A 210,315-nucleotide genomic window follows, 5' to 3' on the forward strand; every position below is an offset into this window, starting at 1 on the left:
GTTCGGGCCGCTCTCAAAAGTGTAGGCAACTTGGCCAACAAAGCTTTTGAGATTTTTGTCAAAGCTATTTTACATGTTACATGTAAGTTATGTTACATTTAAAGACATTTCAGAATTGTTATTTTCATTTGGATCCTCTCCCACTACATATATACTGTTTCTTTTTGAAAGGCCGGATGAGCCATTAATGGGTCATGCTTTTGGGCCTCAAATAATTTATACAACCTACATTTTGTAAATATGGACCTAATGTAATTCTGGCTCACTTAAGACTTGTTTATTTTGCTGAAGGTGGGTCAAATACAAATTATGTATTACCTGCACACATGTAAATGAACATGTTTACATTCAGAAAAACAAATGCATACAAAAAAAAACTGTTGTTTTCGATATTTTTCAAGACATTTCACAATTGTTATTTGAAATAAAATGTGCAATAAGGCCGGATGAGCCATAATGGTTTATGTTTGTGTAAACTGCGTTCTTATCTTTCATCAATTACAAAACCACTTTACATTCATGTGGGCCTCAACCAATTTATACAACAGACACTTTGCAAAGGAAATCATGCAACATTGACCTAATGTAATTCTGGCTCACTTTAGATTTGTTTCTACAAATTATGTATCATTATTTTATTAATCTGGGTCTGTGGTTAATCTATAATATTATTTTGCTGGCTGTACTCACCAAGTGAATTGCTGAGACATGGGAATGTAGTGATATTGTTCAAAAGACATCCAACATGGAAAGAAGTCAAACTGTCAGTTCACAGACCAGTTTCACTTCTCAATAAAGTGGTCTGACCACTCATGTTTCCTGCACTCTCTGACTTACTGTAGTCATTCTGTGGTGTTCCCAGATCTCAGTAGTCACTTTCAGGTACTGTGACATCATGATCTGATTGATTATGATATGTTGAAATGAGGGATAAAGCTATAAATTATAGACCCAACTTGTCCAACAACAAAGCCAGTTCACATCTATCAGCATTCACTGCTGTCTTTCCCAGTTCAACAGGAGTAAGCCTACATTCACCATGTTATTATTTAATATTTGACCCTGTACAGATCCATATGTATCACAAATGACTTTGTCTTCAGCAGGAAAATGCCATGGAGTGTGGTGATCAAGATTAAACAGGAAACATGTCAGAAAACAAAACAAAATTTACAAACAGGAGTAAAATGAACTATTACAACTTAAAATTGGATCTGGCTGTTAAACATGGGAAACTTTGGTTTGGTCTGAGAAAGACATCACAGCAGTGTAACATTAGTCTACATTCTAGACTAGCTGTATGTCCTGATTCTTGCTGACATCTATAATCTAGACTCTAGAATAGATTATAGATGTCAGCTTTAAACTTTACATTTCTAACACTTCCTTCGACTGTCTCCTCTTTATACGGTGTAAAACAGTTTGCATTTCAGTGTGCCTGCACGCTGCTGTACATCATGTCCTTCAGGACTGTAGAAGCTGGCTCCTCAGAGATGGTGGAGTACAAATGGTATGTGTCATACTGGGAGGAGAAGAAGAAAATATTTGTAGCATCTATTAATATATATGACAAATATATCAAACATTGTACCTCATGTCAGACTTACATTCTCATTTTGAGACTCCTGCCTTGTCTCTTCCTCAGAACCTGCTTGTGACACAGACACACACAGTAAGAGGATAGTTTCCTATGAAACAAGCAGCAGATGAACACCCTTCTGGGGCTAAAATGCCATGAAGTTTTATTGCAAATTCTGAACAATTCTACAACATCTCTTCTCATATTATATTTGGACAGAACTACACTTTCAAGTTAACCTTTAAGCCAAAACCAAATGAAGCAGCACTTAAGAGAACAATTCTACAACATCTCTTCTCATATGATATTTTGATCAAAAAGCGTGTTAGACACAAGCAGAGGGATTTTCTATGTCTCAGTGGAGTGTAGTCTCCCACACGTGTGATTTACTTGCAGTTTATGTATGCAGGTCTTGTGTGGTTGTTTTATTAGCTTTGAGATATGTGAACACTGCTCAGCTGGGTCAAATATTTCCTGAAAGTGTTGCACTTGTGCACATAGAAACAAGAAATACGAGGACCCAAATGCAGAGTACAAAGTTGGAGCTGGTGCAGTTCAAGTAATTTATTCATGCAAACTTCAAAAGCACAAACAAATACAAAAGAGAGCTGGGAAGAAATCAAATTCTGACAACAGGCAAGGTTGGGGGAAACTAACAAAATCCAAATTCACTAAAAATAAACGATAGGAAAAGCAAGTGTCCTGGGAGAAGAATGGTCGGCTGGACAGGGGCTGCGTTTGAAATCTCAGGCAGGTGGTCTGGGATCTGGACAATGGTGAAGCAGGGTGCCTCACATAGGTGGCCTGGAGGCTTTGGAGCCGGACAGATGGGTTGAACTGCTCAAGAGGGCGACCAAGTGCTAGGACACATGGGTGGAACCACTTTGGAGGTTGGGCAGAAGACCCGCAGGGAGGACCCTCCAGAACCTGATGACGTGGCTGGAGATCACAACCAATGTTGGTCCGATCGTCAACTGAGAACCAGGAGCAGATGTGGTGTCGACAAACCCAGGGGTTGACTTGATGGTAAGCGAACCAGAAACCAGAGAGACCTCGGTGATGGACAGCTGGACCTCCAAGGCGCAGGGCAGCTCAACCTCCATGGCACTGGGCAACACTGCCAGGAGCTGGGCACCTGAAAGTCACTGGCTGGGCAGCTGAGAGCCACTGGCTGGTTTCATGCTAGTCAACTGCTCAATCAGCTGGAGGCTAGCAGTCTGGAGGCTGTCTGGCTATTGAGCAAGGTCCAGCAGAAAAGAGACTAAGGAGCTGGATGACAGGGAGCTTCAACATTCTTGGGAGCCTTGCTTCCTTCTGGGGCTGAGGCTTGTGCTGATAGCTAGGAACCTGGGGTTCACAGGTTGTTGAAGTAAAAGACAAGCAAGACAGTCTCAAGAGTCATTCCAGCTTGAAACATGCTGAACTGGATGAGCTGCAAGGATCAACGCGCTTAGATGAAGTTCATGTCCAACAAGCAGCTTTCAAAAGACCACGTTCTGACAAAGACAGTGTTATGCAGGCAGGTTCTGTGGTGAGCAAGCAAATAGCTAAGAAGCTGACACCTCTTTCACCTTGTTGCTGCTGTGGAGCTGCTAGCACCAGACAAAGTATAATTGTTCCAGAGTGACAGTTTGTCTGAAATAATTCATAGAGAAGAAGGAAATCCTGACATGGAAACTCAGTTAATGCAAGTGTGTGTGTATAAATAACTGTGTGTGTGTATCAATAATTTATGACGGCCAGAGGCACTACCAAGGGGGGTCCGCCCCCCCCCCCCCCCAGTGAGTACCTTCCAAAGGTTACATATATTAAATCCTAAAGCAAACTGTTATACAATATATAACACTATATATTATTAATAATATAATATGAGGAGAAGTTTGTATTTTTGTCATGACATTCTAAACAGTACATGTGAACACACATACAAAAGCACATTCTGACTTTATCAGGCAAAGAAATTCAACATTGTTCTCACCAGCTTTTCTTTTCTTCCACAAAACTGCTGAAATCAGTAAGATGATTCCCACAGTTGCTCCACAACCAGCCACAGCGACGGGCAACGTCCAGATCCACATTTCTGCTGTGAGACACCAGCCATAAACAAGAAACCATGAAGTCCTACACAGTGTCAGTTTGCTTCTCACAACATTCACAGAAAAGCAGGAAGATATAAAATGGAAAGCAAAGCATTGATTTGTTACTGATATAATTTCACTGAGTAAATTAGGTTCTAAACATAATTGAATCACTGTGAGCAAGCTGAGGCCATGTTAAGAATTACAATTATTTAAAATTTATTAATTCACTGCAGACTTTCTATCACTACATCAGTGTACTGTGTGTGTCTCTTGAAGATGAGAGCGTGACCATTTTCAGCTTTAAAATACAAAATTTCTTTAGATACATCAAACATTTGACACCCTGTTTCTGAAGTGTGTAATTTTTAACACCTCCAGCTAACCTGTTGCAAAGTGTGTCAGATTCCCAAACGAATAGATGATGTCACTATAGACTGTTTTTTTATGTTGATATCAGGATATGCAGTCCTGTATGTGTGAAGAATTATACTCACCTGAAGCTGTTTCCAGAGGGGCTGCAGAGACAGAGCTTTCTTGAATGCCAGGAGTACTAACACTCAAACCTAGTACGCACAAAGCAACAAATGTTTTTAAAACATCCACAGCAAAGCATGTTAGCATGGTAATGCAATAATATGACTTTAGTCTACCTGTTAATTCATCACCAGATTTTGGAGTCATAGGGGTCATACTATCTGTTTCTTGAAGGCACAAAAACATATTAACATTAAAAAAATGTATTTTGTCATTTTTTGTACTAGTAGTACACAAAATTAGCAGCAAATTGTTGTCATGTGCTGCTTAACAACTTTATTTTACTTGAATAATATGGGCTATCATGTGCACTGTAGGAAGGCATAATTCACAAATGTATAAGCAACTGCATTTCCATCACACACTAACACAGTAATCATTTAGCATGTTGAATGTTTTATATGTGATATGTATATTATACATATCAACATTGTTTAATGAATCAGTGTGAGTCACTCAAAAGATGAATTAAAAGTCAATAAATATAATGTGCGCGTCTGCTATTAAGCACACTTCGAAAAAGGTCTGTGGTTTCAAACAGAGCAGAAATGTACACAAAGTCTTCTGTGATAAAACCCCACAGACATCATGTTTAACAGCTAAAGTAATAATTCTGTACCATCTGATGTGAGTTTCTAATATGTTGGACAATAATGTAATGATGTGTAATCTAATCTATCATTGCTGAGAATAACAAATATTCTGACACAAAAAACAGAATTTATCAAACAGAGATCATATGTTGTCACCGCCCACATTTGGCATTTTAACAGGAACGGAGGGTCTTAATTCAGTGTTTCGCCTTCTGTTTTGGTTTGAAAGCCCTGAAGACAAATTTACGCATGAAGCATAACACCACAGCACTTTTCTTGCACAAGACACAATAATATCAGAAGAAACAGTCACACTCACTGTGTATGAAGATGGAGGACGTGTCACTGTATGGAGATAGAGAATTGAACTCTCCAAGCTTTACAGTGTAATAACATTTCACTTTAACCTCAGCAGGTGAACTCTGATGTGTCATCTTCAGCAGATATGTTCCTGTCAGTGTCTGCTGACAGGAGAAGATCCTGACATTTCCTCCATTTACAGTGTAGAAATAACACTGAGACACAGAAACAGATGATGGAGTCTGACAGTTCAGTGTGACGGAGTCTGTCTCTGTGATCATTGATGGATTCACTGTCAGTGTAGGTGGAGGAAGAGCTGAAAATTTAAGCACATATTGGATTAAACAACATGTTGGAAAATCTTATTTGAAAGCATTTCTGATTATAGATCTATAATGGCAGAGGATGCCCATTAAACATCTTCATCTGAAAACCTGATGTCAAGAACCACTTTGCTGTTTGAGCTCATGCTGTAACAAGAAGCAGTGTTCACTCACTTTACTGATACTGCAACTTAAACTATATGAAAACATATGAAAGACAAAGAAAAGCAGTCACTCACTGTGTATGATGATGGAGGACGTGTCACTGTGTGGAGATTGAGAATCTAACTCTCCAAGCTTTACAGTGTAAAAACATTTCACCTTAACCTCAGCAGGTGAACTCTGACTTGTCATCTTCAGCAGATATGTTCCTGTCAGTGTCTGCTGACAGGAGAAGATCCTGACATTTCCTCCATTTACAGTGTAGAAATAACACTGAGACACAGAAACAGATGTTGGAGTCTGACAGGTCAGTGTGACGGAGTCTGTCTCTGTGATCACCGATGGATTCACTGTCAGTTTAGGTGGAGGAAGAGCTGAAAATGGAGAAGTACATGTACAGTGTGTTATATGTTGCTATGTGTTAGTATATGTTATACAAACCTGTCCATATTGTGTTAACAACAGCCATGAAATTGAATGTTAAACTCTGGGACTGACCTTGTGTTTTCATTTCAGCGAAGGAATCTGTTGGAGAAAAATGTGTGAACAAGATAATAAATGAAAAAGTAAACAGTGAAGTTCAATTAATGCTGTATTACTCTCAACCTGATAGAAAAGTGCAATTAAAAACATGCTGATAAAATACATGATGAGCTAACATTACACATCAATGTGGACTTTGCAAATAAAATGGACCTGCACTGTAACTGCCTACATTTATAATCAAAGAAAGTGACAAGAGGCTCAACTTACACATGAGGACGACTAACAGCAGCTGTCCAGCCATGATGAAGCTGAATAATGTGAATGTCCAAGACGACACGAGTTTGTGAGACTACGTGGACTTTGACACACGGCGTCATTTTGCAGAACTTGTTCTCAGGAAAACCACAGCAAGCATCAGAAGACAATTAAACTGACAGACAGGCCACAGCAACACATTTATAAAGCCACAGTACATGTGGTCCTGTATATTTTGATCAAATCTACCACACTGTTGTCTAACTGTTCAGAAGAATTACACTTGGACTAGTGGCATATGTACACTACATGAAGTAAAAATCCTTCACATGTCATCATCTTTTTTAGTGTTTTGAATAAACTTTATGATAAAACTGAAGCCAGATTCATTTAAAGTAAAAATAAAATACAGTATTCAGCCCTGTTTTAAAACAGCTCAAACCTGCAAACATGTAAATGAACATGATTACATTCAGAAAAACAAATGCATACAAAAAAAACTGTTGTTTTCGATATTTTTCAAGACATTTCACAATTGTGATTTGAAATAAAATGTGCAATAAGGCCGGATGAGCCATTATGGTTTATGTTTGTGTAAACTGCGTTTTTATCTTTCATCAATTTCAAAACCACTTTACATTCATGTGGGCCTCAACCAATTTATACAACAGACACTTTGCAAAGGAAATCGTGCAATATGGACCTAATTTATTTCTGAGTATTTCTGACTCAGTTACAATACAAATTATGTATCATGATTTTATTAATTTGGGTCTGTGGTTAATGTATAATATTATTTTGCTGGCTGTACTCACCAAGTGAATTGCTGAGACATGGGAATGTAGTGATATTGTTAAAAAAAAAAAACATCCAACATGGAAAGAAGTCAAACTGCTAGTTCACAGACCAGTTTCACTTCTCAATAAAGTTGTCTGACCACTCATGATTCCTGCCCTCTCTGACTTTACTGTAGTCATTCTGTGGCATTCCCAGATCTCAGTAGTGACTTTCAGGTACTGTGTTACCATGATCAGGATATCAGGATAAAGCTATGAATTATAGACCCAACTTGTCCAACAACAAAGCCAGTTCACATCTATCAGCATTCACTGCTGTCTTTCCCAGTTAAACAGGAGTAAGACTACATTCACCATGTTATTATTTAATATTTGACCCTGTACAGATCCATATGTATCACAAATGACTTTGTCTTCAGCAGGAAAATGCCATGGAGTGTGGTGTGATGCTAGTTAGTGTAGTATCTGACCTTGAACAATTAATGGTATGAAAGGAGACTCACTGACAAAATTAAATGTATATATTTATGTAGGTTTTATACAGAATATAACAGCAGTCTGAACAATACAAAGAAAGTACAGAAAGTATGCTGTTAATGGGAGAAACATACGTGTACGTCCATTAGCAGTAAGTTGTAAATGCATGTAAATTTACTGATAGTGAGTAGTCAAAGAAGTCTCACACAAAATGTATCCACTTTCAAAAAACATGATCAAGATTAAACAGAAAACACGTTAGAAAACGAGACAAAATAACAAACAGGAGTAAAGTGAACTATTGCAACTATTGTCTGCACATCAGGGCTGCATGCCGTCACCTTCATCTTTACACAGGATCGTAAGCTGTCATCTGAGAGGGACGAGTGATTTGTTTAAAAATGAACAAACTAAAATAAAATATATTTTAATTAAATGCTCATTAATTATTTTCAGGAGCCTCATCAGAGGGATGAAAGAGCCACATGCGGCTCCAGAGCCGCGGGTTGCCGACCCCTGGTCTAGATTATAGACGACAGCTTCAAACAGCTTTACACTTCTAACACTTCTACTGCCTCCTCTTTATACGGTGTAAAACAGTTTGCATTTCAGTGTGGCTGCACGCTGCTGTACATCATGTCCTTCAGGCCTGGTGAAGTTGGCTCCTCAGAGATGTTGGAGTACAAATGGTATGTGTCATACTGGGAAGAGAAGAAGAAAAACATCTGTAGCATCTATTAATATATATGACAAATATATCAAACATTGTACCTCATGTCAGACTTACATTCTCATTTTGAGACTCCTGCCTTGTCTCTTCCTCAGAACCTGCTTGTGACAAAGACACACACAGTAAGAGGATAGTTTCCCATGAAACAAGCAGCAGATGAACACCCTTCTGGGGCTAAAACGACATGAAGTTTGGCGTTTTATTGCAAAATCTGGAGAAATAATAAATTCCTTAGAAGAATGCACTTTGGACAGAAATACACTTTCGAGTTTACCTTTAAGCCAAAACCAAATGAAGCAGCAGTTAAGAGAACAATTCTACAACATCTCCTCTCATTTAATATTTTGATCAAAAAGCTTGATACACAAGCAGAGGGATTTTCTATGTCTCAGTGGAGTGGTAGTCTCCCACACGTGTGGTTTACTTGCAGTTTCTGTATGTAGGTCTTGCAGGTCTCGTGTGGTTGTTTTATTGTCTTCTCGATATGTAAACACTGCTCAAGTGATAAATATGCAGCTGCGTCAAATATTTCCTGAAAATGTTACACTTGTGCACAGAAACAAGAAATACAAGGGCAAAAACCCAAATGCAGACTACAAAGTTGGAGCTGGTGCAGTTCAAGAAATTTATTCATGCAAAAATCCAAAAGCACAAAGGTCTCACAGAATGATGAGGCAAGCAAAGGTCAAATCCTGGAAAGGCAGTCCAAAACAGGCAACTATAAACAACTTGAACATCAGAAAGCAAAGCGATAAAGATGCAAGAAAAACAATGTTTGTGGAGCGCTGAACACTTTGTCTCTGAGGGCTGATGTAGCTGCATCCTCTGCGGTGCTGCTGTTGTCACTCTATGAACAGAAAGAAACATACATGACTCGACTTCCCTCAGTGACATTGTTTGCCAGCATTCTGTATTCATCAAGATGGTACAGTTGCACAGTTTTCCTCACATGTCACAGAACCACCTTTTTTTTTCAGAGAATTCACACATTTTTTTATGATTGCACCTGTTATGGCAGCTCATGTCTGCTCAAATGCTGCTGACTTTGAAGCATTTTAGCAGAACTTGCACCACCAAGTGGTGAATCAGCCTGTGTAAGATCCTTACACTAAACTCAGGAAGAGGAAAGCAGCTCACCATTCATAAGTGACGGTACTGTAGGTTTCATCATAATCAACCTGCAGATTATTTCATGAAATGACAGAGGGAGGGGAGAGTGAGAGCAGATTATCCAACACAGAATATCACTGCATGAAAGAAAACATTATGGTAGAAGAAGGAGTTTTAATGTCAACTCACTCTCACTATTGACACTCACCATATAGTTCCTGTCATCTAAAACAGAAGCAGAAATATAACATCATACATTTTAACAAGAAAAATGTAAATGACACATCAATGTGTAAATTGCACTCAAATGAGCAACATACCTTTTGATTTGCCAGTGAAGTTTGGATTTGATGTAAAGAAACTATGGATAAAAAAGTCAAAGTAGAAAAACGGGTATTGGGAAGAAGGGTGTCATCAATATAGAAGAACACAGAGCAGAGTGCACACTTCCAAATGAGTAGACTGTATTATTCTCCCCAAATATCTCTGAATGTTGTGCCTGAGAAGTGTGAATCTCAGGTTCTGCTGGGACAATGTGAGATGGAGGTTTTGGGACCTGACGGTTGCCACTAATACTCTGCTGATTCACTCATGTCAGCGACTATTTGCTGCTGCAGCTTGCTCCAGCACCCCAACCTCCTCCTTTTTATGCTTTCTACTCACGTTTTATCACTTTGTTGACTAAATGAGGATCTGTTGGGATCAATGTTTACAGCGATCTCTGAAGTCTCTTTGCTATAATTGAATTGAATTTCTTTTAAATGTGCTGGAGCTGTTTTTTTTTCTCAGCAGAATTATCACTGCTGCTCCAAGTTTTTGAACCATCGCTCACAGAATCTTATTGCCAAGTGTCCACAAGCAAAGCATTTAATCTGCAAGCTCAGAGCCAGTCAGAATAGGACTTTGTTCTCCTGCACAGCTTCCAGAGTGAATGTCTGAAACTATGTATAGAAATGGTGGAAGAGAAGATATATAACTGGTACTCACTCCAGCTAACTAATGATATTTGACAAATAAGATTTCTTACCTTTTGGAAACACATTTTTCTGGAAAATGGGAAAAGTAATAATAATCCAGTGATTATTGATATCAGGACGTTTCAAAACTCCATCATAAAACAGACATACTGGATGCAGCAGTTATTATTTTATGAAGAATGACATGTCTCCAGTAAAAAAGACAAGAAAAGTAAAGAACAACGTTGGACCGACAGGTGAAGCCATATTAAGGCGACTTGAGGACACAGAGATTGACCAGATTGAAGCGGACAGACACGAAAAAAACAGCAAGAAAAACACAGCATGGACACGCTAAAAGACTGCTTAGTGGAGACAAAACTGGAGACAGATTTTTTCATGTATGACGCTGAACGCTGCAGGACTTTTATTCATTTACTTTTCTCAGATCTGGGGCATCCCGTCACTTCTCCACATTTGACATGACTTTGCTGAATAACTGTAAAGAAATAAGTTTTCCTGCCTGCCGGCCTGAACAGTGAGGGCGGTGACAGGCGAGAGTAGGCTCATTTTAAATCAATAAAAATATATTTTAATCACTATTCTGTGTCACATTATTGAATGCTTTAGTAGTAAACCGTGTCCTAAGCCGGATAATGTATAGTGCTTCGCTCCACTTCACGTCACTATACATGATCCCTTACACATAAGATGAGGAGGAGTTTGGATTTTTGTCAAGAAACTTTACACTTCTGTATTAAACAGTACATGTGAACACACAAACAAAAACACATTCTGACTTTATCAGACAAAGAAACATAGTTCTCACCACTTTTTCCTTTATTCCAGAAAACTGCTGAAATCAGTAAGATGATTCCCACAGTTGCTCCACAACCAGCCACAGCGACAGGCAACCTCCAGGTCCACATTTCTGCTGTGAGACACCAGCCATAAACAAGAAAACCATGAAGATATGAAATGGAAAGCAAAGCATTGCTTTGTTACTGAATTCACTGAGTAAATTAGGTTCTATGCATAATTTAATCACTGTGAGTAAGTTGAGGCCATGTTAAGAAATAAAATTATTCAAAATGTATGAATTCACTGTGGACTTTCTATCACTATATCAGTGTACTGTGTGTGTCTCCTGAAGATGAGAGCGTGACCATTTTCAGCTTTAAAATACAACATTTCTTTAGATACATCAAACATTTGACACCCTGTTTCTGAAGTGTGTAATTTTTAACACCTCCAGCTAACCTGTTGCAAAGTGTGTCAGATTCCCAAACGAATAGATGATGTCACTATAGACTGTTTTTTTATGTTGATATCAGGATATGCAGTCTTGTATATGTGAAGAATTATACTCACCTGAAGCTGTTTCCAGAGGGGCTGCAGAGACAGAGCTTTATTTAATGCCAGGAGTACTAACACTCAAACCCAGTATGCACACAGCAACAAATGTTTTTAAAACATCCACAGCAAAGCATGTTAGCGTGGTAATGCAATAATACGACTTTAGTCTACCTGTTAATTCATCACCAGATTCTGGAGTCATAGGGGTCATACTATCTGTTTCTTGAAGGCACAAAAACATATTAACATTAAAAAAATGTATTTTGTCATTTTTTGTACTAGTAGTACACAAAATTAGCCGCAAATTGTTGTCATGTGCTGCTTAACAACTTTATTTTACTTGAATAATATGGGCTATCATGTGCACTGTAGGAAGGCATAATTCACAAATGTATAAGCAACTGCATTTCCATCACACACTAACACAGTAATCATTTAGCATGTTGAATGTTTTATATGTGATATGTATATTATACATATCAACATTGTTTAATGAATCAGTGTGAGTCACTCAAAAGATGAATTAAAAGTCAATAAATATAATGTGCGCGTCTGCTATTAAGCACACTTCGAAAAAGGTCTGTGGTTTCAAACAGAGCAGAAATGTACACAAAGTCTTCTGCGATAAAACCCCACAGACATCATGTTTAACAGCTAAAATAATATTTCTCTGCCATCTGATGTGAGTTTCTAATATGTTGGACAATAATGTAATAATGTGTAATCTAATCTATCATTGCTGAGAATAACAAATATTCTGACACAAAAAACAGAATTTATCAAACAGAGATCATATGTGTGTCACCGCCCACATTTGGCATTTTAACAGGAACGGAGGGTCTTAATTCAGTGTTTCGCCTTCTGTTTTGGTTTGAAAGCCCTGAAGACAAATTTACGCATGAAGCATAACACCACAGCACTTTTCTTGCACAAGACACAATAATATCAGAAGAAACAGTCACACTCACTGTGTATGAAGATGGAGGACGTGTCACTGTATGGAGATAGAGATTTTGTCCCTCCAAGCTTTACAGTGTAATAACATTTCACTTTAACCTCAGCAGGTGAACTCTGATGTGTCATCTTCAGCAGATATGTTCCTGTCAGTGTCTGCTGACAGGAGAAGATCCTGACATTTCCTCCATTTACAGTGTAGAAATAACACTGAGACACAGAAACAGATGTTGGAGTCTGACAGTTCAGTGTGACTGAGTCTGTCTCTGTGATCATCGATGGATTTACTGTCAGTGTAGGTGGAGGAAGAGCTGAAAATGTAAGCACATGTCGGATTAAACAACATGTTGGAAAATTTTATTTGAAAGCGTTTCTGATTATAGATCTATAATGGCAGAGGATGCCCATTAAACATCTTCATCTGAAAACCTGATGTCAAGAACCACTTTGCTGTTTGAGCTCATGCTGTAACAAGAAGCAGTGTTCACTCACTTTACTGATACTGCAACTTAAACTATATGAAAACATATGAAAGACAAAGAAAAGCAGTCACTCACTGTTTATGATGATGGAGGACGTGTCACTGTGTGGAGATTGAGAATTGAACTCTCCAAACATTACAGTGTAATAACATTTCACTTTAACCTCAGCAGGTGAACTCTGGTGTGTCATCTTCAGCAGATACGTTCCTGTCAGTGTCTGCTGACAGGAGAAGATCCTGACATTTCCTCCATTTACAGTGTAGAAATAACACTGAGACACAGAAACAGATGATGGAGTCTGACAGTTCATTGTGACGGAGTCTGTCTCTGTGATCATTGATGGATTCACTGTCAGTGTAGGTGGAGGAAGAGCTGAAAATTTAAGCACATATTGGATTAAACAACATGTTGGAAAATCTTAATTGAAAGCATTTCTGATTATAGATCTATAATGGCAGAGGATGCCCATTAAACATCTTCATCTGAAAACCTGATGTCAAGAACCACTTTGCTGTTTGAGCTCATGCTGTAACAAGAAGCAGTGTTCACTCACTTTACTGATACTGCAACTTAAACTATATGAAAACATATGAAAGACAAAGAAAAGCAGTCACTCACTGTGTATGATGATGGAGGACGTGTCACTGTGTGGAGATTGAGAATCTAACTCTCCAAGCTTTTCAGTGTAAAAACATTTCATTTTAACCTCAGCAGGTGAACTCTGACTTGTCATCTTCAGCAGATATGTTCCTGTCAGTGTCTGCTGACAAGAGAAGCCTCTGACATTTCCTCCACTTACAGTGTAGAAATAACACTGAGACACAGAAACAGATGTTGGAGTCTGACAGTTCAGTGTGACGGAGTCTGTCTCTGTGATCACCGATGGATTCACTGTCAGTGTAGGTGGAGGAAGAGCTGAAAATGGAGAAGTACATGTACAGTGTGTTATATGTTGCTATGTGTTAGTATATGTTATACAAACCTGTCCATATTGTGTTAACAACAGCCATGAAATTGAATGTTAAACTCTGGGACTGACCTTGTGCTTTCATTTCAGCGAAGGAATCTGTTGGAGAAAAATGTGTGAACAAGATAATAAATCAAAAAGTAAACAGTAAAGTTCAATTAATGCTGTATTACTCTCAACCTGATAGAAAAGTGCAATTAAAAACATGCTGATAAAATACATGATGAGCTAACATTACACATCAATGTGGACTTTGCAAATAAAATGGACCTGCACTGTAACTGCCTACATTTATAATCAAAGAAAGTGACAAGAGGCTCAACTTACACATGAGGACGACTAACAGCAGCTGTCCAGCCATGATGAAGCTGAATAATGTGAATGTCCAAGACGACACGAGTTTGTGAGACTACGTGGACTTTGACACACCGGAGTGACATTCTGCAGAACTTGTTCTCAGGAAAACCACAGCAAGCATCAGAAGACAATTAAACTGACAGACACTCAAACCCAGTATGCACACAGCAACAAATGTTTTTAAAACATCCACAGCAAAGCATGTTAGCATGGTAATGCAATAATACGACTTTAGTCTACCTGTTAATTCATCACCAGATTTTGGAGTCATAGGGGTCATACTATCTGTTTCTTGAAGGCACAAAAACATATTAACATAAAAACAATGTATTTTGTCATTTTTTGTACGAGTAGTACACAAAATTAGCAGCAAATTGTTGTCATGTGCTGCTTAACAACTTTATTTTACTTGAATAATATGGGCTATCATGTGCACTGTAGGAAGGCCACAGCAACACATTTATAAAGCCACAGTACATGTGGTCCTGTAAATTTTGATCAAATCTACCACACTGTTCTCTCACTGGTTCAGAAAAATTACATTTGGACTAGTACACTACATAAAGTAAAGATCCTTCAAATGTCATCATCTTTTTTTAGTGTTTTTGGAGAAACTTTATGATAAAACTGAAGCCAAACAGATTCATTTAACCGTATAATGCCTGACCCAAGAAATAATGGACAGAAAATTCTATTTTTTGGAATTTGAAGACTTTATTTGGCCCTTCAACAATAAAAAAATGTTGTTGTTTTTTTAAATTAGCAAATATGTTATTTTGTTTGTATCGTTTTGAGCAAAGTCTTTACCATATGGTAATGCAAAACGTTTCAGAAATGCATGTATCAAATATGATACCCACGGCATTATAGGGTTAAAGTCAAGATAAAATACTTGAAAAATTAATGATATGAAAGGAGACTCACTGTCAAAAATATATGCATATATTCATGTAGGTTTTATACAGAATATAAAACCAGTCTGAACAATAAAGGAAATACAAAGTATGCTGTTAATGGGAGAAACATACGTTGTATGTCCATTAGCAGTAAGTTGTAAATGCATGTAAATTTACTGATAGTGAGTAGTCAAAGAAGTCTCACACAAAATATACCCACTTTCAAAAAAACATGATCAAGATTAAACAGGAAACACGTTAGAAAACGAGACAAAATTACAAACAGGAGTAAAGTGAACTATTGCAACTTAAAATCGGATCTGGCTGTAAAACTTGGGGAACTTTGGTTTGAGAATGACACACCACCAGTGTAACATTAGTCTGGAACAGGGGTCAGCAACCTTTATCACTCAAGGAGCCATTTGGACCCGTTTTCCACAGTATAGAAAACACTTGGAGCAACAAAACCTTTTTGACGTGTAAAATAAAATAAGGCTGCATATAATGTTTTTTTGAGTGGATACGATGTACAAACAAACTATAATGTGTTGCATTTATGAAATCACTGAACAACTGCAGAGAAAACTAAATGACATTTTTGCATGCAACAAAAACATTTTGAAGTACGGGTTGAAGGTTCTTTCTAGTAAAATGCTCAATGTCTATTTGAGTCCTTCTCGAACAAAAATAAAATACATTTTAATTAAATGCCCATTAATTATTTTCAGGAGCCTCATCAGAGGGATGAAAGAGCCGCGGGCTGCCGACCCCTGGTCTAGATTATAGACAGCTTCAAACAGCTTTACATTTCTAACACTTCTTTAGGCTGTCTCCTCTTCTTAAGGTGTAAAACAGTTTGCATTTCAGTGTGCCTGCACGCTGCTGTACACCACGTCCTTCAGGGCTGGTGAAGCTGGCTCCTCAGAGATGGTGGAGTACAAATGGTATGTGTCATACTGGGAAGAGAAGAAGAAAAACATCTGTAACATCTATTAATATATATGACAAATATATCAAACATTGTACCTCATGTCAGACTTACATTCTCCTTTTGAGACTCCTGCCTTGCCTCTTCCTCAGAACCTGCAAGTGACAAAGACACACACAGTGAGAGGATAGTTTATCTATGAAACAAGCAGCAGATGAACACCCTTCTGGGGGTTAAAATGACATGAAGTTTGGTGTTTTATTGCAAAATTTGTAGAAATAATAAATTCCTTAGAAGAATGCATCTTGGACAGAAATATACTTTCAAGTTAACCTTTAAGCCAAACCCAAATGAAGCAGCAGTTAAGAGAACAATTCTACAACATCACTTCTCATTTAATATTTTGATCAAAAAGCTTGATAGACACAAGCAGAGGGATTTTCTATGTCTCAGTGGAGTGGTAGTCTCCCACACGTGTGGTTTACTTGCAGTTTCTGTATGTAGGTCTTGCAGGTCTTGTGTGGTTGTTTTATTGTCTTCTCGATATGTAAACACTGCTCAAGTGATAAATATGCAGCTGCGTCAAATATTTCCTGAAAATGTTACACTTGTGCACATAGAAACAAGAAATACAAGGACAACGAACCAAATGCAGACTACAAAGTTGGAGCTGGTGCAGTTCAAGTAATTTATTCATGCAACAATCCAAAAGCACAAAGGTCTCACAGGATAATGAGGCAAGCAAAGGTAAAATCCTGAAAAGGCAGTCCAAAACAGGCCACTATAAACAACTTGAACATAAGAAAGCAAAGTGATAAAGATGCAAGAAAAACAATGTTTGCGTTTCAAATTGACTTTGGAGCGCTGAACACTGTTACGAATCTGGTTCAGAGGTTCAAGTGCGGACAACGACACGGCAGACAGAGCGTACAAAAAAGGGGTTTATTCAACAACAAATGATTCTTCCAGGTACAACAAAACTGGGAAACTATAATTCTTTAGTGCCCACGAGAGGACAAAGTGGAAAAATACTAACCTGACTAACAGAACTAACAGTAAAACACAAGACTAACTAACCTGGGTCTCTTAAAATAACAAGGCTCTATTTCTTACAGACTTTGTCAGAATATGGCAGGAAGAAGGTGGGTGGTGAGGCAGCGAGGCAGGTCTAAGAGATGGAGGTGAGTATGTCCGGGCAGGTGCAGCAGAAGGAGAGAGATGAATGCCAAGGGTCTTTTCCAGGAGGGGTGAGCAGCTGAGACAATGCAGGTCCAGAGTGGCAACAGGCAGCGGAGAATGTTGAAGCTGAGCAGAACAGAGAGAAACAATTAGCCAGGCGGAATGAGCAACAACAGGCTTAAACTGAGCAAGACAGGGTTAACTAACTGCTGATATTCTACGATCCGGCGCTGAGTAGTGGTCTACTGTCGTCATTTATGGGAGGCTGAGTGAATACTGGAGGACATCTCCCTGCTGCCGCTGGAGAGAGTTGTGTTGATTGTAGATCAGCTGCACCTGCCCGTAACTTGCTCACGTGCCTCACTCACCAGCACCTGTGGAGAAAAGAAAGAAGGGGAGAGAGAAACTGCCCCTAGGCGGAGCCAGAGGGCATGACAGTACCCCTCCCTCTACGTGCACCTCCAGGTGTACGGTCTGGGCATCTGAGGTCCCGGATGAGGTTGGGGTCCAGGATTTGCCGTCTGGGGACCCAGCTCCGCTCTTCCGGGCCATAGCCTAGGATAGATTTTCATGGAAGAGGGCAGTTTTAAACGGACAGCACTAGCATTAACAATCCTCTGTATCTCAAAAGGGCCAATGCACCGAGGAGCCAATTTCTTAGATTCGACTTTCAAGGGAAGATCTTTTGCTTTAAGCCAAACCTTCTGTCCAGGGCTGTAAGTAGGTGCTGGAGAGCGGTGACGGTTTGCCTGTTGTTCCATCCTTTGACCAGCACGGATGAGCGCTGCCCGGGCCTTCTTCCAGGTCCTTTCACAGCTCCGCATGAAGGCCTGTACCGATGGAACTGCAAGTTCTAGTTCCTGAGAGGGAAACAGTGGTGGCTGGTACCCTAAGGAGCACTGAAAGGGAGAGAGACCAGAGGATGCATTAGTCAGGGAATTATGGGCATACTCCACCCAAGGGAGTTGGGTGCTCCAGGCCGTAGGATTCTCTGAGGTGATGCATCTTAGGAAGTTTTCCAAAGACTGGTTGGTACGTTCCGTCTGGCCATTAGATTGTGGGTGGAAGCCTGAAGTCAGGCTAACCGTGGCTCCAAGGGAGGTACAGAAGGCTTTCCAGACATCAGATGTGAACTGAGGCCCACGATCAGACACAATGTCAGCAGGGATTCCATGGAGACGAAGTTCATGGTTCACTAGCAGGTCTGCAGTTTCCTTAGCAGTGGGGAGCTTGGGGAGAGCAACAAAGTGTGCAGCCTTAGAGAAACGGTCAACTATGGTGAGTATGGTTGAGTTACCTTGGGATACTGGTAAACCAGTCACGAAATCCACTGCAATGTGGGACCAAGGTCGTTGAGGTATAGGCAGTGGCTGTAGGAGGCCAGAACTTGGCTGGTTAGATGTTTTGTTGCGTGCACAGATGGAGCAGGCTGCAACAAACTCTCTGACGTCCTTTTCCATAGAAGCCCACCAAAACCTCTGGCGAAGGACGTCCAAGGTGCGAGAAATGCCAGGATGACAGGTTAACCGGGAGGAGTGGGCCCACTGAAGCACCTGAGGACGTACAGAATCTGGGACAAACAGTGTATTGGGAGGACCGTTACCTGGGTCAGGTTGCTGGATCTGGGCACGCCATACCTGGTTCTCCACATCCCAGGTAGAGTGGCAACGAGGCATGTCTTGGGCAAGATGGTTTCAGGACCTTCAGAATGTTCATCACCTGCAAACTGGCGAGAAAGAGCAAAAGAGTTTGATATTGCGGGAACCTGGACGATAAGTGAGAGAGAAAACGGAATCTACCAAAAAACAACATCCATCGGGCTTGTCTGGAATTTAGTCTCTTTGCTGATCATACATATTCCAGGTTTTTATGATCAGTCCAAACTATAAAGGGGTGCTCTGCTCCCTCTAACCAATGGCGTCATTCTTCAAGGGCCATTTTAACGGCCAGGAGTTCTCTGTTGCCAACATCATAATTCTGTTCAGCAGGAGACAGTCGACGGGAGAAAAAGGCACAGGGGTGTAATTTATTGTCTGCTGGTGAACGTTGGGAGAGGACTGCCCCCACCCCTGTATCAGAGGCATCTACCTCAACAATGAACTGAAGACTGGGGTCAGGTTGGGTCAGGATGGGAGCTGTTGTGAACCGTTCTTTCAAGGCCTGAAAAACCCGGTCGGCTTCAGGAGTCCATGCAAATGGCCTAGAGGTGGAAGTTAGGGCCGTGAGTGGAGCAGCTATTCTACTGTAGTCACGAATGAACCTACGGTAAAAGTTGGCAAACCCAAGAAAATGTTGGAGCTGTTTCCTGTTCTCAGGTTGGGGCCACTCTTTTACTGCTGTCAGTTTCTGGGGGTCCATCCGGATCTCTCCACGAGAGATTATGTAGCCTAGAAAGGAGACGGTGTTAGCATGGAACTCACATTTTTCTGCTTTAACAAATAGCCGGTTCTTTAATAACCGCTCAAGGACCTGTCGGACATGCAGAATGTGTTCTTCGTGGTTCCTGGAATAGATGAGAATGTCATCCAAGTAGACAAACACAAAACACACAAATCATATCCCTTAAAATGTAATTGATCAGGTTCTGGAAAACTGCTGGTGCATTTGTTAAACCAAAAGGCATTACCAGCTACTCGAAGTGTCCTAATGGGGTGTTGAAGGCTGTTTTCCACGCGTCTCCTTGCCGGATGCGGATCAGGTGGTACGCGTTCCTGAGGTCCAGTTTGGTGAAGACAGCCGCTCCATGGAGGAAGGTGAAAGCAAAGTTTATTAAAGGCAAGGGATAAGTATTCTTAACAGTGATATCATTCAACCCTCGCCGCAGTGTCTTATCTTTCTTGTTGACAAAGAAGAATCCGGCCCCTACTGGAGAGGAGGAGGGCCGAATAATACCAGCAGCGAGGGATTTACGAATGTATGTCTCCATTGCTGCTTGCTCAGGCTTAGACAGGTTATAAAGATGGCTGCTAGGAAGAGTTGCTCCAGGTAGCAGGTCAATAGCACAGTCATGTGCCCTGTGGGGAGGCAGAGAAAGTGCTTGTTCCTTACTTAACACTGTACTTAAATCATGATACTCACAGGGCACTTTAGTCAGGTCGATGGGCTTAGGTGGGAACTTGGTGGTCTCAGAAGCCGGAGTCAAGGCGGAACGGAGACAGTTGGCCAGGCAATGTGCGCTCCAGGATCTCACCTTCTCCTCACACCAGTCGATTTGAGGGTTGTGTTTTCTCAACCATGGGTAGCCTAACACCACTGGGGAACAGGACTGATCAAAAAGGTAGAAGGTGAGGGTTTCTTGATGGTTGCCAGCCATCATAAGGGTCACCGGAACAGTTTTACGATTGACACAAGCTAATGATAGACCATTCAAGGCATTGGCCTCCAGAGGTGCTTCGAGAGCAACAGTAGGTATTTGTAACTGTAAGGCTAGTTGGCTATCAATAAAGTTTTCCTCAGCCCCGGAGTCAATTAGAACAGAAACTGGAAATGACTGAGTCTGGTAGCACAATGAGGCAGCCAACTGCAATTTCTGGGGGAAGGTTGTGGAGGTTCGGCTCACTCGTATCCCCCTCTCACGGGTGAGCCGACCCTTTTGCTGGCCGCTTAAGACAGTGAGAAATATAATGACCAGCGCCCCCACAGTACATACAGACGTTGGCTGCACGCCTCTGCTCCTTTTCCTGTTGGGTTAATTGGGCCCTGCCGATCTGCATGGGCTCTGGCTCCGATTCGGGTGGTTGGGCCACCAAAGGATTACTAGAGACAGGACAGGATGGCCGAGTTGAGGTGGGACCGGTTCGCTGGTTCCGCTCTCGACGTCTCTCTCGCAGCAGGTTATCTAGACGGATAGACAGGGCAATCAGTGCATCCAGATTAGCATCATCATCACGTGTAGCCAACTCATCCTTTAAGGCTTCATTAAGTCCCATATAAAAAGTACCCTGAAGAGCGGCATCATTCCAACCACTCTCGGCAGCCAAGGTCCGGAACTCGACAGAATACTCTGCAACACTTCTTGTCCCCTGTTTCAGTGAAGAGAGGCGATTTCCCGCATCTCTGCCCCGAACTGGGTGGTCAAAAACCTTCATTTCGGAGACAAAGGTTGCATAAGAAGAACAGATCTCTGACTGTTTTTCCCACACTGCTGTGCCCCAATCTCTTGCTGAACCCTTCAATAGGCTAACTAGATAAGCTATCTTAGCTTTGTCGGTAGCATATGATAAAGGTTGCAGATCAAATACTAGGGACACTTGGGTGAGAAAGGCTTGACATGAGCCTAAATCACCGGCATAACGTTCTGGCACAGGAACAAAAGGTTCACGCATTACCTGAAGAGTAGCAGGATTAACTGGGCTAGCGGCAGGGCTAGGAGCTGGGACGGCAGCTTGAGGACTGCTAGGAGGAGCAGCCATCTGCGCAGTTAAGGCTGTGACTTGGCCTGTAAGCTGCGAGACTTGGTTAATCAGGACATTGTTACTTTCCACTAGAGCTTTTAATAGTTCATCGTGTTGACCAAGCAGAACCCCATGGCTAGCCATGGCCTGCCGAAAGGTGGGTTCAGGGGACGCTTGATCAGTGCCGGTCGCATTGTCCACTGAACTCATCATGGCCGGATCGTACTGTTACGAATCTGGTTCAGAGGTTCCAAGTGCGGACAACGACACGGCAGACAGAGCGTACAAAAAAGGGGTTTATTCAACAACAAATGATTCTTCCAGGTACAACAAAACTGGGAAACTATAATTCTTTAGTGCCCACGAGAGGACAGACAGAAAATAACACAAAGTAGAAAAATACTAACCTGACTAACAGAACTAACAGTAAAACACAAGACTAACTAACCTGGGCCTCTTTAAATAACAAGGCTCTATTTCGGGTCAGGCAAGAGACTGAGGCTTACAGACTTTGTCAGAATATGGCAGGAAGAAGGTGGGTGGTGAGGCAGCGTGGCAGGTCTGAGAGATGGAGGTGAGTATGTCCGGGCAGGTGCAGCAGAAGGAGAGAGATGAATGCCAAGGGATTATTTCATGAAATGACAGAGGGAGGGGAGAGTGAGAGCAGATTATCCAACACAGAATATCACTGCATGAAGGAAAACTTTTTAGTACAAGCAGGAGTTTTGATGTCACCTCACTCTCACTGTTGACACTCACCATATAGTTCCTGTCATCTATGACAGAGGCAGACATATAACATCATACATTTTAACAAAAAAAATATAAATGACACATCAATGTGTAAATTACACTCAAATGAGCAACATACCTTTTGATTTGCCAGTGAAGTTCGGATTTGATGTAAAGAAACTATGGATAAAAAGTCAAAGTCGAAAAACAGGTATTGGGAAGAAGGGTGTCATCAATATAGAAGAACAAAGAGCAGAATACACACTTCCAAATTAGTTAATTTAAACACAAGATACTTGTGCTCAAAAAGAGGATTCATTCTCAGTGAAGAACCTTGGAGCTCTAATCTGCCTCTATACATGCCAAAGAGCAGTGATTCCTAACACGTCTCTGGGGGTCATCAGGTGGAAACCTCCCTTCAACAGTGTTTCGCCTACTTAGTCCCACTACACCTCCAGGAGGTTAGGCAGTGAACTCCGGCGTCCCAGAGTCACCCCCCCTAGTGCCAGTTCACACTGCCCCTACACAATCCAAACAGCACCGCCACGTTCAACTGACCCAGAGATGCTCCAGGTAGTGGCCAGTACCGATGCTACCATTTAACTATTGCTAATGCTAATGCTAACCGCTAAGAAGAACAGAAGAAGACAATACAGTTCCGATGCTACCATTTAGCTAATGTTACGTGCTAACCGCTACCTGCTAAGAGGAACAGAAGAAGACAATAAAGCTAGATTCACCTATACTGTTAATGTTAATTGCTAGCTACCAATACTAACTGCTAAGATACTATCATACTCTCACCGCTTTAGCTATTGTTAGCTGCTACAATGCTACCACAGGCCTAGATGCCACATGTAACTGCCGATTGCCACACTACCATCATCTACACCTGCCTCTCACCAACTGCACCAAAAAAAAGCGGGGTGGGAATACAAACCCTGGTTCGGGTAGGGGGTAGAAAATAAAGAGGTAGAGTCAAAAGATGAAAGTAGGGATTGGATACAGACCCTTGTTCGGGTAGGGGGTGGAAAATTTAGAGGGTGCTGAAGGTGGAGGCCTAAACCACAGACTAGATTTAAATGAGTAGACTGTATTATACTCCCCAAATTTCTCTGAATGTTGTGCCTGAGAAGTGTGAATCTCAGGTTCTGCTGGGACAATATGAGATGGAGGTTTTGGGACCTGACGGTTGCCACTAATACTCTGCTGGTTAATTCATGTCAACAACTATTTGCTGCTGCAGCTTGCTCCAGCACCCCAACCTCCTCCTTCTTATGCTTTCTACTCAAGTTTTATCACTTTGTTGACTAAATGAGGATCTGTTGGGTTGAATGTTTACAGCGATCTCTGAAGTCTCTTTGCGATAATTGAATTAAATTTCTTTTAAATGTGCTGGAGCTCTTATTTTTTTCTGAGCAGAATTATCACTGCTGCTCCAAGTTTATGAAACATCGCTCACAGAATCTTATTGCCAAGTGCCCACGTGGCCTCGAGCAAAGCATTTAATCTGCAAGCTCAGAGCCAGTCAGAAGAGGACTGTGTTCTCCTGCACAGAGTGCACCTTGGACAGAAATACACTTTCGAGTTTACATTTAAGCCAAAACCAAATGAAGCAGCAGTTAAGAGAACAATTCTACAACATCTCCTCTCATTTAATATTTTGATCAAAAAGCTTGATAGACACAAGCAGAGGGATTTTCTATGTCTCAGTGGAGTGGTAGTCTCCCACACGTGTGGTTTACTTGCAGTTTCTGTATGTAGGTCTTGCAGGTCTCGTGTGGTTGTTTTATTGTCTTCTCGATATGTAAACACTGCTCAAGTGATAAATATGCAGCTGCGTCAAATATTTCCTGAAAATGTTACACTTGTGCACATAGAAACAAGAATTCCAAGGGCAAGGACCCAAATGCAGACTACAAAGTTGGAGCTGGTGCAGTTCAAGTAATTTATTCATGCAACAATCCAAAAGCACAAAGGTCTCACAGAATGATGAGGCAAGCAAAGGTCAAATCCTGGAAAGGCAGTCCAAAACAGGCAACTATAAACAACTTGAACATAAGAAAGCAAAGCGATAAAGATGCAAGAAAAACGATGTTTGTGTTTCAAATTGACTTTGGAGCGCTGAACACTTTGTCTCTGAGGGCTGATGTAGCTGCATCCTCTGCGGTGCTGCTGTTGTCACTCTATGAACAGAAAGAAACATACATGACTCGACTTCCCTCAGTGACATTGTTTGCCAGCATTCTGTATTCATCAAGATGGTACAGTTGCACATGTTTAATTTTCCTCACATGTCACAGAAACACCTTTATTGTCAGAGAATTCACACATTTTCATGATTGCACCTGTAATCAAATCAAATGCTGCTGACTTTGAAGCATTTTAGCAGAACTTGCACCACCAAGTGGTGAATCAGCCTGTGTAAGATCCTTACACTAAACTCAGGAAGAGGAGAGCAGCTCACCATTCATAGGTGACGGTACTGTAGGTTTCATCATAATCAACCTGCAGATTATTTAATGAAATGACAGAGGGAGGGGAGAGTGAGAGCAGATTATCCAGCAGGAGTTTTTATGTCACCTCACTCTCACTGTTGACACTCACCATATAGTTCCTGTCATCTAAAACAGAGGCAGAAATATAACATCATACATTTTAACAAAAAAAAAAATGTAAATGACACATCAATGTGTAAATTGCACTCAATGAGCAACATACCTTTTGATTTGCCAGTGAAGTTTGGATTTGATGTAAAGAAACTATGGATAAAAAGTAGAAAAACGGGTATTGGGAAGAAGGGTGTCATCAATATAGAAGAACAAAGAGCAGAATACACACTTCCAAATATCTCTGAATGTTGTGCCTGAGAAGTGTGAATCTCAGGTTCTGCTGGGACAATGTGAGATGGAGGTTTTGGGACCTGACGGTTGCCACTAATACTCTGCTGATTCACTCATGTCAACAACTATTTGTTGCTGCAGCTTGCTCCAGCACCCCAACCTCCTCCTTCTTATGCTTTCTACTCAAGTTTTATCACTTTGTTGACTAAATGAGGATCTGTTGGGATGAATGTTTACAGCGATCTCTGAAGTCTTTTTGCTATAATTGAATTAAATTTCTTTTAAATGTGCTGGAGCTGTTCTTTTTTTCTCAGCAGAATTATCACTGCTGCTCCAAGTTTGTGAAACATCGCTCACAGAATCTTATTGCCAAGTGCCCACGTGGCCTCGAGCAAAGCATTTAATCTGCAAGTTCAGAGCCAGTCAGAATAGGACTGTGTTCTCCTGTGCAGCTTCCAGAGTGAATGTCTGAAACTATGTATAGAAATGATGGAAGAGACGATATATAACTGGTACTCACTCAAGCTATGATATGATATTTGACAAATAAGATTTCTTACCTCTTGGACACACATGTTTCTAGAAAATGGGAAAAGTAATAATAATCCAGTGATTATTGATATCAGGACGCTTCAAAACTCCATCATAAAACAGAGATACTGGATGCAGCAGTTAGTATTTTATGCTTTCTACAGGAAACTAATGTCAGCTACCTTTAAATAAAAAAAGTGAAGTCATGGGAAATATGTGTTTGGTGCAGCTGCGTTTTATAAACACAAACACTCAAACAAACTGTTGATGTTAATGTATTTTAATTCTTACCAGTCCTGCTTTGAGCAAAGAGAAGTGCCAATACAAGAAACACGACACCCACAGTCACACCTGCTCCGATCATCGATACCATCTTCTCTGCATTAAGAGAAGGCCGTTACCATCAACAAGTGTCTCAATGACTAAAAACCTTGAGTCCTGCTGCGGGACCTGATCATAGGATTAGAGCAAAAACTACACGCTTATCATGAGGGTGGTGCCAGAGGAAATGTGTGATCACAAGAAAAACTGCTCTACATTATGTCTTTCATGTTCATGTCATCATCTATATGAGCCTCAGCCTGGAGAGAGTTCCTGCCCTCTGGAAAACTTCCTGCGTGGTTCCAGTGCCAAAGACTGCATCCCAGGGAGCCCAGCCACTTCAGGCCTGTGGCCTTAACTTCTCACCTGATGAAGACACTGGAGAGGATTATACTTCATCCTTCCATCTTTGTCACCTGGTGAGCAGCGAGCTGGACCCCCTACAGTTTGCATATTGACCAGGCATTGGTGTGGAAGACGCTATCATCTACCTGCTCCATCGCTCTCTTTCCCACCTGGAGAGCACTGGTAACACAGTGAGGATCGTGTTTTTTGACTTCTCCAGTGCTTTCCACCTCCAGAAGTTCTCTGACGATACAGCCATCGTTGGATGTGTATCGCAGGGGAACAATTTAGAGTACAGGGAAGTCATCACTAACTTCGTCGACCAGTGTGGACTAAATCACCTGCACATCAATGCCGACAAGACCAAGAAGATGGTGATAGACATTTTGGCAGGAAAGCACCACATACTACATCGGTGTGCATTCAGGGATTTGACATTGAGATCGTGGAGGAGTACAAATACCTTGGTGTCCACCTCAACAATAAATTGGACTGGTCTACGAACAATGATGCCCTGTATAGAAAGGGCCAAAGTCCTCTCCATCTTCTGAGAAGACTGAGTTCCTTTGGAGTATGTAGTATGTATTACTGAGGACTTTCTATGACTCTGTGGTTGCATCTGCAGTCTTTTACGCAGTGGTCTGCTGGGGCTGAGGAAGTTCTGAGAGGGACAGAAAAAGACTCAATAAACTGGTCAGGAGAGCTGGCTCTGTCCTGGACTGCCCTCTGGACACCACTGAGGATGTAGGTGAGAGGAGGATGTTAGCCAAGCTGACATCAATCATGGACAACCCCTCTCACCCTCTGCATGACACAGTGGGGGCCCTTAGCAGCTCCTTTACTAACAGACTGCTGCATCCAGTGTGTAAGAAGAAACGCTACCGCAGGTCCTTCATTCCAACAGCTGTCTGATTATTCAACTCCAGCATCACTTCACATAAGACTGTGTTGATTGTTTGACAATCTGTTGGTTTTTTTTCTCGTCATTTATGCCAACATACACTCACATTTCCTTAGTTTTTGTGCAATATTACACATTTCCTTTACATTTTGTGCAATATTACATATTTTTTACTGTTTTGTATATTTTAATCTTCTGTGCAACAGTATTAATATACGGAGCCCCTAAAGTGTCATGAAGAAAAAAAAACTATATGGTGCTCACGAAGTCAAAATATCCATATTTTTTCATTGTTCAGTGTAATAGTCATTTTATTATACAGACAGCTGACTGCACGCGCCAGTTAAAGGATGACGGCACGCAGAGAGTGGAACACCACTGTTACTTCGGCCACACCCCCTGACTACGATAGGCATAATTAACCAATATTGATCCATATAAAAGGCGCATCGTATTATAAGGCGCACTGTGGGTTTTTTCAGAAAATTAAAGGCTTTTCGGTGCGCCTTATAGTGCGGAAAATACGGTAAATATTAAAATCAGATTCAGTCGTGAACGGAGCCTGCTGTCTATTGTTGTTGCTACCTGTCTGTATAAATGAACAAGTGCATTAAATCGAGCGCACGTTTTAGTATCTCGTGCGCACAATATAGTTTTTTTTTTCTTCATGACACTTTAGGGGCTCCGTATTAACACTATTTATTATTATTAATCTGAAGGCAGCATACATTGTTTTTTTCCACAGTTATTGGGGCAATACATATTTTTTATAAATGTTTTTTATATAGCCAAAATTTTCATTTGCTTGTATAATATGTACATAGTCAGCTTTTGTTTTAAATTCTCTATCTCTGTTGCTATCTTTCTTCCCACTGCCATTATATGCTGCTGTAATGCCCAAATTTCCCCGGCATTGGATAAATAAAGTTTTATCTCTCTTATCTTCTCTTAACTATTTTTATGGCACACCCTGCTGTTCAAAAATATATTTTGTGAATAAAACAATTCTGAAGTTATATTTATTTTGGTATTTCTGAACAAAAGTCAGCTGTGTATTTAGGTACATGATACAAAATCTATGAATCACTTTTATGCATCAAGTATGAAATGTCAGTCTGTCAAATCTTTCTGTCAAAGTTCAAATATATATACAGTGTGTGTGTGGGTGTATGTACATAATATTTGTTTTTTGTCATCTTATGATATGCCTTGAATCCCTTATATTATCTGCATTTTGCAACATGTTACTTACATGTATTTTTCATATTAACCTATTAATCACCTGAAGTAAGGCTACAAGGAACAAACTTACTTTAGTACCAACCCTTTAAACAGTAAGATTTAGTGCACAGTCATTTAGAAACATTCCCAGCAAAGCATTTTAGCATTTTGATACACTAATTTAAAATGAGGTCTACCTGTTATTTCATCCTCAGATGCTGGACTGATAAGAGTTGTGTCAGCAGAGGTCAAACTACCTGCAGCCGTAAGAGTTAGACCAGTAACTGAAGACATAAAAACATTCATAATAAAAATGTCAAATATTTCAACATTTTCTGAAAAGTCAAAGAGAATCATTGAAAACTTGAGTAATTATATCACTGTCTGTTGCTGGTTTCACTGCTATCAGGAAAATAGAGGCAGAACTACCAGTGTCATGTGATGTACCACCAGTCTGACCTGCTGAAGAAACTAAAGTGCTTTTCAAAATATTCAATATAAAACATTTTCAGTTTATGATTAACTTTTAATATCAGTGACTTTGTTACCTGATGTAGTTTCCACATGAACTGCAGTAGTGGAAGTCAGCTCTGCTAATCAAAAAAAGTATAAATAAACTCTTAAAATAATGAATTTATGAAATGATGTGTCGATTTTGTGAATAGTCCATTAGATGTGCAGCATGTCGTACCTGTGGTCACAGTAAATGTCGGCGTTCTCTGGGTCGCACCTGATTCGATTTCCAAAATATCTACAATAAAAGAAGATGCATCTTTTTCATGTGTGTAAAAATAAAACATTTATGCTTTTAACTACAGCTTGATTATTTCTGCAATTACTTCAGAAGTGTCAGGAAGTGGGGTTTCACAGGAACAAGGATTAAACCCAAATGCAGACATGAGGGGGCGCTGGTTCAATTTAACAAATTTAACTAAAGGAAACTAAAATCCAAAACTCAGGGAACTATGAAAAACACTCACAAGGGTAGATGGGCACAAGACAGAAGAACGAAGACAACACAGGGGAACACTGAACAAACACTTACAAAGAACGTGGCGTGGCTCATGGACAAAGACAACACTAGAAAACACTTACTAGGATTGTATCTAGGCTCAAGACTAAGACAATACTAAAGGACACTTACATGGAGCATGGCTTGGTAAACGAACATAGACAACACTAGTAAACGCTGGACAAGCACAAGGTACTTGGCATGGCACGGGAACAACAATACTAGAATACACTTACATGGGTCATGGCATGGCTAACAAATACAGACAACACTAAAAGACACTGGACAAACACATGATTCAAGGCATGGCATGGGGACAAAGACAAGACTAGATAACACTTACGTGGAAACACAGAACAAAAAAAACACCAAGAAAAACACTCACAAGATACGTGGCATGGGAAGGTAACACAGACAACACTAGAAGACCACTTACATGAAACGAGGCATGGACATGAACAGACACAACACCAGGAAAAACCACTCACTAGTAACATGACATGGGAAGGAATTTTAGACAACCTGACAAAGACACAAGGGAGGACAACTAATGACACACAGGTGAAACAAATCAGACAAATATAAAGGCAGGAAGTATAGTTAAAAAAAGAAACATAACATGAACCTTCAAAATAAAACAGGATGTGACAAAAACAGACTATGACAACACAAAAGGAGAAACAAAAAACAGGCGTGCAAGCAAAGATCATGACAAGCAGCTATTTTCACAAAACTAAAAAACAGAGAACACAGAATAACCATAAGTTTTTTTCATTACTGTTCACTGTTCTGGTTAACGTTCAACATGTATTCTCAAAACATCTGCAGTGTAAAAATAAAGCTTACACTGCAGCATGTGTGTTCATGTCTTACCAGTCAAGCTGTATCCATCACTATGAGGAGACAAAGCCTTGGGTTCACTTCCCAAACTGTAATCACAGCTGGCTTTTCTTTGTTTAACCAGACGTATTCGATTCAGCAAATGATCAATTGTGACAGTAAACTGGCAGAACCACTGATTGGTTGAGCTTCTTTGCTTCCAGACAGTTGTTGTTACAACTGGATCATTTGTTTCTCCAAAGTACAGGTTACATCTCGTATCATGATTAGCAGATCCAGGCAGATAGCAAGTGAAGAGGACGTGGTCACCATGAAAATGCTGAACACTCATCTGTGGTTTTCCACCTGCTAAAAGATGAATGTAATGTCATTTAATAAAAAGCACTCATCCTGCTCTCAAGCACATTTTAATGTAGCAACAATTTCAAACAGTGCTCACATTCACAGCAGTCCGACTGTCACACCTCAATCATCACATCTTTACAACTAACTTTCTACTTAATGATTCATAATGATAATTCTGTGTGTCATCTCAGGTGACTGTGAGTTATTAAATAATTTAAAAAGAACAAAACTGTAAAAATGCTCAATGGGAAGTTGTTGAATCATCATTTTTCCCCTTTTTAAAAACTACTGAAATATGACACCACGTCACTGAGTTATCTTTTACTACAACTAAATGATAACATGTGAAAGACTGAGAAAAGCAGTCACTCACTGTGTATGATGATGGAGGACGTGTCACTGTGTGGAGATGGAGGATTGAACTCTCCAAGCTTTACAGTGTAATAACATTTCACTTTAACCTCAGCAGGTGAACTCTGACTTGTCATCTTCAGCAGATATGTTCCTGTCAGTGTCTGCTGACAAGAGAAGCCTCTGACATTTCCTCCATTTACAGTGTAGAAATAACACTGAGACACAGAAACAGACGATGGAGTCTGACAGTTCAGTGTGACTGAGTCTGTCTCTGTGATCATCGATGGATTCACTGTCAGTTGCTTGTGTTTAAGCACATGTTGGATTAAACAACTGAAAATTGCATTTATCTAAAATGATTCTGATGATACATTTATAAGGTGGATGAATTGCTATTACTTTTTTAAATTGACTAAATCTGAAGGCCATTCTAAATCATCCAACACTTCCTCTGCAGACTCAACCCTCGTGTTAACAGCCACTTCCTTGATTGTCACACTGTATAAAAGTTATCCTAATATTAGTCCTCAGCAGTAGTGCTCACTCACTTCGAATGATGATGGAGGATGTGTTACTCTCTGGTGATGAAGATGTTGAAAGGTAAAAACATGTCACTTTAACCTCAGCAGGTGATCTCTGATGCGTCATCTTCAGCAGATCAGTTCCTGTCAGTGTCTGCTGACAGGAGAAGCTTTTGGCAGGTCCTTCTCTCACGATGCGGAAATAACACTGAGACACAGAAACAGATGATGGAGTCTGACAGTTCAGTGTGACGGAGTCTGTCTCTGTGATCATCGATGGATTCACTGTCAGTTTAGGTGGAAGAAGAGCTGAAAATTTAGAGATAACATGTTATATCACCTGCTCAAAACTACATTAAGATAGAATTCCTACCAAGCAACTGTGACTTAATATGCAGTAAAGACAATGGAGTAGAAGTACTGTACAGCCAAACTATGTGTAAAAATTGTCAAATTAACTGCGGACTAGACTAAATTGTCCATTTCGTAACAACAGCATAGGCTGTGACAATTAATATTAAACTCTCAGACTGACCTTGTGTTTTAATCTCAGAAAGGGAATCTGTTGGAGAAAAAATGTGTGAACAAGAGAAACAAATGAAGAAGTAAACAGTTAAGTTCAATTAATGCTGTACGACTCTGATAGAAAAGTGCATTTAAAAACATGATGATAAAATACATGATGAGCTAACAATGTACCTGCACTGTAACTGCCTACATTTCTAATGAAAGAAAGTGACAAGAGGCTCAACTTACACATGAGGACGACTAACAGCAGCTGTCCAGCCATGATGAAGCTGAATAATGTGAATGTCCAAGAGTGTGTGAGACTACGTGGACTCTGACACACTGAGGCGTCATTCTGCAGAACGTGTTCTCAGGAAAACCACAGCAAGCATCAGAAGACAATTAAACTGACAGACAGGCCACAGCAACACGTTTATAAAGCCACAGTACATGTGGTCCTGTATTTTTAGATCACTATTTTACAACTGGCTCAGAAAACTTTCAATCATTTAAATTTTGTCATTGTTTGTCTTACTTGTGGCAGGACTAGTGGTGTATTTACACCACATAAAGCAAAAACCCAACCTTAAATAATTCAGATTTCATATATTACATATATTACATTTTGAATTGTTTGTAGTTTTTTTTTAACTAACTAAAGATAACATTGAAGCCAAACAGCTTAAGTTAGACTTAAGATAAAATACTTAAATACAGTAAGTATTAAGGAGTAAGGAACATATCATTCATAACAACATAATCCACACATTAGATTAGACAGTTGGACTCAGTTTAAACTGCGGTATGAAGGCCAACCAACAGAGCTGCCATTTTTATTATATACAAACTCTTATTTTGTATTGTGTATTTTTTATTTTCTATTGCCTTTGCTATTTGCTATTTTTATTGATGCGTATTGATTTTTATTGATGCTGCTTGTAATGACAAATTTCCCCAGCTGGGGATTAATAAAGTTGATGTTATTTTATCTTATCTTATCTTATCTTATCTTATCTCATCTTATCTCATCTTATCTCCTACTAAAATGTAAAATGTTTTTTAGATATAGGATGCAATATCTAGATTTCCATTTTAAATATCAATTTCATATGTTTTGTATTTATGAGTTAGATTTTGTTCCTTTTAGGTCAGTGCACTTTACAACATTATGAAGACTGCATCCTCATGACACCTTCCTGAAGAACCTCTCTTAAAAACTCCTGTCAAGGCCAGTAAGACTGTGTCCCAGCAGGCTACCGAAGGCCACGCACAGTCATTTCTATTTGCACTTCACCTCACTTAACTCGACTCTTGCAGGACCCTTGCGAGCCAATTAACTGTTCGACAGGAGCAGCTTGCTCACAAGCCACATTCAGACCTGGAGCACTCACTTGTTCATGAAACATCCCTTCCCACAGCAGAGGGTGGTGTTGTAACATAAATGACGATGTTCACATGATCACGGCATAGTGTTGAGAAAGTTCAGGACACTGACTTTACAAGAGGTAATGGAGTCCGTTCAACCAGGGCACAGTTTCACCACAGCGGAGTCAAAGGATGCTAAAACAATCAATTCTGCTAAAACACAGACAGTTTCTGTGCTTTGCTTATGGAGGAATGACATTCAAATGCCAAGTTCTGCCTTTTGGTTTCTTTTTCAATCAGTTTTTCACCACATGCCTGAAAGCAGCATTGGCACTGATCAGAGATCAGGAAATGTGAGTTTGTTTTCTTGGTCTTGATTCCTGTCCTGGGGTACAGCCACTTTCAAACGATGTCTGTTGCTGTTTCTGGCGCATGACCTTCTTAAATATATAATCAAAATCCCAATCTTTCCCTTACGGTAACCATGTGCTTGGAGTTGCCTCGACATAACCGTGAAAACATAAATCAGGCTTTGGTTGCCAGGAACAAATACTTTAGAAAAAACAACTTCAATACTTCAGTACATTTTGCAGAGACATTGAGTATGAACATTTGCATTGGCAATTAACAGTTTGTAGATGTGTTCAGTATAGTTGTTTCTTTTTGGTTTGTTTAAACATCCAACAAAGAGTACAGTTACTGTTGGATGAATTAGTTCAAGATGCAAATGTCGTAGAATTAAAACCATTGCAGCATCCAAATTCTTTTAGGTACTATCCAAAAGCCATTGTTTAAATGTAGGATGATTCTGTTGCAACACAATCAAACAAAGTAGCTTGAAGCCAGGCAACACTATTCCAGTCAGTCGGCAACAGGTGGCGTTCAGGTGGCGTTGTGCACAGGACAAGGGGAAGGAGAAGGAGAGGGGTCATGATGTAAAGCCAGAGGGTAGTTCTGGCCTGCTAACATTTAATCACATTGTGAAGAAGGAGAGGTGGCGACTTCAACAGTCTTTCTCCAAAATGACTCACTCCACCTTTAGCTAATATCTCCGGTTTCATTCAGAATAGCTAAATTGTCTGCATATTGGAGCGAATAACTTGTGTCATGTCATTAATATAAAACAAAAACAGGAGGGTGCCCAGGACACAGTCTTGTGGCAAGTGCAAGTACATTGTGAAAGTCAAGTTTGAAAAATCCACATGGATTAAAAACAGCTCTTTAGGTTTCTGCTTGTCATTGTAGTTTCAGTTGCATTTCAGTATGCCTGTAGAGTACTGTACACCATGTCTTTCAGGACTGATGGTGGTGGCTCCTCAGAGATGGTGGAGTACACATGGTATATGGCGGACTATAAAAGAAAGAAGCCAACTGTAAATGTACTGCAAATGTGTAGAATCTGTAAACCTACATAACAAACACTTTCAACATTGCTTCCCATGTCTAACTTACATCCTCATTTTGAGGCTCTTGCCTGTTCAGCTTCTCAGAACCTGCAAGGAAGAGAGAACCAGACTAAGATGATAGTTCCAGTCAAGCTTGGTATTTTATTGCACCGTCTGTCTAAAGGAAAGAGCAGCTCACCAGCAGGACGGTCAGCACCGGGTACTGAGGTGGCCACACTGTAGGTTGCATCATTACCTGCAGGTAACTTAAGATAAAAGGTAAGATGGGACAGGAAGTGAGAGGAATTCATGAATGAGAAGAACTTTACACATTGTAAATTCACCTTGAGGAACCTTGCTAGTCGTTTGTGTCATTGTTGTGTCCGACAGAGAAAAATGTTTGTCTGTTTTTTAATTACCAAACTTCCATGGTCAAGATTTCTCATGTACACATAGTCATCTGCAACAGAGGATAAAACACACCTCAATACACTAGAAGAGCAAAAGAAAAATGCAATACATACTGTTACATTATTGAATGTGCTCATTACCTTTGATATTGGCTTGTGTCCTATACAGAAATGAAGGAAAATAAAGTTTCAATAAATAGTGTGCCCTTAATACACAAGAAAGCAGAATGCACTGTAGGACAACAAACACAGCATCCGGAGGGATGTATTTCTGGCCACAAACATGAATAAGAGGTCAAGCTGCACAGGGCAGCTACTTGAATAATAGTAATAGAAAATAATTAGCCAACAGTATTTCTTACCTCTTCAAAGAAAATCTGTCTGAAAAATCAAAAAGAAGGAGTGAGGCAAGAGAGACAGAAGCACAGTGCAGAAGTTGTGCTTGTGTTGGCTGACTGACATCAGCTGTTTCTTGATACGCTTCATTTAATTCAATTATTGACTCTTTCGTGGCTGTGTGACAATAATAATAACTTAGTAACAGAACAGATATTACAAACTAACACTCATCATTATCACTCTGATGATTTGATCATACCAAAGCCGTGTGGTGCTGCAACTCCTGTTACCACCAAAACCTCCCCCTTATGTGGTGTTCCATATGGTCGATTTACCTAAGATGCATGTTCATGTTTGTGTTTAATAAGAGGCATTAGCTCTCTCAGCCTAACCCTCTGCTCAGATTGTTTGAGAGCACTCTCACACAGCAGGGAGTAAAAATACATTCTTGCTTTAGTGGACACATGAATTGAGTCCTCACCAGTTCTTCTTTTGTTGCAGAGGAGTCCCAGTCCCAGCAAGATAACACCCACAGCTACTCCAAAACCAGTTGCAGCTAACACCAACTTCAATATCGATGTTCCTGTTTTGGAGGCCACACACAAGCGCCAGTTTCACTTCTAACACAAAAGCAGGAAGACTGTGGGCACCTACTGAAGCGCATGGGACACCAAATATAAAAAAAAGACGTATTGCTTTGTAACTGAGGCAAATTTAGTAAAGTAAACAAAGTTGTGACCATAATGAATCATCATTCAGGTTAAGGAAGTGTTAAGCATCATAATATACGTGATTATAAACATAAACTATGTTTCAGATGAGGTGGTAACAATTTTTAACATTGAAATTGATACTGAGTCTTGTTTTTGTTCACATTTTGCAAAAATTATATGTTTGCATAGCTCAAAGCAACTTGCTGAAAAAACTCAAATGAAATGCATCTTATTTTTGACAGTTATAACAAGCAGTGTGTGCTTTTTGCTCACCTGATTTTTTGCTTAGTGGGGTTACAGGGAACACAGTGGCTTTAGTGGCAGGCCCATCAAGTGTCTGATCTACTGTACATAAATAGTCAGAAACAATAAAAACATACACAGCAATGCATCGTGGTATTTTCCATGTAATGTTAAGAATCTCCTCTGTTATATTGTCCCCTGAAGCCAGATTTTGAAGTTTTGACTGTGAAAATACTGAATAAATTAAAAAAAAGAAAAAAATTTCATGAAGTGCCTAAAAAGAAGAAAAGGCCAGTGTGAATCATTGAGAAACTGAAAAAGTGGTTTCACCTGATGCTGGTTTCACTGGAGCTAGGGAACTACTAATAAAACTAACATATAGTATTGTAATGCTGTCACCTGATGTTTGTTTTGCAGCAGCTGCAGGAGTGGAAGCATGATGCCTGCTAACTGTCAGACCTGGTGAACAAAAACTCTTTCAAAACTTTCAAAACAGCAAATACAATAAGCGGTTTGAGAAAATGTTCTGGATTTCTGTTCAAATGTATAACACGTCCTACCTGTGGTAGGTGTAGTAAATGTCTGCATAGTCTGAGTCATGCGTGACTCTTCTTCCACAATATCTACAATGAAAGAAGATGGATGAGGACCTGTCAGTTTCATGAGCGAATCACCTGAGCAAGCAGCAATAGAAAAACATAGAATTTGTGATTACCTAATGTCACACTTAATATATCTATAATGTTTGCTACCTGAAGCTGATTCCACATGAGTTAGAAAAGTGGAAACGCCAGGTGTCAAATCTGGTGAATGCAGACAAAAAAAAACTTTGATACAGGTGATATGTGATGATGTTCTGAATAACCATTTAGATGCAGAGCATGTCCTACCTGTGCTCATAGGAGCTACTGATCGTGTGGGGGCTGCGCTCGACTCGTTTTCCACAATATCTACATTAAAAAAAGATTTGTGCCCGTCAATTTTAGGTGTGTGCAGATAAAATAACATTTGTGCTGTTTCTCCTGTTCATACAATCCCTGAAGCACAAAACTTTACTCAAAACTACAAGCCATGCCTTTAGCCACGCAGTGTGACTCTGGGGACAGCAACATGGGTCAGTCGGTCCACCACTTTGGTTGGAATATTTGGTGGATTGACATGAAACATTGTAAAGACTTTCAGGGTCCACAGACATATATATATATAAACATACACACACACACACACACATATATATATATGTTGTATATATACACACACACACATATATATATATAAATATGTATATATACACATATATATATGTGTCTGCACAATGTGTAGCATGTCGCTGTGTTACAGAAACAAAATGATTAAAAGCCCTCTGGTAACGTTTGCAGTTTATCAGGCATGACAATCTTATCACTATGTTTTTTCTTGCCTTGCATTGCCTACAAGTCTTTGAGGCGGTCTAACGCAGATGCCTCCTTTAGATGCTGCTATTGCATACAATTAAAGACAGAGCTTATCTGAATTTACACATTCACTGGCAATTCACTTGGATGACATTCATTAATTTCAATGGAAATGCTGTGTTGTATCACATAAAGTCACTGCAGCATGTGTGTTCATGTCTTACCAGTCAAGCTGTATCCATCACTATGAGGAGACAAAGCCTTGGGTTCACTTCCCAAACTGTAATCACAGCTGGCTTTTCTTTGTTTAACCAGACGTATTCGATTCAGCAAATGATCAATGGTGACAGTAAACTGGCAGAACCACTGATTGGTTGAGCTTCTTTGCTTCCAGACAGTTGTTGTTACGACTGGATCATTTGTTTCTCCAAAGTACAGGTTACATCTCGTATCATGATTAGCAGATCCAGGCAGAGAGCAAGTGAAGAGAACGTGGTCACCGGGAAAATGCTGAACACTCATCTGTGGTTTTCCACCTGCTAAAAGATGAATGTAAAGTCATTAAATAAAAAGCACTGTTCTGCTCTCAAGCACATTTTACATTTTAGGAACATAGCAACAATTTGAAACAGTGCTCACATTCACAGCAGTCGGAGTGTCACACCTCAATCATCACATCTTTACAAATAACTTTCTACTTAATGATCAATAGTGATTATTCTCTGCGTCATCTCAGGTGACTGTGAGTTAGACTGTAATAAAAAACATTTATAAAGTGGGGTCTGACAACAAAAAGTAATTAAGAAAAAACAAAAATGTAAAAATACTCGAGCTGTCGAATCACTGTTTTCCCCTTTTTTAAAAAAACAACTGAAATATGACACCACGTCACTGAGTTATCTTTTACTAAAACTATATGATAACATATGAAAGACTGAGAAAAGCAGTCACTCACTGTGTATGATGATGGAGGACGTGTCACTGTGTGGAGATGGAGGATTTAAGTCTCCAATCTTTACAGTGTAATAACATTTCACTTTAACCTCAGCAGGTGAACTCTGACTTGTCATCAACAGCAGCTCAGTTCCTCTCAGTGTCTGCTCTCTACAAGAGAAGCCTCCGACATTTCCTCCATTTACAGTGTAGAAATAACACTGAGACACAGAAACAGACGATGGAGTCTGACAGTTCAGTGTGACGGAGTCTGTCTCTGTGATCACCGGTGGATACACTGTCAGTGTAGGTGGAGGAAGAGCTGAAAATGTAAGCACATGTTGTATTAAACAACTGAAAATTGCATTTATCTAAAATGATTCTGATGATACATTGATGTATTGCTAAATTGACTAAATCTGATTTTCTGCCATTCTAAATCGTCCAGCATTTCCTCTGCGGACTCAACCCTTATGTTAATAGCCACTTCCTTCATTGTCACACTGTAGAACGATATCCTAATATTAGTCCTCAGCAGTAGTGCTCACTCACTTTGAATGATGATGGAGGACGTGTTACTCTCTGGTGATGAAGATGTTGAAAGGTAAAAACATGTCAGTTTAACCTCAGCAGGTGATCTCTGATGCGTTATCTTCAGCAGATCAGTTCCTGTCAGTGTCTGCTGACAGGAGAAGCTTTTGGCAGGTCCTTCTCTCACAATGTGGAAATAACACTGAGACACAGAAACAGACGATGGAGTCTGACAGTTCAGTGTGACGGAGTCTGTCTCTGTGATCACCGGTGGATACACTGTCAGTTTAGGTGGAGGAAGAGCTGAAAATGTAGAGGTACATATATGTTATATCTGATACTAAATCGATGCATTTATATAATGACATACCTAATGAGAAACTGTGTAAGTAAGGAAGTAAAGAAAAATATACTGCACAACCATACTGTGTGAAAAAAGTCAGATGATTAATAGATAATAAAAACAAACTTCCAACAGTGTGATAACAGCAGAGCTGAACATGAAAGATAACAGAACAGAGACTGACCTTGTGTTTGAATCATGTGAAAGGAATCTGTTGGAAATACAATGTGTTGACAAAGTAAACAGAAGTAATAATATCTCTGCCTTCAACAACATGTAGAAAGATTAAAACTCCCCCCCATGTTTAATTCTGTCCATCGGTGGTGGGAGTCGAGATCAAGATCAAGATAAACGTTATTGGTCAAAATGAGGTGATTAGTTTTTAATTCTCAATAAGTTTACAAAGAAACAACACTGAGCAACAAAACAGGAAATAACAACACAAATAACATAAAATCACCGACCATGAAAAAGATAAAACATAGCCTACATTAATAATGAAAGGATCTATAAGAGGTTGAACTCACACATGAGGATGACAAACAGCAGGCGTCCAGCCATGATGAAGCTGAGAACTGACACTGTTCAGTCTGGAGGATACTTGTGTGTCCGACCACACAGACGCTGACATGCTTAAGTGTCATTATGCGGAACTTGCTTGCAGGAAAACCACAGCAAGCTTCAGAAGTTAATCGCACAAGCTGGCCACGGAAACACACACTCTGTTTTTCCACTTGTTGTGACGCTCTTAGAACAAATATAATGTGTGCAGAGCAAATCTTCCACAGTGATGGCAAAATGAGAGAGTTTGTTCATCATTTGTTCAGTAGCTGCTCACATTTGCAAACACACATTTAGCATAATTCATTATCTGCTCGAAGCAAACATGCAATTCTTCCATTTTTCAACACTGAAATCCCTCTAGTTGAAAATTAAGCAAAGTCAGTACCCATGTTTTCCATGGACCCCTTTACACTGCCCGGGGGAAATTAAAACTGAAACACAGAACTGATCTCAGTCCACCTGTCACCTGGATCCTCAAGGAGAGGGACAATTTAAGCTGTCTTTTTTCTCCTCCAGCTGTTAATACATTTTGGTTTTGGTTTTGTTATACAATTAATGAGTATTTTTGAAATGCTTCTGTATTTTCATATAATGCATTACTGCATACACTACATATCATCCTCTTGGCTTGGAGTTTTACAGTCCTGATAAGTTTTGAAAGCAGGAAAGAAAGAGAAATTGACTGAATGCTGTCAGTCTCAACAATAGGCTCGAGAAGAGCGCTGCATCTGTATTATTGAAAATGTTAGTCCAGCAGAGATAACATTATGTAACGCTGCCTCTGTCCCTCCGTAACGCCATCTTTGTTTTCAGCTAAGCTAACTTTGTTTTAAAAGTTTCAGGAACAATCAAACATGAATTTGCTTGGTGCTTACTGAGAAACTACTTTTCGGTCGGTTGATGGTTACAGAAAGATTAACCTCACCATTGCTATATTTCCCCACGGTTTAGTACAAGTAACTGTGTCATAGGTGTCTGGTTATACAGTTGGTTACTAAAAGTTTATCCACACCTGCCAGCCAATCAGAATCCATCCATCTCTGAATTCTGAATGCTGCAGTTTATGACTTTAATGTGCCAGAAGATTGCCGTAGAGCAAAGCCCCAAATCTGCAACTGTACATTGGAAAACTTTAACAGTCCTAAAACTACCAACATCTGTTCTTGTTCTTTTGGCAGCAGTGGGGCCATAAGCAAAGCAGGTTGCTTAAAATCAAATGGTCATCATCTGGAGATCATGCAAATGCTTTGCAAATTTAATGGGTCCATTAGATTTTGATATATAGTTATAATTTTCAGACAGGAGTCAGAAGTGGAGCATAAAGAGACAACAACAAAAAGTGTGTCAGTAGTTTGTGTGGAGTCTGGATCATTGAGATACTTACAGTTGTTACCTGACACTGGTGCTGCAGGAGGTCCGTTGGCAATTTCTGAGACTGTAATGAACTTGTCCTCTGCAGGCAACTCTGCGGACACACATTAAGTTTGTTTGTTTTCTATGATTGACCAATTTCAGTGAATGTGTTGTCATGTCTTCTCTGACTTACCACTCAAGCTGTATCAATCACTATGAGAAGGCACTTCCTGAGCTGTAATCACAGCTGGCAGCGTTTTGTGGAACAAAATGAAGATGTCTCAGCAAATCATCTGTTTGGACAGTGCACCTGCACAGCCCCTGTTTGTTTGCTGAGGCTCTTTTCTTCCAGATGGTTAAATGCAGTGTTGTTATTAGGGCATCCAGGCAGCGAGCAAGTGAAGTGATTGGTCCAACAGTTCAGTGTGACTGTTTTTATGTGATCACCTGTGGATTCTGTCTGTTATTTTGTTAATTTAAAAGTAAAAATAGAATTAATAATTGCATATGATGATTATACTCCTAATGGGAAGTTGTGATTTAATGTAGAGGAAAAACATATTGCCCAACCAAACTATGTGCAAAAATAGTCAGATTAAGAGCAGACTATAACAGGTTTCTCATGCAGTGATAAAACGAGTCTGACCATGAAACATATCAAACAAAACAATGTGTTAACAAGAGAAATAAATGCAATAACGTTAGCAAAATGCAGAATGATTCAAACATGCCACATCATTCTGATAAAAATATACTTATATTATCTATAATAACAAGAAGATGTTCCAATATTTCATATTAATTTAATGGTTGCAAGTGACTGTGGACCAGTATTAGAACTAAAGAATCTATAAGATAAGGGATTTAAAACTGGTATCCAGCCATGATGGTGCTGAATGCTGTATAATAAGACTGTCTACAAGCCCACTAAAGAGCTGTCTGACAGTCTCATTCAACGGAACCTGTTCTCAGAAAAACCACAGTGGGTGTCAGAGGTTATTTACAATATTAGACAGGCCACAGGAACACATTCAGAATGTGATATTATCTGTAAACCCACAGTACTTCTGTTATATTTAGATCTGATATAGCAGAGAGTGAGCTGCATGGTTCAGAGAGACGACAGAATGGAGTTATTTTGTCATTTCAGAGCAGCTTTTTCTGCCAAAACTGGGCAGAACTGGTGACATGGAGAATAGTCCCTGAACATACTTACTTTGCTGTGAAGGAAAAATCACTATAATATAGCATTATATTAATATTACATCTTCTTTGAAGAAGAAGTTTGAAAGTGTTATACGACTCATGTACTGCAGGTGTCAGTCGAAGTCTGACAGTCAGCAGAAGGTTTTTGGAGAATGTTGCATTCACATTGATGAGTGGGACTAAAAACCATACTAACTGTTGCCATGGTGATCCATTGATTACATACCAGTGTGGCTCTTATCCATGTTTATTCAAAGTCAGTTAGTCAAGTTAGCAGTGTTGCACACGTAAATATTTAATTGATTAAAGCTGTTGAAACTGAGTTCCAGTGTAACTCCTTTTCACATAATTAAATATTTATCAGTTATTTAGAGTTTATTAACCCTTTTTTTTAACATTTATTGATTAAACTTTCCTTGAAGGTCAAAAAGGCCAGTCAATAGAAGAAAGACTTACCTCATCTTATTGGGCTCCCCACAGACTGTAGGTCTATTAATGAAATGACAGTAAGTTTACAGGGTTGGTCCTTGTCCTCCATGCATGCTGCAGGGCCTGCTGAATTTATAGCCTGCTTTCAACACGTTGGGTTGGCCATGCAAGGCTGCACGGTGCACGTTTTATCCACAGGAAGTTGAACAGATTATATGGCTGACCACACATGAACACTGAGGTCACTATTGCGTCGACACACACACCAATATAGAGACTTTCTAAGCAGGTGCTTTTATAATAGAAAACCATCTGTCAGGTCCTGAGAGGCTGGGTGTGTGCGCCTCATGCCTGATTATTTTAATCCACTATTTTAGTACTTTTTACAGCTTGACCTCCAAAATTGGATGGATGGTTTTGCACCACTGTGTATCACTGTGTGTGTGTGTGTGTGTGCGTGCGTGCGTGTGTGCGTGCGTGTGCGCGCGCGTGTGTGTGCATTTCTCCATAATGTTGCAAAAGTCTGATTTGACTTTTGCGACACCTTCAGGTCAATGAAGCCTTTCGCCTCGATTTCCGATGGCTTTAATTTACAAGCCTTAATAGGTTGCACCTGACGCGATGCGATTCACCTGGTCTCATTGTACCGGAAGTATACTGCATAAAGACGGAGACGAGGCGCGGGACGTGCATGTGTAGCGCACGTAAGCAGCTGCTTGGTGTGTGCTGGTTTTCTTTTTATATTTGATCGTCAGTCATGCCTCCTAAAAAGCCAGCAGCAGACTCGGCCGATCCGCCTGCGCCGTCCTCCAGCGATGCCCCGGTGGAAGAGAAGAAAGCAGGTCTGAGCGCGCACGGCAATGAATCATACGTTGTTCATGAAAACAGATGCGACGGTTGAGTCCGTTGTCAAAACTGCCAAATTCCGAAGCTGTTAAATGTGAAATGTCTTGACTTTTCCTCACAGATGCATAAATAGGATGTTTGTGTGCACGTTTGCTCTCCAGAAGTTGCGGCGCTGCGCAAACTTGCAGCTCATCCCTCCACAGCGATTATGGTGAAAGAAGCGCTGAAAGAGTTGGACTCGCGCAAAGGGGTGTCATCCCAAGCGATCCAGACCTTTATCAAACAGAAATACCCCTCAGTGGACTCGGTGAAGTTGAAGCACTTGGTCCGCAGAGCCCTGAAAAAGGGGATCGAGACGGGCACGCTGGTGCGACCTGCCAACTCCAACGTCACCACAGGCGCCTTGGGAAGATTTCGGGTAAGATGTCAAGTCTGGAGCTCAATCCAAGCGGATCAAATAACAGTATTAATCGGGCCTCTTTTTTTGGGTCCTGTCTTAAGCTCGCACCAAAAGTCAAAGAGGCAAAGCCAAAAACGGAGAACATTGATCCCAATGTGCAAAAGGTGCCCAAAGCAGCCAAGGATGGAGCAAAGAACCCCAAAAAAGCAGGTATGGATATAATGGTAAACTGACTACAGCCAGTATTATCGGCTATCTTGAGTGTCTGTAAACCCCTGTAACTTCTTAAAGGTGCCACGAAGAAGAAAGAAGCTGCCAGTGCACAGGCCAAACAGGAGGTGAGTGTTTGTGTGCGCTCTGTATTTTGGGTACATACGAGCCTGCATGGATGACTTGGTTGAGCATACATGTTCTTTTACAGTAGCCTATCCTGTTCGCAGTACAGAACAACTTATGAGGGAACAATATCTTTAGACCTAGTGGGCCTATTTAGAAAATTTTGGCTACAGCCATGTCTGACTTTGTTTTCTCACCATTTTTAGGGCTCAAAGCCTCCCAAACAGCCAAAGAAAGACAAGGAGGCTGCAGAGCCCTCAAAGGTCGCTCCAGCAAAGAAGCCAAAAGCTAAGGCTGCAGAGAAAGGGGGCGGCGAGGGCGCCTCGGCCAAAACTAAAGCAACAAGCACCAAGGAGACAAAAGCAGGAAAGGCGTCCCAGAGCAAGGCTGCCAAAGCAGGCAGCGATGCCCCTGCTACTAAAGCGACAGGGAAACGAAAGAAGACTGCAGAGTAACTTTCTAGCTCTTAACTGATGTTTTATACTGTTTTGTTTTGCAATAAAATCTTTAATATTTCAGCTGTTGTGTGCTTTTTAAACTCTTTGCATTTTGAAGCATGATGCTGTATGTGTGTCAAGATAAAGGGGGTTGAAGTTTCAAAGAACTCCAGTTTTGATAACCAGACTGCCATAGTTGATCAGCAAGAGTCTACCATACTAATTATTTGAAGACATTGCATTTTTAGACAAATGTGGACTTTTTTCAAATATTCCAGTTGGTTTTCAAATCCTACATTTTTAAACACTCTGAAATCAAAGTTGTCTTAAGCAATTACAACCAAACTTGGTGCATGTGTTTGAATGCTAGGTTTTGAGCTTTGCTCCTCAGTCTGGGATATTGTCACAAATGCAAGAAGTTTAATAATAATCAGCTATGCAAAGTTATGTGAAAATGTTTCCACATGCTCTAAGGTTATTTTCAATTCATTTTTTCTGAAGTGTGGTTACAACTGGAAGAGGGGAGTGCAAACTCAAGTTTGCATCTATATTGTAGGTAAAACTTTGAAAAATCATTTCAACTTCAAGGTCTGAGAGCTGAATTTTTTCATCAGCACATCCACTGATGAGTGACAAGTTTGCCTCACTGAAACCTCTGCTCAGGAGTCTGTCATTCTATATTTTTCAAAAAATGGAAAAATTAACTTATCGGTCTTCAAATTCTGCAAAAATTGACATTCTTTGGGAATGTCAGTGAGTTTGCAATAACATTCAGTGTCTTAATGTAATCATACTGTATGCACAACATTTGTTTTGTTAAAACAAATGTGATCAAACTTATTGAGTATTTGATAATACAGAGAAAACCAGCAGAATGTGATTTTTCTCAGAATTTTATCACCAGCACTTTGACTGTTGCATAAGAGTGTTAAGTTTAAATACCCTCGATTTGCATGGGATGTCATTGCCTCAACTTGTGAGATGGCACGGGAAACCACATCTCCCTTGTGAGACAGTCAAGTCATGTCTTCTGGAGATAGAGAGTCCTATTTGCCAACAATGTGCCAATTCATGCTTGTGCATGTGGTGTGTTTTCCAGTGATTTCTGTCAATTAAATGAGAAACAATGCTTACAGCTAAATCTAGTATAGTTATTCAGTAACACCTTAAAGTTTCTCGCTATGACATGTCAAAATGTCAACACCCTCATCTGCTTGGGTTTCATCCAAGTTTTTCAGGGCTATCAGTGCTGCCAGGCTTCTACAGATGAGGGAGCAGATTTCATACAGCCACTTATGTTCGTTCAGATTTTTTCACATTATGGCAATCATAAGAACATAGTGTTAATGGTTAATGGTAAACAATCACGCCATTGTTCTGAACACACTCAACATTTTGCAACAATTGTGTGCAAAAGAAAAAAACATGAACTAAACAGCAACACATATGGAAGCCCATAGAGGACAATATTAAATTGATGATGTAAACTTTAAAATGAAATTGCAAATTTGATTATTGCATCTTTGTTTTAATGTTTACTCAAATAATACATACATAAATGGAAGATTCAAATGCTATTGTGGAATTACATTTTCAAGTTTACATTTTCATTTTAATATAGTCCCCTATGGGCTTCCATTATGTGGGCTAATGTCTCTCAGTTTTTTCTTCTGTGAAGAGTTGTTTCATTACAAAGTCCATGTGGTTTGTCAGCAACAGTTAGCACAATCAAACCCACAGAGGGAAAGCTGGATGGATGCAGGCAGAGTCAATGCATAAAGCTGGGTTTTGAAGCACAGAAGGGCACAAGTTCTCACACATCTCCCCTGTGCACGTGGAAGGGAAACTGTATGCCCGTAGCCAACCCTCATCATCATTGTGTCTGATTAGACCCTACCTCAGGTCTGTGTCTACTGTACAGACTGTAATGTCAATTCATCATATAACTATATTTTATTCTATGTGTGGCCTGAAATGACTGTTGAACCTTGTGTGCTATCTATTGTGCATTCATTCCTGTTTAATCAGACCAAATGTTTCACATTGGAGGAGGCATCTGCCTTGTGTGCCTTCATATGATTTAACCTTGGACGAGGTTTCTACCCGTGGCTTGGTGTTGCGTCAGACTGAAAATAACATTCACACAAGATGGGACAAAGTACCAGTGTTGAACCTTGTTCAGGGTCAGATCTCTCATATCAAACCCTTGTGTATGAGCTCTGTCCTCTCAGCTGAAATTTGGTTACCGCTGTGACCTAATTGTTATGTAAACCTCTTTTCATCATTATTAAGTGATACAAAGGCAAGTTTGTCTCATCATCAAGGATTCTCAGAGGAAATAAGATCATTTCCACCACAAACTTGGCGACGAGGATGGGATCGCATGAGTGAATCGGACGCAGTGGAGAGACAGAAGGCCAACTAAAGTCGGAAGACCTCCGATCCTGATCGGAGGAAAGAAAGAACTACACACGGTGAGAAACACATACATTTGGTTTAAAAAGACTTTACAGAGTAAGTCAGGAGGAATAGACCGGTACACCACGCACTTCAGGTCACAGACAGACGTGTCTTGGTTATTGTTGTAGTGTTTAGAAAGATCTGTGTATCTACAAAATATTAAGTGGACTAGTGAATTTGGATACAAGAGAGATAATAACGAGATATAGAGATGGGTAAGAGTCAGAGTAAGAGCCAGAAAGAGAATGGCAATGAGGAGAAAACTGCTGCAAAGCTTCACACTTCAAATCCTCCCATCAATATGTGAATCAGTTTGATCAGTGGGTGGAAATGGGTTTTCCTGAAAAAGGCAGTTTTAGCCTCAACCAATTGGACCAACTTAAGACATGTTCAGAGATGCAAGAAACATCAAGTGTCCTATTGGGAAAAGAGAAAGATTGTAGTGTTTCAGGCAGACTGGAAAGCAGATAGTATGTGGAGAGAAGAAGCAGAAGCAAGGGAAAAGAGCAAGGAACTAACACACTGTATCCCTCTCTCACCGAGATATGCAAGCCACAAAATCCATTCAGGCTGGATCCTGACCTGGACTCTGTTCCTCCTCCTCCTTATGCTCCAGACCAGCCAGGAGACGATGACTTGGTGACAGTGGAGCTTCTGCACCATCAGTACCTCCGCCACTGATAAAAGACTGAGTTTACCGCTGAGTTCGACATGCATAGTGGATTGGAGTCTGTCCCCTGGAGGCCTATGAAGTACACCTTAAAGAACAGTGAGTGAAAACAACCTGCATCTCCTGGAAAACAGCATCTCTGGCAGACAGAATACAGCATGCAGAACATGCTGAAGAGAGACTGAACGAGAAAGAGCAGCATGCAAAGGTTGCTCGCCAAAGAAAGATCGTAGATGCGCAGCTCACTATGTATCGAGCTATGATACGGCAACATGACAGCAACAGAGGCAGAGGCAGAGGTCGGGGGCATGGTTCTGTATACAGAATGACAGTTACATGGACTGCCTCAGTTAAAAGAACTGTTCAGCTCATTTCACATGATCGTGTCACACACAACATGTTTTCACACAATACACAAGTTGACATGGCTGAGCTGTCTGAGCCGCCCAGCTTGTGGGCACATCACAAATATGCTGTAGGACTCGTGAAAGGAGCCACGCCTCTCGTAGTTCAGCCAAAGACAGACCATGCATGAAACAATACCCATTAAACAAAGAGGCATTAGACGGTATCAGGCCTGTTTTTGATTCACCGTTGAAGGCAGGATTCATTGTTCCGTGCAATGACTCCCCTGTCAGAGCACCAGTTTTTCCAGTAAAAAAAAATGTTTGATGTTGACAAACCTACAGAATGGCATTTTGTTCAGGATTTGCAAGCAGTAAATGCTGCTATCCACCTGCATGCGTCACCAGTCTCAAATCCACACAACATTCTGTCATTAATTCTGCCAGACGCTACATAAACATCTGTTGTCGCTGCAGCGGAGAAGGCTGTGGTTGCATCATGTGACACTCATGTATCATGTAGGCTATGGTGATTGAACCCTTGTGGTTCCTCATGCAGTTACGCTGGTTAAGATACCACACAACCCTTTTAGACACACCAAATATTACTGTTAAGCATTGCAATGTTCTTAATCCAGCTACTCTTTTCCCAACTGCAGGTGATGGAGAACCTCATGACTGCAGATTTTGAATGAGGTCTGCACTCCCAGACTGCACCTCTCTGATCAACCTCTGCTGATGTGGAGCAGTTTGTGGATGGCTCGGCGACTCGCCCTGCAGGCACAGGTGTTGTTCAAGTGCGTTTTCAAGTGGATCACACGACATGATGTTTTACTGAATGGTAAACTGGCATCATACAGTTCTCTGCCCAAGTGCCTGAGTTGATAGCTCTCACTGAGGCCTGTAAACTGGCTTCCCCAAAATCTGTTATTATTTACACAGACTCTTATTATGCATTTGCCATTATGCACGACTTTGGCGCACTCTGGCAACACAGAGGCTTTCTGACCTCCTCTGGCAGACCCATTTCACATCACAAGTTGGTGTCTGCATTGCTCAAAACTATCTCCTCCCCACATCTATCTCTGTTGTCAGATGTGAAGCTCCCACTAACGCCTCTGACCTAATATCCACAGGAAATGCTGCAGCGGATTCAACTGCTAAAACAGCTGCTGTGTCTGCTACTCTTTTTACCGCTCACTGTTCAGTGTTAACTACTACACCCGACTCTGACGTCAACCCATTTGCTGTCCACCCCTCAAGAGTGGACACAAAGACTCACTGTTGATTGGCTCTGACAACAAACCATGTTTGCCACATGCTGTCTTCCACTGCTTTGTAAAACCGTCACATGGAGATCACATGAGCGAGAGGGAATGTGTACAGCTCTTAATTCAGCATGGTACACACGAAAATGCTTCATTTGTGCAGCAAACAATGTAAAAGGGGCTATTACCATGCCACCTGCAGGCCATTCCCGACCTCAACTCATGTTTAATTGATTGTGATGTTCAGCAAGTGGGTTAAAGTTTTCCCTTCCTCAAAACAGGATGCTGGAGCAGTGGCCAAGGCACTACTAACAGAAATCATTCCTAGGTGGGGCTTACTCTCTGTTCTCAATGGGCCTGGTTTTGTCAATCGTGCTCTGAAAGAAGTGTCTGACTTTCTTGGGTTTGACATACGTCATCACTGTTCTTATCATCCAGAGTGCAGGTGCTGTTGAAAGAGAAAATGGTACCATCAAAGCAAAACTTGCAAAATGTTGTGATGAAACTGGTCTTTCCTGGGTTAAGTTACTTCCCTAAGTGCTTTTTCACATTTGCACATGAATCAGAAACACACATGGTCTCAGTCCTTTTGAGATACTCTTTGGTAGACCTCCACAGACAGGATTAGGGCCAGTTAGACAGCCACTAACTACAACCACATGTGAAGAATCAATGTTATAATACTGTGCAACCTTGTCCACTTGCAACCTTGTGACTCCCTCCTTGGCAACTAACGGACCATTGCATGGTATCCTCCCTGGTGATTGGATCCTCGTCAATGACCACATGTGACACCACTGGAAGCAGCGGTGGTTCCAGGGGCCAGGCCACTGCAAAAGGATTCCTGAACCCTATGACAACTTCAGTCCAGCTGTACACATGCAATCAGCTGAAAATGATAGTCATCACAATAGGGTTGAGGTACTTCAGTAGTGTAGGCTGATCGCTGCTCCTAAGGTGACCAACGCCAACAGTAGTGTGCCAAGTTCCAGCCGTGCAATCAGAGTGGTTGTGTCACCAAGAAGCGATCAACAATGGACCGCAGACCTCCATCATGGCATCCGCCATCCCAGGTTTGGTGCAGCCCAAGGCGCATTGATAGCCTGCACTGTTGTTGTACCCATTTCACTGCTACACGACTCACCACGACCTACTAATTCTACTGTTACCACTCTCAACCTGGCTAATTTGACTCATACATATGCTACATCATCTGCACGCACATCCTCACACGAAGTCTGCAGATGTCTGGTGGCTTTGCAGCAATAACATCCTTCAGCCTTCCCTGCCTATGAGTTGGATAGGTAAATGTGTGCACGTAAAACTGATACAACAATCTTTCTGGTTGTTTTCTGGAGGTTTTGGTCAAATGTTCTACTATGCCTAAACTTTCTGGGTAAATAGAGCCGTAATCCAACTATTAGCATAAATGTTTGCTCATATACACAAACAATGCCATTAACACATGATAAACACATTATTTTATCAAAAATACCTTGTCAGTCAGGTACACTGCTGCCTCACCTATGGTATGTGATGCTGCAGGTGATCCACAGGTGAGGTCAGGAGCAGGAGGCATGCGCTTCTGGTGGCATTGAACCAGGCAGTAAAGTACGAATGTTGTGGTTATGAACAGTAACCAAAAATCCCTGCATAGTATTTCTTTGATGGCACTGAAGACAAATACAAGTTAGACTTTCACCTTTTAAAACAGCAAATTTATTTGTCTTTAAAAAATAAAAAAATCAACTAAAAAGTATTACTATTTCATTGTCACTAATAGAAACAGTACGGAAGCACTGAGTCTTTGAGCACTTTAACCGCTCTTCAAGTATGTTAATTAAATTCATAGATTATTCTTCTGCAGTGGAAACCCCACCAGGATAGCAGGATCCAGTTGGCAGGGCCGCAACTCCAAATAAAAGTTCTTGATAGTAATATCCTGGTTGTGGCAAAACCAGTGTTATTGACTTCACACATCCAAAAGAAACATGTCAAGAAACCCGCTACTGTTTGATCCAGTGACAAGTCTGTTTCCAGAGCAATGCAGCTGACGTGCAAGCACCCCATTCTTCAGAGTGTTGTGAGCAGGAAGAAGAAGAGTTGGTCACACGAGCTGAACTTTCAAAATGATGATTGAAGGGGAAAGAAAGAGCAGACTGAAAAAATAGAATGGCAAGACCAGAAGAGAGAGAACTTACAAGAAAGAGAATGTGGACAATTAAATCAGCAGAACACTGTCGGCTCATTACAGTTAAAAGAAAATAAAAAGCCATCAATCAGTTGTATTAAAAACAGCAATGACTTCAAAACAATACCACTTGAATCAGCTCAAAAGTAATAAAACTCTGAATTACAAATTTCTTCTGTGGGGAAACAATGCAAAGTTTTCCACATGTAAACAAATTCACTCAGAAGAGAGAAATCAAGTGTGCAGTTCTCTCAGCTCCTCCTTCAACTATGCCCCATTCACCCTTTTACAGTATGTGCTTGTGCCACAATTGCACCAATGATAGCAATACCGGTTATCCAGCCTTTTCTCCACCTTACGCTCTGTTTTATTCTACTCAAAACACATTTCAGAAAGTGATAAAGTGACAAACCTCTGATGCAATCCTCCTGAGTGTTTTGAGAAGCTGCTAAAGAGGAAGAAATGGTGGAACTATTGAGATTGAGCTCCCTGTATAAGTCAAGTCCTTGCTTTACACATCAGCCCGGAACCCTCTGTCCCTCCATCATTTAAACACGCCTCTCCAAGCCGGTCATCTGGGGTGCAGGAGGAAGTGATGCAGATACTCTGAAATAGCATCCCAGTGCCTCCAGAGGAAGGCAAGGATGAGTACGAGGAGCAGTGTGGAAAGCGTGCGGCTGCGTGTTTTCATCAAGGGGACGACACAGTTGGCCACCGTGGACACGAATACCAGAAGGACTGCCATTACAGCTAGCAACACATTGATTAGTTTTCCGAGAAGAGTCCGTGCTGTGGCGTTTTCCAGACCCTCAAGCTGCACAACCTGCTGTTGCTGCTGCTGCAGCTCCATCTTGGAGATCCGCGTCTGACATGCCTCCAGCGCCTCCTGCGGGTCAGAGACAAAACTGTCGGCGAAACAGCTCCGATTAAAGTAGAAACATTTTGTAAATTTTGGTGAAGCTTACCTGAATGTCCCTCGCTCTTTCATACGACTGGTAAGCAATCTTTTCCTCCATGCTGGCTAGTTCCTGTTTTAAGTTCAGAATTTCATTCTGGTGGAGTTCTGTCAAGTCGTTGAGCTGTTCCTCTAGACGTTCACACCTGCAAAATAGTGACAACAGTACATCACAACTGGACATTTTCTTCCCACACATGTAGACCTACTATACTACAGGATATAGGACAAGACTTCATACCTGTATCGCTCCTCTTGCAGGGCCTCCATGATCATTGTATAGTCCCGCTGATAGTGGGCTTTCAAGTTCTCAAAGGTCTCCTCCAGTCGACCTTGGTTTTCCCGGAGCTCTTGGATCTCATGGAGTATAGCATCAAAGCCAGAAGCCTGGGCATGATCAAGGGTATTGCCCTTAGAGCTAGGGGGTCCTCCGGGAGCTCCAGTCGTGCTGTTGGCTCCTGCAGAGCCAGAAGTAGCGCTAGAACAGTCGTCGTCACTGCCATACTTTGGGCTGGACTGCAACTGTCCTGTCCCAAGGGCCCTCGTTCCCCCAGGACCAACGCCCTCATCTCCCTGGGTTTCATCCAAGGAGTCTTTCAGGGCCGAAATGTTATCAGCACTGCCAAACTTGTTGCGGATGAGGGAAGCGATTTCTCTCGGCTTCGACACGACCGCTCCAGCTGCAGAGTGAGTGGCTTGAGAGAAACTGGAGAAACCACCTGTCACCTGTCATGAGCAAGATCAGGTCAAAACTCAGGCTGCGTCAAGTTGCTATTGCAACATAAAAACTATGGCTAAATATCTGGTTTAACCAAAGTCAACTGTTGTAACAGGCAGATGATGTCACAATACAATGTGTTCAATTAGGCGGTGACTATTGTAAAGTCAATGTGCAGTCTATATTCAGTTAACAGTATACTGGTGTCACTATCTCTTGACATTCAATAAGCTAACAAATCTATTTCCACTGACTTGAAGAACTTGAATAGAAAGCACATGCAGCATTGGCAAAATAACTCGCAACTGTTACCAGAAGGATACACAACCATAGAAATTAGAAGAAACGTAATGTGGGAGCCATTGGTTATTTATGTGTATGTATTTCTACCTCTTAGCACTACGTGTGGTATGAGTTGAGCAATAGGCCTCAAACGTGATTTGTGTGGAAACTGCCGGCTGCTGTCAGGTGCTGAGTATCGTGCTGTCTGACTGCTGAACATGGGGAGCACAGTGGCACCGTTAATGATATTCGAAACATTAGCATCAATAAAGATCCAGTTGGTTCATCAGAACATAGAAGACACTTCATATGTGCCAGATGTATCAGAGTAAAAATTAGTATTAGGTGACTGCAGTGTAAAGAGGCTTCACGGTGCGTGTCAATGTGGGATTTAATCAGTATTATTTATAAGCCACACAGGATGATGAGACTCTGAGCATCTGTTAGTTTTTTCTCTGAAAAATTACACGTGTAACAACGTGATGTATTTTAGTCATTAACATAAAGCCCTTTGAATAATGCTAAGAAAGTGGGTTTGAGCAACAGAAAAACATTGCAGGCATCAGGAAAGCACACACCTTGGCTCCAACATCTTTCAGCCCCTGGTGCATGTCTCGGAAAACATCTTTGGGCTGGCGAGGGATGCCGTTGTGCTCCACCTCTCGAAGCTTCCGGTGGTAATGCTCCAGCTTCCTCTGCAGCTGCTGGATAGTCTGAGCTGACTTTTGGTTTTTCTTCTCAAACACCTGTTTGATGCGTGCACTCTGCTGTTTGTCCGCATTATTAGCGAGTTTCAGGTATTCAGCCACGTTGTCGTCCCGAGCGGTTTGTTCGATTTTGATTTGCTCTGTGAGCTTGAGGATCTTCTGTTGTAGTTGGGCAATGGCCTGCTTAGTTCGCTGGGGGTCTGGGGTACTGTCAACTACATCATACCCATCTGCACCGTAGGGGAGGGCGTTGGGTGACACGGCAGGGCCCGATCCATCATAACGATCCAGCTGCTTAAAAAAAGTCAACAGACAGAAAGGTAAAGATGGTGTTTATCATGTTGTCTCTATTTGTAATGTTAAGTGTAGGTTTTGTCCAATGAGAATCCTGATAGAATCTACTGTAAACAGTGTTTATCAGTGGAAATACTGTGCTGTAGTGGTTTAAATATAAGATTTTTCAGGACATTAGCATTTGAAAACCTGCTTTCACCTTACACTTAATTATGTTATATGTGTCACTACTCATTCACAACAGCAGATGGCGCCTGTAAAACTAAAGTTTCCTTTTGACTGTGCTTCACAGCTCAAGTTTAAGGAGTCTTTCCTGGAAAGATGCAGTGACTGCTGGGGGGGAACAAAAGCTTAAAAATAAGCCAAGTCAATTAAGCACTGAGGAGTTACGACACCAATTTTAATTTTACCCCTCAGGTTGTTGAGTTGAAAAGTCCAGAATAAATGAGTTGAAGCCATAAACAATCATCAGAGCTTAGAGGCTCAAACTGAGGCAACAAGAGGAGAGGTAAATATTAAGTCTTGGTAATTAACACAAACTGAATTGGCCCCATCACGAGAGCTGGCAGCTCTTATGGGAATCGTGCAAGCTGTTAAGCTCCTCGTTCTCTGAAGAACTGAATGCAAAGTATGTCCGAACCAGCTGTGAAACACAAAGAGTTGGCTGACAACATACAGTACATGAAGATTGTGACTGTTTAGATTTTTTTCTAACACCAACTACAGTTACATCAGGAATAAGGTTGATCAATGCTAGAAACAATACAGTTGTGTTAAAGGGCAACCACATAATAAAGTTGGCAAAATCTCAAATCTGGAGACTTTCCAGTCCCTTTACCTAGTTTTGGAGGATGAACAGGAACAGGGGGGTGAAATGTTTCCCACTTGCTTATGACAGCTGTTTATAAAGTTAATTCCAGTTTCCACTGAGTTGCCAAGAGCTGCAAAACAGTGTGACATGGCCGCTCGTTTCACGATGTCTGCCCTCTCCCGATTTTTCATTCCAGAGAGTCTCCTGTCATACTGCTGACATCCAGCCCCCTACTTCAATAGTTCAAAAGCATGTAAAGCACTTTTATTCGCTGCTCTAATTACTGTCTCAGGTTTTATATATTCTTGGTATCTTTTTTAAATGTAGGTACTTTTTTTAAACAAGCCCTGATCCAAATGTATTTTTTCTTTTAATCTATTATATCATAGGCACGTATACCCCTCCCTGCTTTTACAGTTTCAATGGTGGTAACGCCGAGGACATTGTTTCCAACATTGCTTCAACATTCAATGTCAAAAAAAAAAAAAAACAACAACAATCATACCACAAGTTTGAGTTTGTTTAGCCCTGCAAGCCTACTCTGACCTGAAGTACTCTCAGAGACAGCAAAGGCTAAATTTAGAAGGGCTTAAAGCACATAGAGACCAACCACTCAAAGGCAATCTCTGACCTTCCACCACTGACAGCTCATCTCCCCATTCCCCAGTTCATCCAGGCACATATAAGCCATTAACAGCCTTTTAACACATTTGCACAATTCACTTCGTTTTGGCATTCTTGCACAGATATTAGTGCATGACTCCCTTTTATCTTTTATTTTCACAGCTGGTTTGCAAACAAACACAATGCATTTGTTTCCTCATGAGTGCACAGTGTCTCTTTGTAGTACGATTTGAATCTGAATGTTTTATGTCCTGAATCCAATGTTCCTCTGAATAAAAAAATGTAGGCTCTAATTGAGTAAAACAATGGCACATTTTGCTCTGTGAGTCGTACTATGCATGTTCTAGGACAAATTTAATTTAAAAAATGTATGAATTTAAAAATGCTTGAGTTTTTGATTGTGTGACCACAGATTTTCAGTATATCTATACATTAATAGACGAGGTTGTCAGTGTTCAAGGGATATAAGAACGTTGGTGGACATTATGAATAATGTATACAGATGTAGTGAATGCAACAAGACAAATGCTAATATTCATGGATTTTCTCACTGCTATTTTTTTTCTTTCTTTCTTGTATTTGCAACAAACAGGTTGTGTTTTGAAACTACAGTTCCCATCATGCTTAGGGGCATGCAACGAAGAAGTACGTTGCCATGGAGTCACTGAGTTATCAGTTGGCAACACCTTGAGCTCTGTTTTTTTTCCCGTGTATTTGTCTTCAGTTTGGCAGATTTTCATCTTGGAAAGTCATACTGCATTAGCTCTCAGCAGTTCCTGAACCCTCAGTGTACAGACAACAAATACTGGATTACTGATACTGAAGAAGAGGTGATGAACACACGGCAAGTTCTGAAGTTATAGGAAGCATCTTTTTTTCTAGGGTTTCTAACCAAATGTTATTTGTAACAGACATTGGAGATACCACTATGCCTGAAAAGTGCAAGTCACGCCGATTCCAGGAGTGAGACAGATTTGAGTTATGACTCGTCAGAGGAGCGTGAAGGGAGAGCCAAGTGCTTTTTTTCTCCTCCTCCATACGCCCCCAACACACTGACACTCAAGGCAATTGCAATGTAAACTACATCAGAAAGCTCCCAGATCTTTCACTGCATCACTTGCATCAAGCCTGGAATTTCTTCCTGTTAAGTATGTACATTGCATGACCATGGTTTGACCCCTCACCTGGACCACTTGACAGGGCTGAGACGCTCACCTTGTCAGGCTCCTCAGTAGAGTGGTAACCAGAGGTCAGCAGCATGTCAGCTAGCGCTGGGCTGCTGGGTGTATCTGTGGTTGAAGAGGAGCGTGGGCGTCCAGCCTGCAGCAGGGCCTCATGGGTGCTGCGCCGGTGGATCTGTGGGCTTCCTTTCTGGGGAGGATCCCCAGTGCCCCCCACCTTGCTGCGGCGGCTCTGCAGGCTGGTGCCTCGCTTCATCATCGGTGGAGCACCTCGGATCTGCTGCAGAACACGGCTCAGAGCTGCAGGAGGGGCGGAAGTGGCAAGGTTGTCAGAATCCAAAGGGAGGGCCGAGGAGGCAGGAGCGTCCCCTACCTCTGACCCTACATCAGTGGGTTCGGAGGAAGGGGCGCCTGTGCAGGACGAGACGGAGTCATGTGGGGAAACGGAGGAGCGTCGGCGCTGTGGCTGGAAGAAGTGCTTCAGGCCATGGCCCAACGCTCCCATGTTCTCCAGGGCATTATGGGTGATTTTTGACAAGCCGTGCTCTGACTCCGACGCCCTCCTGCCGACCTCCAGCTCCGCTCGGCCTCCTGCGTCCGGCTCCTCTGGACTCTGCTCACTACTACCCTGATCCATCAGAGACCTCCAGTTTCACAGTGAGGTTCTAGTAGGGGGTGCAGGGGACTAGCTACGCCCCGTCGACACCCCCCCTCTGAGCGACTGGTTGAAAGCCGGGTAGCAGAGGGTATGGCGCTCAGTTGGGCCTTTTGAGTGCGCATGCATCTGTGGCTGGGCTCATTGTCATGCTTGTCTACCACAAAAGGAAAATAAAATGGATTATGACATGCAGCAGTGAGTGATGAACAAAATAAGCAGCACCAGAATATAAAACAACACCAAGCAAAATAAACTGGGTTGACACAGACGTGACCACTTTTTTGCAATTCAATATAAGAACTTCTCTAGGTCATTTTCTCCAAAAACAATCTTGTTGCTAACAATACATTATTGAAAAAGCCTTTATATTTTCTCTCCGCTGTCCCTTTTAGTTAGCATTTTAGCTTAAACAGTGTGTGACATGTCTGACAGTGCCAACCCAGTAACACAAAGTCTACAAAATAAACAAGCTTTGAGAACAGTTTCTGAAATGTCAAAGTTTGTTATACAGAACATGAAGGTCGACACCTTTGGCTGTTTCTGAAATCACTTTCCATTGTTTATTTCTGGGCATTCAAGCCCAACTGTGCTACAGCCCTCATGACAGTTGACTAATTACATTTCAGAAAGCATTCATTATGGAAATTAATAATCAACATAATTGAAAGTGCTCGTATGATGCTAACAAAGAGACTACAGAGTGTGACAAGTGTAAATGAAATTCTAAATGGACAGTGATTGTGATTTAATTCTCAATTGATTAAGATGTTCAATGAGCCACGTCAGTCTCCTCCAGTCTCATTTTATAACAAAGCTAAATCCTGTAATGTAAAGGACCGATCCAGGTCTTCGGTTCTTAGATGACAGGTTATATAAAAGCCTTTACCAACATGTAATCAGACAGTGAGAAAGGAAGCAAGAGAGGAGGTGAGATAGAGTGTGACAGAGATCTTACCATCAGCCCAGCTTCTCCTCTACTGACTCACAACTCAGGATTGGCTAAATGAAGCAGAAATATAAACAAAACACCATAAATAATTTTCTCCATACAACAGAGTGGGAAAGGATTAAAAACTAGGCATAGTGTAGCATCAGAGAGACATGAACAGATTTGAGTACAAACTTTCCACTCACTAGTAAGTGCTAATAATGGACATGTAAAGGAATGCAACACCAGATGAGACTTAAAAGCTTCCATTATGCTGACCTTAAGAAATTATCTAATGGACATAATCATTAAAGCATATATGGCATGACAACATTGGCATGATAGCATCTCTAGACAGTGTTCAAGTAATAATTGTAGTTCTAGTTTAAAACAAACATCAAAACATGGCATTAATACTGCTCAAAGGAGCTGTCACTGCACAGCTCATCTGCAGTATGTACATGGGGGGGACGCTAGCCTGAGACTGAGCCCTCCTGTCCTCCTTTTCTCCTCGGCGAGCCAACAAATGAGCGTGCTGTCCTTAAATAATAATGTCATGTTTTTCTTTTTGATGATTTCTCACACGACCAATGGGACATGAGTTTTAAAAAGATTTTTTTTACAGTACCTGCTACCTAGTTTACCTAGGCCAGACCATTCCTAAAACCTCAAACCCAAATGTCAAGGTTAGCAGTGTAAATCCTTCTGTGTGCATTGACAGATTTGCACATAAAGGGAATCATTTTTGCACAAAACCACATGAAACTCATTACTTAAATCAACGTCATTCGTTGGCTGTCCCTGGCTGCAGTGCTCATGAACAGCAAAACATAAATGGAAAGGTTTGATTTGTTTGCACACCGTGCACTCTCAATGGCATATTCCCATACTGTGGAGGTAAACCTGAACTACTCCCATTACTAAACCTAAAACCCACAATTTCTATGGACTTCTGCAGTACATTGTCAATTGCACAGCTCTTGCAATGTAATACAAAAAAAAAATACAATTTATTTCACAACATTAAGTTTCTGATCCTTTCCTCCTTTAGTCTTCGAGCGTCTTGACAGGCTGTTTTAGAAGGCATACTGGGAAGCGTGTTTCTCTAAATATTCAAAGCCTAAAGTAATGGGTCTGACTTTATGGTACATGGATTATTTTGCAGACAAACAGAAAAGATGATTCCACGAGTCAGCAGAGCTACAAAGTATCACATAACAAGCCAGCAACACAATCTAGCACCAAAAACCCTACGAAACACTCCATTAGTGATACACAGTGACTCATTACTGCTGGTCCTGCTGTTGCATCTGCAGTGTTGGATAAGAATGCACTTTGTTGGAGGCTAGGTGGTAGTGAATAGTACAGTAATGAATAGAGTATCTTAAGTATATTTACATTGTACTAGTGTTAACTTACTGCTGTCACTTGCTTCACTCATTACATAAATGAAAACATCAACAGATTACTTGCATGAAGCACCCTTCCCCCATAAAGGAAATCTTCCTGGCACTTTGATAAGCATGTCATAATGCCAATTATTCTCTATCAATTCTCATATATAGCTATGAGGAACTATGAAGCTATGAACTGATTGAGTATGCCTCTGATCTTGTATGACAAGCAGTTACTCTTCAGCCACATCCTGATCATGAATCACTGATGACAGAGACACAACCACTAAGCGATTTAATGCAACATATTGCTTTTTTAAGATCACAACACAAGATATAGCAATCAAAACGCCCACACAGACATGGAACTGTATCCCTCATCTACCATGGACATATAATGGCACCCGACTTCTCTTGGCTGAGGGCAAAGTGTTCTCTTTGAAATGGGTCAGCCAACACTGGCCTATCACTCTCTGTGCATGCAGTGATCCAAGGTCACACCATCTACAGAGTGTTGTGCATGTCTAGCAGCGTTTAAGCTTTCACTTGTGGTAAAGAAACACTTCTGCAAAATGGCAGCAGGTCCCGTTTCATTCTAGAAGCAGTGTGTGTTCTTGGGTCACTGCTACAGCATACTACATGCATTATTCCAGCATTTCTACATCTGCACATCACTTACATTATCACTCATTAGTTTAAGATTACATTTCCGAAAACAAAAAAAGAAATATATTCATGTCTGTTTTGAATAAAAGTGGGAAATGGGATGAAATTTGTATATATTCAGCAGCTCAGGTGCATTTCCTCTCCATTTGTCTATTCACTGTCTATTACTGGCAACATTTTGTTAGCCGGTCTCGCCACAAGACGACTTTGTATTCTGAAAACTGGAGTGAAAACTGTCTACTTGCAGCAGCTAACCCTACACTACCCTTGTACAAAATAATAATAATATGCCTTCATTACAATAGAAGCACACACAACTCAGCAAGGATCCAACTGCAGATCAACATACCTTCAAAAGTGATCATCAGCCGAAGATTTGTGGATCTATTAACACAGGAAACAGCTTAGTCCAAGTGAATTTCCAGCACTGTTTCCTCTGGGTAATTTTTACAAATGGAAATCTGGTGCAATAGCTGTCAAACTTTAGTCAGCTGTTTCCATGGACATTTAGAAAAATCACATGCTGCAAAGAAAAGCAAAAAAGAGGCAAAACAGCATGAGAAACAGTTTGTTATGAAGACAACTTTAGACACACAGGTGAGGTCTCTCTCACAAAGGTTGTGTGTACAGTAGAAAGTTTTCCTTAAAGACTAAAGTAGCGGTGCTGCACCAACATAGTCCTTGTGGCATTATAGAGCAATATTTGTGGATACCAGACAGACCAGCTGTTGCGCTTGTGATGGCGAATGAGGGCCCACAAAAACGACTGACATTAAAGCTCAATCTATTCATCTTGTCTTCTTCTATATATGATGGGATAGCATATTGAAATGCTATGTAGGCTGTGATCATCATGACAGCGTTTAATGTTTAACCTCAGTATTACTGATATGATGGCTGCCTAATATGAGTTTACTGCTGTACATATATCACTGCCCAGACTTGATTTCTAAGCCTGTCCCTCAACCTAAAAAAATTCAAAACATGAATCAATAGTGTGTAGAAACACACAGGCAGTGGAAAGCAGAAAAACAGGACAATAGTTTTCAGTCATCTGTCAGATATTTACACTGTCAGAGCTTGTCTTCAGATCTTATTTTAGAAATCTTCACATCCAACTTGTTACCAATGGTTTTGCATGACTTTATGATACTTAGGATTAAATAAGTAATATTTACATTACAGATTAGAACTACCAGATTGTATGGCGATGGTAACTGTTTGTAATATATGCTTTTCTTGTTAAGAGAATGAAGCTTTATAGTGCAAAATCAGACTACTAAAATCATGTCTGATAACACACGTACGTTTCTACAAAATGTCTTGTTGTTGGTCCAATATTTAAACTAATCAGCTCTTAGATCAGAGGAGAGTCAGGCATTTGTCAGATACTGGAAAGTAACTGCAGCACCTAGCTCCGAAAAGTGCAGCAGCCTTGATCATGTGAAGTTATCCTTGGCTCCATTTGGATTACACTAGAGCAAGCTGGGATGAAACTGTTACCGAACATGTAACCATAGTAACTTAAAAAAGCATAAATATATAATATAGGTATCCTACGTAGTTGTGGAGTTACTCTGCCACCACTTGGCAAAATAAAATTTAAAAAAATCAGTGCAGGTGAATGCAGGTTAACAGACTAAGAGAACCAAATCTCTTTCCTCTAAATTGAGGAGGGTTTGATCACAATTTTAAACTGAGTATATTTATACACCACAGCATTAAAATTTGTCTCTATTTTCAGAAGAATTAAACCACAGACTGGACCTGTAACGCAGCCCAATTTAAGAATACTTAAGGCTAATAATATTTAAAGTGTTTACTCCATCCAAACAACGCAGTAGAGGCTTTTTCCTAAATCAAGAAGCTCTTTCAAGTCTGTGGTCTAACTTAAATGGCAAAATGAAAACACGTGGTTTAATTTTGTACAGCACCAGCCTCCGAGGCCTTTTAGCTTAATTAATTGTGTAATGTTAATTAATAGTGGCGACTATCCCCTGGGGAATATCTGCAGGACATGAACCACTTGCCTGTCTTACAGAGCCACAAGTGAGATAAAAGAACTCGACGTGACGATTAAACAACAACAAATGGTGAACAACAATGTGCAGTAGGTATTAATACAAACACAGCCCTCGGCACGAACACACGGACAGTCATAGGTGCATTCCGATGAGATCATCATCACCACTTCACCGCCACTTGTAATAACAATCTAGCTACCTGCCTAACGATGAAGTTTCCTTCTGATTAATGGTGGACTATCACGAGACAGAAACTTTCATTAAAACACTAACGATAGAGAGCATACTTTCGGCATACAGCTTGTGTTAATTAAAATCACTCACTGGGTTACAGGTGCATTCAGTGTCATTACACGCAGGATAACTGTAGTAACGCTTTTGCTTAAAAATTTAAAAGCTGCTGATGACATAAAGTAAATCATTTACACAAACACCGTGGTACATTTATCAGTAACGTTATTAAGTTCCTGCTAGTAGTCTGAGCCCAACGGTTTAACGTTAGCTAGAGATAAGAAGAGGATGTAATTAGCGGGTCGCTAGCCAGCGTTCGTAGGCCTAGCCTTTAAAACACTCCGCTGCAGGACATATTTCCTGAAAACGTCAAGGCAGTTTATCATTTTGTTCTAGGGTGGTGCTAACCGTTGTGGTAGACAGAGTCGGCACACATCCTTGCCCCCGTTTTGATGGCTTCTCTGCTCCCCTTGCAGCTAGCAGTACAAGCTAACGTGGTGCACCGGAGGGTGTTCACTTTACTTCACGGTGCACACCGGTGCTGCTGTGCGGGGCGAGGCCATAGTGTTATGTTACTTGATACAGGATGTCTAGCATTCGTAACAGCTGCCATGGGTGAGCACGTCTAACAGCTGCCTTTATCATCCCGGATTGAAAAACTTTAAAGTGTGCAGTTTGTACGCGCCCTCCTGGTTAGGTGACCTCACCTGAAGCCCTGAAAATGCCAAGCTGGTCAGACACAATTTGTTTACAACTTGCACTGAAGCATGAGCTCCCGTGTGTAGTGCCGTTGGTACAATGGCTTTCTAGGGCCGTACCATTGAATTTAACCTTTAAATTCTCTGAGCAGTTTGTATTATTCTAGTTTTTTTCCAAATGAATGGATAAAATGTTTTGATAAATGGCAGGCCATGTGTTACTACTTCTGCATGCTGCTAGGCTGTAGGAAAAACACACGGTTGGCTTGCTTTTGATTACCAACAGAAATCCTCTCTCATCACTGCTATGGCTGCTAAGAAACAGTCTCTGCTCATGTGCTTTTACATTCAACTTCAATGGCCAACCCCATTACTGATTTGAATGCATAAATCAGGTGGTGGTCACCATGTAATGTGATACACACGCGTAACAAGCTTTCCGGTTCAGTCCAGTGGATTACTGCAAAAGAAATCTTTGTAAATCACCAGTTTTAGAGACATTCAATGAATATTCATACATTAGAATCACGAGGGTAATATCACCACATAGCCATAGATCAGGTCATTACAGTGATGCATTTTGAACAATCAGTCCCTCTAACATTACCTGTTTGGTCACCAAACTCACGCAGCCAAAGACTGAATGTTGTCCTGCTACCACTGTCACATCGTTCATCAAGACATTGAGCCCTGAACATTGTGGCATCAGTTTATGTAATTATTAGCTCTACTGCAGATACGGAACTAAACCATTAAAAAAGCGAATCTCCATTTCACAGAATCCCATCCACCTGACAACACCCTCATAAAACGGCTCTGGCAGGTGAGAAAAGCTCAAACGCACCGGGTGAATTTAGATTGGAGGTATTGGGTAACCATCTGTCACATACTCCCACTAGGCTTTCTTAATCACACCTTGGAGTCTTGTATTTCATGGTGGCGTATTTAGTGCCGCGGTTCTTACGGTATGTTTGCCTTCGAGTCCCCTCTTTGCACTGCCAACATCACCCAGTGCTTCAGTCAAAACTGATCAGAGTCCGCTAAAAGTACCTTACCGCTCGTTAATAAATGAACTTAGCATATCCTGTTCTGACTGCTCTGAATAGATCATTGCATCCGGCCTGGGTGTTGTCTCCTTTAAGTTACTAAATGTCTCCACAGCCTAAGCATTAACTCGTTTTTCGTAATTACTCACATGTAAATACACTTAACATCGCCCTTCCAGACCATCCTGGGTGGCAAAACAGGCGAGCCTGTCAGTTAGCAGGCTGGCTAGACTCTCTAGCTAAAAAACATCGCTTCGGCTTCAGCCATGGTTAGCTACAGGCAACCCGGGCACATCGCCAGGCGGCAGCAACAATAGGATAAACAACGTTAATCAACCGTAACCGCTGTGCGGCTCGGACAGCGGCACACGGAGACGCGTTTCATTCGCACACCAGTTCGCAAAATGTGTTGTTTTGCTGGCTTCAACTTACATGGGCGCTGAGAGGATTGTGTTGATGACCATTCATTTCTCCCGATGGTGGAACACTCCCACGGTGACGTCAAATAGCGTGCTCGACGTCAGAACAGCTGAGAACCAGACAGCTCCCCATCCCGTCTGACCCATGCAGGTGAGCCAGTGAAGTAGGTATATGACTATTTTATGTATTTATGACTGAGGACACTCAGGTCATGTCAGGCTCTCTCGGAATTTGAGGCAGTTGTATTTTTACAGTTTAACTGATTCTAGGAAGGAGGGGAAAAACAAAAAAACAAATTTGCCCTCCAGAATGTTATTCAAGGTAATGTGGGCAAGGCTTTGAAGCAGGTGGATGTGAGAAAAAAAAAAATCGAACAAAAATTGATCAGCAACTATTATTCAAGTCATTTTTTTAAAGCAAATATTATAAGACATTAGTGCTCCCAGCCTCTCAAACGTGAGTATTAGCCATTTTTCTTAGCATTATTTGACAGTAAGTTTGATATGTTTAGGTTTTAGACTGTTGGTCAGACGAAGCACTTTAATGAATTTCGTCTCTTTAGAAATTGTGAGTCATAAATGTCACAATTGTGACGTTTTGTAGAAACCAAATAGAATAATTGGCAGATTGGTAATGGAAATAAGTGTTTTTTGTAACCCTAGAAACAGTCTTCATCCTGAGAAATGTCTCAAAAAAAAAAAAAAAAAAAAATCAAGATAACAAATTCAGACAGCAATTGAGTAGCTTGCCTTGCCTTTATTGTTAAGTAAATTTACATCTTGGATCCCTCTTACTAAATGCAAGAAACTCACCTGCTTGCCCGCTAACAGTTCAATACATTTCTATTCCGCAAGAAAGGATCCTTAGTGAGTTTGTTAGTCTTGCTGGGCAAATCTGTGAGGTTAACCAAACCAAAAACACATGAAGGAGGGTCTGTGATGCTCCAGGGGACTGTTACCAGTTTTTTGCAGCTGACTTTGGCCTTAGATGAGAAGGGAAAGGATAAAATGGAGGCATGGCACGGTAGACAGGCTGATGTTCATACTGATCAGATGGAGCTGGGTTTGCAGGAGGATCAGGAAATACCGGCATGGAAGCCTGCTGGGGAACATAATATGCTGGCATATAAGGGTGTGGGTAATACATTGGCTTTTGAGCAGCGGGCTTTATGGTGATAGGTGCACTGGTTGTCGAGGTGGTAGTAGTAGTAGCAGCAGCAGTCTGAGGATTTCTTCTTTGAGAAGGATACTTTGGCGGAGGATACAACACAGGGATCTGGTAGTTCTGAGGATACCCATGATATGGTTTGGGCTGCTGGATTACAGTTTTGGGATCCTGAAAATCTTCAGACTGACCTTCTGGAGGATGTGGGAGTTCAGGGAATGGCAGGAGAGGATATTGAGGAAGCATTGGAAAGTTTGGCTGGGGAGCAGGAGGCTTCCCATCATTCTTAGTGGTGGGGGCAAGTGTGGCTACCAGAGCATCTGTGCTCGTGGCAGGAGGAGCAGGGGTTGTTGGATGGAAATTTCCAGGCACCATGGGGAAATGAGGAAATTGATACGCCGGCATCTGAGGTAACTGGGCCAGAGGAGCAGCATCATTTTTATTCGCTGTAGGTTGTGTTGGTGGTACCGGTCTGGGAAACAGAGAGTACGGAGGGAACTGTGGATACTGGGGCACGAACGGAAATGGAGGGTGCTGAGCTGCAGGTGCTTCTTGATTTTCAGTGTTAGAGGCTGTTGCAGAAGCTAAGGGCAGCTGTGGACGTTGTGGCAAAGGTGCCACTGTTCCTGCGGTAGGGGCAGGAGTGTGTGCTGGAGGAGTGGGCCCAAGAAGCACTGGGTATTGAGGAAACATTGGGAACTGGGGATAATGATACTGGCTACTGACACTGGGAGGCGTAGTTGTTGTGGTGGTGGTAGGCTTAATGTCCGGTAATGAAGGGCATGTGGCTAAGAGCTCAACATCCGCCAACAGAAGTGAGAGGAAATACTTGTCATCCTGCAAGGAAACACAATGAGTCAATCAAAAGCATGCATACACCTCAGCTTCCATTTTTAACCACAAGAGGGCCCACCATACCTCAGTCTCCATGCACACGCCTCTGTTGTAGGGTGCAGTGAGTGTCAGTCCTCCAGAGGCCACTTCAACAGCAAATCCACAACCGCTGCAGGCCGATGAAAGGGTCTTCCACGTGCCAGACACTAACAGTTTTAAAAATCATATGACAAAGCAAGCCATTTTCTAAAGCCAACAAAATGCCAATATGCTAAGTCACTTACCCTTGACTTTGAGTTCATTTGCTGTAATACCAGCAATCTTCACCACCATCCCAGACGGGAAGCAGGAAACAGAGGGTGGTGGTAACACAGCAGGGCAGGACATTGTCATTGGTGCACCCCATAAACGCAGTGGTAGTACATAATTGCCACCCTGCAGTGTAAAATGGTGGAGGAAAGTGAGTTTAGATCAGTTAGGGACTGAAGGTAGCACCTTTATCAAACAATGACATTAAGGTTCAGAGTTAAATGAAATAGCCCAAAATGTAAAGTTAGAAAGATGCTTGATGAAAATTCAGTTTTTAGGAAATATCCATACAAGCTTTGCAGCTGATTTAAAGACATCCATGAGATATCATGAATATTGACTCTAACCTGCTGGGTAACATAGCAGCCCTGGTAAGGTGCAGCAAAGTGCACCTCTCTGCGAGACCTCCTCACAGAGAAGCCACATTTAGGGGCCATTTGAGACAAAGGAGTCAGAAGTCCCTCACCTGTTCAACATTAGGGGAACAAAAAAAACATTTAAATAGTGTTTTGTGCACTGGCCAAAAATCAAAACTCCTTATAAGTAACCTACCGTTATCCACGAGAAAGTGAGGAGCTCTGACCTGTTTGACCCTCAGAGTCATTAAGTTGTCACTGCATTGCACTGATGGAGCCATGCGCTTCAGTTTTGCATCCATCAATTTGTGCAACACTGAAAAACAAAAACACAAATTGTTGATGACCCACAGGAGTTTTGACTAATGATAGCAATACATGTGCAATGCCAGTGGATCATATTCAAATGATAAAACACCTTCCCCTGCAGCTTCACTAAGCATCAACAATTGCACATTATCTTTGCCAGTTTATAGTTTCAGTCTGAAATGTTTGACAAGTCAGATACCCCCACCCAAAAAAAAAAAGAAAAAAAAACTACATTTATAGTGGCCTAGAAGCATGAGTCAGTAGCTTCTATTGCTAACACACAAGCTGCATTAACATATTGGATCCTGGCAGTGACTTGGGGGACAGGCATTGCAGGACTGGTCAGTTAGTGAAGCCACTTGATTAACATGCTTTTCAAGCAATAACAGTGAAAAACACAATTTACAGAGGGTTATCTGGCCACACTCAGTCATGGTTTGAGACAGGTAAAAAGGCAGAATTGTGGGTTGCATGTACTATCTTATGTTCTCCATAATGCAGCATCTTCATTTTCTAACGTGTGTCTTAAAAGCAAAATCGTTTCCCCTCATTGCGTTCCTGTACCAACCATGTTCAAGAACATATTCATAGCGCGTTACCATCTTTGGACACAATCTACTACCTTGTATCGCGCAACTTTGGGACAGTTTATAGGATTAGTGGTCTGATTACTGTTTGATTCAGCTCCCCATGCGGTATGCCATGTGACATAAAACGGAAATATCAGGCACTAGACTCCAAGTCAAGGAAGTAAACTAAACAATCAGCGCCATCGTCGTGATGGATCACTTAATCATTTTATTGGGCGCGACTGTAACTTACCAGGAGTCGATTTCTGGTTCCTCTGCTCGTCAAACTTGAAGGCAAGTGAACCGTGTCGCGTTGGGGCCCCAGATTCATGTTTACCGTCGGACGCCACACCTGTTAAGTGAACACTGCCGGATGAAGGCCATCCCGCTGAACCAACAGCTTGTCCAATACAAAGCTGAAAGGACGTGAGAGTCGCTGTCACCACGAAATACAACATGTGCTTTTTCCAACGCATCACAGCTGCGGTTGTCCCGTTAGGCGTGTGTTTTTGTCAAAGTAATGCTAAGGTAATCATGGAGAGCGCCGCTGTGTCCATTACTTATACATGTGCTCTGCGCTGCTTCGGCTAATTGATGAGCCAATCACACGCGAGTTAGGTGAGAGCACCTGTATGTGGGACAGACCGCTAATGATGCACCGCGACTCCTCTGCCACTTCAAGGAGATGTCATGAATAGTAAGTCCATGTTAAATTAGAGTAAGTAAGACGTGAACTAAGCAGCATTAGCAGAAGGAGACAAGCGCGTAGTTGGGTCTCTGACAGATTTCCTCATAAAAAGAGTTTGAACCCAAAGTCATGTTTCTTTTCTTGATCAATGCTTCATGTCTATATGAATCTGATGAAATAGTTGGGCAGGAATTTGCTAGCTGTGAATTGATATGCAGTGATACATGAGTCATGTACTTGTACCCAGTAAACTTTGTTACATGAAAGTTTAAGATGAATCCAATGGGTAAATGTGGCATTTCTGCATGTCCAACATGGTTATAGGTGAATCATATGAAGACCCTTTATTCACAAACAATACAATGAAATATCCAATCATATTCATTCACATATTATCAAATATAAACCAAACAAATGTTCACATGACTTTAAACCAGTGATGTCACAACACTAATCTGATGCAAACAGGATACACAAATGACACTAGCATATAGAAAGAAACATTATAAAACTCTATAATCATGAAATGCTCATAATAGCCTCCGGAAATTATTTTCATGTGCACATAAACACACACACACACACACACACATATATATATATATATATATATATATATATATATATATATATATATATATATATATATATATATATATATATATATAAACAAGAAGACCCAATAGAAGTCAAATAGAACAAGAATTAGGTCAGATGTTTTCTGCCAGGCCTCACATTATCCAAAAAATACACATCTTATAAAATGACCGAAAAGGATTTTTGTGTCATACTGGCTACTCAAGAGGCTCTTGTGCTGAATGTTTGTAATTTAATTACTTTCAAGTCCATTTTGAACCAACATAAGTAAAGCAGTTTTCACCTAGATGAGGCCAAGTCTTGCAAAAGTATTACTGCCTACTTAACATGATTATACCATTTCACGAAGGCTAGACACCGAGAGTAGGAAGTCAGTAGACAGCCTAGAGGTCTGTGACATCGTCATCAGACCAGTCATGCTGATGCGTCACTGCTGAGAATGCCGACTTAAATTCTTCTTCCTGATTTGCGGTAGCTGGAGACCCATCACCACCATTATAATCAGCTATAGCACTGGATGACTGTACTTGGAAATGGTCTAGAGATGCAGGAACAGAGTCTGTATCGAATGTCCACCCAACATAAGCTGGAGGGAATGTAGTTGCAACACCGTCCCCATCAGCGTTGTCTTTGCCCACAGAGTGAGTCCAAGAGGGAGGTGGAGGTGTGAACAGGCCTCCTGCTACAAGCTGTCCGTGATGGAGGGCATTGTCTATGCTGCGCCTGAGGTTAATAGGAGACGGTGGCCGCATGTCAAATTCTATAAGAGAAAGAATGCATTCACGTTCACCAACTTTTTGCCACAGCAATGCAGCCTGAGAGTCTGAGCTGCTGTTGCTAACAGGATCAGGCTTGTATTCTGGCATGACTGATAGGTAGGTAGATGGCTGATCATCATACGCACACATGACGTTGTTGCTGAAACCTGCTCTAGACAGGTTATACTGTGCCCAGTTACTTGGCATCAGTTCTTCCCAGGTCTTCTCTGATTTTCTTAGTGGCCCTTTCTGTATGCCGGCCAAGAATCTACCCCACAAGCTTGTCTCCGCCACCCCTTTAGGCACCTCACTCCTGCTCTGTCCTTGTTCGCCCCTCAGATGACCCCTAGATGGCATCCAGAAGATCCAGGATCCCAGGACGAGCAACGAGAATCCCCAAGCTAACTCAAGTATTCTGGCCCAAAACTGACTGAGCCACCAGCCCCAACCAAAGCGCCTCCAGTTCCCCAGCAGCCCATAAAGCCAGAGGAGACTGTACATCTGGAGGCTGCAGCAGAGAACCCCAAGGAAGGCGCACACTGCTGTTACCCGCCTTGCACGCTTTTCAATCCTCTGTGAGGGAACCCACTGAGGCACAGAGGACCTGAGAAAGGGATGTAGATGAGAACAAGACTTAGGGAGGATTCCCATGCAGAACGGGAGGCCCCAGCAGAGGGAGAGGGTCTGTAGCAACAGAGGGAGAGCAGGGGACAAAGTTGGAGAGAAAAGGTCTGCTAAAAGTAATGGGGCGCAATGTGATATAGCCAGCCCTCCAACCATCCATGGGTGCTGCAGCTTTGGTGGGAAAAGTAATAAATTCGACCCTCTGAGTGTGACCATAGCAAGGGCGACCTGTGCCCACAGAAGGAGCTGCAGAGGAACATTGTGGAGTGCTGCCAGAGTAGCACGAGACAGGATCTGACGGGTACCATAAGGATCAAGTAGGAGGAGGACACCCCGCAGAGTACCACCCAGGATCAGGAGACTATTTGCCAGAGTCACGGCATCACAGACAGGATGAGGAAGAGTGCATGCACCAGCCAATCCCATAACTGCCAGGACTGTCATCAATATGAAAAGGCTGGCAGATCCAAAGACATGTAGTTCCCAGGCAAATGTCAGTGTGCGTCTCATGTCATCCCACAGCAAATTAGTGCCATTAAAGTTTGGAAGAACACAAGGAGTAAATCCAAGCACACAGGGACCTCCAGGTCCTGACAGGTTCTGGTCCATCATGGAGTACACATTGTTTTGGACGGCGAGTCTGGGGCTGTCAGCACCTGAGGACAGACCGGAGAGACAGAGGGTAAGAAAGAAGAAAAATCTTATTTCTGATGAGGAAGAACTTAAAGAAAATGTATTAGGAATATGGCATATGTTTTGACCTAAATTAACTTTCATATTTTCACTTACCATCAAGAAAATCATCATTTACTGTGGAGATATGACTCGGTTTTAACTGTCCCTCAGCTGTTCTGTGGCTGAGAGCTTCCTCTGAGATCATGTGCACACCGGAGTGAGTGGATCCTGTAATTGAAGTATTAGCTCTGTCAGCTCCTAGGTCATGAACCTCTGAGTGGTGTAGAGTCAGCACTGGTGTCGCAGTTAATGCGATTCCAGGACCAGAGCGCTTTTCACTGCGGGCTCGCTCGGGCTCCTTCGAAATGACCGCCCGATTGATGAGCTTCTGCGTTGCTGTACTGTCGACACTCTGTCCACTGCCCTCCACAGAGTCACTGCCGTCCACTGAATGGAAGATGACTTCACTGGACAAACTGTCTGGAGCATTGTTGTTTCTGCTTGTGCCTCGAGTCATTCTCACTGAACCAGAGTTGGCCAGTGAATGTGAAGTTTGAATTAGGCTTCCAAGTGAGCAGAGAGACGCAGTCAGTGTGATGAGGAGCAAATATGAACGCCCCATTTTTAATGAAATACCAAGACCTGTAGAACAGTAAAGTAGAAATATTTGAAATACATTTCCACATCTTGAAAATATATTGAGCTGTGCACATCAGACTGACATTGCTGACACCTGACTCCAGAATTAGACCCTTAGTCATGGACAGGATGCCGTATTTTTACAGTACACTCTTTTGTGTGATTGGTAAAGAGTCACACAGATTCCCAGACAGTTAATCTCACATTTAAATCTTATAAATAACTCTCCTGTGTAATACAGTGAGTTTTCACACTCTACAACTTCTGTGGATGGTGTGTCTCAGCAGACATATGACACAGCTTGGCAGAAACTTGGCACAGCGTGAGCCAGGCTGATCTGTCTGTGACCTTAAGGTCACAAATGTCAAGCTGCCACCTCAAATGATCACACATCATGTGAAGAAATGTTAATCGCAAATGCCTGAAATGACTAGACTAGAACAGACAATAGAACACAAGTAGTATGCATACTGATATTCTTTTCAGCACAACATAAAGATTTCGAGGTGACCTGATTTTCCAAATGCAACCTCAGGTGAGTTTAGATGATGAATGAATGTTATTTCTGTTTACGTTTATTTTAACTCTGCTTGGAGTATAAACCACGTTTGCGATTGTATCATTTGATAAAATGTGAATTGCCTCCAAAACAAATACAAAAGCAGTAAAAATAAAAGCTTCACATGCAATGTTCTAAATCCTGGTGAATTTCCCAACTGATACTGACACTTATTTCACAACATTATCGAGACACAATATCCCTTCGTCCAAACAACTTCTCCCATAAATGAACACAAAGATTTTAAAATGCTCAACGAACTCAGATATACCTGTGATTCCTTGTATCCTGCTTCCTTTCCGTGCTTCATGGGCAGCACCCAGTCTTTAGCTGTGTGTAACATCTGATTTCTGATGTGGGTGTCTGAAGAGCATCACAGTGAGGGTGGAACACATTGGATTTACTGACGAGCTCACACCCATCTAGCCTTCAAGCTGACGTCTTACCATTACTGCACCGGCTGGTTACTTGGCAGCCTCCCATCCTGAATGTCACCTGCAGAAACAGATTGCAAAGCCACAATCCCAGGGCCCAATTCTGAAAAAAAAGGAAATGCTTTAACAACCAACTTCCAGGTTAATGTCTTTGGAGATTAATAAAGTATCTATCATTTGTAGATTTTTTTTAAAAAAAAAGAAAAACTTGAATTAAAAAAAACTATTAATCAAAGCCCCCAAGTCTCACCTGCCACAGTTGTGTTAAGGTAAATCCCTTCTCCAAAGGATTACATTAAGATTCTTACAGTAGCACAAAGTCACATGAAGAGATAATGTGAAGCCAACTAGACACGAACACTTTCGTATTGTTGGTAACTAAACTTATTGCTTTGAAAAGCATATGTGAGGGCTTATGCCAAACATGACATGTGGAGAGTAGATGGTGTGTAAACAATATTATTTAAGATAGAATATTAATACACATGTATCACTACCACCACCGCTTCTACCAGAGCCCTTGCAGGATCCCAGTCTGCAGTGAGTGTGGGAATTAACTCTTTCCTATTCAGTGTGAAGAGGACATAGCCTATGCACACAGTACATCTGTGATGGTCCACCTTAAGATGGGCAAGAGGCAGTTTGTTGTGGAGCGAACAGGGGGAGGCCCTCAGTAGCACATGCCTGGCTCTTTAAGGCAGACTGGGGAAGTTAGATTCTGTTAAAGGTACATGCATTCAAATGTGTAGCGGGCATCATCAGAACATCCTGGGAAGCATTTAAACACTGCTTCATACATGTGTATGCGTCACTTTTAAATGATTGAACTTGGAGCTTGGTACCCAGTGTCCAGCAGTGCAGAGTCAACAGTATCATGAGGAGGTGGTCTGACAAAATAAGGTCCATTTACTAGGTTTTTCCAGAGCTTTCAACCCCACCTAACACAACTTAACCTACAGAGAGCATCATGAGGCCAATAAACAACCAAAGTCAGCAATGAGTTTTTGTTTGTTTTTTCTTCCTCTAAAGAATGACCTATAATGAATGCTTTTCATTCAGAATTAATCTATAGATCGATCTGACTGCATATATATGAGTGCAAATTTTCAACTTTTGTTATTCCCCTCACTGCTTCTCAGTGCCAGACAACGAGAAAGAGAATATGTAATAAGTAATATTGCATGTACAGATGTCTCCAAATTGTGGGATTTTTCAGCCCATTTGAAAAGACACATTTCCGTGCCTGCATGTCTTATGTCTTTTCATTTCACAGTTACAGAGAGCCCACATAGTGCTGCAGCTCTTAGTGTCAGGATGGCAACTCTTTTCAACAGGACACCGCGGCAGGCCGTTGCCTGACAGAGCAGTCTGGAGAGGAGCCGCGTTGTTTTCGGGGCCTATACTTCCGTCATTTTATATCTCACTGGATAAACACAGAGGAGGGGTTTTTTCTGCATGTAACCGTGTGGCGCAAACTGTCGTAATACCGTTCGGGATTCAATTGGATAAATAAATCAGTGCTTTGCCGGAGCTAGGAAACTTATTTTACACCGAAAGCTGCCCGGATCTCGCCCCGAAATAAGCAGACGTCAGACGTCGCTTGCTCGTTGCCGCTGTTAAATTTCTATCGCAATCTAATCACAGCATTGTTTACGGGATTACACTGCCGCTACATGCACTATGTAGCCAAGTGAATGGCATGCTGGTGGTAGCTGTTAGACGTTTATCGGCTTTTTAGTTTTAAACACCGTGCCTTGGCGGAAAGGAGAGGATTTCGTTTTATTTAAGGTAGCATGACAGGATCCAGAGCCATCGAGCTAGCTAGCTAACATTAGCATAGCTATTAGCTAGCGTCATGTTATTGCAGTGGGTGGACTGTTGCTTAGATGTTTGTTATCCTGTGGGCAAAATATGTAGCTTAATTGCATTATTTGCAGTAGACATCACACTGGTACTCGACGGTGCTGAATACAGTTAGCGGTTGCTAGCCAGCTAACTATCCATATGGGCTATGGCAACACAGTGCCTTGCTAACTGTGCGAAGCTAGCATGCTAACCACGTAGACACTATTATTAGACAGTCACTACATAAAGTCAAGCAAACACATAGTTACTGTCTTGATAGGCGGCTTTATAAACATTTAACCAAAATTGTCTTTCATAGTATAACTATGTAGACTTAGCCGTGAGCTATATCTGACTGTAATGTCCAAGTTAGTGGAAAAGGTTGAAGCGTAGCACAGTCATTGTATTACGAGCCAACATGCACTTTGTCCCGTGTGCTTACTGTTATTCCAGCGTCCCTCTATTGAACTAGCAAGGATTTTGAATGACATTAGCTAATTATGTTGTGCTTATACAATTGCCAATGCAAGTAAACCACTGCCCAGTCTTCATTAGAATATTCTCCATTATAGATGCCTGTGCTTTCAGTACACTCCATTGTTAATGTGAGCTGCTGAGGACTTGCTTAGATGTTTGAAAATGTGTTCTCATCTGTCTAGGTCAACTGACGATGAATGAGCAGGAGAGTGGGGTGGTCTCCTTTGATGAGTATGTGCGGCAGAAGGCCCGCACTGTGCCTCAGCACAGGATGAAGGAGTTCCTGGAGTCTCTCGCCAAGGGCCCAGAGGTGCTGCAGGAGTTCAGCCAGCAGGGAGGGGCGTCCACCACCACAGCCATGGTGTACCAGCAGCAGGGTTCCAACTGCATCTACACCGACAGCACTGAGGTAGCTGGCTCTCTCTTGGAGCTGGCTTGTCCGGTAAGAGCAGTTCCTCTTTTTATTATGGTTGTTGAATGATGTTATTGGTATTGTTGTGGTGTGGTGTGGTGCAGCGTGCTGCACTTCACATGTCTACATGTTTTATGGCAGGTACAGGTGACCTCGGCAGACATTTCACCTCATCTGTCTGTGCATCAGGAGCCTGAACAGCAACTTCAAGTGCAGGTTAGTGTATACATCAGTGTCAGTTTCTTGTACAGTGACATACTGTGTTTAAATTGCACAAGACAGATGGGGCTGGCCAGGTCCAGAAGCACTGTCATTACTCAACGTCAAGAGGAAAAGAAATGAGAAAGCAGTGTGGATGAGCTAAATTGTTTTAGTTCTTAAATAGCTTTGTTCTGTCAGCTATGATACTTGCATCTACTTGCTGTTGAGAAAGAGGTAAGGAATTCAAAACATCAGATTTTTCTCCGTTTTATATTTTTCCATTCTACTGTGCAAATGTTCATAATGCTAGTAAGATATTCTAGCATTAATGCTTTTAGGTAACTCCAAATCCACTATTTTAATAGTGAATCTAATACAAGTAACATGTATTCTTTCCTAAATGCAAGTGTCCATATTAATCCATTCAGTAACACATTCACTCAATCCTTAATGAATTCTCCAGTGGTTGTTAGCCTCCCTGCTCCCTATTGGTTGTTAGTAGAGATGGCCATGGCTACATATTAAAGCTGGATCAGTCATTCACCTTCTCTCTCCTGCTGCACTGGTATCCTTGAATGTATAAATATGACTTAAGGCCAATTTGGAAAATTCCACATTTGACAAGATCTCTATGGTGGATTTTCACTTTAACAACAAAAGATAAAGTTCTGTAACAAATGTGACCTTCCTGCAGGGTGGAGAGAAACTCTTTCTTTGTCGTAATTCCCTGATTCACTGTGACATGTAGACTGTTTGAGCTGCTCTGTATTTACTTTTCATTCTCTCCCCTCTGTGCCAGGTTCAGATTCAGGAGCAGCAGGGCCAGGCAGTAGGCCAGGTTCTTCAGGTGGCCTCCCCCTCTCAGCAGGACCTACAGGGAATCTCAGCAGCCCAGCTTGTCCAGCAGGGAGAGCTCACAGAGGAGCAGCAGCAGCAGGTACAGGATTTATTTAAATCATTACACAAATCAAGTCCATCCATGTGATGCGTTGTTGCTGGTTTGTGACACTGTCAGCTGTGTTCCACAGATTCAGGCGCAGTTGGTTGCTGCTGTAGCCGGAGGACAACAAATCCAGTTGTCAAGTGGCCAACAAATCCAGTTACAAGGAACACAGCATATTCAGCTGCCAGGGGGGCAGCAAATTCAACTTCAGGCTGGCCAACAGATTCAACTACAGGGTGGCCAGCAGATTCAGTTACAGGGTGGCCAGCAGATTCAGTTACAGGGTGGCCAGCAGATTCAACTACAGGGTGGCCAGCAGATTCAACTACAGGGTGGCCAGCAGATTCAACTACAGGGTAGCCAGCAGATTCAGCTACAGGGTGGCCAGCAAATTCAGCTGCCAGGGGGCCAACAGATCCAGATCCAGACCATAGAGGCAATGTCTCCTTCGCAGCAACAGGACTCTCTCAAGGAGGCAGAGAGGAGGTCCGGCACTGTCTCAACTGTCGTCCAACCAGCCAAGAAGCGTAAGGTGGATGTCCCTCTAGCTGTGTCATATGCCGTTACACAGGGCCAGCAGGTGGCCACTGTTCTTGCCATCCCTCAAGGGCAGCAGCAAAGCTATGTGTCCCTACGACCAGATTTGCTCACTGTCGACAGCGCTCAGCTGTACAGCGCTACAGGAACAATCACAGGTCCCACAGGTGAGACCTGGACCATCCCTGTTTACTCCACTCCACAGCAGCAGGGTGTCACTCACATTGCCATACCACAGGAGACATACAACACAGTGCAAGTTACCACCGCCAATGGTAAGGAAAAATTGTCCCCCAGTACCTCAGCAAGGTCTGCAGATGTGCAGTCGGCCTCCGCTGGGACACAGGAAGAAATAGTACAGACCCTGTTCCCTGCGCAGTTTATGAACGGGAACATTCACATCCCTGTGGCAGTGCAGACTGTAGGAGGGACTTACAACACTACACAGTCGGTACACATATGGGACCCAAATCAACAACAGGGCCAAGGTGAAGAGGAACAGCAGCTCCATCTGCAGGTTCGAACAAAGTATTTTCTTACAGCCATACTGTAGACCCGAATCAGTATGAGTGGAACTAAATGTATCCTGTGTTCAATGCAATGCATAGCTCATTGCATAAAATTTATTTAAAAATGAATCTTAAAAATGAACCATAATGCTGTGATAAGAGTGAAAAAATGTGGAATACATGCAAGAAAGAAATACTTAGAACAATACCTGCGATCTAGGTCTTTTTCAGACTGGTCTCAAAAAATCACATGCAAATCATTACTACTCAGTTATACAATTATGTATCTATATATATCATCATGTGACCATCAATACGTGTTTTGTCCCCGCTGCCCTCTTTCTCAGAAAGCTGTCACTTTGATGTTTTAATTTGGTCTTGTGCAGGGTCACACAGAGACGGAGGCTCATGCTGAACCTCCCACAGAGATTCTGGTTCCTGTCTGTCTAAAGCCTGAGGAAGGCCTGGAGGTCTGGCGCCTTTGGGCAAAGCGAAAAAATGAGGAGATGAACAAGCAGGAAAAGGCAACACTTGCACCTATTGGCCGTAAGTCAACTAACAACCGCTGACACATTGATGTGTCACATTTGTCAAACAGCACTGATATCTATCATCATGTGTACCTTTTTAAACCACAGGAAGCTATAAAAGTTTTGTTCTGTTTCCTGATGTGATTTTAAACTTTACAGCACTAATAAAAACTAAACCTCTGCTCATCTGTCTGTGTCTGTGTCCAGGTCGTCAGCCCCTGCGTTTTCAAGAAGACTTGGTGTCCAGTGCCGTAGCCGAGCTAAACTTGGGTCTTTCCCTGATGACGCACGAGGCACGAGGATCAGACGAAGAACAATTTGCATCCGATGTTCTATACTATGTTTTCTTGTGTATACAAAAGGTTAGTATCCCCGTGCTTTTATTGTGTTTCACGTCAAAAGGCTTCTAAGTTACTTCAAGCTTCAACCTGTGCATTTCTTTTTGTAGTATCTCTGCGAAAATGGACGTGTGGATGATATTTTCTCTGATCCGTATTACACACGTTTTTGTGGGTGTTTACACAAAATCCTGGATGGTTGGAAACCCAGTGTTCATCCTTTAGGTAAGCAAGAGTTATAGTTAATTTTGTTAACGACTTAACTACGACTAAATATGTTCATCAGCAACCTTTTGTTTGTTTGTCTTTCCTATGACTAAGATGAGATGATGACAAGACGGCATCAGAATCATTAAGCACTGTGGCTATATCAACATGCAGTATTGTTGACAAAAAAACGAGACTATAATGTCGTTGGCAAAAGTAACATACAACAGAGTGCTGCGTGCCTCACATCAGGACTGCACTGGCAGCACACAGTGAGAAAATTAACTCATGCGTTTTTTTCTTAGGTTATATCATTCCAAGCCACGTGACAGAGGAGATGCTGTGGGAGTGTAAACAGCTTGGTGCACATTCACCAGCCACATTGCTCACAACTCTAATGTATTTCAACACTAAGTGAGTAACCACCTCAGCACTGAATGACCTGAATCTCTTTAATGACACAAGATATGTATATTAGATATATTCAAAATATATCTTTGTCACAGGCATTTCCGCCTGACGACACCTGAGCAGCACCTGAAAGTAGCTTTCACCAAGGTCCTGAGAAACACGAGGAAGAACCCAGCTAACGCCAAGGACAAAGCAACCAGTATCCGCCTTCTCAAAGGACAAGGTCCCCACAGTGCAGGACAGAAAGGTGCTCAACACAGTTACACGCCACACGTTTAAGTCTTGCTATGAATCACAGCCTTTGACTGCAGGAATTCCCATGTTGACCTGCTGTGTGACGTCTGTTTCAGGAGCAGATGAAATGTATGAAGAGCAGGTCGAGGATCCTGAAAATCCTCTTCGCTGCCCCATCAAACTTTATGACTTTTACCTCTTCAAATGGTGAGTAACACTTCATCACATAAATCCTGTGTAACTAGATAATTCTTACCCACAAAAAAACCTAACTCCCCTTTCCTTCTCCAGCCCTCAAAGCGTTAAGGGACGCAACGACGCATACTACATGACTCCAGAGCCCGTTGTTGCACCCAACAGCCCGATGTGGTACTCGTCTCAGCCCCTCACGGGTCAGCAGGTGGAGCACATGCTGGCCCGCATCATTGTGGTCCGAGAGATCCAGGAGATCATCAGTGCCGGTTCAGACAACATGAGCTAAACTGAGAGGACTGGCTGGACTCATGGGAACTAGCTCTCCAGACACTGACTGTTGACTATGCAGTATCCATCCTGACTCTATAAACCTCAATGATTATCTCAAATCAAATGGAACAGCTTCTGAAACAATCATCTCTCTCTGAGGAGTGTATCATGACAGCAAAGATGTTTTTTTTCCTCTTCTTACATTTTTTTTGTTTTCAGCTGATGCGGTGGCCTGTTCTTTCTCTTGACTACCTTTGTAAGCCATTGCCTCTGTAACCTTTGAAAGGGCAAGTAAAGGAGGCTTTAGTCTCACCACTGCTGGACTATGATTGACCTCCTGGGCTGCTGCCCTCTGAGCTCACAAATGTTCCTGTAAGTCAGTCTTATGAGTATAATATGAGGATATTTAACCCTTCACCACTTAACCTCAGACCTTTAACCACGTCTTACTTCTCTTCAAAGTCCCACTATGATACATCTTACTGGACAATTACAGGGACCACTACCCACAGCTTTTTTTTTTTGTACACCGACTGCATTTTGGATCATGTATGGATATATTTCAAAGCTGAAGAAATTGTGCCTGTTTTTTCAAAAACGACGCTATAATTTATGCTTGTGGATCATTGCGTGAGCTGAACCTCTGATATTCACAAGTTCAAGTGCTATATTGTAGTCATTCAGGAGATTGGAAACATTGTTCTCAGGTCAAAGCTAGTGATTGAAACGCCCATCAAGGATATTTGCCAACTTATTCCTGTATGTATAGTAGGTTATTAAACAGGATATGCAGATAGAAGCATCTTTGTTTAGCTAACACAGTGTTAATCCTTGTATCAAAAGTCATGTCAAACAATTCAGAAACGAAAAGTATTTAGTACTGTGTTGTCTGTGGGAATGTTGACATTTGAAATAAGGATTAGTTGTGGGCCTTTTTACACACGGCTTGTCACACCAACAGCATCCGTAGCCTAGTGGTGCCTCCCTTGAGATGACATGTACATTTGGACACAGACAAAAATAGTTGTGATACAGTTCTGCTTCATTTGTTTATTACTAAAAGTGTATAGCACTGTACAGTCATGTTCCACAGAGTCTCTTCTGTGTTTGATCACTTTACAAAACTTCACAGTAATCCAGCCTGATATAAATTAATTTCCTATTTAACTTCAATGGTGTGCATGACACACTTTTTCCCCAATGTTGCAGTCTGAAATCCGTCACAGCTGAGACGTCTGTTGGATCTCAAAGAATTTCACAACGAAGAGTGGATTATTTAGAGTCGTCTTTATCAGGGGCAGTTAACTGCAGTCGAGTCAATGTTTGCATGAAGTATTTCGGCAGGGGACAGGACACGTTGATATGAGCTTGACTGGTTCCCGGCAGCGTCAGCTGTCGAGCAAGCAAATGAAGAGGAACGTACCGGATCTTGCTCTGTTCCAGGCCAAGCTTTCCCAAGACACGTTCCGGTAATTTCTGTGCACCAAAACGAACAAATTTGTGATTATTATGGAAGGTAACACATATTCTGTGACAGACAGAGACTGAGCTCTTGAAGACATGTCATTTCTGCAATTTGTATATATTTAGTAATATACACGAGCACAAGCAGCCAAAAAGCAGATTTAGAAAGGCACTGTTTTGCAGATAGGGGAGGTTTCAGGATTGACAAGACCATAAGAGTTGCCACAACCTTAAAGTCACACAATAAGACACCTAATCAAAATGTTAGCCATGTGGGAGGGAGATGAAAGTATAAGACGCTAGTTGGCTCAGGAAGTTAAAAGTCTCCGGTTTAATAGAGTGACAGTTAACATTAAAATACACGTATAAAAGGTCATATCTGAAAACTGCATCACACTGTTGCCTGTTAACATAAAAAACACACATACAGCAGCTAATGTCTGATAAATCTTGGTTTCAACTCCACTTTGTCAACTGTTGAATTGGTGTGTCTTCAAGGTGATGCATCACTGCACAGGCCAGCAGGGTGGACATTTACACTCAGTCAATTAATATCTGTAACTCTACACCTTAACATCAAAGCATACCTTAACATCGATCTGTAGAAGCAATTTTCTATGTTTTCTTTACCATCATGCAGCAGTACTTTTAATTAAACAAATCTCAGTTTTATTGGGCAATAATTCTTCAGGAATGGTTCAAAGGAGTGCAGGGATAAACACAACTGCAGCATTAGAGGCATCCACCAATCAAGCTTTGACACCTGGATATGTCTCAGTTTGTACTCCTTTGAAGCAGCCAATAATATGCCACTCTTTCTCGCTTAAGGGACATTTGCTGATTGTTGGTGTTATGAAGCTGATATTCTGCTGGCATTCATCACATGCTGTGGAGCATTAGTGACATGCATGCCACTCAGAATCTGCATACTTCAGTCAAGCAAAAGTGGCCTGCTGTTACTCAGTTTTCTGACGTTAGCGCTGCTCCCTTCTTCATGTACCACTATTTAATACTACTGGATTTCTGTGAAGTTGTGAACATGTTTTACCTGAGGCGCCAGTTTGCTCCAGTGGGAATATTTGTGGTCACCAAGAATGGGGCACGACAGAGCAAACGCCATGTGAACCCTCATCTGGTGCTTGGCTCCTGTGGACACAAGAAAGCAGACAAGCAGAAAATGAGTCAAGTCTTCTTAAAAAGAAATATAAGGCACTGATTTGGGAGTTATTTCCTGTGACAAGGTCCCTCCAAAAAGCATCCTTCTTACCAGTAAAAGGCTGCAGCTCCACAAGGCTGCAACCATTGCTGCTGTCCAAGACTCTGTACTTGGTCACTGCAGGATGGGCCTGCCGATGGCTGCGGACTTTGGTCACACCATCGCCTGCATCATTCGTTCTGAAAAGAGGACTTAGAGCCATCTGAAAATAAAAAAAAAAAGAAGTTATGAAACTGGAGAAACTACACGAATAGTCCTACAACGACACCAAAGCAATGACTTACTTGAAGCACAGAAAAGAAAGTTTGCATTTGTGAAGTTAAAAGCAGTGCAGGTTTGCTATTTTTAACAACTACAGCAATTCATTATTAAATGAGGAGTGAATTTTCTGTTACTTGATTAACTGGCAAACAACTAATTATTACAGCATCAAAACCACAGCAGAAGAGAACCTTATAGTGTGGCTGAGGGCCTGTGACCTCTCTCTCTATGATGGGAATGTCAATGACTCCTTCTGACGGCACAGGAACACCAACTGTGACGACCCTGAGGAAGAAAAGTGAATACAGGACATGTTCACGGCAGCATGTGACGTGACAATAAGGAAGAGCAATCTGTCACTCCTTTTTTTTAACCTTACTGTATCTTACCAGTACTTTCTCTGCACTTGGTTATTTCTGTCAAGGTTGAGTACGTGCTCCACTACTTCTTCGCTCCTGGCCAGCAGGAGAGCTCCTGATATTTCTTTCTCTAGTCCCAGACAGGTGAGCAGCTGAGAGTCAGACTTGATCTTCATCCCAGCCATTATTTTGGAGAGAACAGGAAGCACAGAGGAGATGGACGTGACCCCAGAGCCATCTGAGAGACAGCAACAACAAACCATCATGTATTTAGGTCCAGGTGATTTGACATTTCTGCTTATATCTAATAATGTCTGTTGTACTGTAGCACTGCATCTTATTCCAACACTACAATGTATGGAGTTACCATCATAGAAATAGAGCCCTTCCACTATATCAGCAGTCCAATATTATTGGCAATATTGGCACAATATTAGCACAGTATGGGTATATACAATAAATATGTTGCAGATACACAAAAAGAAATTACAGTCTGCAACCTAAGCTTTTCTTTCATTAACCATTAATCCACGGAATAATCTTTTGGTCTAAAAAATGACAGAAAATAGTGAAAAATGTCCATCACAATTTCCCAGAGTCAAAGGTGACCAATTGAAACTGCTGGTTTTGTCCAACCAAGAGTCCAAAACGCAAAGCTCTTCAATTTACAGTGACACAAAACAGAGCGTATCTGAAACAAATGATCGATCTAGAGTGTTAAACTGTAATCATTTTAACAGTCAACTGATCCTTGAGATGTGTGCTTTGCTGTTTTTCTCTGTTTTTCTCATTTTAAGTCTAATACCTGAGTTATGAACTGTTGGTTGGACAAAACAAGACAATTGAAGATACTGTCTTGGGTCTCAGGGTTTGTTTGTTTGTATTTTAATCAAAAAGATCATCAACAAATGAATCTATAGAAAAATAATGGTGGGTTCAGTCCTAAAACTGAGAAATACAGGAAATCCTAACCTTGATGAAGATGGAACCAGAAAATCTGTGGCATTTTACTAACGATTAACTGACGATTGCCCTGTGAATCAACTACTTGATTAATTGACTAATCTTTTCTGCTGTAAAGAAACGATCGTATATGAATTATTTTTTCGAACAATATCCCACACATCGATTAAAAAATCTCTCTCACAAACTCTCTCACTGTATTCAGAATGAAATCTATGTAGATCAATACTGTGGACTTTCTCCAGTCGGCCTCCAGCTCCTGCTGCTTTACCTTTGACAGGAACACCGTAAGGTTTGTTTATCACAACTACATCTTTATCCTGGTACAGCACGCTTCTGTGGAGGTGTTTGGCCAGCACATTAGGATGGACATTTTGAAGCTGTAGACTGAACCGTTTCAGATCCGCCACCCTCTTCTGTTGAGCGGACACAGGAGGCGTTTCCGCCGGTGGCTTCGTCTTCTCCTGCTGGATCTTACGGGCCAGGTCTATCGCTCTCAGCCGCGGTTTCTCTCCCGTGTTGGAGGCCGGAGCGTGTTTAGAGGTGGTGGCCTGGCTCTGGCTGAGGATCGGTGCTGTCCCCGAGCACCGGTGGCACTTTGTCCCTGGTTTGACCCGAAGAAAGACGGTGTTCAGGCCGGATATCCAGTCACCGCAGGTCATTCTTCTACAGCTGTTCATTGTGGAGTGTGGTTAGATGGAACACATTGGCTTGAAGGTATATAAACAAAGTTCAGAGTAAGCGAGAAAGCATGTTCCCCATTAAACTATATCCGGGCCGCACCTTTCAGAATAAAAGTGCAAATATTATTTTGTGCACAACTAAAAGGCAAGAAAATGCAAAAATCAAATATTTTAACTGTTTAATGGTGGCATAACAATTTAGTCGAGCCGAGCCGCTCCAAAAAATACGCTTTCACCGCAAAATATACACCAAGCGCTGTCAGAAAAATAATTTCTGACCTTCAAGACCAACTGTACATCGAAAACAGTGGACGCAACATGTAGGAACAACTTCCTGTGTTGATGTGTCGTAATTTCCTTTTTCTGACAATAGATATGCTCGATCCTAACTCCGGTACTGTCCGGTCCGCTGAAGCCACTGAATGTAATAATGATTAGAAATCACCGCCCACCTGGTAGACAAACTAAAAAAAACGAGTGTACCGTCGTTGCTCGTATGTCCCTCTGTGCTTGCCTGTTGTAAATAAACCACAGCTTTAGCTGTAATTGTCGTTTTTCTGTAAACGTGAGCATTTATTTATCAGCAGGGGACTTAAAAGATACTGCTCATGCATTGCTCGATCAAATGGCTCACAGGCTTCAATAAACCAGACACAGGGAACCGATGAGAGGGCAACCTTTTAGTTTTACATTGTATGTTTTTTGTATGAAAAACAATTCGCTGCCGACATGAAGATCACAGACAGCGTGTTACGAAGTTTCAGGGTTGCCAGAACATATCAGCTAAATTCCCAGAAAGTCAACTGTGTGGACTTCAGCCCAAATGGTGAAAATGCAGTATCAAGCAGCGACGACGACTGCATTGTGCTCTATGACATCCAGGAAGGAAAGTAAGTGGCCACTAATGTAACACTGAAAAGCAAGTAATAACTGTTTAATTATCTTTATGACTGCATGCATTTATGCACATTATATATGCAAATAATCATAAATAAACTGTTAAAATATCTTTGCATGAATTGATCTATATGAGAGTGTTTTTGGAAGAAACTGTGTGGACCTTGGCGCTGCTGCATGTTCACTGTGGTTCATCAGGTGATCAAGTGATTGACAGGTTGAAGTATTCTGTCCTGTCTTAGACCTAAAGGGACCCTGTACAGCAAGAAGTATGGAGTAGACCTCATCCGCTACACACATGGAGACACGCAGACGGTGGTCTACAGCTCCAACAAGCTGGATGGTAATAACTCAGTGCAGGCAGTCAGCTGTCAGCTAAAAAACCCAAACGAGATATCAAATATCATTTAGATACATGCATCATAAGCAGTTTTTGAAAGGAAAATATAGTTTTTTTGTGTTTTGTAGATACCATCAGATACCTGTCACTCGCTGACAACAAGTACATCAGGTATTTCCCAGGTCACACTGCAAGGTGAGTAAAAGCACCCGGGTGTAGTGGGCATAAACCTTAAAAGTGGACTATTTCCTCACAAGAAGCTACAATGAGAAAATAATTTTCACGACCCTTGTCAGGCGCTCGCTGGATGGAGAGCACTTCAAGCCCATCTGCCCTTTAATCCAATCAAATGAGGCAGCTGCAACTTGCTTTTTATTACGCTGAAAATGGTCTTACAAAAGTACATTTTTAGATTCTCTTTATCTTTAAAGTAAGTCATGTGTCCTAATCCATCCATTATCTATACCTGATGTTATCCTAATATGCTGATAAAAAATATGGGAAGAATTCCATTCACATTTACACTCAGTGTTCTACAAATAAACAAAGAAAGTTGTATCTTCTTGTCTTATTTTACCTCGTCTAAACAGGTGACTTATTCCTTAATGGTTCAAGTTAATTTGTTTTCTCTGTGATTATTTTTGCATTGTTTTCTTCTCAGAGTTATTGCTCTCTCCATGTCACCAGTGGATGATACGTTTATCTCAGGTTCGCTGGATAAGACGATCCGGATCTGGGACTTGCGCTCTCCAGACTGTCAAGTGAGTAGTCTGTGAAGCGGCTGAAAAACAACACTTCGTCTGGTATGTGTAGGCAGTTACTCAAATGTGTAATTATAGCTGCTGCTGCTACAACTGTTAGCACGTTAGATCAGGACTTTCCACATTACTGCACATCAAGGTATCAGTAGTTACCAAACCCCTTTTTCATACACATTTGTCCTGTGGCCACTGGGTGGCCCCAGACCTGCTTTAGGAGCCACTGCTACACTTGGCTCTTCCCTCTCAGATGTAAAACTGGACCAGCACACAGTAGCTAAAACACAATATTGTAAAATCTTATCATATAAACAAGGACTGAATGGAAGGAGAGAGATTAATATGAGCAATGCTTGACACAAACACCAGTTATTAATTAGGAAGGTTGAACTATGGTGGTAAAGTCCAGACTTCCTGTGGCAGCATCTCATTCTTATGCTTTGGATTTATTTGTGTGTTTTTGTGTTTCAGGGTTTGACTAATCCACTGGGGAAACCTGTATGTTCCTTTGACCCTGATGGGCTGATATTTGCTGCAGGCGTAGAATCACAAGCCATCAAATTATATGACCTTCGTGCTTTTGATAAGGTGTGTTAGTAGTTTGCAGGAATAGGCTTGTATGCTTTAGGGAGTCAACCTTCATACACCTGCGCTATTGTTTTCTCTGTTTTCTCTGTTACGCTGAAAAGGGTCCCTTTGCCTCCTTTGAGACAAGGTTCAGTCGTGTCTGTGACTGGACTGGACTTAAGTTCAGTAACGATGGGAAACAGATTCTCATATCCACCAATGGAGGGATGATTCGTGTCCTGAATGCTTTCAATGGATCGGTGATGCACACTTTCTCTGTAAGAGACACACACATTGCCAAAATTCCACCAAATTACATGTCCTTGTATATTAGTACGATTGCTTTTGAGTAGCTGAAGGTGTTTCCTGTGTATGCTGATTTTTAAGGGCTACAACAACAGTAAAGGTATCTCCTTGGAGGCCTGCTTCACGCCGGACTCGCAGTTTGTCATGATTGGTGAGTGAAAACACCTCTGTTTTATATTTTGGTTTCTTCCTGTAAGATCTGGGTTGAAATGTGCCTTGTTGTACAGGCTCAGAGGACGGGAGAGTCCATGTTTGGAGCACTGAGAGTGGGATGAAGGTGGCTGTGCTGGACGGGAAACATCCAGGACCTATCAACACTCTGCAGTTTAACCCCAGATACATGACCTTTGCTAGCGCCTGCACCAACATGGTGAGATCAGACATATCGCATCAATATCTCATGTACGGTAGCTGCTGCTGGACAAACTGAGTGCTCATTCCTAGTTTCTTCTTCTCTCAACAGACATTTTGGCTCCCGTGTGTTGATGACTTGTAGAGGGACGTTACCAGAGGGAGTCCTCATTGTAAAACACATCACAATCATGCAGCGATGTAGGATGCCTGGATACCTTTGGGTCTCGGCCTGATAGGAACCTCGTGGAACTAATATTTTATAGGGGAAAAAATGTTTTTTATAGACTTTATGTAAAACATTTTACCTGCAGTGTTTTTAAACTTTTAAAACGGTTGATGCAGCTGTGACAAAATGTGACATACCTCCTGTTAAAATGATTTTTTTTTTGTTCAAAACACAATTCAGGTACATTACATTCCGTTAATATTTTTAGCCTGTACCTTGATATTTCATGTATAATGTAACTGATTATCAGTGTTTTTAGGGTGCTTTCACACCTAACCTGTTTGGTTCATTTAAACTAACACTGATGTGTTTGTCCTGTTGGTGCGGTTCATTTGGGCTGGTGTGACAATGGTTAACCAAACCATGGTGTGAACAAAACAACCGGACCGAGATCAATTGAAAAGGTGGGTCTCAGTCCGCTTTCAAGCAGACTCGACTCTGGTGCTGAACAAACCAACCAGTCTGGTTTTAGCACAATTTCAAAAATTAAACTACTAATAAATCTATCTGCAGATCATGAAATCTGTATATATATATATATATATGTGTGTGTGTGTGTGTGTGTGTGTGTGTGTGTGTGTGTGTGTGTGTGTGTATGTATATATGTATATGTATGTATAAATATGTGTATACATATATGTATATATGTATTTATGTATATACATATACACACACACACACATATATATATATATATCACCTAGGTTACCATGTAACCACAGCAACAATTTTGCATGTCAGTGCAGGTATTTTTCCTGATTAATAGGTGTTAAAAGCTGTTAAAAGTGCTGTACTTTTTGAGTTCATGTGTGTGACAGTGATCCCACAGTATTAAGCCCTGAGTCATTACTGTACAAGATGCCTCCTTTTCGTCCCGTCTCTACTTGTCTGTCATTATTTATAACATATGGTCAATTTAAGTTTAGTAATACTAACAATGCTAATGATCAGTTATTTCTTTGTGACACCAAAGAAAATAAATATGCACATCAGAAGTGCTGCACAAACTTCATTTCACATGAGGGTCCTGATGATGCAGGATGACATTAACGAGTTACCAGTCATTCTGTGTAACTTCATGTTAGTCATCTTGGTTTGGTTGTAAAAACTCAGTGTGAACAGGAACTGGACCAGAAGTAAAATGCAACAATGTATCATTTTTTTTGCTCGTGGTCCAGCCCAAATGAATCCATCTGCAGGTGTGAAATCACCCTTAACTGTGTCAATATTTTAGAATAAACTGTTTTTAGATGAAAATAAGAGCTACTGTTGTTGTTGGGTTTTTTTGTTTGTTTGTTTGTTTTTACCTTTTTTGAGATCCTGAACTTTTATCATGCATGGGATAAATCTTCATATGGATCACAGGGCCTTTAACTAATGCTTATTTTCATTATTGGTTAATCTTTTTATCATTATATTTTATCATCATGGTGAAAAATGTGAATCGCAAACCTAAAAGCCATTTAGTTTACTATCACATAAAACAAGAAAACAAGAAAAGCAGAAAATCCTCACAATTATCAAAATACTTTGAACTTAATTTTCTCTCAGTTGACTAATGGACTGATTGTTTCATCTTCATGCCATATCAATAAATGTGTATATTGTATATTGTACATAAAAGTGGATATGAACAGGTGCAGCCATAAACACAGTGAATGATACAGAGCCTTTATAGATGTGTCTTTTATAGATAATTAGAGGATTAGTGTATCAGTGGTTCTCACAATGATGCTGACAGGAGCTCACTTAACAGATGCAAACAGAAGTCCACTCAGTCATTAAACTAATCTGTGAACACACACGCCAGCGTGACAGAAAGGCAGGCAGTTTTAATCAAATTGATGAATGGGTGTTTGTCTTTTTTCTGTGCACATAAAGTGTGTCTTCCTGAAGTAGAGGAGGGTGGGAGGGTTCTGTTGAATAATGTATACATGCTTGGGTTGTGTACTCACCACAGAGTGAATAATGGATGATCCCATCACAGGTAACCTCACAGGCGCACACTTATCTTTCTCTCACCTACCTCTGCCTGTGCGTGTGCACCAGAGATGTGTGGAAGGCGAGACTAAGAAGCGAGGGCTGATAGTTGAAGCATTTGGCACTCGCATCGTTACCAGCTTAACACTTTTTTCACCCTCACTCACTCCCCCCACTACTGTCCACACCGTACTGATGAGTTAGTTTTTGTTGCCAGTAATGAATCCATTAGTACTGTCTGACTGTGCAGCAGCCCTCTCTTCCAGTGTACACACAAGGCATTTGGTGCTCTTCGCCTCACACTCTTGGGTAAAAGGTGTTTATATCTTTACATAAGAAACCTCACATTCTCAAGTTTCTATAGCATCCAGCCATACCTCCCCTATTCTCGCCTTTTCATTAACTATTTAAGGTAACTTTGCCGATCAAAATACAGGAAAGGTACTGACCACACATACATCACCCCCCTCGTTCTTGGTCCGTTGAACAATGTTGAAATGAAGCGGTCAGATTCTTGCTTGGTGTCACATTTCTGTGACCAGGCGGCTGGAATTTGAGATCATGCCTGAGTTGATCGGCCACTCCATGTGAATGAGTGATAAAATGTTGTTACATGTGGCGCCCTGACAGCATGTCAGGATTTCGGCACAGCCTGGTTTCCCCCTCGCGCACAGTCCAGTACAGGACAGTGTGTGACCTGGGAGAGGCTCCCCCACCGAGACTTTTAAAGTTGTGGTCATTGATACGCAAAGAGTTTTAGATCAGTGGTTAGGGTGGCATATCCCCTGACAGCCACGTTATTACTCATCAGCCACAGTTCCGCAGATTGTATTTCAAGTGTTAGGAATCTCCCGAGTCACCCTCGAGGCGTTTATGTCACTGGTGCGCGTGGGTCCATCTGTCTGCCATCATTGTAGAGGCAGCCTACCTGCTGAGCAAGAAGAGCGAGGACACAGAGACCTGGACCTGGTCCTTCTTGCATGAGAGGAGTGTGAAGCGACTGCCAAAAGATGTCACACCAAACTGGAATTAATGGTAAGTTCCTTTTTTACAGGAAAATTAAACTTTCTTGAAACAGGCTGTTTTTGTGTATTAATCTAGTTGTCTTCAAATTCAGTTTAAGCGCTTATTTAACTTTCTTTTTAGCTTTTGAGCTGCTCCATTGCATGCTGTGCATCCTCACAATCTCACTGATAAAGTTCTCTGATTTGCTCAAAAAAAGGACTTTTAAGATCATCTCAAAGTGGTCCCTCGTGGATATAAACAATTGTGGACTAGGCTTCACATCTATTAAACTGTAATCCTGTTTATGGCTGATTCACAGTTTAAACGTCTGCTTTCTGTGCTGTCATGCCATCAATCATGATATTTAACACCTACAGGCCTTTATGCAAAGTTTAAGAGCTGTATATGTGTGTTATGGCATTTGGTAATTGGAGCGTAGGGGGACGGGTTGGCAGAAGAGCACCTCTCTCACCTTTCTCACCTGATCTTACATCATTTATGAGGCAGCTGTGTTTGGTAACCATGGTGAGAGAGAAGGAGGGAGTGCAAGAAATAGCTGAATCCAGTTTTCAGTACCAAACTGCCATTCACGGGTTTGAAGATTGGGGAAGAGTGCAGTTGTCGTATCCCTGTGATTCAAATTTCTCAGTGGCTCTTTGGTGCCTATGTCCCCTGTCTGAGTCACTTTAGGTGATGGCGTGACTATCTGGCAGTGGATCAAATTTTCTCCCTGAAGTGAAGGCTCAGGTTCTTACCTACCCAAGTCTGTCTCACTTGCTTTCAACCCCCCATCCTCAGTTTTGACTTGTCTGCCTTATATCTGGTTACTTCAGCAACATCTGAGCTGAGAGAGTTTCTGGCCCGAGCAAGGGGAGGTGCCATCAGAATAATGAAGATAGTCATCAGAAATGGTAAACATGACTTGTTTCTTAAATTCAAAAGATTTGACAAAAGACAGGTTTCGGCTGACTTGATGCATGTTCTTGTCTGCAGAGGAGTTGGTGCTAGATTGGTACAGAGAGCCAGCACAGAGCTGGGACAAGGATTACGATCAGTTCCTGCTTCCTCTGCTCATGCCTCAGGAACCCTGCTACATCCTCTACCGTCTGGACTCCCAGAATGCACAGGGATACGAGTGGATCTTCTTCGCCTGGTCACCTGACCAATCACCAGTATGTCTGGAGCGGCTGTGTCAGTCGGCCATGAGTCTAGTCATGCAAAGTCCGCAGCCAAAATTATTTCATTTAAAATAAAACAAAACCTAACACTTTGCTATGAAGTAAAAGGAAATTATCAGCAGGAGCCCATGAAAAAAAAACCTTTCTGCAAAACTACGATAAAAGCTAAACTTAGGTTGCATTTTAAAGTGATTTTTTATGTGCAAAAAAAAAAAAAATCTAAATACAGGTTTAGGCTTAGACTGTTAAAAAACAGCAAAAATAACCACAATTAATATATAAATTTCAATAAAGGCTTTAGGATTTATTGTTTATGTTATATTACATAACACTATAATTTAACATGTTGAACATACATGTTCTTTAGTTACATCATTCCACTTTTAAATAACAATTCCTGCTGAAATTTACTAACACAGATTAGAAACTGCATAAAAATTCATCATGTTTTAAGACACATAAAAATACAAATTTATTTAAAGGTCAAAGGTCAAGGTGCTCGATGAAAAGTCCCATCTCAGTGAGTTGCACAATGGATACTGGAGCACGATTCAAGCTCGTTGTAATGTCACAAAATCATTTTTTTGCACATGCGTGCTCAACTCAGATTTAAGCTGAGCACAGAGGCACTTTCCCTCTTCAGCAGATGAATGTGAAAACACACTGCACATACATCACTCTGCACAGTGAAGCTCAAACATCTGCTTGAACTAACAGCAAGCAAAACACATCTCTTTAAAAACTGCCAAACCCTCACTGAACACAACACACACAAAATGCTGAAACCAAATTTGAATCTATAGAAACCATAATAACCACAGTAAATATTCATTCCCTCCTCCTGTCTGCCATGGCACCCATTAGGTGAGGCAGAAGATGGTGTACGCAGCCACGAGAGCCACGCTGAAGAAAGAGTTTGGAGGAGGTCACATTAAAGATGAAGTGTTTGGCACAGTCGAGGTTAGTGGAATCCCTCCGGCCTGACGACTGATCAGTGAATGTTCATCTCCCGGTGATTCAGTGCCACCCCTTTGCGTGCTTTGCAGGACGACCTGTGCTTCCAGGGATACCTGCGACACATGTCCTCCTGCTGCTCCCCGGCTCCCCTCACAGCAGCTGAGCAGGAATTACAACGAATTAAAGTCACAGAGGTGAAGTTTAAACAATGCAAACTGTCTGAATATCACATGAACTGCTACTTAATGTGTTTCGTACATCATGCGTGCTCATCTGGTATGCTTCTGCTTTTTCTCATGCAGGATAAGGTTGTATGGGTACGTAGGTTTTCTTCCTAATACAAATCCAAATGTGTGTGCATGAGGAAGAGAGAGGAAAACAGATTGTAAAACTGTCCCTTATGTCTGCAGGATGAACGTAGACGAATTGGGACTCCAACAGCACGAGCGAGGGTTTGTTACAATCTGCTTGGCGTTTCATTTTCTGCCATGTGTTGGGACGTATCAGCACTGAGATTTCTATGTGTTTCTATCCTGCAGGTTACAATGGAGTTTGGCTTAGACAAAAGGGCACAGACTCTTCAAGGTCTTGCGTTCCCGTTACAAGAAGAGGCCAAACGAGCTCTGCAGCAACTCAAGCAGAGACGCATCAACTACATACAGCTGGTGAGCCCGGACAGATAAGCTTTATCAACAACATGTAACATATTGCCTGTAAACACAAACATACTGTCAGGATCTATTTTGGAACAAACTGTGTGTCAGTGTTTGTGAGTAAATTGACCGTGCGTTACTTGACTACTGAACAAAGCGTGTTTGTGTGCATTGCGCTGCAGAGGTTGGATGTAGAGAAAGAGACCATTGAGCTGGTTCACACCAAACCTACGGAGACCCAGGAGCTTCCATACAGGATTCCCACGGACTCCCCCAGATACCACTTCTTCATCTTCAAACACTCCCACCAGGGCCAGTTGCAGGAGGCGCTGGGTCAGTACACACTCTCACTGTTATTTAGCTTTCTATTTTCAAGAGACCGGAGGCAGCTTCACGAGTATTACACAGAACCTCCCACTGCATGAGCTCCTTGTCAAGTGACACCATGTGAAGTCCCAACCCCAAGCATAAACCTGCACTAATCAGGATTTTTCCATATACTAACAGTGAATCAAAAGGCTATGTTTAACATGAAATGCACTGCTTGTAGGGAACCCACGGAAATTTCTACACGCAGTTTCGCCTCAGCTGTGGAGCGGTTTAGCATCGTTCAGCACTGAGATTACGCTTAGCTTTACTGTTTCAGTTCGCTCTCGCTGCTCATCAGGCTCATCACCACCAGCAGAACGCGTCTGTTCACACTGTACACGACCTGCTCAGCACCAAACAGCTGACAGACAAAGTTAGCGACTAGCTGGTGAACATAGTGGAGCATTTAACGGCTAAAGAGCCAGATATTTCCCTCAGGAGTTGGTGGACAACAAAAGAGAGCTACAAAGAGAGTGAATATTGCACTTACATTCATTGCATGGCCTGGAACAAAACTCAAAATGAATGATAATGTTGCTCCAGGTCTACAATGGAGAGTAATTAGAAAACAATATTTATACACATCAGGTGACAATATGTCAATGTTGTGCTTTTAGCTCATTCCACTGCCCCCAAGTGGCTGACTAGTTTTCAAGTACTTCCATTCCTATTTGATTAAGTTAAATGTTAGCATCTCTACTTCTGTACTGGACATTCTAGTACTCTGTCCAGCCCTGCTGTTGTGTCTCGCCCAGATTGGAGTGACTGTGAGTTTTAGCATTTATTCATCCATTTGTGTGTGATGGTTTAAAGAGCTGTAACAGCAGAGCTGATTGTTAGATCTGATCCAGTGAAGCGGCAAAAATCAACCGCTTAAAGGCATCGACTTCATTATGTCTTCCAGTGTTCATATATTCGATGCCTGGGTACACCTGCAGTATCAAAGAACGGATGTTGTATTCCAGCTGTAAGAACAGGCTACTGGATGAGGTGGAGCGAGACTATCAGCTGGAGGTCACCAAAAAGGTACAGGTCCCCCCCAAAATCACCCACAAACAAACCAGCAAACAGACACAATCTGTATTATTTCAATGGAGAGATCAACGGGAAACAAGGTCACCACTGATTATCTATCTAATGAATGTTTTAGCAGCCATTAATCTGTGTATTATTCTGTGTGTGTGTGTGTGTGTGTAGATGGAGATAGACAGCGGCGACGGCCTGACAGAAGACTTCCTGTATGAGGAGGTCCATCCGATGGAGCACACCTTAAAGCAGGCTTTTGCCAAGCCCCGCGGACCAGGAGGGAAGAGGGGCAACAAACGCCTCATCAAGGGTGCAGGGGAGAACGGGGAAGAAAGTTAGACATCGTACACACACACACTAGACAAACACAAGCACACAAGCAAACAACACGATATCTATTATTTGACTTGTTATTTGACTGTTTAGCTTCTAGCCATTTCCTCTATCTTCTAATGGACATAGACTTCACACTGAAAACAGGACAAAATAGATCCACCCTGAAGCAGAATTCATGTGTATTTTCCTCCAGTCAAAGATGTGAGCAAGAGCACTGTTTTGTAATCTGAGTCTAACCAGGTTTATTGAAATTAATTTAGATTTCATCGTACATGAAGACATGTTAAAGTGTCAGTATTTTGAGGTCTATTTTGAAGTTTTCGTTACTCCTAAAACCTGTTTATCCACTCTCATGTCAGTCATTACAAACAAGTGTGCAGCCAGACCTTTTTCAAGCCCACAAAACTTTATTTTCAATGATCTGAAACTTTCCAGAGGAACCAAGTGCATGAGGAAATTTGTGTGAAATGATGCACAAAAGAATATAGAAATGATATGAAATGTCTGCTTTAGGGTGGATTATCCTTTATATTGCCCAGGTAAAGGACTATGCTGTACCCATGGTTCCACTCTTAACCACATGCAAATTCATCCACGTCACATTTACAGTTGCCTTTGCTTCCATCAGTCACCTGAGCATGGTTTGACTGGACTCAAATGGAGGCTGTTGTTTTACATGGTCCTACAATAAAATATTTTCTTTACTTACTAGCATTTATGTCATCATTCCTCTCTCTCTCTCTCTCTGACTGTGTGTGTGTGTGTGTGATATCCTATAGTCCTGCAGGCCAGCAGCAGCAGCAGGGATCACAGCTCAGCAGTAGAGGTCAATTTGTTGTGTGTGTGTTTCCGGGAAGGCGCTCTACTCAGAAGCCTTCAGCCATGCGGTTCTGCAGCTTTCATACCTCACGGGAAAGACGGTTGATGTGAACATATTTTCTTGGAAACGCAGTTCAGAGCTGAATGGCAGCTTTCAAGTGGTCATTATCTTTGTAAAGGGGAACTGGGCCTGGGTGATGATGAACCTTGACTTTTAAAGACACACTGACTCCTGCCATGAGCCAGCTCAGATAAATTCCAGGAAAACAAGTCAACCATTTGCACCACACAGGTAATTTTCTTCATGATAAAATAACAAGAAATAACCAATGGCTGAAAGGGTGTTGTTCAATGCATGATGAAGAGTCTGGAGAGACAGATTTAGTAAGGGAATAAACCGAGTGATTGGATATTCTTATATCAGTGTTTTACTGTATAATATGAAGCAAATTATACTCATTAAGTGCATGTGTGCACTGAAAGTAACCTATAGGTGTAAAGTCAGAAGTTATGGCGTCATGCTGAAACCATACAAGCGTTACATAACAGGTTACAGATATGTTGGGGTTGAAAGGCGGCATTTCTATTGCACGCAAATGCAGCATTAAACACATTACAGTGGCATCAAGATAGCAAGAGATAACGCACATTACCGGAAGTACTGCTGCTCCCCTTCAACATAAAAGGTTGAGCACTGATCGTGGGAAGAACAACAGGTGATGGAGGACACCAAGCAACAAAGCGATATTGGACACACCACAATCGGACACATAGGCCGTCTCTGCGTGCAATATTAAATGGAAAAATAATGCAGTATGGAATAAACAAACCATTTGACTAAATCTATACAGACTAATAATACAGACTATTTCTGAGAGGTGCTGATTCAACTTAGGATCATTTCAGAGGTTGAATTGCATTGTGTTATATTGGTGCAGACGTTTCTGTTACTTTGTCAATCCATTATATCAATGAGGTTAGGCTAAATCTGTATGATGCAAAACAGTTTAACAGGCAACTGAGTATAAACATATATAAGCGTGAAATTGTAAAACAAGTCAATTAAGTTTTAAAACTCATTTCATTATTGTGAAATGCTTCATCCTGCTCCTTTTGATAATAGCCAAGCTTATGGCAAGTCATTTTTATTTGATTACAGTCATTTTTGTTTCAACATTTCAATGAATAAAATAAAAAAAGATTATACAATAAAGTCTAAATCAGGCATGTCAAACCTATTCCATAAAGGGCCGTGTGGCTGCAGGTTTTCGTTCCAACCAAGGAGAACCACACCAGGCTGGACTCATTTAATCAGCTGAGCTCAGTCTTCAGCTGATAATTAAGTGATCCCTTGATTGGTTGGAAGGAAACCCTGCAGCCACGCGGCCCTGTATGGAATAGGTTTGACAGACTCAAACTCGGTATTTATTGCATTTCCGAACTTTAAATAATTTCTCACACCAAGTTTAGGACTGTAGCGCCTGTACTCCATTTTCACGTGCTCATCCTGCTCCGTTTAAGATCTTCATCTCCAAGTTGCCACAGCACATCTTATTTTGAAAGCAAAACAGGAAGCGGTGCGTGTTGACGGTGCGGATTTGACGGAGCGCAGTGCAGCTGCAGGCAGCAGCTTGTCCGTCACTGCGGGCGCTGAAACACAAAACCTTTCTTGGAAACAGATTCCTGGAACCTCCGTCAGTCTAAACTGAACTGAGCTGTTTTCTGTGCAGCAGTTTACTGAATAAAGAGCTCACACAGCTTCGCTCCCAGCACACCACCGGCGGCACACGCGGATATTTCTTATTTCTCATGACAATAACAGATAGTTACAAGGAATGTTTTCTTTTTTTTGTCGCCATCACCCGAGACTATTCAAACGTGATAATTAACAATTCACTGTGAGAAACTGTTGGATTGTTTCCTGGACTGGGTTTTCAAACTGGTCGCGATCCTTATGGTTTTTCCTGATTTAAGGTAAGATTATTTTCAAGAATTATTTGTAAAAGAAAATGTTCATGTGTCTGTTTGTTCTGGCATTTTCTTTTAAATGTATAGATAGATTGATAATTGCCCAGTGGCTGAATGATTAGCCGTAAGACTGAAAGCTTTGGGTTAGTTTTTAGCTTCGTGCGTAAATCTATTAGTCTAACGAGTTAGGCTGTTCGGCGTCTCGTTTTCTGACGGTGTGTTCTATTTAAGTACTGATCTGTGTACTGCATTTATTCTATACGTGTATTTTTAGTTATTTCATGTCGATTCTCATTTTATTTTGTGTACTTTTGATTATTTATTTTCTTTCTTTGTCTATTTATCTGCGCTTATTTATCTTTGTGCTGCTGCAGCACCTAAATTTGAAGGCCTTTTTTTCATTCTGTGTCATGTTGGGGGCTTATTTTACTTATTATGTTTGGTTATTTTAATGAATTAATTTATTTTTGTTTTGTTTTGTGTCTTAACGTTATTTCTGTCATGCTTTTTCAACACATAAACACAAACACGGACGGATCCAACAATACCTACAATGCGCAGTGGCCGCAAGAAATAAACATCTGACTTAGATCCCTGACATGTTATGTACATGATGCGTAATATACTCAGATGATGGCACACTGACATTATAAGATGATATGTCTTTGTGTGTGTGTGTGTGTGTGCGTGTGTGTGTCACACACACATATACACGTATAAGAAGACGCTCAGTCCCATTACAGTTGACAGTGTTGCAACACACATCTGGAAACAGTTGTGTATGTTTTTGGTTGTTTTGTTTTGTTTTTTTCCAGTTCATGTTTTATGGGTTATTTTAGTTTGTTGGTTGCTTTTGTGCTTGTCATCTTATTTTCGGTAAGTTCAGGTCAGTAATTGTGATACATGAGTAATTTATTCCTTTGTTGTTCAGACATTGTGTCAGCAGGGCTGTTGTCAGTCAGGAATGGTTGCCCGGGCAGTGACAGTTGTCCATCATGAGGAGCGCAGAGGTTCATGCTGCCCACATCCCTCTCCTCCACCCTGGGACCCAGCAGAGGACCTCCACAGCATCACCACCACCTTCCAGTATCTACAGACCTCAGGTACACCAGCAGTCTCACTGATTTGTTTTGAGTCCATCTCATGTAAGTCCTGTTTATGGTGGTATTGTGTAAAGTGAGGTGAGTTTAGAATCAAATCTAACCCCAACTCTTCCAGTAACACCATTCATATGGGTACATGAATAAAAATCTACCTTGATGTAAAAATAAAAACTGTCATCTAAACCATCTGTCCGGTCGCAGGCTGGTACTGGGGTTCCATCTCAGCGAGTGAAGCTCGGGAAGCTCTCCTAAAAAAGTCAGAGGGCACGTTTCTCATGCGGGACAGCAGTCATCCTCAGTACATGCTGGCCCTGTCAGTAAAGACCCGCTGCGGACCTACCAGTGTACGCATAGAGTACAGCAGGGGCTCTTTCTGGCTGGACTCCATTTCCCCTGGCCTGCCTCATCTGCAGTCCTTCCCAGATGTTCTCAGCCTCATACAGCACTACATGGGCTCGGGCCACACGCCACAGGGCCAGGCGTGTGATGACATCCATCCCAAAACAAAGCCTGACCCTGCCGCGCACACAGCTAAAGACAGTGGAGTGCCTCTGAAACTGATGCACCCCCTGCACAAACCTGAGGCCTTCCCTTCTTTGCAGCACCTGACGCGCCTCACCATCAACAGACACGCCAACTGCCCCGACCAGCTGCCACTCCCGAAGCCTCTGCTGCGCTACCTGCAGGACTACCCTTTCCACATATGACGGTCCCTGTCCCTCTGGTACAGGACACAGTGACAATAACATGGGTCAGGGTCACACTCCATGAACACACGCCATGGATCTGGGACAGTTTGACCCCCAGGCTACAGACAACAGCCCAGCAGGAAAATATTGAAATCCTTAAATACAATAAACCTCAGTGTCACCTCACTGGTTGTGAATGAGCCCAGTCTTACTATAGTGCTACTGTTGTTCTCCAGAACAATGTTTTTATTATTTTTATATGTCTGTTTCAGCCATTGTGAATTCATTTTATTTCTACAATGCTAGCATGTGAGTTCTTGCTTTTTTCCTCCTTATTTGTTCCATTTCCCACCAGTAAGGAGAGAGTCATACAGGTTTTGGTGTGTTTTAGACCAGTGGTCCCAACTGTTTTATCAAAAGACAGCCAGAACTGGATTTTCATCTGGATTTTCACCCTTTATGAAATCAGTGAAGCTGATGAACCATGGCTGAGTCAACAGTGATCCCATGTAACACCTGTAACTTTAAGGCACCATTATGGTCGTCACAAAATCTCCTAAACATGCCTGTGAATATTCTCATTCATCCAGATCCTAAACATGTATTTGCATTGTGTGTTTTTTAGTGCTGTGGCTGTCTTGATACAGCATTATTTTGCACAAAATAGCAAGAGTCAGACAAGACGTTTGTTCCCTGCAGGGTGTCACTGTAATGATTCTCTTCTTCTTTCAGCATGGAGGGCCAGAGGTGGTTGGCAAGGCATTTTAGAATGAAAGACAGTGTACTTTGTATTTCTTTCATGCGCAGAACCCTTTTCTAAAAATCAGACATCTTCCATTTGACGAGGTTAAACACACCCTCTTACAAAATTTTAAACAGCATGGACATTAGAAGCTGTTTGTGGAAAATCTGTTTACAAACTGGTTTTATTCTCAGAAGAGGGTCACACATGCCTGTGGATTTTCAGAGAAATAAACCTCAGAAATGTGTTGTATTTTTTTCCTCTGAATGATTGGCCACTTGAACATGCAGATGAATGTGTGGTATTAGTGTTACTGTTTTCATGGAAACACGCCTGAGTTGGCTTCCACGAGGTGGAACTGAGCAGTGCTGAGAAAGCCTCTTATCAGGATTAGAGTAAGAGCCACAGTTATTAATACACTGCTGCACCAAGTGAGAACAGAGTATCTCTCTGCCTGCCTCAGTCTGTCAGTCTAAAATGTTTAAATCATTTTTCCAGTCCATATTTAAATGATCACACATCATGAAAACTGAGTATTTGATTAGAATTATGATGCATCAATGTGTAAAGGTGGAGCTAATTGTAATTTCTTTACAACTGCTGGGTAATTTAATCTATAGCAATGCAACATATTTCATAAGATCACTCATAAAAATCAATAAAATGTCATTAAATTTGAATTTGCAAAGTAACCACAGTATACCACTAAAAAATGTAGTTGAGTAAAAAGTACAATATTTCCCTCAAAAATGTAGAGGAGTAGAAGTATAAAATAGTGTAGAATAATAATGGAAATACTCAAGTTAATTACAAGTATCTCACATATAGGCAACTGACCCCCGGGGATCCAGACCTATAGGAATCCTGCAAGCCCCAGGGTCACTGCACAACTGCTTTGTGGTCATTAATCAGCTGCATATTTGTTAGGGAAATTGCATCACCACAGTACAATATCATCGCGTCACATCATATCCTGCACACCCTGCCTTTGAAATGTAAGAATATGCATCACTAATGCAAAATATCCACTGACATGATAACAGTGTTAAGGTGAGTCCTGCTTTAATACTTGATCTTGAGACCCTGTATCATAATCTATTTTTAAGACCTTCATTGTTTTCGCAACTTTCACAGAATACATTTTGACATGTCACAGGTATAAGTAACCAAATATATGATGGCTGAATTGCATCCAGCTGCTTCAGGGTTGTGGTGTTGTACTGATAATGTTGACCCATTATCACACTCGTACAGCTTCCTGAGACACTTGAACTGAGTCATTGTGAACGTTATCAGTAACACCTGTGGTTTTCCTCCAATGGAAAGACATTTGATGAGGCTTTGGTCAAATTACCAATCAAAAATCAATTACCAAATCGCAAACCTGGGGCCATGTATTATTCTAGAAATAATGTAAACAGCTCACAGGGAGGGGAAGAAATGGGCAGTTGATAGGAACCTGGCAGCTCCTTTTTACCCTGGTGGCCCAAAGCAGGCTAATTTTGGCCATGGTACCTCAAAATTGTAATTAATACAGTACTTAGAGAAAATGTTTCTTTCCATCATTGCATATGGGCCAATCTAATTCACTGCAGGTCCGACCTAACATATACAAAACATGTTTTGTATTGAATCTAGAAAGGGGCTATAGACATGTAAGAAAAAATACATACAAACTGATATTAGGTGTGTTAAAGTATGCAACATTTGATACTATCAGTGCTAATAATAATCATCATCATTAGTCTTATTTCTATTATTAATATTATTATTATTATTATTATTCTAGTTCATTATATTTTTTAAAACATAATTTTTAATGTTGACATAGCAGTGTATTGTTATGCTCTCCCCACCCCCTCACTTCCCTCCTGTTAATCCTCCAGCATCAGCGGTGAAGTCAGGGAGCAGCGACGGAGGCCAACAAAGCACTATTTGAAACCAATTGGATAGATTTTAAACCAATCATTCGGTAAGCATGTGATGTTTAGACACAAAGTAGGGTCGCGGTACCTTGTCGGTATGTTTTATTGGCAATATATCGCGACACGTATTTTGTTAATTTATATTTTCTTCCGATATTTTGCTTACGCTAGGCAGCTAGCTAACGGAGCGATAAAGTCGCGTTGATTTCCGTTATGCTAAGGTTATCCTGGGTAGCTAGCTAGCTAGCTGTGCCGGTTTGTGACTTAAAGAAAAAAACGAAGTTTGGCTGAGTAGTTAGAAAGCAACCACAAACCTACCCTGTGACATTAGATGCGTTATATAACAACTGTACCGTTCATGTATCCGGCACCACCTTTGAATGATACCATAAAGATGTAAACTTAGCGTACTAGCCACATATCCGGCTAACGCTAGCTGGTTAGCTGCAATGGCTAGCGTCAAGCCTTTTGTAAACAGAAACTCTACGCTATCTTAACATGAACTAAAATATAGGTTATCTTACACTACAATGATTCCTAATTATATGTTGATACCAGCTATCAGCAGTCATTGTTTAGGTTAGTTAAGGTAGTGATTTAATGGTGATCTGGGACAAACGTATAAACGGAATAATTTGCCAAGCTTGACGCCGGGATGGGTCAGAAACACTGGAGCGGAAATGTATCATCACGGAAGAGGGTTTTTAGTCGGACTTAACGTTTAAATCAAAGCCAACAAAAAAGTCGTGGGCTCTCAACTTTTTTATGTTGTTCATGTGTACTTCCATATATTAAACATACTCTGCAGTTGACTGAGTGTAAACAGTCGGGATGTTGGTGTTGCTACAGAAAGCTAAATAGATAGCCTCGTGTGGTGTTTTCAGACAAGTCTGGCGTTGTGTCAACACAGCTGAAGGTTAACGTTGCTGGCTGCTCATAGTTTCTCACAGGCGGTGGTGGCAGTAGTTGCACAATGCCTGAATGCAAAAAATGGCCATCACTGTTGTAGATGAAGTGTTCTAATGCTGTAGCCTTTGCTGTTTTCTGTTTGTATTCTGTTTCTTGTTTGCAGCTATGGCAGCAATCAGGAAAAAGCTGGTCATAGTGGGAGATGGAGCCTGTGGAAAGACCTGCCTGCTCATTGTGTTCAGTAAGGACCAGTTTCCAGAGGTCTATGTGCCTACAGTGTTTGAGAACTACGTTGCTGACATTGAAGTTGATAGCAAACAGGTACGAATACATTTGCTCTCCTCACATTTCAGGCCAGAATCAGCATTATGTAACTTGGCATCTGATTACAAGAACTGCTGAATGATGGTTGTATTGTCTCTCTACTTCCTCTCACAAACAATGGCACAGGTTATATGTGATGTGTTGATTAAATATAAATACTTGATCCTCAGGATATGGACTGATGAAAGTCTTGTTGAGGATATGAGTATTTAACAAAGCATGAATCAGTCTTAATAACAGCTCTAATTCTCTAAGTCTTAAGTCTTTTGGGTAATTATTTAATGAATGGTATTCTATTCTGTGTGTTTAAAGAAAAAAAAGAAATCTATTCGGCTCGCTCTCTCTGGCTCTGTCAGAAATCACTTCTACTGAATACATATATATATCCTGTTTTATTCATTGTCCCACCATTTTATTTGTGTATGAGTGTGAAACTTGTGCACTATGAAGTGCAATTTTAAACAATCCCACAATGGTAAGGAAAAGTAGTCTCCATGGTATGTAAACCACTTTTTCATCACAATCCCTCAATCCTATGCATCTGATTTTAGAGATGCAGAAATTGCTGCTCACTATACACGACACAACTGGCTGTCCATTATATTTTGAGAAGTGAATGAGAAAAGGAATTATTTCTGTTCAATGCTAACATTGACACTTAAATCCATAACATTCAAATTCCTGATTTTAATTTAATTTGATTAACTTCACATACTGGTATCATTATCCCGGTCATCTGTGCAACAATTGAGCAGCATGGAGAGACCATGGAGTCCTGGCTGATGTACCTGTATAACTGGTTAATCAGAGTCATTGGGGTGTGGTTTTAATGTGCACCATATCAGTAGTAGAGTAATACTCGGTTATATTCCTCAGTTCAGGATATTTGGTTGTATGCACTCATTAGGTTAGCATCTTGTCAAAGCTATAGTCCTGAACCACGCTGAACATGATTTGGCTTCAGGTGGTTGATAACTTCTTAACTCTTATGGCAGGTCGAGTTAGCACTCTGGGATACAGCAGGTCAAGAAGACTATGACAGGCTGCGCCCACTCTCCTATCCAGACACTGATGTCATTCTCATGTGCTTCTCCATCGACAGCCCTGACAGTCTTGGTAAGTTGAAATGGAGAGCTGACAGTGTGTGTTTGTTTATAGTACAAGATGATTTTGAGCCAAGAAGAAATACAGTTCATACATAGCTTCAATTAACAGGTATATTGTTGAATAAATAGGAGGTAAGTCGACAGACCAGTTAGAGATTTGAACTCTATTAATGTCATGTTAGAACCAGCCACAAACAAAATAGCTTTTGGACATGGTTAAGCATGTTGGCACATTTGTCCTTGATTCCTCCAGTTATTATATCACGCTGTGTGTCTGTTTTTTGTTCGCTCCTGTACAATACAACTGGACACACACAAACACAAGATTTGTGAGGGACTTCTGCAGACATCAAGAATGTTCTCTAATTTACAGTTTCTGCTCCTTTTGATTCATCTCCCCTACATGCACCCTCTTGCTGTGTCTTCGTTGTGACTGATGGTGTCTTTTGTCCCCTTATGTAGAGAATATCCCTGAGAAGTGGACTCCTGAGGTGAAACACTTCTGCCCCAATGTTCCCATTATCCTGGTGGGAAATAAAAAGGACCTGCGTAATGATGAGCACACCCGGAGGGAGCTTGCCAAAATGAAGCAGGTACAAATTTCAAAACAAACACATAAACGTTCTCCCACTGATAAGTGGCTATTTCCTAAAAATCCTCCTGATATTTTATTCAGGAACCTGTGAAACCAGAAGATGGAAGGGACATGGCTAACAGGATCGGTGCCTTTGGATACATGGAGTGCTCTGCAAAAACAAAGGATGGTGTGAGGGAAGTGTTCGAGATGGCCACCAGGGCTGCACTACAGGCCAGGCGGAGAAAGAAGAACGGTAAATGTGTCCTACTGTAAATGGGGGCACAAGGACTGCTTCCTACAGGGGGAAAGAAGAAGGAGCATTAAGTGAAACCTACCCCCAAACACACCCACACAAAAGACTGTTCTCCCCAGTTTTTACTAAAGGTGTAATGCTTTTACTTTTTTTGTCTTAAACAAAAGTAGTCAGGTTCTGTCAGTATTCAATTTTGAGGTTATGGAAAATACTTTTTTGTACTTGAGTAAATTTGCCATAATGAAACCTCCTTTACCAACATGTACTATGTAATCAAAGAGGTCAGCCAGGGGGCCCGTTGTGTCATACCTGCCATCCACAGTGAAGTGCTTAAGCCCTGCCTGCTGATCTGAGGAATGTTTCCACAGCCAACTAGGGTGAAGTACCTGTACACTGTGACCCAAAGTCCTTTACTTCAACAAACAGATGCACACATGAAGTCGAAATTTGTTTGTGTGCTTCATTTACAAATTCTACGTGCATTATGATCACATGCACAGTATGAGACTGGAAACTCATTTTGTTAAAACGCAAATGGAAACTTAGTGTTTTGTGTAATAAATTACTTTGTAAGAATCTTGATCATTTGTATCACTTGCTTGACACTGAATGACATGAATGGGTTATATACGCCCACTTGGAATACAAAATAAAGATTTTAAGCAGGGTTCGGGGAAAAGGTTTCCAAGGATAAAACTTTTTCAGCATGCACAGCAAATTTGATATCAGTCTTTTTGCAGATTTCGGAAGGAATATTCCTTCAATTGGTTCACAAAAATGAATTCGTAGGTATGTGGACAAAATATAGCAGTGCCACAGTTTCTAATTTACAACCCTAATTCCACAAAAGTTTGGACGCTGTATAAAAGGTAAATTAAAAAAAAAGTTCTCAATTCTAAAGAAACATTGGTATCTGCAAAAGCTAAGGTTCAGGCTTCACTTATTGGCCTTGGTACTTTCAGGCCATCTTGACTTGCACCCCAACTGGAAATGAGGCAGAAGTCAAGGTCTGAAGTTGACAGATACAAAAAGTGCTTCATTTAACATACATTGCATACATACAAACAATACAACAAAATTTTAGATCCACAGGTGTTTGGCATTTTACAAAGACTGTTTGTCCAGACAAAGTGCTTTGAAGAAGAATTAATGCTTATCATTTTCCAAACGAAAACTCAATTGTACATTGAACATTACAACCTTTATGCAGGGAGAATTAATGAAAGCAGTTGTATTAGACTGCATTAGATTTAGTTAGATGCACCAAACAAACTGGGTGGTGAGTAAATATACTGAGTATAAGCTGAGTGGAGAGAGAGAAAAAAGTCTTTGGCGAGTTATATTTACAGTTAAAATGAGACTTCAGCAATCTTGCATTGGTCATTGTGAGCAAGAAAATTAAGGATCAAAGCGGCTTCGCAGCGCAGTTTCAAGCAAAAAAAAAAGAAGTGAGAACACAGTGAGGCTTTGCAGGGGTGCATGAATTTTTTAAAAGGCCACATCTGATCAAATCTGCCGTCTGAAGGTGGCAACAACAAAAACAGCTTCCACTTGTGTGTGATAGGACATCAGTGGTGGCTGATGTGAGTTTTTTTTCTTCATCCACTAAACACTAAAGTGTTGTCCGTTGTAACAATTAATATCAATGAAACACTGAATTTGGATTAAACCAATTATGATACATATCAGAACCACACACACACACATGCACGCAGAATGTCTGTTTTAGCTAAGAAAGTCCTATGTGGTTTGTAACTCGGCTGTGAAAAAAACAGCTGCACACAATACTGTCTGACACCTCCGATGGACGGCGACAGCCAGGCATCAGAAACTGTTGTCATCAGTTCCATTGTCACTCGTTCTTCTTGGCTGGAAGTCCGGAGCGGGCGAGAAACACTGGAAGCAGAGCTAGTGCTCCAAGAGCAGCAGCCACCAACGGTCGGTAAAAAAGCCAACCTACACCGATGGTGAGAAGAGACAGAGAGCAGGAGACACACAAGGCGAAGATCTTCAGCCCCACAGACACGAGCTCTCTGAGAACAGGGACCCAATCCACTGTGGGCACACAAGGGAGGATGTTAGAGAGATGCAGGCAAAGAAATACAGGTGTGATATAGATGTACAGCAGCACTGAGTGATTACCCAATGTGTAGATGATACGCATGGTCAGCTGAATACTAAGGAACATGAGGGCCCAGCCTGCAGCCCTGAGTCCCCATGTCTTCATACTGTTGTGCTGCTGTTCTTTCGCAAAAACCTCCTACAGAAAACATTACTGCATCAACGACCAGAACCGTGGACCAGGTGGAAAAAATGTGTCAACTAGACACACGTGGGTTAGAATATTTTAACACACTTTTTTTTTTCCTCATAACAAATTAAAATTAATTAACCAGAAACAAGAAATGAAAATCCACACTGACCTCTGCAGAGAGCTCCTCCAGGTACAGGATCTCCAAGGTGTCTCCTGATTTGGTTCGAAAAGGCATCAGCTGCTCCCCCCTCTGCATGGCTACAATACTAACCTGAAAAACAGTTATCGTTTTTAGCGGCATCTGAAAAGCAGGATGTAAACTTTAACAGTATGTGTAGAAAGTAATAGTTTCAATTTGGCCTGAAACAATTAGTCAAATAGTCAGAAAATTAATTGCAACCAATTTGATCAGCAGTGTTATCAGTTCGGCTATTTTCCAGCAAAAATGCCAAATATTCCCTGGTCCCAGCTTGTCAAATGTAGGATATGCCACTTTTCTTTTTGTGACAGTGAACTGAACATCTTTGGGTTTTGGACTGTTCCTCCCCGTCCACATCACAGACTTCGGACCCTGCCCCCCCCCTGCTGTCCTCCCCGTTAAGACCATCACTGTGTTTCCCAACCAGAAACCATGGCTGGACAGCACAGTGCGGTCTCTGCTGAAAGCCCAGGATACTGCCTACAGAGCTGGTGACAGGCTGGCTTATAGCAGGGCTCGAGCAGAGCTGAGGAAAGGAATCAAGCAGGCCAAGCTCCGGTACAAAAACTAAATTGAGGATCACTTCAATACCAACAACCCACAGAACATGTGTAGAGGCATCAGAACCATGACAGACTACAAGCCTAACACTCAGCTCGCCAGCCACGACCCCACCCTGCCTGACACCTTAAACAGCTTCTTTGCCCGCTTCGACACATCAGGCAGCAGAGAAGCCACACACCTACCCTGGCTGGAGGAGCAGCACCAGCCCCTCGTCCTGCAGCAGCACCAGGTGACATCCACCCTGAGGAGGATCAACACCCGCAGAACTGCAGGACCAGATGAGGTTTCAGGCAAGACTTTGAGGACATGCGCTGACCAGCTAGCAGGAGTGTTCCTGGACATCTTCAATCTGTCCCTGCAGCTGTCTATGGTTCCTGAGTGCCTCAAGTCCTCCACCATCATTCCGGTACCTAAGAAAAAAATCCATCACCTGCCTGAATGACTACCAGCCTGTTGCTCTGACCCCGGTAATCATGAGGTGTTTTGAGCGGATTCTTCTCAGGTACATCAGTGGCTTCATCCCCTCGGACCTAGACAGCCTTCAGTTCGCCTACAGAGGGAATCGGTCCACAGAGGATGCTGTCTCCATCACCCTGCACACAGCCCTGACCCACCTGCAGCAGCCCAACACCTACGCCAGGATGCTATTTGTAGACTTTAGCTCAGCTTTCAGACAAGCTGGCGCTGAAGCTACACGCAGTGGGTCTGCCTGCGTCTCTGTGCCACTGGATCAGAGACTTTCTCACCAACAGGCCTCAGGTGGTGAGAATAGGGAGCGCAACATCATCCCCTCTGGTCCTCAGCATGGGCACGCCACAGGGTTGTGTGCTCAGCCCAACCCTCTTCACCATGTTTACTCATGACTGTGCTGCCATACACCCCACCAACACAGTCGTGAAGTATGCGGACGACACTACAGTAGTGGGTCTCATCTCAAATAACGACGAGACCCACTACAGAGAGGAGATACGCCAGCTCACCCAGTGGTGTTCAGCCAACAACCTGGTGCTGAACACAGGGAAGACCAAGGAGGTCAGTGTGGATTTCAGGAGGTCCAGAAAGACGGATCACGCCCCCCTCCTCATGGACGGAGAAGTGGTGGAGCGTGTGGACAACATCAGGTTCCTGGGCCTCCACATCACATCTGATCTCTCCTGGTCCATGAACACCTCCCGCCTGGTGAAGAAGGCACAACAAAGGCTCTTCTTCCTCAGGATACTGAAACGGGCTGGATTCTCCTCTCGGTTGCTCGTCAACTTTTACAGGGCCACAATTGAAAGCATCCTCTGCCTTAGTGTGACAGTGTGGTATGGCAGCTGCACGGCACAGGAGAGGAAACAACTGGCACGGGTGGTTAAAACTGCACAGGGCATCGTGGGCTGCCCCCTTCCTGACCTTGACTCTATATATGAAGGCCGGGTCAGGAAGAGGGGAAGATCCATCGCCACGGACCCCAGCCATCCGGGCCACAGACTGTTTGTACCGCTTCCATCAGGAAAGCTGTACAGGAACATCCACACCACCACCAACAGACTGAGGGACAGCTTCTTCCCCAGAGCTGTCAGAGCTATCACCCCCAGCAGCCCCTCACTGCAGTGAGAGACTGTGAGAACTATGAGCCACTGCACACTGCACTTTTACACCTTCACCTCCACCTCAACAACAACACACACACACTTAACTAAATTACATACATTTTAGTATATTTCAGCTGCTGTCTGTACATTTCACAGCAGCAAATGTCCAGCTAAAAATCCACTAATTTGAGTATCTGAACACAGTTGCTTCATTTTCTGCTGATCAACTAGTCCACCAACTAATCATAAACAGTTCAGTTTGTTTATCATGGACTGATTGTGATGCATCAAAAATTAAAATATTTCATTGAGTGTGATATTTATCATTATACGGTAAGGCCACAGCGGAAATGCATGCAGAAAATGCTCTAAGTCAATGATCCACTGATGTGTCATCATGAGTGAAATGAATATTGCGATTGGTCATCTGCAGCACTCACAGTTTGAGGTGGGCCCAGGTGAGACGTCTCACCGCTTAGTCCAGCGAAGGAGAATCTCACACGCACATCACCAACCTTACAAAAAAAAACAAACAAATAAAACTTGAGCTTGATAACTGCACCGATGTGGAGGCCAGAGGTTTATATATGTGGGAGAACATCATGATGCTCACCTCCGGCCTGCGTGGGTGTTGAGTGTGATAGAAATAATCGTCATCAATGCTGAGAAAGGGGTCCAAGTTAAAGGCAGTAAAATCCCTCAATCTGAGTGTCTGGAAGTTATTTATCTCCTCCACCAGGCCTAAGGATAACCAAATAATAAGTGATGGATAATCAGTGTGACATACAACATAGCACCTGTTTAATTTCTGGGTGTATATCAGATACCTTTAGACAGAATGAAAGCTCCAACTCTGACTTCAGGAGCCACCACTGTGACACTCTCCACCGCCATGGCACTAAGATTTAGAGATTAAACTGAAGATGTGCTGCACACAAACAGGCAAAAATGATATTTCTAATGCCACAGAGTACAACAGAATAATCTTCTAAAACATCGAGTACCTTGGGTTCTGGTGGCCGATTTCCTCATCGAAATTACGACTGTTGATCAACTCTGATTTCCACTCAGTGTCTGAGGAAAAGGAGTTACATCAAAACAATTCACACAGCTTGAGTCAGATTGAAGCATGACATGTTACAAAACAGAGCCTTGATAAAACCAACAAACTCACTGTAGGTGTACGTTGTCTCAGTTTTGGTCTCACCGTTCTCTTGGTAGTCCCTGAAATTGGTCGCACAGTAACGAGCTCACTGTATATAGCGTACATTTTTACACCTGACCCCCACCCCACCCTGAATGTTGACACACGCAGAGAAAAGACTCACTTGCTCTCCTGGTACTCCACCCACTGATACATCTCCACCTGCCTCTTCAGCTTCACTGCCTGCACCACCACTCTGTAGTTGGGGTCGTGTAGGGGCTAAACAGACACAGGTAGATGACTTGGTCAAAAACAATTGAGATGTTTCAAAAGTTCCCATTCTGGTCCCCTCTCCTGTTGCATTTGTACGTATGTGTTATTCCATTGTACTGATCCCTTGTCTCCACAGAAACTTGATTGCACATTAAATAAATAGTTTATTTAATATACATACAGATGGGAAAGGCTTGACCTTTAGTCAAAACAATAAATATTGTGTAGGCATCAGGTTTACATCAGTAATAAATGTATGTATATGCAAAGTGTTGAGTCTGATCCCTAGTTGTTTGCTTGAGACTTTATAATTTAAGGAGAAGTCATTATTAATGTGTGATTGGAGACAGTCGCTGGACACAACAGAGTCCAAACTATAAATAAAGATGGAGTTCAGTCTACCTGTGAGGTTCTCAGCTGTGCAGACAGATGAACTAAACGGTTGTTGTTCTGCAGGTCGAGGCTGGAGAAAGGTCCCAATGACACGACCTGAGACAGACCCTCATCCAGGGACAATGCTGTTTGCAGAGCCCGTCCCTGAACACAGAAACAGAGACATATGCTGTGTTAGTCTGCTGTTACATTAACATGCAACATAACATGACAATCTCACTTTGACTTGAATAGTGTGCATTGTTGATTTAATGTGATCTTCATGAATACCAACTGTTTTCCACTGAGTGGGTGCTTCTTACCTCATTGGTGAAGAGAATATAAATTGAGAGGAAAAACAGGCCGACACCAACGACTGTTCCTCCTGCAGTTTCACTGAGTCGCTCCAGGAATCCAGGATTGGATTTAACAGATACTCTCTTGTGTTGGTTTGGGTCTTTACCTGAAAACTGAGGCAAAAACGATTCCAGTTTAATACAAAGAATAACTACAGCTCAACATCCAGAAGAAAGATGGAGGACATCACTGACTTTGAGTGTAGCGCTTACTGAATTACTGTCTTCTCAACATTGTGAGTGTCTGGTTATTCTGCGTTTATATTTACTTCCACTATAGAAACATGTGGCAGTCGGAGCAAGGGGTAATTTTAACTTTCACTCTTTTAACCAGCCTTTCTCTAATATGTTGAACATTACTTCCAGACAGATTTGCAGATCTGTTGTGAACAATAAGCGAGATGTAACCTTCTTTATGTATGTGCATTTGAGGCTAGAGACAGTAGCTAGCTATCTAAGGTAATAGACATGTGTCCCATGTCACAGAGCTGGGTGTGAGCAACTGACACACCTCTTTTGTTCTCGGCTAATTTTACACTCTAGATGTTTCAACGATTGTTGTCACATGCTATTCCTAGTACTAAAGTAATTCAGCTGTCTTCGGTACTAGCAAATGTTACGTCGCCATAAAGAATCAACTAGCTAGCATGTGTTAGTTAAAGTAATAGCTAACTTAACGTTACTGTAACGATAAGCTAGATAAAACTGAAACTGGAAAAAACTGGCGGCAGTTAAGGTGCTAACGTTAATTCCATGGCGAAATCTGGGACCAGATATTATTTATCACGTCAAGTACTTAAACTGCACCACTTACTGTTGGTGATGAAGACATGTCTCTCATTTACTCAACTCCTCAGTCAAACGGTAAAGTTGGAGGATACGAAAATGCCAGCGACAGGAAGTTCACGCATCAACGGCGCTTTCAAAGTTACACAGCGTGGGCCGGAACCCGCCTGGGTGGGCGGAGTCGGCGCCAGCAGTCACAACTATTTTGTACCACGGCGCCCGAGTGCCGTGGTGTTATTAATAAGCGCAACAGCATCGTCTCTTGACATGATGGGTAACTGAGTTTTTTGCTGCACGTCAGCGTCAGACCCAAAGCAGAACCAGTACTTTTATTTTATTTTTACTTTTGATATGTTTACTGTATTTTGCAGATGAAATTTGAATGGCAGATCTGAATACATCTTCCACCCCTTATCACACCGTATTCATTTAATACCTGAATCTGGAAAACCCACCTCTTCTGCCATCTCTCTCTCTCTCTCTCTCACTCTCTCTCTCTCTCTCTCTCACACACACACACACACACACACACACACACACGTGCCAGTCCTAAGAGGATTATGGCAAAGGGGAACACAAAGCAATTACTGTCACTTATCATCATCATACTGGTGTCTCTCTGTGTGTACAAATATGCACATGCCCCCCGCACACACACATACATACATACACACACATATTCACAATACTGCAACAGTCACACTACACTCGGGAAAAGCACTGGGACTCAGTGAGGTGGTGAGAAACAGTCAGAGAGATGCAGGAATATGATATTATTGTCCTCGGAACTGGACTTAAGGTAAGAAAACTATGTATTATAAAGTATATAGGCTACTGTGGGAGGAGGCATTACACCCACTGTGGTATTTATAGCAAAAAAGAGTGTAGATTTTACCAAAACTTCTTTTTTCATTGACCAAAGATTGGATTAGTGTTATGACCTAAATTTTATTCACACATGCCAAGAAATGAATAATCACTCAGAATAATCATCATTACCTAGATTAACATTCTGCACTGAGAGCTAAAACTGTACGAATGACCTGTTCTTTCATTTTTTCCCCTAAACTATTCTCACCCTTGCATAGTTGAGAGTGGAGGCAGTGGTTAAGTTTGTTCATGAGTAATATGGTCACAATTTAACTCATCATTCATATGCAGACCTTCTGCGGTCCTGTTGGCTCATTAAAGGATTTCCAACAATTAGATGACATCACTTTGCAAGTGTTGATCCTTGTCCTGACAGCGCACTTTACTGTCAACCCCCTGTCTGTCTCAGGAATGCATCCTGTCTGGTTTAATGTCTCAAAGTGGGAAAAAGGTCCTTCACATTGACAAGAATCCTTACTATGGAGGAGAGAGTGCATCCATTTCTCCCCTTGAGCAGGTGTGTTCACACAAACACAAATAATACGAGCAGACGTGCACATCCTCCATTTTACTACTGGTGTTTACTATTGAATACTTCTTCTACATTTACAGCTGTACAAGAGGTTTAAGGTTCCAGGTCCTGCTAAGTCTATGGGCCGTGGAAAGGAGTGGAACATTGACCTTATCCCCAAATTCTTTCTTGCCAACGGTGAGAGCCCAGTGCCTGTTGTCTGCTTTTTTATTTGTGCATTTTGTTTGCATTGTTTCGGCGTGAATTTCTGTGTCATTTTCTGTTTTCTCTGCTGTGTGTTTGCATTAGGTGAGCTGGTGAAAATCTTGGTGCACACTGAGGTCACTCGGTATCTGGATTTCAAAGTAGTTGAAGGCAGCTATGTGCACAAAGCAGGCAAAGTGCACAAAGTACCAGGCACGGAGGAAGAGGCTCATGCTTCAGGTGATAAATAAAGTTGTTGCAAAGTTGCACATTTGCAGCTCCTTTAATAATGTTCAAGGGGACATTTATGTTTCAGATCTGATGGGCATGTTTGATAAGAGAAGGTTCAAGAAGCTGCTGCTCTTTGCGCTGAACTTTGACGTGAGAAATCCTCGGACTTACCAGGACATGGATCCTAAGAGAACAACAACACGGGACCTGTTCAGCCGCTTTGACCTGGGACTGGATGTCATGGAGTTCACAGGTCATGCCATAGCCTTACACAGCAGTGACAGGTCAGTCACAGGAACTTAAACACATGATGACAGGTGATCCTTCAAGTTAAAACCTACACGGTCTCACTTCCTGTCTCCCGGTGAACCTGTAGTTACTTGGACCAGCCGTGTTTGGAAACCATCACACGGATCAAGCTGTACTCAGAGTCTCTGTCCCGCCACAGCACCAGTCCATATATCTACCCTGTGTACGGCCTGGGAGAATTACCACAGGGATTTGCCAGGTTACAAAATAACTTCTCAAATTTCTCAAGACAAGTTCCAGTTTGTCTTCATGTTACATTCAGTGCAGTGGGATCAGGCTGAAGCAACTCCTGTGTGTTTCAGACTGAGCGCAGAGTACGGAGGAACGTTCCTGCTGAACAGAGCGGTGGATGAGATTGTGATGGACAACGGCAAAGTGAACGCTGTGAAATCTGATGGGAAGGCGAGTGATTTTTGGAGGGAGGGTAGAGAAGTTGCAAAGAATTTGGGGCACCACTGTGCGCTCAGGGATTGTGTCTCTCTGTCTCTTTCACAGCTGTTCCACTGTAAACAGCTCATCTGCGACCCGAGCTACGTTCCTAATCGAGTGAGGAAAGTGGGGCGCGTGATAAGAGTCATCTGTTTGTTAAATCACCCAGTTAAAAACACCCACGAGGCCAGCTCCTGTCAAATCATCATCCCTCAAGCACAACTCAACAGGAAATCAGGTGTTTTGTCTGTTTTTTTTTTTCCTGTCAAAGCATGAAAGATAAATCAGTGTTTCATATGTAGTGCTTAATTAAACTGCCAAATTATGCGCAGATACAAATGAAATATTTTGGTTGAAAGTTGACCACACTGACTTATTTTCTCTGTGTCCATGCAGACATTTACATATCTGTGGTGTCCTATGCCCACAATGTGGCCTCAGATGGGGTGTACATCGCCACAGTGAGCACGACTGTAGAGACCAGCAACCCAGAGAAGGAAGTTCAGCCAGGGCTGGACCTTCTGGAGCCCATCATGCAGAAGTTAGTGATGCTTTTAGTCTTTAATCACACTGTTTGCAAATGTGAAATTCCATTCAGAAACATTTAACTGATGTTGTTTCCTGTCACCATATTGAATCCAGATTTGTTTCAGTCTGCAAACTGCTCGTTCCCAATGAAGATGGGAAAAAGAGTCAGGTAAAAAAAATCAAATCAAATCAAACAAATCAAAATAAAACAAGATGTGGTGAAGTGTGGTGGTCAGATTTCTCCTCTCTTCTCTGTCTTCACTAGATTTTTGTGTCTCGCTCATATGACGCTACAAACCACTTTGTGAATGAGTGTGAGGACATCAAAGACATGTATCACCGAATCACAGGAGCAGAGCTCTGCTTCGGAAGATCCAGACACCAGTCTCACAACTCCGACGATAACTGAGAAAGACTTGCAACGCCAGGACCAAATGGGGAGCCATAATGACTTAATGGATGATTTTACTTCTGCACAGCTGTAAAGCTGAGGGTGTTATGTAGCATGTAGAGTAAATTAATTGTGTGTACTATGTAACTGTTGGGTGTTTTTTTCCCTCTCATTTATTTAATTTCTCCTTTTGGTGAACAGTTTGGAAAACATCTTATTCTTCTTTCGACCCTTGTAAGTTTCATTCTTTTGCATCTGCATTGTTTTGGTATGAGAAAAAGTACCCTGTTACCATCAACACAACCTTTTTTTGTGCTACACAGTTCTGAGGTTTTATTGTTCACACCATCAAAGCCAAATCCTGAGCACAATGGCTTTGTGAAAATCTGAAATAAGCTTCTTACATAATTCCTGTCATCTTCGCCTAACAACTCATCAACTCTGAGGTAGCTGAATGCATCATTTTACATAACTGGACAAAGATTTAACTGGAGCCAGTGTGACTGGAAATCTTCTTGTTTTTTCCTTAAAGCATCAATCAGTGGCACAAACGTTCAGGTGAAAAGTAATTATACAGCTCTCTGGGCATGTGGCGCAGAGGCAGATGATTAGAGATGATGTGCAGAGGATTTGTGGATTCGCTTATCTATGGAGCTTATGTGTGAGAAGGACAAAGCCACTGAATGATGTCATGTGCTGCACACAGGCAGCTTGTTGGCGGCGGCGCTGCTGGGGGCAGAGGACGCACGGAGTAAAGAGGCTTAGCCAGATGAAGGACAGTCACTACCAACACCTTGGGTGGAGGGGCTGGGACATACTCAGACCGGAGAATTCTTTCTTTTATACATACAGATTTCTTTTATCTGACGTCTTGCAAAATAATAAATATTCCATAGGTGTTGTCATACATTTGTGCTATGCATGAAAACACTTTGAATTCATGACAGTTATTCTTTCTTGCATAGGAAGCTTTTAAATATATCCTTTGTGCACAAGAATGGGCTCCTTTTAACACCTTAATCTCCAGAAAATAATACCTGTAACTAAACATACAGTAGTGAGTTTCTTCAGAGCTGGATGTCACTGCATTTGTTCCTTTGGAAGCTTCGTGCAGAAGCAGAACAACCATCCCTCCAGCAGGCCTGAGATCAGTCACAAACCTCTATCCTACATCTGCAGAAATCAGTCCCAGTTTCTGTTGGCATCACAACACTTATTCCTGTGTCAAATCCAGTGCCGTGCTGATTGGTGGAGGGATCAGACCGGCGGCTGCCACTCGTCGCTCACTGGTCAGGAAGTTGAAGGTTGCACATGCATTTGGCTGCAACATAGAAGAGATAAAAAGGAAGACAGAAAGGTCAGTTAGGGCAGCTCATCTGTCTGAAAGTGTTGTTGGTCAGACAGTAAAACGGTCTTCATGTCTTCGGCAAAGTCTCTCAAACTGTCAGGAAGAGTATATGCATCTTACTACACTGAGACACTGTGCATACTTTACCGTGTCTTGCACCTCCACAGCAATGCCTTTTCTCCTGAGCAGAGCAAGGACTGAGGGGTTGATTCGTTCAAGCCGGGCACCTGTGCCCAGCACAAGAATCTCTGCATGAACAACAACAAAATACGTGAAATGCATTTTTTTTTCAGTGAAAAAGTGTGTTAAACAGTGATCTCCACAACCATCATCAAAACACCAAACATATCTTTTAGAAAAATGGTGAGCATCACACTTTATGTCAGGTTTTATTTAAATTTATCACCCATCTGTGTGTGAGAGTGGCTTTATTTTTACCTATTTTTGGTTCAACCATGTGGAAAAGTGAGACACTTTCTTCTGTGATGTCTTCATGACTGCCGACCTTCAGAGAGAGAGATTTAGAACATTTGAAAAGAAGTTGTAATGAAATACAAAGCAGTACATGACACAAACTATTGATCTCACGTTCCACTGGAGGATGGCAGGAGGCAGCACAGCGCAGGGCCCAAACACCTTGTTGCCATCAATGTTGAATCCTTGAGAACTGTAGCTGTGGATCATGACCGCTCCTCCTGGCTCCTTCTGCATGACGGACACTGTGGTGCGCTGGTACATTTCATCATCGCTGGGACCCAATCTATGCGCACGAGACAGGAATGGGCTGGAACAAAAGACAGTAAACAAAGTTAGAACCAATAACATATTACAGTACCTGAACGTTTGGGCACACCTTCTCATTCAATGGTTTTTCTTTATTTTTGTCATTTTCAACATTATACATGAGTACTTAAAACTATTAACACATATGGAAGGATGTAGTAAGCAAAGAAAAAGTGCAAACAAAGGAACAACAAAAATCTGGCTGGTGCTTCATGGGACCATCATTTGGTTTTAAACAGGACGAGGACCCAAAACACACCTCCAGACTATGTGAGGGCTGTCTGACCAAGAGGGAGAGTGATGGAGTCCTGCAGCAGACGATCACCCGACGTGAACTTAACTGAGATGGTTCGGATGAGTTGGACTGCAGGGAGAAGGAAAAGCAGCCAACAAGTACTAAGCTTATACGGGAACTCCTTCAAGACTGTTGCAGAAGCGTTCCAGGTGACGACCTCATGACGCTGGCTGGGAGAACGCCAATGGTGTGCAAAGATGTCATCAAAGCAAACGGTGGCTACTTTGAGGAATGTAAAATATTAAACATATTTTGCTCTGTTTACATCTTTTTAGTTTACCACATAATTCCATTTGTGTTGTTTCATAGTTTTGATGTCTTCAGTATTCATCTACGATGTAGAAATAATGAGAATAAAGAAAAACCATTGACTGAGAAGGTGTGTCCAAACTTTTGACTGGTACAGTAAGTACACAAGACTAATCATTTTCGATTATTTATTGTGAGTATTAATATTGCAATGAGTGCTTGTGACTTGAAAAACTGTAAGCAGTCTCCCATCTTCTCTATCGCTTTACATTTCACAGAAAACAGACTGCACTGCAGAGCTGTTGCCATGTGGCCCAGTTTAAAAGCCAAAAATCTCATGCCAACCTACTGACAGGGCTGAAAGCCAGAAGCTTTAGGGCTGTTTCTGCAGAAAATAGGCAGCCAAGAAACAAACACTTCTGCTTGTCTAAGGAGCTGCGGCGCATTTCAGCCTGTTCTCACACTTTTTCTTCCTGACTCCTACAAAAATCTAAGCACGTTATGCAATCTTTTGTTTCTGAGATGTGAAGCTCTGCACTTTCTTGTCAACTCGCCAGCTGGTTTTTTAAATCAGCGCAGCAGGGGACTCATGAGGTGACCTGGCCTGAAGACAGTGTGACAATAATGCCTGATTCCACCAGATGGAGCCAGAGATGTTGTCTGGTGGGCTCACGGGCTTAGAGCTCTTTCCTAATTGGAATCTTGGGAGTTATAACAAGAAAAAAAGTCTACACATCCAAAAAGCTCCACACAGGAAACATTGTTTTGTTTTGTTTTTTTATGGTTTCACTGTTCACTGTTGCTGAGCAATGCTTTGTTCAATGAGATTTTCATCAGGCACAAAACAGCACTTACATACACCAGAATACACGTGCATACCTCAAAATGGTATGTATATGCCATCTGCAACAGGTGGCCCACCTGAAAATCCATTGGTTATATCCCAAGACAACCATATGTGTCTTCACAAAACAAATTAAGCAATCATCAATCACACATAACAACATTTATAGGGCAAATTTATATGATAAAGAGAAAGAAAAAAAACATACATACATTTTTGTGACTAGTTACTTCATTGTTTTCTGTATGTGCATATATTATTTTTTTCACATATATTTATATATTGCCATGCATGCATGGTAGTTTTTTGTGGCTAGAGCCAATTCACTACTTTATGTCATTTCTAGACTTAATGATGAGCTGATTAATAAAAAAGACAATAAAAATAAGGTTATTTGCAGCTGTAGTCCTCGTGCAGCTTTAACTGTACTGATAAACAAACAGTATCTCTCAGTCAATAGAAAAGTTAGTGTTATCCCATGTAATAATATGACCTACAATGTAAAGCCACCATGAAAATTAGTGTGATGATGATGATAATAATAATAATGTACTTTTTCTGGTACTTATGCTAAGTTCAAAATATGGCTCAAAACCAACTCTGTTGAATAAATTTAGCTAGTAATCGATCATCTCAAACTCGTATGATATCCCAGGATTTACAGAGGGGAGGGAAGTCAAAATTAAGGACAGTTGCCTAAGCGACTCAGCTTAAAGGAATCACAAGCCTTCATGAAAACCTAACGTACCTTGAGAGGGGCACTGCCCTGGAGAAGAGAAAGCCCTGTGTTGATCTCTGAAGGAGGAATCTGGCACACACCGCACTGGCCATGTTGACTAAGCGCTGTAAGAGGCCACAGACACGGGGGACAGAATTCTATGTGACACCAGCCGCTTGTTTCCGGTGTTGTGTAACGCTTAATCGAACACATTTGATCTCAAGTACAAGCGTTACACGGTGGTCGTTTTAGGTTAAACTGTCGTATTTTGTTTGATTTCTTTTTTCTTTTCCTTTCTTTTTTTACATCTATATTCCTTACAGACATATGCATTAGATCGAACAAAACAAAAAAATCCTACATCTATGTTATATCAGCAGCTAGATGCTAAGCTATAAGAACAGCTGATTCCCTAGCTAATGTACCTAATATTGCATAATGTGGTGTTCAAAATCAATTTTTACAATAACATGTGTTATAGCATTATGCTATTATTATTATGCCAATGTGCTATATATAACAATATATAGCATAATGAGTTACCTAAAGTTCATCAGTATAATAATCAGTTGTTGAAATATGAAAGAGTTTGTACTTCATATTATGGCACCTATTTACACAGAATTACCCATTTGACACAAAAGGTAGCAATAAAACTACCATGTACAAATCAAAGGTGTGTTTAAAAGTCATGTTTTTCAGGAATGGATGATTATGTACTTTATGAACTGGTCTGATGAGTAACGGCTCTGCCTTTGATTAAAATGCCTGGGGGGCGTGTTCATGGAGTAACAGCGCCCCCCGCGGCGTTTACTGGCAGAGTCACAGGTCAGATGATCCCCGCTGCATTGTAAATAGACAGCAGCGATCCACCGTGGCCATGCCTTCATAGCCTCTGTAAATCACCTCCAACAGAGCGAATATTCTCACTCGGAGACGCCCTACCTTCCGACACTGCTTCTATCGCTGTTTCGGCTTATTTCGGCGTGTTAAAGGGTTGATAAAGTATGTACCGGTCCCTGTACGCCTTCCGATCCGCGGAGCCCAACTCGCTGCACTTCGCGGCCGGAGAAAGCTTCCTAATCCTGGAGAGGAGCAACAAACACTGGTGGCTGGGGTCCCGCTCCAGCTCGGGGGAAACCGGCTACATCCCAGCCTCATACATCGAAAAAATACAGGTAAACAGCACTTCCTGACCCGGCTGTTTTTGGGGGGTTTTTTCTCTGTTTGTGCCTCAATAAATGCAAGCGGTGACCATGCTGAATGATCATGAGTGAAAGCCAGTGAATGCGTGGTAACGTTAAGGGTTGAACTGATTAGATCGAGGGAGACAGAGCCCATGTATGTGTGCTATATGTGTGGCAGTGCAGGCCACGTTGAATCTGACTGCTGATGACAGTCAGGTGAGAGGGAAATGCATGCTCTGGAGGAGAGGCCATGAATTATTGGAGGGGTTGCAGGATGTAGGGACATGGCCTTCTGCACTGCAGCTGCTCACTGCGACAGAGGGGAGGTCAGGAAAGGATGGGACATGACAGGATAGGATGATACAGAATGGGATACGAGACAGGACAGATCCAAAGACCAGACCACCAATACAGAAACCCATTGTTTCTGCTTCCATCAACCTCATCTGCCCCTGTGACTCCATTTTATTATCCAGAATCATTCTCAGCCCTCCTTGTCATTGTTGAATAAGTAGCTACTTCCTTCCACAGAGCTTTTGGTCTTCTCTCAGTCACACCCACATGTGTGAGGAGAGTGAGGAGAGTCTGTTTTTCAAGGATCCAGACTCAGACAGTAAACTAGTCGGAGCATGCATTTTGTGGAATCACGAGCTCAGGGCAGGAATGCTCTCTCCTGTTGGTAACGACGCTGGCCGTGGAGGTTTAATGAGCCTGAATGAGAGGCCTCCCTGAGCACGCGTGTCACTGCTTAAAAGGCTGTTTTTTTGTTAGATAACTGCCCTAGTTTGTTTCTGCCTCGAGTCACACATGCCCCTGAGCCGCGCTTCAGTTCTGTTTTTGTTTAAAATTTAATAATTGTGTTAATTAATATTTCATTTCATTACCCCACCCCCCACCCCCATGTTTTCCTTTCTCCTTCTCTGGCAGGCTCCCGAGCAGGATGAGGTGTTGCAGTCTATTGACAGAGCAATCGAGGGAATCCACAATGTGGCCTTAAAGAATGGAGGCAAATACAATCTGGAACAGAGAGATGTTCTGCAGTGAGTCAAAACGCTCATAATAAACTTTTGATTCTGACATATTCTCTGTTCCGAATATGAATCCCTCCTCCCTTCTGTCGCAGGAAGTTGATCCATCACAGAAAGGAGACTCTCGCGCGACGAAGTTCCTCTTCCTCCGGTCACAAACAAGGCCTCCCATCTTCCAGCAGTGAAATATCTCTCAGTCAGACTCCTCCTCCACCCAATGGCCTTAACCGTGACTACGGACGTCAGGGGAGCATGCCATTATCAGGAAGCATGGACAATATGCAGGGAGAACCGGGCTTTTACCAGGTAACACACTCATATAGTGCACATTTAAAGGTTTTACTTGAATCAAATGTACAGGAGAGAGAGAGAGGTTACATACATTCTATGTTACTTATGAGTCAGCAGTTTCAGGATTACAAAAAATAAAGCATCCTTAAATCTGTTTATTTTATCCTTTTATTGTGGGTTATAGACTTATTTCTTCTTCTTATTTCTCCTCTTTCTGCCTTTTCTCCGTCTTTCTCTGTTCTTCTTCCTTGAAAGAGTTTTTTAACATCTGTTTTTAAAGTTCTTTATAAATAAAGTTTGCTCACTTTTTGCAACTATAACCCACGAATGCTCAATTTCTGAACATCCTTGATGCTTCTAAATAATAAACACCACTCATCTACATTAATATCCTATCACTCAGATGTTCGTAAGCAGGGATTGTTGATTGTTGACCAGTTTATTATACAAAGTGTGATGTGTGTAGTGGTCAGAGTAAAACGTCTGTTTGGCCTCCATTGATAAAGACAATGTGAGGATGTTAAAGAATCGATGTTGACAGTTGAGAGACGGGTGTCACCTGGGTCTTTTGTCTCATGGTAACAACCTTTCTGACAGCAGTGACAATTAAATCAACAAAATGTTCATGTCGTGCAGTAAAGAGTTCACTCACACACACAGTATGCCCTCAAATGACCCTGTGTACAATCAATTTCACCCCCTGCGTCCCCTCCTGCAGGTGCCTCCTCAGCCTCGCCGTGCGGCTCCGATCACCCCACCTCCCCCTGAGAAACAGCGAAACAGCCGGCGTCCAGGTCAGCGGTCAGACAGCAGCGGGGTATTCACAGCGCAGCGTTTCTGCTGGTGCTACCTGCTGCAGCTCTGTAATTCACAAACACTCTATTCTTAGTCCGGTCATTCCTGTTCACTCTCCCCTCTGTAACTGGAGCTCTCTCTCTCTGTCGCTCTCTCTCTCTCTCAGCAGAGCCGGAGGTCCCCTCCAGAGTGTCCTCTCTCCCTCCGTCCCCTGCACCCTCCCTTTCAATCAGCACCACCTCTTCAGAGTCTGGCTCCTCCCGCTCACTGCTCTCCTCCGATGTCAGCTTGCCAAGTGTTTCCAGCACCCCCCCTCCTCCCGTGCCATCCCGCATGAAGCCCTCTGCACCACCTCCAGACACGCCTCCCTTGGACTCCCCTCCTCAGCCAGCCCCTGCGAAGAAGAGCCCGGCTCCACAGCCTCCCCAGCCCGCCCCTCCTTCACAGCCTGCTGTGGAGGACCAGCCGGAGAGCGAATGGCCCGTCGCCCCCCCTTCTGTCGCTGAAAGCCCTCCTGGCAGCCCCACCACCCCTGAGCCGGTTCCCATGACCATTGGGGCTGAACTGATCGAGCTGGTTCGGAAGAACACGGGCTTGAGCTACGAGCTGTCGCGGGTTGCTGTCGGCGTGGTGGTCGGCCACCTGCAGACGGCCTTACCTCAAGCCTCCTCCGCTTTGGAGCAAGTTCTCCTCTCGCTGGTGGAGAGCAAGGTCAGATTTGTTTTCATTACATCATGTGGACTCCGCATCCCGGAGCCTCCCCAGCTTAAAGGAGAATACCGGTGTCGTTTAGAGTTACAGCTCAGTCTGCATTTAGCTGACATTTCTCAGAGTGGCTTTGAGACGCAGGGGACAGGACTCACAGTATCACTCACTCATTTCCTGTTTTTAGGTGCAGGCTTTGCAGCGTCAAAACGAGCATGAAATGAACTGCTGATTCTTTCCTCTACCTCAGGGTGTAAGGTGGTTACTAGTGAGTAGCCTAACCCCTAAGAGCACTTGCTGAAAGCATTTGGCTGCATCCTGTATTTACATAGTGACACGTGTGCACACTCAGACCCTGCTCATCCAATTAAAAAGCCTGGAATACTCTGTGGTCCATCAGGGGTCTTGGTAGTGTGCTTTTAGATAGGAAACACTCAACTTGGGCTTAACAAAACACTGTTAACACAAAGAAGTTTAACATAATTAAAGGCTGAAACCTATGTATATGTTTTGAATACTTTTTAATTGAATTACAGAGAATACTGCACACACTCTAAAAGACACTGGTACCATCCTTTAAAGCTGCCCTCATCAATATTTTATATGACCAGTGGATCAATCATTGTGAGAAACCAGCAGGAAATTATCATCTGACTCTGCAGTTCAGTTTTTAGCATCTCTCACCTTATTCTTCTGGTTTTACAGTCCACAGATTTTCTTTTTTTTAACTGCGAGCGCTCTCATTGACTTCCGTTGAGCTGCTTTGAGTGAAAATGTACATAAGCAGCTGTTTGCCAACATGTTTACAGCCCACAGTTAGAATACATTTTCTCTTGATAAGCGGTGCAGCTGCTTTCGACGCCAGTGAATACAAAATGTTCCGCTGTTCTGGTATTTCAGGTTGAAGCAGAACCGGGTATGTCACAGTGTTTTCTGTCTCTGCAGGATCTGAGTGCAGCGCTGCCACAGGGTCAGGTGTGTCACGACGAGCAGAGGCTGGAGGTGATCTTCAGCGACCTCGCGCGGCACCGGGATGATTCCCAGCAGCGAAGCTGGGCTCTTCACGAGGACCACACCCTCATCGCCTGCTACCTGGAGGAGCTGCTGAAGATACTGGTATGTTTATCACAGTCTGCAGGGCGTCTGCTTTCTGGTTGGAGTGTAAGGAGGCGTGAAAAGTTCTGACCGGATTTCACAGATATCATGTCATTTATATGCAAACTCGATTCCAAAAAAGTTGGGACGCTGTGTGAAACATAAACAGAATTTATACCATGGTCTGGGTGAATACTCGATTCTGATTGGCTCCACAGTGTCCGTTAAAAAGTGTTATAGGACACCTATAAAAGAAGTTCCAGTCAAATAGCTGGATTGTTCTAAATTATTGCGCTGGCTCAAACGCTAGTCGGTAACCGTGGCAACAAAAACTCAGAACATATGGACATCAACTTTGAGAGCTACACTGCCACTACTCTCAATGACATTTTGCGACTGTTTTATGCGTCTGTCCAGTCGACTAAGGAAGGAGGAGAATACAGTGTTGCCAGTTTTAGGAGTTTGAGAGCCGGCATTAATCGACACTTAAGAAACGTCAACATCATTAGCGACATTGTGTTCAAGGGCAGCAATGCTTTTTAATATATTTATAAAAACGATTGACTTACTTGCTTGATACCCATTTAATGATCACAGTGAGGCTATTTCTTGCAATAAAAGCGATTTAGGAAACTATCTGTGGACTTTGATTCTTTGAAACAAATTTTCGCATCATCCTCTGGACAGACACAAGCGGTAAGAGGTGCACTTGTCCTCTGAAAGTTCGCGGAAGCAACCGCTTCACATCGGACGGTTCACGCCTCCGCGTCGTCCATTCATTTCTGATAATGAACACCTCGTCGGGCATTATCCCTTACGTAACCATTTGCAAGCAGACTCTGTTTACCAACAACAGTTTTACAAAGTGTTCCTGAGCTGTGGAATGTTCCAATTTGGTGTTTTTGGAGCGTTCCACAACTTTCCCAGTCTTTTGTTGCTCCTGTACCAACTTGTTTGAAAAGGGGTTGCTGCATCAAATTCAGAAAAAGCAGATATTTACAAAAATCAATAAAACTTATTAGGTCAAGCATTGGATATAATGTCTTTGTACTCTTTTCACTGAATTGAATATTTGTCAAAAGGGATTATCAAATGATCACATTCTGTTTTATATATGTTTTACGCAGCGTCCCAACTTTCTTGGAATCAGAGTTGGACCACTTTTCAAAATGAAAGCTGTAGAGTCCTTCACACTAAATGAATTACAACAATAAACCAAGAACAGTAAAATTAACAGAACAGGAACAACATCAACAAAAAAGTAAAATATCATCTTATAAACACATGAGACAACATGAGTCATTACGAACTAATATGCACATTCATGTAACCTTAAATGCACTGAAAAAAGAGGACATCGTGCCTGAAGAGGCAGTTTTCACTAAAAGCTGCAGAGATATTAGGCACCATCTAATTCAGCACAGATTATAGGTTGGACAAGAGTCTCTGAGCTGATATGACTACATTATCCTCATCATGATTATAATATGAAAAGGTTTGTCTTGGGGTGAATCTGTGATGTGCCCACAGGACCCGTCCAGATGTCGTGCTGTAAATACCAGACACATTTGATAGGATCAGACCGGCTCAGACGACTTTGCAAATCCAACAGTGTGGTAAAAGACTGAATCTGTAAACTCTCCAGGCTGCCAAATATTCTTTATTAGCAGCTTGTCTCGACCAAAACTCAGATCAGTGCTGGGATGTCCAGATGAGATGTTTTAATGGGTCCCATAATCCTCTGCTGTGTCCAGGGACCACGACTGGCAAACAGATTATGAAGTTACATAGTTATGATGATATTATATCACTGCTGTTACAACAAAAGCTGTTTTTCTTTCCTCCTCAGACCGATGCAGATCCAGAGGTGTGTAAGAGGATGTGCAAGGCCAATGAGTATGAGAATGTGCTGTCTCTGGTGTCATATTATCAGATGGTAAGAGATTAGAATAACAAAGCTTTTTGCTTTGAATGCATGTTGAACTAAAAATAAACCTGTGTTCAGGGAAAACATCATCTTGCTTCAGAATATGCATATGTTGCATATTTATTATTGCTATTTTGACCTGAACGAGAATGACAGTGGACGTGGTGCAGGCACCAAAGATACTTCCAACTGAAATACATTAGGAACAAACTGCTGGGTGTGTGTCGGCTCATTGTTGCCACCGTGTGACCGTGCAGGAGCATCGTGTGACTCTGCGGCTGCTGCTGCTCAAAGTGTTCGGGGCAATGTGCAGCCTGGATGCTTCTCTCATCTCCACCTTCCTCAACTCAATCCTCCCCATGGAGCTGGCCAGGGATCTGCAGACTGACACACAAGGTGAAAATATTTTCTCTCCACTGTCTCTTCTGTTCCTCTGTGGTAGCACTCCCCCAAACGTCACATGAATGTGCTGTTTAGATTAACTGCCTCTTGCCTGCTTGTTTTTCCTCAGAACACCAGAAGATGTGTTACACAGCTTTGGTACTCACTATGATCTTCTCAATGGGCGAACAGGTGCCATATCATCACTACGGTATGGTATATATAAAGCTGCTGTATTATAACAAATTTTATATTATACCTCTACACAGAAAAACAGCATCACTCATTAACAATATAGCTTCTTCCAAAACAGTGAAAAAAAACTTTGTTTTTAGCTTCCTGACAGTGCATTTTTCACTATATCTGGCAGATTAAAAGCTTTTCCCAACCAAAATTGATCTAGAAGTACGACATGTGTGCATTAAAATGTGTGTTAAAGGGATAATGTGTTCTTTCATTAAGACATAATCCTGACTGTCGCTGTTTGCAGAACACTTGAATGCTGAATTTGTTGAGTTTCTGCTGGGTGTGGTGGAGGACGGGCTTCCCTCTGATCCCACAGAGCAGCTGCCTGACATCTTCCTGAACCTGGTGCTGGCCTTCAATCTGCACCACACAGGTGAGAAGAGCCACAGCGCATGTTTTTTCCACAGCAGACATTCGTGATTGCTGCATTGCATTTATGTTTACCAGTGACAGGATCCTGGTGTTCTGCATATTGGCTCACTGGCAGAGAGACTTAGATGCAGCAGAGCCATCGTTGGTGTTTTTTATTTGTGCTTACTTGTGTTTTTCCTGTTAAGATAAGTCAAAATCTCTGCCTTAACAAGCTTTACAAGAGCAGTAATGCACAGCAGAGTTCTACACCAGTATGTTTTGCTTACTTACAAAAGAGCTTTTATTGTCCTACCATAAATAGTTTTCTGTCTGTGTCACTCAGTACCAAGCAGCAATGTGATCATGCAGGAACTGAAGAAGAAAAATGTCAAGATTCTGTCAGAGAAAGTGCTGCTGCTTCTCAACAGAGGCGGTAAAAATACCACTTTTGTTTGTCATATTTCTCATTCTGCATCGACGCTCTCTGCCCTGCTGACATCATTACCCCCTTTTACCTCCAGACGACCCTGTGTGTATGTTCAAACACACCCCGCCTGCACCGCACTCAGTGCTCAAGTTTCTGCAGGATGTTTTTGCCGGCCGAGAGACCGCTGACATCTTCTACCGCACTGACATGATGGTGATGATTGACATCGCCGTTCGACAGATATCTGACCTTTCACCTGGAGACAAGGTGAGACCTGGACAAAAGGCACAGCTACCGATTGTTCTCAGCCGTTGAAGGAATCTTGGCGAACACTCTTTTGCTATAGCCACTCTCATGTCTGCATAGTAAATAGGAAGCTAGAACCAGCAGCTTTGCACAAAGACGAGCCAGCCAGGCTCTGCTCAAAGATAACAAAATCAGCCTACCGCACCTCTAAAACTCACTAATTTACATGTTGTGTGTCATTTGGTTAAATCCATTCCTTCCACTCCGTCCACTTCTTCAAGACTCCTCCTTCATATTTAAGGGACATACATGAGAGTGGCAAGAGAGCAAATAAGTGTATTTCCTAAAATGTTGAACTATTCTTTTAACGATGATCTGATTTTGATCTCCTCCCACGACCCCCCCGTGAAGCTGCGGATGGAGTATCTCTCCCTCATGCACTCCATAATGCGCTCCACGGATTACCTCGAGCACCAGCACCGGCTGTCTGACCTGCAGGGGGCGCTGCAGAGGATTCTCAGGGAGGAGGAAGATCCAGGAGAGGATGAAGGGAACGCTACAGCGAAACAGATGGATAAGCTAATTGTACAGCAGATCTACAAAGAGTTCCCACAGATCAGTGAGAACCAGGACTAACCGTATCAGTATCATGCTCACACACTGTAGTCTGCTCTACTGCAGGGAGGTACAATAAAGCTTGAAAAAAGAAGAACTGATGGTTTTGTGCCAGCCTGTGAGGAGAGAAGCTAATTAGCCTTGCCAATGTTTTCTTGGACTCGTAGCCCAGGGCTGCAGCATGCTCGTGTTCCCCTCTCAAATTAACTTCTTTCTATCAAAAAAAAAGTTTTTTTTTCTTTGGTGTTCTTCATGAAGAGAAAAAACCTGTGAGGTTTAGTCATACATGGAGATTAAAAATAGCCATAATATAGGCCAGATCTTTGCTGTTTAACAGAGAACTCCCAGCAATAACTACCTAAAATATCATGCATGCACTAACTGTATCTACTCAGAGTATTTTTAAATTAAAGTAACAACAACCAGGACTAAACTTGATTTTGACCAAAATAACTTGAACCAAACTGATCTTTAGAACAAATTCAATAAGTTTTAGGGAGAAGGGCAGTTTTGAACAGTGCCATTTTTGAACCGCTGTAGACACTTTGACTCTTTTTGTGCTTCCCTGTTAGCGGGACCAAACTACTGTGTGTTACTGAGAGCATTGTCTTCTTTATAGAGTATAATACTCTTTAAACTAACTTCCTCTCTTACTCACCCCTTCATTCATTATTATTAAACTTAAAGTCAAGTTGAACAAGTTTACTATTCCAGTGAAAAAAAGCACACTCTGACTCATGTGTTATCATTACTAAGCTTTTAGCTGAGTAACCTTTGCTGCTACATATTGAGTCTCTCCTGTGGCTCAGTCTGGTACTTTTGTCTCTTTACTGCTTTCCAAACATTTCTACATGATCACCCTGTACTTATGCAAAGCTCCTCAAGCATCAGCACGTGTTTAACGTCAGTTGGACTACAGTGTTTTTGTCCGTATGCTGCATTCATATTCGAACTAACTGTGCTGCAGTAAGGCTTTATAGCAACTTATAATATCGCTGTAATAAACTGAGTCTTGGCTGATGTGCGGCTTCATGGAGGGTAAACGTGTTCTGCACTTTTTATCTGAGATAATACATTAGTCTGTGTTGTTGATTTCCAGTTATTACCTGATGCTCCTACTGAATATCGAGACAAGGGAGAGGAAATACAGGGCATTTATTTTATCCCCTCGTGGTTTTAATGCTTTTAACAGCAACATGTACCTTTCTTTGTTTCTCTACCATGATGTAATGATTGATGTTCTCCAATCTTACACTTTGACTTATCTGTTTTTGTCCCTGGCATGGCTTCCCTGTCTGGAAACATGTTTCTGAGAAGGTAGACACAGTCCAGAAGTGATCAGTTTTTAGTTCATGTCATGAGTGTTTGTTCATGGATTATTTGTGTGTCTGTTTACAGTGTGTGAGAGAGAGAGAGGTGATTAACATTGTCTGCAGAAGTGCTACGACTGTGTTATAATTAAACTAATAAAGCTATATTTTAACAGTGGAATTGGTCGGCTTGGTTGTTGAGAGGGTGATTGTGACAGTAATTGTTTGTTTACAACATAGTAAAACCTTCATTCAAAGATGTGAGAGCATGTTGTAGGTCACTCTGTTACACTCAGGGTACCACAAAGTAAACAAAGGTCAGATTTAGCCAAAATAAGAGTTAAGTGTGATTGTTGGCAGCACACCGAAGCAGCTGAAGGCATCCAGCAAGTCGAAAGCTCAATTTGAAAGAAAATGATCAATTTTACTCACAGCCCTGTATTTAACTCATTCTTAGTTTCCCATCAAAACCTCTTCTTTTGGGTTTTTATTTATCTGCTTTACCCTTTTGTCTATCAGTTTTCCTAGAAATAAATAAATAGATAAATTTATGTGTGTGTGTGTGTGTGTGTGTGTGTGTGTACACACAATACATTATACATGTATACATTACAATTGTGTAATGTAGAATTCTCAATATTTTCCAAAGAAGTGTGTATGTATATATATGGCTGTATATATATATTTTACATTATATACAGCCACTTCTTCTATTCTTCTTCATCTAAATATATACCAACTGATGTACAATGGGTAGCATTTTTTATACATGGAATTTATTTTTCACGATAGCTAAATATTAATGAGCGCATAGTTTAAAACATACTGTGACTCAGATAAATCCATGATTTATGATGTTCACTGATACTTTTTTATTCAAGTTTCAAACAAAAGTTACAAGTTTCCAACCGGACACAAAACAGAGACGTACCGGAGTAAAATTGTGTTCCAGTCAAACCGGTCCGGGTAAATAAGTGGGTGAAAGGTCCAACAGACAGCAGTTACAGCAGCACACAGACACATCTCACAGAGTTACAGTCGACCAGGTAAGATGTTGCTTCTTGGTTGTTGATTTCTCGGCGTGGTTTATTTCCGGTGGCGGTTTCATTCAGTTGTCCTTGTTGTTTGTTTTTTCTTCCTCCAGCAGAACCGAGAGTAAACATGTCCAAACAGCCGCAGCCGATCAGCCCTCTGAAGAACTTCTTCGCGGGAGGCTTTGGAGGGGTTTGCCTCGTCTTGGCCGGACATCCACTCGACACGATCAAAGTATTTCCTGCATTTCGTGTGTCAGTCGTGAGAGTGCGATCGGGTACCGCGGAAACAGCGACCAGAAACAGCCATATGTCAGATATTTGGTCCGGGGCAGAGTGAGCTGTGTGGACGTAGCAAACCTCAGCACTCAGAGCTCCACAGTATCAGTTCGGGCTGCTGCAGCCCTTTGACCCACATTCAGTCTGTTTCATGACTCAGCTCACTGCTGCTGTAATGGCCTCCTGCACAGAGGTCTCACCTGTGTGCAGGACTCCATTATCACTGCACTAGACCTGCAGTGGTGAGCTCAGCACTCTTGCCTAGAGCTAGAGCCATCAATGAACCAGACTGACCAGTTGACCAGTCTTAGAAACGGGAAATTTCAGTTCAGAGAAGCCAGAGATGCTTGAGGTAGTTTTGAAAAAGTTGCGTCGTAATGTAAGTGTCCTGCTCAGTTCATAACATGGTCACAATTATTATTAAACAGATTTTTATGGGCCAATTGAGAGCAGAGTAACAAGCTGTAGACCACCTATGAAGCTGTTAAATTGTTGTTGCAGTTGTTAAATAGAAAGTTGACCTATTTACACAGAGCAACATCAGCATTCATTTGAGCTTAATGTTGGACTTACTTGCTGTCTGGCCTGCAGTCAGTGTCATAGGTCTGCGTTCTGTGCAGGACAGTCAAGTTCTTCCACATCAAGCCATTTCTATATGTGCACGTAGTGAGGTCCACGCTGCTGCTACTGCAACGCTTGACTGTGTGTGTATGTGTGAGGTCAATACAAAGTGCATCCTCTTCTTTTCTCAGGTGCGTTTACAGACCCAGCCCAAACCCAAACCTGGAGAGGGCCTCCTGTACGCTGGAACCATTGATTGTTTTAAGAAGACCTTAGCCAGAGAGGTAAGGATGCATGCTGCTGTAATCTCTGGGATTTATCAGGTAAAGCATCTCCCAAAATGTCTTTTCTCCCTCATGCTGATGTTTCCTCGTCATCTTTTTCACCTCACAGGGTGTGAAAGGACTCTATAAAGGGATGGCGGCCCCCATCATTGGAGTCACACCCATGTTTGCTGTCTGTTTCTTTGGATTTGGACTTGGCAAGAAACTACAACAGAGAACCCCTGATGATGTCCTTACGTAAGTGCTCTGTTATAGGTGCTGCTGCTGCTCACGTCATTGTTCCAAACTCTCTGTGGTTGATCTTATCTAATTGCACTGTCTCCTGCAGGTATCCACAGCTGTTTGCTGCAGGGATGTTGTCCGGTGTGTTCACCACGGCCATCATGGCTCCTGGAGAGCGCATCAAGTGCCTCCTACAGGTGTGTGTGCAGACACACAGGGTCTAATGGCTTTCCCCTGTGCTACTGAATGGTAGATTTCACATGCTAAAATAGAGCTGGTGTGCTGGAGTGTAAAGTAATGTGTGTGTGTTTCTGTGTGTGCAGATCCAGGCATCAACAGGAGAGGTGAAGTATGCGGGACCCATGGACTGTGTAAAACAGCTTTACAGAGCGTCTGGGATCAGAGGAATCTACAAAGGCACCGCTCTGACTCTCATGAGAGGTGCCTCTTCAGTGAAAATGACTTAGGCAGACAAAGTCACTGTTTACATTCACAAAAAACACATTGTGTGTATCCTTGAGGAAACTGTTAGAACACTTCCTGTCTCCATAAAACATTTGGAGAGCCAGTTTGTTTAGTATTTCGAACTCATATTGATTATTTTCGATTTGGAAGCTTAGACGTTACATCAGGGAGAGCCCTGGTCGACATAACAAACCAACCAGCACTCGGTAGAAATAAATTCCAATACTAAATAAACCACCAAAAAGAAAAGTTACTCCTCAAAACCTAAAAAACAAAACCTCCCCATCAACACAGAAAATGTAAAGAAGATGGCAGCAGTGTTTCCGCTCCTGACGCGTGCAGCTGCAGTTGAAGCTCAAATGATTTGGACTCCAGCTGCTTTGAAGACAAATCGAACTTCTGCCTGCTTGACTGACAGCATCAGCTGGTTGGCATGCTAATATGACCCTCCTCTCTAACAGCGATTAAGTTACTTCAGACTTTAAGCATTGTCCTGAAGTGTCTTCATTATTTTGTCTACCCTCCGGTAGTTGTTAACATAGTGTCTCTGTTAATGTGTCCACTTGTGAAGACGAGAACAACATGTTCTGTATGTGAAGGTCATCTGAGTAGATTCACTCACACAATCTTTTTCATTTACAAAGTTCATATTAAACCTCACTCACATATTCAGAAGTACTGAAGGTTTACTGTGTCACGTTTATATTTCTCCATTTAATTAGTGATGAGTTAAATGTAAGTATATTTCGTATGTTTTGGAGGTTATGGTGGAACAGCTGAAGTGAGTCTTTCTGTTTCATAACTCAGATGTTCCAGCGAGTGGGATGTACTTCACGTCCTACGAGTGGCTGAAGAACCTCCTCACACCGGCAGGAAAAAGGTCAATATTTGTTCTTTCTTCACAGTATGTCCGTTATATTGTGAACAGACCTCTGAAACGTTCAGCATGTCGTGTTTTCCCCGCAGCCATAACGACCTCAGCGTTCCCAGTGTGCTGTTTGCTGGAGGAATGGCCGGGATCTTTAACTGGGCTGTCGCCATTCCACCCGACGTACTTAAGTCCCGTTTCCAAACAGGTTTGTGGTTTTTAGACTCCACAGTGTGTTCTTGTCAAGTCTGAAGGGCTCGAAGTTTAGTTTAGACGTGGGCTTATTTTGTCAGCTAGTTTTTAAAACTGGTCTTAAATTCGGTTGCTTGTGCTAATAAGGAGGTCTTACCTAAACGTAGGACGATGAAAAAAAACATCAAGAAGCTCAGTGTTAAATTTCTATGGAGTTTATCCATCATCCAGTGGTATAACATCTAGAAGTACTGAGTTAGTGGAAACTGGATTTAATGGTGGCACCAGTCAGGAGAACTAAAGAAACCTCTTGGATGAGGGATGAAGCATCTCTAAGAATAAAACAAGCTGCCTCTGTCTGTATCTAGTATCAGTTTTGTGTCTTGTCTCTCGTCTCTCCCTCAGCTCCTGAAGGGAAGTATCCAAACGGTTTTCGGGACGTTCTGCGGGAGCTGATCAGGGAGGAGGGCGTGGCCTCTCTGTATAAGGGCTTCAATGCCGTCATGCTTCGAGCTTTCCCTGCAAACGCAGTGAGTGCACTTCACTTTTTCTCCAGTTCAGGGACACAGGGAATATGTCGCGCAGAGTCTCAGTGGTTCAGATTTGATGATATTTGATGTGAAGAAACTTAATTTGTCAGAAAGTAGATTCTGGAAAAATGACCCACATCAGTGTCACTAAGCAATAGATCAGATGTTGTCCAATCATTACCGCCATCTGTAGTGTTTGTAGAGTACGTTTCATATCTCCAAACTGGTCAATGTTCACCTCTGGACTGTAATCAGCGCATTACAGCTGCTATAAAGATGCACTAGCATGTTTCTTTGATGCTCCCGGGAGAGCCAATATTTCTGCACTCATATCGTCGTGGTCTTGTGCTTTTTTTCTGAGAAAGTTGCAACAAATTACACTTTTTATGAACACAAGTCAAAAATCTTTATGTTATCAAGTACTTGTCACACAGTATTATGAGCTGATACCAGTTTCAAGTAATTTGTGTGCATTTTTACCTTTATTTTTGGTAGTGGACAGTGCAACTGAAACGTTAATCGTTTAATCACTCAGTTTATTGATCAGTGGCAGCTGTGGCCGGAGGGATTATGTCTTCAGATTGTCCGTCCATCCCGTCCTCGTGACATCTCAGGAACGTCTTGAGGGAATTTCTTCAGATTTGGCTCAAACGTTCCCTTGGATTTGAGAATGAACTGATTAAATTTTGGTGGTCAAAGTTCACCTCACAAAGCACTCAGGGGTTCAAAGGCTAAGAAAAAAAAATCTATCGAAAAATAAAATGATGAAGTGGTGACAAATTTCTATCCAAAACGTCAAAGGCCAGCTTCACTGTGACATCATAATCTTCTTATTCAACACCATAACAGAAGGGGAGGTTGAGACCACATTTCATAGATGGTCAGATACTGAAGTGGTGACATTAATCTTGGACGTCCACCTTGAAACTGTGCTGATTGTATAGATCTTCAAACCATGAAGATCCATGTTTGACAATTTGCAGCTTCTTTCCATGATTGAAGCATTGTAGTTCACCACAAGCTCATTGGTTCTGCTGATACTGAGCTTCAGGTCATTGTTGTTGCACCATGTGACGAAGCCCCTGAAGCTAATATGAGCTAACAGTAATACATTGCTGGAAATGTATGAAGCTAAAAGCTAACTCATACCATGTGTAGGTCCATGTTGTCTTTATTGAAGCTTTAGCTTGACGCTTGTCAGACTCCCTCGTATCAAAAAACACTTCAAAAATGAATCCACTTCTTGATTTTAACTGTTTACTTGAAAACATTACAAAAACGTTAGAAACGTACACAAAATACAACTTTCCACGTCGTAAAGAAAGCCTGTGGAGAGAGAGAGTGAGGTCAAAAAACTATTGCGCTCCAGTCTCCTTTCTGTCCTGCTGACCCCGTTCCCATGGCAACCAGGTTAACTGATGGGCTTTTTAAATATCACAATAAGAGTCCTATCTTACTCATACACTATAAATGAAATGTACATATGTAATAATATTTAAATCTTTCTCAATCATGAAATTACAAACAATAGTTATCTTACTTATGAATTTGCATATTTTTAAATAAAAAGTATTCTTACTAAATAAGCTGCATTTAGGCTCCTACACCATGGCTTCATTAAAAAAAAAACACTTTATAGAGCAATGAAAGATGTAAACACAAGATAAGGGCCCAAAAATTATTTATTTATCTCTGCTGTCATTTAAAAAAAACATTCAACACTGTGCACTGCTCATAGAAAACATCAGGTTATTAATTCTGTCACTGTTACACACAAACTAAAGAGTTTTGTCTGTTTGTATCTTGTTCTTTTCAGGCTTGCTTCTTAGGATTTGAGTGTGCAATGAAGTTCCTGAACTGGTTAGCACCAGACCTGTGATGAAGGCTCAGCGGCGCCTCGTCTGTGAACTGTGGAGCAGAACTCTTGAACGCAGCGGAGTTATTAGCAGTGCAAAGACACACAGTGAATCAAACAATACCAAGAGATTTTAGCAGCTATCCAGTAACGTATGTGATTATGTTGGAAACCTTGTGGTACTTCAGAGCACGTGGATCATTCAGAGGTGCTGAGATGTTGTGATGGTTGCACCTGTGCCAGTACACACACACACACACACACACACACACGGACAGTCGAATGTTCTCACTCCTTTTGCTTTACTTGATCTCTGTTTTCGATTTTTCTTGTGTGTTATTTTTATACAAGAAAAGGAGTGACCTGAACATGCCGTGCCTTACCTTTTGTTATCTGCGAGCAGGTGTACGTATCAGGGAAAAGGTGCATTTTGATGTACTGTGTGTGTTCAGTCTTTCAGCAATACAAGCCTTTCAGACTGTCTGTTGCTTCCTCTGTGGTCACACAAACTACACTTTCTGTCTGTTTAAATGTGAAATTACGAGAGCAGTCATAATGAGATCGATTGAACGGTATGTGAATGTCGACATGTATAGAAATAAAAAAGAAATACATATTTAGAAGTGAGACTTGTCGTTCACTTTTTTCAAAGTATACAAATAATGCAAAATGTAGAAGCCTTGACCGTCCATGCTCCTTTAAACAACTGCAACAAAGGATGTTAAATGAACTGAGTAATAATAATTTCTATAAAAGCAATAAGTCAAAGAAAAATGCTAAAATATAAATACCAGTATAAGAATTAAAATGCACAATGAAAACACACAGACTCAGTAAGTAGATGCAGTTTTTCCATTCATAGGTTCATCATGAAGATATAACGTCAGTTCAATCATCAGTTGAAGGTAATTCTATAATGACCATCAGCATTTAACATTCAAAATATAACTGACACATTTCCTGAGGCAGGGCGCTCATATGGACGATTCTCAATTCAAATGGGATTTCTAACCATTTCATTTTGCAAAAATTTAAGAACCTCTAGCCAGAAAGGATTCATAATGGGCAAGACCGAAATATGAGGCAATAATTTGCCTCATTTCCTCCTGCAGCTGCAGGATTTCATGTGATGAGTCTTTTGACCGGACCTGATGAGGATTTTCCAACAAAATCTCCCTCCATAAAGCTGGATTTAGCTTCACTTCATGCCCAGCTTTATGTTTTCCATTCTAAGTCACATAGCTTACCCTCCCTTTCACAGTTCAGTTTGATGTACAATGAGTTAACTTTTGCTAGACCCCAATAAAGTTAGTGTTAAAGTTAATTCATATAAATTCATATTGTTTGAGTTTAAAAACATATGTCTCTATGAGAAGTGTCCTGCAATTTCCTGTCTGTACCAGCTGTGAAACACCAGCCTCACTCCAGCCCCCCGTCTCTCTCAGTTTATCCCTCTCTCTCTCTCCCTCTCCCTCTGTTTCTCTCCCTCTGTTTCTCTCTCTCTTCCTCTCTCTCTTCCTCTCTCTCTCTCTCTTTCTCTCTGCTGCTTTGCCAAATCATCAAGTTCTGAGGCACAATCCATCTGACAGCCTTTAATTACATCTGATGTGAAAAGTCCTGGTCAATACTTTCCGACAGGCCATGCTAGATAAAGGAATCAATAAGCTGTGAATGTTAGAGAGAGTGGGATGAGAGGAGGGGGAGTCTGGTTGCTCCTGTGATGACAGTCCGGACTGAACTGTTTCCATCAAACCTGTGGGACAAGCCGATGCCAATATTTGACTTTTCAAATCTAAACATCTGATATTTAGATTTGGTTTTGTGGTGAATTGTGACCTCTGACCCTGTGCGATGAGCGCTGTTGAGATACCGGCCGGTTTGAAAGAGCTGCTGCAGGGCTACACGGTGGAGGTGCTCCGCCGCAGGCCGCCAGACCTGGTCGAGTTTGCCGTGCAGCACTTCACACGAATTCTGGAGGGTCAAAGAAATGACCAGAAAGCGAAGAAATGCAGCGCCAAGCCCAAGAGGAAAGGAGTGACCTTTGAAGCGAACTCAAACAAGCCCAACAAGGACAATGAAGAGGAGGAGGAGGAAGAAGATACTGTTAGTGAGTGTTAATATTTTGTCTTTGTTCTCTGCTCCAAGTCAAAGCTGTAACTTTTAAGAAGTGCCATATTGTAGATGTTTCAAACCCCAGAGCTTCGTAAAAGGAGCAACAGAAATTTGCAATAATGTTACTGATCCAAAGTTTTTGACCTTTAAGATAATCAAACACCCATTTGCACAAAAGGCTCGATGCTGTTTACAGACCAGAAAAATGACAGCTCCACCTGCAGATAGCAGGTCACATGACCTAAAATAACACTCATAAACCCAAAGCAATTCATATTCCATAGAAAAAATGCAAAGGTGAAAAATGTGCACTTTGTGAAATCTAATATATTCACCACTGCCCTCTCTCTCTTCCTGCAGAGTCCACCACCAGTAAATACAACCGCAGAGTTTCAGGTCAGTAACTGGAACAATAAGTGCCATGAATATGAATACACGTTTGGCCACCGCTCAGTACTTAAAATTTGCTCGTCCCGCTGCAGTTTGTGCGGAGGCGTACAACCCAGAGGACGACGAGGACGAGGACACAGAGCCTCGGGTCGTCCACCCCAAAACAGACGAGCAGCGCCGCAGACTTCAGGATGCCTGCAGAGACATTTTACTGTTTAAAACGCTGGAGCAGGTACAGCAGCATCGATGAGCTTCTATAGGAAGGATGCAAAGAACTGCTTGTTCTTTTGGTCATGACTCTTTTCTTTTAAAGCAAAATTTGAGGACAGGAGGGAATTGAGGAATCTTAGGTTTTATAGACAAACACAGTGAAATGTGTCCTTTAGACACCTAATGTGAGTATAAACACTGCACTCTTCTTAATACCTAGTTACATGTATTTTTCTGTTGCCTTGTGTCTCCATTACATGTCGTCTTAAAACCTTCGTGTGTTTAATGTGAAGCACTTTGTTGCTCTGTGCTGTCCAAATAAAACTCCTCGGCCTGATGTCCTTCCAGGAGCAGTTCTCTGAAGTTTTGGACGGCATGTTCGAGGTGTTGGTCAAACCTCAGGAACACATCATAGACCAGGGAGACGATGGAGACAATTTCTACGTGATCGAGAAGTGCGTGACAGATTTCAGTGTTTTGTTCATGAAGTTTCATTTAAATGACACTGCGCCAGTCTCCTAATGACCTCTACTCCCGGTCTGTGTGTCTGATCATTTCCAGGGGCGTGTATGATATTCTTGTGCAGAAGGACGGAGTGAGTGTGTGCGTTGGAAGGTATGACAATAAGGGTAGTTTTGGCGAGCTGGCTCTGATGTACAACACGCCGCGAGCTGCCACGATCGTTGCAACGCAGGAGGGCGCCCTGTGGGGCCTGGTGAGTCCAGTTTCTGAGGGAGTGAATGAAACGTGGCGCTAACTACAGACAAGTTAAATCCTTTTTTTCTTTCCTTGCAGGACCGAGCCACATTTCACAGGCTGATTGTTAGAAATAATGCGAAAAAGAGGAAGATGTATGAGGCCTTCATTGAGTGTGTCCCTCTTCTGAGGTCTCTTGAGGTTTGCATTAGGAGCACTCACGCTGTATGAACAAAATAATCGCAGAATATGTGGATATTTAGTCACCTTGTTGTATCTCTTTGTATCTTTTTTGCACAAGCTGTCTGAGAGAATGAAGATTGTCGATGTTTTGGGAGCCAGAGTGTTCAAAGATGGAGAGCGCTTAATAACACAGGTACACTGTGAGGACATTTGTATCATTGACTTCCTTTTTATTAATCGATCGACTCAATAAATGTGGTGTTTGTCCTGCTTTCTGTGCTTGCAGGGGGACCAGGCTGACTGTTTCTATATTGTGGAATCAGGAGAGGTGAAGATAATGATAAAAAGCAAAGTAAGCTCACTGTCCAGTATTATGGCTGAATTTATTTTTGTGGAAAATGTTTGATTCGTCCTCATTTATCTGTGTTTGGTTGCTAGTTTTTGGGTGTAATATTTTAGTTTTTTAAACATCTGGTAACGTGTGATGTTATTGCACTAAATGACTGCAGGACTCACAGGTTCCTTTGTGCCTGTTACAGACGAAGGCGGGCCAGCAGGACAATGCAGAGGTTGAGGTGGCTCGTTGCTCTCGAGGGCAGTATTTTGGGGAACTGGCACTGGTCACCAACAAACCTCGTGCAGCGTCAGTTTATGCTGTGGGTGATACCAAATGTTTAGGTATGTTAAAGACACCAGCTTTGTCTTCCTGTGTTTCAGGAGTAACAGCAGGGTAGCTTTAGCTTCCTGCACCTCATTTTCAGTGAGTGCGGTCGGGCTGTTGAATGCAGGCGGGGTGGTGCAGCAGGCCTGCAGGGCAATCACAGCAACTCATAATCTACACACCATCCTATTTGTTAACAACACAAACAGCCGGCTCAGCATGAGGATGCAGTAGTGGACAGCGTCAAGAGGCACAGCGGCTGACCAAATATCACACGTTTGTCCTCCACATACTGGGCCGGAATAGGCTCCTTCTCTTTTACTGTATTAAAAAGCTATGAGTATCACACAGCAGCAGGATAAACACGTGTTTCGTCTTGAGGCCGAGGGCCGAGTGCAATTCACACACATGGCACTGAAACAGTAACTACATTAATATCATTAGCCTAAATGTTTCTCCACACAGCAAACAGGACTAGTCCAGCACAGAGCTGTACATTTTTATTCTCAACAAAAGTCCAAATATCGTTTCCTCTGAGGTCTGTCAAGCAGGTTGTTACAGTGAGTGTTCAGGTTTGCTGCTTAAATACAATAGTATCTGTAGTAGTGGCATTATTGCAAGCAGAGAACTTATCTAATATCTTAAGCAAGTAAAAAATAAGACAACAGATAATAGGCCTAATAGTGAAAATACAATTTAGTGTACAAAGCCTATAAGTCACTGTAGATGCTGTAGTCAGTGCAAAAATAAATTCATTTGTATGTATGAACAGGAATGTCATACAAACACTGATAAGCACTGCTCATCACAGAGATCAAGTTTTCTCCTCACATTTATTAAAATGATCAAAAAATAAATGAGACTAATGATGAAAATGTTCCCTCTTGTCACTCATAGCGTTTGGTCATTTAGATTCATCATGTCTCTGAAATTTGTCCCCCTCACAAATGTTAATTTAAAATCAGACAATTTCACAGTGTCACCTCAGTGTCTGCAATTTCTCTACACGACAGGCTCCATGCCTGCCAGTCAAAGGCAAAGCGATGAGGCTGCAGTGTGAAATGTACAATGATAGAGGAAACAAACATTCGCTTTCCTACAAATCCTATTTTTGTTGTGATTTGCTGATAACAGGGTCAGAATTTGGTATTAACAGCATGAATTAATTGGACCGGAATAATCTAGAGACATAACTGCGTGCAGTCTAGAGACAGAGATCTATGGTCAAGCATTAAGAACCTGATGAAGACTATACACTCAGTTTGACCTGGACCATAATAATGGCAAAGGCACTCCGTTTTTGGAAACTCCACTATGGAAACTCAGGAAACAAAATCCTGCGATGGGATGACATAATCTTGATTTATCTCCTATTCCTTTCAGTAATTGACATCCAGGCTTTTGAGCGTTTGCTGGGACCCTGTATGGAGATCATGAAGAGGAACATTTCCCAGTATGAAGACCAGCTGGTGGCTTTGTTTGGCTCCAGTGTTGATTTAAAACACTAGAACGTGTAATTTTAAAATGAAGTAGTATTTAAGTCAAACATAGTGACAGTGCATGTAACACGTGATTATCTCCCCTTTGAGGTAAATGTAACATACAGCCACTGTTTCATATTCGGCAAAATGTACCGTTCCTTGTATAACTCGGGTTAAAAATGTTTCAGATGTGAGTAAGATACATCTCATTTCTTATGTGGCAATCCTGAAAATTACCCAGAGGAAATCTGGACAGCAGTAAGGGTCATGCTGAAACATACCTCATTGATAAAAGACATCATTCGACACACAGCTCCTGATTTATAATTTCATGTGTTGTTCCGTTTCTGTGTAGTGTGATGGGATATGTTGACACGTCACAGTAGAAAAATCACAGGTGTAAATAATAAAAAGAAGAATGGCTGAATTTTATTCAGCTGCTTTAGGTCCAGTGTCTTGGCCTGTAAGACACTTGAACTGAACAGAGCCATCTTTAATGTCATAACATCTGCACTCTTCTTACGTAGACAAGTCAAAATGTCTGCTTGTCTGATCTGTCACTATCATTATGTGGTACTTTTTCCACATAAGAGTACTTCACCAATATAGCATTATACTCCTATAACATGGTCAGATTCTGTTCTTCCTTGTGAAACCTGGTGCCTACATTACCCACAATGCAACTTGACCGTTAACACTTCAGGGACTGCAGAGATGAGCAGCAGGCTAGAGAGGTCTGGTGAGCTCACTTTTTAACTCCACACCCTCACATTTCATTTTCATACTTGTCTTCAGACCTGACCAATGCCGACTCAAGTGACATCACTTGAGGAAATTTATCAGACTTCACGCAGCTTCCTCTGGAGCCAAAAAAGGATTTGTACAACACATATGTATGCAGTAATTCCTCCAAAGACTTGTGTACAAACTTCGATGTGTAAAATCACTGGAGCTCTCCTCTGGTTTAGTTTTTTTAAGTTAAAAACTAAAATTTTAAAATAACACCTCAAGTGTTCATCAGAACAAGCTACTGACTCATCAAAATCAAACATGCAACTAAATAGTCAGACTCAAACAGTTATTTTCATATATGAACAATTATGCAACCGAGACATCAATTCCTTTGCCACTTTAGTTTCAAAGTTATATGCAAAATGTTTTAGAATTGTTCACAATTCATGTTAATTTGCTGTTACTGTGGTGGTCAATGACTTAATAATGCAGTTGTTGTTGTATGTTATGTATGAAATGTAAGTGTAACCTTGTTTTTAATGGCATGTCTTAATATAAAAGCACACATCAAAGTTTAGCTCATTAAAAAAATGAACATTCTTGCCACATAAAACACAAGATAAAAAATAAAGGATTATCTCTTAAATATTCAAGTTTTCTGGAGTTTGTTTTATTTGAGTTACAAAATATGAAGTGCCATCAGCAGACTCCACAGGAGAGTTTGCCAACCTTCTTGTGTTACAAGTATTTACACCCAAAAATCAAGGATACCCATCTAAATTTGCACACTCTGCATTCTGGTATGTCCCAGAGTTCAAGTCTCTGTTAAGTTGTCCAAGTTCCATTGTCAAAGTTTAAATATTTAAAATATTTACAAAGTCCTGTATTCAAAATCTCCCAAATCATACTGTAGCTTGTTCAATGCAAAGGCAGGTGTAACTGCTTCAGTAGTGTGAGAAAATGAACAGAGCTGGTGGAATCAAAGGAGCTGTTAAACAAATGTGGTCCTCTACAGGGTCTCCGTAGCTTTACAAGTTAATTCTTCCTCCTCTAAAGAAAGCCTGGGTGAGGAAGTCTGTACATAAGCCGTTGCGGTAGAACAGCTTCCATGATCCTCTCTGGTGAAGAAATGAATATGACAATCAATAAAAGAGATGAAAGAAAAAGGCCACCCAGATAGTCACTCATTCTTGTTCAAACATTTTTCTTCAGAGCATCTCCGAACATTAAAATAAAACTCCAATAAATAGAAATACAGCAGAGAAATGGTCAAATAAGACTTCTGGTTTGGTCCATCCCTGAGTTCTTTTGAGAAGGACAAAAATACCAGAGTGACAAAAGAAAAACAGACTGATGGGGGGGGAGGGGAAGCAAAACGTTGATTGGGTACATCCTACACATTCCCACTGTGTCCAGGAAAAAACAAATTTTCATATTCCTCTGGTTTCCTGAGGCTCATCAGCGAGAACATCCATTGATGGGACAGTTCCCAGCAGTGAAGGTTACACAGAGGTTATGACAATCATGAGGTGTGGTGAGATGCTGGAGATCCTGTTGAGAAGGTCGGGGGCGAGCTGCGATAAGTGGCTCTCTGAAAATTCGCATGGTGGGAAAATCTGTAGCACATAGGCAGGCTGGAAAAACAAAGAAAACATAAATTACACATATGAAGTTCCAAAGAAGTAACAGATTTGATATCATAGGGATTTTTCAGGAAGTAAGATTAAGCCAGGTTTATTTCAGTGAGTCTATTATTTTGTTACCATGGAAACCTCCAGACTCGCCTAGCACTGGTCAGGTTAGTTTTCAGGTTTATCTTTGCCTCAGGCTGAACCAGTGTTACAAGTAGTACAAGTTTCCCTGTACTGCTTTACTGTGAAAATGAGTCAATTTACAGTTCATATTTACCACGACTTGACATGACTGCACTTACAATGTACTTAAAATGAGGGATCAGATGTCTTTCAGTCTTACATATCTGGGTAATAGTTTGGTCAAATGTGTCATTATTTAAATACATTGCAAATAATATAAAGTTAATATAAAACTGACCCAAGGCTGTAGTTTCATAGTGAGAACTGTTTTCATCATGTATTGTCTCTTCAAGAAAAGACTCCCTGATATCTCTTTATTAAAAAGACAAAAGGGGCAAATCACAAGTGAACAGTTTTGCCACCCAAGTAGCACAATCCAACTACTTTCTAAACAAATCTCAAGGAACTTTTCTGCTATAAATAAAATCACTTGACTAGGGCTGCAACTAACTTGTTTTACTTATTGAATAATCTGCTGATTATTTTCTCTTTTAATCGTACTTACTAGAAAATCTCAGCAAAAATTGCCCATTAAAACTTTCCACAGTCCAAGGCAATCTATGTAGATCGCTTGTTTTATTCGACCAACAGTCCAAAATCCAAAAATGTTGAGTTTACTATGGCATATGTCAAAGTGTCAAATCCTGACATTTAAGTAGCTGGAACTAGCATTTTGGCTTGGAAGTTGACAAATGATGACAACATTACCAAAATAGTTGCTAAATGTCTTTAATCGATTTACTAATTGATTAATCAAATAACTGTTGCAGCTCTATACCTCACTGGGGTTCTGTTTGATATGTCAAAGTTAGTATGATCTATACCCATACTTGACTTAATTATTGTAAAAGAAAGCTCACAGTACTTCACTTGAATCCCCAATGCAGAGTGCAGTAACACACTGAGTAAAACAGATCTGCAGGACTGAATTCATCTGCACTTCCGTCAAAGCCTGACCTCACCTCTGGTCTACGCCATCCGCTAGAAGTTTACCTTTGATAATTTGCGTTTCAGTTTTTGCTTTAATACGCTACTCTTCATTTTAAGATGTTTTACATGGGCTGCTCTGTGGCTTTAAACATCAGTTTTACATGTCTGTTTTCTTCACTGTAAACTGATTTATCAGTGTTTGATGTCTCAGGTCTGTATTACAAAGTCACAAACCAGATTTGACTTAGTCTGCTCACATCAGCTCTAAATTGGCTTTTTGAAACAGATTAATCTCAGTTCAGTTTGAATAGCTGATCTGGACAATAGCTTTAGAGGGAGTCCGTACCATTATCACGTATCATTATACATTATATGTATATTAAACTAATATAACTAATTTGTTTTAGAATCAGATAATAAACTTTAAAAATTAAACACACATGAAATCCCTTAACAAAAATCAACAGTCATGTCTTACCTGATTGGAACCTGGGTTGGGAATATTGATGATACCAGCAGCCAACTTTGTCTGCAGGTAGTTGATAAAAGCGGCCTTAAGAGCTTGAGTTTGGTTTAGGACATCGTCTTGATCTCGTCCACATGGCAGAGCAAGGAGAAGACAGAAGTCGCTGTCCCCCTGTAGAGGGAAAGGCAAATTATTGTTGTTATCAGACTCCATTTAATGAAAAAGTATTCAGTAGGGGTAACACAAAAGACACGTACCGTCATTCTTCGGGCTACACTCTCCAGCTGTGAAGCCTCTAGTCTCATTCTCTGGACAATCCTAAGCAATGCGCCTCCTTCTTGCAGGGGCAGTGATCGATGAGCCAAAGCTTTGTTGCCACAGACAAAATGCAACTGGACTGCAGCTGTGTCATTCTTCAGTGCCAGCAGGCCTTGCCACACAATAGGGTATTTCTGTTTACATATGAGACAAAACAAAGACAAGTATGTCAGACATAGCCAGTTTTTGTTCAGACCAATAACCTTGAACACAATTTAAACTGCTGTGGTCTTATAAGTTGGTCTTACCGTGAGCAACTGCACCATATTAACAGGCTGCGTCATCTTTCCATCTGGTTTAGCCTGGAGGTCTGCACCCTAAGGATTCGAGAATATGTGTAATGTGTCATTTACAGTCTCTGTGACATGACGATATCACCCAGATGGCCAGTTTACATTAATAAAGGTTGGGGTTAAACTGAATACTAGAAACCCCTCTCAGCATAATGGCAAACAATCAAACACCACAAACCACAGTTTTCAAAATGACCGTAAAATCAAATCCACACCTCTAAAACAGTTCCAACAAAAGCTGAACATTAGGACATTCATGAGGTTGGGATTTATTGCAGGACTGTTGTGCATTAGTTTTAGCTAAGTGTACCTAATAAACTGGAGTGGTAAGTGCAGCTAACTCACCATGGTTGGAGTGACGCTCAGTGGTGGTTGGGTTAGGGGTCCAACAGGAGACGTCTCTGGTAGTTGAGAATGGATGCCTCTTGGGTTTGAGTACATCCCTGAATACTCTGGGAATGAGCCACTAGGTCCTGGTGTTATTAGCTGAACTCTCTGGGGAGACGCCATTGCTTGCCCGGATTGTCGGATCCCCATCATTCCATCTTTAGGAAGAGGAGAGTGTGGTCTCTTTGCCTCCAATGGCTTTGTAATATCCTTCTCAGACACACCTTTAGGCAAAACATGTGCTCTTGGAGATAAGGATAAGGGTAGACTGGAAGGTGCGGAAGAAGTGGGAAGACTCTCTTGAATGTGTCCAGAATGAGGGTCTGCGGCCAAACGTTCTCCCTGTTGATGCAAGAGCACACGCATTTCTCTTTGTGTCATGTATGTTTCTAACTGAACACTGCCCCGTAATGGCCCACGAGGATCTGTCTGCATTGGCTCTGGTTTTAACTGTGTGGCAGATTGTCTTCCTGGAGCCTGGTGGAAGCGCCGGGTTTCTTCCTGTTCCCCCTCATGACTCCTCAAAGAGCCAGGGTTTACCTTGAGAACCTTGTCTCTGCCAACAGCCTGGGGTGAGGTGGGCCGTGGCTGCATTGGACCAGACCAGGGAGAGGCAAGAGGCTCACTATGCATCCCGTAGCTCATCACAGAGAGCGGTGGAGTGTTCACCCGAACATCGCCTTGGACAAGATGTCCCACAGGAATTGACTGGGTAACACGGTGAGGAGACATCCGTCCCAAGCCTCCAGGCACACTGTGAGGTGGCATGATAACTGACTGTTCTGGATGATGTACACCAGTTATAAACTGCTGCATGGCAGGAAGGCCGGTGGACAACATCACTGGTATGCCCTTGGGTGATGAGGAGCCTATGGGCGAGGACACTTTAGTAAATGGGGAGTGTGGATGACCCGACTTGCGAGGGGATCGTGGTTCCTGTTTGACAGTGATGTGTGAGGGGGCTCTGTCACCAGTTGCTGTAACAAAACCTACATGGTTGCCAGGTGGAGAGGGCAAATGGGGGCTTATGGCAGGACTTATAGCAGAGGTCCAAGTTGGTTTAGCTCCATCTGTGCTATGAGAGTCAGCACTGTCCATTTTCTTTTGATGTTTTATTGGCATGTACTCTTGATGGTAACTCATTACTTGCTGGTTACCCTGTGTGAGACGCTTCACCACTCCTTGCGTTCCAGATTGGTAAGCAGATTCCATCTTTTCCAAACTAGGGCTTTCTTGTTTAATAGAAGACAAGGTTGACTGCATCTTACCAGGATGCCCATGATCGGTCTGTGATGAAGGCCCCTTTTGAAGTCCTGAATGAGAATGACCATACATTTCCTGTTTTATCTGGGGCATGGATACCAACTGCTGAGATTCCATGTCACCTGCTGTTGCTTGTGGGATCTGACTTATTTTTGCACTAATCCTCTGTGGTCCCTCTGTTTTTTGGCCTGAGTGGCTCAACACTACCACTCCTTCAGATGTGTTTACTCTTAGCCCTGGGCAAGAACCTGTAGCAAGAGTAGGGCTCTCAACAATGAAGCGTGCAGCACTTGCCCCCCCATCACCAACAGATGGCCCATGGTATGATCCAGTATCATCTTTGCTGGGCCTATACGTTGGTTTGGGTATAGCCATGTCCACACAGGGGTTTGCAATGTTTATGTTAACTTTGTCCTCAGGCTCAGGAGGATTGCAAACACGACTGATAACGGAGGTTGCAGTAGATGCAATAACAGAAATCACAGACTTCGTCTCAGGAGATGGCAGTGAGGCTGAAGGTCGAACGACAGATGGGGCTGGATGAGCTGGCATTCTACCATCGGGTAGTGGTGACTTATTTGGCACAACAGCTGATGGTGTATTACTTTCAGAGGGGTTCTGATCTCGCATTGTGAGGAGATTACTAGGAACAGAACTACTGCCTGGCAGTGACATATTTTTGTGTTTCATAAGAATCTGTCTCAAGTCACTTGTTCCATGGTCAATATCCATGTTTTCAGAGTCTGAAGGTAAAGGCTGATTTTCCTTGGATGCCAGCGGCACGACAGGTGAAGAGGAGACTCCTGTATCTTTAGACTGGTGGCGCCAATCTGGTGGAGAAACAGGAATTTTAATTGTTTGATAGGTCGGCTGAATAGGTCTGATATTAGGCCTGTTAGCTAGTGGAGACAGGGAAGGGGAGACACATTCAGGTGGCAACTGTTGAGGCTTTGGGCATATTGGACTCTTAGATCGGGGGTTAACAGATTTAAGATGTTGAACATGTTCTTCAGAAGATGACTCTGACTCTGCATTTATATCTGTAGCCTTGACAGCTGAGGGCTCAGGTTCTGACTTCCAAGTAGTAGGAGTAATGACCACAGTAGTTGCTGCTGATGGAGTTGTTTCAGGGACAATCATTAAACTGGAAGCAGTGCTATCTGTTAAAGGAGTTGCCAATTCCTCACTCACTGAATGTCCTTCCTTTAAATCTTTTCTTACTTGCTTTTGGCCTTTAGAACGTTTAGGTGTTTTAGGTCTTCCTTTGGTGCCCTTTTTAGGTGTGGTTGGGAAGACAGGCTCCTCTTGTATAGAGGGTGTATTTGTTTCAGGTTGCTCTTCCTTGGCAGGCTGAACGAAGTCTTGCGACTCAGATTCTGAACCTACATCTGCACTTGGTGGAGGCACTTGGGTCAAGGATACAGTTGCTTCCTCAGCAGTTATTGAGTCAATAGCAGCCATGAGTTCTGTCTCACTGGCAGGATTAGAAGGTTTTTCTTCCTCTGGGTCACATTTTACTTCTGCAGGCAGGACAGGTGGCGTTGGTGGCTCTGTTGGAAAAGCTGGATCTGTGAGTTTAGCAATGTTCTCCACAGCCTGCTCCAACTCCAGCTCCTGTGAAATTAAGTTTTTTGGCGTTTCCAGGAGCTCCTTTTTTTCCAAAGTGGCATTTTCCTTTTCTTCATTGTTGGAGCCTCCTCTGCTAGTATTGGAGCACGTTGAAACATGATCACTGTTCTCACTGGGTCCTAACTTTTTTGAAGAGTCCTCTTGATTTCCAAGCTCATCATCGCCTAACTGAAGAAGATCTTTTACCTCTGTGACATTTAGTCTGATTTTAAGGTTCTTCAGGACAGGAGATTTAGGAGTCCTTGTCAACTTGGTTTTTCCTCTTACAATCCTGTCTTTTTCCAAGGTGGGTTTGTCTTCAAAGACTGGGGAATCTGTCTCTTTCCCATTTGATTTACCTTCATAAACCTTTTCATATTTATCTCTGCCCAATTCTCTTCCTTGTTTGTCTTCCTCCTCTTTCTTTTGGGCAACTTTTATTGATGGATCTTCTTTATGTGAACTTGATGAATCTTGCAAAGCCATGGAATCTTCATCTGTGAAATCCATTTCCTGATCATCATCCTCAGCCACCTCAGTTTTTTCCCCCTTCCTAGACGATCCAGATACTGTTGACATCTGACTCGATGAACTCTTTGTGCCATGAGGGGATGTTTTCCCTTTTGACACTCTTGGAATTCGTTCACCACTTTCTGATTCATTTGAGTCTGTGTCTTTTTCCATTTTTGATTTTTCTACTTTAACTGTTGAAGCCTCGTCACCTTGTCTGCGATTCTTGGGAGGGCGGCCCCGTTTAGTTGCAGGGGTTGGAGCAGGTGGATCCTGCTCTATATTTTGTTGGTGCATGGCATCTTTGTCTGTACCACGCTTTCGTGCAGAGCGTGGTGACTCTGTCATTTCCTTTCCAGAACGAACAGGTACATCATCTTCAACTGGGGTGGCATAAACAGATTTAACATTTCTTCGTCTTGCTCTACCTAATGGGATGCTCTGCTCCAACATATCAGGATCTGACCCATGAATAGGAGATTTGCTTGTGGACTTTGATTCAGCTCTTGGGGATGATCCACGTTTCAGCTTCTCTTTATCAATGCGCTCACTCTTGCGTACTGCTTGTTTCTCAGAACCAGAGGTAGACATGACAGGAACTGGAGCAACTTGAGCAGGGGATTGTTTGCACTTTTTATTTTTCATTTCTTTTGTTTTATGCTCTTTCTGAGGTGAGATCGGCTCATTATTTGTGTCATTATCAATAGGCATCTGCACTTCACTGACTTGAAGATTCCTCTCTCCCTCAGGCTCTGCTACTGCTTTACAAGTGGAATGGGTCTCTTTCTTTCCCATATCCACTTCCTCCACAAGACTAGGTGGTATGGGACTAGTGGCTTCAGGTACCTTTGGTTGTGTCATCTCAGGATCCAGCTCTGCTTCTGAAGTGCTAACAAACTCATCTTGAGAATGGCGGTGACACGTTTTTTCTGTAGATGGAGATTTTACATCATCAGTAAGAATATCCAATTTCCCTTCAGAAGGAGAAAGCTTACATCCATCCACTAAGTGAGTGGGTTCGGGAGCAGCTATTGGTGCAGTTTCAGAATCGGATGGACCCTCATTTGGTGGGTGGTGCATGGGTACAACAGGTTCATTTTCTTTTACCTCTTCCTTTACCTCTTCCTTTATGAAAGGCCCAGGGATATATGGATCAGGGGCTGGATTTAATGCAACACATTTCTCTTCTGGTGGAGGAAAATCCTTCACAACAGATGGGGTGACAGAAGTAGGTGTGAGTCGAGGTTCAGAAATCAGCTCTTCGGCAGGACTGATGGGTTTAATTTCTGGCTCCAAGAGTGATTCTGATGTTTCAGATGACTGCAAAGCTTGTTGCTCTTGAACAGGTGCTTTTTCCACTTTATTCTCATCTGTGAGTATTGTGTCTCCTTTTGCTTCTGGCTGTTGGGTTTTATTCTTCTGTTGTTGTAGCCGCGTAAGTTCCAAAAAACGACTGTGGAAAAGGACAACAGGCCCTGAATCAAGTTCACCATCTACTGTCCCTTGTGCACCAGTTTGTTGGTTTTGTGTATGCTCGGGTTCTTCATGTTTGCGCTCCAAATGTTGAAGTCGTCTGGAGTCTAGCTCAAAGACAGGGCTATGAAGGAAGCGGGAGGCAAATAATTCCCTGCGTTCCTGTTCCTCTGGCTTAGGCTCCTCCTTCCTGTCATCAAGTTTGTCTTCAGATCCACTTCGAATCTTTTTCTTTTTCATGTACCAGGAGGGTGTAGGTCGTGGTGCTGATTCTACCTTCTCCGTATCCTTTCTGTTGCGGAAACTTGCAAAGTGAGAATCATAATCTAAAAATGACCAGTTATCTTCTCTAGAAGATGAGAGAGATTTTGCACGTTCCAGCAGAGCCTTTGTATCAGGTGTGATGGTTTGGTCAAGGGCGAAGGAGTAGAATTTGTTCCTTTCAAGATGTGCTAGTTTTGGATCTGAAAACCTGTCAACCCTTGGCCTCTCTGAAAAAGGCATAGATGTTGAGGGCACAGGAGAGTGGGGTTTGGTATCTCTGTCCTCCTCTGTGTCAGATCGTACTTCTCCAGGTTCCAAGTCATGCCAAATACCATATTCTAAACGCTTGCGATTGTGAATGTTTTTACCAAGACTTCTAGAAAAGTTCAGGTCAGGTAACAGGTCCTGTTTGACTCTGCTCTCCCATCTCCTCTGCTGCTCTTCCTCCACACTAAGTAAAGGAGTGTTTAATTTGTTTACCTGTGTGTTATGTGTCCTTTTGACTAACAGCTCTAGATCTGGGTGATTTTTTTCCTCATTTCTGCTGGACTCTTTCTGAGAGGGATCCACAAAGTCCTCATCTGCATGGTGAGGGAAGTGCTGATGTCCCGGAGAGGCAGTGTTGTTCCAGTCAGGATCTTCACTTTTTTGTCTGAAGCTCCTGTAGACACGCTCTCTCTTAATCCCAGAGTCAGTGTCAAATTGGTCTTGTTTCTTAAGTTTGTGAGATGGAAAATTATCTGTAACATCCTCAGGTGGTTTACCAACCTCATGCACAAGACTGCGATGTTCCAAGTCCTCTGTTTCACTTCCCTGGGGACTTCCTGGTTTGTCAGGTTTGTCAGACTCACGTTGCTGTTGCTGCTGGTGCAACCTTCTATTTTGCTCCATTTGCTTGCGGTAACTCTGAGAGAGGTCAATGTCAACGTGGTCCTCCTTGCTCTTAGCACTTCTGTCAGTGTCAGCATTCTGAGTACCAAATTTGAAAGCAGCGTGGTGTTCCTGTTCTCTGACACCGCTTTGGTCTGCAATCCCCTCATGTGAAAACCTTCTGGATGAAGTGTGCCCCGGATGTCGTTTTGACTCCAGTGGGTCCAGAGATCCCTCTGATTTTTCTCTTTGTCCTCTAAGATCCTCTTGACCATCCTTCTGAGGACCACTTTTATCAATTTTGAGTCTTGAATCTCGCCGTAGCGAGTCTTTGTGCTTGTCTGTGTCTGACTCTTTCGAATATGTGGCACTAGCACCAAAGTCAGAGGATGGAATACCGTCCTCCTCCTCGTGCCTGCTTCTTTTCTGGCGTATGGTCCTTCCACCTGAATCAGCAAACCGCCTTTTTCTTGCAGCAAGGCGATCTGAATCCACTGATGAATCTTTCCCATCATCAGACTTCATGTGTTTCTTGATTCGATTTTTTCCATCCAAGTCTGAATTCTCACCTTTACTAATTTCAGATCTTTCACTTTTCACAGGGTCATGATGAGCAGTTGACAACTGATTCCCAGTAAGAGAGTCCCCATCCCCTTTACATTTCTGCCTCTCATGAGCATCTTGGTCTGATCCCCTTCCTCTTCCAGAACCTCCATCAAAACTAGTCTCAAGCTCTGATTCAGGTAGTGGGTTGGATGGGGATTGTCCCTTTGCTTTCCTGGATTTAATCTTCTCAATTTTGTCTTTTTCACCTTTCTCTTTTCGTTTTGCACGTTTGGTTTTCTCAGCACCAGACACGCGATCTGGTTGACTGCTCTTCTCACTTTTGTCACTCTTCGAGGCATGTTCCAGAAGGGTTTTTTCAGATTTGTCAAAGTGTGGAGGTGACATTGAGCTCACACTACCACTTCGTTCAGAGGACTGGCTGTAAACCCGTCGTTCTGAGTCTCTGGGAGCACGCTCAGATGGTGAAGGCGATACTGTAGGAGTAACAGGTCGCCTAGGATGGGAAGGGCTCCACCTGCTGCGGTCCGCCTCAAAGCGTTCTCGCTCTCTTTCTCGCTCCCTCTGAATATATGTATATTTTCGAATATCTTGCTCAAAGGGGTCTCTGTAGTCCCTGTAGTCTCTTGGGTCTTCATGATAACGTGGGTCAAAGTGATCACCCTGGTAGTGTTCCAGTTCAGGAAAACGGTCTCTGCTGCGAGCAGCATAGTCTCTTCGAGCATCATCTGGATAGAGGCCAGGGGTTCGTATATTCTCATAGTAAGCCCTTTCTGCTGTAAATTCATGGTATGGAGGTCTGCGATCCTCTCTGTATAGAGAATTGGGAGAATAGGAAGAGAAAAGCAATGAATAAATAATCAAAGTAAATAATTTCATTTGAAAGAACAGCTAGAAATCAAAATAGAAATCTTATAAATTCTATTAACTAACAAATTTGCGACATTTTAAAAAATGTATTTAGCTGTGGAAATTATCAACTGCATGCTATTAACAATATGGACAATTTACCTTCGCTCAGGAGGGATTTCATAGAAGTCTCTAATGTCTTGACCAGATGCCTGCATAGATCGGTAGAATGCCATCTGACTCTCTTGACTTGCAAAATCCACCTTTTATAAATAAATCAATGAGTTGTTAAAACACAAACATATAGACATATACACATGACAAATACTTTTCATTAAAAATCCCAATAATTGCCATAGTTTACCTTTATTTTATTGCCCCCAATCTTCCAACCTTTGGTCTCCCTTACAGCTGCCTGAGCAAAATCTGTGTTGTTGTACAAGATGAGGGCCATTCCTTTCAATCTATCAAAAACAACCTAAAAAAAATACAAAGAGCTTTATTTAGATTTTTGAAAACTACACATCTTAAAATCTAGAGCTGCAAATCAAGCAACAGAAAATATAACACCTTACCTTAACTACATGTCCATAGCGGCAGAAATGCCGAGTGAGGTACTGCTCTGTAATACTGGTGGCCAAACCATCTAGCCAAACACATGTTGTGGGCATACTCTTCCCAAATCCAAGCTTCAAGGAGAAATACAACAACAGGTGTATTATATACACAGAATACATTACATTAAAAACCTACACAGGTCAGAAATGTTACTTTTTTAATAATGCAGAGTAAAAACACTACCTTTAGTCTGTTGCTTCCCAGATACTCTCCATCCATCTTCTTAATGGCCTTGCAGACACTGGCAATATCAGAATACTGCACAAAGGCATACTGGGGAACTCCATTTACTTTCTTGATGTCAATGTCCTTGATGAGAAAAGACCAACAGGGCAATTAGAAATCTTCATCAAATGTAAACTGTACCAATTTGCAGAACAGTCAAATGGTAGCATACCACAATTTCTCCGAAGCGTTGAAAAATGTCCAGGAGTTGTTGGTAACTGGTGGTCTTCTCAAGGTTGCCTATAAAAAGCGTCCTTGTGGCCTTTGGATGGAACTCATCTATCCGCCCATCCAAGGGCCTGAACTCATTTTCACTCTCTGTTTCTGAGGGAAGGGATGATTTATCATTAATATTACTGACATGCTGCTAACTGTTAAGCTCACATTCTCCACCATCAACACAACAACATAGTTTTATGAAATAGTGTTTGCTAAATTCATTTGTTTGCACCAAGTATTTATCACAATACTGTTTTGTGTATTTGCAATAACTTACCTGGACCATTCCAGGCAGTGACTTCAATAAGCATGCCAAAGAACAACTTTCCTTTGGAGACCGTGAGGGCTTTCTCTTGATCCTCTTGCTGTCTGAAGAACACTAAACCATAGCGATCTTCTGATGCGCCGTGGATCTGTACTGAGGTCACTTTCCCATGTTTCTTGAATTCATGGAAAAGTCCATCTTTTAAACTTGTGTCTATGAAGGAAAAACAAAACAATCCAACGCTCATCTTCAAAAGAGTACTGACAAGAACAGGTACTCTAAAAAAAAAGTACACACTATGCATATGATTTAGTAAGAATTAATTCACACATAAACCTGTGGACAAGGCAATGATCCTTTCCACATTGCTCTTTGTTCTCCTCTCAGAGCTTACACATTACTAGATTCCCAATAACTTAATGAAACTGGACAAGTTTTTTTTTGTTGTAGGGGTGTTAAAGTGTCAACATTTGAATCAGCAATATTTTTTTTGTTAATTCTCTTATAAGCAGTGAATAAAGCCTGATCTACATATTTAAAAGTTTTCTACTCTAAATGTGAGGCTACTGAATGTACGATTGTGGTCTGGGAACATTTGCTATAATTATCAAACTGACAACAGCAAACCTGTGGAAATATTAGAAGCAGATTGACCTGTATACCAGTGGGCTCAAATCCAAAATGAATGGGTACCAACCACCAAATAACAGTGGTGGTTTAAGACAAAAAATCTAAGTGAATGATGATTGATTGATTTTGAATGATACATTTATTGCACATTTCATACATAGCCCCATCCCAAACATGAAATATGATTGAAAAGGAATTGTGAAATACATTTCTAATAGTGTATATTAATCACATTAGCTGATAAAAAATATTCTTGCAGGTATAATTTAGTCAACCAAGCTTTGGCATATAAACAAGCGTCAATTATACACAATTATATATATAAAAAAACTGCATACAAATCAATGTCAGTCCAGGTTATGAATCTCTATCCTTCAACCATTTAAATCTTTAAGAGGCGGACTTAAGACTTGCAAAACATGTAGAAACTCACCGGTGGAGCGCACTGGTAGGTTCTGCACTTTAATTCCAAAGCTCCTGCGAGGCTCATCTGAGTCAATCACCATAGAAGACTGAGTAGGTGCGTGTGCAGCTGATGACTGAACAGAGCGTGCCCGAGACCCATCAGTGGAGCTGCTGTTTGTGTCGCTGTTTTCATAAAAAAAAAAAAAATCACAAAACCAGAGAATAACGATTACACTTGTCAGTCAGAGCTAATAAAACATTTGCTAATACCCACTGATGGTTTGTGCACTGACCAAAGGTAATTATCCAGCCAACAAACCCATGAAACATGAAGCATTAATATCATAACAGAACAAATGTCACACCTGCCGCTGCCCGTGCTGCTGGTGCTGCTGACAGAATCAGAGCTTGAAGATCTGCTGCGGGATCGAGATCGTGGGCCTCTCCCAGGGGACAAAGGAGCTCTTTTAGGGGAATGAGGAGTTTTGGGGGTTTGTCCCGTGGTCCGTTGTGGGGAAGGGTGCCTTGACTGTGAGGAGTGAGATGATCGGCTTCGACGGTGATGGTAGGTTCTATCAACACGTCGTCCTCGGTCATCTCTGTATAGATCACGTCGTGTCGAATTAGTAAGAGTGAAAGGGTCTCGAATTCTAGAATCAAAATGTGGGTCTGTTGCCTCAAAGCTTCCCCCAATAGCACTGCTCCCTGGGCCAGCGGCAGCAAACATAGTACGATCTCTGTAATAATCAGCATTGTAGTGACGCTGTCTGTCGAAAGTGCCACTGCGTTCATGATGTCCATATGGGCTGTGATCATATGCACGTTCACGGCTTTCTGAGCTACTGTAAAATAAGAACAGGGTAGAGAGGGAGAAAGAGTTACAATGATTCTAAATCAAAACTGCAACAAAAATGAACTGTTAAAGCTATTTTGGCATTGAAATTCACAATAGTGCATATCCAAATAAACATTATAGCAGGGACAAAGCTGAGAGACGCAACTGAGAGCAGGCCAGATAAGATGTGGGGTCAATTGAACTAGTTTAATATTGAAGAGCAGTGCCAGTATTTTCAACGTAGACATTTTGTCATTCTTGCCTTGGAAAAATGTCTCTCTCGGTCAACTTGTGATTTGTTACCATCATAAACAAACACTGGTCTCTTCTATGGGGTTCCAGTGTGTAGACTAAGAAGAAAGAAGCGCTGACTCTAGTGAATGTTATAGAACTGCTTTTTAACTTATCAGCAACAAGTTTCAGAACAAAAGTTGCATATTTTCCTCAAATGTGACTGTTGAGAGTTTACATGGTTTTAGGTACAAGAGAGGCATTTTAACAATGATTTAAAAAACTATACCAAATTCCTCACAACTAGACAAACATAAATAATGAATAATTTGACTCTTCCAGACATGACATAATGGGGTCAACCTACTAAATGCTGGCACTGTCTGTAAATACTATTATGAACACTGCTCTGATCTCTAAACTGTCAGGAACCTACAATGACAATTCATTTCCTGAGAGCAACAAAACTAACATCTTTTTTATAATCTAAATTCATAAACAGTCACATGAAACAAAGCCACCCCAGACTTTGATAGTCACTGTAACCTTCTTTGTTTCATTTTGAAGATCTACTACAAATACATAATTCAGCAATGTTGAAATGCTGTTCATTGTCTTCAATGAATGTGAATTGCAAAAACAAAAACATTAAGCACTTCTGGCTCCTCTGTGTGTCCAGGGAAGCTGATTTCAGAGGTTGACTGTTCATGAACTATTGTTGGTAAGAAAAAGAAAATACCAAAAAGAAACATTTCTCTTAAATACTCAACTGAACAAGTTGCCTATCAAGGAGTTCTGTGGTATTAAAATTTAAGATGTCATGCAGAGTTCAGATCAATGTATTCAATGTGAAAGCAATACTGTGTAGTATATATGTGATGCTGGAAAAGAGGCACTTACATAAAGAAATATCAAATTATACATATATATTTTATATCTGCATTTTATAAAATATATATTTTCCTCTTATTAATCTTTTCCTTAAAAGCAGTGCAAAACCTAATATTAGACAAAGACTAAGGAAGAGTTAGAGAAAGAAAATATGCACAGGGCAGAGCAATACCAACCTTTTGGAAAAGAAGTTACCGAAATTAATCCAAATAAAATCTAGGTGGTCAGAATGTGAGAGCCCGAATGAAAAACCAAGGGGAAAAATCAATTGATCTAATTAGGCAAAAACGGTTCTCTTGAATCGCACTGCACGTTATCTTCAAATACTGTGGAGCACCAGGCCAGTAGATTGTTGATGTGTAATCCACAGTTAGGCTACTTAATTCTCTTCACTGGATGGAAAAAGGGAAAAACAAAAGAATCACAGAAATGGACATCTTTATGGATTTCAGGACATGTGGTAAAAAAAACTATAGGAACATAAGACCTTAATAAATAAATATGGATTTAAAAAAAGAAAGATGATGAACTTCAGGGTAATTCAGCGCATTCCAGGTTGACTATACAAGTAAACTGATGGCCAAATGGAAAATACATCCAACTGGATCAGTCTTGTCTTGTCTTGTAGCATGAGGAAGTAGTATGTTCCAAAAGTTAGGCTTCACGTAATAAAACAACAAAAAAGGTCAAAAATGTATTCCACTGGTCAAAGGCAAGTAGTTAAAAATCACACAACTTGTATACTCGCAGACACTATGATCATAGCACATAAATTCCTCACAGGCTCATAGGCATGACATAATTCCATAATCCATGGATTTCATCAGGTCTACATATGGGAAGGCTTCATCTTTTACAGCAACATTACAAGTTACTTTGAAAAAGTAGTCTTCAGCTCTCTGTAACATACTTTGAGTGCTCTTCTCACTGAGGGCCTCACACAGCTACATCCGCTCTCGAGTAATCCAAATGAATGGCTGCTACATCTATCCATACTAGGGTCCGCATCAGTACATCCAACATGGAGTATTGGTATTGTGTACATCCAGGAGTGTACATCCCAACTATGCAGTCTTCATGCGTCTTCATGGCCATCAATCCAAAACAAGAATAGCTCCACAAACTTTGCTGGTAGGTTGATTGGATCCTCAGTGTTCTTGCAAAGTCTTCTTGGTATAGCTTCCATATTTGGGACAAAACGTGTTTATTATATATAGTTAATCTCATCCTATAATGACTGAGATAGCCTAGGATATACACACTACATCTGTCTTTCTTGTGATGTCTAAGAAGCAGAGCTCTTCCATCCGCTTGTTCAAAACTTTAATCCAGAAGAGATCCGTATCCATGGATGCAAAAAATGGTAAAAGTAGTCCAACCATCAGTTGTTGCCAAGAGGAAAAAACAATTGACAACCTGAGATGGGAGATCCTTGAAGTAATTATATATTGCCTGAATAGATTCTTCAAAGAAAAGTACATCCTCCATAATAGGGATTTACTTCCTTCATAATAGGGATTTACTTCCAGTTTCAAGCGATTCCAAGTGAAAACCAAGGTTAGATCCGATATTTAGGAGAAAAATGTTTTTAAAAGTATCCAATAGCTCCCCAAGGTAGTTTCCCACAAAATGTAATAAATCCAAAACTCACCAGGATATTCCTCACAGATGTAATATCCAAACCAGATGTCAAACCTTGAATTATAGTTACCTTACCAAATGATAATGTGTAGTTAATTTACTTCGATCCCATGGGAAAGACGAGTCAATTATGATGAAAAGTGGAACGATCCCTAATTACCTTTGTGTAACCCCCTTGAGGCACATATCCCTCACGAATAACCCCACTATGTGTTTAGGTTTAACACCTATCCAATATCAAGATTCCCCTGGATTTTAAGGGGAGGCCGTGTCCACTTACCCATCTATTCTCCGTTCATAACGTCCCTCTCTGGTGTGAAGGGACACAGGTGGGCCAAACACAGGACCAACTGTTCCCCTAGAGAATCCTGTAACATCTCGACTGCTCGAGGGGGAGCTGTCTTCAAGGCCCCGAACAGCACTAGGCACTGACCCAGGTTCATTGTAGTCAGTCCGAAGGTCCCTGTCTCCCATCTTGTTGACAGCATTGTGAGCCTTCTGTGCACTTTTGATATCCACAAAATCCACAAAGGCTGCAACACCACCCTCTGACCCTCGCTTCCGCAGCACTTTAACACTTTCCACACGCCCATACCTGAGAGGGAATTACAATGAAAACAAAGAGGAAATTACATATACAGTACACCAGCTAACAATAGGGTAAAAAGTGCAGCTGTTTCCCAGTATGCCAGAGTGAGGCAAATAAAGAACAGCAGAAACACTCGATAGTATACGCAAACAGTAATGATTCATCTCCAATTATAAACTCTGGCAAGTTTCCACTAATGTTTCCTCTTAGGCCACCACACAAGAATGAACTGTAATGAAGAGTCTTAAACAATGTATGCAATCACTATGTTGGATGATTACGCTTGGTTTTGCAGACACTGCTGGGAGGATTGAGGTTTCTGAACAACTTTGAAGTTCTCCTGTTATTCAAACATCCTTCTAGGACCTGCCACATTACAAATATCAGCATTTGGCAACTAACTAACTGACTAAATAGCTGTCACCAGAACACTTATAATGCGGTGCTGCAGGCCACTAGAGTAGCCTTAACTTAGGTAGCGAATGATAAAAACACAAAGCCTGACATGGCTTTCAGTTACTTCCATGAACACGGGAAAGCATGCAAGCTTATGCTGTCAGCTGTCTTTCTTACTAATGTAGCAAAATCTCAAGTTCAATTCACACGTAACTGGTCGAATTTAAAAGCAACGCTGAGTATCTTGGCTGAGTTTAAGTATAGTGATAGCAACCGACGTCAAGCTGCTCGACTACTTGCTAACATTTTATTATCAGCACGGTGGGGATCCGTGATCGCTCGCACTTTGGATTCTCAACATTTCAGCATTTCTATAAAATCACTTTTGACCAGAGAAATAACGCTATGTGCTAAGCATCTACAATGGCCAAAATAACACAAGTCATCTCTTGTTATTTGACCTGCTGTCCGGCTAACGTCTGCCTTTTGGCTTGTAGTGATTATGAAAACGTCTTGACTTCCCACAAAATGGTTGGTTGGTTGGTTGGGTGGTAGCTCGGTGGCTAGCAAACCTAGCTACTTGCATACTGGCATTAGCAAAAGTTAGCCAAATCTTTTAAATCGCAAACACTTACACTTAGACGGTTCTATTCCCCGCGCTTCGGTTTAACAAATATCGTCGTGCTGCAATATAGCACATGCAGTGCATATGAAACCCCCGGACTTGTAAAACTTAAAAAATGCTAACGTTAGCTGCATTAGCATTATTCACAGGCTACCCAGCGCAGCTAATAGCAGTTAGTACTGCACCTAGCGCGCGCTGCTACGCCAACAGAGGGTCCCTCTTGCGTAACCTACCGTTTAAAATGCTCCACAATTTTCTCCTCTCGAACGTGTTCGGGTAAATTTCCCACCCAAAGGTGTCTGGTTTCCCGAACCATCTTGCGTTATTCGTTCCCCCTTCTCACACATATGATCTAGCACGTTCCTAATCCCTGCCGGTCGGAGGTCCGCCTGAACAAAATGAACGACGGTGGATTCCGTGAATAATCTGGGCCTGGTAGCTTGCTGTCCGTTTAGCTTTAGCTGCTGCGTCCTCGATCCATGCATGTGAACGCGCGTGATCCTCGCTCCTGGCGGTCTTGGGTACGAGCCGCGCGCCCCGGCTCGGTGTGCAGCGCGTGCTCGACGGTAACTAATAAGCACAGCAGTGAGCACGCGATTTCCTCAAGTAGATCAAACTGCAGCGAGCAAGATCTGTCTGCGGAGTCACTGCCTGCAAGGTAGTCAAGATTATGTATTGGAAAACATCCCAGTGGCATAAAAGCAGATCCCACTATCTTTTAATGCTATTCTATAAATAAATTAAGTAAATGCTGAACAGTTGCTGAATTATTTCACAAAAGTTGAACCATTCCTTTTGAATATTTTTTTTTAGATATTTGATATATAAATTGACCAGTTTAAAACTCGAGGATGAGGGCTGTAATTACTGCAACTCCAGTCCAGTGTATGCACACACAAGAAAAAAACAGCTACAAAGAGACATTCATTTTTTACCTTTTTTAAAATTAATTAATTAAATAACTAATTAATATTTGTTAAATCTATAAAATTATTATAAAAACTACAAAATTATTATAAAATCTGATGAATGGACTGTTTAGATACTAACAAGAACAGCATTTGTAGGCCTACATATCATGAGTGGATCAACCCTGGAATCTGACTGGCACCCCAAAAATGATTTATTCTTGCTAATGTCTTTGTATTGATATATCAGCACCTACATGGGTTTCCACCTCCATTAAACGTTTTAGCCCCCCATTTGGCATCCCAAGCAGGTGTCATATTTATGTCCACGTCAGCGCAGTGTCGGCGCAGATCAACAGGGAATGTGAAGCAGAGCTGTTTTCTTGGACAAAATCTACATTCACAAACACCCATCTTACAGCAGGCTATTGCTTTGTGCAAACAGTGTGCACTGATGGCAATACTGAATGATGTTTTTTTTTGTTTTGTGTGTGTGTGTGTGGGGGGGGGGGGTGTTAACGTTCTTTCTCCAATCTTAATAAAAGTCAAACATGTCTTTCTTGGACTTTAAAGTGTGACACCTGTGGCCACAAGTGACAATTATTGGTATGGAAGATAAATACTAAAGCATAGCGTCATCAGCAAACTGACTCATTAATGTCAGTTCTACAGAAATATACCTAAACTTAAAGAAAACTTTGAGAACATCTGCCAGTATCAGTCATCATAAGCCACAGGTCATACTGATGTAAAGCTGTGGCAGAAAAAAAGCTTGGGTTTATGGAAAGAGCAAGAGTGTGTGTGTTTTATTTTGTATGCATTATTTTTTAAATTTCTTTTTAAAAGTAAATAGTCTTAGCAAGCAGAACAGATAACAGGCTTGCAAACCACCATTGCAATATTTGAAAAGTAAAACAAAATATAAAGTGTGGTGAATAAAAACATAAATGACAAAATTTCTTTTTCTAGAAAATATTTTTATAAATGTTTTCGATACAAAGAAATATGGTTCCACAAACATGTCATTTTGAGATACAGAACATAAATAACAAAATAATACAGCTGGGATCAGAATGAGATTTTAATATTGTAATGTCAAATCAGTGTGAGTAGTTTATTGTTGAGGCAAAAGACAAGATAGGCCCTGTGGGCCAGTGAATATCACTGGACGTAATCACATTCACATAAAAAGCACCTTCAAGTTTTGGTCCATAATAAGTGCTGGGGATGTGTTGTTGTGCTCTGTTCCACTTTATTTTATAAATGTAAATGTAATATAAATCTAATGTCTGTATTCAGTATTGGTTGTTATGTATTTTGCCACAGATGCGAATGAGCAGAGCAAATTTTCCTCCCTTATTTCCTTATTTCCTGTATGTGTAATATAAGAAATGTTGTGTATGTTAGAGCCTGCCTCGAGATAAAATATATTAGTTTACTTTAATATAATTTTATATAGAGTTTTATTTTTTTATATAAAGGGTTAAATAAAGGGTTATTGTGATTAAGAAATAGTTTACTGATTGAGATTTACAAAAATTCAAATCATGTTCTCCGTATGCTTTTGCAAAGTCTGTTGCATAAATATATTTGGTGCATTTTGTAGAGTTTATTGAGTGCAAAATTATCAAGTATAAAAGAAGAATAGGAGCATCTTCAGAAAGCATGATATATTGTAAAAAAAAAAAAATCATTATTGTTCTATTGGAAAAAGATGTGTAATGTTTGTATTCCAGCGTCTTAAAATGCACATGCAAAGTCGCCCTGCCCTCTCTTTGAAGCCGGACTCGTGGCACTTTTCCATCAGTTGCAGTTTATCCCGGGATATAAGGCCAGTGTTAGTGCTGGCCAGAGACCAGGCTCAGATGGCACGATTTGCAAAGCATCTTCCCATCCAAAGGATAGCAGCCGTGCTCATTAGGTTCAGGAGAGAGCTGGATGGCACAAACCTGCAAACAGTATGAAAGACTTATTGACTGCCTGGTGGTGAATTAAGTGTGTCTGTGTGTTTGCACAGTGTTGTTTGCTGAGGAAACGCCTACCTCACATCTGTAGCAGTTCTCATGGTAGGAGCGCCCCAGGCATTCAACATTATAGCTGTCAGTACCGTCTTCTTTTGGAATGATTAGCTGGTTGCACGCGTTGCACTTTGGAGCATACTTCCTTTAACATTTTAGAGGAAACAAAGTATTAGATAAGGCGAGGCGGGTTTATTTGTATTGCACCTTTCAAACAGAGGTAAGGTAACAGGTAAGTTGCTTTGGATGGGGTGAAGACATGCATTGGAACATTCAGTTCATTCACAATAAGTTCTATAAAAGGGAAAATAAAATCAATAAAAATCTCTCCTCTTTGGTGGATTGTGGAAAAGGTGTTTTTCTTGCCATCATTTTTAACTCTCATATACCTGTAATAGTCCTGGAGGCAATAAACTTCTCCAACTTCTCCCTGAGCGAAAGATTGCTCCCCAATTTGCTGTTTACATGTTGCACAGGTGAAACAGGAAAGATGGTATGCTCGCTCCAGTGCACGGATCACGTGATCTGTGATAGCTTCCCCACACGCCCAACAAAGTTCCAGACTGGCCTACGAGACAGAAAGACGTGCTTAACGTTCACAATCTGTATTAAAAGACAATAACCACATTTCCGTTTTTTGAATGGTGTCCCCACTTTCCAAGCAGCCATTGGCTGCCATTCATGTCTGCGTAGAATAAAAATCACCTCACAGACACCTGAAACTTAGTTGAGGTAGGTAATCCATCACAATGAACGTCATTACTACCTCTACCTTTTATACATTAGACTTGAATTTAGTCTCCCATTGCAGCTACGCCATGTGACGATAACATAGCGCTGACACTAAAAACACAATGTTGATGGAGGGATTTCAAGCAAGGTTCAAGGTCTTTGCAAGTTAATATCCATCCTGTAGTAAAAAAAAGGCAAACCAGAGGCTACATGAAAGCTACATGTAAAACACTACAGCAGTCTTTGGAATATCATACATGATTTTAAGTAAATGAGAACGCAAAAAAAATTTTATGGTCCTTTACAAAGATTTGCATTTGATAACATCCTGCAGTGGAGGTTGTATTGATGTTACCTGGTAGCAGTCTTCACAGAGTGGGATCCCTGCCTTGTTGTAGTACTGTTTACCAGCCAGGGGAATGTGACAAGATCTACACTGGAAGCAACCGTCATGGTACGTCCTGTTTAAGGCCTCTATTGCAGGTTCAGAAAGAGCCACGGGTTTCCGACAGAAGCCACACACCTCTGCATAGTACACAAGCATCAAAAGTCAAGGCAGGTTATGATAATCTGCCTACTGTCAAAGTAGAGCTGTTTGAAAGCTGAGGGGTCAGTGTGTAAACAGGGATACCTTTACTCTCCCAGCTCGTGTCTTGGCCATTTTTTTGGATCCCGTGGGATTGTTCATCTTGTTTTAACCCACTAGATGGTGTGCTTGTTTCCACCTTAAGTGTAAACGACATTGTCAGTACAAAACCAAACTTCAAACTGGCATGTTTGATGCTAGAAGGAGAACAGGAAAAGAGTGGCTATATTTGCTTGAGTCACATCAGAATAATGAGTGAGTTAATCTCTTCAAGCCTTCCTAACTCTTAAGGCATTCCCAAGGCTGAAACAGTGTCAGTTTTTGCATTTAACGTCACAATTAAAAATGCAGGAAGGTGGGAAACTATTTTAGGCCTAAAATAACATTTTGCAGAAATAAAAATATGAGCTGCCTGTTATGGAATTGCAGAAATAAGGGATTTGGAGCCATTTTCATTCAATCCCTGATCCAACAAAATGAAAACGCAAACAACACATCTATAAAATACTGGATACATTTTATAAGAACACACTGTAGAATAAGATAAGAAAGGGATCATCTGCCTACTTAAACAGACATCAACAGTTTGGAAAGTGCTCTGTTTCTGAAGGAAAAATGTGAGCAGATCATAAAGTGTTTTTGATGTTTTAGTCATATCTATAACACAGCTGTTTCCCCCCTTTCATAATGTGTTTTGCAGATGATTCTGTACAGCCACCACACAACATAACACAATATCTGTAAAAGTTGTGGAAAGTTGTAACCCTTCGCTGTGGGAAAAACGACTTGAGAAATTTATTGAGGAAAATGTGGATCGAGTGTTTAAAAGAGCAAATGACACTGAAGAGACAATTCTGCATACCTCTCTGTTATAAAGTAGCTGCTGGCCTGGGGTCAGAGGCTGGGAGAGAGGCGTCTGGGCAGGAGGAGGTGGTGGAAGTGCTGATTCTTCAGTGAACGATGTTCCTGGGGGTGAAGGCAGTGCAGCAGGAGGAGGAGGTGGAGGAGGAGGGAGGAGATCTGGTTGCGAGAAAAAGTCACCTTTGGCAATTTACACAGAAAAATAGTATTTTCCCATGATTATTATTTAGTTATCCTAATGTTTAATATGAAATCCAATAAAATTAATACAAATACATGTATACACATGCATATGCACATTTAAAGAAAATAGCCTCCCCAAAAAATTAAAAACTAGCAAATTAGTAAATTAAAAAGACAAATAAAAAAAGAGAAAAAATACATATATGATAACATAATATTAATAATGTTAATGAAAAATAAAATAAGGGGAGAAACTGCAGGATCAGGATGTGTTTTGATCCTCATATATTGTTAAACTAAAGCGTCAGCTTTTCAGCACGTTCCTTAAAAAAGGAAGTCAAATGCGATCAAATGCAGCAACTGTTCCTCCCTGATTATTCTTTATCGTTTCCATCCTGATGCCATGCAACACATCCTGAATCCGTGCAGTAAGTATGGGAGGAGGGGTACGGGTTTTCACACTCTTAGTAGCAGTCTTCACACTCTTATAACAGTGTCAGACTCACAATGGATGGGTTAGAATTATAGAGCAATTGATGCAGCAGAACCAGAGATTTTTTTCCATTTGTTCTTCTTCTTTGTGAAAACCTGGTGCTTACATTACCCACAATGCAACTGGACCGCCAATGTGTTGTGCTAGTAGCGGCTGATGTAGCTTTGAGACACTAGCCTTAGTCAGAGATGAGGAGCAGACTACAGAGGTAGGGTCAGCTCACTCCTATCTAACGCCATGCCCCCAGATTTTCTTCTTTTACAACCTTGTAGTCTTCAGACCCAACAGACACGGACTCAAGTGACATCACTTGAGGAAATTTCTCAGACTTCACACAGCTCCCTCTGGGGCTGCAAAAGGCTTTGTTCACATAGCTGTAGTGCTCCCCAAGACACTTTGATGTGTGAAATCAGTGGAGTTCCCCTTTTAAACAATAGCAGACATCTTGTAATAAAGGCCAGGATGGCATTAAAATTTAATTTGTATCTGGGGAGGACCCTGAACAGAGCAGTGACTTATTGTTTGGGGTATCTCACCACCTGAAGAAGTGATTCAAACGCCATGGACAGGTCCAAAACACATGATAAAGGTCAGCCAGGCCTTGATGGTATCAGTTACATGCAGGGTTAATTTCTGAATAAATTTCAGGTAATCTAAGTTTTGTCTTGATGTTGTCATGAATACCTGCAGCACCTCTGTCGTCTTCTTGCAACCTTCCTCTGCTGGGTACAGGCTGGGCAGGTATTGGGCTCTGAGGGTCTGAAGCCCGGACAGAGGCCCCGGCGTGAACACGGCCTTTGCTGTCTCTGCTGCCATAAGCCTCGGCCTGTGAGTGGTCCTCTTTCTTAAGTCTGAGGGAGGGGATGTTGTCACTCGGGCTGACTCGCACAGCTGTGTGCTGCTTGTCTCTTGCCGGGGCACTGTGGGCCTGGAGGGCGGGCTGCTGCTGTGTCACTGTGGCTCGGTGAGGAGACGCCAGAGTGATGAAGAAAGAGGACACCATCCTTTTTTGTGGAGCTGCTGATGCCATGGCTGTATAAAACCCACATACAGCCTGACAGGAGGACAGAAAAATCATTATGTAGACTCATGACAGCTCGCAACATTTCATATTAGTCATAGAACAGAAACACAGAATCAAGAAGTCAACATCATATTTGATCTTTTTAAAAAACAGAGAGAGAGTAAGAATAAAACAGGCCAATAATGAACATAACATTAGATCCCTATCAGTAATATTTAATCTGTGTGTGTACGCCCTCTCAGTCAACTTTGTGGCAGCCCTCACTCTCACTTTGGAGAGGTAACTTCACACACTCACAGCTCTCATTATCCATAATGAATGGTTTTAGAGGCAGAAAGCACAAATTTGAATCATCTGTTTCCTTTAAACCCACTCACTCAGGCTGTGAGCTGCCATTACATACCTAAGAGGAACTGTGGTTTGAAGACAGCTCTGCCTTTTCTTCTTTCTCCTTCCCTGTTCTGTATCTCAAAACTTCTGGTTTGTTTTCCCTCCTATGAGCTGCCACTGAGAGAAGACTTCACTCTGGTGAAGAGGGCGACTATCAGCACAAGGCCACTCCTTTTCCTTCTGTACCTCCCTCCCCAACTCTCTCGTCCGCCGACCCCTCCTCCTTCTCTGGCTGAATGACAATACCACCTCCCTCCCGACCGTAAAAGGTGAACAGTTAATCTCAGGCGAAGTGCAGTAAAAAACATGACACATTCACCCACTATGAAAACTCGCCGCGCACACACACACACACACACTGGCCTGCCTGCATGTAGACACAAAGAAAGGCATGCAACTGTTGGACAATCTAATCAAAAGCACACAGTCAGACTTTTCACAAATGCAATATACAGTATCATAAATATCTCATAAGGTTTTTGCCCTTAGATAGACAGAGACGCAGCCACCTCCCACTTCTTTATCTTTTTGCCTGCCAGCAGGATGTGACTGTACCTGCCTTTTCCAGCAACTCTCTATCTTATACTGTCCTCTTTCTCTCCCCTGTGCAGCTCTGCCTTATTGTTCTGTCAGCTTTATTTTCCCTACCTCCCTCATTGAGTCTGCGTCCTTTTTTCTTCTCCCTCTTTCCTTCTTCCCTTCCCCCACTACATTATATCACTTTAGCCCCGACTCACTATCAGTGTCACAAGGCATTGCCTCCATTTGTGCCTCACCGACGTCTGATAACGTGCGGGGGACTTCATTGGACCTGATGGAGCCTTTGTGCTGAAAGCGACTGTGAAGGAGCAGCAGCATTACAGAGCAATGAATCAGGGCATTGTGCAAGAGGAGATATTGGTGTTATTAGGGGGGGGTTGCAACAGTGAGTGATGTCTGAGAGAGCCATGAAAAAGCTGCTTTGTTGTGTTTGCTGCTCTCCACCAGAGTGAGTCTAAGCAGTATCAGGTCTGCCGATCAGCAAAAATATTGTGGTTAGTCTCCGGAGCCAAACCTTGAGAGGTCCACTCCCCTCCTAAGAGTCAAGAGGGTGGATGGAGCGAGAAACTAAACGTTGGATAAAACTTTCCTGATCGATGTGGGTCAGCGGGAAAGAAGAGTGAGGCAGGAATGTGTGAGAGAGGGTGAACAGGAGACGGAGATGAGGAGAGTGATGGGGGTCTCTGTTGTTCCAGCTCTGTGGAAAGGAATGCTGCGGTGATGTCACGCTTGCAGGAGGGAGCATGCCTACTGATGACACAATCCCCAGACCTCCACGCTCCACCCCCTCAACAGCCAAAATCCTCATTAAACCTTCTGAACCTCCTCACTGTTTCTGCGGCATGACTTTTCAATTTACTCACCAGCATCACAGTATCATTTTTGGTTTTTGCTGTAATCCACAATTTGGGTGAGCAGGGCAACAATGGGTGGGAATGAAGGGAAATGAAGGGAAAGGAACAGGAAGGAACACACCAGATAGGAAAAACAGTGACAATTACGTGTTCACAAATACGGCTGATGTTGACTTCCGAACTCTAAACATCTGCAGGGGTTGGAAAACTTTACTTCCCAGGGAGAAATACTGTTATTTTAACCAAATGTTCCTCAGATCGGAGTTAAAGTACTCCAGCAGTAAAGTTGGGGGGGATTGTGAGTGACAGATAAAAAAATAAGAGTCAAGCTAAAACCACTGGATCCTACATTTCCCATAGTGCAAATGGAAGGTGTCATTCTTTAGACCCCCCTGCCTCCTACATGTCACTTCTTTAAAACCTCACTCATCCATTTTGTAATAGAGGCTTTCTGTGCAAAAATTCTAAGTCTCATGCGTGGTCAAGATGAGATTACCCTGATGACATCACTATGACCTCATTTGAGTTGTTTTTTCAGACTTTACAAAGCTGCCTCATCAGTCACAGAATCATTTCTAATTTTATAATTCTCGATAATCCATCTGTTTTCACAGGCTGAGTGATGCTTCTCGCAACGAGTGAACTGATGGTCTTATGTAGAATTGCTGTGTGTGTTGCTTTAATTGGTGACACATGGTCACCTTCAGTGGACCATGGATGGCAATGTGGCATCCCGATGATTCCCATCTTGAAATGCACACACCCTCCTGACCAGTCCCGCTGCTATTCATTAATGCTTTTTCAAGTATTATTCATAAAGGAAGCATTTCTGGACAGCTGTGTAGAATATCTGATCTACTGAAGCTAAAGTAGAATTCATGTCTACAAAGTGCATCAAAAAGCTTCTGAAGGGCAGCAAGGACTGCTTGTAATTAGATACCTTCCTGACCACATTGGTCTGGGACTATTTATATTTTAAAATGCATTTTTTTAAACAACAATTCATCCTCTGCTGGTGGAAGTCTAATCTGTTGACACTGTGTTGCTTTCATTAGCTTTCTGCTCACCTCTATTCCACTCCATGACTTAGTAAGTGAATTACTTGGGCTTGGTATAATTATGCTACCTTACTATCAGCTTGACAATCCATTTTCATGTATTTGGTTTCCATTACATGAAGCATTCAAACAGTGCAAAATTATAGCATGGTAATGGCAAACAATAATCAGGTTTGCCTGATGCAGCTGCGCAACGATTCGCAATTACAAACTCCTCGTTCTTTCCCTCTGTTTAAAACACGACTCAATAACAGCAAGTACACAAAAATCCCTTTATTATTTTACCATTGATATTGAGTATTAGCACATCTTGTCATTGGAGTGTTTGAGGTAGATTTCAGGGACACCATCAGCTGTCATCTGATGATGTTTTCCATGTGCGTTCCCTTGTTTTGTGACTGGGTATGTTAAAGCTTGTGTCCTCCTCCTAAAAAAAGCATGACATTCAATGTTATCCGTCATTTTCAAACTTCTCAACATTACTAAAAAGTTACAGGTATATACTAGATATAGCAACAGTCGGGTTGTAGAGGCGATTGTGCAAAAAAGGGAAAGATGATTCAAACAGACCATAAGCTCAGCTTGCAGCAGGTCCTGAGAGGGCAGCAGGCAGACTGCTTCACCCAAGAAAGTGATGAGAACTTGGAGGACATCGGACCAGTCACCCACAGTCAGCATGAGCACCAGTAAGGCTCCCAGTCGCAGCACTGCAGTGTGCAACAGGGCCTCTGTTCCAGTCTGCCGATTCTGATGCTCTGTGCAAAATGAAAGAAAAGGTTACGCAATAACACAAATTGCTGATTATTGCTCCGTTTATGTGTGCTACTTCCAGGTACTTCACTTACAGTATGGCCTGCCTTTTAGTTATTAGCATCAACAATAACATTATAGTTTTTATATTCAGTGGTTCAGTGGGCTCCTGAGCTACACTAATGGGCTCTTGGAACTATGCTGCTTTTCTTTTTGTTTTTTCATTTGTTGTCTGTTGTGACTGGACTGACGTGTGCCTCTTTGTTATTTGTCACTGTGCATGAGTGACCAAACCAGTTTCTAATCTACAACTTTTTCTTTCTCCAGAAGTCTTCCTAAAGGCCCATTTTAATTCCCCAAAAAGCCGCCCTGACAGTCACCTTGCATATAGACCAACAGCATAGTGTAGCAGAGTGCCAATGGAGTCCAAAACTTGAGAGCATCCTTCTGGGACAGGAAATGGTCATAAACCGTAGTGGTGGCAGCCACAGATGCTATAGCAAAGGCCAAGACAACCGCTCTTTGTAGTGAAGCCAGCATGCCGTGTCCGGAGGTCAGGAGGCTAATGCACTTCCCACAGTAACGCTCTGTGCTATGTAGCGGGTAGAGTCTGGCCACATGGCTCCACAGACTGTGGCCGACACTTGCCAGTGCCCAGCTGAGAGCAGCTGCCAGAAACAAGCTGAGGGAGCTGTGTGGAGCCCCCTGATGGAGGAAGACCAGAGTACAGATGAGGCTGCAACCCAGGGAGAACTGGCTCTGGATGAGGAGCAGGTCTGGGCCTCTGCCACTGGCATCCTAGACACAGGAGCGTGGATGCAAATAGATCAGATCAGTGTATGTTTAACACAGGAACAAACACAGACAGCAACAATCTTAAATCAACGTGTTATCAGCTGCTCTGTTCATGTGTTTGAGGAACTCACCAGTCCTGCTGATGCCCAGGCTGAAACAGCTCTGAGAGAAAACTCCAGCACTATCAGAGAGGAAACCCTCGAGCCCACCAGGGACAGGAGAACCACCAGGGACCAGAACTGGACAACTATTTTCCAGTTCCCTCTCAGAGGACTGACAGTAGAGGATGACCTCGGTTTGCTTTCAGTTTCAGATTCAGAATCACTGTGAGGAGGGAAAATTAGACAATGAAGACACTGCACATTCAAAACCACATATGTGTTAAATAGCATCTTCCTTTTTACAGAATAAACTCACCTGCATGTTTGAATGAAGTGGTAAACTCTCAGCAAATTGCACAGAACTGATATTCCACATGCACCCACCAGACCTAAAAAAATGAATACACCACAACCAAAACAAAGTTAAAAAAAAAAAAAAATACCGTACACTGAGGTTCTGAGAATTTAGCTTTTTTTATTGCCATGAAGAAGAAAAACAGTCAACTCACCTTGAAAAAAACTGTTTAGTGGGTTTGAATTAAAAGGCGTCCATTCAGGAGTTCCCAGGAACCAGGAGAAGGGGAGAAACATTTTTGTTTTCCTCAACTCGACAAGGACCCTATGATCTCTCACTCATACTGCTTCAGTCCAAGAGCCTCATCAGAAACTAATGCTGAATTCCTGTGAGACAAACCATCACGTTGCCTTTATTTCTTCCTGCTGACGAGGTCCGAGTGAGCCCAAAGCTTTCAGCTCCAAAGGTCAAATGTGATTTGAGTGCGTTTGTCAGTTTAATCATTTCCTGATGAAAGAGGCTGAAAGTCCTCTCAAAAAGATGATTAGTCTCACAGAGCTCACTGGGTCAAAGTAAAATCACACTTTGCATGAAATGCATCTTGGTTATCACGTATTTCAAAGATACAACACTTGTGTTCAAGAGGAAACAAAAACAAACATATTTAACACATTTCTTACAAAAAATCTTTATTATTATTATTAATATTAACTGCTGTTCAAAGGCTTGACATACCCGTAAATAAAAAGCTCAAATCAAATGGCAGTCTTGGCTTTGGGTATGAGTGGGTCAGGAAACAACAACATTGCCGTCTGATGTCTGTCTCTGATGTCTTTCTTTACATATAACAGACAAGGCCACTGGAGTGAAATATTAACTGCAACAAATTCCAAACATGGAATACAGAGCTTATATCTTAAATATCCAGACCCGTTCTTCAGGTCATCGGCACTCCACTGATGTGCTTGCAAGCCACATGGGTCTCACTTCTTTCATTTCAGCTTTGATGCGAGTGGACATGTGAAAACCAGCGACATTGCTTGTAAATTCACCATTTGAGGTATTAAGGTAAAAACATGATAGCTCATCAGCAATTTCCAAAATCTGAGAAATGTGACAGGAACTCAGGAAATGTTAGACACTGTGCAACATGTGTCCGTCTTTATCAAGTTCTCAAATGCTCATCCATCTTCCTTGCTTCAGTCTCACTTAAAGGAATAGTTCGACATCTTGGGAAATGCGCTTAACTCACTTTCTGGCTGAGACGTTGATGAGAAGCTCAATGTCACTCTGTATGTCTGTACATTAAATGTAAAGCTACAGCCAGCAGCTGTTAGCTTAGCCTAGCACAAAGAGTGGAAACAGGGAAACAGCTAGCCCGGCTCTATCAAATGGTAACAAAACCCGCTTAACATTTTAACACTTAACCAATCAGATAAAAAGTGTTAATCAGTGAGCTTTAGATGTGTTGGTAGGTAGATTGTGTTACACCTCAACAAGGCCAGGCTAGCAGTTTCCCCCTATTTCCAGTCTTTATGCTAAGCTAAGCTAACCAGCTGCTGGCTGTAGCTTCATATTTACCGTACAGGCATGAGAGTGCCATCAATCTTCTCATCTAACTCTCAGCAATAAAGTGAATTATCATTTACCAAAACACTGAAATTTTGCTTTTAATGCAGTGTTTAATTAATAGATGGACCGCTTCAGTTCAGTCAATCACACACAGGCTTTTGGGACGTTTTAGCCCCTTCCCTGACTCCGGTTGTCCTTCACCGTCTGTTGTCTCATCAGATCCCAGAACAGCATGCTGAGCACTGTGTGTGGGGCCAAACGCAGGAAGACGGGACCCATGCCTTTATAAAACCCCAGCAGGCCCTCAGCTTGGCACACCTTCAGCATACAGTCTGAAAATCCATGGTACAGACGCCCCTGCAAGGCAGACAAAGACAACAATAAGTCTCCAGAGCTTCGTCTTTGAGCGCATTTAGCTGGAGTATTTGATCTTACAACAGTCTCTTGTGCCATTACTGAGTGCAAGAACAAATTTGATGAAAAGACGTCACTTGGACTCACCCGATGAGACTCATCCACCGGCTGGTTGTAGAGACGTGTACTGATGACGTCAAACGGTGTCATGGTGACTGCCACGGCGACTCCGCTCATCATGGCAGCTATCAACGCCGTGAGCCAGCTGTTTGGACTAAACCACTGCGAGGAAAGGCAGAAATTGATTATTAACAGAGGTTTGACTTTTGGCTGACAGGGTGGCGGCAGCTGTTCAGTTACATGCGGTGTCAAAATGTCAGCTCTTTCTCACATGTACCTGGGAATGTGACACCCAGTCCTTGGCCGAGGTGAAGGTTGCCAGCTGAGCAGCTGATCCAACCATGACGCGGGGCACGGCCCCGTTCACGCCCCTCCAAAGGCCAATTAAACCCTCTCGTCTATAGATGGTAACAAAGGCATCAGACACTCCCTGAAACGGAAGAAGACAAAGTTGTGTGTTGGAAGTGGCAGATAACAGCAACTTATGATTGACTCTGTGTGTCTGACATGTAGTGGTAGTACATACTGATAAGGTGTTTCCTCCTTTTTAGGAGGAATTCTCTGATTTATGCACATAACTTGAGGCATATCAGGCCAAAGTAGTCTGCATATAACAGAATTCTGCATATAACATGCACCGATGGCACTGAGACCACTGAGTGTCATAATGAACGCAGTATTTCTGTTTTTGTATCCACAAAAGTCGTATTGTGTAAATGTTGACAGCCTGTGAGGGTGACTGAATACAAGTAGCTGCCCTGACTCTTACATAACGCAGCACACACATGGTATCAGCACAAAGACCAAAACACAGCATCTATCAGTGGTGGGATGTAACTAAGTACATTTACTCAAGTACAAATATTTCAAAATTGTTCAAAGCCAGTAGAGAGGTGAGTGAGCTGTCAATCAAGCACGATTTAAACACACATACAGTCCTGAGAAGAGAGTTCATTTGCAAGGAACATGGAAACAGGAAATTAAATCATTTGCAAAACAAACCTTCACGTCTAATTAGGCAATAAAAGTGAAATCACCTGTGTGGGTGGACTTGGATGGAGATTTTGCATAGAAAACATATGATCACTGTATAAAATATGATGCTTTATTATGATAAAACTACCAAATAGTATGATAAGTAGAGTTTGCTCTGCCCAGAAGCTATAGCTTTAAACAATGTTCCCATTTTAATATATAAGTAGTGACAAATCAGTAATATATAAAATCTCTGCATAACAAGGGCTTTTCTATTTTACTACTAGACGTGTACTTTGAATTTTGAATGAGTGACTTACATTGGAGTATGTTTACACTAAACTACGAAATAATTAAAAATATAACAACTTCTAGTGTATTTGTGTCTTATTTTGTCCATCTTACCAGGTGGTTATGCTGGTGGCCCACTGCTATGGTTTCCACAGTTTGAGCCTGCAGATGAGTCTTCACCTAAGAAGAAAATGCAGCACACAAGCTTTAATGACATTCAGACTGTATTAGATATTGTGCCAAAAAAAAAAATCAAGCAATGACACAAACAGACTTGTCACAGAGTTGAATCATGTCTGAGTGAGACGCCAGGATGAGTGATGTAGCAATTACAGGTAACTGACGGTCACCAGGTATGAGTTTCACAACACACGCAGGAACACTGAATACCTCAGTGATTCATTTGCAGCAAACCTGAATGATCAAACTGCTGCAGCAGCTCCAGCACAAAGCAAAGACGCCTCTCTACTCAACCTCATGCAGCGTGTCAATAAATATAACCTTCACCTGTCCTTCATTCACTGCCAACAGCCACAAGATTCTGAATATTTTTGGCAGCAGTGGGTAGGCTGAAGCAAAGCACCGGGTATATTTATAAGCAATGTTGTCTTTCCATGACGGCGTAAAAGATGGTTAGATGGTTTTAAATGTATTGACTGACAGTCGAGCCAGAAAAAAAACGACATGGCTCCTGTGGTGTATACGGGGACGTGCAGAGGACGTTCATGAACTGTGCTGTAAATCAAGAGGAGACTGTGACATTAAGGACTGGTGTGAATGTCAAAACGTGTTAGAAAAATAAACATTTATGTGAGCTTTAAGTCTCGTCTGGTTTTATGGGAGCATATTAAATGTGTACCTATTTGACAAACACAGCCGGGTGGGACCCGCATGTGGACAGATGGGTAATGAAAAGATGAATGACTCATCCATCTGGACAGGATGTAGAGTGTTTAAATCAGCTTCACATTGTTTTATCTTGCATTCTTAGATATAGTCAAATAAGATGTGACCTGTGGCTAACCTGAGTCAAACGGACACACACGTACTGGGTAAAAATACATTCAGGACATCTGAGACGCCTTTGAAACTGAGCCGGTGTGTTTCCACGTCTCTGTGTGTGATGATGTACGATGCTGCTGTTCAGGCCAAGCGCCGACGGTTTGCAAAGTCAGGTTTGGATCTGAGTTTTTCACTTTAATTCCTTTATTTCTTCTTTTGTTTCCACTTTAGCGGAAGTGCGACAACCCTTATTTATTTCAACCAGTCAGGAAGCTGCTGTTGTGCTCCATCTGTTTCCCTTTTAACTCCCTGTAGTGACTTCAATTTTAATAGGTTAAAAAAAAGTTCTTGTTAAAAGGAAAGATTCACATAATTTATTCTACATTCTATCTTCAGACCAACACCCACATGCCCATCTGCATACTGAAAGAATTGTCACTGGTTTTCCCTTTCACTTCCAAAACAGACATTCAGCAATTACTTTCCATAACTTCCAGTATTTTTAGGACAGAATTCCCTTTTGTGTTATTATCTATCTATCTATCTATCTATCTATCTATCTATCTATCTATCTATCTATCTATCTATCTATTAGCCCTCTGCTGAAGCTCAGTAAGGATGCTTGATTTGACTGACTCAGACAGCTGAAGCCTCATATTAGCTTTGGCTAAACTTTAAAAAGCATTTTACACAGAATGAGGACTGTGCATTTTTGTGAACCGTGTTTGGAAACATCTCTTCCAGCCGGGTATGGACAGGAGGAAAGATTACAGCAACCAACAACTGTTTCAGTGCTCATGGTGAGTGAGCGTGCGCGAGTCAACATGAATCCATCCCTGACTGTAGAAATGTCCTACTGTGCTGTATAAAGTGTAACTGGTATGAATGAACTCTGAACTCCTCTGGCGTTACAGTGAGCTGTGAAGTGCGTAAGCTAACAAATCTGAAGCTGCACAACTGGCTGTCGCTCGTCTGTATTGAAAGCTGACAGAATGTCTGTAATGAAAAGAAAATGAGCCGCCTCGTCTTTCCACGTTAGCTCTCTTGTCTTCTTGTTGCTCACGTCGGTTGTTTCACGTTTGTGTGTGTGAGGCTGAGTGTGTTGAGTGTAACCTAATCAGATGATCCACTCTTAATTGTGAACGAGGCTTCAGTTTCTTACTAAGCACCAACAGACAGATAACACCCAAATTACATCACGGCAGACGTCTCCTACAACATCTGAGGGACATATTTAAAAAAAAAAAAAAGGAGCATAAGACTCTCACTCAACCTAATGCACAATAACATCAGTGTGTCATGAATGACGTTATGTCTTTTGGACAAACCTCTTGGTTATTTACAGTAACTGGACACAATGTAAATGTACCTACAATTGGCTTGCAACACCTACTGATTTAATTAAAACACCTATAGAGCTGACCTATAATGACTGAGTCTAAAAATGATTCAAATTAAACAGCCTGATATGGTAAAAATGTGATGAAAGAAGTCAACTTACCAGGTAGGCAGGAGAGGCGATGAAGGCACCCAGCGCCCCGGCCCCTGCCCCTGACAGCAGACTACCCCCGTGGTACGAGGTGAAACCCAGAGCTTCACAGTACGAGTAGGATCCCAGCCTCACACCGTTCATCACACCCTGGTAGATCAGCCCGACTGAGAGCCCCTTCTGCAGGCCCCGGAGCCCATCCGTGCGTCCCACCACCCAGAGGGCCTGCAGGACTCCGCGGTAGTGTCTCTGGTAGGATCCCCGTGCACGCAGCTCTCCCTGGAGCTGCAGCCGGGTCTTTACTACCTCCAGGGGATTTGTGAACACACAGGCGGCGCAACAGGAAAGAGCACCCAAGGCGAAGTCCAGAGGAGGCCAGACGGCTGGAGGGGGAGGTGAGGGTCCAAAGACGCCACGGGGTACAGCGGACACAGTGGATGCCATCCTGTGGGAAAGTTGGGCACCAAACACAGACTCCTCTGGTGAAGGTTTCAGCAGCCGCGCACTGGACATCCCTGAGAAACGAACTTCAGTTTGTCCCGTTAGTCCTCGTGATGACTTGTCCCCCTTGTCTCAGTTTGTCAGGAAACAGAGAGAATGTATTGTGCTCAGTGCAGAACAGTGAAGTCAGAAACAAATGCTATCAGCTGCTGTGACAGCTCATTTAATATCTGTTTGCCATGTTTCTCCTATGACAGTGAACGTGACGCTGCGGGTCAATGCGCCCCTTTGGTGTCCTTCTGTCCTGACCTTCGCTAGCTTCCTTGCCTGTCAGGCTGTTCAATGGAGGCACCATCTGCAACAGAATACTCATGGTGAAGTCGTGAACTGTGAGGTTCAGGTGTGTTTGAGCCTGACATATCAGGAGAGAGAACATGTGCATCAAGAGAAAGACTGAGGGGACTCAGATTTTAGCTCCTCACATGACAGGCATGTTTTAAAAGCCTGACAGAGAGTATTTAACTCTCTGAGCTCACAGCATGAAATTCAACATACACTAAAATGCAAAAAAAAAAAAAAAAAAACAGAAAAAAAACAGAAAAAAACGCTGAATTCAACATTAAATCAAACCTTAAAGGATGCATCTTTCAGAGCAGACCTGACATGAACTAGCCCCACACCACTCCACTTAAATTCATTCAAACAAACACACAGCTGCACAGTCAAGCACAGTACATGTACCAGAGGCATGCACACTCCTCTCACGTGCTTTTTGAAACGTTATTTAAATATTTCTTGTATTTGGTTACTTCCCTCAGAAACTCACAGTGTTTAGTGCTCCAGTGCAGCTCCATTCTTTCTCTCTCCCCCATCATTGTAAACATGTGCCCTCAGCACATTCATTGTCAAAGTCTCCTCCCACTGCTTCGGGTCAGAGCCAATACCGTTTCAGTCCAGTCTGCCACATCATCATACCCCTGAGTCTGCACCAATCAAATGGCTCCGCTGGAAACTGCCCCTGGCCTGGTCCTATAGGAGCTCTCTGGGTAAAAGGTTATTGTTGGTCAAAGTGGGGGGAGGTGGGGTGCGGTGTCTGAGGGGAAGGAGAGCAAGGGTCCAAACGCTGACTTAAATAAGTGACTGAAACAAACCACCAAACAAATCTGTGCTGTTTTACTTTTGCATCATTTAACTGAATTAAAACAGCTCTTATACGAGTGATTGTTTTAGACATTTGAGCTTAAAAAATAATTTAGTAAAAAGCTACAATCTGTTAAAATTCAATTAATTCTCATCAGCATTTCTTGTGACATGTGTTGGCTATAAATTACATTTGGAACAAACGACGCTCCTTGCAGACGTGTCCTTTTTGTGTTGCATGTGACACAGCCACGAGAGGGCGCTCTTCTACAGCGCTATAAAGCGCAGGCACTCCAAACACCATCAAATATGACCTCGGCGGCCTCTGATGGAATAAATCCAGTGCAACTAGTAAGAGTTTAGACAGGCGCGGACAAAAACGACATCGCAACGAGACCAAAAAGTGGCTATCCAGTAGCTTTCGATGGTTTCACATGATCTTCTTGAGCAGATGGAGTTTTCCCAGTTATCGATTGTAGATATTACATTTTCCAATTTGTTGAGCAATTTAAAGACTTTTTTATGGAAACAAATAAGGGCCACAGAAATTTGAATCTTACAATAATATAAACTGAACACGTAATATTTAATGTTAGAACATGTGTAATTTACAGTATTGAAAATTGTAACTTTGAAAACCATCAGTCTGAATTCACATGGTTTGAATGTCCCTTTCAACATTTTAGGGTTAAGTCTGGCTATATCCAATTGCAAATATTGTTATGTTTTATTTTTGTTTGTTGTCACATATTCAGACAGAAAACTCAAGTTACTCAAAAAAAAAATCGTTCATATCATATGGGATGGATGGTGACGCGGAAAAGATTCTCATGTTAACGGCTTGCTAATGTTCACATCATTGAGACAATTGTATGATTACAGTTGGTCGGGTGGGGATTAAATACTGTGCACTGACAATATAACAATATGTCAATTAAACTAAAATTTTAGATCCAAAAAATGACTCAGTTCCAGCAACTTGAATAGAGTTCTTTGAATATTGGACACTTGTAATTTCCTGTCTGAATTTATGACAACAAACCAGGAAACTTAAAAGTCATGTTTTCTTAACTGCAAGACTTACAATTAGTTACTGAAAATGTCAGATGGGGCTTGCAACCAAACCAATTCAGAGACAGTTTTCAAAGTAAAATATTCTAATGCTATAAATTCAACTGCATTTTAAGAGTAGCATGAAGTATTGAGTTGTGATTAAATCTCACATCATACTGTTCTCAGACATGGAGGCCTTTATTGTTGAACTATGTTTATAGTACAGTGCCACATCTCTCACCCACCATGGCCCCCCGACACATTATTCAACAACTTTTAACCACCACCGTGCACACACACCCACATACATACATAAACACACACACACTATTTTCAATGTAAACATTGCAGGCTTAAAGACTGATACAAAAAGCAAGTTCCCCTCCCCAGAGTTCCCTTCTTTCAAGAGTTCAGAGGAGGGTGACACTGAAAAACAGACATGTTATTGTTTGGTTGATCATCTTTTGGGGAACAACAAAAAATGTTCTGTTCTCTAATCACTGCAGTCTCTCTCACTCACGCACGCACGCACACACACACACACAGAGTCAGGACTCTCATTTAAACAAATGTTTTTATCAAAGTGTAGTTAAAGTGTTTTATTTTGAATGCTTGCAATAGGCAGAAGGGAGAATAGTGAATTTGAAGTGGAACAACAAACAATGATTATGTCCCCCCCCCCCCACAATCCTCTCTGTAGGAAAAAGGCCTTGTGTGTCAATTCCCTTGTGTGGTCACAGGGTGGAGCATCTGTCTTCCCAATCCCGCCTGGAGCTGCATTACCTTTTAGCACGTACAAAGTACAAGGCGTTGGTTTTAGGGTAGTACTTCACATTCTGTTTTTTGTCCATGAGGCCCCCAAAAATGATGAGCTCTCCCCTTCCCTGTACCACTGTATGAAGGCTGGTCTCAGGCGGCCCTGTAACCGCAGCGGGAGTCCCATTCCCATAAACTCTCCAGGACACCACCCCAGCAGATTTGGCCCGGGACACATCCAACACGTACATCTGCATGGGCTTGCAGTTGAGCGACTGGTAGAGAGGTTTCCCTACGTTCAGGCTCTGAGGTGGGTGATGGCCAAGACGCCGTGCAATAGGAGGGATAGCATGTCCATCAGCTCCAGCAGCCTGTGGAGGGCTGGAGGATGATGACGGAGGGGTTCCGGGAGGACCTGCTCCTACTCCTCCTCCTCCTCCTCCTCCACCTCCACCAAGACTTCCACCTCCAGGAGAAGCCCCCTGTGTCTGGAGAGAGGACGATGACGATGAAGACGGTAAAGACGAGGAAGATTTGTTTTTCACTGCTTCCAGACCTCGTCGTAAGGCAGCGGGGGACACTGCTCCTGGGGGAGTGCGTGGGGAGCCTGCAGGAGGTGTATGCAGGCCGTTAGTGCTGGGCACCTCAGGGTGGTGAGCAGCAGAAGGGGGAGACTCCCAGTCATAGTCTGTGGAGGCAGGCAGGTGAGGGCGAGAAGGAGGAGATGCAGCCTGGGCTGGGCTGGTCCGGGGTGAAGGGGAGGATCCATTTAATAACGGGGGAAGTGGAGGAAGAGGCGGGCTGTCTGGGCCTTGTGAAGGAGACGGCTGCTGGGATGAGGATGGGCTACCATCTCGGGCACTTCCTCTCGCTGAAGGCCGAGGTCTCAGCGTGCCCCATCGACCATTTACACATGGAGCCTCTTCAACGGCTCCCAGGACAACACCGGCGGCCCCGCTCCGAACGGGAGACTGAGAGCGCAGGGAAGGCGGTTCAGGGCCCAGAGGGGCAGGTGTGGCACTTATGGGGGAGGGCCGAGAATTAAGACTTGGGCTGAGTGGTGCACGTCCAGATGGAGCCTGTGAGAAAACCACCACACACTGGCCCACCTAGAGGTAAATGATGAACAAGAGGAGGAAAAAAGACACATTGGTGATCAGTCTAATGATTACACACATTGATATGCAGAAAAAGACTGACAGCTAAGACACTTACTCTACAAGCTGGGTGACACCACAGCTCTGGGGCCCCGTGGTCCTCGTTTTCCACCTGCAGCTGCTGCCACCTCCACGGTGGTACGTCCATGTGGAGGAGCCAAGCATCTTTAAGGAGCTTTAACACACAAGACAACAGGGTAAGTCAAAATGTACTCACTTATAACAACATGGAGCATTTGCTAGGAGACATAGATATGTTGTTCTCAAGTAACAAGAAAAACTTACTGCGTTAGGGCCGCCACAGCCTCCCAAGATGAGCAATGTCTGATCATCAATCACAATCTAATAGGAAAACAAGTAACAGGTATCACTTAATTTCAGATGGAAAAAGTACACTTGCAATGTGTATGGAGAGGGGAAAAATAAATAACAAACTTATTGTCAGAGGACCTCAAGTAAGACTTGAACTGAAAAAAGAGTAATAATACTATCTAAGACTGTCAGAAAAAAGAATGGATTATTTTGTTTAGATTGAATATTGAAGCTTTCTTACCTGTGATTGGCCCCCTCGCGGGTGGGGTGATGGGCCAGATATGGGTGGTTTGGACCAGGACCACTGCTCCAGATCCAGAACCCAGACTTCATTACTCCTGATCAGAACCATCAGAGGGATCATGGTGAGGTGTTACAGCCAAAGATTTTATTCATCAGTACAACCCAATTAACAAAGTTTGACACATAAAGCAAAATGTGTAAGATTTTATATTAAAATATCATTACATCCATTTCTGTGGTGGAGTGTGGTAAAACACAACCTTGGTGAGGGACTATAATACGCTTTTATGAGAGATGTTGATCAGATTTGTCAAATCAGACACACCCAGGTCATCTATATGTTCATTTACACAGGCTGTGTAACAGCTCTCCAGCTCTACTTTTTTCTGTTTTGTGTGCCTTACTATAGTGATTGTATACTGGGGCTGTAGGTGAGGTGCTGGGGCTTTATAACCTCAGCAAATCATAAGCTCTCAATCACCTGACACCTGAGATGTCAATAACAATTTTACTGTCTATGCACAACGAGGTGTAGCACCTTTACGAACATGACACTCAATGTCTCGCCATCTTTGCTGTATTTTAAAATTTACAGGTTTAATTTATGCAGCTCATTTTGGATAATTAAATATAAAATATACATTCATACATCTGACGTGCTCCTAGTGATCCTCCAAACACCACCATGGTGTTTCCAATTACAGAGGAAGAGTGGCCAGCCATAGGTGGAGGTCCATGTGTTGTTACTATACAGTTCCACCTGAGACAACAGAAGAAAAATGAATCACAAAAAGAGAGAAAAAGATAATGATGGTGAAATGTTCAACTGCACAAAGGACATAGTTGTGACAAACTCACAACTATATCCTACTCCTCCTACTGAAGTCTCTCTTACCAGTTCTTTGAAGGGGAGTAGGTATGGATTTCATCAAAAAATCTTTCTGGTTGGTGGAGTGGATAAGGGCTGGGACGAGTCCATCCCCCAAATAGCACTAGCAGATCTTTGTGCATCACTAGAGTCGCTCCAGCTTTCGGAGATGGATAAGAGCCTGTAAAGAAAAGAGCAAAGATATGCCTCAAATTTGAGCTAAATTAGCATGATGTTGTATGTGTAAATCATTAACCCAGTTTATATATACACGGAGAAGAACTATCACTTTTAAGCTGACTCCTTCTTAATACCTTCAGTGAAAATGGCTGAACCAAAACGGAAAACATGTCACTACATAACTTTATCCACTTCACATAAATGTTACAAAAAGTGTCTAAAAACACATAAGCGTTAATTTTATGATCTAATAGAACAGATCTCTCAGTAAAACCACTTTAGACAGGCTACATAATCCGTAGCCTGCAATTTCAAAGAGGACACAGTAAGCTCTAAAGTTTACAGCAATAAAATGTAAGTGCACTAGTAAAATCATTTCACTACAATCTCATTTCATCAGTGATTTTTTTTTTATCACCACCTCCTCAAACACTGCATACTCAGCTGCTGCTGCTGAGCATCTGACTACTATATTCACTAATGTGGTTCAGCCTCCCACAGTTCCCCTTACATAAGCCCCATGTGAAGTTACTTTTCTACCAGGGCTGCATATTGTAAAAAGAGCTCTGGTTTCTGTGGGCCCTTACTGTTGATGCTCATACCTGAGGCCAAAGGGCGGATCCACTCCTTGCTGTTGAGGTCAAGTCTCCATAGATCATTGAAGGCAGCGTTGCAGCTACTCTGAGTGCAACCCCCAAACACATACATGGACTGGTTTGAGTCATAATAACATGCACCTGCAACCCCAAAAAGAAAAATTAACCACAACTTTATAGCAACTGCAGCAAACAGTGAGCTTTGAGTGTTTATAGATATACTTTTTGTGTTTGTGTGTGGGTGTGTGTGTGTGTGCACGCCAATAACAGTAAAACCAGTGCCTAGTGTTAGAAAAACAGTAAGTGGAAGACATAACCAAATCATTGTACATAGTTGTTTACAGTTGTAATGAGAGATTATTTCCCGATTTAAAATAGCCATTTTTTAAGATGGCCCAGTTTTCTCCATTAGATGACCTCAAAAATCCACAGTTAAGCTTGTCTAACACTACAATCAAATTACTGCATACATCATTAAAAAGGTGGTTTATTCTAAATTAACGTGAAGTTAAACTTAGAAGTAATTGGCCTTCTATGTCAGTGAATGCAGCTATAGCATTTGACACTGACCATGGTACAATTCAGTATTCAGTGTTTATCACAAACAAATTTGCTTTTAAAGGTAATGTATGTATAAATATATATATATATATATTTCTGATGAAAGTGTAAAGCCGTTGATAAAAGGTTTGCATCATCTTGAAACTGCCAACATGAATATGTGGCGCCTCCATAACAGTAAATCTATTTTAAGTGTTGTTGAAGTCCATCAGACAACAAAATGGACCAAGTGTCTGATGTTGGTCTTTTAATGAATCAGTACATCCTGCACAGTGCAGAAGCCATTTTATCTGCAACACTGAACTCAAAATATGATCCACAGCTAGAACAGCACTTAAACATTTTTGAGATGTTAGATGGATAACCTGAAGTTCTGTATTAATGACTTCTGGGCAGAAGTAGTCTTATTCAACACAGTATATATGACATGCAACTCATTTTGACATGAAGTGTTTTATAGTAGCATATACTGACTGTGTGAGAAGCGCTGAGTGATAGGGGTTCCTGGATATGGGTATGTGCGACTTTCCCACTGGATATTGCCCTCCTGGACAGCTCTCAAGAAACCATGGTAACACTGATAAGCAACACCTAGTTCAGATAAAATATTAGTAAGCAACGGGAACACAAACAAATTAAAGTGAACAATGATGAGACGGTGAACATTATTTTTTAAACTTTCCCTTTTCAGGTGCTCTGTTTTACTGTTCTGCTCTTAGTGTAATGCCCACTCACACCCACTTTAACCAGTCCTCCTCCTGATTTAGTTTTATATAAGACAATGTAAATATGAGAAGCATACCTTTAATGAGGCGATACCACTGCTTACAAACAAGCGCAGCGGTCTTGTGCTCCTGGTATGGTGAGAGAAAGGACAGAATATATTCAAGAACTTCCTCTGGCAACTCCACCATTGTCCTCCCCCCTCCTTTGGCACCACTGTCCATGATCCCTTCTTGTCGGCAGGACCCCATCTTTGCCTCTACTTCCTCTGTTATCCCAGCAGACTCTGCACCATCGTCCTCTGTATCCATGGCAACAAAGCATCCATCCTCATTGTCAGGGGAACGGGACATTGTTGTCTGGTGAGACATGGGGAGACATGCAATTGATGTATGCACTAACGTTCATGAGGTCCAGGAGCATTTTTACCATCAGCTACCATTAGCTTTATTATAACAGCAAATTGGACAGTTTCTCTAGAAGAGCCCTACATTTCACATCTGCCTCATATGTTCTTTAATGGATTTCTGCAGCTCACGTTTAATGAAGATGAAGCCTTAAACAAAATTGGAACAGATTTGGTTCTACCCAAAAACCCGAATGTCACTGCAAAGCTTAAACCATCATAACAATTTTGTGGCATTTAGTTCACAGGAATCATCATCATCACATCCATTGTCTGAAACGGGTGGTGCCCTTTCTTTAGACTGAGCAGCTGGCCCCTCTACATCGCACGTCCGTCTTATATCGGTAGCTACATCTAACTAGCTGTCGTTAGCATCACATAATACATGAAATGTTGGTTGGCTAGTGCTAATTATCACCAAAGCCTATCCACCCAAGAAACTACATGAAACGTGTGATATGTCATACAGCTAAACGAGCACTGGTCACTGCTACACACCACTATTTCACTGGCTGACCGGCGTGTTACATGTTATTGAATTTAACATTTGATCCTCAGAGAACATACGCTAGCACTGGCTAACGCTAGCTAACTGATCAAGAGCATCCAAGCTATCGTTAGCTAACACCTATGTATCTTTCGCTAACGGCATATAGCCATAGATAACGCGTTTTCTTTTAAATACTTCTGCTTGACAGACTCTAAAAACACCACACTTCTTGATTATATTGATGACACGACATCCTCTCAGGACAGCAGTCTCAGCTAGCGTTACACCCTGCTAGCTAGCAAGTTAGCTGACATACTCAGTCTTGTCTATTGATAATCTTTGCCAACGTTAGCTTGAGCAGGCGCTGTGTGCTGTCGCTAGCGTTAGCTCCTCTAATGTCAGATACTTTGCCAGGCTTTCCCCCTCAAATGTTGTCAATTTAACTTCTTAACTGTTGCGGCATTATGAATACCGTTGTTTTAGACGTGGTCTTTTGTGGGCTCTGAGTATGTATCTTTCCTCTCCTTCCCCCCGGTATCAGCTCCGGAGGTTCCTCTGCAGCCTCCAAACAGTCGCCATCTTCCGCTCTGCGAACAGCGTCCTCAGCAGCACAGCGACGCTCTAGCAGCCGCTGACTGTCTGTGGTATCAGGGTGGGTCCGATGTACCAAACACTGCGCCCCCAGCTGTTCTGGGCAAATTAGTTACCTGAGGGAGAAGTTGGAATTACCCCATATAACCGCATTAAAATTCAACAAATTTACATATTACTGTAATTAAATCAATTACAAAGAGCATAGATGTGGGATATTTACCTCATTTTGGTTGATGCAAATTGTAAATTACTGCTGACAATGTAAATGTAGGATTTTATTAAGATTTCATTAACTCCTGTCTATCTCGAAAGAAAGACAGAAAATCTCTAGGTTCTTGGACATTAAGTGATGCCTCTCCAGCTGTTACTCAGACCTAGATTTAAAAAATGAAAAACCACCAGTGTGCATAACTGATATGGTGCAGGAAGACAACATGTCTCATCTCATACATCTCTGCACCCTAGAATGAAATGTCTGTATTTAGTCTACCAGGTTTTGATTTGTTATAGGACAAAACAGCTGACATTTCATACTCCAGTGTTGGCTAGCTAACATCCATAGTTTCTCCGATACTTTTATTCACACATGTGCATGATGTCAAAATCAAAAGCGGCATATGTTTAATGAACCCTGCTCCTATAACTGGTTTCTTTGCTGTTGCATAACAACGATAATCTTGTATTCCCTGCATAGATGATGATGATGATGATAATGTAAATAATGTATAAGTGTACAAACACTGCACAAGCAATAAAAATATAATCTAATACAATCCATTCAATACAATTAAATCTAGTGTCAGAAATAATCCAGGACACTGTGCTATTAATACAAAGCACAAAAAAACAGGTTTAGGCTATTTCAACATCACACCTGCAGTTTCAGTCCAACCTGCACCATCTTAGAAGATAGTAGAAAGGGGTGATAGGGGCAGCAGTTCTGATATGCAAGAAAAGGTGCTGCCTTTATCTGTACAAAAAGAAAGAAAAAAATGACTGCTTACATTTGTGACTCTAGCAGGCTTAGTGTTACAGTTAATTCTGCAGCTTTATGTGGCTACTGCTTGTGTGTTATTGTACATTTTACAAAAGGATTTTTTTTACTGTATAGAATTCTATTTAAAAGCACAAATGTTACATCTAACAGTAATGATGGCTCTGTTGTATTCAAGTGTCTCAGTAAGCAATGATACTGTGACAGTGGGCCAGCAGGCACAATACCAAGAACCTGAAACTGAAGCAGCTGAATGGAATTCAGCCATCATTACTTTGGTTATTTACACCAGTGTTCTTCCTATTGTGCCATGTCAAAATGTTGTAGATGAAAAAAAAATCTATTTAAAGTTTTTTGAACTGATCATTCTGGTGCTGAATAGTGTGAAAAGTTTATTCAGCTCAGCTTCAGGGGGAATAATAATAATAATAATAATAATAATAATAATAATAATAATAATAACTGTGATGCAACACAAGAAAATTAGCAATGTAAGATGACCTGGTCTTTGGGGTTGTGTTTTTGGAACTATAGATGCAATTGGGTTTTTTTTCAAAGTCACTTTAAAGAGTTGTTTCGTTTAAAAAGGTGACGATTTCAACAGCTAATTAACAATTATGCTGACTTGTACGATGGTGATGGTGATGTGCCTGATTTTGCCAGTTTTCAGATAAACCTGAAAACTGGCAAACAAACCACAACCTAAATCAATCACTAATCTTAAATGGGGCAGATGCAATTTTATCCTCTGTACACGGGACTCATATTCTGAGCCACATATAATCAAAATCCACTAAAACTGCATAAAGACGTTTTAAGATTCTGGATGCATTAACTATTGACCGAAAACAACTGCAGAGGTAAGAAGACAAATGGCTATAATGCAGCGTTCAAGTCCCTACCGTTCATTTTCACATTCAAATGCTGAGGCCCATTTACAACATCTCACATCGCATTTCATCATTTAATGCTATAATATTAATAATTTTGTTGATATTTCATTTTATTAGCATTTTTCACATTGGGCTTTTATGTCTTGTAATATGCACAAAACTTGAACGCAGCAGTTACCTTCACTGACATGCCCATCACAAGCAGCCTCATCCAACACTTGGCCCAACTCACCCTATCCACCAAAATAAAAATACTACGACAGTGTGATGGTGGAGTACTACTTAGTGGCAAATATGTCGCATTAAACAGTCAAGTGAGCTTGGTCAGAGTCTGCATTTTTTTTTTTATCTTGCCGGTTTGCTTGTTTTCTTAGAACTTGAAAGCTAGCAAATTAACGCGACCTAACCTAACGTTAGCAAAACGTCATTTCCCCTCATGTATTAGCAGATAAACTTTAGACGCATTGCTCAAGTGTTAAACCGTAGCTGACGTAAGTGTCGACAGTCCAAAATAATTTTATATAGTAAAGAGTTTTTTCCATCTGAGCGGCGCATGGACGACGCCAGCGGCCGGTTGTTATACCAGGGTGGACGTGACGCCAAATTTAAAGTAGCAGACAGCCGGGGGGGATTGCCCTCAGTTGAGCATTAAGCTAGCAGGCTAACACGCGGCCAAGAGAAGGTTTGCGAATTTAGCTAATTCAGACTTCATCTAATCACAAAAACTCGTGAGATTGACTTCCTAGAAAGTCTGCGTGAGCGCTGCCCACCGTCCCATGCCCTCTGTGTGGATGGGAAACAGTTAGACAGAGGACCCGAAGAGGCAACCAGCCAGCAGTTCTGTTAAACATGGAGGATGAAGAGGTTGCAGAGAGCTGGGAAGAGGCAGCGGACAGCGGGGTGAGAAACACTAATGTTGTACCTATTTTCTTCTAAACGAGGTTATAACCCCATTTCAGTTTGACAGTCACTCAATGGAACTCACGATACGCTAAATATGCCAGGTCCTTGAATATATAAACATTTATTTCGGCTTGTTTTCATATCAAAGGAAGGCTGAGTCTCGCAGGCCTCGCTGTCCCACAACGACATGGGACTGAGCCTGTTTTCATGTCGGTTTTATTTACGCCACAAAATGATTTTTCTGATGTGTGCGAAAACCCGAGTAGCACCCACAGTGAAAACTTTTTTCTTTTTTTTTTACAAAGTCGACTTTCTGTACAATTCCTTAATTGTTTCGACCCGCCCATTGCGGAAATGACAGTTAGCGCGGAGATGAATCATTACAGAACCATAACAGTGTACTATGGTCAGGGTTATGGAAACGGACTATTTAGAGTATAAACAAATAGATTTATCAGATATTTTAGCGTGTATTGGTTGATTGGACTGACCAGTCTGATTTGATTGTTGGAAACTAAAATCATCATTTATAAGTACTGATGTTTTTGTAGTCTGTCCTTTGAAATCAAATTTTGTATTCTCTACAATCTCAAACAAGTGTTTGCAAAAACATGTCTACATCACTGTTGTGACTGTAACAATTTGATCATTATGGAGATTAACACAGCAGGAAATGCGGTGGCATTGTCTGATATACGTACACAGTTTACCCTGTTGACATTGCATTGGCTTTACACCATGCATTTCAGCCTCTGTGTGAAAATGTATATAAAATATACAAAGAATCACAGTAACACTGCTGTAACCCCTGCCCTCCATCCTGTTGCATGCATGCATAAACTTAACTAAAACTGCATATAACGTATCGTAAAAGCCATAATTTGTACACGTACATCATAGATAATGCACACTATTTAAGAAGATCTCACCCTGCAGTCCCCTGTTTTGTTTTCATTCAGTATTATTTTATTACGCAATGTTTTTCAACACAGTATTGTGTGTTGCTTTTCAGTTTTTTACACAATAAATACCATACTTCTAACAAAAGACCAAAGTAAATGTGCAGTTGCTATGAAAAACAAATCAGTTTCTTAACAAAGCTAATTTCATCTTGTGAGACTGATTAAGTGTAGTATTCACATTTTTAATGAGGTCACCTAGTGTCCATAGATTGGATACAACCTTTACCATAGTGATGGATTATTAGTTTCTAATGATTTAACTATGTCATAGCTTTCAAAAGCATGTTTTCCTAGATTCCAGATACCAGTAATGAAAGTGAAATCCAGATCTCATGAACATGTTCGCTATACAGGTGACTGAGGCAGATTGTTGAACTTGTTGGATAGTAATACAAATGGAATAAATATGTCTTTCTCCTCAGGAAATCGAGAGAAGGCTTGAGGCTAAACTGAAAATAAATCAGGAGGCAAAGTAAGCAAAGAGAAAAGTTATCAAAACAGTTTAATGCATGGTAAGAATGCAGTTTTTTTCAGTAACTTCTCCTCTCACACATATTTACTGGCACAGGAAATCCAACTTGGGTTCGGGTGGCTCACCTATTCGCACTGCTATTGTAATCCAGGATGACTCTCTGCCTGCAGCACCCCCACCGCAAATTCGAATTTTGAAACGTCCTTCAAATAACGGCACCACAGGAAACCCTGCATCCTCGTCTCGTCCCTCTCAGCAGATGAAGTCTTTGGCCCAGAGGGAGGCAGAGTATGCAGAAGCACGCAGAAGGATTTTGGGTAGTGCTTCTTCAGATGATACTCCTCAGGACAATCCATGCCAAGACAGGTAAGACATTAAAAACAGTAGTCGTAAAACTGAGAGCAAAATACCTGGAAGTGGAAAAAAAGCTGTTATGTAATTTATTCTTATTTCTCCTCATATCATTAGACCAGCTCGTATGAACGCGCAGCAACCATCGGAACCAGTTCGTCCAAACAATCATGTGATCCGCCAGCCCACAGGCCCAGATGGCACCTCAGGCTTCAGACTCTGCAGATAAACAGAAGCTGCCTGCTGCAAGGAATCCGCTGTCTCCCTGAGAGGGCATGAAGGGTGGCAGTTAAAGGGGTTGTGAGTGGTGGTGGGATGACAAATTACTGGACAGACAATAGAAATATGAAGACGTAGCATGGATTGAAATGAACTCCTCCACCCTCTCTTTACTCTGCTTACTGGCATGGTCTTTGCCTTTCACCTTGTCTTTTCCTTCTGTGGAACATGGCAAGGGGCTGGCAGAGATCAGCCAAAGATCTGAGACCCCTTCTGTTCCACACTGTGAACAGGCTTTGGCCTCACATCCCTACACACTGTGATACTCTGATGTACCATGAGGTGCCCTATGATTTTAAGTATGATTGGCAGGCCGAGCGCAAGGGCATCAGGTGTCTGTCTCTTCAGGGAGTATAAGGAGAAATCGTGAATCTGTGGGAATTCCCCCGGAGATGTGCAAACGAACAAGATGGCCTTTCCACGGACGGAGCGTGGATTAAGGCTGGGTGTCCACCGGGAAGCTGGCCTCAGTTTGTCGGGAGTCAGCAGAAATTAAGTGCTTCATAGTGTTCAGAGTTTACTATGTGTTCAGCAGCTTGAGTGCAAGGTGATAGGAACACTGATCCAAACCTTTGAGTAAAAGTGCACTAAAGTGCATTTTAATATTGTAGTTACATAGCAATGGCAGAGGCCCAGACCAGCACTTTCCACAGTCCACAGGCCTCTGTTTGGCACTGGTGGCTATGAAAGAAATGCCCGGTGGGCACACAGCCGGTGGCCAAAGATTATAGATCAGAAGGACAGAATGTCACAAAATCTAGGCTTATTCAAGCAATAATAATGACTTTACTCCCTGGATTATTTTTTACATATTGCCTAATTACCTGTGCTGTGTTTTGTTTCAAATTATCTTTTATTTTAAACAGTTTACATTGTTTCTTCATGTTTGTGGGGTTTTTTTTCTGAGACATAACATGTTTAGGTCAGGAGATCAGTAGTGTGCCAGAGATTAGATGAAGTAGCCTGTATAGAAAACTGTATTGTTAGTGTCATTAAATTTTATCATATTGGGAAAAGTCAGACCTATTCATGAATTGAAACCCAAAGTTGCCGTGCATGCATTTCCCTGTGTGTGCTGCCTGACAGTTGAAAGTTCTCTGACAGTCAACTGCACTGTGTCTGTCGAGAAAAGAAGACTTACACCAATTGCAATATGTTGACTGACTGTGTTATTAAAATGATGGTTTTCAATTTCTTCAGACATAACTATTTGATGCCGAATGTGGAGGATGGCGCAGTCACACGGCAACTGCTTTATTTTGGAAAAAATATGTCAGGGAAATTTGTGGTGAAAACTATAAAAATGATTTAAAAATGTTAGAAATCTAATTTTTTAATCAGTAGAATGAAGCCAAATTCCACTGCCTGGTTTTGATGAATGTCTTACATGTGGTGTTTTTCACACCGTTGTTTTCACCAATCGGAAACAGAAGAAATCAATAGTCTCATCAAATACTGATGAGTTACCAGTACTGATAGTTACTGACAGTTTCACAATAAATGAACCTGCAGCAAATTTTGAACCTTTTGACACTTGTATGCCTTAAATGACAAACGATTCCTGGCTATTTATGTACATTTTCTAATGTGCTTGTTAATATTCTGTTTTGTGCACTTGTAATAGGTTAATTATTTCAGCAAGTGTTTTAGGCAAATACAAAACCATGCTCAGTAAGGGTGCAATAATGCTTTTATGCTTATAGAAGTGCACCACAACTGTGCTTTGACCATAATTAGTCCAAAAGATTTCAGTAAAACCGTTGATTGGAAATATTAAGAACTTTGATGAATTGAAACTGGTTACGAGTGAATTAAACAACTTGTGTCTATACAGCAGCAAACTTCTCAGTACGGTTAAAACAACTGTTTTTGTGCCACTAGCTGCAAAACAGTCACTGCATCTTTCACTAATGTCTGAGAATTGAAGTTACTTTTTGTTGTTTAATGACAGCAATATATGTTGTCCATTACAATGCTAATGTCTCAATATTTTTTGTTTTACGGGCAAGTATGCACTGTTAGGTGAGGATGACATGCAAGGTAGAAAACTGGGTTTGGACCTACAACATTAAGGATATAAGCCGGTAGTACATTGTTCCTAGGGATCAGGTTCAGTTGTTGAAATGAATTTGATGCGGAAGCATTTTAATTTGATAACTAAAAGCAAATTTCCATCATCTGTGATCTACCTATGAAGCTTTGTTTTAGTCATTTACAGCCACCTGTCTAGTTTCGATGTTGGTGTTATTTTGAGACTTGAAAAACGCAGATGACATTTGAAAACCCTTTAATAAACTCAAAAGAGAATTTGGTGTATGTTTGTTTTTTATTTTGTGAAACCTGAAAGTTGAATGAATTTGAAGCATATGTTATTTGTAAATGATTTCATGTTTTACAGATAGGAATAAACTGATTCTGGGTAATATGAAGACATTTTAAAATAATCATTAGATGGTAGTGGGTAAATTATAAACACACATACATTACAATCTTACTGTATTTAATTCTTCAGTATTAGTGGTTACTTAAAGGCAGTCATTACACCATTGACGGTGTGATAACAGCTTAACAAAAATGCAACACAATTAAAAAAAATGCCACATTTAAATTTACATGACAAAATGATTAATAAAAGATAAACATTTTAAAAGTATTGTACTGCACAGCAAATATCTATTTTTTTGTTCCAACAGATTAATGATTTGTTTTTAGCTAATTTGATTAAACAAAATACTGCCAATATATAAAGCAAGATATTAAATTAAGAGATAGAGACACTTTATTAAACTACATATGTAACATGATCCTCACACATTACCGGGCACAAAAGCCATGGCCTCGGGTAATGTGATTTTACAAACTGCTCCCATTCCTCATAGAGCACTGTGAGCCTGTGCCCCCTCCTGTATTCACACACTGCACAGACTCTACATCAGTATCACACATGTGATACTGATGTAGAGTCTGTAGGGGTTCTAGTTTAGCACATGATAGGTGTTACTAATAACATTAAGAATGGCTCATATTAAGTGTCCCAGTGAGCCTTAACAGTGCGACAAGCTCAACTGGAACAGCGGTGTGGGTGTGTGTCCCCAGCATCCACAGACTGAGCCGATGAACATTAAACGTGTGCACTGTGAATGGGCAGCTGTGGATGGCTGTGTTGTTGTTATATGCAGGAGCACTGCAACCTTTTTGTGCTTTAGCTGGGAATGTTGCTCACAGTGGAACTATAAAGAAATACTTACACTACAGAAATCTACTGTCAGTGGGGGAATGTAACTCAGTACTTTTCCTCAAGCGCTTAAGTTTGAGGTATTTGTACTTAACTTGTGTATTTCCATTCTATGCAGCTTTATAATTCTACCACATTACATCTCAAAAGTAAATATTGTACTTTTTAGTCCACTACATGTGTCTGATCATTTTAGTGACTTTTCAGTTTACAGTTGTTCATACATTTCCTGTCAAGTGAGAGCCACGTATCTCCAAATTTGGTGAATTTTATTTTCTCTAATAAACTGAAAGGTTAAGTGTTCCTTTATGGTCTGAGAAGATTCTCCTCCTTCTTTTCTAAATACACTACTTAAAAACATTCTGGCTTAGCTGGATGCATCATCACAAAGCTGAAAACAGGGCTGTTCTTCTGAGCTCATGAAAAGTTGATTTTTTGGAGATATGTGGTTCTCACAGGACAGCGCTGGTACAAACATATGATAATCTTATAGAAAATTATGCACTGCAGTAAAGTAATGTACCCAAAAGTATAAAAGAAGTTAAAATGAGCTCAACCTCAAACATCTACAACAGTAAAATGCAACATCCACATTAATGCAGCATAGTGATAGTAATTCAAAAACATCATACCACCATTTTACTGCATGATGAGAACTTTTAGTTTTCACACTTTAATTACATTTTGCTAATTATACTCCCATACTTTTACTTGAGTAATGTTTTAATTGCAGGAATTGTAGTGGAGTATTTTCAAATTGTGGTAATAGTACTTGTAAGTAAAGGATCTGAATACTTTTTCCACCACTGTCTCCTGTGGAGAATGTGTTACCCCTTCAACCTCTATTCAATGTTCCTGCAGGAAACCGCTTCTCCTTCGACCTCAACGATAGTCGAGGATGTTCATCAGGCTGCCTGCTTGAGTGCCTCTGAGGTGCTCAAACCATCCTGACCACAGGCGGCGCTGTTTGGATCGAGCACTGCGGCTCGTGTGGGATCTCACCGTCTGGCTCAACTCCAGCGAGGCATCCATTGAAAGTCGGAAGTTGGGTTTGATAGTTTGTGAAACTTGACAAAATGGCAGAAGACAACAGTTATGAGTCAATGCTCTGCGTTAAGCCAGAGGTTCATGTTTATCGGATCCCTCCGCGGACTTCTAACCGTGGATATCGGTAAGAAGACCTCAGAGAGAAGTAACCTTAGGAGCTCACCGATGAGTCTCACTGAATGCGGGACAAGTGTCGGCCACCAAGCTAGTTTAACGGAAAGACATCCATTGTCGGACAGTTAGTTAGCTAGTGTGGATGACACTTTTCTCCGTCCTCCTGCTAAATCTCCCCTTGGTTGACGTTTGCAGCCCACACCGCCAGTTAGCTTTTAATGAGCTGGATAAACAGACGTTAGCTAGCTGAGACGCATGCTACTGGCTAGATGCTAAAACAACGCTAACGATATTTCGGAAAACAAATTTGCTGTCAATATTCAGGCACCATCCTAACTTTGTCACTTAACATTTCTTTACCCGTGGCTTACACCTGTTGTTATTTCAGAAGTTAACTTCGTTATGAAGGATATGAGAAATTATGACATAACTTATCTGATAAGCCTGAAACTTGTGAAATGTCCAGTCATGTGTCTGTCCGATAATGGATGTAGGAGGTCAGAGTTGACGCGAGCGGTTAACCAAGTGTCCACAAAAAGTCAGTACATTGGAGCCTTCTTGATGATTAATTCAACAATAAATGCACGCACGGTTGTTAAACTTGAGCTAGTGCCGTGCGTCATGTGCTTGTTTTGCAGACAAAAAAAATTGGAAGTTTATAAAACGTTATTCGACGGTAGCTACGCTTTCAGACATCATCTGTGCCTCATGATCAGCCAGTTGAAGAAACTGTCTTTTTCTATGAAGAAACAGCCATGAAAGTTCATTCTTCACCTTGGGAGCTACTTTGACCAAAAAAAAAAAAAAAAAAAACTGTAATTCAAGGTCCCCTGACGAAGATGTAATCTTTCAATTTTGATTTGTTGATTATGAGTGAAACGTCCTATTATATTCCTATTCTTAATTAGTTCAGTCTACTGTAAATCCCAATGTAAGGAGCTAATATATCCTTCAAAAGCCCTGTATAGGATTGCTGTACTTCAGTTGGCAGCAGAAGAGATCACTCTGTAAAGAAACGTCTTATTTTAGTCTTCCCGACAACTCTTAATTTCACTTCCTCCTGCTCTAAAACACCAGTAGCTGCCTGTGTAAAAACGGTGCTCAAGTCAGCCATTGCAGCGAGTGAGGATTAGACAAACCACTTTTCCGATGTGTGCCCCCTGTTTTTGTAGTGCTGCGGACTGGAAGCTGGATGAACCTGCATGGAGTGGTAGGATGAAAATCACCGCCAAAGGCAAGATGGCCTACATCAAGTTAGAGGACAGAAACACAGGTAACCAAAATGTGATGATGCGTTTGTCAAAGTACATAATTCACCACATGAATTCGTTGTATGTCTCTTAACTCTTGTTACCGAGATAAGTCTTTTTTTGCGGTCTGTTTTTGTCCTTTTCAACCAACCGTTTTAGTTGATTACTTCCGGCGCCAAAAAAATAAGCCTAAGGCACTGTTTGTTGTAAACTTGTTCTTCGCAGGAGAGTTGTTTGCTCAAGCTCCAGTCGAACAGTATCCAGGGTGTGTTGTTGAAGCAGTCACAGACTCCAGCAGGTATTTTGTGATCCGGATAGAGGATGGAAATGGTAAGACACTTTCATCAGAGACTCAGATTGCTGCTAAAGACAACCCCACTTTTGTATTTTTTATGGAAAAGAACTTATATTGTCCCTTACTGGATGTATCTTACTGCAGGAATGTGTATGCTTTATGTTTTATCATGTGATGCAACGGGAACTAATGTGTTTTTGTTTTTGTTTTTTCTTAAAATTGCTTTTTTCAAGGACGTCATGCTTTTATCGGTCTGGGTTTTGCTGATCGTGGAGACTCATTTGACTTCAACGTAGCTTTACAAGATCATTTTAAGTAAGTTAGCGTCTCTTACAAAGCCTGTCTGATCTCTGTTTATACATATGTTTATATGAGCTGGTATACATTTATAGACACACCTCAGTACAATCACATAGATATGTTTAAATGTGATATTGTGAAACATTCATACTTGCGCATTTTGCTTTGTGGGTAGATGGTGGTGCAAATTTGTCCATCATGTATATAAGTAATTTGTTTAAAATTCTGGATGAGTGTAAAAGTGGTCCACACTCCTTCCACAGTAATTAAATCTTTATGCCTCTGCGCTGGTGTTTTTGGGTTGTCCCTCCATCCATCAACTTTGTGGTCTATCAGAATCAGCTTTGTTGATCAAGCGTGTGAACACATACAATGAATAACAACACAGCTTCACAATATCAAGTCAGATCAATCTTATTTATATGTCCCCATATCATGGATCAAATAATTTGCCTCAAGGGTCTTCACAATCTGTACAGCCAATGAGGGCTTCAGTGGTGTGAGTCCAGTCCAGTTTTTTATTGATTTGGATCCCTGGGTACTTGGTTGAGTCTACCTTCTTCACCTCCTCTCTCTGCATGACAACCAGGAAGACGGCGTGTTTCTCACTGGAAACTAGTCACTGTATATAACTTCCATTTTGCCAAGAAGGACACTTGATAGCTTTTATAAAATTATATATACTGTTTGAGTCTGACAGACATGGATGTAAACTGCAACTTGACCGGTTGGCGGAGGTATACAACCGCAAGGCGGCAATTCAAGTTAGATCAAGTTTATTACAATACTTTCAAAGTAGAAGTAGCATTGCAAAAATGTTGAGCCATTGACTGCAGTTAAGTTTGATGTTTTCTGATAATTATTATGCTTTCAAACCCTACTTCTAAAGGTGGGTGAAGCAAGAAGGTGAGCTCGCAAAACTGGAAGCTTCTGAGAGCACAGCACCGAAGTTGGACCTCAGCTTCAAAGAGGGACAGACAATCAAGATCAGCATTGGGGTGAGCATTTAGCCCCAACCTAATAGATAGTAATTAGGTAAGCAATAAAGACATTCAAAAACTGTTATGACTCTGTTACAGAACATCAAGAAGAAGGAAGCTGGTGGTGCCAAAACACGCCCAATGGGTGGGGGTCTCCTCCCACCTCCACCAGGTGCAAAGGCTGGAGGTTTATTACCACCTCCTGTGGGACAGCAGGCAGTGTCAGCTGTACAGACTAATGCTGGTAATCACTGTGCTTTTGTATCAAATAGCATTTTCCAAAACATCACATGTTCAAACAGTATTTGTGCGTTCCATAATTGTTCCTCTCCCTAAATCCAGCCCCTCTCTTAGATTTTGGGTCCTCCGCCCCTGCAGCCCAACCCAGCTCCGACTTGTGGGGAGATTTCACATCTGCCGGCTCCAAGTAAGTTTTCCTCAGAAAGTGTCACCTGCATTTTTGTCCGTGTAGTGATCCATCCTGTCTGTCTGCCATATTTGTGTTTGTTATTTTATTTTATTTTTGTAATTCTGTCACACTCCATCATCACCCCCCTCTCCTCCACAGCTCCAGTAAAGATGCTGTCAAATCAGGATGGGTGCAGTTTAGTTGAGTGGTGAGAAAGCCTTGCACACACTCAGGTTCCATACATTCCATGGACTGGACGATTGTGGCAAAAAGAAACTGAGAGTGAGGAACTGGTAGTAAACTTGACTGGCTCATTCACTGCACCTGTTCTGTAAAGAATCTGTTCATACAAACTAAAGCCCGCTGACCAACACACTCTGGAGGATTAAACAGTACGATGTTCGTATTTCTTTTTTTTACAGTTATAGGCTTTATTTCCACACTCTGCTATGCAGTGGAAGTCTTTCCTTCCTTTCACTGTAAATCTGTCCAGAAATCAGATTTTGTCCCTCTTTTCCTCCTCTTTACAACATTAGACTCCATCATACAGTTATCTCATTACACCACTCATCTCAAGGTTGTATGTACCATTTGGGAAAGTTAAATGGTTTACCTATTGAAGTGTCCATGTTGTGTTTAGCCGTATACCAGTATGTGTGTGTGTGTGTTCTGTTTCCTGGTATTTTTTTAGGAGATCTTGTAAAGCTATGTCGATATTAGATGATTAGTTTTACATGAAACAGAAGCCTTCATGTATAAATACCCACATTTTTAAAATCACAGCGTTGGGGGGGGTTGACGATTGCCATTTTGTCTCTCGTTCAAAGTCTGAACATGCTTTGTTGGTATGCTCCAGTTTTTTTTTTTGTGTACGTTCTTCATATGTCTTTACCTCGTGTGTTGTTGCTTTTTAAAATGTGCCTTTTACCAAATTGAAATTTCCTCTATCCTGTTGCTAATTTGCATTGAATATTTGATTAAGTGCCTTTCTGAAAAAGATCTAAAATGTATAAATGTACGTCTTCTTGTAAATAAACAGTATATTTCATTGGCTCGTGTTTTTTTGTTTTGTTTTTTCAACTATTCTGCCTGTGAGATTGGAGGGAGAGGGTTCTCCGCAGGTTCTTTACTGCTGCACTATGTTCTCACACATTGTAGTAGTAGTAGTGGTATTGGACCAGTTTGAAGCTGTTGATATTGCAGAAAGGTGTTTATAATGCAAGGAGAACATGGAGTTAACAGTTACCTCCTCCTCAGTGTAGTCAGCAGCATAATCTTGAAGGACTGTTTTTAATATCCGCACAGAGCCAGTCATTTATTTTCAATCAATGCAATTAGTTGTTTTATTGTTCTGAAGTTGATTGAGTCTTTTAGCCTACGTTCCATCTTTTCCACGTTTTAAAACACCAAAATGAATTTTGGTTTTAAATAAATTATTTAAGGATTTACATGATCATTCCAATGATTATTCTTGTGTAATTGTGACAGTGTTTCTCACTAGTTTCAGAGGTTTCACAAACCAACTGATTTAATGGAGAAAATAATGTAAAATAATCAGAACTAAAATAATCATTAGTGTGAGTCCTATACAAAATTGTTAAAAATAAACTCCACCTCAACAACTACAACAGCAAAATCCTGCGTTTACATTAAGGCATCAGTGACAACAATCTCATGGGACATTTTTCTGCAGTGAGAACTTCTGATCCTTACATACTTTTACAAAAAACAATATTTGTAATGCAGGACTTTTTCTTGTATAGGAGTATTTTTACAGTGTGTAAGTACTACTTTTACTTAAGGACCTGAACGTCACTTCCCCCATTGGGTGCATATTACTTCAGGAATTCTGGGATTTCCAGCTTCACGGAAAACATTTCAAAATAACTAAATCTTAACTATTGTTTTTTATCATCTGAGGGCGATATTCCCCATCTGTATTTAAAAAAAACAATGTTTACTGATGTATTTCACTCAAACTGTCAGGACTGAACGAACTGATCACACAGCATGATGGCAGCAGACCATCGTGCACAGACGGTGCTGTGAACTGGAAGTCCCTCCCCGGAAAACGCATGGAGGAGGTTTCGGAACAAGGCAATGCTGCTCCTGCCAGCGAGCAGCCGCCGATACGAGTAGTATAAGAGCTGTGGATGCGGTTTGTTGCTGCCTCTAGGATCGTAAAGCCCGCTCAGGAGAAACTAGGGATGCCTGGATGGAGCTCATCAGACTGATCTCTCGAGGTGAGGCTATAGATCAGACAGAGGTGGATGTTTTATCTGCACACACAACACTGTGGATCTCGCTGTATGAAGCGTTTAATATCCTTGTTGTTGTTTCCACGGCAGCGCGTTTGTGCGTGAATCTCACTGTCTGCTGCTGTGAAACCAGAATTCATGATCAGCACAATCTGCTCGGATGCTGCACAGTTTAATGTACAAACCCCCTTCCTCCTCCTCCTCCTCCTCTTCTTCAGCCTCCAACTCCTGACAGACTTTTGAAAACTTGGGCGTGCCCTTGTGGATGTATTTTAAATAATGTAGTCTGGTGAAGAAGGGGATGTGGGCGATGAATTCAAAGTTCCCGTTGTGTGTTTACCAAATGATGTTGGAGCATGAAAGAGGAAGCAGTTGGCGATGATTCCTGACCGGAGATCACACTGTTTGTTCAGCATCACTGGTCGTGAACACAGAGGCTGTTAAAATCGAGCCGGAGTGTTAAGTCGTGAGTCTGGGCTGAGCTCAGGTGTGTGTAGACTGTGGAGATCAAAGATCAACAGGTGTGTGGCCAATTCCATCAGATGTAAAGCTCTCAGCTCGCACGCTAAAATCAGTGCCAGTCGTCTACTAACAGACCACTGGGGGTCACGATTAATTTCATGTCACACAGATAAATAACACGAAAATCCAGCAGTTCCTAAACATCAGCTTTGTAATCATCACAAAGCCGGACCCTTTGTGGACAGTTTACAGAATGTTTAAACACTTGACAGTGACTCTGTAATTTATTATCATCAATGTGGATCGTAACTGTTCTGATGTCCCAGTAACAATATAAACCACTTTATAGTGACAATATTGACATTTATTAGGCTAATAATTAACTTTCCTTTTAACCAGACATTGGTGGCAAAGCACACGGTGGTAAGTCTCCAAGAAATGAATATATGTCTATGTAATGTCCTTAAAAGTGACACAACTCCCTCTGTGTGTGTGTGTGTTAAGACCAAGCTGGGGGTCTGGTACCAACACAATGATCCTCTTGTCTGTAACTATGACGATCCAAACTGCAAGTAGTGCAGTGCAGACCCCCTCATGCCTCATGCTTGTGTCATAGTTTTACATTCATATGTCTACAGACTCCTTTTGGAAAACATTGTTGTTCTGAATTTGCTAATGCTTCTATGTGTTGAACATAAACTGAATTTAACACCACGTTAACAACAATGTTTTACAACATTAAATTAGAGTCAGAGATTAAAAGACAATCTTTGGATAACTCAGTGTTTATTGCATTTAATTGTAATGGAAAGTGTTTTAAAATCTCTTATGGCGTTAGGCAACTGTCTTTTTTTTTTTAATATGCTGCATGGTAAATATTGCAATGCTAGTTTAATAGGGGAGATTGGGGTCAGCTGTAACACCTCTCCTCCATTTAGAAACAAATGATCAAATCCACCCACCCCTCCAATGCTCACCTGCAGCTCTGACATAACTGCTCAACTTTCCCTCTGCTCATCAAACACATAAACGGCACCTTTCGGCAGAACATGCCATATGCACCTGAATTACCGAAACTTATCTTGTTAATGCTATGTTAGCATCTTATGAGGTCGACCTTTATCATGATACCTGCATGAACAAACCCAAAGTCATGTGATGCTTTCTGTCTAAAATGATCGTGATGAAAATAGTCATCATGCACTTCTTCAGATTACTCATCTGACAGACTGTTTTTGCAATAACTGTCTTCATCAACATCCCTAAGCCTTATAAAACATGAATCATCATGTCATGTGGCAGGCTAATGTTGGCTAACAGAGTTTTCTCTGTCTTGGATTTTTACAGCCTGGTAATATGAGAATGCTCACCATTTCTGGTTTTGCAACTTTGCATCCAAAAACATTACACCCCTCTGCATTTTTTTTTTTTTAATGGTGAAACTTAGCCTGCAAAATACTGATATGTCGCTAGACCTGGCTTCTCCTCTGATACCCCATGGAAAACCCCACCCTGCAGACAGGATTGGTTTCTTAGTTATATTGCATATGAAACCCTGGCTCTCTGAATCTGTTTTACAAGGCTGTACACCATGTTACACCATGTAACCTTGTAAAAACACCATATGGGACATGCTGCAATATCACGCAATAACTATTTTTTTTGTCCACTTGAGGGCAGCAGAAACAAGTTGTGATCACATTGACATATCGTCCCTTTTTTCTGCATTATGTTGAACATATTAGCAAACAGCTGCTTACTGACACATCCAGCAGTTACAGCGTAATATTAACATTAATTTGGAGTGTCCACATGATGAATGCACGTCCATCATTCACTCTCTTTTAACTCTGTTTTTGGTCTCCACCAACTCTTGTGGGAAATTAGCTGCTAAATGCTCCACTATGTTCGCCAGCTAGTCGCCAACTTTGTCAGTCTGCTGTTGGTGTTGAGCAGGTGGGATACGGTAGGTGTTTATAGCCTTATCTCTGAAAACCGCTGCCGGCTGTAGCCAAAAACTAGCTACACTTTGAGAGCGGTGTGAGTGAACCACTGAGTTTTGAACAGTAAAACGGTGGGGCGGCCATCTTAACAAGCTCAAACTCACTCTAAAATTCTGTAAAGTCTGGGGATAATTTTCTGTAGGTTTATCATTTCGAGCGACACCTTTCACATAGTTATTCTAAAACTTTAAAGTTGTGTTATAACCAAAATGTTGAGGAGCAAGTGAGGCCCGCAGCTCACTTTCGCCCTGGGGGCTGCTAGCTGGTTAATCCAGCCCTGCAGCTAAAGCTGAAGCTGAAGCTTCAAAGCAGGGTTTTAGTTCT

The 210,315-nt window shown here is 41.7% G+C and overlaps 23 protein-coding genes across 45 annotated transcripts; 11 read left to right on the forward strand and 12 right to left on the reverse strand.

Annotated features, from left to right (window-relative positions):
* Positions 1-289: 289 nt before the first annotated feature.
* LOC121624501 lies at positions 290-14,587 on the reverse strand. 9 transcript variants are annotated; one of them, XM_041962240.1, is made up of 13 exons: positions 14,470-14,587; positions 14,215-14,241; positions 13,794-14,090; positions 13,251-13,547; positions 12,708-13,004; positions 11,911-11,961; positions 11,755-11,775; positions 11,213-11,314; positions 10,455-10,473; positions 9,748-9,788; positions 9,636-9,652; positions 9,455-9,495; positions 8,750-9,164 (listed from the first exon to the last, which is right to left on the reverse strand). In XM_041962240.1, coding segments are annotated over exons 1-13 (1,245 nt in total). In that variant the 5' UTR covers positions 14,504-14,587; the 3' UTR covers positions 8,750-9,163. The 9 variants fall into 9 exon arrangements, with proteins under 9 accessions (XP_041818157.1, XP_041818148.1, XP_041818139.1 ...); XM_041962231.1 differs by having other exon boundaries at positions 11,213-11,317; XM_041962259.1 differs by lacking the exon at positions 11,911-11,961.
* Positions 14,588-24,562: 9,975 nt separating this feature from the next.
* LOC121613678 lies at positions 24,563-33,779 on the reverse strand. Of its 3 annotated transcripts, XM_041947247.1 has the most exons (12): positions 33,761-33,779; positions 31,890-32,070; positions 31,361-31,612; positions 30,676-30,990; positions 29,482-29,541; positions 29,339-29,380; positions 28,988-29,074; positions 26,294-26,380; positions 26,032-26,050; positions 25,350-25,390; positions 25,236-25,252; positions 24,563-25,136 (listed from the first exon to the last, which is right to left on the reverse strand). In XM_041947247.1, the coding sequence occupies exons 1-12, from the start codon at positions 33,773-33,775 to the stop codon at positions 25,092-25,094; spliced, it is 1,161 nt and encodes a 386-aa protein (XP_041803181.1). In that variant the 5' UTR covers positions 33,776-33,779; the 3' UTR covers positions 24,563-25,091. The 3 variants fall into 3 exon arrangements, with proteins under 3 accessions (XP_041803181.1, XP_041803189.1, XP_041803197.1); XM_041947255.1 differs by lacking the exon at positions 33,761-33,779 and having other exon boundaries at positions 31,361-31,556; positions 31,890-32,019; XM_041947263.1 differs by lacking the exon at positions 33,761-33,779 and having other exon boundaries at positions 31,361-31,502; positions 31,890-32,009.
* LOC121613651 lies at positions 32,059-42,878 on the reverse strand. 6 transcript variants are annotated; one of them, XM_041947215.1, is made up of 20 exons: positions 42,136-42,873; positions 41,974-42,054; positions 40,553-40,726; positions 40,210-40,236; positions 39,704-39,985; positions 39,174-39,473; positions 38,443-38,754; positions 37,715-37,774; positions 37,577-37,627; positions 37,385-37,447; positions 37,224-37,283; positions 36,855-36,926; positions 36,350-36,451; positions 35,892-35,910; positions 35,671-35,690; positions 35,539-35,579; positions 35,319-35,385; positions 35,187-35,227; positions 32,398-35,085; positions 32,059-32,171 (listed from the first exon to the last, which is right to left on the reverse strand). In XM_041947215.1, the coding sequence occupies exons 3-19, from the start codon at positions 40,584-40,586 to the stop codon at positions 34,993-34,995; spliced, it is 1,644 nt and encodes a 547-aa protein (XP_041803149.1). In that variant the 5' UTR covers positions 40,587-40,726; positions 41,974-42,054; positions 42,136-42,873; the 3' UTR covers positions 32,059-32,171; positions 32,398-34,992. The 6 variants fall into 6 exon arrangements, with proteins under 6 accessions (XP_041803149.1, XP_041803140.1, XP_041803121.1 ...); XM_041947206.1 differs by having other exon boundaries at positions 36,855-36,923; positions 38,443-38,757; positions 42,136-42,859; XM_041947187.1 differs by having other exon boundaries at positions 38,443-38,757; positions 42,136-42,859.
* A 1,311-nt stretch (positions 42,879-44,189) lies between these two features.
* On the forward strand, positions 44,190-45,669 carry LOC121623487 (protein B4). Its single transcript, XM_041960768.1, has 5 exons — positions 44,190-44,419; positions 44,585-44,841; positions 44,925-45,033; positions 45,115-45,161; positions 45,366-45,669. The coding sequence occupies exons 1-5, from the start codon at positions 44,335-44,337 to the stop codon at positions 45,612-45,614; spliced, it is 747 nt and encodes a 248-aa protein (XP_041816702.1). The 5' UTR covers positions 44,190-44,334; the 3' UTR covers positions 45,615-45,669.
* Positions 45,670-52,040: 6,371 nt separating this feature from the next.
* Positions 52,041-66,239, reverse strand: tmcc1b (transmembrane and coiled-coil domain family 1b). Of its 2 annotated transcripts, none has more exons than XM_041949420.1 (8): positions 66,179-66,239; positions 62,097-62,270; positions 59,715-59,758; positions 58,136-58,913; positions 55,063-55,482; positions 53,726-54,210; positions 53,495-53,630; positions 52,041-53,415 (listed from the first exon to the last, which is right to left on the reverse strand). In XM_041949420.1, the coding sequence occupies exons 4-8, from the start codon at positions 58,736-58,738 to the stop codon at positions 53,101-53,103; spliced, it is 1,959 nt and encodes a 652-aa protein (XP_041805354.1). In that variant the 5' UTR covers positions 58,739-58,913; positions 59,715-59,758; positions 62,097-62,270; positions 66,179-66,239; the 3' UTR covers positions 52,041-53,100. The 2 variants fall into 2 exon arrangements, with proteins under 2 accessions (XP_041805354.1, XP_041805346.1); XM_041949412.1 differs by having other exon boundaries at positions 55,063-55,485.
* A 9,804-nt stretch (positions 66,240-76,043) lies between these two features.
* Positions 76,044-82,102, forward strand: LOC121615136 (glutamine-rich protein 1-like). 2 transcript variants are annotated; one of them, XM_041949336.1, is made up of 12 exons: positions 76,044-76,469; positions 77,186-77,445; positions 77,557-77,631; positions 78,416-78,553; positions 78,645-79,613; positions 79,992-80,151; positions 80,343-80,497; positions 80,584-80,698; positions 80,986-81,094; positions 81,187-81,338; positions 81,442-81,532; positions 81,617-82,102. In XM_041949336.1, exons 2-12 carry the CDS (start codon positions 77,197-77,199, stop codon positions 81,804-81,806), a joined length of 2,403 nt encoding a protein of 800 aa, XP_041805270.1. In that variant the 5' UTR covers positions 76,044-76,469; positions 77,186-77,196; the 3' UTR covers positions 81,807-82,102. The 2 variants fall into 2 exon arrangements, with proteins under 2 accessions (XP_041805270.1, XP_041805279.1); XM_041949345.1 differs by having other exon boundaries at positions 77,563-77,631.
* Positions 82,103-82,676: 574 nt separating this feature from the next.
* On the reverse strand, positions 82,677-86,934 carry LOC121615246 (mitochondrial RNA pseudouridine synthase rpusd4-like). Its single transcript, XM_041949518.1, has 6 exons — positions 86,325-86,934; positions 85,121-85,328; positions 84,923-85,016; positions 84,522-84,672; positions 84,303-84,400; positions 82,677-83,266 (listed from the first exon to the last, which is right to left on the reverse strand). Exons 1-6 carry the CDS (start codon positions 86,731-86,733, stop codon positions 83,063-83,065), a joined length of 1,164 nt encoding a protein of 387 aa, XP_041805452.1. The 5' UTR covers positions 86,734-86,934; the 3' UTR covers positions 82,677-83,062.
* Positions 86,935-87,254: 320 nt separating this feature from the next.
* LOC121615280 (WD repeat-containing protein 82-like) lies at positions 87,255-90,741 on the forward strand. The gene is made up of 9 exons (XM_041949568.1): positions 87,255-87,626; positions 87,876-87,976; positions 88,102-88,168; positions 88,635-88,734; positions 89,203-89,319; positions 89,421-89,576; positions 89,686-89,755; positions 89,832-89,974; positions 90,068-90,741. Exons 1-9 carry the CDS (start codon positions 87,466-87,468, stop codon positions 90,098-90,100), a joined length of 948 nt encoding a protein of 315 aa, XP_041805502.1. The 5' UTR covers positions 87,255-87,465; the 3' UTR covers positions 90,101-90,741.
* A 2,433-nt stretch (positions 90,742-93,174) lies between these two features.
* Positions 93,175-97,872, forward strand: LOC121615294 (twinfilin-2-like). The gene is made up of 9 exons (XM_041949593.1): positions 93,175-93,199; positions 94,003-94,080; positions 94,163-94,341; positions 95,212-95,307; positions 95,394-95,498; positions 95,844-95,969; positions 96,140-96,290; positions 97,231-97,352; positions 97,524-97,872. Exons 1-9 carry the CDS (start codon positions 93,175-93,177, stop codon positions 97,689-97,691), a joined length of 1,050 nt encoding a protein of 349 aa, XP_041805527.1. The 3' UTR covers positions 97,692-97,872.
* A 2,369-nt stretch (positions 97,873-100,241) lies between these two features.
* On the forward strand, positions 100,242-103,247 carry LOC121615326 (cytokine-inducible SH2-containing protein-like). Its single transcript, XM_041949643.1, has 3 exons — positions 100,242-100,481; positions 101,407-101,578; positions 101,780-103,247. Exons 2-3 carry the CDS (start codon positions 101,440-101,442, stop codon positions 102,283-102,285), a joined length of 645 nt encoding a protein of 214 aa, XP_041805577.1. The 5' UTR covers positions 100,242-100,481; positions 101,407-101,439; the 3' UTR covers positions 102,286-103,247.
* Positions 103,248-104,878: 1,631 nt separating this feature from the next.
* LOC121615371 (transforming protein RhoA) lies at positions 104,879-108,683 on the forward strand. The gene is made up of 5 exons (XM_041949708.1): positions 104,879-104,981; positions 106,007-106,164; positions 107,163-107,283; positions 107,736-107,866; positions 107,950-108,683. Exons 2-5 carry the CDS (start codon positions 106,009-106,011, stop codon positions 108,121-108,123), a joined length of 582 nt encoding a protein of 193 aa, XP_041805642.1. The 5' UTR covers positions 104,879-104,981; positions 106,007-106,008; the 3' UTR covers positions 108,124-108,683.
* A 430-nt stretch (positions 108,684-109,113) lies between these two features.
* On the reverse strand, positions 109,114-115,788 carry LOC121615227 (transmembrane protein 43). The gene is made up of 12 exons (XM_041949494.1): positions 115,657-115,788; positions 114,810-114,956; positions 114,517-114,651; positions 114,026-114,120; positions 113,872-113,921; positions 113,702-113,771; positions 113,525-113,595; positions 113,311-113,438; positions 113,138-113,212; positions 110,527-110,628; positions 110,246-110,363; positions 109,114-110,158 (listed from the first exon to the last, which is right to left on the reverse strand). The coding sequence occupies exons 1-12, from the start codon at positions 115,681-115,683 to the stop codon at positions 109,956-109,958; spliced, it is 1,221 nt and encodes a 406-aa protein (XP_041805428.1). The 5' UTR covers positions 115,684-115,788; the 3' UTR covers positions 109,114-109,955.
* Positions 115,789-116,311: 523 nt separating this feature from the next.
* On the forward strand, positions 116,312-119,932 carry zgc:112334 (uncharacterized protein LOC619199 homolog). The gene is made up of 11 exons (XM_041949469.1): positions 116,312-116,427; positions 116,908-117,015; positions 117,111-117,207; positions 117,319-117,453; positions 117,530-117,728; positions 117,821-117,952; positions 118,056-118,155; positions 118,249-118,420; positions 118,579-118,723; positions 118,825-118,879; positions 118,976-119,932. The coding sequence occupies exons 1-11, from the start codon at positions 116,386-116,388 to the stop codon at positions 119,117-119,119; spliced, it is 1,329 nt and encodes a 442-aa protein (XP_041805403.1). The 5' UTR covers positions 116,312-116,385; the 3' UTR covers positions 119,120-119,932.
* ndufaf3 (NADH:ubiquinone oxidoreductase complex assembly factor) lies at positions 119,386-123,473 on the reverse strand. Its single transcript, XM_041949719.1, has 5 exons — positions 123,369-123,473; positions 121,038-121,233; positions 120,888-120,954; positions 120,597-120,697; positions 119,386-120,422 (listed from the first exon to the last, which is right to left on the reverse strand). The coding sequence occupies exons 1-5, from the start codon at positions 123,449-123,451 to the stop codon at positions 120,315-120,317; spliced, it is 555 nt and encodes a 184-aa protein (XP_041805653.1). The 5' UTR covers positions 123,452-123,473; the 3' UTR covers positions 119,386-120,314.
* Positions 123,474-124,206: 733 nt separating this feature from the next.
* LOC121615143 (NCK-interacting protein with SH3 domain-like) lies at positions 124,207-134,109 on the forward strand. 4 transcript variants are annotated; one of them, XM_041949360.1, is made up of 13 exons: positions 124,207-124,516; positions 125,453-125,565; positions 125,649-125,859; positions 126,563-126,638; positions 126,806-127,350; positions 128,290-128,460; positions 130,289-130,375; positions 130,624-130,762; positions 130,878-130,958; positions 131,238-131,366; positions 131,667-131,777; positions 131,866-132,038; positions 132,429-134,109. In XM_041949360.1, exons 1-13 carry the CDS (start codon positions 124,346-124,348, stop codon positions 132,651-132,653), a joined length of 2,232 nt encoding a protein of 743 aa, XP_041805294.1. In that variant the 5' UTR covers positions 124,207-124,345; the 3' UTR covers positions 132,654-134,109. The 4 variants fall into 4 exon arrangements, with proteins under 4 accessions (XP_041805294.1, XP_041805302.1, XP_041805296.1 ...); XM_041949368.1 differs by having other exon boundaries at positions 131,688-131,777; XM_041949362.1 differs by having other exon boundaries at positions 126,809-127,350.
* Positions 134,110-134,916: 807 nt separating this feature from the next.
* Positions 134,917-146,172, forward strand: prkar2ab (protein kinase, cAMP-dependent, regulatory, type II, alpha, B). The gene is given in 16 exon segments (XM_041949457.1): positions 134,917-134,988; positions 135,087-135,208; positions 136,005-136,097; positions 136,664-136,760; positions 137,592-137,664; positions 140,707-140,709; positions 142,086-142,342; positions 142,702-142,737; positions 142,824-142,963; positions 143,290-143,396; positions 143,503-143,656; positions 143,737-143,838; positions 143,939-144,013; positions 144,107-144,172; positions 144,360-144,498; positions 145,865-146,172. Coding segments are annotated over 15 exon segments (1,572 nt in total). The 5' UTR covers positions 134,917-134,988; positions 135,087-135,103; the 3' UTR covers positions 145,990-146,172.
* A 499-nt stretch (positions 146,173-146,671) lies between these two features.
* Positions 146,672-166,285, reverse strand: si:ch1073-335m2.2 (msx2-interacting protein). 3 transcript variants are annotated; one of them, XM_041949261.1, is made up of 15 exons: positions 166,107-166,285; positions 164,544-164,858; positions 161,031-161,504; positions 160,694-160,848; positions 159,643-159,843; positions 159,319-159,470; positions 159,105-159,230; positions 158,879-158,992; positions 158,668-158,781; positions 158,466-158,566; positions 150,861-158,265; positions 150,471-150,539; positions 150,162-150,356; positions 149,917-150,075; positions 146,672-148,328 (listed from the first exon to the last, which is right to left on the reverse strand). In XM_041949261.1, exons 1-15 carry the CDS (start codon positions 166,187-166,189, stop codon positions 148,197-148,199), a joined length of 9,795 nt encoding a protein of 3,264 aa, XP_041805195.1. In that variant the 5' UTR covers positions 166,190-166,285; the 3' UTR covers positions 146,672-148,196. The 3 variants fall into 3 exon arrangements, with proteins under 3 accessions (XP_041805195.1, XP_041805187.1, XP_041805204.1); XM_041949253.1 differs by having other exon boundaries at positions 161,031-161,507; XM_041949270.1 differs by lacking the exons at positions 164,544-164,858; positions 166,107-166,285 and adding an exon at positions 162,799-163,004 and having other exon boundaries at positions 146,678-148,328; positions 161,031-161,507.
* A 1,462-nt stretch (positions 166,286-167,747) lies between these two features.
* Positions 167,748-173,203, reverse strand: fblim1 (filamin binding LIM protein 1). The gene is made up of 8 exons (XM_041949506.1): positions 173,082-173,203; positions 172,339-172,708; positions 170,980-171,137; positions 170,163-170,256; positions 169,887-170,056; positions 169,189-169,367; positions 168,824-168,944; positions 167,748-168,730 (listed from the first exon to the last, which is right to left on the reverse strand). The coding sequence occupies exons 2-8, from the start codon at positions 172,682-172,684 to the stop codon at positions 168,620-168,622; spliced, it is 1,179 nt and encodes a 392-aa protein (XP_041805440.1). The 5' UTR covers positions 172,685-172,708; positions 173,082-173,203; the 3' UTR covers positions 167,748-168,619.
* A 2,666-nt stretch (positions 173,204-175,869) lies between these two features.
* Positions 175,870-177,757, reverse strand: LOC121612616 (transmembrane protein 82-like). Its single transcript, XM_041945632.1, has 6 exons — positions 177,676-177,757; positions 177,483-177,555; positions 177,197-177,389; positions 176,651-177,068; positions 176,091-176,275; positions 175,870-175,947 (listed from the first exon to the last, which is right to left on the reverse strand). Exons 1-6 carry the CDS (start codon positions 177,755-177,757, stop codon positions 175,870-175,872), a joined length of 1,029 nt encoding a protein of 342 aa, XP_041801566.1.
* Positions 177,758-178,178: 421 nt separating this feature from the next.
* Positions 178,179-184,574, reverse strand: slc25a34 (solute carrier family 25 member 34). Its single transcript, XM_041949543.1, has 6 exons — positions 184,532-184,574; positions 183,277-184,060; positions 180,888-180,953; positions 179,785-179,937; positions 179,535-179,669; positions 178,179-179,390 (listed from the first exon to the last, which is right to left on the reverse strand). The coding sequence occupies exons 2-6, from the start codon at positions 183,775-183,777 to the stop codon at positions 179,202-179,204; spliced, it is 1,044 nt and encodes a 347-aa protein (XP_041805477.1). The 5' UTR covers positions 183,778-184,060; positions 184,532-184,574; the 3' UTR covers positions 178,179-179,201.
* Positions 184,575-186,097: 1,523 nt separating this feature from the next.
* Positions 186,098-192,792, reverse strand: fbxo42 (F-box protein 42). The gene is made up of 10 exons (XM_041949374.1): positions 192,663-192,792; positions 191,374-191,653; positions 191,046-191,162; positions 190,017-190,151; positions 189,262-189,415; positions 189,016-189,126; positions 188,365-188,461; positions 188,097-188,153; positions 187,870-187,986; positions 186,098-187,763 (listed from the first exon to the last, which is right to left on the reverse strand). The coding sequence occupies exons 2-10, from the start codon at positions 191,645-191,647 to the stop codon at positions 186,678-186,680; spliced, it is 2,148 nt and encodes a 715-aa protein (XP_041805308.1). The 5' UTR covers positions 191,648-191,653; positions 192,663-192,792; the 3' UTR covers positions 186,098-186,677.
* Positions 192,793-195,148: 2,356 nt separating this feature from the next.
* On the forward strand, positions 195,149-199,940 carry LOC121615404 (SUZ domain-containing protein 1-like). Its single transcript, XM_041949755.1, has 4 exons — positions 195,149-195,571; positions 196,959-197,008; positions 197,105-197,374; positions 197,477-199,940. Exons 1-4 carry the CDS (start codon positions 195,521-195,523, stop codon positions 197,586-197,588), a joined length of 483 nt encoding a protein of 160 aa, XP_041805689.1. The 5' UTR covers positions 195,149-195,520; the 3' UTR covers positions 197,589-199,940.
* Positions 199,941-201,884: 1,944 nt separating this feature from the next.
* Positions 201,885-206,316, forward strand: necap2 (NECAP endocytosis associated 2). Its single transcript, XM_041949631.1, has 8 exons — positions 201,885-202,044; positions 203,207-203,307; positions 203,510-203,614; positions 203,813-203,894; positions 204,769-204,877; positions 204,959-205,103; positions 205,202-205,286; positions 205,428-206,316. Exons 1-8 carry the CDS (start codon positions 201,950-201,952, stop codon positions 205,471-205,473), a joined length of 768 nt encoding a protein of 255 aa, XP_041805565.1. The 5' UTR covers positions 201,885-201,949; the 3' UTR covers positions 205,474-206,316.
* Positions 206,317-210,315: the final 3,999 nt, after the last annotated feature.

Source organism: Chelmon rostratus, chromosome 2, assembly GCF_017976325.1.
Source record: "Chelmon rostratus isolate fCheRos1 chromosome 2, fCheRos1.pri, whole genome shotgun sequence".
In the NCBI taxonomy this organism is placed as follows: domain Eukaryota; kingdom Metazoa; phylum Chordata; class Actinopteri; order Chaetodontiformes; family Chaetodontidae; genus Chelmon; species Chelmon rostratus.

Bases quoted from the DNA above. Each gene is read 5' to 3' on its own strand.
- LOC121612616 (XM_041945632.1), bottom strand. From the start codon at position 177,757: ATGTTTCTCCCCTTCTCCTGGTTCCTGGGAACTCCTGAATGGACGCCT. The intron at 177,556-177,675 runs GTGAGTTGACTG...TCATTTTTTTAG, and splicing joins ACTAAACAGTTTTTTTCAAG to GTCTGGTGGGTGCATGTGGA. The intron at 177,069-177,196 runs GTGAGTTCCTCA...TCCTGTGTCTAG, and splicing joins CCTGGGCATCAGCAGGACTG to GATGCCAGTGGCAGAGGCCC.
- LOC121615371 (XM_041949708.1), top strand. From the start codon at position 106,009: ATGGCAGCAATCAGGAAAAAGCTGGTCATAGTGGGAGATGGAGCCTGT. The intron at 106,165-107,162 runs GTACGAATACAT...CTCTTATGGCAG, and splicing joins TTGAAGTTGATAGCAAACAG to GTCGAGTTAGCACTCTGGGA. The intron at 107,867-107,949 runs GTACAAATTTCA...TATTTTATTCAG, and splicing joins AGCTTGCCAAAATGAAGCAG to GAACCTGTGAAACCAGAAGA.
- tmcc1b (XM_041949412.1), bottom strand. From the start codon at position 58,738: ATGGATCAGGGTAGTAGTGAGCAGAGTCCAGAGGAGCCGGACGCAGGA. The intron at 55,486-58,135 runs GTGAGCGTCTCA...ACTTTTTTTAAG, and splicing joins CTACTGAGGAGCCTGACAAG to CAGCTGGATCGTTATGATGG. The intron at 54,211-55,062 runs GTGTGTGCTTTC...TGCTCATGACAG, and splicing joins TGAAAGATGTTGGAGCCAAG to GTGACAGGTGGTTTCTCCAG.
- fblim1 (XM_041949506.1), bottom strand. From the start codon at position 172,684: ATGGCATCAGCAGCTCCACAAAAAAGGATGGTGTCCTCTTTCTTCATC. The intron at 171,138-172,338 runs GTATTCATGACA...TCTCGCAACCAG, and splicing joins AGACGACAGAGGTGCTGCAG to ATCTCCTCCCTCCTCCTCCA. The intron at 169,368-169,886 runs GTAACATCAATA...TCTGTCTCGTAG, and splicing joins TCTGTGAAGACTGCTACCAG to GCCAGTCTGGAACTTTGTTG.
- LOC121615294 (XM_041949593.1), top strand. From the start codon at position 93,175: ATGTCACACCAAACTGGAATTAATG. The intron at 93,200-94,002 runs GTAAGTTCCTTT...TGGTTACTTCAG, and splicing joins ACACCAAACTGGAATTAATG to CAACATCTGAGCTGAGAGAG. The intron at 96,291-97,230 runs GTCAGTACACAC...TATGTCTTCCAG, and splicing joins CCAGTTGCAGGAGGCGCTGG to TGTTCATATATTCGATGCCT.
- LOC121615326 (XM_041949643.1), top strand. From the start codon at position 101,440: ATGGTTGCCCGGGCAGTGACAGTTGTCCATCATGAGGAGCGCAGAGGT. The intron at 101,579-101,779 runs GTACACCAGCAG...GTCCGGTCGCAG, and splicing joins CCAGTATCTACAGACCTCAG to GCTGGTACTGGGGTTCCATC.
- LOC121613678 (XM_041947247.1), bottom strand. The intron at 30,991-31,360 runs GTGAGTGACTGC...TTCATCTTTTAG, and splicing joins GTCCTCCATCATCATACACA to CAGGTGGAAAACCACAGATG. The intron at 29,542-30,675 runs GTAAGACATGAA...CTTTTATTGTAG, and splicing joins TGATGGATACAGCTTGACTG to ATATTTTGGAAATCGAATCA.
- LOC121615136 (XM_041949336.1), top strand. From the start codon at position 77,197: ATGAATGAGCAGGAGAGTGGGGTGGTCTCCTTTGATGAGTATGTGCGG. The intron at 80,699-80,985 runs GTAAGCAAGAGT...TTTTTTTCTTAG, and splicing joins ACCCAGTGTTCATCCTTTAG to GTTATATCATTCCAAGCCAC. The intron at 81,095-81,186 runs GTGAGTAACCAC...TCTTTGTCACAG, and splicing joins CTAATGTATTTCAACACTAA to GCATTTCCGCCTGACGACAC.
- LOC121613651 (XM_041947187.1), bottom strand. From the start codon at position 40,586: ATGGCTGGACGCCTGCTGTTTGTCATCCTCATGT. The intron at 37,775-38,442 runs GTAAGACATGAA...TTTTTAATGTAG, and splicing joins TGATGGATACAGCTTGACTG to ATATTGTGGAAAACGAGTCG. The intron at 35,580-35,670 runs GTAATGAGCACA...CCTCTGTTGCAG, and splicing joins GACACAAGCCAATATCAAAG to ATGACTATGTGTACATGAGA.
- si:ch1073-335m2.2 (XM_041949253.1), bottom strand. From the start codon at position 166,189: ATGGTTCGGGAAACCAGACACCTTTGGGTGGGAAATTTACCCGAACAC. The intron at 160,849-161,030 runs GTGTGACATTTG...TTATGAAAACAG, and splicing joins AGCAGCACGGGCAGCGGCAG to CGACACAAACAGCAGCTCCA. The intron at 158,782-158,878 runs GTAAGGTGTTAT...TATTTTTTTTAG, and splicing joins GCTATGGACATGTAGTTAAG to GTTGTTTTTGATAGATTGAA.
- LOC121615404 (XM_041949755.1), top strand. From the start codon at position 195,521: ATGGAGGATGAAGAGGTTGCAGAGAGCTGGGAAGAGGCAGCGGACAGC. The intron at 195,572-196,958 runs GTGAGAAACACT...CTTTCTCCTCAG, and splicing joins AAGAGGCAGCGGACAGCGGG to GAAATCGAGAGAAGGCTTGA. The intron at 197,375-197,476 runs GTAAGACATTAA...TCATATCATTAG, and splicing joins GACAATCCATGCCAAGACAG to ACCAGCTCGTATGAACGCGC.
- slc25a34 (XM_041949543.1), bottom strand. From the start codon at position 183,777: ATGTCCAGTGCGCGGCTGCTGAAACCTTCACCAGAGGAGTCTGTGTTT. The intron at 179,938-180,887 runs GTAAGATGGACA...CTTCCGTTTCAG, and splicing joins GCCACCAGCATAACCACCTG to GGAGTGTCTGATGCCTTTGT. The intron at 179,670-179,784 runs GTACATGTGAGA...CTTTCCTCGCAG, and splicing joins ACTGGGTGTCACATTCCCAG to TGGTTTAGTCCAAACAGCTG.
- zgc:112334 (XM_041949469.1), top strand. From the start codon at position 116,386: ATGCAGGAATATGATATTATTGTCCTCGGAACTGGACTTAAG. The intron at 117,454-117,529 runs GTGATAAATAAA...TTTATGTTTCAG, and splicing joins GGAAGAGGCTCATGCTTCAG to ATCTGATGGGCATGTTTGAT. The intron at 117,953-118,055 runs GTTACAAAATAA...TGTGTGTTTCAG, and splicing joins TTACCACAGGGATTTGCCAG to ACTGAGCGCAGAGTACGGAG.
- necap2 (XM_041949631.1), top strand. From the start codon at position 201,950: ATGGCAGAAGACAACAGTTATGAGTCAATGCTCTGCGTTAAGCCAGAG. The intron at 203,615-203,812 runs GTAAGACACTTT...GCTTTTTTCAAG, and splicing joins CCGGATAGAGGATGGAAATG to GACGTCATGCTTTTATCGGT. The intron at 205,104-205,201 runs GTAATCACTGTG...CCCTAAATCCAG, and splicing joins AGCTGTACAGACTAATGCTG to CCCCTCTCTTAGATTTTGGG.
- LOC121623487 (XM_041960768.1), top strand. From the start codon at position 44,335: ATGCCTCCTAAAAAGCCAGCAGCAGACTCGGCCGATCCGCCTGCGCCG. The intron at 44,842-44,924 runs GTAAGATGTCAA...TCCTGTCTTAAG, and splicing joins GCGCCTTGGGAAGATTTCGG to CTCGCACCAAAAGTCAAAGA. The intron at 45,162-45,365 runs GTGAGTGTTTGT...CACCATTTTTAG, and splicing joins GTGCACAGGCCAAACAGGAG to GGCTCAAAGCCTCCCAAACA.
- LOC121615246 (XM_041949518.1), bottom strand. From the start codon at position 86,733: ATGAACAGCTGTAGAAGAATGACCTGCGGTGACTGGATATCCGGCCTG. The intron at 84,401-84,521 runs GTAAGAAGGATG...TTGTGTCCACAG, and splicing joins GGAGCTGCAGCCTTTTACTG to GAGCCAAGCACCAGATGAGG. The intron at 83,267-84,302 runs GTAAAACATGTT...TTTGGTGCACAG, and splicing joins GGAGCAAACTGGCGCCTCAG to AAATTACCGGAACGTGTCTT.
- LOC121615227 (XM_041949494.1), bottom strand. From the start codon at position 115,683: ATGAGAGACATGTCTTCATCACCAACA. The intron at 110,629-113,137 runs GTGAGTGCTGCA...ACTGTTTTTCAG, and splicing joins ACCTGGGCCCACCTCAAACT to GTTAGTATTGTAGCCATGCA. The intron at 110,364-110,526 runs GTCAGTGTGGAT...TGTTTTCTGTAG, and splicing joins TGGAGGAGCTCTCTGCAGAG to GAGGTTTTTGCGAAAGAACA.
- fbxo42 (XM_041949374.1), bottom strand. From the start codon at position 191,647: ATGTCCCGTTCCCCTGACAATGAGGATGGATGCTTTGTTGCCATGGAT. The intron at 188,462-189,015 runs GTATGAATGTAT...GGTTCTGATCAG, and splicing joins TCACTAGGAGCACGTCAGAT to GAGTAATGAAGTCTGGGTTC. The intron at 187,764-187,869 runs GTAAGTGTCTTA...ATTTACCTCTAG, and splicing joins GGTGTCACCCAGCTTGTAGA to GTGGGCCAGTGTGTGGTGGT.
- ndufaf3 (XM_041949719.1), bottom strand. From the start codon at position 123,451: ATGGCCAGTGCGGTGTGTGCCAGATTCCTCCTTCAGAGATCAACACAG. The intron at 120,698-120,887 runs GTAAAAATAAAG...TTGTTCATGCAG, and splicing joins CATGGTTGAACCAAAAATAG to AGATTCTTGTGCTGGGCACA. The intron at 120,423-120,596 runs GTAAAGTATGCA...TCTATGTTGCAG, and splicing joins CTGTGGAGGTGCAAGACACG to CCAAATGCATGTGCAACCTT.
- LOC121615143 (XM_041949360.1), top strand. From the start codon at position 124,346: ATGTACCGGTCCCTGTACGCCTTCCGATCCGCGGAGCCCAACTCGCTG. The intron at 131,778-131,865 runs GTAAAAATACCA...TTTTACCTCCAG, and splicing joins GCTGCTTCTCAACAGAGGCG to ACGACCCTGTGTGTATGTTC. The intron at 132,039-132,428 runs GTGAGACCTGGA...CCCCCCGTGAAG, and splicing joins ACCTTTCACCTGGAGACAAG to CTGCGGATGGAGTATCTCTC.
- LOC121624501 (XM_041962194.1), bottom strand. From the start codon at position 14,503: ATGGCTGGACAGCTGCTGTTAGTCGTCCTCATGT. The intron at 14,242-14,469 runs GTAAGTTGAGCC...TTTCTCCAACAG, and splicing joins GCTGTTAGTCGTCCTCATGT to ATTCCTTCGCTGAAATGAAA. The intron at 4,362-5,106 runs GTGAGTGTGACT...TGTGCCTTCAAG, and splicing joins GTCCTCCATCTTCATACACA to AAACAGATAGTATGACCCCT.
- LOC121615280 (XM_041949568.1), top strand. From the start codon at position 87,466: ATGAAGATCACAGACAGCGTGTTACGAAGTTTCAGGGTTGCCAGAACA. The intron at 89,577-89,685 runs GTAAGAGACACA...CTGATTTTTAAG, and splicing joins CGGTGATGCACACTTTCTCT to GGCTACAACAACAGTAAAGG. The intron at 89,975-90,067 runs GTGAGATCAGAC...TTCTCTCAACAG, and splicing joins CTAGCGCCTGCACCAACATG to ACATTTTGGCTCCCGTGTGT.